Below are 288,358 nucleotides of genomic sequence, written 5' to 3'. Positions count from 1 at the left end.
GGACGAGTTTCAATACACGCTGGGATATCTTCTAGCGTGGAGGTTACTGCTCCGATTCTTCAAAAGCTCATCACCAGAGGTACACTCTACAATGATCCACTAAAGCAAAGTTTATTTTGATTTTTAGTCCCCTACCGGTCCAACCGGAAGGGACTATAGGTTTCATCTCTGTCCTTTCTGTCTGTCTGTCTGTTCATCCGTCTGACCCACATGTTTTCCAGATTTTTTTTCAGAAGGTCTTGAGATATTAACCTGAAATTTTGTATATAGCTTTATCTTTTTTTTTCTTTTTTATATGATCCATGATCACAATTTACAATGTCAAGGTTAAAGCAAAGTTAATTATAACTGTCTAACTATGATATGTCATTGAAAAATAGTAATATTATGCTTATACAAATAATGAGAGTAGATTTATGCTTAATGCCAAACAAACTGCATACCCTTATAGACCACAATTGACTTTATACAGTGAAACCTCTCAAAACCGGAATTCCCTCAAAACCAGACGTTTTTCATGGTCCTTTTTTAAATATATGTGCAGAAGAGAACCTCTGTAAACTGGTGTCCGGTTTAGAGGAGTTTCACTGTATCTTAAATTCATACTCTGCATGCATCAGCTCAAATTCTGTATTATTGATGTGTTAAATTATTATAATGCTAAATGTTCTGATAAAAATAATCCTTTTTTTTTCCATTTTATATTTTGATTATTATTATACGACTCGGATTGCTAAATGTAAATTGGTTATAGTTCATTTCATGTGTGTTTGTGCTTAATGGTGAGTCAACATATTAAGCTTTATGCTACAGTGACCTCTTTTCCTTATAATATATCCCTTTTTTTTCTTTCCTTTTTTTTTCTGTATCCAGCTAAGAGCACAGTATGCTGTATACTTCAAGAAAATACAATTAGTGCCTCGTCTGCTTGATCACCTGTTCAGGTTAATATCGGACAAGCCACAAAGTGTGTACTTTGAATCGACTGAAGACTTAGTGGCGTCAGGTGAGTAATGGAGTGACATTTCATCATATGTATTTTTATAATCCATTGAAGGCGAGATATCACTGGCACAATCATTTGCGATATCTCCTTCGATATTCTCCTAGGAGATATAGCTTCTTTTTGTTATGTCACTGTGTATGTTTCAGCGCTAAACCTATCATTAGTGATGTCATGCCACTGTTGTTCTGCTAGTTAACGAGTCTACCACTGCCAAATATAGTGACATTCAACCCACATTACTGATACTGTTTACAATTGTCGCAAATGAAAAGAAAAATAATGGATGATAAAAAGAATACCCCCCTCATGTCTTGTGATATCATAATTTATCAGCACTCATGCTGATAAATTATGATATCACAAGACACAAGAGGAGTATCCTCTATATATACCCTGTTATATACGGGTGGAAGTGTACCACATGACTGACTGCCTACCTGTCTGTGTACATGACGGCATTCTCTGGGTATCTTCATCATACCCAGCCCACAACAATAAACCCAGAAATAGGTTGCAAATATTCACTGAAGCATAATTATTATTATAGAATAATTTTTTGTTTCTTAATAATTATTTCTTCACTTCCAGAATATTACAATTATATATATATATATTAAGTTCATTCTGAAACCTGACAGAATTGATTTATTTGCAGCCTATTGTAAATTAGCGTAATAACTATTTCTGCTGTGTTATGTTGTAAATAAAACATTTACAATAATACTGCATTGTATTTGATAAAATTATGGACATAGGTCCGGTTCACTTCCCCCGCTCTTCTTGATGTATCATCCCAAGACGATAATTTTTGTTTGCCTAAAAACATTACTTATAAGTTAAACATTCTTAACCCATCTAAAAACAAATATATAAAATGTTTAATAAAAGTCAATAATAATAATAAAGACAAAGAGAACAAGGAATGGTTAACATTATTATTATTTAAAAAAAAAAAAAAAAATTAAATTTGGTTATTTATTGTTATTATTATTTTATTTTCAATGATAGTTCAATATTAATTAAAAACAGTTCACAGAGTTCAGTGGTAACCGGGTAGGTTACAGTCTTTCTCCACCCACATCTTTGTTACCGTGACCTTGACCTCCCTAGGCTCTCCACCCATCTGCGTTGCCTTTTCTCACATCAAGGGCCGGTCCACTTTGTAACATTTTCAGGTACTTCGAGCAGTATGAGCTTTTATGTGTTGCCCTGGTCGACAATGGTTGTGAAAGTAGCTTGTGTCTTTGTGTCTCCCAGTTGTATATAGGTGGGGGAGTAACCCCCTTCAATCAATTTCTGTTCTGTGGGAAACCGTTACAAGTCCACAGAGCACCTATCACTCTCTGACGTTCCTGTAGAGGTTTTAATTGGCAGGTCGAAAACTGGGGTGGGGCTGTCTGCAATGACTTGGATCCCGTTCCCTCTGCGACCTATACTGGCTTCTCAGTGATCTGATCCCTGCTCGTGGGGGAGTTCGTCTCTTGGGTGATCGGTTCCGGTCTCTAGGGGATCGGGTCTGACTTCTTGGTGATCGGTTCTGGACTCTAGGAGATCGGATCTCACTTCTTGGTGATCGATTCCAGACTCTCAGGATATTGGGTCTGACTTCCTGGTGATCGATTCCAGACTGTATGAGATCGGGTCTGACTTCTTGGTGATCGATTCCGGGCTCTAGGAGATTGGATCTGACTTCTTGGTGATCGATTCCGGACTCTAGGAGATCAGGCCTGACTTCTTGGTGATCAGTTCCCGGGATTGGCATTTGTTTGATGAATGGGTCCTCTGATATGGTGAACAGCTTCGTCCCCTGCGTGTCACTTCCCTTCTGATGTCGGGACTGCACCTCGATATGTGATCATCATGTGTATGCACAGTAGCGGCATGCCTCTGTTGTAAGTCTCATGCTCATTTGGTGATATAGTCACAATCCGGACAACGAAATTTAAGACCTAGGATGTTGCTCATGTTGTTTGTTTCTTTCGAGACGTTTCCAGCCAAATGAGGCTTAACACAAGGTGCTTCTTGTTTTATAGCTCCCAACATCACGTGATACAGCAGATTTAGGCTGACATTTTTAGCATGACGTCATTTGAAGATTTCCTACTGCATCATCTCGATTCCCCCCTAAATTCACAGAAGTTTAGATGTGTGTCGTATAGTCATTTTTGCCATTGTAAATTCTGTCTCAAATGTTTTATAGCTAATTTGTGTACAGTATGGGTGCTCGTATCTTCCTTCCACAGGTTTTCCTTTTTGCACACTGGTTTCAGGATGAACACCAGTCTCTTAGAAAAAACGTCTGACTTTAGCTGTGGTTTTGGTCCACCCTAGATGACCTCCAGTTGGTCCTTCATGGTACTGGGTCAAAATATTGTTTTCACTATTATAACATTGCGAATCATTTCTTGCCAAGAATTTTCACTCACGTTCTGTAAATATGCTATAATTAAAATGTGTTTATATTATTGAAAAACAAGAAACAGTTTGTCGAGTTGCTATCAAAACCACCATTCACTAGTGGAGAATTACAAATATCTCGTTTAGACTTTTATTTAAAATGTTGACCTGTAAGTCTTTCTTTTTTTTTTTAGACCAGCCTTCGAGCAATGATATTCAGCGCTTGGTGTGTATGGTTTACCGCCAGAGTCTGGAAACTTTACCAGCCCTTGTCCGACAGTGGTGGATCGACCAGGACAGAAAAACATCACTTTATATTGACAAGTAGGTACATTTATTCAGTTGTAATCTTGTATTAACAGAGGTAAATGTTCCTCAGTGGTAGACCTTTTGTATGAGATTCTGTGTACATTTATAAAATGGCAACTACAATCTGAATGTTTCAGTCGATTAACTAAGATTATTGAAGGAAGGAAGGAAGGAAATGTTTTATTTAATGACGCACTGGACACATTTTATTTACAGTTATATGGCGTCGGACATATGGTTAAGGACCACACAGATATTGAGAGAGGAAACCCACTGTAACCACATCATGGGCTACTCTTTTTGATTAACAGCAAGGGATCTTTTATATGCACCATCACACAGGCAGGATAGCACATACCACGGCCTTTGATATATTTGATATACCAGTAGTGGTGCACTGGCTGGAACAATAAATAGCCCAATGGGCCCACCGACAGGGATCGATCCCTTACCGACTGTGCATCAAGCGAGCACTTTACCACTGGGCTAGTCCCGCCCCTAAGATTATTGAATTAATCCTTGATATGTTACAATTGGTTTTTAAGGGGAGGCTTTCTAAATCCATAGAGCATAATATTGAAGAGATTTTTGTAACATTGCCTGAGTTTTATGAGTAACATTTGTTTGTGTTTGTAATTGCAGATTCACAAAGACCCATGTAAGTCCATTGCTGAGCTCTTCAGAAATTTCTTCTGTGCAAGTTACAGACAGCAACCTTGATGGAATCACAGTGAGTTTTGTCTCTTCATTATCTTATGTAGCATGTTGAAGTCTCTTCTGATGTGGTAAAACCTGGAATTGTAGATATAAAGAGCCACTTTAATAATTGTAAATAACTTTCAGAAAAGTTAAAATACTTAGCAGTGTTTATGTTGAATTATTTGTTCCACTAACTTGTTATGATTTTACTGATAATGATTTAAATTTGGGTTTATTGCCATAAATATACCATGCATGCCACATTTATAGATATATTTTGTACCATTTACATTTGCTTAGAAATAACCAGGACAATTGAGGGAATTTTTTATGACAAATAATAAAGTTTAAAAAGTTTGTTTTGTTTAATAACACCACTAGAGCACATGGTTTATTGGCATTTAATAATTCAAACATATTGTCTCAGAGAAAACCTGATATGTTTTCATTAGCAGCGCATGCACTTTCCGTCAGACAGGACAGCACATACCACAGCCTTTGATCAGTTGTGGAGCACTGGTTGGGATGGGAGAAATCCCAATCAAAGAATGGGCGCACTGTGAAGCAAATTTTGAAAAAGCTAGATGTTTTAGATTACTCAGAAGCAAGAGACGGGTTTTTTAATGCAAAAATTGTGAAATTGGCACATCTTGAATATATATAGTTTTTAAAAAGTGTCATATACTGTTTGTTTGCTTGCTGTTTAAAAATTGCACCTCTTAAAATCTTTATTCCAGATCAAAGGACGGCCATCGACAAGAGAAGTTGTTGCAAGATATGTAATGGCTGAGGTGACAATAGAAGTTGTGATCTCTCTGCCTGAAAACTACCCACTAGGCAACATATCTGTTATCAGTAACAAGAGAGTGGGCGTGTCACAGGCACAGTGGGACAAGTGGCTTCTACATCTCAACATATTTCTGCAGCATCAGGTTTGTACACGGGAATGATATGATGCAGACGGTATGACCATGGCCATACCACTTTTTAAAGAGGTATAGCATGGCCATTCCACTTTTTTTTATTTTGTGGGTTATATTTGTTGTAGCTCAAGTCACCTCTAGCCCTCCCCTACAACATATCAATAAGGGGTAGACTCGAGCCATATTTGTTGTATCTGTGAAAATTTCCGTCACAGGTTGATTTGAAAGGAGAGTGGCAACCTCAAACCATACCACAATTTTTTTACACTGTGCTGCTCCTGCTTTATATATTGAAATATATGTTGTTACATGTTTCTTGCCTGAAGGTTCAAAATAAGATCATAATCTGACAAGAAATTATAACTAAATTACTATAATATTAACTTACTGTAAATCATGAAATTAATGCGTCATGATATTATTGCGTCCGTACATGAGTGAACAAAAATGCGTATTTTTATTAATGCGTCGGGCAAAAGTCCACATCACATAAAAACCACAGTTGTGTTCTTATTATATTGTTTGGGCTTCATCGTTCATGTTAAAAGAAGTCAGTAGTTGTTTTGACAGCTACTACATAATCTGAAGCTAATCGCATGGTGGGTCGACCAGGAAGCCCTAATTACTTAAAGTAGTGTAATTAGTATAACTACACCTTATTGTTAAGGGTATGCCTCACACTTTTGTGTGGTGATTGCTTCTAATTAATCCACCAGTAGGAATAAAAGGTAAACGGGTCGCTTTTGCAGGGCACAATATTTCACGCGAACGCAGACGTATTATTCTAACAAAATGTTTTAGACTGATTTTATACACTTGATGCGCAGCACAGGAATAGACGTTAACAAATGCGATATATTGCAACAGTGACAACTTGCGACCAGTCTAACTTAAAATGCCATGTATAGAGTCGAGCCAAATGGTTTGAAGAAATATGCACGGATTGTTGGTTGCGGTTATATAATTTTCTACTGTTTCATTTTTAAAGGAATATATTTAGTAATAAAATTTGTTGATGATAATTTTACAAATGTTCAAAACAGTTTAAATGTATACAGTAATCCAGAAGTTTAAGAAAATTTGAAAAATACTCACATCGCAAAATGAACTTTTTTGTATTGGGAATGAGACTAAACAAAATGCGTCAAGTTATTATTGCGTCGATGTGTTCGCCGCATTTTTCGCATTAATTACTTGCTCGCATTAATTTCATGATTTACAGTATTCAAAAAGCTGTAAAAGTTAGTTTGGTGTAATAATTAGAATTATATGGGGGTGGGCAGGATCTGGGCCTGTGCTTATAAAACTTAAAATCTAGACTTTAATAAAGTCCAGACTTTAACGTAATGCTATTTGAATGGCATTGCTATGACGTTGAAGTCTGGACTTTATTAAAGTCTAGACTTTAAGGTTTATAAGCACGGGGCCTGGCTCAGTTTAATTAGAATAATATGTGGAGTGTTTGGGGGGTGTCCGATCTTAGTGGCAGTGTTGTGGGTTGATAGATCAGTTTCCTTTGAACTCATTGGATTATTTCACATTTCATCCAGTGCTCCATTACTGGTGTATTAAATGCAGCGATGTAGGGGTTTTTTTCCCCAGAAGGGCACATAATAGATACTTTGTTGCCTATAATTTATATCAAATAGCCTTTATGGTGGCCATGTATTTCTGTTGTTATATAATCTAGATCAAGGTTTGTTGGGGGTGTTTTTTAAATCAGAAGCTATGATAAACAGTTTCCAAAGATTAACTAACCCTAAGTCTGTCAGTTGGACTGGTTGTTGAATAAGTGACAAGTGACAAATGATTCCAAAATGCTAAGGATAACCAATTACTACCACACTGATGAGCTGTATAATATGTCTGTGTTTTGTTTCAGAATGGGACAATCCTGGAAGGTGTCAAGCTGTGGAAGAACAACATTGACAAGAGGTTTGAGGGAGTTGACGACTGTATGATCTGCTACTCCGTCCTCCACGGCACAAACTTCCAGCTTCCAAAACTCATGTGCAAAACATGCAAGAAGAAATTCCATTCCACGTGTTTGGTGAGTCAGTTCTGTAGACTAATACATGGTCTTTAATTGAATAACATTTTCAGTGCTTAAATAATAAAGGAAGTGGATACAGGTTTGCCATCTTACTAGGCTCTTGGGATGTAATATTAATGGTGACAATTACATAATTATAATAATATAGTAATGTGTACATATACGTAAAATAAACTTTGGTGTCATTATTTGTTTTGGTAATATTTTTAAACCTATTTTGTCAGAAATGATAAAAGATTTAACATATGAATATTCTGTAATGAAAAGAAACAAGTTTCATTTTGTCAAATACCTTTTTATTTACAACTATATTACTTCGTGATTAGCAGTTTACAATGAACTTATTATTACTTAAAATGCATATAAAGTGATGTATTTATTCCATGTTAATAAGTAAGAACACTTGAATTTAACTTCAGTAGTTAATTATATGTATTCATTTGATAAAAGAGTAAAGAAGTTCATGGGTACTGATGACAGTTTGATTTATAAAATTGTCCTTTTGACGTACATGCATTGTGTGTGATTAAACAAGTGGACACCAGCCCAAACTCAACCTGTGTTTTGTTTTAACAATCTCTTCCTAGCCTCGACTAATTTTTACTGTACAATCTCTTCTAGATCCTCGACTATGGTTCAGCACTGTTAACAATCGCTTCTAGATCCTTCGACTACTGTTAACAATCGTTTCTAGATTTCGACTACTGTTAACAATCGCTTCTAGATCCTCGACTACTGTTACATCAAACAATCGCTGTCCTAGATCCTGACTATACTGTTAACAATCGCTTCTATTCGACTAGTTAACAATCGCTTCGATCCTCGACTACTGTTAACAATCTCTTCTAGATTTCTCCTCGACTACTGTTAACAATCTCTTCTAGATCCTCGACCTCGACTACAATGTCCTAGATCCTCGACAAATACTGTTGAATCGCTTGCTAGATCCTCGACTAAATCTCTTCTAGATCCTCGACTCTGTTAACAATCGCTTCTAGATACTGTTAACAATCTCTTCTAGATCCGAGTACGAACTACCTGACTAACAATCTCTTCTAGATCCTCGACTACTGTTAACAATCTCTTCTAGATCCTCGAGTACTGTTAACAATCTCTTCTAGATCCTCGACTACTGTTAACAATCGCTTCTAGATCCTCGAGTACTGTTAACAATCTCTTCTAGATTCTTGACTACTGTTAACAATACATGGGTCCACACACATAAGACTTCATGATATGTTGCTAGTCTATAGGACAAATTTTATGGGTCTTTCACGTTAATTTAAAAAAGCATTTTAAAATTCATACGGGAAAAGCTGAATTGTGATAAACACTTGCTACATATATCAATGCTCTTGATTTCCACAGATAAAGGAAATACAATACAATTTAACTATCACATTGCACCATTGGCATATTTAGTCTATGTTTTGATGTAGGATATTTTTGCTATAAATATTTTTTGCTGCCATTCATTTAAGGATATTGTTTGTTGTTTCGTCCATTGTAGTATGAACAACAAACAAAAACTATGTGAATCAACGAAGCTGTTCACATAAATGTAAAAAAAAATCCATGTTTTTTGTTCATACCCCGATGATCTTAAAAGAAATAACTGACAATTCTTATCAACATACTTGTTAATAAAAGCAGAACAACATCATATTTTAATTTGAATTCTTTCTTCTTCTTTTTTTGATTTGTTAACAATAACAATAATACAAAGTACCAATATAAAAATGTATCATCAGCTGTGACATTCTTTGACATCATTTACTATAGCTGTACCAATGAGATGGTTTTCAATTGTATTTATTTATAAGAAATGAACGCACAATACTGAGTCAACAGGGTTATGTAAAATTGCCTGGGTAAAAACAGAAATGGTTAACTCAAAAGCTTGCAGTTATTAGTGGCCTGTTCCACCTAAGATGTCCGCCTTCCCACGTTGTTCAAAGTTATGATTTTGTTATATTTTATCACAGAAGTGTAGATTGTGATAAATCACAAACTTTTTGAAAAATCCAGTTTAAATTGATAAATGATTCTAAAAATTGTGAATAAATTAGAAAAAGACCCATCCGTAAATGATCATACAAATTATGTATCCCAAGTTTATTTTGGTTTCAGGGTTTTTATTTTTAGTTGATTAGTGGCAATTATCAATGGCTGTTCATTTTTTTTATTTTGTGGACCAACTGTTTATTTCCACATTTTAATGTCTGTTTGAGCTGTTCTTTATATACTTTTTTTTTTTTTGAGGAACTGAATTATTAATATTTTGCAATCTTCAGGAATGTCTTCTACTTCCTATTGGTGGACTGGTTATTATGTTTTTAAATTTATTTTAATTTTTACCAAATTTCAGTTATAGGTGGAGGAAAGCTGTTGTTAAAAGCAAAATATTTATTGATAGAAATATTGGGAGATAGTGTCTTGACAATGACATTGTATTGAAATGCTTATGTTACTGTATATTTATTGTCAAAGGTGGTGGTATTTCTCAGAATCAATATGAATACAAAGATATGGAGAATTTCTACGATTAGACACAATATAGAAGGGATTACTTATTCAAAGATGTCAAGTCTTTGCCAAAATAAAGTAATTAATTTGTTATTAAGTCAAAACATTTTCCTGTAACAAGTAGCTGATACAAATGTCACAAAAGTTGATGAAAGACACTAGTTGACAATGATTAATTTTTTAATTTTAAAATAATTTAGGCCCAAGTCTGCTTCCATTTGAAGACGTTTCCTACTAACAGAGCCATTTTGGTGACTAAAATTACATATAATATTAAATATATTTTCCTTTTTTTTAATATCAGTGTGTGTAGAAACAAGGTGTCTGCTGTTGTCATGTTTGTAGTCGCCCAAAATTAATTTTACCTCACAATAAACTCATACATATGAAAAACTATTTTGTATAAAGTGAAATGAAAAATAGCTTCTGCGAACATTAGCACATGACCACAAACACATTGGATATACAGACACTGGTATTTTAATCAAGATAATTTATTTAATATGTAATATTAGTCTTTAAAAAGAATCTATTATTTAAAAAAGTTTTATAATGGTTGCATACTCAGGGACAGTCCCTTTTAAAACAAAATTCTCGTCAGAATCGAAGAATATCCATTTCTACCAAGAAATACTTCACCAACTAAAAGATAACAATATTAAATGTTGCATTTGTTTGCAATAATTTTTTGTAGGTGGTTGATAAATGTATCATACATTTGTAAAGCGGTCACTTGATTTGCGGTCAGTCTAGGATTGATCTCCGTTGGTGGGCCCATTGGGCTATTTCTCATTCCAGCCAGTGCACCATGACTGGTATATCAAAGGCTGTAGTATGTGCTATCCTGTCTCTGGGGTGGTGCATATAAAAGATCCCTTGCTACTAATGGAAAAATGTAGTGGGTTTCCTCTCTAAGACTAAATAAATGTCAAAATAACCAAATTTGTAACATCCAATAGCTGATAATTAATCAATCAATGTGCTCTAGTGGTATTGTTAAACAAAACAAACTGGAAACAGTTGCACTCACCAAAAACCACCACTCTAAACAATCTGTTATTGTATCTATACTTTAGGTATTGATAATTTTCTATATTAATCTTCACAAACGGTAACTGCATGATTTATTACAATATGTGCATAATTTGTTATGTAAATTTATTACATATTATGCTGGTTTAGAACTTGTGATGTTATCATACAGACACTATTCATATGTGCAATCTATTAAATATAGAATGTTTGCCATTTTATTTATTATTCAAATTCAATATTGATTTCTACATGCTTGGAAATCAGAATGTTGGTGCATTTATATATTATTATTTCAATTTAGGATAACAATTACTGTCGATATTGTTGGTGTTTTTTGTGCACACCATGTAATACAATACATGTACATATGTGAAAATGTCTATAATTAAACATGGGGTGATAGTCAGATTCACAAGCTTTAATTGATTCTGTGTATTTGATATTCAGTGTTGGTGCATGAAAAGTATTTCTAAGGTTTGAAGAAGCAAGAATGTGTTCATGAACACATTCCCATTCTCAAATCCTACATTACATGGTGGTGTAATAAGAATAAATTTGCATTCTTGAATGCAGTTTTTCGAATACACATAGTATGTCAGAAATATCTGTAAAGCTTTCAGTTAAACACATCTGTTAAACATGGGTAACAGTTTTGTACCTACATGTATTAAAAAGAATTGACAATGTGAAATATTATTAAAAAAATTAAAAGATTTATAACATTAACTGCCATAGTTTATTTTTTGCGTGTGTATGATAAACCTACCCACTGCTAATCATAAGGGATGTAGAATACAGTCTCTTTGTTTTCTTTACATTCTGTTAATAAAATGTCTTGATGACCATTAAAATAGATAGTTTTAAAATGTCCCAAAATGCACATATGTAGGCCTACATTAGATTTTCTCTCCGACTGTAGACAAAAGTTTGAAAATAACCATGTTAGACACCAATATTTATAGTTTAGAAATGTGCTGGTGTCATTAAACAAATGGATCTGGCCTTTCAGGAGTATATCCACAATTCAATGGGTTTGATGTGGCTCCTATCTCATGGTCCATTCCTTGACGTGGTGAGGTAGCTCTCAATGACTTGGGAGAGCTATGCCAGCTGGAGCATCAGCTCCTGGTAGGGTGTCCCAAGCAGGACTGGTCAAAGGGTAGAGACTAGACTAATATTGACCGGACAGAGGCCATTTTCACCAGTATGGTGTGGACGTCTCAATGCTACTAGTATATTGATGTAGGCCATTTTCACCAGTGTTGTGTGCACGTCTCAATGCTACATTGATGTAGGCCATTTTCACCAGTGTTGTGGGCACGTCTCAATGCTACATTGAAGTAGGCCATTTTCACCAGTATGGTGTGGAAGTCTCAGTGCTACATTGATGTAGGCCATTTTCACCAGTGTTGTGTGCACATCTCAATGCTACATTGTTGTAGGCCATTTTCACCAGTATGGTGTGGACGTCTCAGTGCTACATTGATATAGGCCATTTTCACCAGTGTGGTTGCGTGTCTCAATGCTACATTGATGTAGGCCATTTCCACCAGTGTTGTGGGCACGTCTCAATGCTACATTGAAGTAGGCCATTTTCACCAGTATGGTGTGGACGTCTCAGTGCTACATTGATGTAGGCCATTTTCACCAGTGTGGTTGCGTGTCTCAATGCTACATTGATGTAGGCCATTTCCACCAGTGTGGTTGCACGTCTCAATGCTACATTGATGTAGGCCATTTCCACCAGTTTCGTGTGCACGTCTCAATACTACATTGATGTAGGCCATTTTCACCAGTGTTGTGTGCACGTCTCAGTGCTACATTGATATAGGCCATTTTCATCAGTGTTGTGTGCATGTCTCAGTGCTACATTGATGTAGGCCATTTTCACCAGTGTTGTGTGCACGTCTCAATGCTATATACCGTAAATACTGTATAGTGTGATCAGAAACTTGTTTATCAATAATACCACTTCATTTTTCGATCACAAAATATTTCACCAAATTATCTATTAAACTTCCAAATTTTATCGATACCGTTATTTTGTTACAAAATATCAATTAATACATCAAATTTGTTCAAATTAAAATGAAATTTGTTCTTAAAATTTGCAATTGGCGAATGCCACAGGTAGCCCCGATATGTTTTTAACATCAGTATGCATGAAAGATCTTTGTTGCATTTTGCTTATTGAATGAAATCATTGCCAACATTTACAATGTTATATCTACCAGTAACTTTCAAAAGAAAGGTGTTCCATGTGCATTGTTAAAATTCCTTCCTTCAAAAGAAAGGAACTGGTTACAATCCAGCAGTTTATGTTATTGTCATTATAACACCTTTGTAGCAATCATTTAATATTCACTACCCAACAGCCCACCAAACAAATAATTTAACAGCTTTAAACATTCAGAGGTACCCCTGATCAACTCTTAGACGTTGCAACTTCGAGGCTGTCTAGCATTAGAAGTTGTATGACTAGGACTTGACAACAAATTATACAGTTAGATACCAGTTTAGAAACAAACTAAGCTTAATTTTACTAAAAATTTTAGTATGGTGTATGAATCTGGGTAGTGTTAAAAAAAACTAAGAAAGAAAGAAAGAAATGTTTTATTTAATGACGCACTCAACGCATTTTATTTACGGTTATATGGCGTCAGACATATGGTTAAGGACCACACAGATTTTGAGAGGAAACCTGCTGTCGCCACTACATGGGCTACTCTTTCCGATTAGCAGCAAGGGATCTTTTATTTGCTCTTCCCACAGGCAGGATAGCACAAACCATGGTCTTTGTTGAACCAGTTATGGATCACTGGTCGGTGCAAGTGGTTTACACCTACCCATTGAGCCTTGCGGAGTACTCTCAGGGTTTGGAGTCGGTATCTGGATTAAAAATCCCATGCCTTGACTGGGATCCGAACCCATTACCTACCAGCCTGTAGACCGATGGCCTAACCACAACGCCACCGAGGTCGGTAAAAAACAAACAAAAAAACTAAGAATATAAAATAATTTATTATCATAGTTTATACTGTAATATTTATCTCTGCTCCGATAGATGGTCATAAATAATATGTACCGGTAGACTTGGTGCAATTTTTTTTGTATACCAGAACATTTTGCCTGCCCCGCATAATCCAGTTTAGAAAGTCCAATTTAAAAAAATAAAGTTAGTTGTTTTACATCGCTAGTGCACATTGATTTATTGATCATCGGACATACACTAAGTCTTTAATACACTTGCTGCATTTTTCCATTAGTAGTAAAGAGATATTTTACATGCATCATCCCAAAGACAGGACAGGACATACCACGCCCTTTGATATACCAGTTGAGGTTAACTGGATGGAGTGCCCTTTTTTTTTTATATATATAAAAAAGCAGTACGACTTAGGAACACAAGGCTATGAATAAATAGCATAATATAATTTGTTACCTGTACAAATGGAAGGAAGGAATGTATGTTTTATTTAAAGATACACTCGACATATTTTAATTACGGTTCTAGAGTGAATCATAAATTATACAAAATACCAAAGCCAGTTAATGGGTAAATTCTATAGACTGTTTTAAAACAATCTGAATACTGGTTTCCCTATGAATAACAAATCAGACACATGTATAACATCTTTATTGTAAAAGGTTAAGTTTCTAAATAATAAATGCTCAAAAACAGGAAATCACTTGGCAATACAGATTTTTGAAACAATGTCATACTGTCTTCATTAAACTGGTTTACCAGTTTTAAATTTTACAAAAGTAAATGTGTAACTATTCTACAGTAATGCAAACAAGTTCTGATTTACTGACTTTGTTCCAATATACAGTAAGGGTGTCGGTACAGGTAGACTTTGGTTCAGCTGTTAATAAAACTGTACATATAAGTGAGGGTATCAGTTAAGCTCATCCAGTTTATAATTACTGTAATAGTTGACCCCACACACACATAGAAAAATCCAGTAATACCACCAAATATTACTTAATTTTATGTAAATTTATTTTAGGAATCTTTAATTTATAGAGATTTTAAAAGATATTTGTGGGCTAAAATTTATAACGGACAAAAAATAAACTACCGGGACATAAAATTGAAATTTTTAGTGTCTCCAGGAATGAATAAATGTTAATAACACTACAAGACAAGTTATCCCCAATTTACACTAGAAACAACATTATATAAATCAGCACAAGTTTTAACTCCCCTGTGGATCTAGCGTAGGTTGTTGCAGGTTATAACAATCTATGGCATGTAGCAACTAAGTACATGTATATCAAACTGAAAAATGAATGAAGTGAGTTAAATACTGGTGAGTCTTGTGTGTATGACAATATACATTTTGTACATGTAACAACACTGCAAATTTGCTTTAATGCAAATTACATTATCATGCATTAAACCACTTTTAAAGTTTAACAGATTTAACACAGGGTTTCCATGGATGTACATGATTAGTAACAAATGAGGCAAAATCACTCGATTCATATATAAAACCTATACATGTAATCATATTTGTTCCAAGATACTGATATTAAAAACTAATTACGATTGTCTGTTATTTAATAATCACTGAAAATGTTTCCACATGATGCAGAAACAACCGATACATGAATATCATGATTTGCACATGAGGCATATTTAACTCAAAAAGCTCCCACAATCGGTGTAAATGTGCTACACAAACAATCCAGTCATCCTGCTTTCTGGGATGAAAACTCCTTGTGGTCTGAGCTCTCTATCACATGAAGTCGCCAAACACTTGCCAGTGCATTTGATTTCAATATCATTACCCACTACAAATGTACACAAAACCTTAACTGACACACTAGTCTTCGTGATAGTATATAATCAATGTGCACGGTTTCTTTCTTGCTGAAGTCTGCTACTATATGTCCGTGACACTAAATTCCATGAATCCATGTATCTATCCATGCACATGGCTATACATTTCTGAAAAAAGAAGAGATTTTTTTCAATGGTCAGGTTTGAAAAACAGGCTTTATTTTATTGTATTTCAAATTTTAATAATTTATGAAGTCAATAAAATACAATAGGAAAGTTAAAATTTGTTTTGTTTAATGAAACCACAGTCGGCACTAAAGCACATTGATTTATTCAGTTATTAGATGTCAAACATTTGGTAATTTTTGACTCATAGTCTCAGAGAAAACACTACATTTATAATTCAATTGGAAAAGCAATGTAACCCTACAACCACCTGCCCACTTTCCTATCAGACTAAAAATGCTTCCGAAGTATTTCTTCTACAAAGTGAAAAAGTAATACTCAGATAATAGAGCTATTAGTAATCATATGATTAGTAAAACCCAAATGTAATTATACATTGCTTACATGTGTGTTGGCTATATACCAAATATTTAAGTTCATCTAGATACCTGTTCAGAACTGTCCAAAGATGTTCCCGGTTTATGAATGCACTTCTTGAAACACTTTTCCGACATTTTCTGCAAAACGAGGACAAAATTAACTAACAATATATACACGTAATTAATAAGTTAAATGTGATACAGAATTAACAAGCATTCTGGGAGTAAAACTTTAATACAATGAAACCAGTCTAAACTGGATCATGCCAGGGATCCTAATATTTATCCGCTTTAGACAGGATCCAGTGTTATTAATTTAGAAAATTCGGGACCTTGAAACTTGGCTGGTTTTGACAGGATTCCGTTTTGTTACGGGGTAAAGTGAACAATACTATCATCAAAGGACTAAATACCACCTAAGTACTGAAATAAAATAAATGCATTTGGAGGTAAAATGTCCATTTCTTGGTTTCTCTGAAGAATAACAAATAGCACTCACTGGTTAGACTAAAAAATACATATATTTATATTAATAACAAAGACCACAATTTGAAACTGATATTGTGTCTTAACAAAAATAAATTCAGATACACATAACCCATTTTGCTTAAAATTGCATATCCTGTTTTGTTGATGTAAAAATTATAACGTAAATTTAATGTGCAAACTAAACAATCGTACTAGCATACATACACAAAGCGTGCACTTTACGGTTGCCAGAGGCATGTCAAAACAAAGTTGGGCAAGTCAAAACTGTATCTTGTGTTGCCTGCCTGGCGATCAACATTTCTTGCAAATGATACATCATAATATTTCTAGGGATGTTACCGAAAACCACAGTTTTAGGCCCACAGTTCAGTGCACCGTTTCCCAATTATCAATGTAATAATAAACATTATAGAAATATGTCTTGACATATATCTTTCTTTTAGACTTGTATAATGTGTACATGACACCCATATATTATGCATCTAAAGACAATTGAATTTAAAAAAAACAAATACTGGAGAGACTATCCCTAGCAATTTCTTGCCCCAAAATTATTTTGCCAACTTTCTGAACTCAAATCCCAGGGGGACACATTGCCCAAGTATCCCAGACCCAACATGCTAACATGGCATGGTAAAAATGCAATTTCTGTTTTCAAGTCAAGATATAATTTTATATTTAGAATTATTTTACAAATGACCCATTAAAAATAAAATGTCTTGATCGTAAAATAGTTGATAAAAATGTATGTATGATAATTGGCGTACTTGTACTACTTATAAAACATATTGTGAATAAATCAAACCATGAATAAATCAACACGGACCAAAAACTGAACCGGAAAAAAACTAAAACGAACCGTCCCATCCGTAATTATTTTGGAAGTTCCAAAATGAAATGTTTGTAAAACAACCAAAAAGTTAAGTATTGATAATTGAGCACAACTGAAACAAAAGCTCTTTGTGGTTGTTAAAAATAGCTGCACTGTTGTTTTTAGAGCACTGCATAAATTGCGTACAACAGTGCTGTATTTGCATGTGCATCACTGATATCTGGACCGGCCTCTGTGGCGTAGTGGTTAGGCCATCGGTCTACAGGCTGGTAGGTACTGGGTTCGGATCCCAGTCGAGGCATGGGATTTTTAATCCAGATACCGGCTCCAAACCCCGAGTGAGTGCTCCGCAAGGCTCAATGGGTAGGTGTAAACCACTTGCACCAACCAGTGATCCATAACTAGTTCAACAAAGGCCACGGTTTGTGCTATCCTGCCTATGGGAAGTGCAAATAAAAGATCCCTTGCTGCTAATCGGAAGACAAGACAAGATTTTTATCTTTTTTTATATGGAGTAGGACAAAAAAATGTGGGCCAATTTATTACTCATTTGCATGGTAGAAAATAGTGATAAAAAGCTAGGTATTTGCATAACAACTACCACTTTATAAACACTTTAAAACCGAATGTGTGTGTCCACTAAAACTGATATTGTATCCCAAGTACTACACAATGTATACTTTTCTATAAAATTTGGGCCAGTCAAAAATTTCACAGGCAAGTCAAAGTGTTGACATGACTAGCCCAAACGGCAAGTCAAACAAATTCCCAAGTGCACACCCTGTATCCATGTTTTCAAGATATTGTTTATAATAATATAAGAAATTTGTCATTATCAAGATTTTTTTATTTTTTTTTCAAAGATGCCACAAACATATAATAGTGTACAAAACTGCACAGTATTTATCTTTTGGTATGGGACTGCTTGACATGCTTGTTGTCAGTTGAGCTATATCACTCGAGCCAGGGGTAAATGGAACTTGTATAGTTCACCAATTAAGGTAAACACATACGGTCTGTTTTTTTAACATTTTGACATCTACTGGACCTCTGATAAACATCACAATAATAAATATCGTGCTGGAAATGTTTATCTTGATGCGATCATGCACTTGGGAGCCCCACTCTTAATTCAGGCCTTGACCGTAGGTTTTTTCAGTTGTAGTTAAAAAAAAAAAAAAAAAATAAGAGAGAGAAAAAAGCAAAATCATTTATTTTTATTTAAACGTCGTTTTCGGGTGGGTTTTTGTAAATCATGAGCATTTAGGCCTACTGTGAAATATATATGTACACTTATTAAAACTATGGCATTTACAGTTTATTGTCCTTAATGAACAATGAAGTTTTTAGTTTAAATCTAGTGTTTTCCCTAGCTTGTTTTAGCATGGTGCAGCACCATGCCTCCATGCTGCCCTGAGATTAAACAAGCCTTTTTCAGTAATTAATTCAAAAATCGCCCCTATAAAACACCCAAAAAGGTATTATTAATTAATAAAATATATGCCTTTTATATCTTTTGCCATTCATTTATTAAGGCAAGCACATAAAAACAAGTGCCCCAAAAATATTTTTAAGAGTTCGACCCGTACCCTCCTTTCAATGGTTAGGGTTAGTCTTTAGAGCCTTTGATAGTCTCGGAACCGGCGTGACGTCACACGGCCTAGTTACCGATCATCCGGGTCTTTGGGGGTGAAGCAAAGCCTTAGTGATTACTGGTTTACATAAAATAAAGTTATCATATTAACTTTTTACATGCCTTACATATTGTCATTTATTTTCTGTAGCTAACACATAGTTGCAATACGTCTTATGTGTATTATAACAGCTTGGGTTGCCATATAAGAGAAACGAACAACAGGAATCTGAATTAGTATAATCTATATTTAGTATTGATGTGTTTCCGTGTACTTTGAATGTCGAGGGGACAGGGCAGGTTGGGCAGAATATAATTTTTGTTGATGCAATTTTCAGGTAATGTTAATTATAAATTTTTACAATTTTGAAATGATAAGATAATTATTAATATAATAATTATGATGCGGGCTACAAAATATATAATTTGTATTTATAATAAAATTTGTATGCATGATTAAGTTAATTATTTTTATGATTTAATAATTATTTTATTTCCAAATAATATGTAATAATTAAACAATGGCAAAGTTGTTACTTTACAACTTCAAAATTGCAACAGTATTATTGTCATATCTTATTATATAGATGTAATGGCAACAGTTATAATGTTCAACTGAATACATTCTTTTATTCTTAAAACAAAATACAGTTTTTTGAAATAATGAAATTCTTTTTGTTTTTACAGACTGCAAAATTACCACATGATGTTGCCCTTCCTTACCAGTTGAATGCAGGCAAAAAAACAAAAACAATAATAAAACTATAGCTATCCTCAGACCTTGACATCTAGGGGGAGCAATATCTCTCTCTACTTACCCATCACACCTGAGATTAGTTCAAGGAGAATAATATATAGTTCCCTTTGGCATGTGAATTTATATACATGTAGTATCAATATGGTAATATTTTAAATTGCCCCCCCCCCCCCCCAATAAACTACATTAGGGAGCAAATAATCAGTTCCCTCAGTTATTTTTATGTCGAGGTCTACAACCTAATAAAACTTAAGTGTTACCTCGTCGAACAAACATGCAGATGTTTTAATAATAGGGTTTAACCTGGTATATTTAGTAATAAAACACAAAAACTTACCTGAGTAAATAATGGTTAATATATATATATGTATAATATTGGTGTTGTTTTATATCTAGTCACAATGGATATTGAAGATATTTTCTTGTTCAGTCTTGTGCTGTATTGGAATTGTTATTGCAGTTCAATTTAAGTAATATCTACAAAACTAATTTTTAATAGTATACAGCTGGAGAAAGGAGGCAAATATGGTTGTTAATAAACTGATCTATATTGGTATGCCTTCTACTAGACTACACATATTTAACCTAAGTTGCTTTTAACCCGGGTTAAATTACCTCATGTAGATGCACTTATGTAGCATATTCAAGGAAAATATATGAAAGAGATGGTTAAATGCTATATTCTCCATGTCAAACAGTGTTTTCAAAATGGAAAACAAATATCAGCTATGGCAGTTGACCATTCATTTTATTGCAGGTAATTGCTAAAGCAGATCACACACACACACACACACTGAACTGTAGAATACCATGAAACGACATATATATGTAAAAAGGTAAGTCCTCTAACTTGAACAAGCAAAATTTACAAATGTACCACAACCACCAAATTATATTGATCACAATAGAGTAGATTTTTATGTATTTTTAGATTTATGTATATGTGTGTGTGTGTATGTATATGTATACATATATATATAGATAGATATATACACAGATATATACACACATATTATATATATATATATACTGAAACAAAGGCACACGCACATTATTTACCCTCTGCACCAAAGTAAATACTAAACACGGAGGGGGGGGGGGGGGGGGGAAACAACCTATATTTTCTTACTGCAGGCCTGTTACAGACACATTTGCAATTTTTTTATAATAATAATAAAGTTTAAACAAGAATTTAGGCCTATATTATAATTATTATATGTGTGTAATTTAGCAGTATAAACTTTATTTTAAAATTAAAAAATAAAATAATAAGATGTAGTATGGCAAAATAAATACAAGTATAGATAATATCCAAGCAACTAAGATTAAATGAAAAATAAAGACCACACAAAAAAGAAGTTTGTTTCAGGTAACATGGCCAAACAAAGTAGGGTAGGTAGCAGGGGTGGGGAAAAGCCCTTTTTTCCCGGTCTGGGACCGATTCTCGATCTCAGAGACCGAAATTATTTTTTAAAAACATGCGTTTGCCAGTCCTACTTTTGTCATTCTTGTCAGTCCGAAACACCTGTCCGTTTCTATTACAGGAACAAATTCCTATCCGCCAATTGGATCGGCCTGCCCAGACATTGGCATCTTGTGCATGATTTAAAATGATAATAAATAAATAAATAGTGGTCAAACTGACTGGTCTTTCAGACGTCTGTGATTTTAAAGTCTGCCGTCAGTCGGACCTACAATCAATCTACTGCCACTAGGCTAGACATTTGTCAAAGCCGCTGTGCTGGTCACGAGATAAAACAAACGTTAACAATAACATCATTCTTGGTGAGAAAGCTACCAAGGTATTACACTCCAATTAAAACAAAGGACCCGGAGTTTGCAACTGGTCACAATCAACACATGTCAACGCCTGTGTACAGAGCTCTGTCGGGTCGAGTGTCAGAGTCCGAGGCAAGAGGCTTTTGTGAAATACAAACTGCTTGAAATAGCATAAAATATACTGAAATAATCTATAAATGTGTTTCTTGTTGACTGTTCAATGTAGTGTATCAAATAATTATAAAGGACTTTAAAATTTAAAAAAAGTTTACACCTCTTTTTTTTTTTCAAAGTGGGAGTGAACTAGAATAGCTAAACCAGCTATCTTTAGAGCCTGGAGAGGTCAAATGTCATCAAATCGGCGACAATGTTATTAATTGCTTTGTCTAAATGTGTGCCAGCTCAAGTTGTCAAACGCTCCAACGGTGTTATTGTTTATTAATTTTCAGGACAGTACTGAATACTGGTACTTTTTATACATATATGGGAGTTAAAATGCCTAACTTTTATTCCTTTTTTATATTATTTATTCCATTATGTAAAATATATATAATTAGTGTTTTTTTCGCTGTGATCAAACATTTTGTTTTTCTTTCACGTTTTGATGTTTATCGTTTCGCGTTTATGATTCAAGATAAAATATAAAAATGCCACTAATGATTTTGTTTTAAAACACAATTTTTATTTGTATTCCTTTCTTCTTCACCCCCCCCCCCCCCCCCCCAGTGATAGTGATGACATCACGTACGTGGGACCGATTGACAATTTTATTTTCCCCCAGGTAGGATTTTTTGTTTTTTTTAGTTCAAAGGTTACCCTACCTTAAATGTGTTTGCCAGAGAAAAACTCAGTCTCAAGACGAAAGACATGAAGGCAAGCTGTCTGAAAAATCTTAGTTTACTCTTTGCAGCCAGAGAGAAATAAAAACAATTTCACTGTCAATGTCAGTTTTAAGTTTCACATGCCATTTTCAAGACAGGAAAACAAAAAAAGTTCAAACTATTCCTTTCACCAATAAAAGTCAGTAGATGACTGCACAGAAACTTCACAGCTTTGTCCAGTTTTGTCAGAGGATGACTGCACAAATTTGTCCAAGTTGGTCAATAGATGTTTGCACAAAAAGTTCACAGATTTATCCAGTCAGTAGATGACTGCACAAAAACTTCACAGATTTGTCCAACTTGTATTGGAAATAACAAAACAATACTAATTTTGTGTGCAATTTACAAATCAATCGACTTAGAAATGAATAATTTGTAGTAAATTTCATAGTAATAAAAAAGACGTTCCTAGCTCAAGTACTCTGACTGTAAGAGAGCTAGATGGACATTTGGACATAAATAATGAGAGCGTGTTTATGTTCAAATGTCCGTCTAGCTCTCTTACAGTCAGAGTACTCGGGCTAAGGCGTTCCCTGTGGGACGGACTTGTAGTTTTAATGTTTATTAGCCTATTGAACGGACCCATGTTAAAATCACCCAAATTAATTTATTCCCAATTAACTGAAACACTGAAATAAATGTGAACAGTTTAATGTTTGTGGTTATTCTTGAATATTCCGTTTATTTAATTATTACCCATGCCCAGCAGTTGATAGGCCTATCTACATCACTGGCGTAGGAAGCGGAGAAGGGGATACTTAGTAGCAGCATCGATGGTTTATATATTAATTTTATGTGTCTTCCTACAGGCTACACCCGTGTATATTAACAAATTCTGGGTACTAGGCCTAAGCAGTAGCCAACAACGAAAATTGTACCACGTCTTCTTCAAATGACCTTCACCTTTGCATGTGAAAAAACCGCGATGACTTGTAGTTTGTGCATGTGGTATTGAGAAATCCTTGATTGTTTTGAGATCGCACGTTTTTTTTTTTAGAAAATAAACCTACAATGTATGAGATGACTGGAGTTACGATAATACGATATATTTTCCTCTATAGGCCTACAGTATTTAGCAGTTTGTAATAAAAGCCGTTTAATCGCCACACACGTTACCGTACTGTCATGCGATCTCGTGTGTCACCAATTACCGTGGTACCTAATAAGAGCACGTGCTATTAACAGTGTTCTACACTCGGTTTTATAACTTACTCTTCTTTGGCTAGTGGACAAACAAAATTTACTAGCCAAGCTTAAAATGTTACTCGCCACAGTGCGACACTACTCATTTTGTATCATTTATGAATGTGTTGTAAGTATCTGGATTGTTTTCGCCAAATTACTAAAATCAATGATGAGTTCTGAATTGTACCGACAATTAATACGGAATTCACAGTGATCAATCAGACAACTTCGTAAATAGTGAAATGTTCCGACTGCACAATAATATCAACAAATTTCATTTGTTTTCGCTGCTAGGACTCTGAATGCACATGGCAAATAATTTAATATGTTTTTGGAGTCGGTCGCCAGATGGCGACGATAATAAATTCAGTCAGTCGCCACGCGAACATTTTAGTCGCAACGTAGAACACTGGTTAATGATTCCAATTTCAAACAAATTAGTTATGCTCATATCCATTCAACGTCCAGGCATGTCTAGTCTGGGTCCAGTTTCTAACAACACCAGTGATTGGGTCCAGGGCACGGCGTAAGAAGGTGCCAAAAAGTGGGGTGGGGGTGTATAAAAACCATCGCTGCTGCCCCCCCCCCACACCCCTCAACCTCCATTTAACACACACACTGACGTGTAAGAGTTATCCAACTTGAGTACTTCTGTCGTCTGCTTTGTCGATCCACGACCACAACTTCTCTGTGCGCTTCCCCCCACCCCACCCCACCCCAGCAGAAAAAAAAAAAGTTCAGGGCCGGTCGGGTGACCGGAAACAAACAATTTTTTTTTTGGCCTAAAGGAATATACTCTTTATTAAAGAACTGGATGCATCGTTTTGTGTGTGTGGGGGGGGGGGGGGGGTCATGGAAGACTATGGAATTGTGTATTTTATTGACAGTATAATGTGGGATTGTTATCACTGCACATGCTTTAACCATTTTGTTTGCTAAATTAATCTCTGTTGGTGTCAACAAGCAACAACATTAAAGTCAACGTAGTCACATTCTGTGAGGGAAGCCATGGAATTCCATCAGGTTTGTTGTTTTAATGACCCTACCCACAAGCGGCGCCTAGTCTCTTCTTTTGGAAATTTGTAAAACGATATTTTTTTTAACATCATGTTATGGTTTATGCAGCCAACTGCACAACATGTTTTAGGTATCGTGACCGTTAACTGTTGTAAATGATCGACCAAAGTTGCCTCATTTCACTATCAAACCATACGTAACTAAGGAGAAGCTTCACCGTGTCACATGATAAACAATGGTGGCCAGGGGTCAAAGTACCCGTATGTTCGGTTGCGAGAATAGAAGGGTACAGGTCAAACTCTTTCAAACAGCCAAGCCTGTGGAGACTGAAGTCCACAGTATCTGCGACTATACATTATCGCTTATGTCAGTTTTATTTTATTTAAAAAAAAGTGTCTGTGCTTATAGACTGGGGCAAAAAGTTGCCCCACCTCTACTTTAAAGAAACCATTGGAATTAGTTTAAGGTTAGGGTTAGGGTTAGCGATAGTTATATACAATATATTTTAAAACAATTTGTTCTGTAAAACAACATGAAGTTTATATTTCGTAATGGTGTATCGCTATGTTTTGGAAAAAAGTAGACATTTTGACTATTCTATATAAAATTTCTTCCACACGGGTGCTAAGAAAATATAGAACAGAAGACAGAATGAGGCATCATGGGACTAAATCTTCGTTTTATTCCGTACACGTTCGGTTCATTCCGTCAAAATACACCCTATGAGATTTATAAGTATTAAAATGCAGTTTCACTTGTTGATCCACTGCATGGTCGAGTGGATACAGTGGTCGGCTACAGTCCCGATGGTCTGGAGTTCGAATCCAGGCCTAGCACTACATCGTTTGTAATGTTTAATGCAATACTCAGTTCATATGGTTAATTCAATACCCCAATAGTGGGGAAAATACGGTACTCTTTCCTAGACTGGCACCAGTTAACTTCCTATTAATTTTGAGGAAAGTATTTTGGTTTTTACCATAATAGTCCAAACTCACCTATTTAATTATTAACCGAAATGTGATGCAATACATATTCATGACATTGTATAACGTAATAGTTATAACTAAGCTACCTAACATATTTAAAACACTCGCATGTGTTGGGGGAGGGGTATGCACGTCATGCCATCCCCCTCCACCCTCACCCCCAACACGAATCGCCCATCAAGATCAAGAAGCAAACGCCGTAACGCAATCGACGGAAACGTGATCGATGCTGCAGTCTACCTGTAACAATTCTTGCGCATTGGCAAGCGCAATTTGTTGTTTAACTTGTTCCATCAGCTGTTCTCTATTAGCGGCGTCTAATTTGGCACCTGGTGGTGGTGAAAAATCCATTTTGACAGTTGTTAGTTAGTTTACCGTAACCTTCAGATGAGCTTCCGCACAATGACAATTCCACGTGCGAAGGGGCGCTAATAAACTGACTTCCGGTTTTACCAACTATAAAAATACACCTAACAAATAAAATGAAATAGGCGTTAATTTATAAATGTATATATAGACGACCACAATACAATGGGTAACTTTATGTCAATCCAATAAACTGGGTGGATGCTTTCAAGCTTTTACTATCTAACCAAGCAACCAAAATTTTACATAATATGCAGCTGTTTAATAATAAATTAATTCTGACACAAAAACATGTTTGTCCAGGACATTACATACCCGAGTCTTTGATATGTCAAAATGGATATGTCCAGGGGTGTGCATCCCTACATTTCACCCCACCACATGTGTGGGCAGAAATTTTTGCATGGGGTTTAGACTGATAACAGAATTGTATTTAATTCATGCTTGCCCACAAAATATATTGGGGGGGATCTGCTTGAGCGGGGGTGGGGGGATGGTGATGGGTATAGACGCCAACCCACCCCTGCCATCAAATCCAGTAATTAGTAGACGAATAGCCAAACATCTATTTGTGTTTAGTGGGGGACAAATGAAATGTAGTTCATCAAGATAAACCTTCAGAGCAAACAAGCACAAATGATAGCTTGATCTTTCTGGGCAAAATTGTTGATAAATAATGCATATTAATGTACTTTTGAATACTGGAAGTGCTCTTTTTAAATGTTGGCATACCCTTCATGAATACTGTAAAAGGACTTCTTTAAAATGTTGCACCCCTCCATGAATAACGTAGATGTCTTTTTTAAATGTTACACCCTCTCCATAATTTCTATATGTGACCTTTTTAAATGTTGCACCTCCTCCACGAATACTAGGACTATACATGAACTTTTAAATGTTGCATTCCCTCCCCCGAAAAGTCCTGTATCTGCACCCAAAGTCTTACATGACCCACCACATCTGGGGCAGGCATTCTGCCAGTGAATGACTAAGACAGGTGCATTAAGAACAAAACACACCAATATCAACACATTTGTTTATTGAAACTCGTGTTGCAGTTATTTTTCAACAAACACTCAACTGTGTTGCATCTTGTTACTATACAAAACTGGAGTGTCAAAACTGGTACTTTACTGTACTCACATCACAATTATTTAACAATATCACAATCACTGAACACATTAATGTAATAAAGTGTGTTGCTTTTTATTAGTTCTACCTCATTACACTGCGCTAAATGTTTCTAAATTTAACAAAAAATAAATAGCATAAGTGAAAGTAAAATGAAAATATAAATATTTGTGTTGTTGTTGTTGATATTTGTGTTGTTGTTGTTGTTGTGTGTGTGTGTGTGTGTGTGTGTGTGTGTGTGTGTGTGTGTGTGTGCATGTACGCACACATATTAGGCAAGTCTAAGTTATATCTTTTAATTATTGGTGTATCTGCAGAATATTTCTGTTTATGCAATAATCTGAAATGGTTAAGACTTTGAAATATAACATGATCACACTGTGTTATGTCTCAAATGTATATGTCAGAATAATGGCTTTCCGAGTTAAATATTTGTTGATGAAACAAATGATTTATAAAAGCTCCATATAGTGTGTAAACTTTACATGGTCAAATTCTAGGAAAATGCAAAAGATGCCGATTGATTTTAAATTATGTTTACACTGTATATTTCATATTTCATATTAAGTTGTATCACACATGCTCACCCGAACATCTCTACTGATAGACACATAATATAATAATCTAATACCATGGATTTTCCCCCCCGTGGTAAAATGGGTAAAAACCTGTACCCTCAATTTGTTTAAAGGTACCCTCAAAATTGCAAAGTGGTACTGTTTTCAAAACGAACTCTGCACCTGCAAATTATACAGAAGAAAATTAACTGTACCACATGGCACTACTTAACACAGGTATGGCTAATGCATTTGGCTCCTCAATTAAAGCGTTTGGAATATTGAAATTCAAGTCTTTACCTATTGAATTTCTTTACCTATTTATTTATTTCATTTAATATTGTAACTAAACGTTTTATATAATATTATATAAACATACATGTCAAATGATGGAAATGTTATGAATTATGGACCTATCAACATTTTGCTTTGCCATTTCTTTGTACATATTAGTATACAATTCCATTATTACTACATAATACAATTATTACATAATAAAACAAATGTTTGCATTTACTTATCCTTGATACAGATACATAGATACCATTTCAATGACCATTAATTCCACCTTTAGGCATCATTCCAATTATAAACATTTTCACAAACTGTACGCTGCTGTGTGTATATGTATGCATGCCTGTTAAAGGGACATTCCTGAGTTTGCTGCAGTATTTAAGATGTTATCGACTAACAGAGACTTTTTAACGATTGTAATTACATATCAAATATATTTTTGTGCATAATATATTAGTGGCTGTATATTAAACATGTTTCTGATTGTTCTAATATTTGTACTAGGTTGAATTGCATTATATTTCCTAAAATATTTTTTTTTGTACGTACGAAATTATTTGAAGACAAAATCCAGTTTGGGCTTCTTACAAATATTAAGACGATTCGAAACACATTGAATATACAGACACTGATATTCTAAACAAGAAAATATATTTAATATGTATGTTTAATCGTAGAAATATTTTATTAGTCGGAAACAGCTTACAATGGTGCAAACTCGGGAATGTCCCTTTAATGTCAGTGTACGCTTTTAAAACAAAACCAACAAATGTAGCTCTAGGCTTGCAAAAGCAACATGGGTGTGGAGGGCTGAGGTAGCAAAATAGAGTGCATTTTGTATGCTTGTGAAAAAGTTATGTGTAAACAGACCTTTAGATACTAACAAAAGTCTTATGGAACTGTTTTAAAGTTTGTCAGGTTTCAAAAACCCATCTACAAGATAACATTGTGACCCTTTAAAGAATACTTTCTACTTTGTTTTGCTAATCTGTTCAACAAATTCAAATTAAGAAAGCATTATGTTAAAATAACAAATCATTTGCAAATCTGAGATAATAAATATTTAAACATCAGACTGAATACATATGGTCACATATTTGTAAAAAGCTACCATCATATAAAAGCTACATATCTGTAATAAATCAAGCCTGCTAATATTTTAACAGTTCTCTATGTTTTATTAAAATATATCTTGCTTTATCATCACAATTTACACATTGAATTTGTAACATACATGCTACAAATGAGTTCATTTTCTGTAACCTGAAAATATTTAACTTTTCAGTCATAATATTTTTATTTTTACCAATACAAGATTTGAATGAAAAATTCCCCCAATTCATGGGTGCTCTCAGTTGATTCAGTATAATATACATATTGAATAAATTATGAGTGACCACCCTTCTGAAAATCAAAATGTTTTTATCAAGGATAGCCTCAAGAAGGAAATGATTTTAATTTTACCGAGTAATCAATAATGTATTAAAATAATGAAGCAAGCATAACACATACCATTAGGTAACGTTTGTAGACACAACCTTACTTAGATTAAAGCTATGCACAAAAAAGGTGACTAGTATAAAATTAATGTACATCACTTCACAGATAAAAGGAATCTATTTTAGCTACATTAACTCTCAGCATTTAAGTTGTCTGTGGTGTAGATGTCATTTTTAATCCAAATAAAAGCAGAGATGCGAAACCCATTTAAAAATAACAGCTGAAATGATCTTTAAAATGCTGAAATCTCTACACAACACCTAAATATAGGTCATTTTTTTCAGCATTTCAAAATCCAACCCAATCTCCTGTATATTTTCATCTGCAAGATTCTAAATGAAAGTATGAAAAACATCTAATTCTCCAGGGCTCATATTTTCAAAGCCATCTTAGTGCTATGATATTGTAAAACCATTGTAGGCTATGGTATGTGTCATAGTGACATCATAGTCTATGACAGTTTTACGATATCTTTGGGTTAAGATAGCTTTTGAAATCTGTAGCCAGGTCTTTTACTGATGGTTGATTGCTTGTAAACTGGGGAACTCTCTAAAGATTTACAAACACAGTCGAAACTTTGTTGAGCAGTTATTGCCTAAAAGACCACCGTAATCTTTTCAAATCGTTTAATAGTACAAATTGAACTATATTAAGCAGTCATCTACCTTCAGAGGCCACTTTCTAATACTTAAAGAGGACAGTTAGTTAAAAACAAAGTTCAACTGTGATGTATTTTGAGGGTGTTTTATCTATTAGGAAATGAAAAACAAACAGTCAACATGGGTTCAGTCACAACACTGGTTAAAACATCCACTGTAAATGTGCCGTTATCTGTACATCATCACATTTACAGTTGTTTTAACACAACAATAGGAAAACAACAGTCTTTTTTTAAAGACTTGATATTACTGGAACACAGCTACACATTATGTCTGTCGACAGTTCACTGGGTTATCAGATCTCTCCCCTTCATCCTCGTCCACATCGAGAAAGCCCGTAATTCGATAGCCCATGTTCATCAACATGACCTCCAAGGGGTCGGCATTCATCCTCTTCTGATTGGCTGATGCAGCATCATCAGAGTTGTCAATCTCACGCTCATTTTTACTGCCATCCTGCAATATGACATAGGTGTAATATACTTTTATTTTTCTGCCGTACACATGTTGTTTTTTGTTTACAAAATAATCTCACAGATGCACTACTATTATAATTCTTTCTCATGTTTTAATCATTATAAATACACACAGCATATTTTTTTCAGACTTGGAGTGATTTATAAAATCTTTATATTGAATATGAAATTTTTTAACAGGGCTGTGGAATTCAAATTATGTGGAAAACACATCAAAAACTGTTTTAGTAATCATAGTAATGATGGATAATGTTACGTGATAATGGTCAGTGTATTTTCAGTGCCATGATTTTGTAGAAATAACTTTTTCCATGAAATCCAGAGGACTGGTCAATGCACATGGATTAAAGTCACTGACCCTGGGAAGAAATGAGATGGAATTCAAAGGAGAGAAAGGAAAGAGGGCAGTGAGATAAAAAAACCCCACAAAAACACAAAAAAACCCACACAAAAACCCCAACAAGTCACTGACCCTAAATTCCAAGGTACTTTCTCTATTCTGTTTTGCATACTAGTAAATTGCATTCAGAAATACTACAAACAGCAGGAATGAATGAACAAATATTTAATCAGCACAAAAAAGAGACATCAGCTATTGGGTGACAAGAAACATATTAAAATTAGACAAGTAATGTCTAATTTAATGGTAAACAAACTTTAATAGCCAAAACATATTTTACCCTGCCTAACAATCATGGTCTCACGTTACAGATTAGTGTTACAATATCATAAAACCATCATAGGCTATAACGTCTCTACAACACATGCCATAGTGACATCATAGCGTACAATGGTTTTTACGATATCTTAATGCTAAGATAGCTTAAAAATATTGGCCCAGATCTGCAATTGTAAAACTAGATTTTTCTTTTATTTATACAAACCTCTGCTTTCGGACTCCATAATCGAACCACTGGATCAATGCCACTCGTTGCTAGAAGGCAGTAGCTAGGGTGTGGCTGCAGACAGTTGACAATGGAGTCATCTCCCCTGAGAACACGGACTATGTTGGTGGTTTCCTTCTCCCAGATGAAGAAAGACCCATCATCAGATCCAGCAACAATGTACTGACCATTGCTGAAATGATAAAATAAATTATCAGTAACAAGGTGTTTAATAGTCATAGGAATAAACATTAAATGGTGATCTTTGCAGTCAAGAATTTTTCATGGTGGATTCTAACTCTTTAACTGAACCATTCTGTATTTAAAAATGATTTCCACAAAAGCTCATCATCTCAAGATTTTACTTGTCACTCAAGTAGTTTACTGGGTCAAAAATACTAACTAGTAATTTATTTACTAATAATTACATTTAGTAAAATATTCAAATCCTTTATTGTCAATCTCAACTTCCCTTACAAAAATAAACTATCTTTAATAGACATGATGTTGATTCAAAGCTCTGAATGATGGTTAAAAAAGAAAAAAAAAGAAAGACATATTGTTGATATGATATTCATAAAATCATAACAACGCATGAGTAAGATATTGAATACAGTATGAGTATATTAACCATCTTTATTCTTTGAAATGTCTAGCTGTGAAACCATTACGGTTACCTTCCAAAAAAGTTAGCTTCTTTGATATCGGTGGTTGTGTTACAATGACCGCAGAATCGGAATTCATAATCGTATGCCTTATTTCGCCAAACTTTCTCCTGTTCAGACAGAGTTGGGGCTCGTCTTTTGTTTGACGTTTCATCACTTTTGGAAGCTCCCACTTCTGCAATAACAATATTAAAATGATTTAAACAATATTTATTATGGTTTAAAAAACGGTAGAGGTTTGCAGATTGGCCAACAGGCATCAGCCTATATTTAAGGCCCCTCCCAACATTTTACAATATCAATATTTTACATGCAATAAAATAAAATATTAAATATTAAAATTACCAAAGAATGACCAGAAACTTGTCATAGTGGATCAATCCTAGAAGCCATCAAAACAAATAACAGTTACACATCACAATCATTATAAATCCACATTACAGGTCTGAACTAAAATAATAGGACACCTATTATTCAATTAAAATGTACTATGTTGGCCTTTTGTTTCTGCTGTAATCTATAATACAATATAATACAATACAATATAACAATTTTAACACGTTTCTTATTCTAATCGCTTCTACTTACCTGATGCTGCACTCTGCAAGGATCTTTTTGCATTCAGATCCAATCGACTACCATACACATATCATGCTAAATATTGTGTGCAAAGATGAATTCCATAAGGTAATGGACACTGCCATCTATGCCATTTAACATAGCAGTGGCTATATACAAAGTGCCCATGCATGTAGCCTCGCCTAATGAAGGCTGGATGGCTTTCTACATGTAGGTTGTATTTTCTTTGGGGGGAAAGCTCAGGGTACGGCCACCACACTCCATCTAAACTTTCACGCATTAAGCATGGGTTACATCTAGTGTACAATAATTCTCAAAGGTGTTCTTCATCTGTAATAATACATACCCACATCTGTACAAGAAAATATAGCGGCTTTAATATCTCGGTCTAGTGCCTCGCAAGCGTGGCTCTTGGCATAATCAGGAAACTTTGTCTTGAAGTGCTGCAAACAGTTGAGAGCCTCCTGTGGCCAGGCTAGCTCGTACAGACACCTGGCTAAGCGAAAGTGAGCTTTCAGGTGATTACCATCAAGTCGCAAGGCACAGTGGCAGTCTCGTAATGCTGCATACAAGTCTCCATCCCTGAAGTAAAATGGAAAAATGAGTACAGGTGGATTTTTCAAAATGAAATGTTAATATACTTCATCATTTTCATCAAAATTTGGACACTATGTTTAAGCAACATCCCATAGCCTTCATCAGGGAATTGCAATTCTCTCAGTTGTCTCAGAAATAGTTGTTTAATACAATATATATATATATAACTTTTTCCATTTGAGGATTTTCAAATAGTGTGTGAAATTGTGAGATAATTTTAACAAGTCCATAAATAATTTAATATAAATCTTTAAAAGCACATGTTTGATACATAAAATTATTTACAAATATCACAAACCAACTTTTTCATCCCAAGATATAAATGTGGTTCCAACATCGTGTTATTGAACTTTTCAAATTTATAATAAAGTTTAAATACAAACCTGAAGTTTGAGTACAATAATAATGCATTTCACCATAATAATACACATATTATCATTAATCAAATGCCCATTCAGTTTTTATTGTGTGAGTCCAAATTCTAAAATCCTCAAAAACATATGGCCAATATGAATTTCCTTTTAGCTCTGTTGAAGTGCAAGGAGAAACAAAAGCATCTTTCAATATTTTACCACTTTCTCTTCATGTATGCTGCTGCCCTATTGCCATACAGTACAGCTGCATGTGTTGCCATTGCCAAAGCTTTATTGTACAACATTATAGCTTTGGTGTATTGCTCCTTCTCAAAACAACTGTTGGCTCTCTTCTTCAATGATTCCACAAAATAACCAAGATTTCTGGAATCTGGTTTGTGTCTGAAATGAAAGCAAGGATATAAAACTTTAAAAGTTCTACAATAATGATTTTAATACATAACATACTGAAAAAAGTAAATTAATTCATCATCACATATACAAACCTTATTAAATACATGTATATAGACATTTATAAAATATTATTTATAATATTCAAACAAGTTATCTAAACATGCCAACTGTATACACTCAGTGGATGGGCTTTATTCCTTGAATCCAACATGTTTAGTTTTATTATTTAAAACTTTTTCTTTTTTAATTTAAATGTCACAAATATGTAATACAGAGACAAAGACATTTTTTTCAGGACATCATAAACATGTAATTATTATACACTTATACGATAATGAGGATGAATGGTGAGGCTACAGTATTTCCCTTTCAGTTTGGAACACAGCCATGCAGTCGAGCCGTCTTGGCATCACCCAAGCCTGGGGTATATGGAATCTATTGTGCTTGCTGGATAATAATCTTCTATTTGGGGGTCTTACACTCAGGAGATTCACACATAATCACACCAGTCAAGTGGTTAACACTCAGGCCCTCTGAGAATTGAAAATCTGTGTGACCCATTTATAGCTTACACAGAAATAAATCCAAGTAACCCATTTCCGTTTTGAGTAACCCGTTATATACAAGTAAACAAAAAATAGGTTATGCAAAATTAGATTCGTGTGAGCATCACATGAACGGAACGATCGTTCTTGAATTTTCAGAGGCCTGAAACTTGGTGTATGTGGTCTTACACCTCCGCATTTTGCCTTGTGGTGCACTCAGTCTGGGCTGGATCTAGTACTGGAACAAAATATTCCCTATTGCCTCACATGGGACATGAACCCAGTAACTTTAAGCTATATGTCACAGGGCTTTACTATACCTTTTTTCATATTTAAAACAATAATAACATTAAGAGTATATTTATTTGTTTATTTATGATTGTAAATACATAACTGACAATTTGCCCCTCACCCATCCTAAAACCCCCATCCCAAACCCCATTCAGATTACAAAATAATTATTAAGATCTTTAATAATAATGAACATAATTTTAAACTTTCTGTTTTCATACAACTAAAAGCTTGTAACAATAGAAACCTTTTTCCTGGTCTCTGTTTCTCGTCCTCCACATCTCGAACCAGCACCGATGGTGTACTAGTCGATGTACTTGGAAGAACAGAGTGTTTGCTGACACCATTTGTCGTGCCATTTCGATGAATATTAAAACCATTTGTAGGAGGGCAGGCTGTTTCTGAAACACCAAGCATATAGATGTTGTACATAACAAGTCAAGTAAATGCTGGATAATTAATTCAGGCACGACAACTTTTATCTCACTACAAAAACACACCATCTAATAAACATGTTTGATGATGGCAGCAGTGAATAAACTTTATCATCAAACTACCCTTATGGGTTGCAAATGTAAGTTCACCTACAAATAAGTTAAGTATAACTTGCAATTTAGTCTAAAAGTGCATTTAGCAGTAATGTAAATACATATGTGAGGAATGTATACAGGGGTGGGTTTCAGGGTCGAAATCACCCCACCCCACCCTTTTTTTCTTCTTTTTTTCCAAGACATTTTTCCGGGAGATCATGTCTTGACCACCCCTATAAACTTCGCTCTTCACAGTCTAGACACTTCCCTGCTAAAATTTATTAGTATATATATACATGCATAGGTACATGAAAAATGCAGTCACAAACAAATGATTGCCTGTAGCATGGGAAGGAAGGGAGGAAGGAAGGAAATATTTTATTTAATGACGCACTCAACACATTTTATTTACGGCTATATTGCATCAGACATATGGTTAAGAACCACACAGATATAGCATGGGAGTATAATAGTGGTTACAATGCCAGAAGTGATCATTGAACACTCTCTAAAGTGGTCATACTAAGCTTATTGAAACAGATGATGGGAAATGGTAGAGGTGTGGTTAGTATCAACTATAAAACAAAGGCAGTGTCACAAGGATTAGATCTGGAGGTGGACAATGAAAGACAGAAGTTGCCAAGTTTAAAAAAAAAGAAGAAGAAGAAAAAAAAAAGAGAATTAAAAAGGAAAAAAAGGAAAGGGACAAGAAGGATAAATGTCATGAAGCATTCAAACTCACTTAATAACTCCTATATGTAATGACAACTATTATCATGAGAGACCTCTACCTCACCTTTAACTGGAACACTTGACTTGGCAAACTGACTTGTGTCAAACTTGAGGGCGTTTCTCTTCCTGTTTATGTCGAACAGATAGATCTGTTCACCACCGAGATTAACCAGCAACTCATTGCCGTCTGGACTGAACGTCAGATAGGTCGCAGCAAGGGTCCGATATTTCTTCTTGTAGTCCGACTGCTTCTGAGGCAAGTGCCCTAAAACACACAAAAAGGACATCTGTAGTACAAATGTATGTACTAACCTTAATATACTGATGGAAAGAAATAAGGTAGCACATCAACACTAACAAATACAGTGTCAGGAAGTTAACCATGTTACTCAAGCTCAATCTCAACACCGACATTCAATCCCATCTTTGTACAGACATTACAATTATAGTAATATTGATTGAAATTTGGACTACTATACCAAGTGTTCCCTTATTTCTTTCTCTCAGTATATTTCAGAACCATCCAGGAATGTCATTAATAAGTAATATGTGGCAGTTTTTCAATGTCTGTTTAATAAATGTTTTCAAAGAATAAATGCTTCCTAACCAGATTCTGATCTTATTTGTGCCTGTTGATGATCTTATTATATGCATTTTAACTAATAATCTTATTGCATGTATTTCAAAATATGTTCCTGGTTGATTAGTATAAGCTGCTTGTACAGGGCACAATATTTCACACGAACCGCCATTCTGTTCACGTGTCGGTTACGCAAAATTAAATTTACGCGAACCGCAAATCGGTTACGTCGTGACCTGTAGACGTTCAGAAATTAAAACTTGCAGACTTCACTATTACAGTAGGTTTATTCATGCAGACATACTACTAGTATTCCGACAAATGTTTGTGCAGCAAACCAGTAGCCAACGGTATATTGCAACGGTTGTAACTTGTGACTGAAGACTCAGTATAGAGTCGAGCCAAAAGTTTTAAAGAAATGTGCACGGATCGCTAAGGTGCCTAAATTGTCTGCTGCTATTCTATCTCTAAAGGAATATATGTAGACATAATATTGGATTGCCTATAATTTTACAAAGGTTGAAAACGGTTTTAACATAAACAAAAATGCAAAAAATGTCACAAAAGCTGAAAAATACTAACATCGCATAATGAGCTTTAAATAACAAAACTTTGGAACGTTATTGTAGTATAAAAGTACCAGCGATAAAGTGAAAGTAGCATTGCCACCGCAAAATATTGAGTGTCAAATTGTGGTCTTTCTTTTTATGTTATTATAAGATTTATTTTTATTAATCTAATCATGCACCAATGAGTAGCCTATTTTATAGTTCAGAGGAACTGGACATTTGTTGCTTGGGTTTTTGGTGGGGTTTTTTTTTACTGTATACTAAATTTTACATATCAGTGACAAATGGTAGCCTTTATTTGTTATTTATAAAAGAAAATTATTAGTCTAATCATACACCAGGGAATGGGCATTTTTCTTTCAAATGTATCTATTTTGTTTCAGTACTGGGCTGATATTTAGTCCTTTTACAATAGTGTTAATTCCGCAAGCTGCACAGAGGTTCTAGAATACGGTGGCCCGATGTCCGAGGACAGTGGTTTTTAGATTCGGGCACTAAAAATTACTTTCTGCGATCCCGATGGCAAGTGGTGAATAATAATAATAATAATAATAATAATAATAAAACTACAACGCTAGGATCGTACGAAAACAAAAGAAACATCTACAAGTCACTTCTTTCGATTTGCAAGCATTAAAGAAACTGTTTTATAAAACGTTTTCTTTTGTATTTTGTTTTAACTTTATGTTTGAGCTAAAAATTATGTATTTAAAATATAATTTCAACGTAACTTTGAGGTAACCGATCAGGTAATCCACAGGTTACGCAAATATAATTCACGTAACCGGTTACCTCAGATTTCAAAATATTGTCCCCTGTTGTATAATGTCAATATTTAAGATAAACCAAAGAAATTGTGTCCTTCATAGGATTCAGTATAATAATATTCTGTCACTGTGAGTCCACCATGATAATAGCCCCTAATAATTTTAATTTCACCTAACATTTCTATTTTTAATCAAAAGCAGCTAGTGAAAAGTAATTTTGTTATTGATATCCTAATAAGTAGTAAAATAAAAACAAACTTGATCATAAATCACTGACTGCCAAATATCTTGGAAAAACTTAAATCGTTCTTGCTATTATGGGCAGATAATTAGTAATACAGTCTGTTTGCATCAAAAGGGAACTGATGAATTGGCACATAACTCCATAATGAATAAAGTTAAAATTAATACAAAAATATATTATTAAGTTTTAAACTCATAGTAACTCAAATAAAATTTGTTGCAGTAAACAAAATCAATCAGAGTAAATAAAAAAGATTCGTAACAAATTTAATGACCATCAAATTATATAGATTCAATTTTTATTTTTAATACAGGAATGAAAGAAAGAAAGAAGTGTTATATTTAAGGATGCACTCAACATATTTTATTTATGGTTATATGGCGTCAGACATATGGTTAAGGACCACACAGATTTTGAGAGGAAACCCGCTGTCGCCACTACATGGGCTACTCTTCCGATTGGCAGCAAGGGATCTTTTATTTGTGCTTCCCACAGGCAGGATAGCACAAACCATGGCCTTTGTTGAACCAGTTATGGATCACTGGTCGGTGCAAGTGGTTTACACCTACCCATTGAGCCTTGCGGAGCACTCACTCAGGGTTAAAAATCCCATGCCTCGACTGGGATCCGAACCCAGTACCTACCAGCCTGTAGACCGATGGCCTGCCACGACGCCCTGTTAATACAGGGATGAAGCCAAAATGCTAGATCAGCCAAGGTATGCAGCTTCCATTGCAAAGTTACTAAAATAGTCAACAGTGACTAAAGGTAGGGCTGTGCTTGCTTTACAATGGCTGTTCCATCAGTTGCCTTCATACCTGTACCAAACAGAAAATTTAACCCATGCAATTTGATGGTAATTTGTAAAGAAATATTTTCACTTTATTTTTTTTCATTTGAGGTGGTATGGGTTTAAAACCTAAAAATATATTTTTATATGAATTTTCACTTTATTCATTCTAGTGTTACATGTCCTTACACTTGAAAAAACATAAAATTCAAGGATATTTCCAGGACATGTTTTAATTTTTCGAATGAAATGTTCAATCAATGAATGTTTTTATCACAAATTGTTGTCTGAATTTAGACAGGTTATGAGGACAACAAAAGTAAAGATGTGAAAAAAATAAACCACCAAAATTGTGGCCATATTTCCAGGACACAATAAAATTTAATGCTTTTTCCAGGACATTCTAGGCCTGTATTTTAAAGTTTTTATTGAAATCTTTTATGACCTTCAAATTACCACTGCTGTAAAAGACAGAATTCAAGAGACAAAGCTATGACATGATAACAAAATAATGTCAGCATGTACATACCTTCATTCCACCAGACAATAAAACACATCTAGAATCTATTTAGTATCAGTTATCATAACCTGAGTACTAAACTCATACAACACAGAAATTAACTAAACGCAGTTTATTAAAAGGCCAACAGATGATATTAAACAAAGGTTAACTATCATACCTGCTACATAAAAGTCTGCACAGTCAGATGGTAAACCAAACTCATCGGGTGAGAATAATGTATTCATCAAATTGAGGTTTTCCCATGCAGTCCTGGCAAAGCAAAGTGGAGAACAAAGCAGGTGATACATTAAGTTACAAAATAGCAAAATGTCTGCTGATTTGCCGATACTAGTTTGCTGCTGAAATAACTCATGTCTTTAATGAAAAAAAAAGAAGTTTTAATGAATCATATTCTAAATTGATTGGGCCTGGGTTAAGTGTTGAAATGTAATCTACACCAAAATATTTGTACTGCTTAATTTGTATATGGCAGCTAAATTATTAAACGAAAAAATACTAAAGTTGCTAAATGATGTTTGGATATAAGCACTGTAATAGATGTCTAAATTAGTTAGCTACTTTAGATTGCAAAGCAAAAGCTAAATGAGCTAGAAAATGTTAAAATAATTATTTCTGCAAATTAAAAATGTAACGTCGAAACAAAAACAAAAACCTAAATTAATAAAGCAAACAAAACTAAATTCTCAGTAAATAACTCACTTTATTACCCATATTGTTAAAAATATCTTGGTACATATCAAAGTTATACGTGCCACTAGAATGCCCAGTGGGACGTAACACTTTTGACGTCACACAATGACATCATCAACTGGCGCACAACCTTACAGGAACATCAACGAAACTAGATGAGTGATATAAATTAAGATCGATTATGGGTAACAAATAGGATATTAAACTCGCTACCATTTCGTATCATGTTTATGTCCCTTGTGAAATAATTTTCATTGTCACTTGCTAAAGCTCGTGACAACTGAAAATTATTTCACTTGGGACATAAACATGATACTAAATGGAAGCTCATTTAATATCCTATCAATATGATGAAGCAGAATAAGTGTTATTTGTCTGTTTGTTAACACTTAATGTGTTTTATCTCAAGTTAGTTTGAACATCTCGGTCCAAGGCACAACAATGCCAAAAAGCTCCATTTATGACACAATAAAAATAAGATTGAAATAAAATGCTTGTACTGTTACTCCGTTTTTGAGCGTAATTTTTATACCTCTGACTTCTTTTTTAGCTGTGTTTTTTTTTGTAAATCAAAATGAGATGAAAATGACATGCCACTGCTACTACTCAGTAGTCATTGTAGAAATTTGTATACTTTACACATTTAATAATATAATATATGTTCAGTTTACAAGTTTAAAAAAAAAGAAATATGTTCAATATTCAGTTATGGCATGAGTTGCGGGTTGGGTTTTTTGGTAGGACAATGGTTTTATTTTTAAATTATTATTTTTTTTTTATTTTTTTATTTTTTTTTAGGGGGGGGGGGGGAGGTTGATGGGTGGAAAGAAGTGGCAAGGATTAAAATTAATTATTTAAAGTAAAGGCACGCGTTAATCTATTCAGCAGCAAATGGGGATGAGCACACCAGCAGACAGACAGCAAACTGGTGGACTAGTACCTGCCACAAAATAGCTAAGACATCCCTGCGGCAGACTGTAATCCTCCCCTTCCATGGTCTCAAGGTGTGGATGTTCCCATGGAAACCTGAATCAGCAAAAAGTCTCTCTCACAATGGCCAGTTACAGAACACACCAAGAGAACACAAAATTAAACATCACAATTTTCCCAAATGTTTTATAAATTATGAAAATAAGTAATGATTCTTTTCCAAAAAATTAGTTATGTTTTGAAATTTATTTTAGTGTGTTAGATTTACTTACAGTTTAGTTGAGTTTATACTGGCTTGTGTATTTTAAGCTACATAGTCTCTTGAAATTATTTAATCGACAACCCATTTTCCAAACACTGATACTTTCTTAGAATATGCTAAATGCTATTAAAATTAAATTCAAACATGAATGCAGAAAGTTAACATCATAATTTTCATAACATTTTGCTGGTGTAAATTATTACACTGGTGCCATCATTTGAAACAGCTGATGTACAGTTATTTGCAGGTCCTCAGATTTCACGTAAACAATTATTTCCAGTACCATGCTGCTAAAATCACAGAACCGAAATTTCTTTTCCCATGATTATCATATTGAGTATGACTACAGTTTCCAATGTGTTCCCATGATCACAAAGCACGGAACCGAAAAAGTGTTTCCCCAAGAAATTTTAAATCTTATGGCCTGTATTTGCATCAGATTCCATGTCTCAGTCTCTTACTGAGACATTTTCTGTGATCGGATTGGATTACAGCTCACCAGCAGGTTGTAGGGAACAGGGTTTTATATGGCAGGATGCTAACTAGGTAATAACTTTGAATCACATAATGGAACAATTTTAATGAATGTTTAATATGATAAAACTCTTTTTCACAATGATCACATAAGTTAACATTGATGCTGCCAACCTAAAATAATATAGCAGCAACAAGTCTTGGCTAGATCTTTCCACCAAATTTGGAAATCTTCAAATCTTTGCTAGATGTATGCATACATGTGTCAGATACATAGTATTCAAATTACATGGATGCTCCAAATATTATATTTTTAATGTAGTCAAACATACCCATGGGAGTATAAAAAAGGTAACAAATAAGAAAGATGTCTGCTTATTTAAGAAAATGTCACTGAGTTATATATTAAAGTGGCATCTTAAAACAAATGGCTGTTTAAATGTTGTTCTTTTTTTCCTCTTTTTTTAATGTTTCAATGAAAAAAGTGGAATTAATCAGAGAAGAAACAAAATATTCTTCAACATCCCACTCCCAACAAAACTAATAAACATTTAAGGCACAAAGTAAACATTATGCAACTGAAGTGAAAATTACTTTTTCCTATATGTAACTTGTTTACAGTTTTTAGTATTGTAAGTAAATAACTTTTAGAATTTTTTTGAAGAATTACCAGTGTTAAAATTCAAAACATTTAATATATAAATCAAATATTAAGAAATGTGCACCTGCTGCTGGCATCTCCAGGAAACTTCATGCTTCTGGGTGTTAACATTCTGCGATCATACATTCTCACGTACGGATCATTAGCACCAACAGCAAAGAGTTCAGGTCTCAACTGGTTGATGGCAAGACATTTAGCTTCAGCATACTCTCCCATGTGTGCGTTCAGATTAACTAGAACATTCCGTGGATTGCTCTGACTGCTTTCTGGACTTCTCAGGTCGTACTGCCTGTAACAAGGAAAATATTCTTATAGGGGCATTCGAATTGTACTGTGGAGAACATCTAAAGTGGGTGGACAAGTCGGTGTGAGAATGCTGTTTTAGACAACACACATTAGGTTACCATGAACAAAACTAGAAATTGCAATATGCCACTCAATATTTTAAAACATGTCAGTCAACAGGTTTATGAATTTGTTGTAATTATTGCTTTGTAAATAAAGAGGAAAAAAGCATGGCTTGAAAAAAACCCACCCATACACTGATTGTCAAGTGTCGGTCATCAAATAATATATTGTTTAAAGTTGGCTTTAGATATAATTAATTTTAATTGCACATTACTGAATTTCTTCATGTTAAATTATATGATTCAACCCAACTCCAGGGATGTGAGAGGGGCTGGAACAAAAAAGTTTACTCCGGCCGGGGTCCAGGGGCCGCTCAAGTGTCCCTGAAGGAAAATTGTTGTTTGCAACCCCTGGAACTGCCAAAATTTTTATTCAATGCTAACAAATCTAAACTGGTTTTAACTTATAATATAAGGCATACATCATAAACTTGAAACATGCAAATGAACCTTGTGTGGTCAACAGTATTGAACATCATGTTTTTGTTTCATCATGCATTTCCATGTTTCTGCGTAGCTCTTACATCCCTACAACTCTTACCATAACTATTAAAACTTGGTAATTGAATAGAATACTACACATTTGTTTAATCACAGATGACCGATTCAACTAAGAATTACGTTGAATTAATGTATTTTGGGTACCAGAGTTCAGGTACATCTACCCGTATCTATGTTCTGGGTAATAAAAGAATTAATTTTTTTTTTAAAAACACTTCTCGCTGCTCCATTTAAGCAGGGCGGCCCGCACCGTTATTCCATTTTGCCACCCTCCTTTCACGTTCTCCGCCCTCCTTTATTTTTGTGCGCCCCCTTTATTTTCCAGCACCTATCTCCGCTATTTCCAAATGCACACTTTTTTCCACACAAAAAAACAACGATCAGTCTGCACACTGGACATCAAAGGAAACGAGCCGCGTTGTGTACGAAAATGCAATTGACGAAACATTTACGACAGTTACCGTACCGTAATTTAACAGTATTTTTAACAGCCTCTATTTTGTCCTATATCTGTATCCATTTATATGTTTAATAGACACAATAAAAGTTATATTTTATTTGAGCAATGAAAATATTTTTATTTTTTATGGATTCGGCAATCTCTGATTGAAAAAACCCTCACTTATTTGGCACCAAATTTGAAACGTGATCAGAACGGTCATTCTGTCTTTTGTTTCCACTAACTATCGTCTGATATTTTGTCCTCCATTGCAGATATAATTGGTTATAACGGATGATTTTTACTTTCTGTCATTTCTGTCATTCTGTTTATTCATCAGTTCTTTATAAAATATTGTAAACTTTTCATTTTGGGGGGATATGAACGCTTATAAAAACAACGGAAGTGGAAGTGTTTATCATTAAAATCATTTATCTTGAGTGCCAAATAATATCTACACTGCCTTTACAAAAACGAAACTACTATTTTATCACAGCGATCGAATCATTCGATGATGAAGGAAATAACAAAAAATGTATCCGACATTAGGGGATCACTTTACAAACATCTTTATTGTTTTTCGTATATCTTGAAATCTTTATTAAGAAATAATAATAATAAAACTTTGATCGGTTCAGCAGAACCGGAACTGTCCGTGAATGTCAGACCGATATCATCTTTGGTTCAATTAAAAGACGAGTCTGCATGTATTTCGTATTTATAAACCTTTTTGCACTTTTTTGTAGCCAAAATAAGGAGTATGTCTTTTCACAAGTCTACCAACACACAACAATATGGTAACCAAACTCCACCCCCCCTTTTTTTTTTGGCTTTTTGTTTATTGGGTTGTTTTGGGGGGGGGGGGGGGGGTTAAGGGTTGGGTGCCGAGCGGCCGCCCTCCTTTAATTTTCACCCAGCGAGAACACTGAGCATATATGGTTATATTGACACTGGCTGAGGAGTAAGAGAGGAAACCTGCTACCGCCACAAAGACTATTCCTCCCAAAATGCAGTACTTTTCCATAGACAAGATAGTGAATGCCACAGCCTTTGATATACCAGTCATGGGGCATTGGCTGGGACAGAGGAAAACCTTAAGTCCATAAAGGATGATTGCTTCCATGACACATTATATGTCAGGTGATCGCTCTAAATTCCATCTGTGGGCATAATATAACAAAAGAAACAAAACGTCTGTTCCAAGCAATACCCCATGACTGGTATAACGAAGGAAAAGTTTATAATTCCGACTAACATAATAGTTCCGTCTTCTGCAGCACTCCAAAACATGAATGGGATGTTAGGTGCAGTGGCCACCCTCTTGACTCGCCCTGCGTGACAGCTGAACACGTGTGTCGTCTCCTGCATCGCGATGTCGTGGACACGAATCTTACAGTCTGCCGCACCGGTAACGAGAACTCCATCGTTGGAGCTTGGTAAGAACTGAAAAAAAGAAGAAAAAAAGAATGTCCATGTGTTACACTATTCAAGATGGAAATTAAGCAGTGTTTAAAAGTTATTATATTAAACACAGCACAATGGCAGCTTCCAACAAAATTATGATTAATTATTGTTTGGAAATGAAAAAGCTGCATGCCAATAAACAAATTACAACCAAATAATTTTCTGCTGAGTTATGAAGAACCTAATACAAAATAAATTTCTCAGCTGTGTGAAAAATAATGAAACCTTATGAATGAATGAATGAATGAATGAATGAATGAATGAATGAATGTTTAACAACACCTCATCACAAACATATACATCAGCTACTGGGTGTCAAACAAAGGTAAGTACATGTATGTAAATAGGATGAAATTAAAAATAAACCTAAAATAAAAAGTGTAAAGAGCTGTGGGTAAAAGCACAATACAATATATTTTTAAAACTTTGTATAAAAATTTAAATGTTTTAAAAACTTCAAAATTAATTCAGGATGGAATTTAAAATATTCTAATCAGGTAATAGTCTGGGGCAGATCCAGAGAATATACTGTGAGGGGACCAAGAGAAAAAGAGCAAGTGGACTAAATCGTCAAAAGGGCATACCAATGGGAAAAAAAAATAAACAAGGAAAATAGAGGCAGTTATTTTCACCTTAACCGTGAAAATGTTTCCTTGGTGACCAGTCCGCACTATGGCACGTGTTTTGTATAGAAATGGATCCCATATGTAAACTTGAACATCGTCTGATCCACTTGCAAGAAGCCTAAAATACATAAATTATAACAAACTAATTTACAGAAAGAAAATTTAATCAAAAATAAATTTTATTTAATATCATCCTAACACACTGTTTTAAATCCGCACACCCTAGTTTCATCCAGCGAAAATAAATTATAATTTGGTTAATCTACAAACCTGTAACACACTTAGATCACGTTTTTATCAAATGGAGTGAAAAAGCAGGTTTTATATCGATAAATACCATGGGAATCCCCATGTCCCAATTGCTTGAAATAATTTTGAAAGTTTGTATTCTGATGTCCCCGGTAGATGTCGCTTGAAGCACAACAATGCCTACGTCACGACAAATTTCACAGACTTGGGGTGCGTTCGTTTCACCTCTCCTGGACATGTTCCAACTGTTCTGTCCTGGTTGTATCCCCTCGCCAGATATCGTAGGACTTAGCAAAATTATTGGTTTTAAGGGTTTGTAATGTTTTGTATTGAGATACTTACTTGTCTGAACTTTATTGTTACTGAAAATGTTCACGAACTGTGAAGAAAAATCTCACAAATGAACAACAACAAATCGGATGTCGATTGCGCGAACCGTGCACGAGAAAACAAACCGAACCAAAATGATAACGGTCACGTGGTATACCAACATCTGTGACATTGAAATGGAAATATCCCGTCTAAAAATAGATTAGACCTTGTCTGCTCAACGTTTTTTTCTCAAACGTGCGTCCGTTTTTCAGAAATACGAAAAATGCATTTTGTGGTATTACAAACACCAGGATTACCAAAAAAAAACACTTCAGGTGAATGGAAATGTATATTCTAAATAATAAATGGTAAGTAAAGTGCAATTTTATTTGTGAAAAAATGGGTTTAATAGCGAAAAACAACGCCGTAATGGTTAACAACTAGCCGTAACTAGGGTGTGTCCCTTTAATCAGCAGCAATTAGTTTTGTGCAAAAAAACAACAACAACATAACATACACTGTAAATGTAGTAACACTAGTCGACTAACCATGTATTTGAGAATAGAACTAGGCTGCTATTTAGTGTTATGAACTGTCAATTTGGAGAAAACATGAGGCGTTTTCTCTTTTTTAGATACATTATCTGTCAAAGTGCACTCTACCACTACAGCTAATAGCCCAAAAGTCAATGTGATGGCCTAAAATCTTCCACTGTATGCTCCCTCTAGTTCCGGTCATGTGACTATAACTTCCTTCTTTTTTTCCTTCACTGTATAGTCCGGACGCATTTTTCTTTTGCTCTGTCTTAATCTGAGCACAGGCTTGAGGACAGGTAATGTTGAAAAGAAATTGAAATTTCTGATGACTAAAGGGGTTGTTACATCCTGGGTCTAAAATACATATAGTTTCTTAGATGATGTCACAGACTTTTATGATTTTGAAGATCACTCATAGCATTAATAAACCTACAATAAATGTACAAACTCGAAAAGGATCATACATGTATTAAAGGTTTGTGACATCAGATTTAGGAAACTCTGTGCATTTAAGTCAAAAATTGACAATAGAAAGTGTTACATAGAGTACTCTCTAGCCCTGATTCAACATGTAACAGGATAGGGTTAGAGGTAGGGACGTAGCCCAGTGGTAAAGAGCTCACTTGATGTGTGGTTGGTCTGGGATAGATCCTCGTCAGTGGGCCCATTGGGTTATATCTCGTTCTTCTTCTTCTTCGTTCAAATTTGTAAAAATTGTCTCATACAGATATTCCGATCTGAGTGATGAATTGGGCAGTTGTTTGCAGGTCCTCCCTGGATCCCCAGAGCTTTTGATGTAGGTCTGTTCCATGCGGCCAGAAGTGGCTTTTCTCCGAGTTGTGTAGTGGACATCGTTGTAGGATATTTTTCTCGTTCCAGCCAGTGCACCATGACTGGTATATCAAAGGCTGTAGTATGTGCTATCATGTCTGCGGGAGGGTGCATATAAAAGTTCCCTTGCTACTAATGGAAAAATGTAGTGGGTTTTTTCTCTAAGACTATGTCAAAATTATCAAATGTTTGACATCCAATAGCCGATGATTAACAAATCAATGTGCTCTAGTGGTGTCATTAAACAAAACAAACAAAAAAACTTTCAGTACCATTTGGTCTATAGCAGGTGCATGTGAAGGAAATTGTTTAGGGGGATCTAGACTGTGGCAAGCCTAATCCTATGACATATCACAATATACCACTAAGCTAAAAACTATTTTAAAGAGTCCTTGATTTTGGTGAAATCAATACAGCCATTTCCATTATTTATTGGAAAAATTCTTGCATCCTAAGCTAAATCATGCTTCTACAAGAAAAAGGCATTCTGTAATTAATCTGCAATGAAATGTATAGGCCCCAGTTTACTAGTTTACTTACGTGCCAGTTGAATTCCATTCTAGACAATTTACACATCCTTGGTGACCCTAAGAAGAAACAATAAAATGTCACATGCAGATATTATTTCAAAATGTCACAAAGCTTTGTATTGTGCATATTTAAAAAGTAAAACTGTAATAATGTTTTGTCTAAATAACTCATCAGATGACAGATGGAGTATATACATATATGATCATGTATAATCATTGTTTACATTACAAGCAGTGTACATTTATTGAATGGTATTAAAAAATGAAAACCTGTTGCAAATAAAAAAACATACTGGGGAAAAAATGACATACTTCCTCAATACTAATAGCTTAGTTGAAAGTAATCAATCTTATTTATTTAGTCAACTCTCTTTATATTGGCCATGATCGAGCTATACAGGTATTGCCGTATCTTGAAGAGTTAGCTCCCTTAATTTGGCAAGTAATTGTTAATTTTGTTGAATATGCACTTACTGTATTAATTTATGATATTACTATGTATGTTTAGGGTAATTTTCGTTGAAATTGGTTACTTCTCATATTTTACTTATTGAAATTTGCATGGTTATGCTGCAGCCTGGGACATTTTCCACCTAATAAATCATAAATTAATGAATACTTAGTAATGTGAGATGTTTTATTAAAGAACTTGTAAACAATGCATTAGAAATAAATGTTTGTCATCAAAAATTACTGCCGATACCTAAAGTTCAATATTCCATTGTACATAACGATAAAAAGAAAATTCCATTTTATTTCACAAAAACACTATACACAAATTTAACTTTTTTGTTTTGTCTGTTAAATCCATCCCAGTTGATATATAAATCTTAAATCTTATAACTATGTGATGATTAATTATGGAACAACATCCTACTGAAGTCGGAAAAAACACACAATTTGGGGGCTATTTCAATGAAACAATGTGGGTAGATTGTTAAAAACCGAAACCTGTATCATTTTATACTAGCTAATGGTATGCAGTTTATGTGTATCAAAGTTCATTATCTTTCTTAGGAAATTTATTTTTCAATTATGCATGATTTTAGCACTCACGAAGCATTGGGGTGGACTTGACAGAGAAACAATTAAAAAAAGATTAATATTGAATGGCTGCTCGTAAGATCAAATGGCATTTTAAAAATTGTTCAGTGTGTTGTCTACTACTGAAAACTACCAGTCTGCTTAATCTTTTCAGTACTCATACAAACTTTCATGTTTCTATGTACATTATATCCTGAAATAATGGGACTTCAAATTTAACACCTACCAGGGTTAGCAAAATTACATTTCTCAAAAAGTACTAGGAATACAGAGCCCAAATTTCGGATTTATTCATTTAGATAACAGGAATATTTGGGAGACCAAAGTACATGGGCGATCTTAAATATTTGCTGATTTGTGATGGATTTACCTAATAAATGTTATTTCAACATGTACTAGATGTCATAACAGAACATTGTTAGTCTTAACAGGGCACAATATTTCACGCAAACCGCCATTCTGTTCGCGTGACGGTTACGCAAAATTAAATTTACGTGAACTGCAAATCGGTTACGTCGTGACCTGTAGACGTTCAGAAATTAAAACCTGCAGACTTCACGATTACCTGAAGTTTATTCATGCAGACATACTACTAGTATTCCGACCACTGTTTTAGACTAATTTTAGGAACTTGATGCGTGGCAAACCAGTAGACAACGGTATATTGCAACGGTTGTAACTTGCGACCGAAGGCTCAGAATAGAGACAAACCAACAGTTTTAAAGAAATGTGCACGGACCGCTAAGGTGCCTAAATTATCTGCTGCTATTTTATCTCTACAGGAATATATGTAGACATAATATTGGATTACCTATAATTTTACAAAGGATGAAAACGGTTTTAACGTTAACAAAAATCCAAAAATGTTGCAAAAGCTGAAAAATACTAACATTGCATAATGAGCTTTAAATAACAAACATTTGGAACGTCACTGTAGTATAGAAGTACCAGCGATAAAGTGAAAGTAGCACCGCCACCGCAAAATATCAGTGTCAAATTGTGGTCTTTCTTTTTATAAGATTTATTTTTATTAATCTAATCATGCACCAGTGACTCTGTGAGTATCCTGTTTTATAGTTCAGAGGAACTGGACATTTGTTGTTTGGGTTTTTGGTGTTTGTTTTTTTAATCTGCTATATACTAAATTTTACATATCAGTGACAAATGGTAGCCTTTATTTGTTATTTATAAAAGAAAATTATTAGTCTAATCATGCACCAGGGAATGGGCATTTTTCCTCCAAATGTATCTATTTTGTTTCAGTACTGGGCTGATATTTAATCATTTTACAAAAGTGTTAACTTCCACAAGCTGCTAGGTTCTAGAATACGGTGGCCCGATGCCCGAGGACAGTGGGTTTTAGATTCGGGCAACTAAAAATTACTTTTTGCGATTCCGATGGCAAGTGGTGAATAATAATAACTTTGAGGTAACTGATCAGGTAATATACAGGTTATGCAAATATAATTCATGTAACCGAACAATTGGTTACCTAGGTAAAAACCATGTGAACCGACTTCCGGTTACCTCAGATTTCGAAATATTGTCCCCTGTCTTAATAGGTCTTCATCTTTACAAGAGACCTGTCCTTTTATATGGATATTACGCATTATTTTTCCCTTTGGAGTGGAACTCTCTTTTCTGCGGGGAGGGGGAGAGGGGATCGTCCAACCCCCCTATCCTCCCCTGGTTATTGGCCAGACTGTTTACATGTATCATATTTACCTCTAGTTCTTTTTCCAAACCAAGGCGATTGATTAAATCTGGTGTCACATGCAAAACTCTCTGGAAACTGGTGTGCACCCTTTCCTGAAAAACAAAAAAGATATATAGTCTTTGTTTATGATAAAAACTGTGATCAAACTTTCAAAGGCTGTTATTTTGTAACCACCATAAAAAATTATCCAAGATGGCATGCAAAGGCACAAAACCCTAAAAGATATGCCATTTAGAAAACAATTTCTTGTTTTCTTGCACAAACTAATTAAAAACAAGTATATGCCATACAGATGTCCTTAACATTGAGTGATGGTAATTAGTTACTTATTTTAGGTGTCTATTTTCAATATAGTGATCACTTAACATGACAAAGTGCATAAGTCTCAAATAAACTAAATAATTTCTTAATTTTTCCCACATGCTTTTCTCGTAATTGGTTAATTGAGACTTATTTAGTGAATAAAATATGATATTATGATATAATCAAACATTATGCTTATGCAGGTTTTGTTCCATGATTAACTAATGGAACATAGTGCTAGTGAAATGACAGTTTTTGATGGGGGATATGGTTATTGCAGTTTTTAGATGTCTTACAACTTACATCCAATTCTCTCTGCAGTTTTCGCTTCAGTGTCCAAGATGTATTCATGATCTGTCAGTTTTGTATAAACAAAACTAAAACAAAAGTTGATGTATAATTTACAGTGGCAACAATCTGATCAGACAGGCTTTAACCATCTGAATCTGTCATCATCTTTCATCTTTTTCCTGTTGGTTCTCCTGTCACATCAGCTTTTGCTAATTAGTCCTGGTTTAGTTCCGATGCGCAGTATCAATATAACCGACACTCAGCTGTTGCTGTAGCACAAACTGACTTTGACAGTTCATCAGATGACCGACCCACTATCCAAAATGATTTTATATAACTGTATAATCTACTATAAACTAATTATCTCGTGTCTTATTTTATATTTCGACATATAATCAACAACAATATGATACCAGCTAGTGTTTTAACACGGGTTTAAGCAGCTAAAAAGCAAAATAAGTTCCTGTGTTTAGCGTCGAAACAGGAAGCACAGATGAAGTCACTTGCCGAAATACATATGTCGTAAAACACAGTAAAGAAGTGAAAGCCTAATATTTAGTGATACAGATTAATATAGTATTAAAATAATTTCTAAGTACTTAATGTTAAGAAAATAACTCATGTTTAAAAACACTTTATAATTAAAAATTACTGTTAATTTTTGTTAGTGTATGCTCACTTCTGGCAAGATGGAAGCCACCATGGACAGAATTATTTTACAAAGTGATTGGGACCATGTATTATGGTTCGTTGTACTACATTTAACTAAATATGAATTTAAGGTGCTATCTAGAGTCGAGCTCATTAATTATTTAATGTTCATTTCCTACTTAGTATCCACTGGCATGGTCAGGATTGGGTGGAGTGGGGTGGGGGGCAGGCTTGGGATGCTCCTAATCAGCAGCTAATGTCGACGAAAGTCACTTTTCGGACCCTTGTTTGGCTTCGTACACAATAAATAAAACATATTCAACAGTAATTGTTTGATATGTTATATTTGACAAAAGGTACTTTTTATTTCTTTCATGTTTTAAAACTTAAAATTAATATTTTTTCAGAATTAATCTAGGATTCCATTAAAGGAAGGGACAATTAAGGCATTTGGCCTGGTATGCATATTCAATGATGTATAATGCACATTATTGCTTAATATTAACAAGTATAATCGTATAATTAATTAATAAAACGGTTAAACGTGATGGCTATTATATATAACAGGTGCAGCCATTTTGTACAATCTCATTGAGTACGCCCCCTCTGGCGAGCTGGTGGTTACGTAATACTTAACGCGTAACGTCAGGAATGAGCCTTAGAACTAGAGAAACACAATCTACCTGGTTTTTGCGGGATGATAAATTGTCATACATTGCAATGTTCTATATTAATACACATCCCAGTAAGCCAGCAATAAGTATATCCAGCACTATATATATATATTATTTTTCAATACAAAATAAAATACCAGTGTCAAAGTGGCTACACAACAAGTCAAAATAATTAACAATGTTTTGTTCATGTATGAACCTATGTACTGAAATGATACACGGAGTGTTTTCTTAGTTAATTGGACTATGCTGTTAGTTGCTTCTACCTGTGATTCCTGATTGGCAGGTGTGTATTTGATTGGTAACCAGACGAGCCAATTAATTGATGCTGTCCAGACACAAAAATACATACTGGTATTGTGGAATATTACCTGTCACCCCTAAAATGGTAATGGACATGGTTTATTACTGTAAATAGTTCTGTAAAACTAAGTAGACTTTTCCATCTAAAACCACAGAACTGACCAATTACGTAGTCCCAAAGAAAAGAAAATTATCACCTGGGTATCATGGGTTGTCATTTTTGCTCCAACGCAGCATATCAATAGGCCTAATAGAGTACATTTTTCTCCCACCAGACAAAATGGCTGACACCAGTTAGCAGGAATAATCATGTTTTTTATTAACTCTAAAATTACGCGTTTTTCATTTGTTAAAGTGTCTATGTGTTCGTAGTCCGGGTATGCATCTTTCCAACACATACAGCTTTTGTTTGAGTTGACCCTACCTTTAAGGCCGAAAAAAAAAACATATTCTTGTTTCCTATTACATGCTGGAAAAATATAGGGTAGGTAGGTAGGATAAACATTTTATTTTGGAAAATAATTTTATTTATGGATATTAAATAAAGATGTTGACTACCGGAATCCAAAATAACGTCTGCATGTATAGAAATGCATTATGCAAACCATCACAGTGTTTTCCCTAGAAATGAAGTAAAGTGATGTTTTGGGGGCATATTTTATGTGCAGTTTTAAATATAAGATTTTTTTTTTCCATTGTACAATTTTCAAAAGGACAAAAACCTTATGGCCATTTTATTTTCTATATCTATTTCATAACTTAATTAAAAAAAGAAAATCTGTAGTACTATCCACATAGGTGTGTTTAAAGGCTTCTTTTTACATGGGCAACTTATAAATTTATAACAGGCAAGGCATTTTGATTTTGAGGGCAACATAGTGTTAACCTATCTGTGGGAGAGTACATACAAAAGATCCCTTGCTGTTTAATAATAGGCAGAATGTTTACTCTCATACTAACACTTAACTTGGTTGAACCTTAATTGGATAGAAACCAGTAAATAAGTTATAACAATTTCTTTTAATGAAAACTGAAAAGCAGGGTTCTGTATTTATCTGTCCAACAATAACATTTTTAATTTTTTTTATGAATATTATCTTTCCTAGTGTATCTAAGAAGTTCCCAGTGACCACTTACAAAAAATAACGAAACGCATCGAGATCTTACTGACATATTTAATCATTTGATTTGGCAGTAAACTCCATCAGTATCGGTAAACATTCCCTCCCCTAGTTTATCAGAAGGTCACTAAATTTCTAGAAGGCCAGTTTGTCGCTGGAGTAAATAATTAAATATAGTTATTATTATTATTATTATTATTATTAATCGGAACACCTCGCTACGCTAGATATAGAGTAAATCGGAAAAGATCGCATATATTCGTGAAAACTATTTTCCGACTCTTCGCCCGATATCTCACGAAAGTTACCGAACTTCAATTTGAAGTGAAGTAACTCCATCAATCAACTGTTAGAAGAAAACATTTCGTGGCTAACAGGTCACCAATAAAACTAAATTTGCGACAGTAAAACCACCGATATACGTATGCAAATCGGAAAACACAGTAGGGTTATCCACTAATTGACACCAAATTAGTGCTTGTGATAGTTTTGGATTGTTTTCGTGGAAATCGTTGTTATATTTAAAAAAAAAAAATTGGATATACAAAAAACGTTTTAGGGTCGGCAGTTTCAAATTAGGGTCGGTCGGGTAACCGGAAACAAACAATATTTTATGATATGCCTAAAGCGTTTGCAGTATCATGGACTCTCAATATTTTGGGATTAGAAAATTGTACCTTTTTCGAAATATGGATTTCAAGTGAAATTACGGTAAGATATGTTATATTTATTGTGTACGAAGCCAAAACAAGGGTGCGAAAAGTGACTGTCGTCGACCTTAGTTCATCAAGATTAACCTCGAATGCATGTGCAAGCATTCACGGTTAATCTTGATGAATTAGGGATGCTCCCATGCCATCCCGATATATGATTCCCTCCAAATAAATCAAATCCTGGTAAACTGTGTGCAGACGCATACCCGATATGTGTGTGATGGATTAGTCCACCCATATAGAGATTAGAAGCATAGGTTGACTACAATCAGCATTTATTTTGATGAATTATGTCTTGCCTGATGAGTAACAATCCCGAGTTGGGTTTTTTTTGTGTTTTTTTCATTTACTAGCCAGTTAGCAAGTATTAATATAAGGTGATTCTTTGTGCCCTTATTAACCAAAATGACAATCAAAACCAAACAAAAAACACGAAAAAAGATAAAATTGTGAATGTGACATGAATATTCAGAACTATCACTCGGAAAATAAACGGATAAATGTTTCTAACAGTATAAACAATTAGAATAATAGAAAGCATGTACATGTACTAAGGCATGTTCAGGTCTTATGTTTTTTTAGGCATTTACATTACATGTAATGTTGGATGAAAGTGATATTATTTAAAAAAAAAAATACAGATGTACATGTAGTGACGTTGACGAAAGATAAAAGTGTACTAGGTATGATGTCAAACCATTTTGGACTTTTGACAGATCACACTGGGGTTTTTTGTTCAAACTAAAGCACAACCAATTGCAGACCCCATTACTTAGGCAAACTTTAACTTAGCCAAAGCTTTCATCAAAAATGTTTACCCAGACTTCCGGTTACCACGGAAATCAAGTTTCATAGTATGTAGAGAATTTGAACTACTGACATATCAATATGATTATACTCATTATTAGGATGCATGTTGAGTTTGTTGTTAATAACATGACCCCCCTCCAAAAAAAGAAGAAAAAAGATAGAAAGAAATATTTTTTGTTTATTCATATTATTACATTTTATTTTTAGGGAAAACAGAGGTGAAGCATGGGTGACTTACAAAGGTTCAAGTAAGAATACAGTGTTTTTTAATTTTTAATTTGAATTAAAGCTGCATCCTTGATTTTGCTTTTTAATATTGATTAACCCATTTAAAATTGATCATTCAGTTTACATCTAGGTTTTTGGTGTGCCATTTTGTTTCAACTAGGTCCATAGAAATACATGTACATTGCCTAGCCATCATCAATTATGAGAACATTCTGAGCTTAAAGTGTTTTACTTACATCTTCATACATGTACAGTGTAGCTGATGGTTCAACATCGTACAACAGTGTGATTAAACAAACAACAACAACAGAATTTATCCCTGCATAAACATTTAGGCCTATGATAGTCAACTGTCCTTTCTTTTCTTTTTTTTCATTATTGTAGTCAAATACCATTACATGTAATAATTTTGTGTGCTATTTACATGTTTTAACATTACTTAATCAAACCATGTAATAGTTTAGTTTATTGGTTTTTCATTCAGATTCTCCTGGTGTCCATGGGCATATAAATACTGAGGGAATATCGAGAGAAGGACTTCCGTACATGCTTGGTTCTAACGGGTTTTCTATCGCAAGTGTTACTAAGGTACATGTATACATATGTACTTATTGATTATAAAGACAAATAAAAAATGAACCTCTGTAATAGAGCTATAGCTTTGAATGTTAATTAATAATCCATGAAATAACAAAATATTTTGCTGGATTAGGCAGGAATAGAAAATTAAAATGTAACAATATAGGATTACCATGACAGCATCTTCTCTCAAAAATATAACCAAGGCTCAGACTTGACATGGGGCAAACAGCACCTACTATTTAAAATGCTCAATGTGTTTTTTGGTATTCAATTTCACAGCCAGATTCTGCACTTCATATTATTTTTTATACAAAGATTTCAGATTCAATGTCATATGTATCCAAAATGCTTAATTTTCAGGAATAATAATATTAATTAGAAGTTTTTATCAGTTTTGCTGCATTTTTGTTGAAAAACATATTATAATAAGGTTAATAAGGAATCTAATTTGACATCTAATTTTTAAAACTGATTCTCAATATGAGAAGCCAAAATTGCTTTTCACTCCACAAAGTGAATGAAGAGCATTGATATTGGGATGGAACAAACTGATTTAAATAATTGAGGCAGTATAACACGGTTCACACAGATTTGTAAAGTCCTTGAATTTGTCAAAACCCTTAACAGTGCTTGAATTAAAAAATATTATCTTGAAAAGTACACAAATTGCTTATTTCCACTGATAAATATTCAAATTTACGTTCTTCAAGTTTATTTTCTTGTAATTCCAAAATTTATACGCTGGTATTATTAACAGTTTTTACTAAGCTTAGTCAGCGTGATTCAGGGCTAGCTCTGGTACTAAAATAACTGGGTTTTGCAAGTTTTTAAGTTTAACAGATAATTTGGCAAAATAATTTTATGCAATAATTGATATTTTGACACAAAATAACTGGGTTTTGCAAGTTTTTAAGTTTAACAGATAATTTGGCAAAATAATTTTATGCAATAATTGATATTTTGACACAAAATAACTGGGTTTTGCAAGTTTTTAAGTTTAACAGATAATTTGGCGAAATTTTCTGCTGACCCAGAGCTAGCCCTGTCATTTTATATTGAAAATTGTTGGATACACTATTACAGATACTAATGAAAATGTATGAGACCCAAGTTTTACAAACTGACTGTAATGCATGCAAAAGCCACTGAAAACTGTAATTTTATAATGAAAAGTGTTTAAGTTCTAAGGGTTTTAACTTGTTTAATATATTTAATTATCCCAGGAATTTTTTTTGTTTTATTGTGGTGGAAGCACAACCTGCCTTGAGCACAAAAATACTACTGAAGCTCGTAGTCGTAGTAATATTAACTGGAATACAATATGATATTTTATGGCAGCTTTGTATAGTAAGTATTTGTTGATTGATATTTGTTACCAAACATTGTCACTAAAGTTTAAATGCTCTTTATAATTATATTTTTTGCAGAAGTCTATCACAGTTGGATATAATGGAGCACAGGGGACATTATCAAGAAAATTTGTCGCACCACAGAAAAGGTTTTTGAAAATACACCAGAAGGCAGTAAGAAGAAATTAACTTATTGAGCAGATTCATTTCGTTTTGGAAATGAAACCAAAAATGTCTAAAAACTGGAGAGTTTTCACAGTCTTTTTTTTAAATATCAGTATAGAACATAACCTTCTCCAAACCAGATACCACTTAAACAGTCCTCACCCTTTAAATATCAGTATAGAACATAACCTTCTCCAAACCAGATACCACTTAAACAGTCCTCACCCTTTAAAGGGAGCTATCACTCCCGTGAGACAGTTTGAGGAGAGTGATTTTTAATTCCCCTTAGTAAGTGAATTTATATGGCATCAATATGGTAACAAATCATGATGTAAGTTAGGCAATCGACCGGCCTTGGTGGTGTCGTGGTTAAGCCATCAGACATAAGGCTGGTAGGTACAGGGTTCGCAGCCCGCTACCAGCTCTCACCCAGAGTGAGTTTTAATGACTCGATGGGTAGGTGTAAGACCACTACACCCTCTTCTCTCTCACTAACCATTAACAACTAACCTACTGTCCTGGACAGACAGCCCAGATAACTGAGGTGTGTTTCCAGGTCAGTGTGCTTGAATCTTAATTGGATATAAGTACGGAAATGAAGTTAAAATGAAATTAATAAAATAGGCATTCGAGTTAGTTGGGTCATGGAAAATTTATTTTTTCCAAATTAAAATTACCTCAAAACAAATCAACAAATCAGTTAAATACATTGTAATATTGTTCGATTATGTTGTTGATCACAGAAAAATTCTCCAGAAAGTAATGGAAAATGCCTGGAAAAGGTCATGGAATTTGTGTGATAAATACAGAATTTATCAGATTGGTATATTTTATTTTATTTTATTTTTTTGTAATTTTAGATACAGGTAATTGTGTTGTGTTATAATATGTTTGCATTTCACAGAATAAAAATCATTCATCTAGCTTCATCCTAATAGTTTGATAGTAGCCATCATAAAAGTATAAAATTAATATGGACACGCTTTAGGCAATTCTAGGTTTATTGTTTTGCAAAATTAATATAATAACTTTTTTTTTCTTTCAAAAGGTAGCTTGCCTGGATGTGACGTCAGGTGGTTTGGGTGTATCTTGTGATACCGACCACAAACTACGGATATGGCAGACAAGTGATGGTGAAGTCAGAGTAAGTACCGGTAGATATACCAGCAATGTTTAAGCTTGGCAGAGCTCAGTTGTAGTGAATTGTTTCTCATTCCAACCAGTGCCCCATGACTGGTACATCAAAAGTTTTGGTCTCTTCTGTCTATAGGAAAGTGCATATAAATGATCCCCTGCTGCTTTATTGGTAAGAATATATATATATATATATATATATATATATATATATATATATATATATATATATATATATATATATATATATATATATGGCGGCACCAGGTTTTCTCTTCTATTTTTGTGTCCAGATATATTGTTATTTACTAAGGGCAGGACGTAGCCCAGTGAGAAAAGGCTCGCTTGATGCACGGTCGGTTTAGGGTCGATCCCGATCTGTGGGCCTATTGGGCTATTTCCCACTCTAGCCAGTGCACCACAACTGGTATATCAAAGGCCGTGGTATGTGCTATCCTGTCTATGGGATGGTGCATATAAAAGATCTCTTGCTACAAATGAAAACAACTGTAGTGGGTTTCATATCTGACTGTCAAAATGACCATATGTGTGACATCCAATAGCCGATGATTAATAAATCAATGTGCTCTAGTGGTGTCGTTAAACAAAACAAACGTTATTATTTACTAACTTTATTGCTACACTAAAATTTGTCACAAATATGCAAAGACATTACTATTGTATTAATTTTATAAACAGTTTACTTTTATTTTGTTAACAGCGGGAACTGGCAGGGCATGTTGCTGATGTGTACACATGTCGATTTTTTCCATCGGGCATCGTGGTTCTTAGTGGTGGTGCCGACATGCTGCTGAAAATCTGGTCAGCAGAGACCGGCAAATGTGCAGTAACGTTAACCGGTCATACATCAGGTAGAGAAACACTCAAAATATCATGACATTGTTCTCTATAGTGTAACCAGCATGTAATGATATAGCTGATCAGCAGAGAATGGAAAATGTGTAGTAATGCTAACCAGTCATTCTTAAGGCTCTAGAATAACCACAAATATCAGTGTTCTCTACAGGATAGGCAACATGTAGTTGGTTGAACAAAGGGGTGGGACGTAGCCTAGTGGTACAGCGCTCACTTGATGCACAGTCGGTGTGGGATCGATCCCAGTCGGTGGGACCATTAAGCTATTTCTCATTCCATCCAGTGCACCACGACTGGCATATCAAAGGCTGTTTGTGGGATGGTGCATATAAAAGATCTCTTGCTGCTAATCGAAAAACAGTAGCCCATGAAGTGGCAACAGCGGATTTCCTCTCTCAATATCTGTATGGTCCTTAACTATATGTCTGACACCATATAACCATAAATAAAATGTGTTGAGTGCGTCATTAAACAAAACATTTCTTTCTTGATTGAACAAATGGCCCCAGATCTAAGGCTCTAGAATAATCAAAATATCAGTGTTCTCTGTAGGATAGGCAACATGTAGTTGGTTGAACAAATGGCCCCAGATCTAAGGCTCTAGAATAATCAATATATCAGTATTCTCTGTAGAATAGGCAATATGTAGTTGGTTGAACAAATGGCCCCAGATCTAAGGCTCTAGAATAATCAATATATCAGTGTTCTCTGTAGGATAGGCAATATGTAGTTGGTTGAACAAATGGCCCCAGATCTAAGGCTCTAGAATAATCAATATATCAATGTTCTCTGTAGGATAGGCAATATGTAGTTGGTTGAACAAATGGCCCCAGATCTAAGGCTCTAGAATAATCAATATATCAATGTTCTCTGTAGGATAGGCAATATGTAGTTGGTTGAACAAATGGCCCAGATCTAAGGCTCTAGAATAATCAAACTATCAGTGTTCTCTGTAGGATAGGCAACATGTATTTGGTTGAACAAATGGCCCCAGATCTAAGGCTCTAGAATAATCAGTATATCAGTGTTCTCTGTAGGATAGGCAACATGTAGTTGGTTGAACAAATGGCCCCAGATCTAAGGCTCTAGAATAATCAATATATCAATGTTCTCTGTAGGATAGGCAATATGTAGTTGGTTGAACAAATGGCCCAGATCTAAGGCTCTAGAATAATCAATATATCAGTGTTCTCTGTAGGATAGGCAACATGTAGTTGGTTGAACAAATGGCCCCAGATCTTTGAATGTCAATAATGTTTTCTGATGTAGTTTTTTCCTTTTTAGTCTAAAATTTCCACCTTGTTGAAATAACTGTGCACCATTCAGTTCAATGTTTAACAGAAATATGTTCAATTTTTATTTATAACTTCTTGAGTCCGATGCATACTTTATTTATACAAAAAGATTTTAAAGAAACTATACATGTATTAGACTAAACCATGGTTAGCTTAATCATGTTTTAAAAAGCTACTGGGTCCTCGTCAATAGAGTGACTTCTAATTAAACACAGGCCCATAATGCACTTAAGTTTGACATCTGTCGGACATGCCCATCTGGTTGCAGATATAGATTGACGTTTAACTTTACATTACCATTAACTTACCATTATAGTTATTTTTAACTGCAGTCATTGATTTAAATTCACATGTACAGTTCACACATCTCCAAGTGTTCAGTGTTTCAGTGTCCATCTAGGCATTAAGGGTGGCTTCCATATGATTGATGTTCTTATTGTATCTCGGAAATCTATGATAACTTTTTACAAATTTATTTTATGTTTGTTTTTAGGAATTTTAGACACTGCTATTGTTGATAAAGGTCGTAATGTTGTGTCATGTGGCAAAGATGGGACAGCTAAACTTTGGGATGTTGGAAACCAGTCATGTTTAACAACTTTTAATGAGTGTAATGGCATTGTCAATGCATGTTCCTTGCACATCACAGACAACTCTATAGATCTCGGTACACCAAATAGTCCTTCTAGTAAGTCTTATATGTTGTGTTTATCTCCTTTAGTTCTTGAAGCCATGATACAGTTTTTCTATAAATATTTGTCAACAGCAACCAGAATGAAAAGTAATATTTCTTTCTTAATACTTTATTGCTTAATCATTGGATGTTATGTGTCTTAGATATAAAATTTACTGCATCTCTTGGTCTAGTAAATGACTTTAAAAAACCTACATATATTAACACAGATGGGAAAAAAACAAAAACAGTCTATGCTTTGTTTTTTAATTTAATGGTAAATGTTTGACATAGCATGTAAAACTGGTGTGAAAAACTCACAGCTATTTCTCTTTAACTGTCTTAAGTTTCGGAGTTTAAATATCATGGGTTTTATGCTTTTTGAGCAAGAGCCCTTATTTGTAGGTGAAAGGGAAGTGTCAACAGAAGGAACAATGTTGCTGTTAGCTTGTGAAAATTCAACTCTTCAAGGATATGGTCTTCGCTCTCGAACGAAGGTGTGTGGCTTCTCACTAAAAATAACCTCAGACATTTCGCTGAGTAATATCTTCTCATACCTCAGAGGTGGATCTAGGCGGGGGCCCCAGGGGCCCGGGCTCCCCCTAAATTTTGTGACAGTTATAATTTTATTATATATTAATTTAAAATTTTTTATGATCCCCTCCAAACCTCGCCCAAAGTTCCATTGGCATTCCGCCTCATGTCATTGGGGCCCCCCTAAATGGATTTTCTGGATCTGCCACTGTACCTGTATGACCATAAAACATGAATGCATTATAAACATCTCAGCTACTATTTTATTTTCTGTTCCGATTTTTTTAGTAGCATAAAAACGTATTGATTTAAAACAGAACACTAAGTTTTTCAAATATAATACTGAGTTAAACATATTTTTCTAAAATTAGCAAAGGATCATTCACTTATCTGAGAAATATTTGTATCTTTATGAGGTTAATTTAATTTGCCATATTAAAATAAAATTTGCTAATTGTCTTTAAAATTCACAGTTCATAAATTTGACGAGTGCCAAAGCTAGCTCTGCTTTAAATGTAGGACACTAATTATCTGTCTTTTTTATAATAGATCTTTGAACTAGACTGTCATGGCCCTGTAAACACATGTGCTTTCTTGACGGATGTCTCAGCAGTGTGCGGCACGCAAGATGGGCACATAACAATTGTAGATTTGAGAAATGTTAGGTAAGTGAGATGTTGTGTCAAATTTACTGAAGTCATTTGAAGTTTTATTGCCTACAACCACAGCCCCACGACTGGTATATCAAAGGCTGTGGTATGTGCTATTTATGAAAAATATGAAATTTATGAAAAAATAGCCGATGCCGTGCTGTAATGATGTTGTTAAAGAAAACAAAGTTTTTTCTTCAAACAGTGTCAGTTTATGCAAGTTTAAAAATGTATATTTTCATTGCAGAGTTCCAGTCAAAGAATGGAAGGAATCAAGATCAGCAGTTTTATCTCTCTTGCCATACAAACAGGGTTTCTTTGTCTCTACTGGTAAGATGTCAATGACTTTTCTGTTACAATCTCTTTTACATGTATTATGTTTCAATGTATTATTTATATGCTTAAAAAAGTGACCATTATAGACAGGTGGCTGTTATATACAGGTAAAGGAAAACACATGTAAAATAATTTACTATAAAACCCCCACATTTAAACTGGAATGCATAAAGTATCAACAGTCGTCGAAAAAAATAATAATAAGAGAGAGAGAGAGAGAGCGAAACTTAATTTTTACTACATAAAAATTTTACTTAAAGTTTTGTTGAAACTCATTCTATTACACACTTTTTGAAAAAATCATTTATCTTTAATTGCTTTCAACTACATTTTGTTACGTATTAAATTAATGTACGACACGCAAAAGGTTGCATATAAGAAATCATTATACTTTAACAAAAGTGTCAGTTTGTCGATATATAATGGCGGAACAACCATGGCGGTAGATTGTCTGAACTGCTTGTCTAACTAGCGGCAATCACACACCTTGGAATACACTACCTGTCAGTGTTCAAAGTTGAATATATACATAAGTTCAGTACACGCCTTGCTTCAACCAATAACAAGTTGCCTTGTAAATTAAATGACCAAACATATCACTGAAGCATGCATCTCTTTTATTTCATCTTGAGTAAAACAATAACTTTATATTGTGACGGCGCAGGTATATGTATGCACATGTATATATCTTGTGACCGTTATGGTAAGTTAACTGTTAATTGTGGACAAAAAATAGTGGTCATTGTAATTTTGTGGCCTGTATAGCAGGTTCAACCATTCATTTTTGTCCAAAAATAGTGGTCGTTGGCCGCATTGAACAGGTGGCCGTTATATACAGGTTAAGAAAAGATGTAAATGCATTGGGTGGGAATTATGGTGGCCATTATGGACAGGTAGCCATTATATACAGGTGACCATTAGACCAGTCTCGACTGTACTTACTAAAGATCTCACTTTGAAAATAAAATAGCACTTAAGCTCAGATCATTATGTTTACTAGCTGCTTATGAAGACAATGTGTATAATAGTTTCAGTTTGTTGACTTCTGTCTTTGATCACAGGTGTTCATTATTTATTGATTTAGATTAAGATCTTTATATTGTCTTGCAGTCAATCTTATAATTTAAAAATATAATGTCTTTAAATTATATTTATAATTCCTTCTTGGCTTGTGAAGCACTTGTATTTGTAAAATGTAAGACTAAGAAGAGGCCATAATATAAACTTTTGCCATTTGGCCAGTTCCAGTACTGCATATTGTGTCTTTAACAGTAATTAACATTTATTATGATTATGTAAACTGTCAAACAATTTATACTAATATTGTATTTAAAATTCAGTTGTCCTGAAAATGTTGATCAAAAGTTTTAAAAGTTGATTAAATTTTTTTTAAATTCAAACGATACCTGAAGCTTAAATTAATACATTTTTCACATACATAATGCTTTATTGTTTTGTGTTTTTAAGGTGATGGTTCGTGTTTCTATGTGGATGAAAGACTCGAATGTCTAGCCGAGCTGACCGGATCAGACTGTGACCCAGTGTATCGGACAGTTTGTGATGGAACGCATGTATACACAGCATGTAGAGATGGTGCGATCAGAAAATACAATTTGACCAACATGTGACAGTGTGACTGGTGTCCTGAAATAAGTCAATACTTGGTTTTAATCAGTGAAATCTTCTTTCAAGTCTGTTAATAACTTTATGGTTTATACTTTTTTATACTTTTCAAAAGTGAAAGAGTATGATGGAGTACCTTGGTTGTTGTTTCATGGATGTTTTACCTACCAGTGACTGTTACAACCTGCTGTTAAAAATCATTTACTGTTAACACAGATTTGAAACCAGTTTTCAACCAGTAATGACTACTACAGTAACGACTACTACAGTAAGTTAAAATCTGCTTTCTGCTAAGTGGCTGCTACAACATATTTGGATGTTTTGAACTGGCATCATGGGATTCCTGCAGGGAACATATTTTTCATTATTATCCATTTGGTTCAACATAACCGAGTTAATAATGATCATACGAAGCACACGTGTAATAACAAGTGTAATGACATAATTTTGGGAAGCGACGTCATAACATGACATTGCTTCTCCAGTCCTAGCTCAGACTGTGCATTTGAAATATGACGTCACTTCGACATCTCCTTCTAGTTGTGGCTGAAACATTTTGAGTTGGGTCTTGTTATTCATAAAGAAAACAACAATAATAATATGGATAATAAAGAAATTATTACACTCGCGTGTGAGTCGTACTGATTTTACAAAACTTGTTTCAGGATTCATGAATTACCCTCACTCTCACTCAGGCAATACAAAAATCGTGATACTCGTTTCGTAAAATCAGTATGACACACAAGCTCATATAATAATCTCTCTTTATTGCATTACGATTCGCTACACAAGTTTCAGATATCGCTACGCAATTGTAAAATATTAAACTGATGTTGCTCATCAATTTTCATTAAACTGCAAATGTTGCTAATCAAAATGTTCCCTAGCTGGTTGCAGTATTGAATGCTGCAAGATAGTGTATACATAGGATATCATTAAGAGATGTTGGAATGATAGAATCTATACCTCACATCGGTGATTGATTCTTTTTCTTGCCCATTTAATTTCAGTAGCAAATCATTAATTTTGTAAGTGACGGTTTATTTATTATAGGACGATTCGTAAACGTTTTACCTACAAACTCATTTAATCATATGCGGGAAAAATATAGTCCACCTCATGCAATGATGTAAAAATGTAACAACTTACCAATAAAGTTGAAAATATTAATTTGTTTTACCATGTGAAATGACAAACAGAATTCTGAAAACCATGAGTTATGACGTCAGTAGTTGTAAAGCATGAATTATGATGTCACGCGTATGTAGAAATCATCTAGCCCTCGGGTCGGACAGATTTATCTAGCCCTAGGGTCAGACAGATTTTTCATGCAAAAGCTGGATTCCAGTGGGCTAGAATGAATGGTCATCAGGAACTGTTGCTTTCATATTGTCATCTATTTTGGCTGTTACAGAGATTTGCTGGGTTTTTTTTTCATGAAATGAGCAATAATAAAAATGTATGTGTGTACTTTCTATATTTGAAAAAAGGAAAGCAAAGCAACATTTGTTTAATAAAACAATAGCACATTTTAAGGTTTGGCTATTTGGTGCCTTTTTCAGTGACTAAAATTACATATTAAATTCATTTTCAATGTCTGTATACATATCCAGTGTGTTTGTGGTTGTGTGCTATGTTTGTAGCAGTAGTTTTTCATTTTACTTCGTAATATATATGTTTTGGTACATACTTAATTATTGGGCTAACACAAACAGGGTGACAAACACCTTAACTAATATTCTAAGCCAAAAAATATCTTCAGTAATTCTAAAACAGAAAATATCTTCAATATTTAATTTTAGTCGTCAAAAAGGCTCAATGTTGAAATAACCATATTATGTTGGACAACAAAATAGCTGTAGTTTCAAATGGTGTTGAAACATTTCTTTCCTTTGTACTACCTTTTTTTTTCGTTCTTTTAAATTATTTTTGTGCTTATATCCAATTTAGGTTCTAACATGCTGTCCTGAGCACACACCTCAGCTATTTGGGTGTCTGTCTTAGACAGTGATTTAGTTGTTAGTGGTTAGCGAGAGAGAAGAGGGTGTAGTGATCTTACACCTACCCATTGAGTCGTTAAAACTTGCTTTGGGTGGGAGCCGATACCGGGCTGCGAAGTCTGTACCTACCAGCCTTATGTCCAACGGCCTAACCACGACACGACCGTGGCCGATTTTGTGCTACCAGCAGAAACCTATCTGTTCAGGGGGGATCACTCTTGGTGTTTTAATGTATTGGAGGTTTTGACCTTGTTTTATAATAAAAGACGAACTTAGTAGGCTGACGAGAAGTTGATGCGAAATAAATAAATACTGTTATTCAAGATACATTTTCTTAAATCTTTTCTAATAAAGTCTGGCACTATTGCTTACAAGTGCATTTATCATAGATCTACTCAGTAACTGAAGTATTAGGATATGAGCTTTACCTTGTCAGAAACTAGTTTGTGATCAAAAGGGTAATGGAGAAGGGTCAAATAGAAATGAAATATGAATTGCAAAAAATTAAATCAATATATATGTCTGAACTTGTATAAATAAACCTACTGTAGCATTATTTCAATTAAAAGACAATATACATTTTAATGGAATAGCTCCAGGAAAACTGGGATCATTTTAGAATTTTAAAAACAGAATAAAATATAATGCTAACTGAAATAACCAAAATTTACCATTTTAAGAACATTATTTGTAGATAGAAAAATAACATACAATACCATTGTGAAACATTTGAATTTAGGTGGTTTTGAGGGGTGTTTCTTTGGATTTTTTAATAGTAATGCTATAATAATAATAATAATAATCATCATCATCGTCATTCCTTGTTTGAAATGGGTGTGATATATATATATATATATATATATAGAGAGAGAGAGAGAGAGAGAGAGAGAGAGAGAGAGAGAGAGAGAGAGAGAGAGAGACACACACACACACACACACACACACAAAGAGGGGAGAGAGAGAGACAGACACACACACACACACAAAGAGGGGGAGAGAGAGAGAGAGATATCAGTGATATCGTATCTGTAATTAACAAATGATAAAAGATATATACATATGTGTTTAAAGTGCAAAATGATCAAGAAAGAATGCATATAAATGTTAGGATCATCAATAATCACATCAGGATCTGAGGCTGTGCATACATTGGAAAACAATAGCAGTGTTTCTACAATTCGTATAAAAATCTACTAGCCGTGGGATTAGTGATTTTAAAAATTTACAAGCCACGATTAAACATTCACTAGCAATACTTTACTTTAAATAAATACAATTTTACTAACAGTAATAATCTGGTACTAGTGTGTCATCTAAACAGAGAGTACAAGTACGATACATGTATACATATTTACAAATTAGTCTTAAATGCAGCATTTGACAGTTTTCACTAACCATCGAGCATTGCGATAATAGATATTTACTAGTCCAACAATGAATATCAGTAGCCATGGGAGTGGGGCTATCATAATAAGTCCTGCAATAGGTAATTGAGGAGGATAACATTAAGTTGTTGGATTTACAGTTCTTTTAAACAAATACCTGAAGTTTATAATGTGATACGGTGTCATAATTAAAGAAATAATAATCTTTAAAAAAAAAATTTACAGCTCCTTTCGTTAGGATGACACTGTAAAAAAACACAGGACACTGTGGCTTTGTGGATGACGCCATATTACAATGACTCACATTGTGCATTACATGCAACATAAAATACACTAGCCTATTTTAATATAGTGAAAACGTTTTTGTCAAAATCACCCATGCATTGAGAAACTAGTAAGTGGGTAATCCCAAACATAAAAACAAGGACAGATCCTAGGGAGGGGACCAAAAGAATCTGTCCTCCTAAAGATAATAAATGGCCTCCTTTTTATTAACAGTTTGTTTACAAAATACAATTTTCATTTAATTTAAGTGCCCTAATCAGGGAGTTGGTCCATGTGCCCTTTTGGTCCCTTCCCTAAAATATTTCCTGGGTCTGCCCTGGTAAAACGAAGTGAGTTTTTACAGTTTAACATTTAAAAGTCAGCTCAGACATTTTAAAGTGAAAAAAAAAAGTTTAAAAAATATGTATGTTTTATTATTTTTCCCATTATGTTACAAGAAATATATTTTTAAATTCGGTATTTGTCAGATACTTGTAAGTTGGTTATTTGGAATATGATTCATTATACCTTTTATCACACCTGAATCACTCGTACTGTGTGATGAACTGATACGAAAAGACACTGTTGCCGACAAACAAATTGTACTTGCTGTACCTAGGCCATGTTTATACGAGTGGGTTGCGCAGTGTTTGTAAAACGTGACTAAAATATTTTGGCCAGTAAGGCTAGATATGTGTGAAATGTTTCATAAACGTACACCCAATCTAGCAAACTGGTTTATATCAGGTTGATATCATGCAAAAGACTGTATTGTGGGGGTAGCTCGTGTGTTCTGTTCCGGACGATGAGCGCTCGCGGTCGCTCGCTAGTATCGCTTTTGCGCCTAACGTCAAACAAATGTGATGTGATAGAAGACGAGAGTACCAGTCAAATTGTTGTTGAGCGCTCGCTGTCCTGAACACGCCACAGGACAAGCCTTTTAAGACCGTTACATGTACGGATGTTGATGGTCTGAACCGACCCCAGTGATGTGGTTAACGATCGACCCTAATGCTGATAGATATGGCCTGCTGGGTTTGCATTCCAGTACCCGTTTCCAGGGCCCGCGGAGTGTACGCCTATTTGAAAGTGAAGGCGGCCACTGTCAGTTAGATGGTCTAGGGGATGAAATGCATGTATTCATAAGCGTATGAGACACACATATTTATTTGATGACATCACAGAATGGTGTTTAATCAACGGCTGTTTGGAATCAAACGTGGTATTTCTGACACTTCAGACTGTTAAAGAAGAAACCATGTTGCCACTATAATAGATTACTTTTTTGGATTAGCAGCAAAATGTTTTCACATAAACAGTGGCCGAGTGGTAAAGCGCCCGCCAGATGCGCGGTCGGTCTAGGATCGATCCCCGTCGGTGAACCCATTGGGCTATTTCTCGTTCCAGCCAGTGCTACACAACTGATGTAACAAAGGCCGTGGGATGATGCATATAAAAGATCCCTTGCTGCTAATCGAAAAGAATAGCCCATGAAGTGGCGACAGCGGGTTTCCATTCTGAATATGTGTGTGGTCCTTAACCATATGTTCCGAGCCATATAACCGTAAATAAAATGTGTTGAGTGCGTCGTTAAGTAAAACATTTCTTCCTTTCTTCTTCCCATGAACAGGAAAGCACACCGTAGCACAGTCTTTCATACACATGTATTCAGTACGCCTATACCAGTTGGGTACAACTGGCTGGAACACTAAATATATTAATGAGCCCACCGAACTACTATTGAACTGTAGTCTAGTATGGAGTACAAGCACGCCTATTATTAGCACATTCCGAGTCAATACTGGATTTGAAAATCGACGTATCATTAAATAGCATAGTGGTTAAACCATTGACATTAAAAAGACAGTTTCTAAGTGGCATAATAACAGAAATAGTTATTCTTATGAAATGTAAAGATTACACCAGTATTGCAAAATCCAATGAGAGTGACCTATAGGTTAGTGCTTAACACGGTTTTAATCTGAATAGCGTCTCTACATTGACATAAAACTGGCTGCTATTATTATGATTCATACGCGATGAACATTATATAGGATTCTTGAGGAAACCACTGTTTACACGAATGACAACACATTACAATTTTAATATTCGGGGGGGGGGGGGGGGGGGGGGGGGGGGGGGGGGACGCGGTAAAGCGCTCGTTTAATGCGCGGTCGGTTTGGGATCGATCCCCGTCGGTGGGCCCATTGGGCTGTTTCTCGTTCCAGCCAGTGCACCACAACTGGTATATCAAGAGCCGTGGTATGTGCTATCCTGTCTGTGGGATGGTGCATATAAAAGATCCCTTGCTGTATTAGGAAAAATGTAGCGGGTTTCCTCTGATGACTACGAGTCAGAATTATCAAATGTATGATATCCAATAGCCGGTATTGGCTAATCAATGTATTCCTGGGTTAATTATGCCAAGATTATATCGGTGGAATTGATTAGTTTGTCATTATTTGTGACTAATACATGTAAAAATAGCGAAATATGGCACTTGTAACGTTTAACGACGCCCCAGAACGAAAAATACATCTGTAAATACATGAATGTGCAACGTTGAGAATGAATGAATGAATGAATGAATGAATGAATGTGCAACGACACCCCAGCACGAAAAATACATCTGTAAATACATGAATGTGCAACGTTGAGAATGAATAAATGAATGAATGAATGTGCAACGACACCCCTGTACGAAAAATACATCTGTAAATACATGAATGTTCAACGTTGAGAATGAATGAATGAATGAATGTTTAACGACACCCCAGCACATCGGCTATTGCGTGCCAAACAAAGGTAAGTACATGGATGTGCAACGTTTAGGATGCACCTTTAAAAGCCACGTTCAGGACAACCCAGATAAGAGAGGTGAGCGCCCAGGACACTAGGTAAAATACCATTGAATATAAACACGTAAATTCATTAAAAATTAAATTATACAGGCTATTGATCTGCGATTAGACTCGCGTGCACGGTTAATGAGCCGTCCTATCTTTAAACCGGGTACAAAAACCTCCCAAACTTGTCGAGGTGATTTAAGGTCACGGTGATCTGAACTATGGTGCTCTATCTACCCGGTTCTGGTATACCCACAAAGCGCGCCAACGAGTGAGCGGTCTAGGGTTTCAAAACTCCGTGTTCAGTCACATCTGTAAACACGAGCACGCATTGAATGGATTCGACCTACCAAAGCATCATTCAAAAGCGGCCTTGATCCCTGTCATAGTGTTCACCCAATCGACTGGGTATTCTACCTTTCTACCTAAAAAAACAAACAAACTCCTAGGATCTGTGTTGGATATATGTGCTGACTAGCACGTTAAATCTTTGCCTTACCCCCTTTTCATTTCAAAATATGCCAAAGTACCAGCCCTTCTCTTGAAAGTGATTTAAAAAACCCAGACAAAAATGACATTTAATCCTCAAGGAATCGGTTATGTTTCATTTGTATTTGAACAAACCAGAACACGTTAAAGGTAGGTAGGTAACTAGTTTAACGTGCTCGTATACCACTAGGGTTTCGAACACGCCCATCCCGAGTCCGACCTCCGATATCACGTGTAGGTAGGTAGGTAGGTAACTAGTTTAACGTGCTCGTATACCACTAGGGTTTCGAACACGCCCATCCCGAGTCCGACCTCCGATATCACGTGTAGGTAGGTAGGTAGGTAACTAGTTTAACGTGCTCGTATACCACTAGGGTTTCGAACACGCCCATCCCGAGTCCGACCTCCGATATCACGTGTAGGTAGGTAGGTAGGTAACTAGTTTAACGTGTTCATATACCACTAGGGTTTCGAACACGCCCATCCCGAGTCCGACCTCCGATATCACGTGTAGGTAGGTAGGTAACTAGTTTAACGTGTTCATATACCACTAGGGTTTCGAACACGCCCATCCCGAGTCCGACCTCCGATAAGATCGGGGGCCCGACTCGGGATAGGGATACGCGTTAAAGGAACTGTCCTGAGTTTCCTGTCATTGTAACGTGTTTACCACTAACAGATCCTTTTTGATCATTAAAATTACATATTAAAGATTATTTTTTTCCTGTTTAGAATATCAATATCTGTAGAATCAAAGTGTTTGCGTTCGTCCTAACGTTTGTTAGTAGCCAAAACCAGATGTTACATTCCAATAACTTTGTATGTACAATTTTTTTTTTATATATACTGATGGAAAGAAATATGGGAACACGTCAAATTGTAGACCAAAATTAATTCACAACTAGCGTAGTAATGTCTGTATTTCATAGCAAGTTGTAATGTGGGATTGAATGTTTGTAGTGTTTAATGTGCTGCCTATATGTTCCCAGTCAACTTCTGACAATATCAGTTGATTTTTTATGCAGTCATTATTTCTTGTTGCTATCTGTGTGATCCTTTATTTCTTTCCATCAGTATATATATATATATATATATATATATATATATATATATATATATATATATATATATATATATATTACAAAGAAAATAAACAGAACAATGGATGTTACAAATTTTAGTACACGATCGCAAATAATTAGATGTGTAGACACTGGTATTGTCAACAAGAAAATGTACTTAATACTAGTCTTTAATTTCAATTGTCAAAAAGGCAATGTTAGTGAAAAACATCTTACAATGGCCACAAATGCAGGATAGTCTCTTTAAAAACAACACTGTTTTGTATGTCAGTATGGTTAGTCTAGTAAATCTTAAATTTGAACTTTACCCCAGACGTTAAATAGTTTTTTAACATGAGCCCATTAGTGTAGTCAAGATTTTATATTTGGGGTGTGGGGACAACCATATTGGGGTAGCATACACACTGTTCTATACACGGGGCGACAGGCACATATAAAAGGTGTAGGCGGGGAAAAAAGAGGTGTGATGAGGGCAGGATGACCCCTATTGCCCCGATCCTATTTTCTCTTCTGTACCAATTATGGCCGATAGATATGAATATGTCAGTATTTTTTGTTTCAGTAATGTAAGGTCTTAAATCGTTATTCAACACCGTACGAAATGTTTTTCGTGACAGTAACCAGATGATAATTATAGAACGTTAGCCTTTGTTTTGTTTTGTTTTGTTTTTTGCATTTAATATTAAATGAATGTCATAGGATAAGATGGGATGGACATCCTGAAGTAAAATTATAGGCGATCGCTCGTTTTACTGAATACATCTTTTTTTCTTTCTTTTTCTTTATCCTTTAAACTTTTCTCCTTTTTTTTTTTGCATTCTAGACTATGTGAATGTCAATAAGATATTGATCCGCCCACGACAAATACCTTGTTCAAAATGTCTGCAGTGTCGTAATAGCCTGCGGCAATAACGTCTGCATTTGTATGGAGAATGTTGCTCGGTGATAGTGCGCTCGCCTGAGATGTGAAATAGTCACAGAATCGATCGCCGTCCCATGGCTTTTTCTCCATCTCAACCAGTGGTACATCAAAGGCCGTGGTATGCACTGCCCTATGGGGGAAAGGGGCATATAAAAGACCCCTTGCTGTTTTATCGATATGAGTAACATGTGGCGGAAGCTGGTTTCTTCTCTTTCTTTCTCGACCAAATTTCAAAGTTATCATGTTAAAACACCATATAGCCATAGTTAAAAATGTGCTGAAATGTCATTAAATAAATATTTCTTTTTTTTTGCTTGTATTGTGCATGTGTCAACTCATGATAATGTTAGGCAGAATATTGGATGTGGTAATTCAGTAGCTGCAGGGGCGGATGAGGAGAATTTTTAGGCGGTTGCAATATTTAACAAAATAACGGTACTTACAATAATTATTCAGTACACTATAAATCATATACATGTATATGGCAAACTTACTTCTAACAACTACTTAGCCGACAGTGACCGTAGTGGGGAGGGTGGACTGGGGGCGTCACCCCCACCCCTGAAGTACGATAGACCCTCTTTAGAATCTGCTGGACTTTATGTGTTGCGTGTGTGCCTTAATTAAGTAAACCCCAAGTGAAACAGGCTGGCTACAGCCCAATCTAATTAAAATTAGCTCCACTGGTTAATTACTAGACCAGTAGAACTAATTTTAATCAGACTGGCTACAGCTGACCAAGATAATTACATGTATATATATCCACATTGAATAAGATCATTATATTCATCCGTTAAACACCTGGGTTGACGGGGCCCTAAAATTCGAAATTCGAGGACGGAATGCTTTGAGGTTTTGTTCACATTTAACACTAGCGTAGGAAATGGGGCGGGGTGGGGGGTGGGGGGGGGGGGTGTAGCAGCAGCGATGTTTTTAAAAATATATTTATACATGTATTTATATGTGTGTGTGTGCCCCCCCCCCCCCCAGGACAGTGTCACGTATGTATGTGTGTGTGTATGTATGTATGTATGTATGTATGTATGTAGGGGCTTATGTATGTATGTATGTATATGTATATTAAAGGTAAATGAACCTTCAGTGGTACTTTATTCAAATCTATTTAATAAAAATCATATTTAAAAAAATAAAGAAACAGAAATCTACTCTGATCACTTAGATAATTGATTAATTTTGTGTCTACAAAAGTAGATTTTTACTTTGAGGAAATAGACATTAGCCAAGAAGTGTGTAATTTGTTAACACATCAGTGGATGACTTCATGTGTACTTGGTAGTGAGATAATGTATTTATAATCCAACCTACTGAAATCTTAAATTTAGAATTTTCCAAAAACGTACCGTAACTACTGTTGTGTTGTTATTATTTTTATTTAGGACAATTGTTATTACAAATAATTAAATAATTATAATTAAAAGTAGTGGACAACATTTTTCTATCGGTTTGACCTGTACTCATTTATACAGTAATTATTTTAAATTATATATTCTGTAGTTGTTGAATGATTTTTGTTGTTGTTGTTTGTTTATTTGTTTATGAAATTAAGTTGGACAGACGTGCATTACAATTTTGACGTTTAGATAACCGTACCCACTGGTGTAAAATTCATCAAAATATCGGCGGGATTATCCCACAGAAGAAGAGTAGGAAAACAACAAACAACGACATTGATATACGCTACGTAACATTCAATTACACACTTTATTAACCACACTGTATATTATTAAATACTTGTTACATTAATATCTACAGTTGTAATAATTTATATATATACACCAGAACATTACTCGATGTCGTAAAATCTCGATGTCGATCAACCGTTTGATCATGAATATTCAGTAGACTCTCACTGGCTGACGACTCTCAGTGTCTACGATTTAGTCTCTCCCGTATCTAACGGTCACCCAAGTATTATTCTCTATATGCTGCGCCGCCTCAATTAAAAATATTGTGACGCACCATGACATTGGTCTGACCACAGACTTACAATATTTTTTTTATTTTTTTAAACTTTTGGAGGAGGGGCTAAAGTGTTGGGGGGTGGGGGGTGGGAAGGGTAATTATTATTATTAATAATGACAATGCCACATTGTGAACATCTTACAACGGAGGAAACGTTGTTGCTTTTTGTTTTGTTTTTGTTTCTTTTCTGTTTGTTCTTTGTTGTTGTTGCTTTTTTTTTTTTACACCTTACCATAATTAAAGAAACCGGGTGGGGGTGGGTGCAGGGGATGCAGCTCATTGCTTGTCTTCGTTTGTAACAATGTCCCACGACTGATAATTCAAAGGCCATGGCATGTACTGACCTGTTTGGATTGGACATAAAGTAAAAAAGTGTATACAGAAACACCCTTTGTTGTAGTTCAGTAAAAGTCACCTTTAATAAGAGGATTTGTCCGAACAAGAATTCCAAGAAGTTCTACATCTAATATAAATAAATATGGCGAAAGGAGGTCTCCTTGCCGACAGCCTCTTTCGATGTTGAAAGGTTCCGAGAGATGTCCGTTTTGTAAAATGTGTGCCGTTGCATTATTGTAAAAAGTAAATATTTTAAAGTTTGTGTATGTATTGCATTGATATAGAATCGAACGCTTTTTCCTGGTATGTTATTAGACTTACTTTCGAATAAAATATACAATGTCCTTATATTTTCACCAATAAAGCGTCCTTCTACAAAGCCTTTTTGGTCTTCATTTATAATACTATTTAAAATTGGTTTTATTCGAGCTGCTATGCAGGCGGATGCTAGTTTATAAATGACATTCAACAGAGATATAGGTCTCCAGTTTTTTTAAAGAGATATCTGTTCTTATTTGCTTTTGGTATACAAGTAATTACCCCTCTTCTAAGTGATACAGACAATTGCTCCTTATCATAACCTTCATTTATAGTTCTTAAAACAAAATCACCTAAGTCTATCCAGAAAAACCTTAAAAACTCAATCGTGAACCCATCTAGTCCATTGTTCTTCATTTTTTTAAAGGTCGATACTAATTCCTGCATACATAGTTTACCTTCTAATTTATTTGAAGTTTCTTTGTTAAGTTTTGGAATATTCGTGTTAATTAAGTCGTTAATCTTTTCAGTCTATATAATGATTGGTAAAAACGCCTCTGCTCGTTTAATATTTCGGCTGTTGAAGTAATAGTTCTATTAAATAGAATAGCAACTCCCCTCTGTCTTGTATTATAAGGTGCCATTAGTGTGTGCATATTCCATAAATGTTTCATCCGCCGTGCACCATTTTCATCTTTATGGATGTCCTGCAAACATATTATTGAATATTTTTTAATTTATAGTAATTTAACACATCTCTCAAAACCTTTTCATCTGCAAGGCCTTGACAATTTGCAGACACAAACTTAATACCATTAGCCATTTGGAATTTTGACAAAGAACATTTTATAACTTTAATAATAATAATAATAATAATAATAATAATAATAATGTAAAGTGATATACATGAGTCTTGAGATATACTTCTAGTAAATCCTGATAACCTTCCTCCACTAACCAAATACTCATAAATGTATATGTACACATGATATGCTGTACCAAAACCTTTTTAACATAAAAAGTAAACAATGGGTCGTTGGCAACCGTGTTGCACAACGACCCTACAATAACAATCAAAACCCAAAATAGTGGGAAATGAAAAGAGAACACAAATAACCTAAAAACACCCACCCAACAATAAATGATGTTTGAATTAATGAATGAATGAATGTTTAACGACACCCCAGCACGAAAAAATACATCGGCCACTGGGTGTCAAACTATGGTAATGCAAATAAATAAAGTGATGATCAACATCAATATAAAAATTAAAGATTTAAACAAAAACAGTGTAAAGAACTGTGCAAAAACACAAATATCACAGATAGATACTGAATTTTACTCAAAACTTCAATTTTGTGCTGTATTTGCCATTCTTAAAGAAAATGTTACACCCCTGCACCACGGTGAGGTTACAGCACGCGCAGGGGAAATGATGTATACATGTGTAACAGTATTGCGCTTTTGGGGAGCAGTATTTGCTTAATAACAAACCAAAACAGGTGGTATTTCTAACTGTTTTGATACTCAGTCACTGCACGTGCGACATCGAGTGCACGCCTGTCGCCAGTTTGGTTACCCAGAAAAAGTTGGATAACCATACCTTGGCATTTAGTATCTCCCTATCAAAACAACAGTGGAGTGGGTAAGTATATACAATTATTATGTTACACTGGAAGTACACCTTGACAGGTTGCACATTTACTGTATATAGTTCAGCTATGTATCCGCGGTAAGATTCTCATCGTTTCAACAAAAAGCAGGTCGCGTAACATAATTATATTTAGTAGTATAGTGTATATACTTATTATAGGCCTGTTCATCATCTTACACGCATGCAACTACCGATATTCAGAAGAAGAGAACAATTTTTTAATGTATGTTTGATGGACCAAAATATGATTACCCAATAGTTTCCTTTCATGGATTTGCATTACGGCTTATATATGCCAGTGCATTCACAACTTTGATATGCAATAGTAATACAATATACCTATTGGTCACTTATGTTCCAGTGTCTTTATACTTTATACAATTTATGTGATATTGAAAGTTGGCATATTTGATTATTAATGTATGTTATCTCATAATCTGTACACAATGATCATATAATATACATACATGCACATAAGTATTTGTTGGAACAACAAACTACAATACAAGAGCAAAGAAATGGTTTGAGTGTGTGTGTGTGTGTGTGTGTGTGTGTCTGTATGTCTGTCTGTGTGTGTGTGTGTGTGTGTGTGTGTCTGTGTCTGTCTGACTGTGTGTGTGTGTGTGTGTGTGTGTGTGTGTGTGAATGAATGAATGAATGAATGAGCAGTTTGTGTGGATGTGTGTTGGTTACTACTTTACTAAAAAGAAACACATATGAGAGTAGTGTATAAGACGGAACTGTTTGTGTGTTTATATACAGGGGACCAGCATATCTTATTATTATCCAACAAGAAAACAAATAAATCACCAGGATACAAGCATGATACCAATCTAATAGCATCTTTGTTGGATCAGACTAAGAAAAGACTACATACCGTCACATAAGTTGTGGGGTGGGGATCATGAATAGGTTGTAAGCTAGCCAAGGAATGCTATATACATATGAACATATATACAAATATCATTTATTTATTTGAAAACATTATGAGCATCATGCATTGAATTTAATGGCCTTCCACACACACCCACACACTCTAGCTTCGAGAATAACATCAGCGTCCACAACTCTTATTCTGGTTTTCATGTGTTTTTCTTTCCTAAGTTTATATGCGTGACTGGCAAGCAAGCCCCTCTTTTTTTTTCAGCTTAACTGGCATATCCGTCCTGATTGTTACTCGTGTCCCCTTCTCGTGTAACATTCTGAAAGAAACTGCTGCTTAAGTGGACATTTGTACTTGTATGTGTACTTGAAACAATGAATATTTTAAAATGTTGAAAAATAAACATTTTTAGATGGAGACCTTTTTAAATTATTTTCAGACATTCACTACATTCAATACATGGATTATTTCGATATTGGTCATATTTGCATACTTTATGCGTTAAGCGATATCTATACTATCTATACACTAATAATCGGTTTCCAAATAATCTGGAACAATTCATTATAATGACTGAGGTAACAACATGCATGTCAATAAAATCACTGAACCATATCTATTATTGTTTTAGCAGTTCGACCAATTGGGAATTCGACCAAATGGGAGTAAGCCATCTAGTGCTGAACTCGGCAAAGAATCTACAGATTCTTTGCCGAGTTCAGCACTAGATCCCTGTCACGCTGGTGCACAAAAACAACAATAATGGCCGGTGGAGGAGATTGGGACGGAGGTCCGGCTGTCACTGGAAGGCTACTCTTTGGTTGACTAAGTCGGTGAACGTTTATGAAACTCATAGCTTCCACAATCGTCTGGTCGAGCTTCACGGACTTGTGTAGGAGGGTTCTAACAACTGCCTCTGTATCTTCTTTTTCTAGTGACTGGTCCACTTGTACACCGTAAATCAATAGATTTCGCTTTCTTTCGTGGATTTCTAATTTAATCATTTGATTTTCTAACTCTGTAATTTTATCGTCAGTTTGGCTTTTAATTGCGGTTTGGCACTAGCGGACATTTTCTAATCCAGTTTTGTTTGTCTCTGTATCAAAAGATAAACTTTTAACTGTCTCGTTCAGTTCGAACTTAATTTCAGTTTTCGTGGAGTCTATTTGCAGCTTCATGCTTCATGCTTAACTCTAAACTCGACAACTTTTCATCTACCTTTTGGAGTAACGACTTTTCCAGCTGCACCATTTTGTTTTCTACCCTCTCTATTTTAGTTTCCATACCTCTAATCGCCTCAAGGACCTGCGCCAACTCAGTTTTATCTGTCATTTTATTGTTTTAGAACTGCTGGATTATCCGGGGGGGGGGGGGGGGGGGGGGGGACTTACTTGTGCTTTTTGTACTACGTCTTCCTGCATTAGAATACTGGGCCATTCACTTTGTCAACACAGAACGTACATGTCATTAAACTTCCAAGATGGCGGTCGCGTGCAAAGCATGCACGTTCAAAAAAAATTCGTCTACAGATGGCAGCATGCACCTCACTCACCAGAAACCAGAAACATTGAATGAAGACCATGAACAAACTCACCATTCCACAAACATTTCAAGACCACCTTGCTTGGCATAAACTTAACTTTGAATCATTTTCCCCGAGCGAGCACTATTACACGACCATCTTAGTTAATGGCAGGTAATGTTAGGTTCTAACATGTTTTGCCAATTACGAAATGACAATAATTATTATTGTAAAAAAAACGTTACGCAGGCGTAGTTAGATTACGATATTCTGCGGTTTGTTAGCCTACTATTTGGCACGTCGATAAGATTATCTAACAATCTTCTTGAAAGAACAGTAATACGTGTTATGATGATGAGTAGTTTGTAACGCCTGAATGCTTTGACATTACTCAGAATATTCAGCATTCTTCTGTTCATGTACCAATGTAGATAACTGTCGAAATTACCTAGATATGTTATGTCATCTATTCCCACCAGGGGCGGGATCTAGCGTAATCAATAGAGTTCTGGCTAGAGGTGCTTTAAGTTGGTCATAAGATCGAATCTCATCATTGGAACCAGATTGTTTTTCTCCCGTCCCAACCAGTGCCCCATTACTGGTATATCAAATGCCTGTCTGTGGAAAAGTGTATATATAAAGGTCCCTTGCTACCAATGGAAAAACGTAGCGGGTTTCCTCTGAAACTATATCAGAATTATCAAATGTTTGACACCCAATAGCAGATTGTGAATAACTCAATGTTCTAACTGTATCAGTTTGTTGTTGTTGTTGTTGTTATTTTTGTAGGTTTTTTGTGATTTTTGTTTGGTTTAGGTTTTTTGTTTTGTCTTTTATTTTGTTTGTTTTTGTTGGGGTTTTTGGTAGTTTGCTTCTTCTTCTTTTTTCTTGAGTGCTTTCTTTAGACCATTTACCTCAATTACCATAATCGCTTCTGAGTAAACAATGTACCTGGATGTCATTAAACAAACATTAAATAATATTCAGGATCGTACCCTGATCAAAATCCTGGGGGGCACTACTTTTTTTATAAACAAATGAAACATTATACAAATTAAACCCTGAGATGTGTATGCTATTTTCTGGAGTAAAAAAAAAAAGGAAAAAAAGTGAGATTCTCAACTGTCCCCCCCCTACCCCCCCCCCCCCCCCCCCCCCCGGAGGGTACGGCCCTGAAATTGTTGTTCAACATTCTCAGCATTCGTAATAAAGTATTAAACATACTAATGAATAAAGTATATTCTTTTTGTGTGTTGTCTGAAAATGACAGTTTAAATTTACGTCGCGACGGAAGTAGTTTTGCTCGTTATTTAGTTTCCTATTCTCTACAGCGGTTATTTCATAACAGTAATTAAATTTTGAAAGTCATATTTTTAAAATCAAAATTGAAAAAAACCCTATATTTACAATTTTCACTAACTGTATATGCTCGTATTCATACTTGTAACATGTACTGGGGCGTAGCCAGAGAGGAAAACACGCCTCGTGCTGGCTACGCCATTGATGTATGTACAAATATAATTGGGTTAAATTTTGTATAATATGGAGGGATAATTTAAAAGTTTGATATTTAACAATTTTATTCCTAGTCTGGGCGCATAGTGCTTTATTGTCTGAACAGCGATCAAGAGGGAGGCGTGGCGACAATGTTTCTAACACCTACTACTCATAAACTAGAATTAAATCATTTGCCATTTCTTACATTAAGCAAATCTCCCGCAGAGACCCAGAACTCATAAAATTATAATTCGGGTGCTCCCCACCACCTTCACCCCATGTGATCGTTTCTGGAATGGCCCTAGTTGGATTTCTGCACAGCGTGGATATGGTATATTTCTGTAAACCTTGCAGAAAGTACAGTAATGAGATCTAATGAATATCTCGCAATAACTGCATGGGTTCCCCTGGACCTGACAGTAAAGACCATTCTGTCGAGGTGACCTCTGTTGACGAACGTCATTCATTGCATATCATGTTAATGAACGGTGAAATATTCCTGACTCAGGGGTATTCGGGTCATTAAATCAAATATACGTAATAGAAACCATGCACTTAGTTCTCCGTGCTGGAAAGGATCACTAACAACTTTAACCATTAACCCCAGTATTAGATGGACAACCAATATAGATGAAGTGTGTGCCCAGGAAAGCGTGTTTGAGTCGTAATGGAATATCACAAAAATAAACAAAACTGAAATGAAAATTAATTAAAGTAAGGAATATTTATTTAACAAAATCTCAGCACATTTTAAACTGCGGCTACAGCTATTTGGTGTCTAGGTAATCTTGTGACACATGACTTAGTCAAAAGAGAGGAAACCAATATAATTAAGATTAGCTCCACTGGTTAATTATTATTATCTGTGGATCTAACAGCACCCCATTGGAGCTCATGTCCAGTTGACCTTTCATTCGACCAATCAAAACCTTACTTGCAAAATCATGCCAGTGATTTGAAAAGAATTTGAAAACATTCAGGATTATGCCGAGGGTATACGAAATTATTCGGGTGAATTACGAAGTATGCCGGAAACTAATTTCAATATAAAATTTTATATAAAATTCGTTTCAAGACGGAAAAAAACCCGCGATGGTATAGCCATAAAATTTGTTATACTAGTATACAATCCAGAGTTTATTACAGCACTTTTCCCCGTTTTTTAATGTTGAAATAGACCAACAAGTTCGCCTATTCCATAAGTAGTCTCGCCCGATATTTTTAGAATTTGTATGCTCCCGAATAACGCTATAAAAGGCGAAGTGTAATTGGTCAATATTTAAATTTTTATTTATAGATGAAATGTCACCTGGACATGGGAGTCCACGCAATGCTGTTAGATCTACTGGTAGACCAGTAGAGATAATTTTAATCAGATTGAGAGGAAACCCACTGTCTGTACTAAAAGGGAATTCCAAAGACAGGACAGTACATACCACGGCTTTTGATGTATTAGTCGTAGGACATTGGTTTAGAAAAGCAAAACCCGAGTCCACTGGTGGCTAGCTGCCGCCGCCGCCACCATGACATTTGGTAGAAGGTTGAAATATTTTATTTAATGAAGCACTCAGAACATTTTTTACAGTTATATGGTTAAGGACCACACAGATAATGAGAGAGGAAACCCACTGTCGCCTCTCCGTAATCTTTTGGATTAGCGACATGGAAACTTTTAAATACACAATCCTACAGACAGATTAGTACATACCAGGGGACGAGAAACAGCCCAATAGGTCCACCGACGAGGATCGATCCTAAATCGATCGTGCATCAGGCGATCACTTTACCACTGGGCCATGTCCCGTCCCTACAAGGCAGTTGCCTGTTTAACACTAATTTGTACTAGTGTGATGATATCTAAATGATTTCTGAGAAAAAAAAACCTATATGTGGTTGCTAATTAGAGGTGGTCGCTAAAACGAGTTTAATTGCATTAACAACCCCAAAGTCTGCTAATCTACTCAGAACTTTCTAGCAAGTAACCGTTTTGACTTTTGGACCTGTTTCAAACGTGCACCTGTAACTCTACTAACCGATCCAACTAAATTTACATATTTAAATTTACAGCACTATAAGTACATTTGTCCTTCGTGTTCCCAGTCGCCCCGGCAGAACTGGTTTCACACAACCCAGTCCATTGTTGACACGGCTGTTGGACTTGCCTTCCAATATAGACTTCTTATCGTCTTGTCCATCAAGAGTATAATCGTACCGTCATATATATTGGATCACGTGGGATCATACGTTCTATACCAGCGAAGCGGATCGCGGAAAACCGGCAACGCTCAATGTGGTTAGCTGTTTAGTCGAAATCTAGATTGATTTCAAAGTGACAATCGCCAAGAGTTGGGTTTATAAAGGTAAGGAGATTCACCTTTCACTTAGTGTCACGTTCCTGTTCTTTATTGTAGATCATGCGCGGTAATACGTCAAGTGACTGCTGCAACATGTGTTGCGAGTCCCAATGTCGGCAGACGATACATACAGTGATCCATTTAATTACGTACCGAAATGTCTGTGGTTCTGCGTATACGTCCGAGTTCGCAAGGGAATGCGTATAACGTTAAATGGGTAAATTACTGGGATGAATTTTATTTGTATTTTATTCAGAATTATAATGAAGCTGTTGGGATTAACAGTATCAATTTGGCTGACAGTTGCTGTGTATACATTTTAATGATTTGGCCAGTCATGTTTGTATTGATCGTATTAGTCACAAAGCGTACAAATTGTGTTTTACGACAATGGACTACAAATAGTTCACGAGATTATCTGGATATAAAAATAAAATTTGTATTTTGGAAAATATTTTAATTCCCAGTATCCTGTATACGCAATAACCATCACGAACACCATGACCTTAAACCTTTAAGGCAAGTTCACGTGTGTTTACTTTCTGCGACACACCAGACCGGATTATGGTATATGCTTTAATGACGTTAAAGGTCTATCAAGGTACAATGTAGTTGATCCCGCTTACCGGTTAAATTCTAAGCCAATTTAGCAATGAATTGCCCTTCTGTGTGGTGTTATGGTATTATATACACGTATGGAAACACCACGACCCTCAGGCTTGGTGGCCTATTTCGTTCTAGCTGTTCGTGAACTATTATTCTCGCTTATCCAGACCATTGATTTTCCTCGTTAACCGAACGTGATTAATCGAGAATGTGAGAAGTGAAGCGAGTGTTTAATTTGTAATCAGGTGGATGGGTGTGTACATATACAAATGGAACAGTATAAAGAAAAGTAAAAAGTTTTTAGATACTTATTGACTTATATTACTGCATTTAAGAAAACGTTGTTGAAAGACATAACCATTTGCTTTGATGTCCAGCGACTGTCAATGTTTGTGTTACAGGGTCTTTATGAACATTTGGCTTTAATCTCTCTCTCTCTCTCTCTCTCTCTCTCTCTCTCTCTCTCTCTCTCTCTCTCTCTCTCTCTCTCTCGCCCGCGCGCACGCTCTCTCGGTTTCTCCCTGTTTCTCTGTATCTCGCTCGCTCTCTCTTTCTCTGTCTCTCTGTATCTGTCTCTCTCTCTGTCTCTCTCTCTCTCTCTCTCTCTCTCTCTCTCTCTCTCTCTCTCTCTCTCTCTCTCTCTCTCTCTCTCTCTCTCACACACACACACACACACACACACTCACAGGTCATAAGAATATATTTCTCTCTGTATCTGTCAGTCAGCAGTACCTTAGTTTGAGACACCGTAGCCGATGTATTTGTCGTGCTGGTGTGTCGTGAAACATTCATTCATTTATCAATTAATTGCCAGTCTGGTATCAGAATATATTCCAAGCCATACTAAGATTGTCGATACGAATATCTATTTTATATCCTTTAAGATCACCCATTTCGACCAATCACTGGCATGACGTCAGTCGATATTCAGCGTCCACTACAAATCAATAGTCGGTTTCTGGCCACATACCACACTTACTATTTACGCTATGTGTTTCTATATAGCCTTAGTGCCTATAGCACTTTTATCAGTAGCCCCGTGGATTTGTTTATGCACCTTTGCCTGCCTGAGGCAATATACCCTGAAAAGGACAACCCCAGTTGTCCAGCTCTTTCTCCTAGGATATTGGTTTAAACAAACACACCCACTAAACCTTGGCGGAGTACACCCATTTTACACAAAAAGGACTACCCGTACATATGCATGGGCTAGAATTACCACAAAAAAGTATTCAATGTTAACACGTGTACACGTGTGCAAACTACGTGCTCTTCCCTGTCAAATTCAGTCTAATAGTTGCCACTTCAAAGCTGTCTGCCATGAAATAATTACAAACAACAGACTACTTGCTTGGATATATTTCCGGATTTTGGTATAAATTGTGTTCTATGTCCTGAAGAAATGATTATTTGCCACTAAAACCCCAACATTTTTGAAACAACAAGTACATTGGAAACGATTAGCTTATGTCAAATATTGATGTCCATTCCGTTATTACAATACACGTAAATAAAATAGTTTGAAGCTCTCTGCGTAACAATCTGTATAATAAATAATCAATGACAATCTCGACCAGGCGGTCTCAGCTGTTGTGATTTCGCCTCCGGCCAATGAACCGTCTGACCGTGCCCTTTGACACGGCCTGGACATGATAACTGGGATACACGCAAACATGCTAGATCATATTAAAATGTGAACACGAAAAAGGTTTGACAAATACAAACCATCGTGTATGGAACTGTCATGTATTAACAATATGCTGCGTAGTTGGACATGATTGAATACTATAATCCTGAACTATCAGGAGATCGCGGTATGTAGATTAGTGGTCAATAGTAGAGCCGCAATCACTAGTATCAGAGGTGTATGGGCCGAAGGATCGATTCCCTTTGATGGACCCATTATTTTTTTTCTTCAAATTAATGGCTTCACATTTAGTATTTTATATATATATATATATATATATATATATATATATATATATATATATATATATATATATATATCAAAAGTCGTAGTATGTGGGAAAGTGCATTTAAAAACACCTTACCGCAAAGCAGTCAATGTGGCGGCAGCGGGGTTATTATCTTTTTCTTTCGAAACTCCACACCAAGAGTGATAATTTGACACCTGATGTTTCTACGTACATACTGTATTGAAGGGTCATTAGAAACATATTTCTGTTACGGCATGAAAAACAAAACAACACTCAAATCAGTACGTATGTGTTTCTTTTTAAAGTCTATACATTAAAAAAGGGGAACTGTACTAGTATACTACTACGAAGTTCTGTTTTAGTTCAGGGAAGTACAAATATTGCATGCCATATGTTGTTCCTATTGATTATTGTCGCACTATATATGTATGTTTGTCACGTTATTTAACAGTAAAGTATACATTGACAGCAATACCACGTGTTGTTATTTGCTCGTTTTGTCTACCACATTGCCGAGTTGCCAATTATTATAGTCATTATCGAACAAAAGATAAAGTGATTAGAATTGGAGAACTTTCCAAAACCTTCACTGAATTCCAACGTGCATTCATAATGAAATTGGGGCGGGACGTAGCCCAGTGGTAAAGCACTCGCTCGATGCACGGTCGATATGGGTTCAATCCCCGTCAGTGGGCCCATTGGGCTATTTCTCTCTCCAGCCAGTACACCACGACTGGCACATCAAAGGCCGTGGTATGTGCTATCCTGTCTATGGGATGGTGCATATAAAAGATCCTCTGCTGCTAATCGAAAAGAGTAGCCCACAAAGTGGCGACAGCGGGTTTCCTCTCTCAATATCTCTGTGGTCCTTAACCATATGTCCGACGCCATATAACCGTAAATACAATTTGTTGAAGTGCGTCGTTAAATAAAACATTTCCTTCCTTCCTTCTTAACGAAACTGTTTTCCCGTTCCAGCATGTTGCCCAATGACTTGTAGGTATATCAATGGAATTGATATACAGTTGCTACTGATGGACAAATGTAGAAGGTTTTTTTTGGGTTTTTTAAACTATACATGTATGTCAGAACAATTACCAAATGCTTGACATCTAATAGATGATGATTAATAAAGAAATATGCTTAAACCTTGAGTGCATAAAAGCACGAACATAATAATCATAAACAAGCAACAACAAACAATAATATTAATAAACTTTGTTATCCAGATTCGGGCATTTTCGTTTAATTCTGAAAAAACAGCCTCTCTCCCCCTCCCCTCTCCCTAAAACAGCCTCTCTCCCCCCCCCCCCCCCCCTTCAAAAATGGATGCCTGTATGCCTATGAATTAATAATACAGAGCTTTTGGCTATAATCGGATGGTGGTGGTGGTGGTGGTGACGGTGGTATATGCATGTTTTTGTTCAGTTCAGGGACATCGTTGAACATACGGGGCGAGACGTAGCCCAGTGGTAAGGCGCTCGCTTGATACGCGGTCGGTCTAGGATCCATCCCCGCCGGTGAACCCATTGAGCTGTTTCTCGTCCCAGCCAGTGCACAACGACTGGTATATCAAAGGCCGTGGTATGTGCTATCCTGTCTGGGATGGTGCATATAAAAGATCCCTTTCTACTAATAGAAAAATGTAGCGGGTTTCCTCTCTAAGACTATGTCGAAATTACCATATGTTTGACATCCAGTAGCCGATGATTAATTAATCAATGTGTTCTAGTGGTGTCGTTAAACAACACAAACTTTTTTCATTTCTTTTTTTTCATTCTTGTACTTCGTGAGGAGTCTCATACGGAATTTGATTGACAAAAGTTGTTTACTCGTCCCTTCCAGGTCAGAAAATAACCCACCATTGCATACTTTAGATGTGATGTAAATTTTTGTGTGATCTTAAGGATAAAGCAAACGTTTATTGCGCCCCGAGGATAAATAGCTTGATAGCTAAATATAGACAGCCTAACCTTTAGTGCATAATATATTATGCCTGAATGAATTTATAAGTTTGAAATACTTTGATACACGAATCATATATAGATCGAAGTTTAGATATGATGCTGATTCGGTCAAGGCTGTTTGATAAAAAAAAAAGTTCCACAAATAAATATTTTCATCATAGCGACATCGTGGCACATCACGTGCACATGGATATGATCAGCGACTATTAGGAGTCTAATATATAGGTAATTTCCACACCTCGGTCTAAATATTGAAAGAAGAAATACGTTGTCGCCATTTGGCTACATATATACGTTGTATTATCAGTTAGCTTCATGGGGAGTGGGAGGGGGAGTGGAACAAGGCGCGTAGCCCAGTGGTAAAGCGCTCATCTGATACGCAGTCGGTCTAGGATCTATCTCTGTCGGTGGACATATTGAACTATTTCTCGTTCCGGCCAGTACATCACGACTGGTATATCAAAAGCTGTGGGATGATGCATATAAAAGATCCCTTGCTACTAATGGAAAATATCTAGCGGGTATCGTCTCAGACTATATGCAAAAATTACTAAATGTTCGCCATCCAATAGCTGACGATTAATAAATCAATGTGCTCTAGTTGTGACGTTAAACAAAACTTTCTATACATGTGTGTTTATTCTATCAAACGAAACAAAATAGCACAGGTCCTATATGAAATTATTGGGGGAGGGGTAAAATCCTATTTGGATTAGTACGGGATATAATTATTAAGACGACTAAAAACACAAATTAAGATTTTATATATAGACGTTGATATTCTAAACAGCCCGTAGCGTCAGTGAACATTTAACGTTCGCACCTGCCGCATTCTAATAATAGTTATATAGCTTCAGTTCAACTTCTGTAATTAAAACTAACCCGTGAGACTTTTCCCCGGAAACAAACTCGGCCCACACAAATGCAAATATTTGACAATGTTGAAGAATGTGTTTGCGTATATTTGTTCATTAATCTTATTAGGGAATCAGGCGCGGTTCCAGGTATTGTTGCAAAGGGGGGTGGGGGTGGGGGTGGGGGGGGGGGGGGCGTGTCTACATCCAACTACTTATATAAATGGCAGTTGTATATTTAGCGGTGAATGCACTTTAAAATAAGTGTAAAATGTTTGTTTTTCGTCATGAGAAGAGCTGGAGAGACTGTAAAATTAACAAACTCAGTACACGTAAACCATTAAAGTTTGTTTTGTTTAACGACACCACTGGAGCACATTCATTAATTAATCATCGGCTATTGGATGTCAAACATTTGGTAATTCAGAGAAAATCCGCTACATTTTTCTTAATACAGCAAGGGATCTTTTATATGCACTTTCCGACAGACAGGAACGTAAACCATTAATGAAGACATTTCGTGATTCGACAAATACGTATAAGATTATTAATTTTATTTGTAAATCGTAAGTTTGTGTTTTAGAATCAACTCGTTAACCGTGCTCATAATTATATTGAAGTGTTGATTACTATTATCTGTGATAACTGTAATTAAAATGTACAACTATTGTAACGGTGTTACTAATAATTTCTTCTGTTATATGCAAACCGTCACATAGGCCCTACTAGTTGCACTGTTGGATAAGATTTTGCATGGTTCAATCCTACTTGTTTCGTACTGTTTACACCGTTTCGAAGGAGTTGAATTGGTTAATTATGTGATTGGTCATAACTATGAATCCTCTTGCATATTCATTTCAACTTATTTTCGTGCTTATATCCAATTAAGGTTCAAGCACGCTGTTAGTTGATTAGTGGTTAGTGAGAGAGAAAAGGGTGTAGTGGCCTTACACCTACCCATTGAGCCTGGGTTGGAGCCGGTGCCGGGCTGCGAACCCTGTATCTACCAGCCTGTAGTCCGATGGCTTAACCACTGCGCCACCGAGGCCGGTCCTCCTGCATATACATACTGAGAAAATACAGTGGCTTAAAGGTAAACGAACGGTAATCATTGTATTACTTAAAGTGAAATTGCTGGTTTCTAGCAAATCAGACACATGTTCTTGTGGGTACCCCCCCCCCCCCCCCCCCATTGTGCATAGAATAAAGGTCTATAAAACACAATGGACCGAATTTACAGGGTTTTTTCTGAAACGCAGATATGTAAGTGTATGCAATTATATTGTAAGACAAAAACCCAGCCTTATACATTAAACCACCCACGTATAGTACATTCTTACATATTCTTCGGTATACGTGCACGAATTTGGTATCATTCTCTGTTCGATCGATTTAAATTAATAAATAGAAACGTTTTAAATTAATAAATGGATTCCCACAGCTCTTCCAGTCAGTCGTTTCTATTGTTTGTAATCGAGACTGATCAGTCACGGCTCATTGATTATTCCTCGCATGGATGCCACTCCTTCAATGGCCGAGCATAATCCTTACAAGTTCACGCAACAGTCACTCCAGTTTCAAGTGCCATACGAAGGTATCAATAAATCATTAAATCAATACAAATGCATGCATCGGCATAAAACAGACGTCTGGGCAGATATTGTTTGCTCCGCCCTGTCTAATGCTAGTATCATACTATCGACGGTCACGACGGAGTTGGCCAACTCGACGGATGCCTTGTAATTTCCACCACTTCCAACTTACGAAGAGTGCGCTCAATTTAACAATTAACCGGTCTTAGTAGTTGTACACGACGAAAATTGAATTGTAATAGCGCTCAGACTAGCAACTGGACAATCGTTGAAGTCGGGATATCGGTGAGTTGACCAACGTCGTCGTGGCAGTTGGTAGTCTGAGTCGAGCATTATATACAATGTATTTCATTTTAATTGAGTACTCATTTAGAGTAATAACTTGTTTAATCTAATGCTGTCGTGTATATTGAATTGCTAATCAAAGTTCTAATATTTGACCAGGTGGCCTAATCGGAGCTTTGAATTTATGGTGACGTGGAAAGTGCTATTTCTGTCAATAAACCCATGACATTTAAATCAACATTATCTCACATAGTTTGCAATATCACCACAAATTCCACCCCTACTCCGTCCAAAATGGTAACTGGTTTGGTTAAAGACGTCTACATGACATCAGCATAAATAAATAAATAAATAAATTAATAATTAATTAATTAATTAATTAATTAATTAATTAATTAATTAAATAAATAAATAAATAAATAAAATACCCCCTTTTTCACAACCCTGGAGCCGCTACTGGACAGACGGATCAAATATAATATGGAGTGGAAATACATGTATAAATCTAGTTTCGTGCTGAGTTGCCGTGTAACAGGTGAACGTAGCGATATGGCGTATTTGTTTTTACACGTAGATAGTAATGAATTACCTGAAGGCCGACAGCGCCACCTGGCTGTCACCAACGACATGGTTAGTCCATGTATGCGGTGTATCAGAATGCTTCGGGAGATATTTTTTTTTTTTTTTTTTTTTTTTCATTTTATTTCATTAGTATTTACTTCATATCTTCATTTATTTTGATTTTGATTTTGATTTGCATTTGCATTTGCATTGTTTTTGGCGTCCCAACCTGTGTCCCACGACTGGTATATCAAAGGCCTTGATATGTGCTGTCCTGTCTGTGGGGAAACTGCATAAAAAGACCTCTTGCTAATGAACAAATGAAGCGGGTTTTTCTCTAAAACTATGTCAGAAATATCAAATGTTTGACATTCAATAGCCAATGGTTTATTAAATCAATGTGCTGTAGTGGTGTCAACAAAACAAATTTTAGCTTTTGCTGGTTGAGGTGGGTGGTGGACCCAAGATCCGCCAACGGCGATCAGTTCCTGGGACCTATCACACCTCAGTTCTTCCACTGAGCTATATCACACCGTGAATGCATGAGAGGCGCCTGAGCTATTTCTTTGGGTCTGATGGATTTAATTTGTTCGATGTATGGAATATTTTATATTAATTTATTTGCATTACGGGTGTTATATGGTGTACTGTAATTTGCACTCATTGTTTTCCGTATGAATTAATTCTATCCTGTAGGTATTAAAGCAGTTACTTTCCATGCACCCATATTGTATATTTATTAGTAATGTGTAAACAGTTTTTATTTGAAGTATAAATAAATTATTGTTACGACATTCTAAGCTGCAAGCCGTTGTTGATTTATCCATGAAAGATTAGCTAGATAAACTTTGATTGGTCAGATTTGCCTGTCGTGGTTATCGAGACAGACGTACTTCAGTGAACAGTTTGAGTTTACAAAGATAACGGAAGTTTGTTTACTCAGTGCTCGCATAGGTCACAGTTCTACAGCTGTTCCTTTCAGTGTAATTTGATTTTTGTGCTTATATCCAATTAAGGTTGTAGCACACTGTCCTGGGCACACTCCTTAGCTATTTATAGGTCCAAAAGGTTGTTTTTAAAGTTTGTTTTGTTTAAAAAACCACTAGAGCACATTGATTTGTTTAAATCATCGGCTTTTGGGTGTCAGACATTTCATAATTATGACATAGTCTTAGATGAAACCCGCTTTTCTTATAGCAGAAAGGGCCGTTTTATATGCACTTCCCCACAGACAGGACAGCACATACCACAGCTTACGATTCAGCAGTTGTTAGCATTGCTCGGGACGGAGAAAAAACAAATTTAATCAGAAAATGGGTCCACCGAGGTGATTCGATCCTATGACCAAAACACTTAAAGCTCTACCGACTAAGTTAGTAGAGGGGCGGGATCCTTTCAAACTTGGCCCCATTTCGCACGGATAGCCAACAAAAAGCCGACTTGTAATCTTTTATATACAGTAGCATAGGCACAGTGTCTTGTCACACGTTTTGGTGTACCTTGTATCCAACTGCAGAAACTCCGTACTGTTTGCGGTCCGAATACCCTTTTTACAGGCACGCCTAAACAATTCGAAGACGTGTCATGATTGCCAGAGTTGATTAGGCTTAAACGTGGTGGTCAATATTTGCCCACCACCTCGAATAAACACACTCCAGCTACCGGCACTTACCGGAAAAGTCTGGTCTTTCACTTCAAGGTTTGATGTCCACGTTTTGTAGTCACACAAGGGAGGCGATTGTCATTTTGATCAGACTTTTATGACGGAGACATGATTCAGAAGGCAGCTCGTTGCTAAGTGATATGCAGTTTCACGTGAGATTTGTAATTTTATATATACTAGTATATATATATATATATATATATATATATATATATATATATATATATATATATATATATATATTATATTGTGAATCCTTTGAACCTATAATATACACAGTGGGTCCCTTTCGTGTCTGTTTAAGTTGGGGTTCCCCCTTGTCTCCCCCCACAATAACTGGAGAAGACCGTATATTATTACTACCATGGTTCTTTCTAGTACTGCCACTGCACTTATTTTACACTAGGAACGACATTGGTAGACTGTAGGTAACTGATTTGAACCACTTCAGCATGCTCATTGGAACTATTGTAAACCGGATTGGGATGGGATGGGGAGGGGAGGGGAGGGGAGGGGAGGGGTGTATGCGTGCGTATGTCTTTTGTGTAGCTTGCGTCTAGTCTCAAGTCGCGAAATTTATACGCACGTATTATTTTTCAGGTTAGAGTGTGCTCGAGTTTCTAAAACGTAGTAAACTATGAAGTAAAACAAACAAAATACATAATAATTATTATTCAATTTATCAGAGCATCGGTTTCATAATTTCGTGGTTGGCTGATACCATTGCCAGTACATCGTCTGTTTTTTTTCCTGCATTGTTTTGATCCGGTAGCATATGCTTAATATATAGTATTAATACCATGTAACCATCATTTCTAGGATTAAGGTTCGTTTTCTGTAAATGGAGGAAAATGGTGGGATTTGTGTGTGTGTGTGTGTGTGTGTGGTTGGTGTTTTTATTGTTGGTGGGGTTTTTTTGTGGGGGGGGGGTTTGGGGGGGGGGGGGGGGGGGGGTAAATGTTTTCAGTCTGTATGTCATATATACCAATACTCTAGTTTCAGAAATAAAACTCAGAATAATAAAGTTGTTATAGTCCGTTCTGGTTAAACTATAGTGTTTCATGACTGGTGTAAAATAACATCGTGACCACACACGACCCATGTTCTGTCCTGTAAAAATGCATATAAAAGATCCCATTACTTTTAATGTTTCCTATCTAGATACAATTAAATAACATACGAAGATGTTGTTAAAAGTTTGATCAAACATTAGTATTCAACTTGCCTTTCGCTTCCTAATAAGCAAATTTAAACACCATTGAACATGCATACATATTTTATGAATAGTTAGGGTACATATGTTAAGTATTTTATGCATTATTACTACTCACGCTAACATTATGGGTATAATCTATCATTTAATGCTACTTGGTGGACAATTTGGGAAAAACGATAGCTGGTAATTAATATAAAATATTTCCGATGATTGATTGGCTTGTGTTATTCGCAGTTATAAATGTGTGTATTTTTCACTCAGAAATATTAAAATCATAATGTACTGGCACTAGACGCAAACAGTGCTATCCTGTAACAATACTTGGTATTTACAGAAAGTAAACCCACATTATTTTACATGTACACGTGTTATAAAGTTTGTTTTGTTTAACGACACCACTAGAGCACATTGATTAATTAATTATCAACTGTTGGATGTCAAACATTTAGTAATTTTGACTCGTAGACTTCTGAGGAAAAGTTAAAGTTTGTTTTGTTTAACGACATTATTAGAACACTTTGATTTATTAATCATCGGCTATTGGATGTGACACATTTTGTAATTTTGACATAATCCTAGAGAGGAAACCCACTACATTTTTCCATTAGCAGCTAGGTATCTTTTATATGTACTTTCCCACATACAGGATAGCATATACCACGGGTCTTTGACCAGTTGTGGATACTCGTGTTATAGAGCGACAGGTAAATATAAAAGGTGGCGGAGAAAGAAAAAAAGAGGTGTGATTGGGAGGCTTCCCCTCCCCCCCCCCCCCCCCATGCCCCCACCCCTGGCTACACCATTGACCTGTTCCAAATACTAAGCAGAGTATATCCACGATTAATATCTGCATTTTCTTAAGAAAGAAAAAACAGCCATAACCTTTAACACCAATCGCGAGGATTATGAGGATAATGTCAAACGACCATAAAGTTGATCTCTACCTGACGCAGGTAACGGTATAAGTAAGCTGGGTGGGACAGTTCGTTATGCACTGAACCACGTAGCCCCGGGCAAAATCCACACAGTGCACAATTTAGTACCGTACGTGGACAGACACCAAGTGGCTATGTTTTGGAACGATATCTGACAGGGTGATATATTGATTTGGACACGCTCATAAATAAACGTCAAACATTTAATTGTTTTAGTAAATAAAGATTCGCCCATAATGGCATTTGCTAATAAGCAAATCGCAATATGATGCAGTGGAATGACAGTATTATTAATTTAGGCCACACATCCAGTTATTTTTGTTTGTCTGTTAATTTGTTTTTGTTTAACGACACCTCTAAAGCGCATTGATTTATTAATCATCGGCTATTGGATGTCAAACAGTTGGTAATTCTGATACGTTGTCATCAGAGGAAACCCGCTTCATTTTCCTAATGCAGCAAGAGATCTTTCTCACAGACAGGAAAGCACATAGCCTTTGGCCAGTTGTGGTGCACTGGTTGGAATGAGAAAAAACAGTCAGTTGATTGGATCCATGGACATGATTCGATCCTGCGACGCAAGCACCTCAAGCGAGCACTCAACCGATTGAGCTAACTCACGCCCTCACATCCAGTTATGAGCATGGCCACACCCAGCCACAAATAGCGGGGACAGGGGCAGCAAAAAAATTTACTACATGTATATGGTCTTCTTTGGTTGCACTACCCATTCTCCCTGCTAGATATGACCCTGATGTGGAGCTGAGTGATAGGAACCAGACATGGGTGGGGTGTTTTTTTCCGATTATGTACTCTTTCCCTTTGGGATGCGAACCCAGAACTTACCACCCCGATGACATAAACTACTAGTAGTAACAATGCCCCTTGTTACTAATACAACTATTTTGCTCAGTCAGTTGAGCGCTCGCCTGAGGTGCTGACGTCGCAGGATCAACCACCTCAGTGGATCCGTTCAACTAATTGTTTTTTTGTTCTCGTTCCAACTAGTGCACCACAACTGTTAAAAGGCCGTGGTATGTACTTTCCTGTCTGTGTGAAAGTGCATATAAAAGATCCCTTGTGCATTAGGGAAAATGTAGCGGGTTTCCTCTGATGACTACGAGTCCTAATTACCAAATGTTTGACATCCAATAGCCAATAATTAATTAATCATTGTGCTTTAGTAGTGTCGTTAAACAAAACAAACAAACAACTACATTACAAAGATTGGTAGAACCCTGTTCCGCGAGACCTCACCCCCTCCCCTCCCCCGAAATGAACGGACAAACTTTCCTGGACTTTCGTTTGCTACCTGGCGTCAGTGTTGCGAGATGTAAGCGGTTGTTAGACCGCGAGGTACGTGACGGGGCATCCGATGAGCTCGTACCTGTAAAAGGATTCAGTGTCGTTAACAACACCTGTCTGTTACGCTAATTTGTTTGGTCGTGACAAACTCGGATGGTTGACGGGTCAGAGCACGAGAAGAAGTTCTCAATGAAAACTCGACCATATCCACGTGTATTCGGACTCGGGGAAAGATCATAATTTGTTTACTTGCCACTTGTAATACGATACTGTGAACAAATATAAAAAAGAAAAGAGGAAAAGGAGGAATTAAACCAAAAAACAAATAGATGCTGCCACACCGGTGCACGTCCTTTGCTACGCTGTTTTCGCAATACCTTGTGCCAGAGGGTAAGATTACGTATGTCATATTATCTAATACTTATAGGTGACATAAATATAAATATAGCTTTATAAATATTTTAACATAACATTTTGGGATATAAATGAAAAACCATGAGGACTAGTTTTATATCTGATCAAGATACTATTTGTTATAAATAATGAGGCGCATTTTGATAGGAACTAGAGTATAATTTCAATACTGTGATGTAAATATACTGACACGTAAAAGAAATGTAGTTTTATAACATTTTTAAAATAAAATTTTGGGATATACTGTAAAACCATGAGGACAGTTTTATATCGGGTCAACATACTATTTAATGTAAATACTGAGGTGCATTTTGATAGGAACTAGTGTATAATTTTAATACTGAAGTCATATTATATACTGTATATGTGCTGAAAATTATGTTACATATAATTCTACTCTAGCAACACAACTTGCGTCTTACTCACTTTGTTTTTCCGTTCCGAACCATGACTAACATGTCAACTGCCGTTGTAAATGCTATCCTGTCAAAATGCATGTAAAAATACCTTGTTGCTTTTAGGTAAAAAAGAAAGAAAGAAAAGAAGCCTATGTGTCACTTTCTGATGACTGTTATAGTCCATGGACTTTTATAACAAAGATAATACATGTACGAAGGTTTGAATGCCCTCTTGGTTTCATCGCGTTATACCACCATGACATACCCATAATGGTAATACGGAAACCTGAACTTATTGACTGTTTTGCGAAATGCCGTAATTTCCATATATGATAAACGCCAAACAGTTGTGGATTTAAAATGTAGTGTTGTGTTGTTAAGCAAACATTCCTTTCCTATTCACACAGGACAGTCGAAACTAATAAAAACGGAGTAGGTCAAAACTGTCGTAAAAATATAAATGATATATAACTTATTTCACTCAACCGTTCGTCTGTTTCTTTCTTTTTTAATTTCTGTCACTTTAGGTGCATTTGTACTAACTGAGAATGTGGTGGCTTAAACAACATTGTGTGCACAAACTGAATTCGCTCAAAAACAAATACTTGAATTCTTGGGCATCATAAATTACATATGCATTCAATAGCTTCCTTGTAAAGATTATATTAGTTTATGTTGTAAAGGATGTCATTATTAATATATGTCATTTTGTATTCTAAATGTATAGTCGAACTGCTAAACTAACTAGTATTTCGCATGTATTTAAGCACTCTTAACTTGCTGGTTGAATTCAAAACACAAAACAACCTTAGTATAATTATTTAGTGATCTCAAACTGTTCTAAGAATGTAAAACTGAAACTGTAACACAAACACATTTACATTCTATATGTTCGTCAAATAAAAATACGATTGCAATTTCAGTTCGAATTTATGGTGTCTGTAAATGTAACTAAAATGGATAGTGTATGTTTAGGTTTCATGGGTAGCTTCTGAATCCATTACAGGCTTTCACGTGCGTGGCCATTGTGCATATGCTCTTACGTTTGTTTGCTTTGGCGGTTTTTCTATCCTTTCTGGAACATGCTGCTTATGTGTACGTCTCTCTGTGGGGGGTTAGTAGTGCAGCAAAAGCACCGATCTATTATTTGATCAATTATTGTTCTCGGACGTGCGTTTAATCGCAACTGGGAGATCAGGCCGTTACCCGCCCAGGTGGTCCAGGAAGCAAAATCAGGTTTATTTTCCATTGTCGCCATCGTTGACAAGTGGAACGCACGCCATGTTGTGTATACATCAAACAGACGTACTGTCGCTATTTACGTGTGAAAATAAACCTAGATATCAAGATCCCTATCAAAGTCATTTTTAGCAAACCGGTTTTGCTTCAAATCAGTCAACAGGTGCCTGCAAGTTTGTTGACGACGTAATAACGTGTGCACCTTGGCGCAGTCAGCTATAGTGTAGTTGTAGTATTATGAAGCGGCGTCGATACCTAAATAATTTGTATGTATAACTCCATAGATTTGTTTTCGTTATTCAGTCTATGTTTAGGATTTATGGATTGATATGTTTATTTTGAATTATTTTAAACATATATTTTTATTTGCGACATCATCGGCACGTCAGTATTTTGTAAAAATTTGATTCTTTATTATTATGTTTTAAATTTTTATTTTTAAAAATTATCTGTACCCAGACTGGCTCATAAAAAGCACTCTTTCGAAATTGTCCAACCTTTTTTTTTTTCTTGTTCGCCTTCGATAAAATGGAATGTGTTTTAGCAAATAATTATTTTGTTCTTGTATTCTTTTGTTTTGTTTCTCTTTCGATTTTAAGTTGAAGATCATAAACGTATTATTTTACACTTGCTGATACATATATTTTATATTCTTTTTTTCTTGCTTAGAAATAGAATAGAACATTTCATTCTCAAATATATATCTTTATGCGCATGTTAGGAGCAAATGCCAATGTATATCACAAAAACCGGTTGCCATGGTTGCATGAAAAGCGCGGCAGCCATGTAATATTAATGAAGTTAGAATGTGAATTTTAAAGTATGATCCCATGGTGTCGCTGAAGTACGCATGTCAAGGCGGGAAATGAAAGCCATAAATACGTATTTTATTGTCATCTGTATTTGTAAAGTTTAGTCTTAACTTTTTTTTAAAATCTATAATAATTTTACCTGTAAGTGGAAATATTTAACCTATTTTAATATACGTTAGACACTAACTAGCCGTAGTTGAACATTATTGTGCGGAGGTGTCGGTAAACAAAATATTTATTTCCTTTTGAAAAGACACATCGCATCACCGCCTTTGACATATCAGTCACAGAGCTCTGATTCAAAAGGGGAGAGTGACCTCTAGACTTCTACAGCACCTCTAGCACTATTAAGCTGTCCCACTCTTACTCGTCAGGGCACTGGCGTAGCCAGGATTTTAAATTGGAGTTGGGCAACCCACTATTGGGGGCGGGGGGGGGGGGGGGAACTCATACTATGTATGTATGTATGTATGATTTTATCAAATTTAATACAGTAAAAAGAAAAGAAAAAAAGAAGTTTGATTGCGGGAAGGGGCGCATGGCCCCCGTGGTCCCCTTTCGCTACGCCACTGCTTCAGGGGAGGATCCAGGATTTTGTTTGTTTATTTGTTTGTTTTTGTTTTGTTTTTTGTTTTTTTGGAGGGGGGAGGCTGGCTAAGGGGTAGAAGGGCACGTGGACCAACTCGTAACAAGGACAACCCAATAATCCCCCTTTGATCTTGTTGCACTGCCTGAAAGTTGGAAATTTTAATGCATAAAATATTTGTGACTTGAAGTAACTAATATACAGTAATTACAACACACACACACACACACACACACACACACACACACACACACGATGTAACATTACTCAATGTGTTTCGTATTTTGTATTGAATTAAAGAAATATAAAATAAGGTGAGAAATGTTGCTGCTAATGTGTTGGCGTACCTCATGCGGCGTACATACCCATTACCCTTTGTTCTGTACATATAGCTCATGTAGGCCTGGCTAAGTTGCTTCCCATGACAGCGGGCTTGAACATTAATAACCAGAAATATAAATTGTATTATCAAATTACAAACAACATGATATATTATTGTCTTGCATTTGAAAACGATCGGAGCACGACTGCCTTAAGTCAGGTTTCCATAAAACTCTGTATCACGTCACCAACCGACGCAGATTGGCACAGATGGACGAAAAAAAGAAGTAAAGTTTGTTTTATTTAACGACGCCACTAGAACACATTGATTTTTTTATCTTATCATCGGCTATTGGACGTCAAACATATGGTCATTCTGACACTGTTTTTTTAGAGGAAATCCGCTGTCGCCACATACGCTACTCGTTTACGACAGGCAGCAAGGGATCTTTTATTTGCGCTTCTCACAGGCAGGATAGCACAAACCATGGCCTTTGTTGAACCAGTTATGGATCACTGATCAGTGCAAGTGGTTTACACCTACCCACTGAGCCTTGCGGAGCACTCACTCCGAGTTTGGAGTCGGTATCTGGATTAAAAATCCCATGCCTCGATCCGAACCAGCCTGTAGACCGATGGTCTAACCACGAAGCCACCGATGCCGGTCAGATGGACGAAGACCAAAGACAATTGTTATGGGAACAACACTTCGCAGATGGTCTGCGTCGGTTCGGGTATGTTTCGGTCTGCGTTGATCTTCGTCCGTGACAGATTTTATGGAAGCCAGGCTGTGATCAAACACTCAGACGTCAGTTCAGTTTAGGGTGCTTAGCTCGCAGAGGGCCTCGTAAGTTGGATATCTTGTGCCTAATCCATTTGTACCTTATATGCAATAAAATATGTTTCAATCAAACGTGCACGTTTGGAGCAATATGTCACAGCGCACGCCCGTCATGGGCGCAAGTTCTGACTACTGCCAGCTCTTTTGTCTGAGACAGGATCAGACGTCACCTTGAGATTGATTTTTTTATATATAGTACTTGACAAACATGTGTCCTTTACTGCGGTGTTGGCGGGCTTAATTTGGCAGAAGACAATTTGTGAACGTTCCACGCGTGATACTGACACTTTAATTAAAACCGAATCCGTATGTTATCGTCTGTCTTTGCTTCTTTATTAATTCCGCCAACATGACACCAAACAGACCGACGTAGTGGTGTTAAATGCGTGCTGCAATTATTCTACTTGGCAGAGCCAGAAAACCCCCACTTAATTACTAGTATCTTTCAATCAGGTCGTTCTACAGTATATCTCTCATTGCACTTCTACCTGCCTTCATATCATCCTACTGAATCATTTTGGGATTAGCCAGTTCTTCACAACTGGTGTAACAGTGCTCCACAACTGGTGTAACAAAGGCCGTGGTATGTACTATCCTTGCTGCTTATCGAAAAAGAGTAGCCCATGAAGTGGCGACAGCAGATTTCCTCTCTCAAGATATGTGTGGTCCGTAACCATATGTCTGACGCCATATAACCGTAAATAAAATGTGTTGAGTGCATCGTTAAATAAAACATTCCTTAATTTTGGGATTGATCAGTAGGTAAGACATATTAAAAAAGGTATAATTTAATTTCCTAAATTTCTAAATTAATTTCACTTGCTCATCCTGCCTGTGGCTGCATTAATGTACACGTACACACTTGTAATTTTCTCTGTATTTTATTTCGTTTTATTTGATTTAATTTCAATTTTAATTTAATTTATATTTTGTATGATGTTGTTGTTTGTCTGTGTTTGTTTGGGGTTTGTTTGTTTGTTTGTTGTTGGTTTATTTGGGGTGGGGTGAGGGGTTGTGGTGGGTTTGTTTATTTATCGCCCATCTGGATGACGTTTAACATGGTGTTATGTCAGTCTTAGCTCTGATTGATTTGGTGTTATGTTTGTCACTTTTCTTTGTTTCTAGTAATGTTATTATGTTGGAGTAGACTGAATCTAGGTTAGTAACAATGCAGCATATAATACAGGTTTCGAACCGTGTGTTTGACAGTACGGTTGACAGAGTGTTGTAATAAATGTTGTTTATTAGGGTATGTAATGTTAAAGTGTCCCCCCCCCCCCCTCCTCCCACAATTTTGTTTTGTTATATAAACAGGTTATTCATGTAATAGGTTACAAACCGATTACATGAATAATCTGTTAAAGTTTTATAGCTGTCGTGTCCTTAAACATAAATTCATCAGTAGGTGTTCTTTAAGATAAGATGAGATTTAAAAAAATGTTTTGTGTCATATCATTTTAATAAACAAAACAATTACCATAAAAATGCCTACTATTATTCCGGTGGACTATTACAGTTACAGCAGTATCGATTTAGGTTAATAAAGATTTTGTTATTTTATTACATGAATTTTAGTAAAGCTAGGGGCGCGACGTAGCCCTGTGGTAAAACGCTATTTCTCGTTCCAGCCAGTGCACCACGACAAGTATATCAAAGGTCGTCGTATGTGCTATACTGTCTGTGGGGTGGTGCATTTGCTACTAATGGAAAAATGTAGCGGGTTTCCTCTCTAAGACTATATGTCAAAATTACCAAATGTTTGGCATCCAATAGCCGATGATTAATAAATCAATGTGCTCCAGTGGTGTTTGTTTTATTAAAGCTAGCATCTATTTTCCTGTATAATTATATTCACACACTGCATGTTGTATTGTACGTTGCAGATATCATATTTTAATGCATTGTTGCACAATTCGATTCAGCGTGTTGTATTTCACATGTTGCATAAAATTAATATATACACACCTGAACATGTGTGATGCATGGTATTATCAGATCTAACAATGGCGTTTAGTTAGCTGTTATTCGATATTCATATACAGATGTATACCCACCTGATGTATGGTATATATAGGATCTAACAGTGGTTTGGTTAGCCGTTATTCGATATTCGTATACAGAAGTATACCCACCTGATGTATGGTATATATAGGATCTAACAGTGGTTTGGTTAGCCGTTATTCGATATTCGTATACAGATGTATACCCACCTGATGTATGGTATATATAGGATCTAACAGTGGTTTGGTTAGCCGTTATTCGATATTCATATACAGAAGTATACCCACCTGATGTATGGTATATATAGGAGCTAACAGTGGTTTGGTTAGCCGTTATTTGATATTCATTGTATAGGTGTGTACATGGTCTACGTCTCGTCAAATTGATTTACGTGCACGTCTATGTCGTTTCAATTATAATATATGGGTTTTTCCCCTATTGTTTTGTATGGTGTTTATTTGTATGCCGGGGTGGAGGTGGTGGTGGAGGGGTGTGTGTGTGTGTGTGTGTGTGTGTGTGTGTGTGTGTGCGTGTGTGTATGTGTGTGTGTGAGTGTGTGTGCGTTTTTAAAATTCTAGAATATTTTATTAGCACGCTTTTGTACATCTTTTACTAATGGTTTTGTTTTATTTCACTAATTGTTTAAAACAACAACATGATTGTAATGAAAACTTTTAACCATTGTCGGGTAGGTCTTCTTTATTCTATAGACAGTGACACCAAAATTGGCCTACATATATGCTTTTAATACTTTAGGCCATCGTCAACATAATTATTATTGTCTAAACTGATTTTAAAAAATTAGAATGACGACTATAAACCTATTGTTAAATATTAGTATACTCATTAAGGTAACTGTTACTCGTGGCACAAATGTGCACCTCCCTTGTTCTGTCCTGGAAACGCAGCCTGGGCTTCTGGGAAGCGATCTTAGGATAGAGTGTCTGACCCTTCAGTGGATATATTCACTTAACTATTATAGTGTTGTTATCATTATAAAAACCATCACTATTATGTTATGGTAACATTTTTAAAGTGTCTATATGTACATGCGTATGTGTGTATGTATTGGCTTGTGCCTTTCTGTTTCAACCTTTGTGTCTATGTATTTTAGCGTCTATGATTGGCTATATAAGTTTGTTTACGTGCATGCGAGTGTTTGTGTGTATGCTTGTGTACATGCTTGCGAAATAATAGCTTTGTGTGACAGAGCTTGCGTGCATTCATACCGATACAGTCATAAACTTTAAATCACACGAGCATAAATCCAATCAAGGGTCGCTGTAATGATGACCTCATGATCTGTCGCGTCATCTTCTAGTATTCTATTTATCATTCAGGCCGTCTCAAGTGGAACGTGTCGCTTAAATCCCTCTATTGATTGACATGACGATAACTAAAGACACTGACATGACGATAACCAAAGACATTGACATGACGATAACCAAAGACATTGACATGACGATAGCCAAAGACGTTGACATGACGATGCTATGTCAGCTAAAAGTACGTCTAAGCAACTTCACAAATATTTTATTTGGCTTAAAATCACTTTAAAAATTAGTATCTACATTTTGAACGTAAAGAGATTGGTGCAGAAGATAACCTTGTCTGACTACAACGCCGAGGTGTTCCACTTAGTAACTCTGGAACAATCGCCCTCTGTTCTCCAGATTCTGGGCGCTTTTACGAAGCCGCGGGGTTCTGTCGTGCAAAACAACACTTTAAAGGGACCATGGCCACGCTTTAACATTGATTCTATCAGTGACATACTTATTTACTCTTTATGTATTCATAATGATAGTGGGAGAAATGGATGCTCATATTTAATTAATTCCAACTAGTTCTGCTTCTGCTCTGATTAACACCATGAAAGATGTTGTTCACTTATTCGAGCCTATGTGAACTTCCTTTAATAATGTCTTGAATAGCAAGACTTGTGGACGTATTATAACTAGATTTCACAAAAACATTTCAGTATGAGCAGGTGTAGCAGATGATTCAAAATTACACATTAATTTTCTTTCTTCTGTAACAGATAACTAATAAAGCAACATCTGCTAAGAGTATTCGAACCAGGCACTGGCGTAGCCAGGATTTTATGTCGGGGGTTGGGGGCGCAATCGACTATTGGGAACCAACTCACACCATGTATGTATGATTTCATAAAATTTAATACAGTAAAAGAAAAAAGGTTTGATTGGGGAGGGGGCATGGTCCCCGTGGCACACACAACCCTCGCTACACCACTGAAATATGGCACCATATTATTTTTTAATCGAATTCAATGTTCTAAAAGTCTAAAAGAAAATGTTAATACTTTAAATATATTTGTTGTCGAATGTGTGAAAAAGACACAATTGTAAAATTATTTATTCTTCAAGAGGCCTTAATTTACTGTTTACATTTGATAGAAAATTTGTTAGAGGTTTGGATAGCACTGAATGACATGTTGTGCCTGCCACATATTAAATTACAAAAATTAAGATTTAAAAAAATAATAAAACACTTGTCTACATATACCCAAGGTTAAAATATGTCTGTCTTGGACCCCAAACCCCCACCCTTAGTTACCTAAACTATATTTTATTTTATTTTATATTCTTTCAAGATGGTGTCAGTCTGTATTGAACGATCACGTACCTAATTTGGGTTTGAGGATTATACCTACTTATTGGGAACGTAAAGTAAATCCCCCTTTTCATGAGGTTTTTTAATTTCCGACACAATACGAAACGGAATGCGAGCACGGTTTTGGACATATTTATCAACTGATTTATTTTTGACTGGAGTTTTTCAAGATCTTTGACGTAGAAAATATATCTTGGTGTAAATGATTACTCGTTATTTTCTGTAATTAAAACAAGTTTCTCTTTCATTGTGTTCCTCTGACATCCGCCTGCCTTTTGAGAGCAAGCCGGAGGTTACCATAGTCTCAGATATCAGAACGAGTAGAAATATTGTGGAGGAGGCGGCGGTCGCGTATAAAATTCCATAGTAAGGAGGCACGGCAGGAGCAAGTAGACATTGATGGGGCTGACTAAGATCGAGGACACAAAGCAAAGTTTCTAGGGGTTTAGGTATGTTCCCCGTAAAATGTTGAAAACTAGATGTTCAGAAATGCAATTTCTTGCATTCTACAAGTAAAATTAATTTCTGCCTTAACATTTACCACCAATTATATTTTTGATTAAGAATTATTTTGAATCATCCGTTACCATTATGATGAAATGGTGTTTTTTTATGAAATCTAGTTATAATACGTCCACAAGTCTTGCTATTCAAGACATTATTAAAGAAAGATTAAAGAAAGTTCATAGAGGCTCGAATAAGTGAACAGCATATTGCATGGTGCATCCAATTCTCCCACTATCATTATGAATACATAAATAGTAAATACGTATCTCATTGATAGAATCAATGTTAAAGTATGGTCATGGTCCTAAAAGCGCCAGAGTACCCCCCCCCCCCCCCACACACACACACACACACGCACGCACACTGATCCGCTGTGCCTGGTAAAGTCATTTCTCGAGCTCGGATGTCGGACACAAATTTTGAATTGCCTGGGCGTGTAAATATAACCTTTGTAAATGAGGGACTGCAATAATTATATATTAGGATAACGTTAGTGTGTTTACAAATGTGGATTGTGTATGTGGAGGGTTTTTTGTTTTGTTTTTTAAAAGTAATTTATTGAGAAAAAGCTATTATTTGTACTCTAATTATAATTGTGGCCTGTTGAACTCTAAAAGGCAAGAGAAGTATCAGGACACGCTGTAGCAGCCGAAAATGTCCGAACTGTCCAAGATGTCTCAAATGGGACATTTTGGGCTGCTATACACGCAAAGGTTTAACAATCTGTCTGATATTTATGCATTGTTAATTTTATATTCTCTGTAGCCATGATTGGCATGTCCAAGGCCGTTATATGTGCTGCCTTGTCTGCGAGAAATTAAGCATAGAAGGTTACTCCCGATGTGTGGTTTTTTTTTTTGGGAGGGGGGGGATTTGTTTTTGGTTGTCTTTTTTTTTGGGGGGGAGGGGCAGGGGGTGTTTGTTGTAGTTCTTTGGAGATTTTTTTTTTTTTAGGGGAGAATATTATTATTAATATTATTATTATTATTTTAATACTACTAGTCTAGTATACACTTTCCCACAGACAGGATAGTATTACAGAATGTGAATGGCCAGCAGATAGACGTACGTCATGCACTGTTTGAAAGCCATGGCTTGGGGCTGCCGCTGTTTACGTTGACACAGTTTTGGGGTGATGCTGTAAGGCGTTGTGGTCTATCACACGCCGTGGCCGCTGGGTTATGTGGAATTGTACGGTGTAGTTCCAGGTTAATGGCGTTTTTAACTGCCCTTCGTTGTAAATAATTCATACACTGCTATAAATATAGACAAATCTTGGGACGAATATTGATCGATTCATAACTTATGCATCTGTTGTTGACGGCTGTGTCAGAAAAATATGACACGAGTAGGGGGTTGGGAAGTATTTTTTAATGCACACTATCTAGAAAAATATAATAAAATTAGCAACCACCCACACACGTGAGACTAGGGAGAAAATTGGCATTTTCAAGGCAAAATTGTGCATTTTTAGAGCAATGACTGCATTTTCTTGGGGGAAAACGGCATTTTTAACGGTAAAGACGGAGTTTTAACAAAATATCAGAAGAAATTAATTCCGACATCACTCAATCAAATGCCACCGCATACGCCCAATGTCTACATACTATATTTTAATTTTAAAGCCACTATTTATGGGGAGGGGGGAATTTTGTTACGTTATTTTCAGACAACATTTCGAGTGAACTTTTCAAGCGTTTTCCCGCGTTCGTAATGAAAATTGTAGCGCTTATGACTAAAATGTGTTTTTAAAATGTTACCCGCCTTTTTGACGTTTTGCAATATTTCTGTCTTGTATAAATAATTAATGTGGATGGATTCATGTTATTTAGTTATAAACCCATATAGGCATAGTGTCTGTTGTTAATTTGAGGCATAAAACATAAATGTACGCTACTACGGGAGATTTAAGGTAATGCGTCACCAACATTACGATTTAAGAACGAGCACTGCGTATCGTCATATGGTACTGTTCCTCTTGCAAAAAGGATCCGACATACAAATCTGTAGGCACACCCCTTACTATGAACAATTTATATATTTTTAAATGACAAAATCAGTATTGCCAGTTGTTTTCTATGTCCTTGTATGGCCATTTCTGATACCGGTACAACATAAGTTATTATATTTCTAACAAACGTTTTGTGTTCAGTCAATGCTATATGTGTATATCAAATGCCTGCCCTACTTGGTGCATATCTTATCTATCGTCTTAACAATACAGATATCTTGATTGTATGCCTTGGGTCGTAAATTATAATATCGATTTTGACCGTACCATCCTGTGTTCAACGACTGATATATTAAATACCATGGAATTAAAATATGAATGTAAACGTGAAATTTACTCGGAGTGCCTCGGCAGATTACGGACTTATCATTCATAGGGAAATGTTCCAAATTATTCAAGATAATATTTAACGAACACACCCGAAGTTTTCCGAAAAACAACGACTTCTGTGAGAAAAGTAGATTTCTCATAGAACATAAATCGTTTGTTCTATGATGTCGCGCTTAATGCCTTTTGGTGACTGCACTATATTATAACTAATTTCGTTTTTTCTTACGCTAGACTTCATAATCGTACAGCATTCAGCCATTATTAACTTGGCGTCAAGCTTTGTTGGTCTTAACAAAAAGTATACGGTAATGTTCAGAACTAATAGTTTTCGAGACCGTGGGATGCGGAGCAATTACTCTTGACTTAGTTGTCGGTGTGATCCCTTCACGTAGAGTTTTGTGTCCTCGTGTTGTTGACCTCTTACGTTCTCAAAATGTCAGTCGAATAATACAGCCTTTATGTTTGTGACATACTTAATGCTAAATCGTAAACACAATTTCATCACTGGGAAGTAAATACCATAACCTGTTCAGTGACTACTGGAAATATGCAAACGTACACCAGCTAAATAAACGTGATTTTATGGCAACGCTGGTTTGGGGTTTAACCGTTAAACCATCGACCTTTGGCGTGGTAGGTACTGGGTTCGGATTCCAGTACCGGCTGTAACTCTGATTAAAGGGACATTCCCGAGTTTGCTGCATTGTAAGATGTTTCCGACTAATAAAATATCTCTACGATTAAACTTACATATTAAATCTATTTTCTTGTTTAGAATATCAGTGTCTGTAGATTTAATGTGTTTATCGTCGTTTTAATATTTGTAAGAAGCCCAAACCGGATTTTGTCTTCAAATAATTTCGTACGTACGAAAAAAAGATACATTTTAGGAAATGAAAATGAAATTTAACTTAGTACAAATATTAGAACGGTCAGAAAAACGTTTAATATACAGCCAGGTTATGCAGAAAAATATATTTGATACGTACTTACAATCGCTAATGTCTCTGTTAGTCGATAATATCTTAAAAATTGTAGCAAACTCAGGAATGTCCCTTTAAGTTTTAACAGCCCTGTTGGGAGGTGTAACAGGCGCGTTTGAAGCCCAAAATGGTTGGTACGGCCCATTTTGACTTCACAATGCACGGAGGATGTAAAATAATGCCCCTAACCCATATTTGTTTTTAAACAGATGCTTTTTGCAGCATTCTGGAGGAAATTTGAAGTAGACGTTAATAAGTTTTGATGGAAGTATTCGGCAATATTTCAAGCAGGATTAACGACATCACGCAGTATGTTTTGTTTTTCTTTAAATTAAAAGTCAGGCCAAATATTTGCAAGTTCGGCCTTACCGCTTCCTACGGGCCCTGTCTAAGGTCACTGTACTGACGTCTCTCGAACTAAAAATAAGCCATAAGCTTCTGTGTTGAACAGTGAACCCATATAGCTGATGTGTGTCCTTTGGACAGCGTGCTTGAACCTTAAGTGGATATTAGCACGAAAATAAATATAAATGAATGAGAGGACACCGAAATAATATTTTTATAATTATGTATTTTGTAAATAATGAATGTCCATATGTCCATCAATGTCATAGTCTTTACATCATTCATGGAAAAGGTACAGATTTGATTGCTGGAAACCAATAATATTCATACAAATCTAGCACATGATCTCTGTGTAAATGTCAGCAGAATCTGCTCATATCCGCTGTAGGTTTGCGTGAGTGGATCTACGTCCATATCGATAGGTTTTATTTCACGTAATAACAACATAGGAAACGCTAATAACAAACCGGAAATTCGGCAGTGTAACATAGCTGTATATATCAGTACAACAAAACAATGTTTACTGGAAGCGACGGAGAGATGTTAAGAAAAATCATTACTTGTTTATCGATATACAGTGCACAGTATTTACCGGCATATGTACAAATATTCGTATCAGAGGAATACCTTACGACATCGTGTATAATTGTTGATTAAAGGGTTCTGGATACTTATTTTTTTAAATAACACAGATGTGTGTTTTGCATTACACGAAATTATGCCGTTAAATTATTCAGTCCATAAAACTATACATTTAATCTATATTTTGAAATAACTGGTATTACATAATTATATTGGTTAGTTGTTTGACTGACTGATTGGTTGGTTGGTTTTGTTTTTTCACATGTCATTATGGTCGTACATTATTTTAAGAATAGGGGTCTCTCTTCATTCAGTGCACCCCGTAGGTGCGTATTCTCGTTCAAGCCAGTACACCACGACTGGAATATCCATTACCGTGGTATGTGCTGTCCTGTTTGTGGGATGGTGCATATAAAGATCCCTTGCTGCATTAGGAAAAATGTAGCCGGTTTCTTCTGATGACTACGTGTCAGAATTACCAAATGTTTGACATCCAATAGCCGATGATTAATTATCATATGTGCTCCAGTGGTGTCGTTAAACAAAACAAACTTTAAACTTTTATTTGAATAATAGGGGACTCTTCATTCAGTGCATAGACCACTACACGGAACTGTCTTTTAAACTAAACTTTCTGGTGATCGTCCACGTAATAAAACTTCAACTGAATTACGTTGTACTTCATTTACTGATATTTGCATACATCGAGTTAACAGTATCATGGGCGCCCACTTAAATATTTTTGGGGCGTGGTGGCAAACTATTTATGCATGAATAAGCTTTTAAAGTATAAGAAAACAGTTTAAAATGTAATGGTTGGGGTGGAGGTAGATGAGCAGATGAAATAGTCTCGTCACGCTCATAATCATCGTCATTACGTACCGAATGCTATAGCTGGGACATAAAATAACATACTGAGATAAAACAAATAAGGGAAAACTTAGTACAGTAGACTAAGTTCCAGTCTCTATCAGCGTCGTAATGTTTATATTAAGTACTCGCATGTAATGTGGGTCTGGATGTCAGTAATGTGAGATTGGACGTCAGTAACACGGTTAACTTCCTGACGCACTGGACGATAAAGGTCCAAGTTGTAGTCACTCGTTTCCTGATAGTGTTGGTGTGTTCCCTTGTTTCTTTTTATCAGTGTGTTATTTATATCTACTCATATTTCACCAACACACAGACTGTGTTTACATCAAACGAAAAGGTGTTTACCTTTCATTTCTGTGCGTGTACCTAAGACGTGTGTATTTTCTGTTTTTCTACGTTACCAGTGCGCTGCGTATGTCCCGCGGGGACGATCAAAGTGAAGGCACTACTTGATCAGTGTCTTTATTGCGTATAATGGGCGGAGCTTCACACGTACTGGCAGTTGACATTTTGTGTGATGATTGGACAATTAACTTTACGTAAGCTCTTCCCGTTCATTAGTGGGTCAGGTTGGAATTAAACAGACTGTCCTAAAATTAGAAGGAAAAAAAAACTATCATCGTGTATGTGTAAAGCTGTAGACATAAATTGGCGCCATAAATGAATATGCCCAAAGGTCGTCGAAATAATTTACGACGTGTTTATTTGCTATCTGGCATCAATGGTTTATTATCATTTGATTTAAAACAATATGTGGGTTTACCAAATCGACTTAAGATCTGCAGGTGAGTAGCGTTTTAACATAGATAGAACTGTTTTGTGGTTGTCCCTTCAGATGTGTCACGCTTTATGGTATCTTTTCTTCAAGAGTGTAGCGATTATTACGTCACACACGTAATATGTTAGGACCTTCTTGCACAACTTGGTTAAACTGACAGTGATATATACCACGTCTCTCGCTCGGGGATTATTAATAGTTTTTGTACATGTGTTATAAACTGAATACCTTTGTATACATGTTGTATGAGTCATCTTTAAAATGTACAATGCTCTTGTACGTGTAGGTAAAACCCTTGCTGTTATATTCGGTGGTGGTTGACGGCAGTGGGTATGTTCGCCTATTAGACCAAGTGTCGAAATAACAGTATCATAGACACCAAACAGTCGTAGACAGGGCCGCTGTTTTGGGGGACAGCTGAGTAGTTAATAGTCTAAAACTCCTTAAACGGTTAAGAAGAGAATTTTTTTAAAGTTTCTATAATTTTCCCCGGATTTTTTCGTGTGTGTGGGGGGGACTGCCGTTTGCCCCCCCCCCCCCCCGCTAGCTACGGCTCTGGTAGTTTACAGAGTACAGAGATGTCGTTAAACAGACATTCCTTACCTTTTCTGTCAGGTTTTTACATCATTCATGCATTTACCTTAGTTTGATACCCAATAGCCAATGTATTTTTCGTGCTGAGGTGTCGTTAAACATTCATTCATTCATTCCTGTCTGGAAAACTGTACTGAAAGGGACACGGTACCCCGACGCCATGACTTTAAATCTGGATGAAGGATTAACATTTGGTTCGGCAACAGTACGTCATAGAATAAAGGAGAATGAAACCCGTATCATTTTCTTTAATATTAATCAGCCATTGAAATTGCACGCGTTTCTTTCATTTAGGATCTGTTGACACTCGTGAGGAAGCATACTAAATTAACAGTTTTATGAAGTAATATATTGTGTATAGATGTTATGTAACCCGTGTGTAAAACTGAAAAAAGTTCTACTATCTTAGCCTATATTACTGACAGCGTGTACGTAAAAGGTATTGCTGCTGATGGTTTAGGATATACGTTTACATTGTAATTCAGAATCCTCGAGGAATGACGGTAGAAAATGTAAATATTCGCGGCTTTGTACCCGTTATTGTTTGCTAACTTACGCCCAGGGCAAATAATTTAACGACTTCTACAAGTTCACTTTGCCATTGTACTGTGAAATTGTATTAACAGTTTACATGCAATTTTTATTTATTTATTTATTAGTAGTAGTATTATAGTGTTTTATATATGAATATCTTTTCCTCTTCTTTTTTTTTTTGCATTATCCCGTCGTTATTAACTTTGTCGTTACCGTGTTGAGAATCGGTCTGTTACAACTTGCAAGTACTACATCAATTATTAAGGGGTTTTTTTCAATTGATTATTCACCCACGCAATCTGCCACTGTTAGCAACCATTGATATGACAGACGTCATGAATGACAGACGAAGCCTTCACAATAAAATATGACGACGTGTTAGTGTGAACACTTTTGAAATGACAAACTCAAGTGGTAGTTAAAGTCTCTTTCGAATTCGTTAATGGCATGTATTTGAATGCAGTTTTTATTCTTTCAGTAATGCGTTTGCTTTTCATTCACTTTATTTAACTTTATTTTCGTGCTTACATCCAATTAAGATTCAAGCATGCTGTACTGCATGTGTTGTCCTTACCCCATCCTCTTTGTGTAGATATGGAGTTGGGAAGGGGGGGTCAAAGCCACCCTTTCTAAAGCGATTTAAAAAAAAAAAGTTTTCCAGGAACTTCGCATGCCACAGTCTACAAACATTTCTGCGTAATTTCCTGCACACATTCCTGGAAAGAAACATTGATATAGCTGATTCCACATAAATTACAACACAGTTATGTTTCCCCGAGTCATTTAGCTTTGGTTGACTAACAACCCAGAACTCAGCTATCTTGGCTGTCTGTCTAGGGCAGGGTGTTGATGGTTGTCATTGGTGAGAGAGAAATCGGTATACAGTGGACTTAAACCTCCTCGGTGAGCAGTTAATATTTCATTTTGGGTGGAAGGGAGGCGGTACTAAAATGCAAATCCGCGTTTGCAGGATTTTACGTTCAATACTGGTGATTTTCTGTTATTGTTGGAGAATCAATCACTTGCAAAGGCACGGCAAAACATACTGGCATTGAAGTTACTGTGCGTGATTGCGTAATACTCAGTGCGTTTTTAATACTCCGGTTCCCAAGTGCTCGGAAGATCAATATGTTATTGATACCGCTGGTTGTGAAATGTTAATAAATATGCCAGTTCTAATCTTTGAAAAGAGAATAACTCTTTTTGTATTACTGCATGCTGATTTTACAATGCTTCTTGACATTCATTTCTCTATTATTCTATGTTGATGAGTTTGACGGTTTTCACCTATTGTACAAACGCCATAGACCCAAAAGGTCATAATTTTATACGCGTTTCACAGTTTATTGTGCTTTCTAATTTATTAAGATGTCACCATAACCGGTGGAAGATCATGTATTGTTAATAGGGCACATAACTAAGTGCTGAGTCATATATATATAATGAAATTTTCTTTGCGTCTGTGCGGCAATCTAATTGATCCAGAGGTGCTTACTTTTTTTCGTTCATATCTCGATGAACCGAAAATTTTTAAGCCATGCCTACTACCCCCCCCCCCCCGCCCCCCCCCCCCCCCGACTTTTGTGCAACAAGCCGTTGGCGAAAATTAAACGGTTCCACCAACAGCATAAATGTTAGACACGTTCTCTTCGTTCATTATCATAAAATATAAACTAAACACGAATAGGACAATTCCTTCCAATATAACTAAACGATCCGTAAAAATGCACAGCAGCTAGAGGAAATGACGTCATTTACAAAAACATCACCTGATTCAAATGATAGTGAATGAACGTTCGCATTCTTAAGCGACATAAGTATCAATGAAGTTTACACAAACAATACTACAGGCGTATTTAAAGCTAAACAAAATAAATTCAGTTATGTATTGTTAAAGTATGCATATAAATTTAATTATAATATTTGACCGCAATTATTGTTTGGTTCATGCAAGTATGTGCACATCGTTTTTTCGGTTCATACTTGCATGAACCAAAAAATAATTGTGGTCAATTCTTAAATATATATATATATATATATATATATATATATATATATATATATATATATATACATATATACATATACATATATACATACACACATACACACACACATATAAAAAAGCATTGGTGTCAATACCTGTACAAACTACTGATAAGAAGACGTCAATTTTGGATTATTTCAGTCCGTCGCTAGCCAAGGCGAGCTCCAGGCTGAAACCTGTCACTTAGTGATGTGAATATGTTTACAAATATTGTTTTGTAAAGTTTATTCTTTCAAGGCCCTCCGGATATTTCTGAAAGGTAAACAAAAGCAAACAATAGCTTTAGTAATAATAAAAAAATGCACATAATATAAACATTACTCTCAAAATACGCCAACAGATAATTGCATATTTATAAAGTGTTGTTTTGTAAAGTCTGTTATTTCAATGCCTTCTGGATATTTTTGCATGGTGAAGGATACATAATCATAGTTTTAGTATTTAAAATAAATGTATATAATATAAAAAAATGCTCTCAATCTGATCTTGACGACAAAACCGTAATACGTGATCACGGCCGTATCTCGGCACAATGCAGAGTCGAATGGGCATTTAGCAAAATAGTGGTTGATTCCACAAATCTCTATCTACAGGAGGATAGTCACTCCCAAGGAGATACTTTACTGGATATGTCATCCCTCTTGCACTACCACAAAGCTAAATGTTACTCCCAGACTAGTTTCCTAAATGAAAACAAGCGCCGGACAGAGCTCATTGGAATAACTACAAATGTGGTGACATGTATTCATGAATCACTGTCATAATTGTAATGATATGAGGTGTTCCCAAAAGATGAGAATATCTTGCCCGAATAGCATTGATCAGCCATCATTGTGGTGAGTGATGCATCGTAGTTAGTAGATATAGCCTAAAAATGTCTACCATAAAACCTTTTTAATACCCCCATGAGTTCCTGGACATCATAACCCTGATGGAACAACTTCTGTGCCAGTTTGATATGGCGTTGTTTGAAAAATAAAAAGTAACTGTATATTTATAAAGTAATGTTTTGTAAAGTTTATTATTTCCTGGTCTACTGATGTTTTTGAACATTGAATGACACCACTATTCACAGTTTAGCAATAACAATGGATGCAATATATACTTGCTATCAAAGTACCCAAACTACTATTTTTTCAGATAAAATTTTTCTCGTGTATTTGAATTTAAACGCCCATCTTTCCAAGCTCTGATGATCCTGTATCAAATTTGTTGTTTAATAATTATTATAATTAACTCAATGGTAATATTTGTATCCTCTTTTTGTATATATATGAAAGTTTAGATTGTGTCATCATAGTTAGAAATAGGCCTACATTTTACATAAAATATATACATGTATATTTAAAATTTATAAGCATACTATTATGTTAACAGTTAAAACTCTACTTTCGTATTGAATAACGTTATAGATTAAGCTTCCACTGTGTAAATGATATGAAAAATTAGTTTTATTTTATATTATAAAATGTTCATTTATATTTATATTACAGAAAAGATATATTGATCCTTTTGTTGCTACTGTATAAACTAGAAAATGTTAAAACAACTATAATTTTGGAAACATATTTTTAAGTAACAAATCAATAAAAAAAAATTTAAGGGCTTTTCGTTTGTATAATATTATATTGTTATCTCTTTATGTTAATTTTATTGTGCTTTTATTTGTTTATCTCGTTTTTCCTGTACGTATACTTGTATTTTACATATATAGACGTGCAGTCCAGGTCAGTTTCAATAAATAACTAGATTTGGCCATAGGTTAATCCTATTTTCCGTTTTATTACTAATTTTATTGGGATTAGCTTCGTCTGTACACTCCTCATCCCTTCCTTGTTGTCCACATACAGCCCCGGCAGGTGTTTAACGCACCAAATAAGACCGTTCAGCTTCGTTAGTCACCGGCTCGGATACACGCGACGCTACCAATACATCTGTATTGTGTTTTTCATACAGTTTTTGTCAATATGATGACAAACGTATGTTGGTCCTGTCAACCAATCAGGTCTCGTATTTCGCAATGAATTTTTTCTGTGAATTTGAACAAAGAAAAGCGCCAGTGTACGTGAGTGTGATACAGCGCTCAGTCGTATACCCACCTTGACATTTTTGTGGCACTGTAAGTAACAAGTCTATCATGCATGTGTAGTTTGTATATGCAGTTTTAAATTATTGGTTGATTTGGTTCTGAAAAACAGTGTGCGTATGCACAGGTTTTCATGTGTTTACCTGTGTGTATTTTATGTTTGTGTTTATCAAAGTAATGATCTTTTAATGAATTTATAAATATCTATTTGGAGTGGTTTGTAAGCTTCATATTACATTGTATTGGATTGCATTTTCCACACAGCTTTTTACGCTATGTTTTACACAATTACATAATTTTTATTTTTAATGGGAATAATCATATTAATAAATTTTCCTTTGTTTCACACCCAGTAGCCGATTTGTTTTGTTTGTGTTGTGGTGTAGTTAAATATTCATCCATCCACTCATTCTTTCATTCATTCATTCATTCATTTGTTCGTTCATACATTCATGACATATCTAAGTGTATTTTTCTACATGCTCTTAATCATAAACTGTATGAAGAAACTGATTCTCGTCGGGTCTTAGTTATTATCATTATTATGCTTTTTCCATCCGCTTTAATTCAATCACAATACTAGTACTTTCATTCGATATTTAGATAATGACATTCCCCCAACTAAAATAAGTCTGCCGTGGATATTATAAGTCGCTTGTGGAATGTAGGTAACAGGTGTAGAGAGCATGTTCGTGGTGGACAAATATAGATATATTAGTTCGGTGACGCACGGTGAGTTCATGGAGTGGTGTCAATTTATATTAGCACAATTCATTATTGTTCTCTCAAAATGTGCAAATCTGGAGCATGTTTCCTCCAAGAGTTGTAAACCATTACAGCGTTTCCACTATGTCTTATAAGCTACCCCACCCCACCCCACCCCAAAAAACAAACAAAAGAGAGAAAAAAGAGAAGAGAAGCTATAAACTTTTCGCCGAAGAATTGTAAACCTTGGTAACGTTTCCCATATGACTTGTAAACTACCCCCTCCACCCAAAGCTGTAACATTTTCGCTGAAGAGTTCTAAGCCTTCAACCTTCACCCAAGGTTTGTAAACCTTGACATGTTTTCCGTCGGGCTGAAAACGTCATAATTGTTTTTACCTTAAGTGTTGTATACCTTGCCAATGTTTTTGTCAGTGGTAATACTTAACATCTTTTTCAGTTAGTAGAACTTTGTAAACTAGAAGTAAACCTTAACAGTTTTTTAAGAAGTGTTTTGAGCCTTGAAACCATTTCTCTGAAAAGACTCGACAATGTTTTCCCAAAAATGATTCAAGTCATGGCAAACTTGTCCCTAAGGGATGTACCAAAAGAATCAATATGTTTTTACCTTTGTTTCCTCGAGAGTTGTAAGCCTTGAGTGCTTCTGTCTATAAAGCGGTGAACCATGACATTTGATACGTGTTTTTTTTACTAAACAAGAGTTTTAAGAATTTATACCTTTTTTTTTAAATGAAAAGTTAAATGTTTTGGTAGCTTTTTCTGAAGAGTTAGAAATATGGGAATATCATTAGTCCCCTAGCGGTCTAACCGGATGGGACTATAGGTTTCGTCTCCGTCATTCTGTCAGTCTGCCTGTCTGTCTGTCTATCCCGTATATAGTTTTCCAGACTTTGTTTTTGCAATGCCTCGAGATATTGAACTGACACTTTTCATGTGTAGCATTACCATGTACAGGTACAGATCAAGCTTATCTTTCATGTGGATTTACCCAATTTTGACAGATGAGTGGCCCCTTGAACTATAAGAAAATCTATTGGGACATGTATTGCGTTGGCAGTACTCTCAGAATGCTGCTTTTTTATTATTAGCAAATGAAATTAAAACCTCACGTATTCTGGGTGAACTCTGGGCTCTTGCATTAAACGTGTTCATACATTTGGTGTAATGTTGGATTCAATAAACAAAGATGAAAAAAGACCTGCAATACTAGAAGTACTCTTCAAGACATATATGATAAGCTCTTTCGATTGACTAAACCTTTTGGTGTTTATTTTGACGTGTTCTTCTCTGGCGACCGAACTCCACAGCAACAGCTCAAACCGGTTCTAATTTGTACTAAATATTAATAGATCTCTGCAACCAGCAGAATGCACAGAAGAAGGTCGTCATAAACACTCAATACATTAAACTATAACTATATTTTTAGTTTACTTTGTTCAGTCACATATATATTGCTTCTGTATTATATTCTAGAAGGGTTGTAAAATAATTCAGTTTGTGTGTCGGTCCTTTCAGCTTTTTCATACATTTAGAAGCAAAACGGTACTATTTCAGAAATGATTAATCGCCGCATTTGTCACCACTTTGAAAGAACTTGCACGTCTAGGTAAACAAGTAAGCTTTTTATTGCATTACAATATTCTGTCTGAAAAAGGGGTTACGTAAACACCTAGTGTATGTCTAATGCAGGTGGATGTTTACAAAGTATACCTGTAAACAACACCCACAGTCTTCAGATGTGATACTTATGGAAAGGTCATTCAAAATATATGAAGGCTTGGGTAATTGGATAACGCAAGTTAAATAATATGTATGTTTAGTATATAACAGAAGACAGTACAGTATGTTATGATATGTGGTGAAAAGAGGACTGTGTTACTTTGCCTGGAACAGGCTGTCGGCTTCTTTATACAGGTAGTCTAGGAGCTCAAAGAGTAGGTAGGTCTATAAATAGATCGTTGTACCCGTACGCACCGCTAAGACGTCCGGCCCACATGGCCTTTTATATTAAAATCAGCGAAGCCGGTAAGCTACATGTGTATATTCTTATTTTTACAGGTCTCGTGAATAACAAGTTGTGGTGTGAATAGCGAGGGTACTGAGACCTTCGAGGGAAAACCCGCTTTCTTGGAAACCAACCAAAACTGCCAGCAGCAGACCGTCAACGTTTTCCCGCCTAGAATGTTTCAAAGAGGTTTCGTCTGCTGGAGAGAAAGTTCCTCGCAGATAAAATGACATGGATATACGTTCACGCGTCCTGAAAAGGTTTGGTGTTGCTCATCAGACAACCTGTTACTGTGCAGCATAGATATTCCTGTGTGTTATTGATTGAACGTTTCTGTATGTACATACGTGACGGAGAGTGTGTGGGCCATAGTGAAAATGTTGGTCATGCCTTTGAATGTGTGATTCAATTTACTTCTGTCAGTAAGGTACATGATTAACCTAGTGTGTTTTGTTTTTCGTCCGAACGTCTGAACGTCCATGTCCAACATGTCAGGAAGACCAGTCCGTCTGTTTGATGCATCTGATACATGCGATGAACGATTCCGCCCCGGATTCATGTACGAACCAGATAATCCTACAATTCTGTGCAACACGGCAGGCAAAAATAATGTCGTTAAAACATACGAGAACAACAATGACAATGAAACTGTGGATACGGAATACATCCGCACTCTAGAAGTTAGCCAGGCGCCCGATACGTTCCCTTGTGGGCACGTCTTGTGTCACCACTGCCTGAGGCGCCACATGCACAGAAACTACTCGAGAACTTTGCGATGTCCAGTGTGTTACCAGATAGTTACTTTGAACATGTCCAGCATGGAACCGCCCCTGTCTCCGCTTTCGCCGACGTCCCCTAAGTCGCCGGGAATGATCGACGACGACGCCGGCCCGAACGTGTCTCTTCTGTCCAACTTCGACGAGATCGTCAAGAAGTTCAACGGCGTCAACCACAACCTGCGGCGACTGAAGAACGAGAGCGTGTCTGCGCGGAGTCTGGGCATGACGTACACCAACACCCACTGCGACCTCTGCAACCAGAACCACGGCACGCTGAGGGTGGTTCAGGAGATGAACCAGCTGCAGCTGTCCCACGAGCGACCGTCGCGCTGCCTCGCCTACTACTACAGGCTCGCCCAGGGTCGCATCGTCACGACGTTCCACAGCAAAGTAAATTCAGCCTGCATTTGCGTCCCTTGCTCCTACAAAGAGCTGAGAGACACGAAGAAGGTTCCGGAGCTGGAGTATATCACGGACAACGAGGCTGACCACGAGCCGCAGACGTGTCTGGCAGCAGTGGGCAAGCTGATCGCCAAGAACACGGCTCCCATCATGGCTCTCAAAGGGAAGAACGTCATAGAGATCGAGCACACCATCAGGGTGAGGGAGAGGGCGGACAACTTCGACTTCTTCGACACGACCGACAGGATAGAGAGCATGGTGAAACAGCACGAGAGGAGTCTGCTCAAAATGGCCACCAAACAGATCAAGGACACTGGGAAGTTGTACCACGTGCAGGAGACCAACGAGGTCGAACTTAACTTGGACGAAACTGATGTGTGAAGTATTTATCAAATATTAATGCTTTCGTGGAGTGGGTGGGTGAACGCTTTTCCTGTTGTGATTTGTACATACAGTATAACCATGGCTGGCATCAAACACAACCAAAAGCCTATACTAAAATAATGCTTTCATGGAGTGGATCAACGCTCGTCAATGTAGTGATTTTGTGCATACAGTGTAACCCTGTCTGACATTAAACACAACTAAAAGCCTATAATATAGGCTTTTTATATTCAGGTTGTAATAACAAACATATGTTGTTTCCGTTGTAGACAGGTGGTTATTTAAGCAGATTCAATTGTCCTCTGTCTAACAGGCTATGGATTATAAAACCAGGATTAGATTCTTCAAATGGATTGGATTAGAAGAATGCATTAGTACTATAATCTGTTTTCTTCTTTGCTTTTTTAATTCATCGATGACCAATATTTTGTGAAATGATTTCATAACCAGCAAAATTCGAAACAGCTACTTTACATGAGAGCAAACCATTATTACTAGCTTCGTGAACACCACAATTACATGTATACGAGGAATATTAATTCTGAATTGGATACCACAGTACGTACTGTAGCGTGGTTATGTTTTATTTCTTTATATGAAGTTGCATCATATATTTATCACTTGGAAAGTATAGCTAAGATGTAAAGGATAAGAAACATTCAATAAATAGAAGTCAAGTCCATTTGAACTGAAACATTAACAGCGAGTGTTTCAGTGCTTATAACGATCGAATTATGTTAATTTCAGAAATATTTGGCAATAATCAAATGCCATTACATGTATTTACACTGAGTGTCCGAATCCAATGCCTAAATCGAATTGTGCTATTATACCCTATGAACTTGAAAGACACGATAACGAGTATGGCCTGAACAATACAGTGGATAGAAAAAAGGAACTATCGACTTTCAATATGAAACATAAAGTTCTGAGAAAGCTTTTCCAACTATAATGCATCTCCAAATGGGACCAATTTCCTGTGTTTTAAGTATGTGCACTCGTTCAATATGACAGATACGAATCAATACAGGAAACAGATCTGTTTTAGTTCGCCTTAAATTGGATGAATCTCGCTTTGGAATTAGTCCCTTGTCACCAGTTGTTCGCAGTTATTCGTGTCTGGATTAATGGGATGTGTTTTCTTGTGGAACTGTACACTTTATGTACGTTCGAAGCAAAAATGTGAGATGCTGTGGATACACAATTCATAAAGAACAAAACGGAGGGGTGCGGGAGAGAATATGAGCCGAGTTTATGAAGCCTGTTTTTTTTTTAAGCACAGGTGTTTAAGAATTGTAAATACATATGAGGCCGAATTTACGAAGCTCGTTAGACTACACACATGTAGCTATATATATACATTTACTATGCTTAAACACCTGCGTTTAAGAAAAAACAGGCTTCATAAATTTGGCCCATAGTTACACGTGTCTAAAACAGGCTTTGTAAATTCGAATCTATATTTTTACGGCAACAATAGTTTTAGAATATTAGTGCATAATGTTTGATCGTCATGTCTTACTTTTTTTTGAGAACACTAATCATTTTAGATATGGGTTGTTTTTGTTTTTCTTTAAATAAATAAAATTGGGGTTGTGGAATCATTAGGTTTTTATCTAGCAACACCAGCATTTAATTAATATCACAAAGTTGATTTTTGTTTTATATAATAAAATTGGGATTGTGGAGTTTCTGTCTTAAGTCTTTAATCTAGCAACACGAACCTTTAATAAATACTAGAAAAGTCCCACTTGTTTATGAGTGAGGGTTTCCATGGAGACGCCCAGCAACAGTGAGAAATTGCTATTTGTTAATGCATTTGTGATCATAAAGAACGCACTCGTAATGTCCTGTTTATGTTTCTCTCTATGTGGTTGTGACATCCAGCACGGTCTGGTTACGCTCTGAGGAACCAAAACCTGGGTTATTGTGTTAGACTTTTCGAATAGAAGGGCAATACTATTTGTCAGCGCTTGTACTAGAATAGTAAGGATCACCATACAAATGCAAATTCGGAACGAACTTTTAAAGGCAAACTGCTGTGTAAAGGAATAAAGAGTTTAACTATTTTGTATAAATTTAGATGTTCATGTATGTTATTAGAAAGTTAATGTTTTAGTAACAAAATGTGAATATAAAATATCTTAGGATGATGTTAATAGATAAATAACATATTTGAGTCATGTGGCTTTCATAGAAAATTTTAAATATCTTGAAAATCTACACCATCTCAAATTTGCGCTTTCTGTACTCTGTACTGAAGGATATATTTGGATACGAATACCAATGGGTTTGTCTTCATTTGAAAGTCAGCTTTAGAAAACAATACACTGTACATTATCATATTTTAAGATTATATATATATATATATATATATATATATATATATATATATATATATATATATATATATATATATATATATATATATATATATATATATTGTATGCTTACATCAAATGTAAAATCATGTAATGAGAAAACTGTTTTTGTTGATACAGATTCAACCAAATATGGTACAATTACAGACCACATAAATATCTGCGAAATGTTAGCTTATATATTATGTATGCAAACATGTCATTTGAAAAAGAAAGGAATGGATTTTTTTCTTTTTTAACGACACCTCAGAAACATTTTTAAACTACGGCTATTTTGAAGTCCATGGCATTGATAGTGAGAAAAGAAACCTGCTGCCACCATATACTCTACTCTTACGGTTATCAGCAAGAGATATTTTAGATACACTTTATCACAGAGAAGACAGCACATCGGTCCTTTAAGGACACTGGATAAGTGACATTTTAAAAACAACTCCAGCTCAAAGGAAGCTGCAAAATTACACAAATATAATATTCTGATCTATCTTAACTGAAAATATTTAAATTACAAATGTACACAAATATAATATTCTGACCTATCTTAACTGAGAATATGTAAATTACACAAACATAATATTCTGACATATATTAACTAAAAAAAATAATAATATTTCCTTTCACAAAAAAATTAACAAAATTATCGTCCTATATTGTTTTCAAATGTCAGATTTTTAATATTGTTAAATCAGTAACTTCAAAAAGCTGGTAGTGGTTCTGGCCTGCTTAACCGCCGAGGGGTTGTTACGTATAATGTATGTCGTGTTTGATAGTATGTGATAGTAAAGGGCAGGAAGACTGGCTTTACATCCGCTGACATTTGAATTCTTTGAAAATGATAAAAGCTTATTATCTGGGTCAGTGCCCTAACGACAGTGATATTTTGTGTAGGCGTCGTTCGTTGATTATCTTCGTTGTATCATACCTTATCTTAATTTCCGGCAGTATTTTATCAAAACACGTTTTTAATGCCATAGGCTTACTATACATAAAAATATCAATATTGCTAATGCAACTGCATTAAAACTACATTAAACATGTTGAGATGGCGGCTCGTAGCCCATTGGTAAAGCTTTTGACAAATGCGCGGTCGGGCTAGGTTTGAACCCGATATGTGGGCCCATTTGGGCTATTTCTCATTCCAGCCAGTGCACCACAACTGTCTGTGGGATAGTGCATTCAAAAGATATCTTGCTTCTAATGGAAAAATGTAGCGAGTTTCCTGTCTAAGACTATGTCAGAATTACCAGATGTTTGACATCCAATAACCGATGAAAATCAATGTGCTCTAGCGGCGTCGTTAAATAAAAAACAAACTTTAACTTCCAATAACCGATGATGAATACATCAATGTGCTCTAATGGTGTCGTTAAACAAAACAAACTTTAATGTTGCTACTTCAACATAAGTTATACATATGATAATGAAACTAATCAAAACGAAAATAATAACAAAAAAAAGGTCTAGAATATTTCGGCAAAAATGTAATAGCATGTACTTTTGGAACACTGATTGGTGAATAACTTGTGAGGAAAAACAACCACAAGTTGATTTTATAAAAAATAAAAAAATAAAGTCATCTGTAGCCTAATGGCTGTTTTTCGTCTACTTTTGCTACACTACTGAAATATGAAAGCTATTTTTAGAAGTGAAGTATAATCACACGAACAAACTCGTAAACGCTAAACCAGCCTCGGTGGCGTCGTGGTTAGCCATCGGTCTACAGACTGGTAGGTACTGGGTTCGGATCCCAGTCGAGGCATGGGGTTTTTAATCCAGATACCGACTCCAAACCCTGAGTGAGTGCTCCGCAAGGCTCAATGGGTAGGTGTAAACCACTTGCACCGACCAGTGATCCATAACTGGTTCAACAAAGGCCATGGTTTGTGCTATCCTGCCTGTGGGAAGCGCAAATAAAAGATCCCTTGCTGCCTGTCGTAAAAGAGTAGCCTATGTGGCGACAGCGGGTTTCCTCTCCAAATCTGTGTGGTCCTTAGCCATATGTCTGACGCCATATAACCGTAAATAAAATGTGTTGAGTGCGTCGTTAAATAAAACATTTCTTTCTTTCGTAAACGCTAAATGCTAAGCAATGGTTTCGACTTTAGCTAGCTTGCAAAATACAATGCCAATATGACAAAAGATTACAATGTCTTTTGTATAATACGCACACTTTCAAAGCAACTCGTGTTAATGCATCTTCTACGTCCTTGGTTCTCACGGTCACCGCACAGCCGTAATTTTGTCATTCCATGGATGCACAAACTCAAAAGGTTTTATGTACACTTAACATTAAGCCAACTATCCATACCTTCCTAATACCAAAATCAAACGTGCTTTTATTATTTTCCTTTGTAAATACATTAGTTGTATATCAAAGGATTTGCAAGAAGTAGCCACATACGTGACAAACTTTGCTTGAACTTTTAAGTAAGTCTATAATAAGTCTCCGTGTTTCTTTTGTTTAAAAAATAAGTTGCTATAACCCGTTGAATGGTGTGTAGTGTTTTATTTTTATTTATTTTTAGTTTCCCCTTTTCTTTCTTTCCTGTGACATCTAATATGTCTTTCCCGCTGTTGTCGTTTCCTTTCTGGAGTTTCTCAAAAAGATTCAAACCGTAGCAACTCGTAAAAACACTAAAATGAGAACATACTATAACATAAAATCAACTTTTAATGTCGAAATGTCCAACAAATTGCCGTGAATGTAAGCAATAATGGGTAACAGTATTGTACGAAATGTGATACATTTAATACTGGAGTATAATGCATTTACTGCAGTTAGGAGATAAACGTACTCCGATTTCATTTTCAAGGCAGGTTATTGTGGTTTTAACACCACTAAGGAAATGACATTTAAAATCCCCCGTTACGGTTTTAAATATCATTTAATGGTATTAAAACCACAATAACCTGCCTCAAAAAATAAATCGGGGTATGCTTATGTTCATTCAACTATGACTGAAATGTGATCAAATTTGGAACTAGTTTTCATACGTGGAGCGAATAAGAGTGAACAGGTGGGACACTGTCAATCTTTCATTTTGTGGGACAAAATTTCGATCGTCTGCTACTAATTATTAAGCTAATGTGCTCTAAACGTACTGTAAATGTACTGTGACATTTATAGTGATCCTGTTAATAACTTGTATACTAGCTTTCATTCTTTTCTTCTCTTGTCAATGTTATCTCTAATGCGAACTATCTGGGATTAGTGTCACATATGTCGTCTATTGTACAGTGATGTTAAACGTGGTGTTTTCTTCGGCAGTCATGTTTGTAAACACAGATTTATATTCCTAAGCATGTAAAGCGGTCTAATTAAATTAGGGGTGATTATCGTAAATTTAACTCCTCTAATTTAAGGTAGGTGGCCAGTCAGAATCGAGTATTTTCCAAAGTCATCATGGTAGAATATTTAACTCATTGTTGGTGGTGGGGTTTTTTTTTTGGGGGGGGGGGGGGGGGGGTATGTTTAAACACACACGTTTAAAACAATCTTCGCAAATTCGGCCCATAGTATTTTAAATGCAACTTGAGTTTTTAATTCTCTATGATATTTATATTGAACAGCCACTTGTCTTGAGGCCACGTCTTCCGAATTATCTGAAGAAAATACAAACTGAAGTGTAGTAAGCAACCGGTAGAACATTCACCTGGAGTACTTAGGTCGAATGATCAAATCCCCACGGAAGACCCATTCTCAGATTCATTGTAGTTCCCCCGTCCTACCCAGTGCCCTCGACTGGTATATACAATATACTAGCATGTGTTGTCCTGTCTGTTGGAAAGTAGATATAAAGGATCCCTTGATGCTTATGGGAAAATGTTCATTTGGACTACCGGTACGTGTCACAATTTCCAAATTCTTGACTTTCAATACATCAATGTGCTCTAATGTTTAAACAAAAATCTTATATTAGTATTCTTATGGATGGTTGCATTGCGAATGCTTGACCGTATCCAAATGGTATTTCTCCATATACAACAATGACTACAATCTCATAAAGTTAACTTGGGGGTTGTGACATTTACACCTTTAAAAGTCATGATATACACTGCATAAAATTAATGACCTGATAATACACCACTTCATAAATATTGTGTACCAAATGTCGCAGTTAATGACTAATTGATACCGATCATGCGTGGCGTGGTTTGGACCTGGGGTATGGTCCAATATGAACCTAGCGAACCCGTTTGCCAATATTTTCCCTGGACACCTATACGAATAGCCTAATATTGCACTGTGAAAAGAAAAAAAAATCGTTTAGTCTCAGTAGAGGTGGTTGTCGGACGAACCCACACACCTCCAATCCTCCTAAATCCCCAGGCTTACGCCCTTGCCGAGTAATCGTTGATAGGACCAATGTTCTGAGGTGGCGTTAAGAACTCATTTCGTTTACCTGTCATATATTACCTCTTTTGCTATTCATAGCTACGTTTTCTTTATAATATAAAGTGTACGCATTGTGTATTCACTCTGTGTCCATCAGTAAGTTTCATTTGACATGTGTACATGTGTATCAACAACATTTCAGATAAAAGTTGTAAACACGCCGTATGTCTCCTACCTGTAATGTACGTGTAATTAGTTTACAATTGGTGCATTTTTATGATACTATAAAAAGTAATGGAAGTACGGGGCAGTAGATTTACAATAAGCATTGTACAGGTACATACATGTATATAACCAAATTTACATATGTATCCACACATAATGGCACGTGTATATTATATGTATGCAATGTAAACACGTTTGGTTTTTCACGTATATAATCCGGTCCAATTTAATAAACTATGGTGGTTTGTTTTGATTATTTATAAACGTGTTTAAACAAACACTTTTATAATAATGATTTGAGTATACTTAGCTAGTAAATTAAATTATTAGGAAATCCAACAAGTGAAACAATATAGACCTGGGCTCCGTAATACGAAGCGATCTTAGCGCTAAGATCACCTTACGTGTACAACACATTAAGGTGATCTTAGCGCTAAGATCGCTTTGTAAAACGGGTCGCAGTATGGCACACAGACTCCACACACATACACACATATGTATAAATTAATACTAGTATACCAAAATGGGTTAGCCTCTGTCCTTTTGGTTTCTAGCATTTCCACTGGAGTTCATCACATCATAAGATCATATCAAAGAAGCTTTACGTTGCGCCATTATTACACTTTGATGCAACGCCTTTCGATTCTGTTTTGTTGTCGTAGATGACTACTTTAATTTCCCCATTTGAGCTTTAGATCTTAAATTGTGTTATTGAATTGGCATGGGGTGTAATCATGACTTTTGTATTGCTCGCATCCATTAAGTTATACTGGTACTACTACTAATTATACCATATACAGTATACATATTTATTATAATACTAACCGTAGCACGCGCAGTGTATTGATTGTAATAAGCATAACACGTACAATGTTATATATATAAGCATATATCTAGAAACGGGGTCCAGACTAACAGCCAAGTTGCTGTACTTCTTTAAAATATATCTTGAACCCGATTGTCTTTCAAAATCATTTGGTGACGGTCTCCACGCTTGGTGCTTTGACTTTTTGTTTTGAAATAGTGCATGTCTAGTGTCATGTAATATAAGCTTTGATGGAATTTGTATATAGTTTAACACTGTACTATATCTGCAATGTACATAAGGCCATACATACTATACGACACTGAAAGATAGACCTATTGTGAATGCCTTGGTTTGAGCCCATATAGATTCGTACATATCTTTGTCTGTTGAAATGAGTTTTTGTTAATATAATTGTGGATACCTGTGTATATATACATGTATATAACATACATTATGTGTATTTGACGTGTAAGACTGATGTAAATTACATTTATGTTAATAATATACATGATGATAATTTATGTTATATATTTACACCATGTAACATAAAAAGAAACTCAACATATTTTTTCATGCTTTTTATTTTGGCAGACAAGAACACAGTTATTTTAGGTTTCCTTTTTCAGTCTCGCTTTGTTTATAGAATTTAAATAAATCAACATTGCCGCAGTGATACAAACGCATCTTATGAGCTATTTACAAACTTTTTTTCAAAAATATATATGTGTCTTTAGCAGTAAGTGGTAAAAGCAATATATTTTCAGTTGATAGTTCAGAATTTTTTTTAACAAATACGTGTTTTTTTTAACTCCGTCTCTAAAGAAATCTAGTCTGATGTCATAAAGCTGATTCATGGTCTTAGCATTGTTGATAATACTAGGTTTACTGTTACAGCAAAAAAAACAGGGTTACTTTTAATAGTTTCTATTGTGTGCTTATTTATAAACTGTGCACTGCGAAGAATGGATTGATGGATGTTCTTTGAAATACCTAAACCCAATTAAGGTTCAGGCATGTTCGCCCTGAGCACAATGTCTGACTTAGCTAGACATCCAGTCCATGACAGGTTACCGGGAACAGAATGTCTCTTTTTCTAGTTGGAGGTAATTAGTGGATACGTAAATAGCAAGCGATACATTTCTTTTCAACATATAATTTAGCAGAATGTTTTTATAATAGACATTAGTTTGACAGAATGTTTTCATAATATACATTACTTTGATTGTATTAAAAAAAATTCATAATATACATTGCTTTAACAAAATGTTTTCATAACAGACATTGCTTTGACAAAATCATTTTTAAAGACTTCAGTTTGACTCCGTTTTTTCTTCGTTGTGATCATATGGTTATTATAAACTAATTTATTACAATAGGTCCATAATAATTTAACCACCTAGGTCCATATATATATATATAACCACCTATATATATATATATATATATATATATATATATATATATATATATATATATATATATATATATATATATATATATATAGTAGTCGTTTTCGAGTTGAAAGACGCTATTTTATAAAGTGCTCAACCGTGTGGGAGCCAGATATATCGTTAAAAAGTGTATGTTTTTCTCTACATGATAGGCTTGTTTCGTGAGAGAGTTGAATACGTAAATATTACGTCATCAGCTTTCCGTTGACGGTGTAATTAAATCTACATCTGATGAGTGAGAGCAATTCAACTCTCTCACGAAACAAGCCTGTCATGTAGAGAAAAACATACACTTTTTAACGATATATATATATATATATATATATATATATATATATATATATATATATATATATATATATATACTTGTAAATAGCAAATGGGGTGTGTAAATGTCACACAATTTTAGAGCGTTATCAAAATGAGCAGAAGGAAATATTCTCCACAAGCATAAAACTTCTTTTATAGTAAGTCTAAATGTACAGTGGAAATAACAGTATGAGGAAATTTCTAAACAGATATTTTGTAAACTGATGATGATGTTCTTTTGCCATTTATACAGAAATGTGTGTACATACAGATTATTTTCCATACCTCCTGGACATCTACACAGACTAAATAATTGTATATACAAATGTAATTTACTTTTGTGTTTTCCACAGTTTAAGTTGTTTCTCCAGCAGCCGAATCCACAAAACATCCACATATTTATGTTGACGGTTAGCAGCCGTACGTTTACAAGTATTTGGAATCTATTTAACGCACAATAGTCTTATTCAACTTACTGTACTAGCACAACAACTATGCTATACAACATGAGTCATCTCCTCCACTGCAGAATTGTTTTCCCTTGCCGAATGTATATCCATATCCGCGCATGGGCAGTCGTCCATTGCGGACGTACTTTTAACAACAACGTGGAATACTGGTCGTGATAATGACAAAAGAAAACAGAATTATGTATATTTCAAACTGTAATGTTTTTACTATTTGTAGTTATAGCAATAGTTTTCAGCCGTAAATGTGCGTTTATATGCAACACTAGGCTATTAAATCCACGATTAAAAACAGTCCTTATAATTACAGTTCGAAGTATACATCAATAACTTTCTTTCGATTTTACCGTTATGCATATCCCATAATAATTATTACGCAATTTTCTACGTGAAATAGAATGCATAAATGAACGTCTAACGACATCTGAGCATGAAAAAACCCAAACATCGGCTATTGGGTGTCAGACTAATATGGTAAATATGTAAACGAAGTGATAAGAAACAGCAAAATAATGCGTGGAATAGATACCAAACACACGCGGCTGCTAACCGCAAACGTAAAGTTATGATGGTTTGTGAATTTAGCCCCAGAAGATTAAAGAGAATTGGTCACCGGCATTGCGGGCATAGTGGATAAGCCATTTGGGTTTGAAGCTTGTAAGTCCTGAGTTCGTATCCCAGTACTGGCTTCTACCACGTGCGAATGCACAGTTCATATGGGAAGAATAAAATCACAATATCGACAACTCTCCTCATAAATATTCCTTTTTAATTTCATCCTCGTATCTAATTAAGGTTAAAGCATTTGGGCTGCCTGTCAATACTTGCGACTGATTCTCTTTGTTATTACGTGTAGATCTCATGATTAGTGCTGTGTACATACGGTAAAACAAAAAGATGTTTATCTTTCTTGTGTACTCGTCCAGTTAAATTTTGTTTTGTTTGTTTTGTTTTGTTTTGTTTTGTTGTTTTTTTGTTTGTTTTTATTTACACACGTGCTTTTGTTAGTCTTTGTGCCATTTGTAGGAAGGCCGAAGATCTGTATAGGTATAGGAAATAAATCAGGGTTTTCAGACGAATTGATGTGTGAAAAATATTAAATTTGAAATATCAAATTAAATTGCGTTTGTTGTGTTTCACGGTGTTGTATATTTCCTACATATGCTCAATATATGCTTTCACAATGTAGCTATTAAAATGTTTAAGTTCTTGTGCCATGACACATATACTTGATGACAGGGTAAGAAGTACCCCATCCCCTCCCATATGGATACTGTATATGTAGCCACTATTGATGTTGTAGACCAGTGTCTGGTTGTACCGCTAAATCCAAATTAAAATTTGCATTGTTATGATGAGAAAAACAACTAAGCTAGATGTAAACTATGATGATTTTTGTTTGTCATAAGTAATCGAAAGAATGTGGTATGCACACAAAAATATCCACAGGTATTTTTGTAGTCAGCCTTTTGTAAAAAGAAAAAAAAAGGACAGAAAATTGTTAACAACAATAACCTCCATAGAAGTGTGTCAAATCCCTCCCCACCCCCACACATACATACACACACACACACACACACACACACACACACACACACACACACACACAAATACACTTACAGTAGCCTAGGGTGTGCGTTTTATTCCCTGTTGGGCCGCTGTGTCCCTTGTTGCAATATGTTTAAAACACGAAATTACATCAGAAACTCGTCAAATCAGTATAAAAGTTATTTTACCATGTAAGTTGTGTCAAATGTGTCTTAAAAAATAAGAAATGAGAATCAGTCCGCCGTATCGATAATATATATATTATTAGGAGTCCGAGTCAGGATAAGTACGTATTTTTATTACTAGGAATAATAAATATATTTTATATTTTATTGGAACTTTACCAAGAAACTAATTTTTTGTTTTGTGTTACATATTCGGAGCGTTGTTTCACGTTTATAAAATTGTACTGAAGGTGGGGGCAAATGTAATCATCAGCAAAACTCTTTATCATATACAGGCTAAGGGCGACGTCACACTATACGAGTGTCTCGTACGAGAATAGCCACGAGAATAACCGACTGCATACATCGTAATGTTTGTCTTGTCAATCGGCTATTCTCGTACGAGGCACTCGTATCGTGTGGCGTCGCCTTTAGTCTCGGTCGTTGATGTGCTGATCTCCCGGTCTTGTATGGAAGGATGGGGCGAGACGTAGCCCAGTGGTACAGCGCGCGGTCGGTGTGGGATCGATCTCCGTCGGTGGGCCCTTTGGGCTATTTCTCGTTCCAGCCAGTGCACCACGACTGGTATATGAAAGGCCGTGGTATGTACTACCCTGTCTGTGCATATAAAAGATCCCTTGCTGCTAATCGAAAAGAGTAGCCCATGAAGTGGCGACAGCGGGTTTCCTCTCTCTATCTGTGTGGTCCTTAACCATATGTCTGACGCCATATAACCGTAAATACAATGTGTTGAGTGCGTCGTTAAATAAAACATTTCTTTCTTCTTTTTTTGTACGGAAGAACTGGCTCACGTCACAACCTGTGCCCAAGACAGGCGTGCGTTACAACAACTTGACTTATTTCTTTGCTCCTGTCCTTGCTGTGGTGTGTTTTTGTTTTGTAATAAAACATGCTTTCAATTAAATATCATCATAACTTAAATTTACCTTCATTGGTGATATTACTTTTTTTCCCCTCTGACCATAACAATGTGGTTTTGAACTTGAAGGCGCACGATTTAGAGTAAATGTAGGGGAAAATTGAATTACCCTGTCATCAAGCGTCTATGTATCATTATTTTATTATGTATAGATATTTTTAATCTAAATAACAATGCATTTGTTTACATAATACATGCTTATCAGTATTACAAGTATATATTACAGTGATCCTTTTCAAATGACACATGTTCAAACCTAGTGCGGGATATAATTAGATATAAGCACGGAAATAAATATAAATGAAATGAAGTATTAAGCAGTTGAATGATTTTTATATCTGTTAGTATTCAAGGAAGATATGTCTGGTTACTAGCTGTATTTTATTATTTTGATGCTTAATTATAAATACCACAATTCATACACTGACCCATTTTGTACCAGCTTTTCACTCACTGCCTGGTGCTTTAGCAGGGCCAGGGCAGTATGCACTACCTTGTACAATTTGTTTATTTGTTAAAACTATACATTAAAAATGTCAACAGATTCAATGGGAACGCCACCTAGGTTCTGTCCAGTTCTAACCAGTGTTTCGTGATTAATGGGGCGGGACGTAGCCCAGTGATAATGCACTCGCTTGATGCGCTGTCGGTTTGGGATCGTTCCCCGTCGGTTGTCCATTGGGCTATTTCTCATTCCAGCCAGTTCACCACGATTGATATATCAAAGGAAGTGCTATCCTGTCTGTAAGATATGAACGATCCCCTGCTACTAATGGAAAAATGTAACGGATTTCTTCTCAAAGACTATATTTCAAAATTTCAAAATGTTTGACGATGATTAATAAACCAGTGTGCTCTAGTGGTGTCGTTAAACAAAACAAACTTTAACAAACTTTTTTTTTGTTTCATGATTAATACTGTTAAACCTGCTCTAGCAGCCACATTGGCATAGCGAGGATTTCGTATTGAGGGCCCACCCATACTGAGTCGTATTATGGGGCGACAGAAATTTGTTTTAAAAGGTGGTGGGTAAAAAAAATTTTTCTCCCAAATCATCTAATATAGTACAAACTGGCCTGTATTAAGCGACCACCTGTCCACTTTTTATACTCCCTTTGTTGGCTGTTTTACACAGGTTTAACTGTGTATAATATTTTTATTTACAAGTATACTCACGTGTTCTTAAAACAGTCTCAGACCAATCACGTGCATTGTTTAAAGTCTGGTTTCCATAAAATCTATGACTCGTCGTCGACGGATGCAGATTGACGCAGACTAAACGATGAGCAATGTGTATGACAACCCAGTCGCAGACGGTCTGTATGGGACAGATCCGACATAGACGTTCGCGACCGTGTTCTCTTAAAGGCACAGACCGTAGGCCAGCCTGTGAAAATGGACACAAAGTTTAGTAAATCTACAAACCTGGAACACATCTGGATAAGGTTATAACAGAGAGAAACTAAAATATGTGATGTTTAAACAGGGAAATACCGTTAAAAATAACTAGAGCTTTTCTCTATAACCATTACATGTCAGAGGAACGTGCGTTTTTAGAATTTTGAAAAATGGATTGCGGGATATTACAAAACCTGGATGACCAAACTACTTCAGGAGTAAGAAAATGATTATTATAAATAATAAAATGTAAGTATTCCTAATTTAAATTATCAAAAACGACTTTAATAGTGAATAATACGCCGTAGTGTTTAAAAACTAGGGTCTCTCACTTTAAACTCTTTCGTTGGTCTGCGTCAATCTACATCAGTTTGTGTCGATCGCCGACCGGCTACAGATTTTTGTGGAAACCAGGCTTAAGGTACGTTCTCACGGTGTGACATGTAATATTTCAAATGATATGTAATAATATGAGAAAAGGTCTTTCATGTTCAGTCACGAATATTCTCACAGTGAAATAAACAGGTTTTTGATATACATGTCACCAGGTTTCTTTTTATTCCAGCCAATGCTCCACAACCAGTGTAACAAAGGCGGTGGTATCTATTTTATGGGATGGTGCATATAAAATACGTGGGATGGTGCATATAAAATACGTGGGATGGTGCATATAAAATACTAGTATCCCTTGCGGTTATAATTGAAAAGAGTAGCCTATGGCGTGGCAGCAGCGGGTTTCCTCTCTAATTATCTGAGTGGTCTTTAATATATGTCCGACGCCATATAACCGTAATTAAAATATGATGAGTGCGTCGTAAAACTAAATATTTCTTTATTCCTTCTGTGTAGTTGTGAATCCATTGGTTTTAAGTCTGACGAGTACCGGGTTCGCATTCCAGTACCGGCTCCTAGCCAGGGCTAGTTTTAACGGTTTAGTGGGAACGAGTAAAGCCACTATTCCACCTTTCTCTCACTAACCACTAACAACTGACCCATGTCCTGGGTATACAGCGCAGACAGCTGAGGTGTGCGCCAAGGACAGCGTGCTTGAACCGTAATTGGATATGAACACTGGAATTAATTAAAATGCTATAAACAGGAGCGGATCCAGGATTTTGTAGAGATGTGGTCACAAAACTCTTAAAAAGGGCAAATGTGAAATTGCTCAAGGAAAATAAGCTGATTTTTCCAAGTAGGAGTAAGATATGTAGGGAGTTTGGGGACATGCTCCCCGGAACATTTTGAGAGAGAAAAAAAGATGCTCAGAGACGCGTTTTCAGGGATATTTATTGTTGTATATTGTCTATGATGAATTTACAAGCGACCAAAAATCATTAAAAAGAGCACTTCAAATGGGTGGGTTGAGGTGTTACGCGACCCCACGTGACTCCCCTCTGGAACCTCCAATGAGAAATGATTCACTACACTGGGAGGGTTGAATCTACCACTTACAGCACCAAAGGGCGGTGAAATATATGTACATACATCATATACAGCTGTGACATTACCAGTCTAAATAGCTTCATGACAGTTGTAAATGACAACACTATATCATAATCGCGGAAAGTGATACCCCCAGTCATGTGTAGGCGGAAACGTCACCACGACGGGATTATTGTCACATATCTTCGTAGTATTGGCTTCAAAGCGCTGTATAGATCAATAAAGAGTTGTTTTTCACATGCATTAATGTCTTTATGATTAAGTTCATAGCAAATTCGATATATACTGCCATGTTTTTTCAATTTTCAGTTGTTACATAAAATAAACCCCAGACGTTTAGAATTAACAGAAATTTGTCCTAGAAGTGCTGGTTGTTAAAAATTACTTGCTAATTATGTATCACCTTAAATAAAGCAGTGGTATAGTCAGTAACAATATATGACAAAACAGCAACTTCTGTACAGGAAAGAAACCAAGCGAAGGTTCAAGAAATTTATCAATTAAAAATAGCATCAAAGCAGTATGAAAGCAGATGTCCTGAAAACGTGAGCCTACCGTCTACATAATTATATATAGAATAATAATACTAATAAAATACACAATCAAAACTACACACACACACACACACACACACACACACACGAATACACAGATACACACACATACATACACACACACACACACACACGGATACACAGATACACACACATACATACACACACACACGGATACACACATACATACACACATACATACACATATACATACATATATTCCTTACACATACACACACAGACGCACACACAGACACACACACACACAGACACACACACACAGACATACATACATACATACATACATACACACATACATATACACACACATACACACACATATATACGCACGCACACACATAGATACACACACAAACACACATATACACACATATACACACACATACACACACACACACACACACATATACACACATATACACACAATACACACATATACACACACATACACACATATACACACACATACACACATATACACACATATACACACACATACACACACATATACACACACATACACACGCAATAAAAATAAAAATAACAACAAGTCCTGGAAGTGTCATTAGCTCATGATCTTAACCGTTCTGTGGTTTGTCTGTCTCAAAAAGCTGAAAGTGTTACTGGCGCAAGATGCTTAACGTTTTGTGGCGTGTCAGTAAAAAGATGACTAAATCGATAATGCCGAACAGATAATCAAGATAATGCCAAAGGTGTGTGATGAAAAATAGGCATGCTATTAGAAACAACAACGACCAACAAAAGAAGAAGAAAAGGCCAGCTGATTGCTTTATTACTGTGGTCTGCGTTATGGTCTCATTAGGGAATAATAATGCGGCTTGAGTGTCTTCATTACACGATCACTGTCAGTAATTATTTAATAGTTAGTAATTCTTTTATACTGTTGGTAATTATTTTATACTGTTAGATACTGTCATCGTGCATGTTTATTAATCCATCAACCAACCATTCCACACGTACTTAAGACCTGAAAAAAAAGTGTTTCCGGGAAAGTGTCGAAAAGATTTGTTAAGGTAGGTATTTTGTATTGTTATTTTTATTATTATTTACTACATTTACCCCCACGGTTCCAGATAAAATGTTATATATGTACCCTTTACACCTACGGATTAATTATTTTTAATAATAATAATAATACATACACACACATTTATATATTTATAAATTAAGTTCGGCCCTTTTTTCTTTGTAGTGTTGGGTTCTTGGAAACATGCTTTTTTTTCTTGCTTTTTTTTCTTCTTTTTTTTTTGGGGGGGGGGGGGTGGCTTACATTCACTGAATGTTCAAACCCGTGTAGAGACCTGTGTCCAGAATAAGGGTGGTGGTGGAGATAGAAATACCAGGTGTGTGTCCCCCGGTCAAAGCGATTTTTAAAAATGCATGTATAAGGTACCTGCATTTGTTATGAAGAATTTTACTTGTAGAATGCAGTAAATTGTATTTAAGGATATCTAGTTTACAGAAACATTCCGCGGAAGTATACACCCAAAAAGTTGCATTTCACAGGATAGTTTTCAAAATAATCCGGGTGAGCATGCCCCGAACCTCCTAAAATCTTGGGCAGTTCGCGTCTTCGATCTTAGGTCAGCCATCTCCCATTGTTCACTTGCATCCGCCCATAAGCGTACGACACGGGGTGGGTGGTAGGGTGCTAGAGGGGTAGCTGCCACGTAGTGCTGGAGCAAATTCTCAAATTCGGGCAAAAACGATAGAGATATTCGGGCAGTGTACTGAACCTGAAACGTTTTTTACCATGTATTTCCATGATTCTACCCACATAATTAGTTGAAATTCGTTTGCAACCCTATATAGCTGTTTGGCAGTAATGTTAATATGAATGAATGTTGTTATCCAGATTTGGGCATTTACGTTTAATTTGGGAAAACACCCTGCAGTCTGCGCCAAAAGAAGTTAAATATTTGGAAATACTTCCCTTGTGTGGTACACGTGCATGATCTGAGTATCTTTAGTTGTACTGTTTTACAATTCTATGAATCTATTCATTGAGCAAAATTAACAATTATGTTTGTTGGTTCTTCTCTTCGACGTGGTCTATATTGTAATATCGCAATTTCGTTATTACGTAGATTTTTAAAATATGAATATCTCAGACATTTAACGTGTTTTTTACGAATCTGAGCTGATTAGGGCCTCCACGAGTCCAAAATATTGGACTCGAGTACTTGAGGGTCAAACTCGACCCGGACTCGAGTCTTACACTAAATGATAATGAGACTAAGGAATAAAGTAAACTAGTATTATGCATCGTAATTGCAGCGCTGAACATGGATGCCAAATCATGCCATTGTATTGCATTCCACACATTCGACTTTTGCATTCTCTCAGCTAGCATTATACATCTTAGTTCAGGCGCTAAACATGAATGCCAAATCATGCCATTGTATTGCATTCCACACATTCGACTTTTGAATTATCTCAACTAGCATTATTCATATTAGTCCAGGCGCTGAACATGAATGCCAAATCATGCCATTCTATTGCACACATTCGACTTTTTGTATTCCCTCAGTGTCTCATAGCCCTATAATGTAAACGATGGCAAGCATATAGCAAAATGACGCCAACAAAAATATAATTAAATGAAAGTGTTCTCCCTTGCACGGGTACTCCAGTCCTCGTGGAGACCCTGAATTCATCAAACAAAAATAAATGGAACAAGATATCCAGACTTTCGAGACTTCGATTAAAAATCTTCACCAAAAAAAGTCCATCGCTCTGTTATAAGAAAGGGTCGTAGCTATGGTTACTGGGTTAAAATACACCTGTGACGTCACCGTATTGTCTCAACGCTCCATTATTTTTCAGTAATGGTGCGATGATTCCATAATTCTCCATTACTAAGAGTAATATAAATAAAATATATAGATATATAGATATAGATAGATAGACATAAAGTCATTATCTATTGGTGTATTTTAAGTAGGGGAATATCCTCGTAAAAATAATGGGACTCGGCCTTAGTGGGCCCAGTCTCCATTATTCCTCAGGACTCGGACTCCCCTATACGCAAGTTACGACTGAACCACAAAACACCCATTAGGTACATGTAGTTGTGAAACCGGATGAAAGACTACAATAGGCTAAATATTCAGAACAAATATGCAGGTGTTAAGTGGCCACAGACCACAGTTATTTACGCTATTATATGTTATGTTTTTATATAGCATTAAGGGTTAATAGCAATAGGCCCGTTGATTTGTATGCGCTTTTGCCTGCCTGGGTATGCCTACGGCTGAAGCAAGTAGATATGGGGGCGGGGCTGACTGAAATGGAAGGCGCAAAGAAAGGTTTCTAGGGAGTTCGGGCGTATGCTCTTCCGTAAAGTATTGAAAACTATAATATTCTGAAATGCAATTTCCTGCATTCTACAAGAAAAATACATCTCTGCCTTAAGATTCACTACCAATAATATTTTTACTCATAATTATTGGGCGGGGCTGGGTGGGTGCGTAGAGTCCCCCATTTGAACGGACTGGAATTACAACAAACAAGTTTACCATAAAATAATCACAGCTAAACTGCGGATATATTTTCGGATTTTGGTCAACTAACTGGGAAGATAACTGTTATATGTGGGCAAATAACCTACATACGAATGACGAGTTCAATTAAAGGTATTAGTCATGCTCTAGATCCGTTTTGACACAAAATGACTGTGTGCCCTTTTTACAAAATCATCATCTACATTACATTTAATATATACGTTAGTTGCTTATAACTCCATTGGTCTACAGGCTGGAAAGTACTGGGTTCGGATCCCAGTCGAGGCATGGGATTTTTAATTCAGATATCGACTCCAAACCCTGAGTGAGTGCTCCGGCTAGAACCAGAAATAGCCTAATGGGGATCGATCCCAAACAGACCGCGCATCAAGCGAGCGCTTTACCACTGGGCTACCTCCCGCCCTCCGATCGCAGGTTCAGATGCTGTTTGTCAAATTAAATTTCGCAGGGACTGTACATTGGTGGAGTTGACAAGAAGGGTTCAGTTATGGTTAAGAGAATTCCATGAGGTTTTATGACATGTGCTGCCCTGTCTATCGGAAAGAGCATATAAAAGATCCCCTGTTGTTAATTATGGAAAAATGTAGCGGGTTACCTCTGAAGTCTTACAAATCGGAATCAATTTCCAAATAGTTGGCACCCAATAGCCGATGATTAAGTAATCAGTGTGCTCCAGTGGTGTCGTTAAACAAAATACACTTTAAATAAAAAGGGCTGTATTGGCTGAACACACGGCACAATGGTTACACAATCAGAAAAGTCTAGCTAAAGCTTATATTAGGTATATTTATTTTAAATGTTTGTCATATAAGTGTATAGTACGATAAGAAACTCGACATGTTATCAGACCTAGGCTTATTTACAAAGTTTCAAGCAGTACGTCGGATTTATGCTGTCAGACCTGGGGGATATATATCACGTCTGGGTAGTACTATTAGATAAACACGTGCATGACACTGTTCCTGCATATATTTATCATTAGTAAATGAACACGGATAACTTACCAGGGCCCCGTTCCACAAAGTGATCTTAGCCCTAAGATCACCTTAAGTGCATAGCTATCTTATGCACTAAGGTGATCTTAGTGCTAAGATCGCTTCGTGGAACGGGGTCCAGGACCGTAGCTAAAGAATGCATAGGGGTTCATTTGCACATCCCTTGGTGAAAAGCATCTAAACAAAACTAAAAAAAACTAAAAAAAAGAGAGAGCTAAAATCAGCATCCTCTCAAATATTTTTTAATAATAATAAACAAAAAATTAAATAAATAAATATATATTAGATACTAATTTATAAGTGACAAAGCATTCATTGATTTGCTTAATTTTGGTAATTGCTGTACACGTACTTGTACATTGTTGTTATTTAAGCTAATAAGTATTGTTTTACATGTTTTGATTTCACTGGTGTAGCCAGTATTTTATATTGGGGGAAAACCACACTAATTATGTATGTATGTATGTATGTATGTATGTATGTATGTATTGATGTATGAATATCTATATATTGTATGTATGTCGAGGTTGACTGTTACATACATAGATATTAACGCACTGGCGCAGGGGATAATTAAATCCTTTGTGGCCTAACAAATTGTCCCATGCCGTTGCTGGGATTCGTTGTTTAACTCAACCACATGCATGGGGCCTACAATCTACACGGTCGATCCCGCTTACGTGCATGACATAGTGGGCAGACCTGGCACTGGCTAGTATGTATTGTACATGTATGTTAGTATGTATCTATGTATGTATGTATGTATGTATGTATGTATGTATGTATGTATGTATGTATGTATGTATGTATGTATGCATGTATGCATGCATGTATGTATGTAACAACAACAACAAAAACATTCCATATTAAATATAACACAAATCAAAATGTTATATGTAATTGTTATGTTCGCACAAGTTAAATATTTTTCGACCAAACTAAATACTAGTATATCAGATCTTAGAATGGGTCCACTGACGGGGTTCGATCCTAATATCAAATTATAAAACAAAACCCACAACAACAACAACAAACAAACAAACAACAGAATGTGATATATTCTGTATATCGACGAGTACAGCAAATGTTCTTAAAGGTGCAGACACTAGTTTCAGCCCGTGAATTTGGACACGAAGTTTAATTAATCTACAAACCTGTAACACATTTGGATATGATTACAACAGAGAGAAGTTAAAGTCTGTGATGTTTTAACGGTGAAATGCCGTCCAAAAATAGACTAGAGCTTCTCTGGATAACCTTTACTTCTCAGAGGAACGTGCGTATTTAGAATTATGAAAAATGTATTTTGGAGTATTACTAAAACCTGCATGACTAGAACCACTTCAGGTGTACGAAAATGAGTATTCTAAATAATAAAATGTAAGTACTTCTAATTTAAATGATTAAAAACGGCTTTAACAAAGGAAAATGCGTCGTAGTGTTTAAAGTATGTCACTTTAAAAACAGTTCAGTTCAGTTTAGTTAGGACTACATGACACGGTACAGCTGTTGTTTCAGACTATTTAATTTAGATCGGGATATGAATGAGTCATGCCATTTTATTCAGAATAAATAGCTGTCAGCATGTATTCAGAATAAATACCTGTCGGCATGTGTCGCATTTCACTATTTCGTGCCATTGTGAGTGCATGTATATAATGTGAGGAATACACCAGAATGTGAAGGGATGTAATGTCAAACGGGGGCACCTACAGAAATCCCACGCACACCAGCATGTATTATATACATGTATAAGGAAGAAAGAAAATGGTTTATTTAACGACGCACTTAACACATTATTTACGGTTATATGGCGTCGGACATATTTTTATGGACTACACAGATATTGAGAGAGGAAACCCGCTGTCGCCAATTCATGGGCTACTCTTTTCGATTAGCAGCAAGGGTTCTTTTATATGCACCATCTCACAGACAGGATAGTACATACTACGGCAGTGTTACACCAGTTGTGAAGAACTGGTTGTAACAAGAAATAGCCCGATGGGCTCAACGACGGGAATAGATCCTAGATCGACCGCGCATCAGGCGATCGCTGTACCACTGAGCTACGTCTCGCCCTCTGTATTATATATACAGACAGTCTTCCCCTAGAAAGCAACAATGATGTTAGGCTTACATCTGAATTCCTGAATCCCCACCTAAAGAAAGAGTGGCGAATACAGCACACAATCACCAGTATCTCTTACAACACTCAAAACTAAATTATTTTGTTTAACGACACCACTAGAGAACATAAATTTATTAATCAGTTGATAGTTTTAACATATAGTCTTAAAGAGGAAACTCGCCACATTTTCCCATTAGTAGCAAGGGATCTTTTATATGCACTTTGTCTGATACCCAACAGCCAATTTTGCTTTGTGTTTGGGTGTCCTTACAACAACGATTCGATTATAAATTCGGGTACCGTTCTCACTTAGTTTTTGCGCCACTTGTCTAGGATCGATCCCCGTCGGTGGGCTATTTCTCGTTCCAGATATACCACGACGACTGGTATATCAAAGGCCGTGGTATGTGCCTGTTTGTGAGATGGTGCATATTAAAGATCACTTGCTACTAATGGAAAAATTTAGCGGGTTTTCTTTCTAAGACTAGGCCTATATGTCAAAATTACCAAATGTTTGACATCCAATAGCTGATTATAAATAAATTAATGTGCTCTAGTGGAGTCGTTAGTCCAGTTTTAACTTTGCTCACCTTAGTTTGACACCCAGTAGCTGATATATTTTTTTTAAACGTTAAACGTTCATTTATTCATACATTAGTGTTCGGTTTTTGAAGGCTCAGTCTTTTCGGTCTTTTTGTTCGCTATCTTATAGACTCAGTCTTTTTGGTATATTCCTATGTGTCTCTCTGTCTCCCCCCACCCCCACCCCCCCACCCCCACCTTGTTTTGCTAGATGACAGGAATAATAAAAGAAACAATAACTTTGTTTAACGACACTTCAGAAAATTTTAAGCATCATGTATTTGGTGTTCTAGTACATGGTTATGTCCACACTTAGGAGAGAAAAAGACAGAGAGAGCAACAGACACGCAGACGGAGATCGACAGATGGGGATCTGCTGCTTCCTCACGTTACGTCTATAAAATATCAGCAAGGGATATTTTATGTACACTTTCTCACAGACGAACAAGCACATACAATATGGATCATGCATATTATTTAATTGTGTTAACCATTTACTTTAAGGAAAAATACACACAGGAAATGTTCCCACCTGGGTTTGGGGTGGGGGTTTTTAATACCCGTTCAGCCAGTATAAACACGTGGACATTGAACACAACTGGACCACACCACAACCTGGCATACACTCTAGGGTATATACCACCAAATGAAATCGCACAGACAATAATATAGTAACCTATGTGTCTAAAGGTGCTACATGCAGGGTTTATATGTGTGTGTATATATATATATATATATATATATATATATATATATATATATATATATATATATATATATATATATATATATATATACTACTCAAAAGAATTTAAGGGTGAAAAATTTATAACCAAATAAGTTTCAGAGTGTATTAGATTGATGATGTAAACTACACCAAAAATTTAATTTATTGTTCCATATTTACAAAAAACCCACAAATAAACGTCACTGTATACAAGAAAGTCACATGACATGCTGTCAAAGTTGAAGGTTCTCAAACATGGATTTTACACATTAGAACATTCGTTTAATAGTGTGTCAATCCACCCCTGGCGCGAATACACTCGACACATCGTTGCCTCATGCTGTTGATCAGACGTCTGAAGAACTCTTGGGGACTGGCCTGCCACTCTGCCATAAGAAGTTGACCCAGATCATGAAGGTTGGCCGGAGGGCATGGTTATCCCGAACTCTCCTGCCTAATTCGTCCCAGGCGTGCTCTATTGGGGCCAAGTCAGGCGAATATGCTGGCCAATCCATCCTGGCGATACCTTGTTGTCTGAGAAAGTCCGTTACCACCCTGGCGCGGTGGGGTCTGGCATTGTCATCCTGCAAAACTGCCCCGCCGCCAATCTGCTGAAGGCCTGGGAGAACCAACGGCCGGATAATCTCATTCAGATAGCGGATTCCATTCAGATTGCCATCCACCACATAGAGGGGGGTCCTGTGGTGGATAGAGATGCCGCCCCACACCATGACGCTGCCACCACCGAACCGGTGACGTTGTCTAACGTTAACGTCAGCGAAGCGCTTCCCAGGACGTCTGTAGACACGAACCCGACCGTCGTTGAACTGGAGACTAAACCTGGACTCATCAGTGAACATCACTCGACCCCACTGAACACGTTGCCACCGCAGATGAAGTGTGCACCAGTGACGTCTGGCCGTTCTGTGACGTGGTAGGAGTGGTGGTCGAACAGCCTGGCGACGGCAGCGTAGATTATTGGCTCTCAGATGATTGCGTATGGTTTGATCAGACACCCGAGTTCCAGTCGCAGTCCGCAGATTGTCACGTAATCGGCGTGCAGTGGTTGTGCGTTGACGTAGAGCCATATTGGTGATGTAGCTGTCCTCTCTATTTGTAGTGCTTCGGGGTCTTCCCGAACGTGGACGATTTCGAACAGAATTCGTTGCTTGGTACCGTTGCCACAGTCGGCCAACGACACTCTCACTGACACCAAGTCTCAGAGCAACATTTCTTTGCGTATTGCCATCCTGAAGCCAAGCAATAGCCCTTCCTCGATCTTCGATAGTCAGTTGACGTCGTACCATTGTCGAATTTGGAGTGTGCACCGTACACGAACGCAAGCTCCAATTATACGGAAATTCAGCATTGGGAACATGGAATACACATGCAAAGCGTGCAAATGAAGCGCTTTGTGAAAAAGCAAGTTATGGGCACTTAGCAGACCTTTCGCTTTCGCCCTAATTTACGTGCAAATGTAAGCATGTTTTCGCTATTAGAACTAGTCGACAGTGTCAGTGACAGTGGATTTTAATTCATTTATGGGTTGCTTAGACCAACTTTCGTCAAAATGGAACAATACCATGCGTGACATTATGGTCTAGCTAATATAATTGACATTCAGAAAATAATGTCGAAAATATCGTCTGACCCTTAAATTCTTTTGAGTAGTATATATATATACACACACACACACACACACACACGCCATAGATGTAAGTACTACCACTCTTCGCCTTTAAAGTCAATTAGAAAAAAGAATTAGCGTCTTTGACCACCCTAGTTCCGTACAAACATGGTCATTCTAACCTCAACAGGTTTCAAGCACAATAGTAACAACAGTAGCTGGTATATTGACACTATAGTTCCAAATAAATTATAGAAATTTACTAACGAGATAAAACACTGTCACATTTATCGCCAATCACAGGACTAGTAGTATTAACTGCAGAATGAAAAGTTGGATGCACGTTAAACTTTGAACCGCTGAGATATCGTTTGGTGTATTTGGTGAAACCAGAATAGGGTGCCCCCAAATTTTTTTTTTTTTAAAATGGAACTGCGATTTTCAGCAAAAATGAGAGTTGCTAATTAAAACATCCAATCTTAACCGGTACGTGACCCGTCTATTGTCTTGCAGGTAGATAAACTGTGAGGTGTCACACCTTTTAGTGGTGTACGTTGCTTATATCACATTCTGATTGAAATAAGCTCCACTGAACTGTAACTAGACAAATAGAACTGCTTTGAATAATATCGATTAGATTGCTTTTATATTTTATTTTCTTCTTTTTTTGGGGGGGGGGTGGGTGGGGGGTCGATCCCAGTCGGTGGGCTCATTGGGCTATTTCTCGTACCAACCAATGCACCACGACTGGTATATCAAAGGCCGTGGTATGTGGGATGGTACATATAAGAGATCCTTTGCTGCTAATGGAAAAATAAATGTAACGGGTTTCCTCTCTAAGACTATATGTCAAAATTACCAAATGTTTGACATCCAATAGCCAAATCAATGTGATCTAGTGGTGTTGTTAAACCAGACAAACGTTTATATATCAGTTTCATTACAGTAAACGTTAACATTGTCGGCAATAAGAATTGCATTAGTACATTGGAACCATCAAACACGAACTATGTATTCGAAACTGTGTTCACAAACGCAACGGGCACGTATTAATGAACACGTTTTCGCCTCTTCGAAACGTTTAAGAATGCGTTCCCTTCACCAGAACAGAGTTTCGAATACACGCCTGGCCTATATTTGAAACACGTGCTTGTGTTTGGGAACTCTCTAATAAAAGAGAGACGTTGTTCATATCTAAGCGCGGCAAGCCGAAAGGGTTGTATCAACAAATGTCAAATGGTTTCGTAAGTGATGTGTTTAAAAGATGGACTTGGGAAGGACTACCTTGAGGGGGAGTGGCACCAACTTGCTGCAGAATGGTAAGTTGGGTCTTTTCATCAAGTATATTTGGCTAGCTAGGTTGTTAGTTTGTTGATTCGAGTCGTCACTGACGTGGAACGAAAGTAGATTATACACAACACTGCGTAGCTGCCTAACCTAGTTGGAGTAGTCCGATATCATATATCATTACCTCCCCCCCCCCCCCCCCCCGTCCAACCAAGGTTATCAAGTTGTCCCGATGGTTGGTCAACTAGCCCCAGTAGTTGGTCAGCTTTACTGTCCATAATTGTGACTATAATTATCACTACATCATAATAATCATTAACAATGGAACCGGCCTGGGTGATGATGTGGTTAAGCCATTGGACATAACTAAACTATCATAATCATAAGCCGTGATAAGGTTGGTAGTTACAGGCTTCGCAGCCTGGTACTGTCTCCCACCCAGAGCAAGTTTTAATGATTCAATGGCCGATGAATGGGTAGATGTAAGACACTACATGAAAGTTCCTCATCTCTCTCATTAACCACTAACAGTAACAGCTAACCCTCTGTCCTGGACAGACAGCTCAAATAGCTGAGGTGTGTGCCCAAGACAGAGTGCTTGAACCTTAATTGGATATAAACACAAAAATGGGTAGAAATGAATGCAAAAAATGGAAATCTACTTTGGTGTGACAGAATTGCAATACATGCAATATATTATTTTGTTTGTAGTAAATCAAACCTGACATACACACACTATATAGGCCTATAATATAGCAGGGTTTCTATAATATTTATAAAATTGATCAGTGATTTAAAAAATGTACTAGCCACGATTAAAAATTCATTAGCCCTACTTTACTTTACTTTACTTTACTTTAAGTTTTACTAAATAATATTAGTAATAATCAAATATGTCCCCTAAGAGGGAGATAGAGCTTAAAAACACTAACATTGGGAGGTTAGGGTGGGGGCAGGATATTCATATTTACAAACTAGACTTAACTCCAACATTTAACCAAAAATATTCACTAGCCATCGGGCATGGCAATAGTTGTTATTTACTAGCCCAACATTGAATATCACTGGCCATGGGAGTGAGGCTACCATAATCTAGAAGCCCTGTATAGATATTCATACATGCATGTATCAGGGCATGAACTTAACGGTGGCACTGACGGCAATTGCCATCATTGAGATATAAATTGCCGTAGGTAGAGAGCATTACTGATGGCACTTTTGTGCCGTCGGTAAAGCTTCTCAACAATGGCGAAATGTATACACCTGGTGTACATTATCATGGCTTCTAGATTATGGTAGCCCCACTGCCATGGCTAGTGATATTTAGTGTTGGGCTAGTAAATATCTACTACAACTAGCCCGACGGCTAGTGGAAAAAAAACCTTGTCAAATGCTGCAGTTACATATTTTGTATTTTTACAATATAAATATCGTGCCCCTCTTTCCACCCCCAATCTAAAGATTTTTAAGCTCTATATACCTTTTTAGGTGACATCAGATTATTACTATTAGTAAAATTGTATTTATTTAAAGTAGGGCTAGTGAATTTTTAATCATGGCTAGTACATTTTTAAAATCACTGATCCTATGGCTAGTGGATTTGTATAAAATTCTACAAGCCCTGACTGGGGCGGATCCAGCTTTTCTGATGGGGGAGGGGGGGGGGGGGGGGTCCAAGACAAAAAGGGCACCATAACATTATGAAAAGGCACTATTGAAAAATTACACACAGTTCACATGGACCATAATATAATAGTGCTACAACAGGGACACTGACAGATGTATTCTACAGTATTCTATACATTGACAGAATAAATAAATTTGTAAAAATCCTAAATAAAAGCGGCACTTCTCAAATTTGAGGGGGGGGTCCGGACACCTTGGACCCCAGCTCTAGATCCGCCCCAGCCTGATTATTTGCTAATATTTAACATTTGTACATTTAAAAGATGTCTACATATAACAAGATAGCCTGTCAGTCAGGTTTATTTGCTGCAAATGTCACTTTTAAAACATTTGCCATAGGCAGGCTCAAAACTGCCGTCGGTGGACTGTTTCACCCATTGCAATTCTTTTAAAAAATGCTGTGGGAGACAAATTCTTAAGTTCGAGCCCTGCAATGTATGCCAGGGCTTACGTGAGTGGAGAAATGAGCTCAAACTTCACTTTGACCAGCTTGACTTCACTGTGTCAGTCACTACAAGGCGAAATCTGTGTCGCCTGTTAAAAATAGTGGCCACTTGCATTGTACACAGTCACACTCACAGATGAATGGTGAAGAACAAAATCATGCGACGGGCTCACAGACAACACCAGTGTCTGGCATTAAAAGTAGGCTTACATGTGCTACTGACTGTTGAAGTTGAAGTGTATAACTTTAATTCTATTGTCAGGCATGTGTGCTGGATATTGTACAAGGATGGGGATCTGAACTATGTCGTGCAAATGTTTTAGGGAGGTTGGGTCATGCTCCACCAAAAAATACACTGAAAAATAATATTCATTTGGAGCAGCTGACTTTGATGTGAAAAAAAAAAAATGTGGATAGTGATTAACTAGTTTCATGCAGACTTCCTTATAACAAATAAATTCAAACAAAGATGTCGAAATTATAAAATAATACAGGAAACCTGTCCTAGCAGCCTCCTGTAATCAGTGGTCTCTCTGCTGTTAGCGGCCATTTTTACTCTGCTAAAATATTGTTATTGTAAATGTACTCCCCTGTCACTAAAATGCTGGCGTTTATTTTTAATTTATAAACAAAATGTGACAAGGTGCAGCAAATTTATAAGCAATCTTCACACCTTCACGGTTGCTAGTTCCTATTCTGTCTGACATCTGTATCAATTAAGAAATTGAGACTGGGATGCATTTAATTGCCTCTGGTTAATCTAAGCTTGACATTGGTAGGTTAATCTACTAGAACAATAATAATAATAATCTTTATTTAAAGAAGGTTACATAAATAGTAGTGCACTAATCTCCCTTGTGGCCTTCTGTCTGTTAAGTATTAAAAATTATTACTCAACATATCATGAAATAAACAATGTAATAACAAAACACAACATAATTAATTCTTCATTATTGCATCGAAACTATAAGGTAAAATGTCCATGATGCATACATAATTAATACAATTTTAATTTTTTTTGTTACATATACAAATAAATGTTATCATAACTTGATATAATCATAAACAAATATAAACGTACAGACTCCTGCATAAAGATTTTACTAAAAATTATGAAGAGTCAGTGTTGTTATGAATTTTTGTTATATTGTCTTTTAAATGAAGGTAAGGATACACTTTTTTTAATAGAATCTGGGATTGTATTCCATGTTTCAACCGTGGAATATCTGAAGGAGTGTTTATACAATTCAGTGTTGGGTCTTGGCAATACAAGATTATTACATGTGTTGCTGATCTCAGGTTATATTTATTTGAGCCTGATGATGGTATGGAATAATCACTTATATATGCAGGTGTCAGATTGTTCAACGCATTATATACTAATGTACCCGTATGGTATGTGCACCTATAATCAAAAGGCAACCATTGTAATTCCTTAAAGAGATCTGCTGAAGGAGTTAGCAGTGGTTTATCAAGGATTAGCCTAGCCGCTCTTTTTTGTAGCTTTATTAATCTGTCAACGTATGTTTTATTGCAGTGTCCCCATGTTACTGTCCCATAATAATATATAGGAAGAATACATACATGTATATGCATTATAGAATAGAGATTTTGATTCTGGGGTGAGAAATTTGCTAATTCGTCTCAAAAGAGCCCGTTTAGATGAAACTTGTGAACAAATGTAATCAACTTGTGTGTTCCAGCTAAGATTTTTATCAACACAGAGTCCTAAATGTTTTTGACAATGAGCAGGTGATATAGGGTTATTATTGATATTTAGTTTGGCCCAATTTTTGCCGTGTACCAATTAACATACATGTGATTTTAGATGGGTTTATAGACATATTATTATTAGGGGTGCAACGATACAGTAAAAACCGTATTGCGATATAAGAAACCGTATTGCAGTATGTATTGCAATATAGTTGATATTATTTAAATTTAATATTTATGTGGGTTTTTTAATGAAAGCAGAAGATTGATTCCATCATAGACCTAAATGATTATATAAACCACAACATTTATTAGTAGCATAATGTTCTTCTTTGTCATATTTATTTTTTGACACAATACTAGTCTACTAGAACACCGGTGTGACAGTTTCAAACTATTTATAAATAGTCACATTCGGAAATCCTTACTATCAGGCTTTTTTCCATTGCTGCTCGCTTGACACGGAAGTACGTCACAATGTTTCGGCAGATCGACCGAACCAGAGGTTATTGCCCGAGGTGTTTTGAACGATCGGCCGAAGTATTCCGAGTTCAGGGAAAAACAGCGAAGTGCGATTCTCACTTGTTGATTTATTTCTTTGAAGATGATAGCCGTAGTCGTATTCCAACAGAAATGAACAATGCATAATAATGTACAAGTAACAAAACATTTGTAATTATCGTCAACTGGTTATTTTTATCAGACTTTTAACATGTTTTGTTTAGAAGTTAGAACCAAGTATAACTGATCTATCACTTTGTATACCAACAAGTAAGCCGACTACACTTGACTGATTGTTACATTTCCTGTCATCACCAATTAATAAAATGATGGGGTTTTTGTTTGGTTGTTTGTTTGCCTATTTCAAGTCAAATATGATACAAGGAAAAAATAGCGTGTAAAAACCGCGATACGCAAAAGTATACCACGGTCCGTATCGAGCTGATCAATTATCCCGGTATACCGGTTTATCGTTGCAGCACTAATTATTATTGATGCACCAAGAGTTTACAGCATCTAAGTTTGTTTGTAACTTAGTCTCTATTGAAGACAAATGTCTGCCAGATGTGTGTAATGTCGTGTCATCTGCATACATAACTACACTAACAATATGCTGCATGATATAGTAATTAATTGAAAAGAGAAGACAAACTTGTGAGAGAATGAATTCCAAACAGTTAAATTAGTATTTTTCAGTTGCATTTCATTATGTGACCAGTGCATTAATATCTATGTATGTAACAGTCAACCTCGACATACATACAATATATAGATATTCATACATCAATACATACTAGCCAGTGCCAGGTCTGCCCACTGTTTCGTGCACGTAAGCGGGATCGACCGTGTAGATTGTAGGCCCCATGCATGTGGTTGAGTTGAAGAGCATCCCTTTATGGATGCCTCGATAGCTCAGAGCTCATCGTGGTTAGTCTTGCAATTTGCGGGCGATTCGGTGCCACAGGTTCGAGTCCCAGCAACGGCATGGGACAATTTGTGAGGCCAGAAAGGATTTAATTATCCCTTGTGCCAGTGCATTAATATCTATGTATGTAACAGTCAGCCTCAATATAAATACAATATATATATATATATTCATACATCAATACACACAGGCACACACACACACACATACTATATATAAATATTCATACATATACATACAATATATTGATATTCATGCATCTATACATACATCCATATATACATACACATGTAAATGCATTTCAGAATTATGAGCTACATTCTTGTAAACTGTTGAAATAAAAAAAGAAATTATTCATTCAAATCCATTACTGGGGGCATCAAAGCATATTCTGATCCCTAGATGCAATTCTATCATCTTCAGGGGTATGCTTGGATGACTAACAACTGCACAGTGCGAAATCACATGAGTACATTGTATACAGAGCACTTTTAACAGCATGTTCGTAGAGTAAACATACAACATGTGAATTTGTCAAAATACTCTGATGCGACACCTTATAAACTTGTCTCTGTGAAAACATCGTGAATACACAAAGGCGTAAATTCAAGTATATCCATACTCTCTAAAATATGCAGGCAACCAGAACAAACACTCGGGGTTGAAAGGTGTGAATTGTCAAACAAGCAATGAACATTATTAAATTTCTTTCATCTGCTGTAACTACTGACAAAAATAAATTGGCACTATACTAATTACTACTCCACCAATTCAAGGGGTTTTAAGCATGTCTGCATGAATGAGATCTACAATACATACATGTATGTTCACTTGGTGCTTTGCCATGACAAAATGTTGATCGCCATATCAATGCCATCTGTCTGTACTGTCTTCAATTTCAGTTGGAACACTAAGGAAATAATTAAAGGTCCAGACTCAAAATTGTGCATGGGGGTCTAGAATGTGCTCCCCTTGAAAAAAAAGGTTTTTAAAAGAAACCCTCCATGCACATGCGCCTGCTATATAAAACCTGTTTTAATAAGACCCACAAGTGATCACTAGCAGAGTTTCACAGTAATATATTAGTCAATAAAATGACACACCAAAGTAGCAGACATCCATTTTTAATGAATTGTCACAATTATGGAAAATAAATTGGGGCAAACTGACCAGCGATGGGGGCAAGTTGACCAACCACTAGGGTGAGCTGACCATCCGCTGCGCTGATTTGGTAACTTGTTGGGGGATAGTTGACAAACCACTAGGGTGAGCTGACCACCTGCTGCGCTGATTTGGTAACTTGTTGTGGGCGAGTTGACTAAACAGTTTGGGTTGAGCAAGGAATATTTTGTTATGTATCAAGTCATGATTTGCTAATATCTCAAGTTTCAGAGATTTTAAAATATTAAACGGTAGTTGCTATGTGACTAATGTTACATTTTCAGGCAAATTGGAATTTAAATACATGCTGTTAGGTTTATATTTGAAGACCATATATATACTCTTCAAAAAAAGAAACGCAAAAGGGTACAAATGGGTTATAACTCCGATTTTATGTTTCCTACCGGTTCATGCTTTGTGAATATAAGGTCATTGCATGTCCCAAACACATTCCCACGGTTACATTCGATAAAACGCAGCTACTGTACAATAAAGTTCCAAAATGTGAATATTTGCAAAAACGCAGCCACGTGCAAACCATGTCACCACTGCACGTGCGTTGTCTGCACGTGCAACATGAACACCGACAGTATAAAAGTGCAGGGTGTTCGCTTGCCTGGCCTCTGTATCTGGCCGACAGTTGACAATCCAGGACATGCCACGTCTCAGTGAACCGCAGAGAAACAATGCCATCGGCCGACTAGACGCAGGCGAATCCAGAACGGCCGTTGCCAGGGCATTCCATGTGTCCCCAAGCACCATCTCCAGACTGTGGGACCGTTACCAGCAACATGGATCAACACGTGACCTCCCTAGATCCGGTCGACCACGGGTCACTACCCCCGGGCAGGACCGCTACATCCGGGTACGCCACCTTCGGGAACGATTGACTACTGCCACCTCCACAGCCGCAGCAATACCAGGTTTGCGCAGGATATCCGACCAGACCGTACGGAACCGCCTACGTGAGGTAGGAATTCGTGCCAGACGTCCAGTTCGAGGTGTCATCTTAACACCACAACACCGTCGACTCCGACTGCAGTGGTGTCAGATTCATCGACAATGGCCTCAACTGCGATGGAGGTGTGGTTCAGTGACGAGTCCAGATTTCTGCTCCGACGTCATGATGGAAGATGTCGCATGTATAGGCGTCGTGGTGAACGTTATGCGGCAAACTGCGTGCAGGAAGTGGACAGATTCGGCGGGGGTAGTGTCATGGTGTGGGCAGCCATCTCACACACTGGCAGAACTGACCTGGTCCACGTGCAGGGCAACCTGAATGCACAGGGCTACATTGACCAGATCCTCCGGCCACACATCGTTCCAGTTATGGCCAACGCCAACGCAGTGTTCCAACATGACAACGCCAGGCCTCACACAGCACGTCTCACAACGGCTTTCCTACAGAACAACAACATTAATGTCCTTCCTTGGCCATCGATATCACCGGATTTGAACCCAATTGAGCATCTATGGGACGAGTTGGACCGACGCCTCCAACAGCGACAACCACAGCCCCAGACCCTGCCCGAGCTGGCAGCAGCCTTGCAGGCCGAGTGGGCCACCATCCCCCGGGACGTCATCCGTACTCTGGTTGCTTCAATGGGCAGGCGGTGCCAGGCAGTTGTCAACACACGCGGAGGTCACACCCGGTATTGACTCCAGATGACCTTGACCTTGGTGGTGTGTCCTATCACTTACAATGGACTAGAGTGAATTGTGAACAATCCTGCAACATTTGGTAATTATTGGACTCATCATTCAATAATTAAATCAATTCTCCAAATGTTACGACAATGTGGTTTTGCGTTTCTTCTTTTGAAGAGTATATGTCCTTGCACATACAGTGAAACCTCTCAAAACCGGACCCTCTGTAAACCGGAATTCCCTCAAAACCGGACATTTTTCGCACCCTTTTTTAAATATCTGTACAGAAGAGAACCTCTAAACCGGATACCTCATAAAATTGGACTTTTTACTTGGTCCCGAGAGTGTCCAGTTTAGCGGAGTTTTACTTACGTATAAATATAGTGTATAGACTTGTGCAATAATTTGAACAATACTTGCAATTGCTATGGAGATTTCTAATTTTCCACTGCATTGTTTTGCTGTTGACTATATTTGTGGGGGGTTTTCTTCAATAAAATGTTTTTATTTAAAGTCAAAAGATATGACATATATAACTACACATTCTTAAATTTATGAACAACATACCTTTTATTGATTTACTTAATTACTGTTAATTTTAAGAATCATCGTCTCAGTTTGAAGTGCTGCTTAACTCGGGGCTCGAAAGAGTGACCTGCTAAAAGCAGTCCATTGTTTACACCTAGCAGGTAAAATAAAAATTCACATACTAAAATTACCTCCAAAAATCACAGGTAATTTTTCAAGAGACAGATATATGTACAATCATCTCATCTGCTGCTTAACTAAGGCTGAGCTCGTGATTCTGTTATAGTTTAATTTTGTAATGCTCTAAAAAAACATCTCAGAGGTCCTAATTTCCCAAACATTATCCCAAACCCTCCACTGCCGTCTTAATTATTTCCAGCAGGCCATATTTTTTCTTAGCAGGCTATATTTCTTTTGACCTACTACAAATGTTTAAAAAAATAACACCAGGCCATATTTTACTTCCTGTTTCAAGCCCTACTGACTGCTATAATTTAAGGGATATGCATGATGAATCTTTTCTATGTACTTTATATTTATCAACATGGATTCATAAGGAAACCGCTGTTTGTCAAGTTTTAACACACTATACAGTAAAACCCCTGTAAACTGGACCCTCTGGAAACTGGTGGTCCCTTAAAGGGACAGACCCTAGTTTTTAAACACTACTACATATTTTTGACTATTAAAGCTGTTTGAATAATTTAAAATAGGAGTACTTTCATTTTATTATTTAGAATATTAATTTTCGTATACCTGAAGTCGTTCTGGTCATCCAGGTTTTTGTAATGACCCAAAATGCTTTTTTTAATCATTCTAAAAATGCATATTCGTCTGAGAAGTAATGGTTATCGAGACATGCTCTAGTCTATTTTTAGACAATATTTCCAGGTCTAAACATCACAAACTTCAGCTTTTCTCTGTTATAACTTTATCCAAATGTTTTGCAGGTTTGTAGGTTAACTAAACTTAGTGTCCATTTTCACAGGCTGAAACTAGGGTCTGCACCTTTAAAACCACACGTTTTTTAAATATAGTACAGAACAATTCTCTCTAAACTAAATACCCCTTAAAACCAGACTTTTTACTTGATCTTGTGGGTGTTGATCTGGTTTCACTGCAACTTTAATTTTCCAGAGTGAATTATGCAAAGATATATATGTGGAATCAATTAGTTTGTAGTTATTGATTACAAAGATACACAGAATATGACACTTGCAACTTTGCAAATGCACTTCAAAACTATTATATAGCTCATTTGATGCACGGTCGGTCTAGGATCGAGCCCCGTCGGTGGGCTCAATGGGCTATTTCTCGTAACGTTCCAGCCAGTGCACCACAACTGGTATATCAAAGGCTGTGGTATGTGCTATCCTGGAATTGCATATAAAAGATCTAAGGGGAAAATCCTGTCCTGGATGGACGAGCCAGCCGAGGCCGACACCTGTGCAGGCATGCACTACAACAGCTTGCTCTGAATGTGCACATTAATTCTCTTGAATAGAAAGGGCGAACATGTAGCATGTTTCCTCTCTAAGACTCAAAATTATCAAATGTTTAACATTCAGTAAGCGATGATTAATAAAACAAACTTTAACTTTTTAAAACTATTAAATAATATAAAGATATAGATCTGAGCACCTCAGGGAAGATTAGGTTTTTGCTAAATCAGTTACTTTAACTAAATAAAGAATTTATTAAATTATTATGATAAAAATGAAATTAACTTTTTTTTTTTTTTCTTCAAATTTTGTTGAAAATATAATGAAAGTGTTTAACTATATTTCTAAGTGTTTCACTTCCTTTTTAGCCTACATGTATTTTGTAAGTCCCAGTGAATGCTTTTATGATAAGTAGAAAAACGTCCCATTTACAAATTACAGGTACATCTATAATGCCCCATAGTTGTTATTGTAAACGAAAGTTGCCCTCAATAATGTGTTGATGACAAAGTGGGTGACAGATACTACTGGTATGTCAGTGTTACTGGCTGTACATGGTTCACTTGAACAAGAATGTACCTAGGTGTGTTTCAAGTGGCATCTTGGGTCAATAGTTGTGTATATAATATACAGTAACAGGCAGTTTACTATTCAGCGTGGACGTGTTTGATGGTTTCTTTTCTGCATGATGTAACACGGCTTCCTTTTGATATACACACACACAATATATATATATATATATATATATATATATATATATATGTGTGTGTGTGTGTGTATATATATATACTTGTAAAAGGTTTAACAGCTAGACATATTAATGAATGATTGCATGGAGGAGGGTATATCACTACCTTCATAACTTTACCAGTATTTCCCCTTGTTAATAGCAGGAGACTGTTGTATAAATACAGAAATACATTTGCAGTCCATCTACATGTATATTTATTTTAACATATACACCCAAACAGTATACAGTTTAAAGGAGTTTGGTTGCCATGGTCACTGTGGTGATTGACAGCACTTAAGTGACTTTGTTCTTTTTTAACCTCTCTTGGTGGCCAAGCCTAACAAGAAACATTTGGGTTGCTTTCAGCTTTTTTTTTTGTCATGTGTCATTTTGTCCAGGATTTTCTATTGTGACCATATGTTAACATTGGCCACTGTTCTCATTTGTCTTGTTTTTTTAAGTATGGTTGATTTCATGCAGTTAGAAATGGTTGGGGGAAGTAGTTTGTTTGTTTAGAGTTTTTTGGTATACCCATGCCTCACAAAATAAAACTGTATTTAAACCAGGTGTGCATAGAGAGAGAAAAATTCCACAGACTCATAAGGTATAAAATAATAATTACGGTACCTCATACTCTCCCGCGGATCCAGGATTATTTTGCAGGGTGGTGGTGGTGGGGGTGTCTACATGCAACTACATAAATAGAAGTTGTATATTAGCGGTGAATGCATTATAAAATAAGTGGAAACATTTTGGTGTGGGTTTTTTTTTTCATCCTGAGTACATGTATGGGGATCCAGATCATGCATAATTTATATATTTAAAATGTTTTACTTCTCCCCGTTGAGCCTAGTGACACTGAGTTGCAGGGATTGAAATAAGCCTAGTGCCTGGTAACCCATATACAAGTTACCATAAAATACAGGCCTGGTTCCGTATTGATAAATGTACTGAAGTCAATGTATGATATTTATCGACATACTTAAAGTATGTATGTAAGTATCATACTTTGACTTAAGTACGTTCATGAATACGGAGCCTGGGCCGCATTCCACAAAGCGATCTTAGCCCTAAGATCACCTTAAGTGCATAGCTACCTTATGCACTAAGGTGATCTTAGTGCTAAGATCACTTCGTGGAACGGGGCCCTGGTAACCTTTGGCTTACAACACATTTATGGAGTCTACAGTTCACAGTACAGGGCTCGACCTTAGCAGTAGGCCAGGGTGTTTCGGCTACCAGTTTCTCACTTGGGCTACCAGATGTCTAACCTGGTAGTCCGCTGGGCTACTTGATTTTTTTATTTTTTTTGCACTTCCAGTTACTCTGCCATCAAAAAGATGCTTAAACACCTAAGAAAACATCCTAAAACAATGTTTAAATAAAAATAAATTATTTAGCTTTTTTCTCTCCTTTTTTAAAAAGTTTATTAAAATTATGGGCTACCAGTTTTACTGAGGGCTACCAGATTTCATAACCTGGGAACCCGGTGGGAAAGAAAGAATGAATGAATGTTTAACGACACCCTAGCAGGAAAAATACATCGACTATTGGGTGTCAAACTATGGTAATGCAAACAAATAAAGTGATGATCAACATCAATATAAAAATTCAATAGTTAAATAAAAACACAGTGTAAAGAACTGTGCAAAAATACAAATATCACAGATAGATACTGACTTTTATTCAAAATTTTAATTGTATCTCAAAGAAAACAAGGGGATTTGTGCTGTATTGGCCATTCTCAAAGAGAATGTTATACTCCTGCACCACGGTGAGGTTACAGCACACGCAGGGGGAAGCCCAGTGGGCTACCACTGAAAACAAATTAAGGTCACAGCCTGCAGTATAATCCCTTCATAAACATGCTGATACAAACAAATTAAGGTCACAGCCTGCAGTATAATCCCTTCATAAACATGCTGATACTTTGTTATTTTCGTTGTACTATACAAATGTACATAGAATGTATCATTCATAATTAAACAGCATGCAGTTGGTAAAAATATAGATTGTGGTGCTTTTGTTTAAATTAAAAATTTGTGGAGAATGAAATACCATTCTTGACTTTCTTGACATGGTATATACCTCCTGGTATAATCTGAACAACCATTCTGGACTTACTTTAATGCCTGTGTTGGAACCAGTACCTTGTAAGGTGTGTCAACATTTTGGAAATGTTTCTTATTTTCATTGACATGGTGTACACGTAATATAACTGTATGCTTTCTGGGAGTTAAAAAACCCCAAGAAATATAAAAATTACATGTATGTTGTACAGAGAGCAATACCGAAATGGCGAATATCTCATTCTGTCACCGATTGTGATGTGATCTTTATAAGCAGATTACTTTTTGTTGTGGTCATTACTGGCTTTCAACTGATTGCCGACTTACTGTTTTCAAGAGTGTTATTTCATTGATTATTGCTTTATCCAAGAACAGTCAGACTTTCGATAAATAGAGAGCTCCGCTAAGCACCAACAGATTTGCAGCTTAGAGTTAGAATGATTTTTCTTTCTTTTATTGTCATGTTGGTATACACATGGTACTCTGTGGCAGTACAATGATTAATAAATCAATGTGCTCTAGTTATGTCATTAAACAAAACAAACTTTTAACTATGGCAGTACCTGTATGCTTGATAAGATATCACCATGCAAACACTAATTATAATTATTGACATAATTTGATGTATTATAAAGGTTAAGTGCATATGAAGAGTTCATGCGCAAAAACCGATAAAGGTTATTTTATTCAAAAACCGACTTCTTCTATCATTACTCAGTTCAAGGCCTTATGTTCTGATTTTCATACTCGTTCTTTGAAATTCTATCCTTTGTTTACTTTACTTATTTCAGCTTAAGATTGCCCATTGTGAACTTGATATGTTTTACATAGAAAGCATAACAAAACAACCTCTTTTGCCGAAAATTACTAAAATGGATTTATCGGTTTTTGCATCTGAACTCTTCATATATTCCTTATGAAACTGATAAAACTATTACACAAACTGGAATCAAATTTTGCAAAATACATTCATGATATCATTAAAGTTAAAGTTTGTTTTGTTTAACAACACCACTAGAGCAAATTGATTTTTTTTTTCATCAATAGCTATTGGATATCAAACCTTTGGTAATTATGACTCATAGTCCTTCGAGGAAACTAGCTATATTTTTCCATCAGCAGCACGGGATCTTTTTTATGATTTTTCCGACAGACAGGCCAGCCCATACATGTATGTATCACAGTCTTTGATATATATATACAAATTGTGGGGCACTGATTGGGATGGAGAAATACCCAATCACAGAATGGGTCCACAGAGGTGATTTGATCCTACGATGCAAGCACCTCAGGTGAGCACTCTACTTACTGAGCTACACTTACCTGTAGATCCTGCCCTACACAACATTGTTTACATATTTGCATGTGTACACATACATGTATGTATGCCAAACCAAACACTAATGTGATGACTGGCTTATTGTGACAGGAGGAAAACATCCAGGTTAATGCCGATATTTTAACACAAAATAGTGTGATTCAGTTGCAGAAAGGTATACTCATCAACAATAATTAAGTATGATAATTTAGTGTAATGTTCGTGTACAGGTATATACTATCTAGATTAAACTTCTCAAATGGCAGAAACCATGTAGTAAAGCACTTGCCTGATGCACGGATGGTCTAGGATCAATCCCCGTTAGTGGTCCCATTAGGCTGTTTCTCATTTCAGCCAGTGCACCAAGGCTGGTATATCAAAGGTACATGTATGTGCTATCCTGTCTGTGGGATGGTGCATACAAATGAAAAAATGTACAGGGTTTCCTCTCTAATATAAGACTGTCAAAATTACCAGATGTTTGAAATCCAATAGCCAATGATTAATAAATCAATGTCCTCTAGTGATGTTGTTAAACAAAAGAAACTTTAACTTTATATGCCGTACACAATGCCTTGCCCTATAATAAAAGCCTGCATGTCCTAGTTAGAACACTGCACACAATGTGTGTGCATCTTACTCTGGCTCTCACCAAATTCACCAATTTTGAATTGTTTAAAAACAGTTGACAAATTTTACTTTAATTTGGTGAATATGATTTCACATAATACTTGATATTTTGTTAAAAAATGTGTGAAATTTCTGCAAGTTTTGAAGTTTGATAGTTAATTTGGTGAAATGTTTTGCTCAACCACAGCTGCATTGTAGCTCTGTTTCATGGGTATTATTATTGAAGGGATTATTCTAAGTTTATAGCTCTGTCAAAACGTTTTCGGTAAATAAATATATTTACTTTATTAAAATTACAATTTACATACATTTTCTTGCTTAGAGTATGAATATTTCTATAGCTAATGTATTTGTGGACATTGTAATGTTTTATAATATAATATTTCAATATCGATTTTTGTCTAAAATTATTTTGTACGTGTACATAGTATTTCTTTCAACAGCTAAATCAAATTTGAAATAATACGACTAAAGGTCATTCCAAATGTATTTGTATCTGTATAAATTATGCGTTATATCTAAAACATGTTATGGTAAGATAGTGTTTTTAAAAAACCCAGGAGAAAGCAGGGTTATGTTTTGTTGGTGAGAAGAAAACTAATGTCTTGATAGGACTGAAAACTCAGGATAGTTCCTTTAAAGTAAACTACATGGATGTATTTAATAGCATAATTACAAATAGTAAGACAGGTACAGTACATGTATGTAACAATGTTTTCCCTAGAAATTTGGCAAGGCATGGTAGACAAAACACTTTGAGGGCAATTTTTGACCATTTTCAGGGCACTTTTTTTGCATTAAAGACAAAAACAATAATTGAAATAAACATAAATGTAATTAATGTTCTTGCTTTAAAGGTAGGGTCAACTCCAACAAGAGCCTTATGTGTTGGAAAGATGCATACCCAGACCACCAACACATACTGACACTTTAGCAAATGAAAAACGCGTAATTTTAGAGTTAATAAAAATCAATGATTATTCCTGCTAACTGGGGGCAGCCATTTTGTTTCGTTTTTGTGACGTCTGGTGGGATAGCTTGGGGTGAAGTGACGTCAACTCCTGACCATCTCCTGTATGTACAGTGTAAACAAAAGCAGTAATTTTTGACAAGGCACTTCTCTTTGATCAACCTGACTTGTAAAACAGCATAAATGACGTAATAATATAATAAACTATTTAACTAAATATATTTCAAGTTGCATTAACGGAACAAAATGGGGTTATAGTGTTTTTCTCCATTTAATAATCCAAAGGAAAAATGTACACTATTATGCCTATTGATATGCTACGTTGGAGCAAAAACGACAACCCACGATACCCAAGTGATAATTTTCTTTTCTTTGGGACTACGTAATTGGTCAGTTCTGTGGTTTTAGATGGAAAAGTCTACTTAATCAATAGTTTTACAGAACTATTTACAGTAATAAACCATGTCCATTACAATTTTAGGGGTGACAGGTAATATTCCACAATACCAGTATGTATTTTTGTGTCTAGACAGCGTCAATTAATTGGCTCGTCTGGTTACCAATCAAATACACACCTGCCAATCAGGAATCAAAGGTAGAAGCAACTAACAGCATAGACCAATTAACTAAGAAAACACTCCGTGTATCATTTCAGTACGTAGGTTAATGCATGGGGAAAACATTGTTAATTGTTTCGACTTGTGGTGTAGCCACTTTGACAATGGTATTTTATTTTGTATTGAAAATTAATATATATAGTGCTGGATATACTTACTGTTGGCTTACTGGGATGTGTATTATTACAGAACATTGCAATGTATGACTATTTATCATCCCGCAAAAACCAGGTAGATTGTGTTTCTCTAGTTCTAAGGCTCATTCCTGACATGACACGTTAAGTATTACGTAACCACCAGCTCGCCAGAGGGCGTACTCACTGAGATGGTACAAAATGGCTGCGCCCGTTATATATAATAGTCGTCACATTTAACCGTTTTATTAATTAACTATATGATTATACGTGTTGATATTAAGCAATAATGTGCATTATATATCGTTGAATATGCATACCAGGCCAAATGCCTTAATTGTCCTCTCCTTTAATAAATGAATGGCAAAATATTTAACAGATATTTTTATTAATTAATAATATTTTTTTTTAGTGTTTTATCAAGGCAATTTTAGAATTAATTATTGAAAAAGGCTTTTTTAATCTCAGTGCAGCATGGCACTGATTAAAGCAAGATGGTGCTAGACTAGTGAGGCATGGTGCTGCACCATGCGAAAACAAGCTAGGGAAAACACTATGTGATGTATGTATTAATATCTGTTTCTGTATGCTTGCAGCTATTCATTTTCGTCATGGGTTGGTCTGGACGGATGGAAAGGCAATCTACCTGGCACCAGTTAGGTTATTTGGAGACAAAATTGAAAGTGCGAAATCAAGCAAACTAGGAGAGTTTGAGTAAGTACATTCATGAGTATTATAGTGCAGTGAGTGCGGAACGTAGCCCAGTGCTTGATGCGCGGTTGGTCTAGGATTGATCTCTGTTGGTGGGCCTATTGGGCTATTTTTCGATCCAGCCAGTGCACAACGACTGGTACATCAAAGGCCATGGTATGTGCTATCCTGTCTATGGGGTAGTGCATATTAAAGATACCTTGCTACTAATCAAAAAGAGTAGTCCATGAAGTGGCGACAGCGGATTTTCTCCCTCAATATCTATGTGGTCCGTAACCATATTTCCGACGCCATACAACCATAAATAAAATGTGTTGAGTGCGTCGTTAAATAAACCATTTCCTTCCTTCCATCATAGAGGATTTATTATGAGTGTTTTTTAATAGGGAAAATATCAACTGAGTCTATGTTAATCAGTATTTGTCAGTGCACTGTCAAGACAAATACCAATTAACTAAAGGAGGTTGATATTTTCTATTTTACATATTAAAAAACATGAGTTGAGAATTCTATTTATCCTAAAACACTTTTAAAATAGCATTTTAATTTGATTAATTTTGTAAATCACAGTACTAAAGTCACCTTCAAGGGTAATATGCTAGGAGGTCATTAACCATTCATTCATTCATTCATTCATTCATATTTTCATATACATGTACTTACCTTTTATGACACCCAATAGCTTATGTGTATTTTTGTGCTGGGGTATCTTTAAACATTCATTCATTCATTCATTCATTCATTCAACAGTAATATGACATCATCAGTAATTCAGTATTGGCACACAATTTAATTTAGTTTCGCAACATACAATTTAACCAAATCTTATCTAAAGGTCTTGTTGACTTGTAAACAAATGACCCATTCACAGCATTTATTTTTTTAATCAACCAGGTTAATACAGTAAAATATCAAATGGGTTTATGATATAGATATTATGTAAGTTATCTACAGGATAAAGTGGTTTATCACTATTTTTATAAGACCTTTTCATTTTTATATTATAGTTCTAACTAAAATGTGTGCTGCATTAAACAATAAAAACAACAACATAGTAGTGTAATGTACATACATGTATTAAATTACATTTTTGTCATAATTAATATTCTGTGGGATATTCCATTCTGCTCTCATTTAAGATAATACCTACATGTATATTGTATGTATTGTGGAGAGGGTCCTCGATAACATTTCCAAATCTTATTTCCTGAGCTAAAGCGAGAGGTATAACACAAGTCTTAGACAAGTTTCATTATTTTTATATCATCGTCGCACAGGTGCGATAATTTCTTTACTATGTAACTATCCACTCGTTACAAACAACCTGTTTTAAAACAAACACATCATTAAACTTACAAAACTGACTGTCTTGTCTGTGATCTACACAATATGAGGTTAGGATTGCCTTTGTAACATTGCACCCTTAGGAAAGACTTCCTATATATTATCAGTCCTTCACGTTTGAAATCATGAGACAAGTAATAAATCACTCACCTCAAGCTCCAGGTGAGTGATTAGCATTCTACAGGTAAAAAGTTGAGTATAGGATGTACACTGACAAAAAAACAAACATTCTGAATAGCATAAACATAAATATAAATGATCCCAACTAACAGTAATAATAATAACTCACGGATGTACATGTATGGTTCCTGCTCGGTGGTGTCATGGTAAAGCCATCAGAATTAAGGCTGGTAGGTACAGGGTTCGCAGTCCGGTACCGGTTCCCACCTAGAGTGAGTTTTAACAACTCAATGGTACGGCCACTACACACTCTTCTCTCTCACTAACCACTAACAACTGGACAGACAGCCTAGATAGCCAAGGTATGTGTCCAGGACAGCGTGCTTGAACCTTAATTGGATATAAGCATGAAAATAAGTTGAAATGAAAATGTATCAAGATACTGGGGCCGGCTGGGGTTAAACCAGCTGCTATTCAAATAACCAATGGAAGGCATGTTCTCGCTATATTTGAGATGGACAATTAAAAAAACCTTCCTGAATTAAAATTAAGGTGTGGAAGCAAAGTCGCACACCTCTAATGAATTATGCCAGTCAAAATACACAAAAATGTATTAAACAATAAAATTTAAAAGCTAAATAGAAAATAAGATGCATTTAATATTACTTTCTGTCTTATTTAGTCTACTTACCAACAAGGGCGGTGCGGTACGGTCCAGAGGTAATACCGTAAAGCACTCACCTGATGTGCAGTCAGTCTAGGATTGATCCCCATTGGTGAGCTCATTGGGCTATTTCTTGTTCAAAGGCCATAGTATGTGCTATCAAGTCTATAAAAGATCCCTTGGCTTGCTACTAATGGAAAAATGTAGCAGGTTTCCTGTCTAAGACTGTGTCAGAACTACCATACCCAGTAATTTTGACATCCAGTAGCCGATGATTAATAAATCAGTGTGCTCTAGTAGTATCGTTTAACAAAACAAAGTCCCACTCTAGAAATAGGTCCCATCAAATGCAGTTCATTTATTATTCACAAACCATCAAAATGCATGTGGAATCGTTATAACACACATGTGTCATACTGATTATATTTCTCTGTATATCTTAAAATAAGTGTATCTGATTATTATAAATACATCTATGTCAGTTTATAGCATATTGGATAACTTGGGAATGTTACGATGGTCTCTTAACACAGGTGGCCACATAATAGAAATGACTGTATGAGCAGGTTCCATTCTGCATGAATATATGTATTCGTAAATTAATATCAATCTGTTACCAGTAAATATTCTCTAGTTATTAGAGGTGTGCATTATAAAGTATTCCACAACCTGTCGAGGGTCACCTGTAATTGTGTGTGTGTTGTGACAGGCAGTGGTTAAATATTTGTCTGTCACACACACAACATCCAACTAATTACACTGTCAAGTCTTGGAAGATGAACCTGCGATGGGATGCAACATTTACATGTACCCTAAAAAAAAAAAAAATTCCAACACATTTTTCCAAGCTGTCCTTTGTTTACCCTGCTTAGCTGGCTATTTCATTTTGCATTGGTGTCTTCAGTTTGTCTGCAACAAATTCAAGTACATTAGAAAACATTTATTAGGCCTACATGTGTTATTATCTTTATTGCTACATTAAAATGTTAAAATGATGTTTAACAGACAGACAGACTGACTGACTGACTGACTGATAGCTAGGTTGGTATATCAAAGGCCATGGTATGTGCTATCCTATCTGTGAGATGGTGCATATAAAGATCCCTTGCTTCTAATGAAAAAATGTAGCAGTTTCTTCTCTATGACTATGTCAAAATTACCATATGTTTGATATCCAATAGCCGATGATTAATAAATCAATGTACTCTAGTTATGTCGTTAAACAAAACAAGCTTTTTTAAAGAAATGTTAAAGTTCGGGCCCTGACGTACAGGTACCTGTAATCTGGTCGGGCAGTGGTGTATATGCTACGTTTGAAACCCTATTCATTGACTGATTTTGTGGAGATGTAGGCAGACACTTCATCTACATATTTGATGAGTATCTTGGTTGATTACATATCGGATGTTGAGCCATTCATTATACAGTAGGTGTGTACACAGTGTGGAGTGAGATACTCGATTCTCATGCACACAAAGAATGCTTGAACATTGCTAGTTCTGAAGTAGTGGTGTACAACAAATACCAGATAACACAGTAAAACATGTCGCTATACAATACACATTGAATTGTCAAAAGTGCAGTAAATTTCCTTTTAAATTTTATACATATGAAAAACTTTGTTTTGTTTAACGACACCACTAGATCACATTGATTAATTCATCAACGGCTATTGGATGTCAAACATATAGTAGTTCTGACTCGTAGTCATCAGAGGAAACCCACTAAATGTTTCCATTGGTAGACAGGAAAGCACATGCCATGGCCTTTGAACAGTTGTGGTGCATTGGTTAGAACGAGAAAACCCCAGTCAATTGAATGGATCCACAGAGGTGGTTCAAAGCTGTGATGCAAGCTACTCCAAGCGAGCACTCAACCGACTGAGCCATATATACCAACCCTTGTGTAGAACAAATTCCAGATAACTCAGCAAAACATATTGCCATATAATATACATGTATATTGAATTATCAATGTGCAATAAATTGCCTTTTCAATTTAATTTATACATAAGGAATTACATTAAATGTTACTTCACATGTAAGGCCACCCTCGAAAGATTTTTTAATGTTAATTTACGTTTTTATTTTATTTTTTAAGTTTGCAGTGCCATTTGTTTACTGTTTTGTTCTGTTCGTGTTACAGTACATTTTTTCTGAATTAACCCTGCAGCCTGCATAATTTTCTGAAGTGATGACAGCTTTCTGTCTGCATTCGTGTACATTTCATGTAAATAAGGTTGATGACAGTCACTCATTGAACCCTTGTTTTAGCTTCGTATACAATATATATATAGCATATCTTACCGTAATTTCACTTGAAATCAATTTTTTCGTAAATACATGTGGTACAATTTTTTAATCAACATATTTTTCTTCAAAGCATACATGTAATATGAAATCATGATCTAAAATACCTGAATACCTGTAATAAAATAGTGATTTAAAAAATAAAAAATTAATATATATTACAGGGCTCGAACTTAAGAATTTGTCACCCATGGCAAATTGTTAAAAAGTGACATTTGCAACAAATAAACAGGACTGAAAGGTTATTTTGCTGTATTTAGACATATTTCAAATGTGCAAATGTTAAATACTGACAGATAATGTACACCAGGTGTATACATTTACCATCGTTGAGGAGCTTTACCAACGGCACAAAAAAGTGCTGTCAGTGATGCTCTCTACCTACAAGCCCTGTTTTATAATCTAATTGGTTTTATATTCCTAGACCAGCCTCGGTGGCATCGTGATTAGGCCATCGGTCTACAGGCTGGTAGGTACTGGGTTCGGATCCCAGTCGAGGCATGGGATTTTTAATCCAGATACCGACTCCAAACCCTGAGTGAGTGCTCCGCAATGCTCACTTGCACCGACCAGTGATCCATAACTGGTTCAACAAAGGCCATGGTTTGTGCTATCCTGCCTGTGGGAAGTGCAAATAAAAGATCCCGTGCTGCTAATTGGAAAGAGTAGCCCATGTAGTGGCTACAGCGGGTTTCCTCTCAAAATCTGTGTGGTCCGTAACCATATGTCTGATGCCATATAACCGTAAATAAAATGTGTTGAGTGCGTCGTTAAATAAAACATTTCTTTCTTTATATTCCTAGACTTGTAATCATTATTTTAGGACCTGGTATTAGTACATGGATCTGATGTTCTCTTTATATGGTCAAATTTTGGACAGTACAGTTTCTATACCTGCACATATATAACTTATACATAAACCTTATACATGTATCCTTGAATTTTTTTTTCCTGTAACCAGACTAACACCACAACACTGAGACAAGTGCATTAAGACATTTCTTCACCAGTGATAACAAAAAAGTGTCCCAAGATTCTTTTTAACAGTTGCTTGGGTCATGCATACCAGTACTCAAACATTTAATGTTATGGCAATATATTCTACCCTCTGCTGATAACATTATCGTTTATAATACTGGTGGCTTTCATAAAAACTGGATTTTTAAGTTAGACATTGTTATTGTGTTGAAATAGGTTTATCGCTTTTGTAAATGGACCCCTTTTAAATAGATAACAGTTTTATACAGTGTCGTTATGTTGGGTGCAAATAAATATGCATCCAACCATTTAACATTCCATCAACATGAATATTTGTGATAGCTTTGCCAATTTATGTGTTTGTCTCAGCTGCTGTTCGTGTTGCTATTGACAACTGAATTGATACTGAAATGTCAGTTTGATTGTAGATGAGTGTAACTAATTTTTTTTTTAATACATATGTTGTAGTTGTTTGTGAATTTTAAATTTTCTGTTTGGTGAAAAATCTTTGATAACGTATCATGAACATGTATATAAATCTAAATGGGGATGGACAGAAATGTTTAACTGGGTTTTATTTAACTGTAGGTTCAGTCAGTAGAGTGCTCGCCTAAGTGGACCTATTCCCTAATTGGTTGCCCATCTCAACTAGTGTTCTATGACTGGTATATCAATGGCCATGGTATGTGCTGTCCTGTCTAGCTGGGGTTTTATTTAATTTTACACTCAGTAGAGTGCTCACCTACATTATGTACATGTAATTGGTTCCCTGTCTCAACCATTGTTCTAAGACTGGTATATCCAAGGCCATGGTATGTGTTGTCCTGTCATGTTTATGTTGCATGATTGTTCATTGTTTAAATACTTTTTACTGCAGCTATGTTCACACCGTTCACTGGAGTGCTGATATTGAACGAGATACCTGCTACCTGTGTGTGGTTCACCAGAGAAATGTGTCGGTGTGGCGAGTTAGTGGAAATGGTCCGAAGCTTGGATTCAAACAAGTTCGCAAGATCAATGTTCAGCCCATTCCTCAAGGTTGTAATTAAAGTAGATAAGAAACCTACTAAATATAAATGACAATTAATTTTTTTAATAATGTTTTTGATTCGTTAAACAATTATAATACAGTGAAACCTGTCTAAACCAGATTACTCCGGGGACCTAATATTTAAACAATTATAATACAGTGAAACCTGTCTAAACCGGATTACTCCGGGGACCTAATATTTAAACAATTTAGAGAAAATCCAGTGTTTAGAGGGTCGCATTTTAGAATTTTGTAAAATCGGGACACCATCAAACTTTTCATAGCATTCCGGATGGTTCAGGGTCTGGTTTAGACAGGATTCACTGTAATTTCAAATAACTGAAGATTTTTAATAATAAATAATACAAGTATTTTTGTGTTCCTACTACAGGTAAATGTAATGTAGTGTTTATCAGTACATACATGTTGATATAAAAATACATGTGTGGGTTTTGTTGACGTTGGGCTTTTTTCTTTTTCTTTTTTCCCTTTTATTTTTTTAAAGAGTGTATTCCATGAACTGTCACATATATTTGTTAGGCACTGGAGAGACATAATGAATGCCCTAGCTATTTAGAAAGATGGTTGTATATACAAAGTGTTGATCTGTAACAAGGTTGAATATACATGTATAAACTTTATGTTTTAAGGCATATTATGGAACCCTGGGAGAGAGATCCTGTGTTTGTTGAGCCGGCAGCAGTGTAGTTTTTATTTCAATCACACTCAGAACAAGAGTAGTTATGCATTTCCACAACTTGAGAGGTGAGTTCCGCAGCTACCATGTGTTAAGTTAATGGCACTTTTTATAAAATGTTATTTCTTTGGGAATAAATTAATAATTCAGTGGATTCCAATTTACAATGCATTTCAGTTGTCACGGTAATGAAAGATACATGTAATTCTTAAAGTTTGTTGATGAGGAATATATCTATTATATAAATGATAATATTGAAACCAGAAAAGGGAACATTTTGTCAGTATCGCGTCGCAGTTCACAATGCAAGTTTAAGGGAGTGTTACACAATTTTAAAATATTAAACAGTAGTTGCTAATCAATTTTCAATTGACCAGAAATGTCAATTGTCACTTTAGAATTAAAATTTCGAAAACGAAATGTTCCCAGCTGAAGATATATCAGAATCTTAAAACTGATGCATTATGTTTGAGCACTCGTCTTTACTGTTTTGAGCACTCATCTTTACTGTTTTGAGCACTATTCTGTATTGTTTTGAGCACTCAACGTTACTGTTTTGAGCACTATTCTGGATTGTTTTGGGCACTCAACTTTACTGTTTTGAGCATTCAACTTTACTATTTTGAGAACTCATCTTTATTGTTTTGAGCACTTGTCTGCATTGTTTTGAGCACTTGTTTTTACTGTTTTGAGCACTAGGCTGTATTGTTTTGAGCACTTAACTTTACTGTTTTAAGAACTAAACTTTACTGTTTTGAGCACTCATCTTTATTGTTTTGAACACTTGTCTGTACTGTTTTGAGCACTAGTCTGTACTGATTTGCACATGTGTCTGTACTTTTTTGAACACTGGTCTGTACTGTTTTGAACACTTGTCTGTACTGTTTTGAACACTTGTCTGTACTGTTTTGAACACTTGTCTGTACTGTTTTGAACACTTGTCTGTACTGTTTTGCACATGTGTCTGTACTGTTTTGAACACTTGTCTGTACTGTTTTGAGTACTAGTCTGTACTGTTTTGCACATGTGTCTACTGCTTTGCAAATTGTGCTAATGTTTTGTGCTTTTGGTACACTGGTGCATTAATTATGATCTCAGAACTGTTATCATCACTGGTCTGTACTGTTTTGCAAATTGTTTCAGTGGCAAGTTTTCATGTGGCTCGTGGTCTGAAGATGGATCAAGGCTGGTGGTCTGTACAGGAACCATTCTGTTGGTGAGTTGGACGAGATCTTCTACATCCCATTCATTCCTGTTTGTCGCATTCATCTTTTTCTTTCTTTCTTTCTTCCATTTATACTTTCTTGTGACACGTAGAGGAGGTACTTGAACAGAAAAAAAAACTAAACTATAAGGCTAAACACTGTAGGACATTTTTTTTTCTTCACAATAGTATATTGATCATAATGTTTGATCATTACACAGTTTTTTTTTATAATTACTGTGAAACCTGTCTAAACCAGATTACACCTGGTACCTCAAGTGACCATCTCCCCTCCCCCTGAGCATGGTCCCCATAATCTTCTACATGTGGAATACGATGTACTTATAAATGTATGCATCTATGTAGTGGAGTGCTCATCTGAAGTATAATGGGTTATTGGACCTGGTTTTTTCCCATTCCCCATGGGTTATTGGATCTCCACTTATATTTTTGGTCAAGTGATCTACATTTTGTTTGTGGAGGGTTTTGGATGAGAACTGTTGATCAGTGCCCCCAAACTATATTATTTTATTATTACTGACCCTCCCCCCCCCCATCCAGCAACTACTCTGTAAAAGAATTCACGGCTTTACCATTGTAAATGAGTATGGGAACTCTTTTAACATGCCCATATCCGAAAGTAGGTTCAGGCACGCCTATCCAAGAGTTGACCTCTGACGTCGCCAGTGGGCAACTCCGGGATGGGGGTACCATTGTAAATAATATTCTACAGGTACCTGCACCTTTCAGTGAATGACTGCAGTATACACAATACTACCCGGTAGTACCTCTCAGTGTATTAGCTGTGAGTTATTTAAGAGTTTGTTTATTTTCAGTAATGTGTAACAGGATTATGATTATCAGATTATTAGGCATGAATGATTGAAGAAAAATGCCAGTGGTATTAAGCTTATATCCCTGTATCTAACCATGTTTGACATGAAGCTAGACTAGCGTGACATCCAGTATGAAAATACATTCGACAGCTGTGGTTATGGACATACATACATAGGTGCATAATGAATTAGTTGAGTCACTGTTAATAATGAATAATTTATCAAAAAGTCATAGAAAACATTGTTTGTTTGTTAAATATTCTTAAAATGGATACAATTACAGAAGAAAATAATAAAATCTCAAAAGTTAAGATTATGTACCTTTTTGTTCTTGAATGCATAGGTTTGATGAAAAATACATTTTTAAAACTTGTTTTATTATCATTTCAATGGTGAAAACTTGTTCTTTCCAACCATCTGCCACCTTTGACAGAACCAGTCTTCCATATTATAGCAAATTAAATATACAAAACAGTGTTTTTCTCTTTAAAAAATTATTATATTTACATCAAATTGTAAAATAATGACCGACAAAAATTATGCTTATTATTTAGATTACTGACTAAACAACATAACATGAATTTCATGACAATAATTAATCCCACAATTGTCCACTTGACGATACGATTTGACAGTGAACAACAGTCACCGGGACCACATAATCTTTCATTTTGTGTGTGTGTGTGTGTGCATGTGTGTGTGTGTGCATGTGTGTGTGTGTGTATGTGTGTGTGTGTGTGCATGTGTGTGTGCATGTGTGTGTGTGTGTGGAGAACAGTGATTAAACATGCCTTAATGAGTTTATTTTCTGCTGTCCAGTGAATAATTTAATTACTTGTGTGCAGTGATGTATTGTTACATCTTGAATTGTTTATTTTCCTCTTATGATTTACAGGTGCTAAATTATTTTTGTAAGATGTTAACATTGCGATTACGATTACTGATTAACATGTCTGTAATACTTAATGAAAATAATAAATAATGAAAAAGAAAAGCAGAAATCAATACAACATAGAAATGGACAAAAGATGATTTTGTACTGGATCTTTAGGGTCAAACTAAGAGGATCAGCTTATACAAGGAGTCGGCTAATACACAGCTATATAGAATATTGTTCAGTTTGGATTTGTAATTAATCAGGGCCATCAGAGATGTGGGTATGTGAAGTGGGTGGCGGTGGCTATGGTGGTAGAGAGATGACCTCAGACTTACTTTATTCTTGTTTTAAAATTATACAAATGTATATAAAAAATAAAATGTTCCCAACAGTACAACATAAAGCCTAAAAACACAACAACATCCTAGCTAGCAATGGAGCAAGTCCTACACCGTGACCATACAGTAACTTCCATTATTTGCAATAATTTATTAATACTTATATTCTACCCAATTTCAAGTCTCTTCACTGGGCTACTTAATGGAAGTCACAGTTGGGAGTGTTTTTTATCAGGATTTTATGCACTTATCTGTTGCCTCGGTGTATAAGCTGACTCTTTTCTTCAGGACAGTATTTCTAGACTTCAAAATGTGGTTAATGCATATCAATATATGGTAGATTAATCTCCGCTACTGTCAGTAGTATGCCCATGAGTAGGCCTGTTATTTGTTACACATTTATATGTGGGATACCAACTCATTGTTTAGGTTAATGCAAAACTATCAAAAATGAAATCATATCAAGGGATATTTTTAATTACTGTAATTTACATAAGTATGACTTAAATGTTTTAAATAGGGAATACTACATTCATGTCCATCAGATAACATTTATCTTAAGTTGTTTTAAAAATGTATCTTCACAAGATAAAGCATGGATACATTTTTAAATGAGTTGTAAGATAAAATGGTATCTAATGGACACGAATGTAGTATTTTATTTTTTACACATCTTCAAAAATAAATTTAAACGTCTTTTCCAACTAAAACATATTTACGGCCCTACTGCTTGTATAATTAACTTATATGTCATAGTGTAATCAGTCTCATGTTATCTTATACATCACAGAGTAATCAATTTTCACTGTGCTTTTTTTCATTGGGTGATATGGCAATAATGACGTAGTCATCACCTAGGAGCAGCCAGTCATATGTCTTTAAATTGTTATCACACACATATATATATGTATTTGTTATGAGTGTATGTTACCAGAAATAACAAACGATGTTCTCACCAACTGGTGAGTAAGAAATGTTTGTAAATGTTGTACTTATTTCAGTTTTTTCCAATTCATTGCAGATATATACCTGGTCTAACATTGACACTTCAATCAATGAATTCACACCAGCCGTGTGGAAAATCCCACAGTAAGTTGTAATAATAGTAATATCAACAATATTTATTTATGAAACATATGTTTGTATCTGACTTCTCCCCCCCCCCCCCCCCCCCCCAGTGGGTATTCTTAAAAGTGTTCGAAAAGAAAAAAGTTAAATACAAAACATATCTTGGGGTATGTGGGTGGGTTTGGTTTTATTTTTTTGATGGGGAGGAGGGGGAGAGTAGGTGGTGGTTTAATAAAAATAAGTAGGGATTTCTTTGTTTTATTAGGATACTGATTTCAAAATATTAATTATTTTTCTTTCTTTCTTTTGCAGAGTTGATGGCAGTGTGATATCCCTGTGCCCTGTTTCAAGCGATGTAATGGTGTGTGCTACTGAGCTGCCCCTTGAGGCACTCTGTAAAGACCCAGATACATTTCTTGTGCCAGGTATGCTATTATTAGTCCCATACTGGTTAACTCTTTGAGGCCTGGCGGCCATTTTTAATTCCAGCTCTAGGCAGTGTTTACCTGCTGGTGCCCTAAAGCATAAACACAGATTTCATGCACTGCAGCAAAAATAGCTCTTAACTTAATCAATAAACAAATCTGCATCAAATTTTGTGAACTATTTAATTATGTGCAATTAATGAAGAACATATATTATTTTATATGATGTAATTGTAAAAAAGTAGTTTAATTGTCTATAAATAACAGAAATAAACAAAAGTTTTAATAAACGTTACTGGTAATTGTCAGGAAGTTCTGATTGATTTTGGGGTTTTTCACTGAAACAATGCTGGAAATCTGGCTTTGTGGTATTGCTTGAAACATCCAACACACAGGTTCACATTGCACTGTTCACAGCCTGTGGCTGGCTCACGTCGAATGCCTTGTGTACTGCATTGTTTACATGTCCGTTTTTTACCCAGCACAACAGGCCAGTATAAGAGTCCTACCGATATTCCGTCTATTTCGAAAATGTGACAATGGTATGTCATCACTATCGCTACTTAAGTCTACATCCGAATTACTGTTATTTAAATCGAGTACGTCATCGTTCGTGAAACCGTCAAATTCCGAAATACTATCATCATCAGAATTGAGAAATACGTCGTCGTCCATTTTGTTAAAAAAAATTTCAAAGCCGAACAAAGCCAAGCAAAGCCACGAGGTGCATGAACAAACCCAGCTGTAAGACTACTTTTTATTGGTCACTGGATTAATCTTCTACAAGCTGATAATGAAAACTTCTAATTATATTAGCCAATGACGTCTCGTTTTACATGTATAGTCGGTCACGCCTCCAGTCGGCATTCGATAATAGCTACTGCTTGTAAACCACGCATACAGGCGGGACTCGACATTTCGCGCAAATTAACATCACGACGTGAGTCGGGATTCGGCCCCAAAGAGTTAAACCGGAGGGGACTATAGGTTTTGTTTCCTTCCTTCTGTACACGCAATAGCTGATATATGTTTGTGTTGGGGTGTCGTTAGACCATTCATTCACTCACTCACTCACTCACTCACTCATTCATTCTTTCAACCTGTACGTCTGTTTTACATATGGTTTTCTGGACTTTGTTTCGCAATGCCTCAAGATATTGAGGTAAATTTTGTAGATAGAGATTATTAAATGAGCTTGTGTGCTGTACTGATTTTACGAAATGAGTGTCAAGATGTTTATATTGCCCGAGCGAGAGTGAGTGTAATACATGAATCCTGACACGAGTTTCGTAAAATCAGTACGACTCACACGCAAGTGTAATAATTTCTTTATTATCCATATTATCATTGTTATTTTTTATGAATAACAAAGACACTCAAAATGTTTCAACCACAGCTAGAAGGAGGCAACGAAATTATGTCATTACACTTGTTGCTACACGTGTGCTACGTATGATTTTTATTAACTCGGTTATGTTGAACCATGTGGACAATAAATAGCTTTATCAGTTACTGTAACAGATCAAGTTTGACTTGCAAAGCAATTTATCCATTTTTGATAAGAGTTAAGGCCTATGAACGTAGAAGATATAAAAATGTGTTTTCCGGACTGTTTTTTTTCTTGAGATATTCAGCTGAAATTTTGTATTTAGCTGTTACAGATCAGGTTTTACTTTCATGGAGATTTACTTATTTTTAACAGAGTTATAGCCCTTGAACTTGAGAGATACAAAAATTTATTGGGCTCGGTAGGGGACATGTATTGCTTTTAGAAGTACTTTCAAAATGCATGTTGTTAATGACACTTTAAAATAAATTATGTTTCTTGAATGTATTTATTATTCATGGTTTAATAAGGGTACAGGATCCAGCTCATTTATTAAGAGTGCTTGCCTAAGTGCTATGGTCATATGATCGAACCCCTTAAGTGAACCCATGACTGGTATGTGCTGTCTTGTCTGTGAGAAAGTGCATATAAAAGATGCTTGCTGCTAATGGAAAAATGTAGCGGGTTTCCTCTAAAAACTGAGTGTTAGAATTACCAAATGTGTGATGTCCAGTAGATGTTTAAAAAAAATATATATATGTTTTGGGTATTTAACAAAACATATTTCACCACAGTGACAAGATTTTTGGACCTATTTACATTTTATTTGTTGTCAAACAATAATTGTTAAATAAAAATGAAGACATGATTTAAACAGTGTTGTAGTCTCTGTATAATGAAATGAAATAATAGGTATGTTTTTAATTCAGATGTTGTGAGTTCAAGTAAGAACAAAACCTTGTTGAGAAGTGAAAGTGATGTTATTCAGCCGGTGTCCAAGAAGAGCTCATCGGTCAAAGACAGTTTACTCAACTTGCCAACAAACCCTAAGGTACCATTATAGGATTTACTCTATTCCGATTGGATGAAGTTGCTTAAAAAACTAATGTTAACCTTCGATAAACCTTCGAAGATGACGTCATTACATCAAATGGGACGTCATTACGTAAAACAGGTCATGGAAAGTACTTCAGAAACTTTTTTGTTGTACTTTTACTTAAATAAGCTGTGTTGTTTCTAATTATAAGCAGACCTGCCAACCTTTAGTCAAGAGAAAGCAGGAGGTGTGTGTTGAAAAAGCAGGAGATTTTGTCAAAAAACAGGAGATTTTTTAACTGCACACGATTTAACACAACTTTTTAAAAAGTACTACAATAAGTTATATGAACACTACATAATGTCATGTATACTTGTCAACCTTAGTTATTGCCATTAAAAATTTTTTTTTTAATTATATATATATTAAATTTTGTTTTAATTATTTAAAAATATTATTATAATTTAATACATATTTTTAAAAATAACTCTTTTATCCAAAAATCTTAACACTAACAAATTTAAACATTAATTAGTACATTTACGGTATTACACTTACAGGTTGCATCATCGTTATTTGTGTTTCGTGAAAAGTAGACCCAAGACAAATTTATATAGGCCTAAATCTTATAAATTAATATTCGGTTTTTACTACAATAAGGTACAGTGGTGTGGTACTTATTTAAAGTCACCATAACCATGCAATAAAAATTGTATTTCCACTAATCATTTCTACTAATCATACGTCAAAGCTCATTACTGACATCGTGTGAAATATACCGGAATTTTACCTATTTCCGTGAGTAACATTATGTCAAACACAAGATTTATTAATCGTAGGAAAATAATCCCTTGAAGTGTACTCTTGTTACTAACATTTTACTGCACAAACCTACAAATCTAATTGATACAAGTATTGTTTATACAGCTAATTGGTCTTTCTGCCGTCTTCCTTTGACATGTGATTTTGACATCGTGTGTATTGATGCATGCGTTTGCTGTCTACTCTAGTACTTCCAGCCATAGAACTTTGCATTATGTAATCCAGTGGGAAGACATTTTACGAGTCAGAGGTGTTATTAGGACTAAATTGGATAGTTTTATATATGGCAACACTGAATGTCAATACACAGCCACGGTAGCTTGAATTTTTTTATGCTTAGAAAATAACGATTTCCCGGGAGAAACGTTTTTCCTGCGGGAGACTTGATCAAATACCGGGAGTCTTCCGCGGAATCCGGGAGGGTTGACAGGTCTGATTATAAGAATCACTCGCTTTGTTTTTTTAATTTATTGATGTATAACAGTGACAAATTTATAAAATCGATTCACTAAGTGATTTTATACAAATTGTGACTGTTATACATCAATAAATTCACAAAAAATAACCTACAATTCTATATAAATTTTTCTTATACTTTCCCTTACATCATGCATTAGTGCAATCACACACACACATTCACCACCTTCCATTGTAAATCCCAGCTTTTAACTTTTATAATCAATTAATATCTGTAGAAGTTCTACTTAATCTGAAGGGTTTAATGATATCTGAAAGTGACAGTATTAATTACATAAGAATTTTTAATTATAACATTTAACTTTTAATACAGGCAAACTTTAAAAAAAAAACATTTTGCAAAGTTCAGTTTTTTCATCATTTGTACAGCAATTGAAAAAACCCACTATTTCACAAAACATTTTTTGCATTAATAGCATTAATAGACTAAAGATAAATTTATAGCACTTTTAACAATAGATATAAATACATGTATATGACATCTTTGATAATAAATCTAAATTTCCTGAACTTTTAACAATTATGTTTGAATTGACCAGACTTTTGTGACTAGACTTTTTTGTAGCTTTTGCTAACTGTGTTACCCTTACTAAATAAAGAATTTATTATTATTATTATTATTATTATACTGTTATCATTGATATGATTTGTAATTCAAGGCTATTTTATCATGTCTTTCAGGCCATATTGCATGATACATCTCAGCTGATAGCCATGAAGTTTCGGGGAAATCTTCAAGATCCAGAGAAAATTTCCTCTACCTCTATCAGTGGGCTTCTCGCACCTGACATACTGTCACATGAGGTAACCAATGTGATCAGAAATAATACACAATATTATCCACATCTGTCAGTAGTTCGAGAAACATCACACACCATCCCACAGACCTGATAGCAAATACTTATAGCCTTTGATATATCAGTCATGGTGCTGTGGCTGGATCGAGAAATAGCCCAATAGGTCAACCAATGGGGATAGATCCCAGACCAACCGCCACTACAAAAATAAACATTTGTAAACATGAAGTAGCTGATACAGTAGTTTCTTACAAACCTATTATCTTTATCCTTGTAGTAGTTGAGTGCGTTGTCAAATAAAATATTGCTTCCTTCCTTCCTTTTCCTTCTAGTAATAGCATCATTTTGAATTGAATTGTAAAGTTGTCCACTAACTGTATATACTTCTGCCATTTTCAGAACATTTTGAAAAAAGGTCACAAAAACATTTTTACATACTGTTTACGGTTTTAATTAATTATAGAGATTCATTTATACTTGAAGGTAGATAATGCTGCTGAGGTGTGACATAGCCTAGTGGTATAGCACTCGCATGATGCATGGTCAGTTTGGGATCAATCCCCGTTGGTGGGCCTATTGGACTCTTTTCTCATTCTAGTCAGTACGCCACGGCTGGTATATCAAATGCAGTGGTATATACTATTCTGTCTGTGGGATGGTGCATATAAAATATCTTGCAACTAATGGGGAAAACTAGCAGGTTTCCTCTCTAAGATTATCTAATTATCAAATGTTTGACATCCAATTTCTAATCATTTGCATATATTGTAACATCTCTTGCAATTTTTCGGGATATTTTGTCAAATAAATGACATATAAACAAGAAATGCATCAGTCCAATTTTCAATTGTCATAATTTTATCTTTACAAGACTGCGGTGTTTTTCAATTCTCCTTGTTTATTTATTATAATTTTTGATGTCACAAATTGATTTAACTCAACATTACCTTTTAGAAGTAATGCTAAATTAATATATTCATAACCCCAAATTTTTTGCTTCAAATTATTTGGGACCTGTAATCATATTGCATCACCGTCTAATGGAATTATCTCAAATGGTTTTTTTTGGCCTAAAAATGTTATCTTCCTGTACCATGATACTTGGACCTGCAGCATTGCCCACATCAACAGAAGACTCATTTAAATTCAGTATCGATTCGGACACCCTTTTTGCCTGCTTGCCTGCTTGCCCGCCTCCTTTTGTCTCATGGACACTGGTCCTCCAGCCTTCCGTTTTATCACTTTCCCTCTACCTGACATTTTAAGCTGCTTAAGTTATTTATTTACATGTAATTGTTTTGTTTGAAAACATTCAAACAAGTATGATGTCATAAACAGAAAGTATTAGGTCATAGCCCAGCGTAAACTGTGATGTCATAACCAAATAGCAAGTGCTACATAAGCTCTCACAACCCATTATGAGAAATTATTCAAAGTAGGTAAATTCATTATACCACTTTTATCTGCGACCAACCTTGTCATCACTGTAGCAAAAATAAATTGTTTTAAATTTTAGCTTTAAACTTTATTATCAAAAGTTTGACATCCAATAGCCAATGATTAATAAATCAGTGTACTCTGGTGGTTAAACAAACCAAACTTTAACTTTGTGTAGATAATGCTAATAGTATGTTTTCTACTTCCAGAAGAACAGTGACCTGATAGTGTTGGGCAGCAATACACAGTCTGTTTTACAACTCTTTGCCTTCACTGAGAACAAAGTAGTGAAGGTCTCCGAAATTGTAAGTTCATATTTCTGTTTGTTTTATATACTTATCTCAAGTTACTTTTAAAGCAGTTTTTTTTATGACAAATCTTAAAATACTCAAATTTGAAACAAAATTATTTAACTTTCATTTTAAACATTTGTTCCAGTATGTAAATGAATTCAGGGATGTGAATTTTTTAGCTTTTTATCTGATTTCCGATTTTTTAATTTTTATATTGCATAAAATAATTTTTACAAAATACACTGGATTTGATCGGAAATGCTCAAAAATTACCTTTATTTATATATTGTAGAGATATTTCAGATTTTATTTTAAAATGGGTATCACATTACTGTGAATGAACTAGATTACAATATACAAGTTTTCTTAAAGTTTACCTCTTGTCTCCTGAAGTGACTTTTGAATAATAGTCATTTTAGTATGGATACACCACTTAAAATTCAAATGTTTTTTTTTTTTTTTTTAAATAAGTTTTGTCTAAAGTATGACCTGATGAAGTATTGGTTATTAAACTAAAACAAATATTTTGAATTATTCTTGAACTTTTTTTTTTTTTACAGCAACTCGACAAAAACCAGAGGCCCAAAGGAATGAGTCGTGTTCCAACCGTGTTTGCGAGGACCAACACTGGGGTACTCATCATGGTTGGAGAGAAAGATGTCAAAGATGCTGCTTTCCTGTCAGCTACCAACGAATCTCAGTATAACCTTTCACTGATGTATTTCCCTCTCAAAATAGGTACGCCAATTGTTTTTTTAATCTTTTAAGGTAGAGTAAACTCAAATAAGAGATTTATGTGTTGGAAAGATGCATACCCGGACCACCATCACATACTGACACTTTAACAAATGAAAAACACGTAATTTTAGAGTTAATAAAAAACCATGATTATTCATGCTAACTGGGGGCAGCCATTTTGTTTCGTTTTTGTGACATCCGGTGGTATAGCTTGGGGCGAAGTGATGTCAGCTCCATCCATCTGCTCTATGCACAGTGTAAACGCTCTAATTTACGACAAGGCGCTTCGCTTTCATCAACATGATTTGTAAAACAACATAAATGACTTGATAGTATAATAAACTATTTAACTAAATATATTTCAATTTGCATCAATAGAACGAAATGGAGTTATAGTATTTTTTATTTTTTTTTAAAATCCAAAGAAAAAAAAAGCATATTATTAAGCCTATTGGTATGCTACGTTCGAGCAAAAACGACCACTCACAATACCCAAGTGATAATTTTCTTTTCTTTGGGACTATATAATTGGTCAGTTTTGTGATTTTAGATGGGAAAGTCTACTTAATCAAGGGTTTTATAGAATTACTTACAGTAATAAAGCAAGACGGCTGGTCGATTACGATTAGAGGGATGTCCTTGCGGTTAACACAATACCCTGTGATCTTAATAAAAGAGGCACGTCTTTTTAGTGTGTCTAGACACAGTGTCTGGGGACCGTCTAAATATACACCTGCCAATCAGGAACTATAGGTACAGGCCACGGAAAGAAAAGACTAATTAACCAAGTTAATTTATGTACAAACCATAATAGTTATTTCAACACTTTGACAATGGTGGTTTATTTTGTATTAAAAGTAGTATATAATTGTTGCTGGCTTACTGGGATGACTATTATTACAGAATATTGCGATGCATCCACAAAAATCAGGTATGTTTTGTTTCTTCAGTTCGAAGACTAATTCCTGATGTGACATGTTAGGTATTACGTAACCACCAGCTCGCCAGAGGGCATATTCACTGGGATGGTACAAAATGGCTACGCCCGTTATATATAATAGCCATCACATTTAACCATTTTATTAATTAACTATACGATTATACTTATTAAGCAATAATGTGCGTTATATATCGTTGAATATGCATACCAGGTCAAATGCCTTGATTGTCCCTTCCTTTAACTGTTTACCAGTGTGTAAGTAGTAAAGATGTATTTCCCTCTCAAAATAGGTACGCCAATTGTTTTTTAATTTATTGGTTTACCAATTACCATGTAAGTAGTAAAAGGTTGCATATTATACATATTCTGTTAAAGAAGACATAACACAAACACGACTATCTCCTAAAACCTCTTGGTGTGTGTTTAAATCTAAATAATGGAAAACATATAATAAAAAATAAGGAAATGTTTTATTTAACGATGCACTCAACACATTTTATTTACGGTTATATGGCGTCAGATATTGAGAGAGGAAACCTGCTGTCGCCACTTCACAGGCTACTCTTTTCGATTAGCAGCAAGGGATCTTTTATATGCACCATCCCACAGACAGGGTAGTACATACCACGGCCTTTGATATGCCAGTCGTGGTGCACTGGCTGGAACGAGAAATAGCCCAATGGGCCCACCATCAAGGATTGATCCCAGACCGGCCACGCATCGACCGAGCACTTTACCACTGGGCTGCGTCCCGCCCCCTAATAAAAAATAAATTTAATATTATAATAACATGCATAAAACCACTGAGAAACTGTGACACTAGAATAACCAGATGATTTAATGTACCGCTCATCATGTCCCACTGCATGGCTTTGTAGTCAAGAGGATGAAGGGAAATACGTTTGTATAAGTGTACTAGTTGTTAACTAAGATGCTCTAAATTAATTTTTCTTGGTCAGGGCTTCTAAAATTTTTATAAAATACACTAGCCATGGGATCAGTGATTTAAAAAATGTACTAGACATGATTAAAAATTCACTAGCCCTACTTTACTTTTAAGTTAATATAATTTTACTAAATAATAGTAATAATAAGATGTGTCACCTAAAGAGGGAGATAGAGCTTAAAAACACTAACACTAGGGGTGGGGACAGGATATTCATATTTACAAAATAGACTTAACTGCAACATTTGACCAAAAACAATCACTAGCCGTAGGGCATGGCAATAGTAGTTATTTACTAGCCCAACATTGAATATCACTAGCCATGGAAATGGGGCTACCATAATCTAGAAGCTGCTTGGTCTTTAGTTGTTTTTTTTGTGATCCTGGTGTCTTACTTTGCAGATAAATCTTTTCTAAGAAACAGTTATTCAGGAATACCTAGTGCTCAAATTAAAGACTCGATGCCCGTGAAAAGTTTAAGTGGATCTCTCTTATCCAAAAATAATAATCAGCCTGCAGAGATTAAAATAACTGCCTCCCGTTCACTGACCAGAGACGATGCACCAGGAACAAGAATGGTGGTTGATATGAATCCCACATCTGAAAAAAATGGACATCTTGAGACAGAGACAACTCCGTTCACTAGTCAGCCTCCAAATTTCAAGAACCCACACTTGGATAAGTATTCAGAAAAGACGGACAGGCAGTTTGATGTTTCTGCTGGTGTGAAGAAATCAGCCAAACCAACGGAGAAGGTGGAGCAGTTCGCCTCAAAGAGTGATTCTATGGAAGATTCGCTGTCTGACCTGGGGGCAACTGTAGCAGTATACTGAGTTCGGATAGTAGTTGTGAAAACCTGGAGCATCAGATCAAATCGCAGGTACATATTTTAAAAAACATCAGTGAGGTTCAGAGTACTGATTGCTTGATGCATTACTCGGTTACACATTTCTGTGGGTATAGTTGAGTTATTTCCCTTTCATACTCCTTAAAATAGTGAAGAAGAAGACATTTGTTTTGTTCTACGACACCACTAGAGCACATTTATTAATTAATCATCGGTTATTGGATGTTAGACATTTGGTAACTCTGACAGTCTTAGAGAGGAAACCTGATACATTTTTCCATTGGTAGCATGGGATCTTTTATATACACCATCCCACAGACAGGAAAGCACATACCATGTACTTCGACCAGTTGTGGTGCACTGGTTGGAATGAGATAAAAAAACAATCTGTTGAATCATTCATGGATCCACAGAGGTGGGTCGATTCTGCGACACAAGCACCTCAGGTGAGCATAAAATAGTGAAGAATCTTTAAAATTGGATTACATATAATAAATGTTTCTAGTTAATGAAGTCCATCAGGTGTTGGCCTATCGATGTCATTACACTTTCCTTTTAGTAGAACCAAGCTAGATATTTCATAAAGGTTCCCCACCACAACCCCCAATCATGATAATGTAAAGTTTGCAAAAATAATCAATCTGTAAACAGGGGTTGGAATTCTTCTCAGACAGCTGTTTTCCTCTCATGGAACATTGCGTTTCCTCGCATTTTAATCGTCCTTTCCTCCAAAATGTGTCAGATGGCACAAATTTTAACCTAAGATTTCAAGAATCTCCGGGACCCCTCTAGATGTCCTCTTTTCTACAGTGCACCAATTCCCACCCCTGGTAAAAACAAATATGGTAAAATTGAATTCCTGTTTGTATCAAAATAATATATTATTTTTGTTTTTCATCTTTATAGAAGCAGCAAATAGAAGAGTTGCAGAAAAAGATATCTGAGCTTGCACAGTATGTTTTTTTTAAATTAATATTTATTATAAAGTTAAATTGAATATATGTATTGCTAACAGACTGTTTTATTAACCACATCTACATGTATAATGAAAACTCCTCAGGTATGTTTATTCTCTACTTGAAGAAACATTTTATCTCTAAATGTGAGCTATCTGCTTATAAACGCCACATTCAATCAATCTTGACAGTTTTTGTAAACAGTTTTAACTGTCCAAACTATTTGGAACAGGGGTGCAGAAATGGAAAATATTTAACTAGCCCACCAGATCAGAACCAACTAAATTTTACTAGCCCTTAGAATTTCTATTAGTCTGCCAGTCTATAGAACAATATATTATGAACAATATTATAATATACAGGGTCTTCCCTTCAAATGAAATATATAGATATATTGACAAAACATTATTAATAGCACTTGGTAAGTAATCAACATTAGGTGTCAAACAAAATCAAAAAGACAGATAGACTGTCAGGCTGGTAGTTCCATTTTTTAAATCGTCCGTACAAATTTTTACTCTCATTTAGCGAGTGGGCAGCTCTATAGAATGATTAATTAATAGTTTATTCTGGAGAGAAATGATTTCGCATACCATTGTAGTTATTCATCTTCCACCATAGATTAAGTGGTGTAAACATTAGTAGAAAGTAAAATGTTATGAATACTCAAGTCTTTTTATGGCATAAATAAAAGTCCATATTGACCTTGGTCTATATTGTTTTCAGAGTTGTTGAAGATACGTCTTGTGTTTTTCCAACAAAATACCAAAGCCCAGAGAATCCAGGTAAAAACAATTAATAACAGGAAAATATTTTAAAAGACGTTCTGGTTACATTTCTTATTTAGTGTCTTTTAGGCGACCGATGTGCTGTAATGGTGACAGTTTCTTTAGAAAACAACCTTTAGGCTTCTGTCTTTACCACCATCATGGGCCAGGACGTAGCCCAGTGGTAAAGCGTTCACTTGATGTGCGGTCGGTCTGGGATCGATCCCGGTCGGTGGACCCATTGGGCTATTTATCTTTCCATTCAGTGCTCCACAACTGGTGTAACAAAGGCCGTGGTATGTACTATCCTGTCTGTGGGATGGTGCATATAAAACATCCCTTGCTGCTAATCGAAAAGAGTAGCCCATGAAGTGGCGACAGCGGGTTTCCTGTCTCAATACCTGTGTGGTCCTTAACCATATGTCCGACGTCATATAACCGTAAATAAAATGTGTTGAGTGCGTCGTTAACTAAAACATTTCCTTCCTTACCACCATCACTCAGTTTATTCATCTCAAACGGGTGTATACTACCAAATCAAATCCCATAGACAACAGTACTAACGTATGTGGTTAAAACTCCTACCCGCAACGTATCAATCGACATAAACACGGCGGATATAAGTACTACCACCCCTCACCCTTAAAGTGAATCAGAAAAAATTGGGGGTGAAGCTGCTTATTTCAGAGATAATGGGTAGCGTCTATAACTACCTTTGTTCCGAACACAATATGAGTACTTTTTTCACATATATGTTTCAAGCACAAGGCTACTTGACACAGTGGTACTAGATGAAATAAAATTGCATACATTTTTTGCCCAGATGAAACTACATGTAACTTTATTTACAATCAACAAACTCACATTTATCACCAATCACAGGACTTGTGGTGTTAACGTCTCTATCAAAAGTTTGGTGCACCTCAGACTTTGACCCAGCCGGAAGTTATTTGGTTTATTACTGCCTATAGGGCTCTATAATTATAAATTAATTATCAAATGGGGAAGAATGCCTTTAACATCTTTCATGGGTTGGTAACATTTATCCAATTACTTAAAACAGTATGTTTTGCTAGTAGATTTTGCTTTCATAATTTGTACCCATTTACATGATATGTTCCAACAAAAAATAAATTTTTGTGTTTAAAAGTAAATCTTATGTCAATGTGTTTTCAGAAAAAGTGAAGATTTGTTGCCAATATGTGAATGGGAGCCAAATGTCACGATCATTCTTATTGGACAGTGGACGCCTTCAGCTGGAGCCAATCAAACAGGCCTTTGGTCTGTCTACTGTAGAACTCATTATAGGTATGACATATTTTGAGGTCTGTACCACTATACCAACCATGATGACTCAACTACAATCTAGTCTAAAGTCTCTCTATATTTCTGCTCAGAACTATACCTTCCACATTTACTGACTTAGGGTTTTTTCAATTGACAGAATGCTAGCTGGGCACCTTAATGGCTTTAATGAGGATACACATGTCACACTTTAAACTTTTAAGGCCTTTGTTAAAAATTTAATGTAAAAAAAAACAAAATAAAAAATTCTTTCCACATTGTTAAATAGTGATCCTCTCTTATTTATTTTTGGATTATTTTTTCAAAATTATTCAAATTATATAAAATTTCGTCCGAGCAGTCTTTTTTTTGTGTCTTTTTTTTTGGGGGGGGGGGGGGGAGGGGGGGTCAGTTACATTTTATTTTAGGCTTTCTTTTCATTATATTAAGTGTTATTCCAAATTGTCTATAAAAGCCCAGATAGCTGCGGTGTGTGCCCAGGACAGTTTCTAACCATCTAATTCCAAAATCTCAGTCCTTGTTTCTTTAACCATTGCAAAAGCCAAAAATAATATCTTCTCATCTTAGTGTCCCTATTAGTTGTACAATACAATTCTACATCCCAGTCCTTGTCTTCACTTATTTGTCATGGTGAAGCTAACCAATAACAGTCGAGGAGAAAATCCAGAAATCTTGTAATCTTTGCATGGTTTTGGTGAGATTTTCATCAAACAATTTCAAGGATAAGTTCAGTTTTTGGGTAGTACTTAAATCTGGAAATTCTGGTAAGATTCAAATTTTTTGAAAAAGAAGTCTTATTCAGCTTACTGTGCTAGCACCACCAATATGCTATACAACCTGAGTCATCTTCTCCACTTTGAATCAAGGACGAGGGTGATCGTCTGCCCATGCATAGATATGCATATACATCCGACAAGGGAAGACAATTCTGCAGAGGAAGACATGACTCGGGTTATATAGCAGTGGTTGTGCTAGCACTAGGTAAGTATGAATAATAATGAATGGATTTTTTTTTTAATTCTAAATAAATTCAAATTAAAGTGACAGACCCTAGTTTTTAAGCATTATGGCATATTTCTCACTATTAAGTCCATTTTTGATGATTAAAATTAGAAGTATTTACATTTCGTTATTTAGAATATTCATTTTATTACACCTGAAGTGGTTCTGGTCATCCAGGTTTTTGCAATATCCCAAAATGCATTTTTTATCATTCTAAAAGTGCACATTCGTCTGAGAAGTAATGTGGTTATTGGTGCAAACCCTAGATATTTTAGACGGTATTTCTACATTTAAGCTTCAAATATTTTAGCTTCTCTCTGCTGTAACCGTACCCAAATGTGTTGCAGGTTGGTAGATTAACTAATGTTAGTGTACATTTTCACGGGCTGAAACTAGGGTCTGCGCCTTTAATATTTGGTCCACATTGTTGTTATTCTTCAGACGGAGAGCCGTGCGTGCTGGGCATGAACATTGATGGTTACATCCCAATGAAGTTCAGCCCTTCGACCACCCTCAACATCACCGGTTTGTCCACCGACAGTTACGGAACCTTGTTCATCAAAGAAGAAGATGTGTGATCACCTTTACTGTGTTATTTTGGGCAATCAAAAATGTTACTTTTATCTAAAACAAAAATGAACAAAAAAATTATGCAAGATTATTAAGTTTGACAGATTTAATCATCCCATTTGCATTTTTAAATAACACTAATCAGCTTTAGAGCATGTCAGGTCAGGTCATAGGTTTTAATGTGCACATCTAGAACAAGCTGTTGTAGCCACACACCTGTCATAGGCACAGGTGTCAACTTTCTCCGGCTCCTCCATCCAGGACGAAGCATGTCAGTAGATATCCACCTTTTGTATAAAATATTTATTTTAAGCATAGCAAGGATAACAAGTATCTAAAATGCAGATACATTTATTTTTTTAACAAGTCAGATCTACTGTAGATGAATTTTTGGTAGGATGTAAATCTTTAAATAGCAGTCGCAATGCTAATCATAAAGTCACCATGTTTTAAAATTGACGTACATGTAGAATAACTAAGCTCACAGTGTTAGATTTTAACTTGCTAATAGATCAGTATGGCTAACATTTAATGGTTTATAGTAATTGCCAGGAAAAGAGTATTTTATGACTTGGATGGGCTTTCATAATATATATACACCTCTTGTAAAGTTGATGCCAGTATTACAAATATTACATAGTAACTGACCAGAACATATCTTCTTATTACATAATACATGTATATGAATCGGATAAAATATCTGGTTCGGGCAAAGTCAAATAATTTTTTTATCAGATTAATACTCATTATTTAATCTACAAATGAAAAAACATGACTTGCTGTATTTAACGAAAAATGTCTATGCATTTACCAAAATATTTATAAAATATATTTGTAATATGTGGAATAAACATATTTGTTGAATTATTTTGGGTAACCATGTAATATTTTGACTGCTGAATAATAACATGAATTACAGTATTTTGTTTATGCATAACATATAATACCATTACAGAATGTTTTTTCTTGGTTGTGTTCAAATCTTAATTCACCTTCACATACCACTGAGTGTTCATTTAGTATATAGAACTTGTGAATATAATTATGTTGTACATACTGGTACATTTCTACTATTTTCTTTGTTACTTGATACTTTAATTTTTGGATTTGTTACAAGAGATTCAAAGATGTGTGCAAGAACATCTGATGTGTGTGGCAACAACCTACCTTTCTTAACACAATACTAATTATTTGGACCATTTTGAAAAAATATATATACAAATGTATATTGTAAAGCATGAAATTAAGACAAGTATAAAATGTGAGAGTAAAACCCACCCAGAAATGTGTTTATTAATTAATGCGAGTACTGTTAACCAACACATGATATGATAATATTGTGTGATCATAACAGCTAAAAACCATACATTTTATCATATCATTAAGAACGAATGAAACGAGTAGAGTACAATATTTAACATGTACATATCTTTTGTTTGTTTGTTACATGTAGGTATTAACGTGCATATATCCTGAGGGTTCAAACACACCTACTGTGGGCACAGCCTTTGATGATTAAAATCAGCGATTGTTCCCATCGTAAGAGGGGGAGAGGAAGGGGAAATGACGTATCTTTTAGATGTGAGATTTACAGAAACTAAGCATGGTTAGGGTGCATGCTCTTCGTTCCAGTTGGATGCATAGGAGAGCTTCAAAACATGGATTAGTTTGGGATGGTGATTATAAAATCATGATAAAACAACTGGTGTGGGATGTACATGTAAGAAACGAACCTTCCTTGGTGGTGCAGTCTTTACGCCATTTGACTACAGGCTGGTAGGTACAGGTTTCGCAGCCTGGTACCGGCTTCAACCCAGAGCGAGTTCTTAAGGGCTCATTGGGTAGGTGTAAAGCCACTACACCCTCTTTTCTTTCACTAACCACTAACCAACTAACAGCTAACCCACTGTCCTGGACAGACAGCCCAGATAGTTGAGGTGTGTGCCCAGGGCTTGAACCTTAATTGGATATAAGTACGAAAATAAGTTGAAATGAAATGTAAGAGACAAAACATTTGCAGGTCAAATTTTTTTTTATAAAGTAATAAAGATGTTACTGTTGACAGGAAATATAGTTTCCTAAAATCCATTCATGCATAGTGGATTATTTGTAAACAGTCTTTATCTTTAAAGACTATGAAACAAGTTTGGTAGAAAGCCAGTCTTTTTTAAGAAACAAAAGAACATGTTCTTTGCAAAGCTAACAGTACCGGTGTGATTGTTCACTAATTAGCTGTTTAATGATACTAAGTGAATAAAACTACCTGTTCACCGAGTTGTCTTTTTATTTTTACAAACATAAATGCATTGTGAATTAATGCGTTTGTTACCATCTCGCATTTTTCACATTAATTTCTCTCAAACATTAATTTCATCTTTTACAGTATGCAGGTAATATACCTTATATAAAGTACAAAACTGATTGTACATGCATGTGGATTTGTTATTTGTTAATACATGGATGTGTACTGTACATGAACAAAGTTTCCTATATTCATGTATATATTAAAGTTTTGTAGCAAACTGTACATCAAAATGTTTTTATTTTCTTTGTTGTTTTTTTAAATTTCATTTGTTAGGCCTACACCTTTTTAAGTGATCCTGTATTTGAGGTAATGCTTTTTTCTGTTTAAATGTGCAGAATTCCTTTTGGAAGAAACTTGCTAAATTAAGTCCGTTTTATACATCAAGTGTACAGTTGAATTTTAGATATATTCCATAACCATTCCATTTAATCTATAGTTATTGTTATAATTATATGTCTCCATTGTGCAATTTTATATTTTGCATGTGCTTTTAAGAATAAATAAGCATTTAAGTCATTGTGTCCTCTCTTTTTTTTGTGTTTTCTTTTTTCTACATTGCAACCAGATCAGTGATAAGCAGGCAGACATTCTTACTGGCAATAATTTGTGGCTCAATACCACAAGATATAAGCACCTGCTAAGGTTGATGAGCCAGGTTCTATTAACCAAGATATAGATTCTAGGCCTACATGTGTACATGTACAATGTATCTCAATGGCAAATATTTTGAATTTCGTGCCTGGTTGTCTTATTTAAGGGCTGAGTAAAGTAAAAGTGTGTTTTGTTTAATGACACCACTAGAGCACATGAATTAATTGTAGGCTATTGGATGTCAAACATTTGATATTTCTGGCACGTAGTCGGAGAAAACCCGCTACATTTTTTTCCTAATGCAGCATGGATCTTTTATATGCACTTTCCCACAGACAGGAAAGCACATACTTTGGCCTTTGACCAGTTGAGGTGCACTGGTCGGAATGAGAAAATAACTTTAGTAAATTCCATAGTATGAAAAAGGGTGTTCCCTGGAGGAAGGACTATAGATTATCAACTGTGTTTAAACAACATTGATACCAAGTCCGTGCACCACGACTGATATATCAAAGGCCATTGTATGTGTTACCCTGTTGGTGGGATTGAAGAATGACATTGAAGAATAAAAGCAATGTAATAAATAACTAAAAATAAATACTCAAGATAGTAGCTTCACAGGATGTGGGATGGGATCTAGCTCCGTTTGTAAAACACTTTAATTATGAATTTCCCCCATCCCAACCAGTGCCCCATGACTGGTATATTAAAGGCTGTGGTAGGTTCTGTCCTGTCTTGGGGAAGATTCCTTGCTACTAATGGAAAATTTTTACAGATTTCCTCTGAAGGCATATCAGAACTGCCCAATGTTCGATATCCAAAAGCAATGATTAATTAATGTGCTTTGGTGGTGGTTTTAAACAAAACAAACTATTGTTGGCAGACACCAGGATTGGACACTGTTGGCATTCTCTGCTTTGAATGAAAAAAAAGAAAAAGTTTTATTGAACAACTCACGTAACACATTTATATTTATGGACATATGGTTAAGAACCATGCAGATAAAGCGAGGTAACCTGCTGCTACCACTTTGTGGGCAGCTCTTTTCAATTAGTAGCAAAAAATATTTTTATACGTAGCATCCCATAGACAAGATAGTACATACCACAGCCTTTGTTACACCAATTAGGGAGTACTGGCTGGAACAAGAAATAACCCAGTGGACCGGGATCGATTCTAGATCAAGTGAGCACTCTACCACTGGGTGACATCCAACAATGCTGATGCCACTGACCGTGTAATTAGTACATAATATTTCACAACTGGTACATCAAAGGCCATGGTATGTACTACCCTGTCTGTGGGATGGTGCATATAAAAGATCCCTTGCTGCTAATCGAAAAGAGTAGTCCATGAAGTGGCGATAGTGGGTTTCCTCTCTCAATAACTATGTGGTCCTTAACCATATGCCCGACACCATATGACTGTTGACACCATATGACTGTTGAGTGCGTCGTTAAATAAAACATTTCCTTCCTTTACATAATATTTAACCAGTGCCTTGCTTTATTTTTTTGATACTCTATGGTAAAGCTTCTACCTGAGAATGTCCACAGAATTTGTAAAACGTCACTGGAAGATGGACTAGATCAGCAATATTATGTTTCTCAAGATTTTAAAATGTTATGCTTTAAAATCTTTATTTGACTTCAATAGAACTATTATTATACAATTTTATAATTGTTTTATTTTATGATTTCAGTACTGCCATATTTTTATATTTCATAAATGTCATTAAAAAGCATGATATACAGAATTATGTGCATGCATTACCAGACATTGATGCAAAATGATAACAGATCTATTTGTAGTGATTATTACATTCACACCAGCACCAAATAAGTTATAACACGCAGGCTGTCTAAGATGCATCAGTAAATACTGACTTATCAAGTTTTATTTAATTTCTTCTTCACAATTCCTAAGGCCATGAAATGCGCTTGATTTTTATTTTCTTCTTTGGTGAATCATCAGAAAACTGAAAGAAAACATGAAACAGTTTGCTTTTATAAATTGGATTTACAAAACAATATACAAGATAACAGCATATACTGAAACTCAAAAATAAGAGAGCTTTTACCATGTAATTTGTTTTGATCTCTGTACAGCATGTTAAACCATCACAAGGTTTGAGTTAATTTGAATTTTGTTTTTAATTGACATCTTTGTTTGACCTTCCACTATCACTAAAGAAAACTTAACAGGCACCAACACTTTAACAGTACATTTATATTTTAAATAGTCAAGGAGAGCTCGGTTAAGCTGTAAATAAGTAGGGTAAATAATGGTTGATAAATGGGCCGCCTGTCCTGTATGGTAGTGTCCAAAAAAAAAAAAAATTTAAAAAACAAAAAAAAAAAAATAATATTTTCAGTTGAAAAGCATTTTTACCTGTGTTTCTTCTTTTTCTACCATGGACGAAACATTTTTCATCTCTACATCATCACCACCATTCTCTGCAGCACTAGGTTTCTCTTCTTTACAGGCTGGACTTATGTCTTTTGTGTTTATATGAGAATTAATCGCTTTAATCGTTTTTTTCAAAGATACAGTCTTTTTACATTTGTCATCCTGAGGTTTTGTTTCTGACGAGGGGGAAGAATCCATTGTTATTTTCACTATTTTCTTTGTGAGTCCTGTCACTGACGAACCACTTGAAGAGTTGTTAGTAGGAGAAGATAACTTTGTCCCTGAGCCGAGCTTGACGACCTTCTTATCAAAGTTGACACACGAAGGCGGAGGCTTCAGCCGACTTTGTGAGGAGCTCGGATCAAAAGATGACATAAACCGACTGGACGCGATGTCACTCTTCTTCCTGTTAAAAGTGAAATGTTGGGTATTTTGATTTTTTAAAAACCAAATAGGTTTCAACAATATGTTATTATTTAACTTTACTCAGATCATTCAGTTTAAATGTGTACACAACTTCATGAATAGATGCTTTGCTATTAAGTATTCTAAATGCACATTTTGTTAAAAGTCTGCTGTAAACATTTAAGTTTTTATGTGCACAATAAATTTTAATTTGTTTTGTTTAACGACACTACTAAAGCACATTGATTTATTAATCATCAGCTACTGGATGTCAAACATTTGGTAAATTTGACATATAGTCTTAGAAAGGAAACCTGCTACATTTTTCCATTAGTAGCAAGAGATCTTTTATATGCACCATCTCACAGACAGGATAGCACATACCACAGCCTTTAATATACCAGTCATGGAGACTAGAAAAATAGCTTAATGGGCCCACCAATGGGGTCAATTCCAGACTGACTGCGCATCAAGCGAGCGCTTTACCACTGAACTAAACCCAACCCCCATGTGTACAATAAGACATCATTAATACACATGTATACATTTTTAACAGGTCTGAAAAGTGTCATTTTGCTGGATAAATTAGGGACTGATATTATCAGGTCTGAGAAATATATTTCATTTTTCATCTGTGTGTTTCAGTGAATATATAATGTAAGACATACAAGTATTTAAATTATATATCTAAAACACTATATGCATGGTCGACACTAAATCATTATTTTTATATCCCTCCACGCTGCTCAGTAGTTAATCTCAAACCAAGCCCTGTATCTGAATTCCAACTTACTGTCCTTAATGTCTTGACAAAAGACATGTTAATTTTTTATATAAAAAAATATATCATATGTACATGTATTAAATATTTAGATGATAAACCAACTCGGATTTAAAATATAATGAATTAAAGAAAATATATCACATGTACATGTATTAAATATTTAGATGACAAACCAACTCGGATTTAAAATATAATTAATTAAAGAAATATATCATATTTATTACCCATATGGGCTCAAATATACGGGGTAATATTTGTTCGATCTCTGCACAGTGTGCAGATTGCTTCTACAGTCACTGATTGGCTGGCTTTAAAAAGACAAGATTTGATTGGCAATTACATACTGCCGGGACTACTGTTTGTTCATTCATGATTCCATTCATCGGTCAAACTATTACTACGAACTTCAAATATTTTTTTACGATACGAACATTTACGGAATTAAAAATCAAAATATATGTACAAATGTTTAAAAATGTTTTTATTTTATTATTTTGACCGGGTTTTTTTGGAACTATTCTCTGGTGGATACTGTTGGGTGTGCACCGGTAACGGCGCATATGAATATATTGTTATGGCTGGTAGAGCTTGTTAGTTGTTACAGCAGCGAGAACGTAAATATACTTTTAAAATCGTTAAAGATTGACAATGGGTAATAAAGAGAATAACCAACTCACTACGAGGAATTACGGATTATCTGTCCCTCGTGAATTAATGCTGTAAAACCCTCGCCAGAGGCTCGGGTTTACAACATTAATTAACTCGGGACAGATAATCCGTAATTCCTCGTAGCTCGTTAGTTATTCTCTAAGTACATGTATTAAATATTTAGATGATAAACCAACTCGGATTTAAAATATAATGAATTAAAGAAAATATATCACATGTACATGTATTAAATATTTAGATGATAAACCAACTCGGATTTAAAATATAATTAATTAAAGAAAATATATCACATGTACATGTATTAAATATTTAGATGACAAACCAACTCGGATTTAAAATATAATTAATTAAAGAAATATATCATATTTATTACCCATATGGGCTCAAATATACGGGGTAATATTTGTTCGATCTCTGCACAGTGTGCAGATTGCTTCTACAGTCACTGATTGGCTGGCTTTAAAAAGACGAGATTTGATTGGCAATTACATACTGCCGGGACTACTTTTTGTTCATTCATGATTCCATTCATCGGTCAAACTATTACTACGAACTTCAAATATTTTTTTACGATACGAACATTTACGGAATTAAAAATCAAAATATATGTACAAATGTTTAAAAATGTTTTTATTTTATTATTTTGACCGGGTTTTTTTGGAACTATTCTCTGGTGGATACTGTTGGGTGTGCACCGGTAACGGCGCATATGAATATATTGTTATGGCTGGTAGAGCTTGTTAGTTGTTACAGCAGCGAGAACGTAAATATACTTTTAAAATCGTTAAAGATTGACAATGGGTAATAAAGAGAATAACCAACTCACTACGAGGAATTACGGATTATCTGTCCCTCGTGAATTAATGCTGTAAAACCCTCGCCAGAGGCTCGGGTTTACAACATTAATTAACTCGGGACAGATAATCCGTAATTCCTCGTAGCTCGTTAGTTATTCTCTAAGTACATGTATTAAATATTTAGATGATAAACCAACTCGGATTTAAAATATAATTAATTAAAGAAAATACTTTGCAGGAGGCTCTTCACTATCTTTCCATTCCAGTCGTCTCTTTTTGGCCAAAATTATTTGTTTCTTTGTCATCTCGCGCCCTCTCCTGTTTGGCCGATATTTGCGCTGGGGTAGAGGAATGATGTATTTGTAGTACAGATCAAGTAGGTCTTGTTTATCCAGCTCACCAAGATTGGCATCTTGAATGTACCTCTGTAAAAAATAAACACACACATTTTCATGTTAATACACATCATTCATGTATTGTGACCTATGACTTTTTCTATGTACAGGTAAGTCAGGTTACAGGTTATTCAGAAAAGAGAACGCACAATGTATGTATTCTAGTTATATACTGCAGCTGCCTGCAGGGCTTCTAGATTATGGTAGCCCCACTCCCATGACTAGTGATATTCAATGTTGGGCTAGTAAATAACAACTACTGCCATGCCCGAATGCCAGTGAAAATTTTTGGTCAAATGTTGCAGTTGAGTCTATTTTGTAAATATGAATATCCTGCCCACACACAATAATGAAAGTGTTTTTAAGCTCTACCTCCCTCTTTAGGTGACATATCTGATTATTACTATTATTTGGTATAATTGTATTAACTTATAGTAAAGTAGGGCTAGTGAATTTTTTATTGTGGCTAATAAATTTTTAAAATTACTGATCAAATGGCTAGTGGATTTTACAAAAATTCTAGAATCTCTATGCCCTCAACATTTGTGATGACCATCATGCACTTTTCAACCAATATCTGTTTTAAACAATTACATGCTACTAAATGTAACAGCACAGAAAATACATCATCAGTTACTGTGGGGCTGACAGAGGTTTATTGTTTGTTGATTGCCATCTGCCATCTACTTACTTGGGAATAAACAATGCACTATCGAAACACAAATGAAGTGTGGAGGAAAATCCCAATTAAGTCATATGAGCAGAAATGAAAACATTGTCACATGACCAATTGGTCGATTTTCAGAATAGGATAGGATATACCATGTCAATGTGCCTATATCCAGTTAAGGTTCAGGCACTTTGCCAGTGACTGGATCCGGAAGAGAAGTGGAGTGAGTTGGAAATGGGCACAATTTGGAATAGCACTTAGTGAAAAAGTTAATAGAATTTCAAAAATAAAAATGTTAACAAGCAAAAAATAAAGAATTGACTGCTCGGCTGAATATTTTGTTAAAATTTGAAAACATTTTGTTCAGTATCGCTACACAATTAACAAAAATTAAACAGTAGTTGCTAATCAATTTCCAGTTGACTAGAAATATCACTAATCAAAATTTTAAAAACAAAATGTTCCGTGAATTTGGAACATTTTAGAAGGACAGTCCAAAAATAAATGAGAGAAAGGAGAGGATCGAACAATTTAATAATATTGAAAAAAAAAAAGAGTAACTTTGACATATTTTGAATGCAGGTCTAAAACTAGTTTAAAGTCTGATTTAGATACATGTCCAAGTCTGTGGCTTCGTTATGGTGCACTGCTTGTAGATGAGATGGGTTGCATCCCGTCAAGAAAACCCTGTCATTAGATATATATGGAATGTATAGTGCTGTACGGAAATACAGATCTATCTTGAGAAGCCAGATCCATCTGAACAAGAAAATATCAGACTAGGGTATAGTTCAGTCATCAGGGTTAGTATAGTGGAGCGGAAGGAATTGTCTATGGAGGATATGAGATAATACCAATAATAAGCAAAGTAAAGTCTGAAAAAATATAGTATAGTATGGGTCGACCCCTGCTTCCTATTTCTTATGAGAGTGGGTGGTCAAATTTCAGTGCTGTTAGGACAGGTTGGGACAGGTAACAGACCAAACGCAAACTGGATTGGCCTTCTGCAGAATGGCTGGCATACGAGTCACAGAAAAACCTGTCGACTAAAATCAGCCAGATAAATTATGTGGAGGCAAGGAATCTTGCTGGAAAAAAAAATCCACCCTGGTGGTGCAGGCTGTTGAAATGAAAAGCACTGATTTGTTGATTAAAATAATATAAATGGAAGATTCCCCAGTCAAGCAAGTGAAAGCATGTGCAGCATGCACAGGTATATGTGTATAATACAGGGAGCTCCAGCCAGAATGGATTTTCACAAATGAAATGTTTTAAGTAAATGTTATGGCATTTATTGAGGATTTAAAACAATAAAAAATATGGTATTAAAGTGACAGAACCTAGTTTTTAAAGACTAAGGTGTATTTGTCACTAATAGAGGCATTTATGATCAATGAAATCAAACATTACTTAGATTTTATTGTTTAGATTATCCATTTTCACACATTCATGACCAAAAAAATGCACATGCATCTGAGATGAAACGGTTATGGAGATGTGTTCTAATCTATTTTTAAGGGTATTTCAGTGTCAATGCCGCACTCTGTTGTAACTTTATCCAGATCATCGGCAGATGTGTTAAACTTAAGGTTTGTAGATTTATTTTTTATTTATTATGATTTAATTAAACTCCGTGTCCATTTTTACCGGTTAAAACTTGGGTCTGTCACTTTAAGAAAAAAACAATATGAAAATTATACATGGTAACATGGGAGTTTAAGACTCGTGCATTTGTACGGATAGCCACGGTAATTGATGACCCACGAGATCACATGGCTGTGCGATATATGTCTAGAGGTTATATAAATACATAAATAATAATAATAATACAAATCACATTACAAGACAGATTCGTCGTTCACCATAATCGATTAACTTGTACCTGACTTAATATTAAAATAAGTCCGTCTTTTGTCAATAATTCAGGATAAAGCCAATCAATTTCTGACGGTATGGAGGCTGACATTTTTAATCTCCGCAGCAAATGATACTAAACTTCACAATAAATGATATGTCACAAGTAACTTTAAATAGGGAGAATATTACAGAAAGAAAGAAAAAAATGTTTTATTTAACGACGCACTCAACACATTTTATTTACGGTTATATGGCGTCAAACATATGGTTAAGGACCACACAGATAATGAGAGAGGAAACCCGCTGCCGCCACTTCATGATCTACTCTTTTCGATTAGCAGCAAGGGATCTTTTATATGCACCATCCCACAGACAGGGTAGTACTTACTACGGCCTTTGATATACCAGTCGTGGTGCACTGAGTTAAATTGGAGAAGGGCAGATGCTATTTTTGTTTACCAATAACCTTTAACAATTGTGACAGGCTATTTTTCTGGTCATTGTTATTGGTTAGTCAAGGGCGTATATAGGCTGTGGTGGTGGTCGGCTATTCTGACGAACCCTAGCTCTTGCTGAGGATAATGATTTGTTTACAGTAGCCCGAGTACTCTGACGGTAAAGGGCGGGACGTAGCCCAGTGGTCAGGCGCTCACTCTATGCGCGGTCAGTGTGGGATCGATCCCCGTCGGGGGCCCATTGGGCTATTTTTCGTTCCAGCCAGTGCACCACGACTGGTATATCAAAGGCTGTGGCATGTACTGCCCTGTTTGTAGGATGGTGCATATAAAAGATCCCTTGCTGCTAATCGAAAATAGTATCCCATGAAGTGGCAACAGCGGGTTTCCTCTCTAAATATCTATGTGGTCATCAACCATATGTCTGACGCCATATAACCGTAAATAAAATGTGTTGAGTGCGTCGTTAAATAAAGCCTTTCCTTCTTCCGACGGTAAGAGAGCTAGGCGGACATATGAATTGTTATCACGCTCTCTAACCGTCAGAGACCAATCTGTATCAATATTGCGCAATATCTGCCTACCAAACGGTAGTTAAAGATTTTCGCTCTAAATAATACAACAATAATTCTATGTTTGACGTTAAATAATTTTCGAGTTCTGTAATTTAAAAAATCACATATTAATCACTAATACACGCACTACATGGAGAAACCCGACAGCACCCACTTTTAGTAATGTTCCGGTTAAATATGTAGTTGCTGACGGGTTTCTTCCTGTCATAGTACTCTGGCTAAGTGCAATATCTAGTGTATCTGAACATAGTTCATATAAATATAAAATAGACAAATAATTAAATAATAAATGTAAAATATGAAATGTTGCTTGACAGAAGATTTTTTTTTTAACTTGAGCACACTGATTAATTAATCATCGGCTATCGGATGTCAAACATTTGTTAATTCTGACACGTAGTCATCATAGGAAACCCGTTACATTTTTCCTAAAGCAACAAGGCATCTTTTATACGCAATTTCTCACAGATAGGAAAGCACATACAACCGACTGAGCTAAATCCCGCTCCTAGCTTTATAGAGACAGAAGCGGCCTCGGTGGCGCAGTGCCATCGGACTACAGGTTAGTAGGTACAGGGTTCGCAGCCTAGTACCGATTCCAATCCATAGCAAGCTCTTAAAGGTTCATTGGGTAAGTGTAAGGCCACTACATCCACTTTTTTCTCACTAATCACTAACCAATTAACAACTAACCCACTGTCCTGGACAGACAACACAGATAGCTGAGATGTGTGCTCAGGACAGCGTGCTTGAACCTTAATTGGATATAAGCACGAAAATAAATTGAAATGAAATGAAAATGAAATACAGAGACAGAAATATTCGATTAATTCATACAGGTGTCCAGGGAAAATGAAGACAAACGGGTCTTGTTGGGTAATATTCGACCCACCTCACAGGTCCATTTATAAGGGCAGACCCTGGAAATATCTAGGAAGAGAACCAGGAGCAAAAGGGCACATGGACCGACTCCCTGAAAAGGGCACTGCAATGAAAGTTGTAAACAAATTGTTTAAAAAAAGGGCGCTTTTGTTTTTAGGGGCAGAGCGAAGGGCAGGTCTAGATGTATGACGTCTCAAATACACACACACACACACACACACACACACACACACACACACACACACACACACACACACACACACACACATGTCGCGCAGGGATTGCTGCTGCTGGTAGCCACATAAGGTCCTGATTTCAGCGCGACATCTCCTTAGTATAGACTGAATAGGTCTCTGAATCCGGGCACGTGGAATCCTAGCCCATTCTTCCTGCAGTGCATGTGACAGTTGCGGAAGCGTCTGAGGCTCCGGGTCACGCTGGCGTACATGTCTGTCCAGTTCGTCCCATAGATGATCAATGGGGTTGAGATCTGGTGATCTTGATGGCCATGGCAGCACATTAATGTTCTCATTCTGTAGGAAATCCGTATGCGGCCTGGCATTGTCCTGCTAAAAGAGTTCTCTCTGTCGATCCAAAATGGGAAGCATGTGACTTCGAAGAATTTCATCCCTGTAGAGTACAGCTGTCAGGTTGCCTTATATGAATACTTGCATTTGGGCAGGCTGTCCCATTCCAGGAACATTAACAAACATGGCTATTCAGCAACATTGTAAAAAAAATCCCGATATTTTGTAAAATCAAAGACTTTTCTTCTTTCCCTAGCACCCATACGTTTCTTTTTTGACAGAGTATATATCTATCTATCTATATATATATATATATATATATATATATATTTATTTCTATCTATCTATCTATCTATCTATCTATCTATCTATCTATCTATCTATCTATCTATATATATATATATATATATATATATATATATATATATATATATTTATATTTATATATATATATATATAAACAAATGGCCCATTATAAAATGTATTTCCATATAATCATCCGTCCAATAGGCATCCTGAGAAGGAACATACCCATAAGCGTATGAGACGGGAGCAGTTCTGGAGCAAAATGCCCTATATTCGGGCAAAATGTGCTAACCTGAGACCATTTGACCATGTATTTCTATCATTCTGTCCTCAAAATTAGTTGTAATCCATGTACAAATGCGTAGTCAGTCGTTTGCAACCCTACATAGCTGTTTGGTAGTAATGCTAATAGGAATAAATATTAAATGTTACTTATCCAAATTCGGGCATTTTCGTTTAATTCGGGCAACAACCAGCCGGCCCCCTACCAAAATGGGAGCCCGTACACCTATGCACATAACAAGCTATATATTGTCAGAATTATATTATATTTAATTTGATTAGTTGAACATACTTCTGACAAAGTTGACTGAACAGTTAATAAACAATGATTTTGCTGAGGACAATTAATATAAATCCTGCTGCAGACCGTTGCAAGCAAAAGTGTGCAATTTCAGTTATATGCGACAAAAATCGTAGGTAATTGCATCATGTGTGCTGTACCACTAGCATGCGATGAGATTTTTGCTGCATGTGACTAAAATTGCACATTGATGCAAAGATCTGCTGTTGACTCTTGGCATCTGGAGTGGCCTGTAAGATTTGATTTCATTTAGACTAAGGAAAATTAATTGTGTTCCCATGACACTAAGTTATATGTTACTATTTAATTATCATCATCATCATCGTCGTCGTTTGTCGTCGTCGTCGACGTCATCATAATCATCATGACTAGCTGCATGACACTCCCAAGACTTGATAGACATCTCACTGGAAATAAATTATTTATGCAAACGAAGGAATGTTTTATTTAATGACACTCAACACATTTATATATTTACAGACATATGGTCAATAACAGATAACGCAACACAATGGGCTACTCTTTCCAGTTAGCAGTAAGGGTTCTTTTACAAAATGCAGCATCCCATAGACGGGATAGTACATACCACGGAATTTGTTACACCAGTTGTGGAGCACTTGCTGGAACGACAAAAGCCCCTCCCCTTTTTTTTTACTTTTTGGATTGTTGAGTTTTGGGGTTGGGTTTTTTTTTGGGGGGGGGGTTTGGGTTTTTTGGGGGGGGATTTGCGAAAGGGGGCCCCACAGGTAACACGCGCCATTAGTACATCATTGGATTAATATTTGTAGTTTAGTACTCTAATTGCATTAAAATTAATTATAAATAAAAATCTGATTTTAGTGGTACTTTATTGCAAAAATAATAAATAAATAAACTACTAATTTCAAACTATTTTAAAATTATGTTTTAAATTTATTTTAATTCCTTACTAACCTAGACTTTATGGCGTAACATTCGAACGGAAATGGGATAGTTCTAAATTTAGATATGCATAACACGGAAGACCTTGAGTCTTGACGTCTGTCTTGAGAAAACAAGCGGGTATTTATTTGGAAAGAGTACCGTATTTTCCCCACTATTGGGGTATTGAATTAACCATATGAACTGGGTATTGCATTAAACACTACAAACGATGTAGTGCTAGGCCTGGATTCGAACTCCAGACCATCGGGACTGTAGCCGACCACTGTATCCACTCGACCATGCAGTGGATCAACAAGTGAAACTGCATTTTAATACTTATAAATCTCATAGGGTGTATTTTGACGGAATGAACCGAACGTGTACGGAATAAAACGAAGATTTAGTCCCATGATGCCTCATTCTGTCTTCTGTGCTATATTTCTTCCAAAAGCACCATCAAAAGCACCCGTGTGGAAGAAATTTTATACAGAATAGTCAAAATGTCTAATTTTTCAAAGGTAAAACATAGCGATACTGGATTACGAAATATAAACTTCATGTTGGTTTTACAGAACAAATTGTTCTAAAATATATTGTATATAACTATCGCTAACCCTAACCCTAACCTTAAACTAATTCCAAGAAATATTTCTTTAAAATAGAGGTGGGGAAAATACGGTACTTTTGCCCGATTATGTTTCATGACATGTTTCTATTAAAATATTTTAGTAAAATATACGAGTTACGTATCGCCAATTGTCGAAAACCGTACGAAATCGAAAACCGTATTATTTTACTTCCGGGTATTTTGTAATGTTTGTGCATGTTCGATCGTTGATACGACAAGAACTTCTTGTTAAGGAAGTACACTTAAAACAAATTTCCTCAAAAATGCGGGGGGAAAAAGTAAGAATACGTTTTATGCACAGTGAAATGTATTATTACAGTTAATTTGCACTCTGGAATCTTAATGAATGCAATGCAAATGCATCCCTAAACAGCAACAGGTGCACGACGGAATCCACACAACCAAACACGTCTGCTAGCACTGCCAAATGAGTAATGACGGATCATTTCCGGATAGCCGCTTTTAGGTCATGTGACTGTCATGTTACTGTTTTCACGGGAAAAGCCGATTTTATGTTGTTGCCATTATGTTGATACGGTCATAGTACGGTTTTCGATAATGCTTTTAAAATGACATTTTCTTACCACCTGGTGTAATTTTTTATGGAAATGGGATTACATGCGAGTATGTACTTACCTTTTTATACATTTTATTTCTAAATTAAACAAGGTAAACATTAATGTCATTAAATTGATAGCCTGACATGACTGAGCATGCGCACCAGCCATTTCCTCTTAGTCGTACGGTTTTCGATTAAACGAGGATACGTAGGCCGACTACGTTGTCACTGGTAGTGGTGGGTGTAGCCTGAGTACTCTGACTGTAAGAGAGCTAGACGGACATTTGGACAGTTATACGCTCTCATTACAGTCAGAGACCAACCTATGTATTGTTTTGGCAATTCCTGACAACCAAAAAGTTGGCAAAGATTCCCATTCTAATACCACACCAATCCTTTGTTTGATGTCAAATATCTTTACATCGATCATTTTCGAGATAACTGATAAAAAAAATCCACATATTAATCACTAATACACATACTACAGAAAGAAATCCGACAGCACCCACATTCAGCTACGCTTCATGACATTCCATCGCCATAATTACAAAGCTCGGCGATCTATTTCGAGACGTAGATCACGTGATCGCCCACTGGGCGATTCCTCCTTGTGCAGCAGTTACAGGGGCCGTCTCATACCAAGCGACGTTACAATGAAGTTACACTAATCTAAAACTCGTAAAAGTAACACACACACACAGAAACAATATTATATTCACCTTTTCTCCAGGTGAAAAAGTCTTTGATCTACGACTGGTATGCCTGCTTGGCGTGTGTACCACTCTGTCGCTTTGGTGTTTGTCTGGCACTCGGGGTGGCTGGCAGTTTTGTGGCTATGTATGAGCCTGGGTTTTTTTAACTTTTCTAAATTTTATCTCCACAGTTGACAATTGTTTTGTTTTTTGTGTCCAAGGGACGACTCGTCAAACTACATTGGAGACAGACGAATAATTCTTTTTCGGGAGTGACAGTTACATAAAAAACATCACTTAATGTCTGTGCAGCACTGGGCCCATCTTTGAATTGTGTACAAATTCCTGTTCTATGCAACCGTCCACTTTTATCCTCAAAACGTTCTTTACAGCATACACATTCCATCGCAGAAACACAAAACGAAACTAATCAATGTTGTAACGTCGCTTGGTATGAGACGGCCCCTGTAACTGCTGCACAAGGCGGAATCGCCCAGTGGGCGATCACGTGATCTACATCTTGAAATAGATCGCCGAGCTTTGTAATTATGGCGACGGAGTGTCACGAAGCGTAGCTGAATGTGGGTGCTGTCGGATTTCTTTCTGTAGTATGTGTATTAGTGATTAATATGTGGATTTTTTTTTATCAGTTAACTTAAAAATGATCGATGTAAAGGTATTTGACGTCAAACATAGGATTGGTGTGGTATTAGAGCGGGAATCTTTGTCAACTTTTTGGTTGTCAGGAATTGCCAAAAAAATACATAGGTTGGTCTCTGACTGTAATGAGAGTGTATAACTGTCCAAATGTCCGTCTAGCTCTCTTACAGTCAGAGTACTCGGGCTATGGTGGGTGTTGCTGTTGACTTGGAAGTTGAATACTGATGTCTTCAGAAATTTACACATTGCCCTCTGCAGCCTGATAGCAAAATAAATTCCCGGCATCGACATATATACATGTAAGTGTGGTGATTTAATATTTTTCCATTAAACAATTTACCATTAAATGAATGCCCAAAATCATTAGATAGCCTAGGTATCTCAATGTTTGCAGTAGCATGGGGTCCCTGATGATTCATGGTACTTAATAATTATATTAGTATATTTTAAAACTGCTTTGTAAGTTTATTATAATTATTAGTTGAAGAAACTTTTTAACTCGTTACTTGAACTGTGTTGAACCAACAATGCAGAAAAATCTACATACTGTAAATCAGAAAATGTTGGCAAGTATAAAATATTTGTGAATTTAGCGAAGCCATACAAAACGCTAACATTTCATGACGCTAAATATAAACTAAAGTCAGATTAAAACAAAAATCAAACAAGTCTTAAAATGTATACATATTTAATAACGATTTGAATTAATCAACTGTGAACAATTCAGTTGGATTTCAGAACAAGGCAAATAAAAAGTCGTCACATATCCTATGTACATTACCGTTTGTGGCACAATAATTAAAACTATTGTCACATCCGGTGTAGTGTCACAGCAAAGCAAAACGAAATGTTAGTATTATGAATACAGACTTATCTAAGTTTCAATGTTTGTAACTTTTAGCAGTAAAGACACATGATTGTGGTTAAAAATAAATTAGTTCTGTCAAAGTGAGAACAGTACCAAAGCATTGATTACTAGTACGTCTGAGTGGGAAAAATAGCTTACAACCCCTGTACGCACAACAGACTACTTCGAAAACACGTTTTCATTGGACTGATTATGTGTGGTTGTTTCATCGGTGATTAACTGGACAAACAACAGGCTATAGATAAATACAGCAAACAATACTAATTAGTTTAGATGTATGACACTGTAATGTTTTTATTAAAATTAAGTTGGAGACAAGCAGCATCACTTGGATGTTTGAGGCTATATTTCAAACCGGAAATAGTGTGCATTGCATAGCATCAAAAAGTATTAAGTGTTCTTGTGACCAGTCAGTCGTAAAAAAAACGGCTTACGCTTTTTTTTAATGTTTGATATGCCGACCTCGCTAAAGTTTTATGTCACTAATATGTCACTGATGTGGATTTTGCAAAATTTTAAGGTCGCTAATATTTTCAAATTTACAGTAACTGATGCAGTTAAAAGTGCACACATGCTTACAATCAGCCTACCCCCGCTCATTGTGCAGAAAAACCAAACTCTTTTGAGTCATATTATTTACTATTTCAAGTATAGAAGCACAAAATGTCATAAGAACAAACTATATAGCTGAAATTTGCATGGTTGAATTTATGTCTTGAAGCAATCAATAAAAAAGGAACTGTTTTTACCATTATTTTTTATTTATCAGTCAGCAGATTGCTGGATGGTGTTTAAAATACTGCTTGAAAGATAAGGTGGGACCATCTTATTTTGTGGTTTTTTCAATAGCTTCTATATCTATTTTTAATCTAAATATTATTTTTAATATTTATTCAAATATAATACTGTAGTAATAGCCATATTTTAATGTAAAACTCAATACTGATCTACATGTACATCCTATTTTACGTTTTAAATTTTTAGCACCCTTATTTGCTTCCACAGAAAAACAATTGACACGTGACCTCACATTTTCACTGACCTGACTCATCAGTATGTAAAAATAAACATGCACATTCAGAGGACACTTCGATATATATTTTGGGCATGATCGCCATAAATTAAGAAAACTGCAAATGTAATTTTAGACGGAATCTTGTCTTCTTCAAAAAGAACTCTTAAGTAAGTTATTTTGCAGCAGATTGAAAATCACAGAAGTGTGACAGCATGACCAAGTGACTGGGTTATTTATGAATTAGTTTTGATTGTCTTATTTTATTGTATATTATATGCTTTGTGGCAGCAGTCTTGCAGTGGATAAAACTTGTTCAACAGGATCACTTCTGTCGATAGTTGTCAGAATATCTGCCACTAGGTGTGAACTTGTGAATTACAACACAGCAATGTTTAATGAAACATGTTAAACTTTGTATGCTCATAGTTCAATATTTTATTAACAAACCTTCATGATATTATTTATGAATTACTTAGCTTTACAAGTGTTCTGAACACTTCCAACATAACAATACAATCATCGACAACAGTACCAGTTTATTAAATGAACATATCTTTAATAAAACCTTCTTTTTTTTCAATTAATCAGTCACTGGTATGATAAAACAAAAGTAATTACTGTTTTCTGGCATTACTGAAATGAGTAGCTCAGTGGTAAAGCACTCGCCTGGTGCGTAGTCGGTGTGGGATCGATCCCCATCAGTGGGTCCATTGGGCTATTTCTGGTTCCAGCCAGTGCACCACGACTGGTATAACAAAGGCCATGGTATGTGGTATCCTGACTGTAGGATGGTGCATGTAAAAATGTAAAAGATCCCTTGCTACTAAAACAAAAATGTAGCAGGTTTCCTTTCTAAGACTATATGTTAAAATTACCAAATGGTTGACATCCAATAGCCGATGATTAATAAATCAATGTGCTTTAGTGGTGTCGTTAAACAAAACAAACTTTTTACTGGAATGAATATGGCTTACAACCAAATAATATTTGACTGGTCAATTTAAACTGCGACATGCCTTGATGTGCAGTCTCGTGCAAAACTAAAACAAATCATACACAAATATATTTATAATATTGTTGTGAATGGATGATGTCTACTCTTCACTACAATGCCAATGGGGGGGAGGGGATAAAAAAAAAGATCATACCTTCTACAAATTGAATATAAGAATAGAAACAATTCTAACAACAGCTGTATGAAAAGCTTAAAAATTAAATGATTTGGCCATGTCACTTGTGCATGGGTGGGGTGAGTTCACATGACATACATCAGATGTTAATTCATTATTCTACTCGGTTATTATATAAAACACATTATGGGAAGGACTAGCTCACGTGTTCTCTAGCCCTATCATGTTTACAGCATTCGAAATAAGCACATAATAATAATTGTCCGTTTGTCCTAGCTCACAAGTAAAAATCTGCTTGGACAAGCAAAATGTACCAAAATGGTTGTCCAATGGACAAGTAAAAATGTTAAATGCAGTTTCATTTCGAGTTATAAAAGTTATCCTCGTTCTTGAATAGATAACAAAGTATTTATTAAGACAAGTTAAAATATTTTGCAGACAAATAGATTTGTTGATGTCCAGTGGACCAGATGTAAAATTCTGCTGATTTCTATCACTGTTTTGGATCTTTGGATATCAGGATTTGGCTAGAAGGCACGTGAACTAAGAAAGGAAAAAATAAACTGATTTATGTGTTGCTTTGAATTCAGTGTGTTTATTGGTTTAAGTTTAGAATTGTTTGTCTTTTTGGTGTGAATGTTTGGATGTATAATAGTCACAAATTTAATATAATATTTTTTCATTATACTACATTACATTACATTACATTACATTATACTCAGTACTGTACACTACAATCAATGCACTCACTATACTATACTACACTCGGTACACTCACTACACAGTCACTGCACTACACTACACTATACTTAATACATTCACTATATTCACTACACTACATGTATATAGTGTAGTATAGTGTACAGAGTGTATTGACACTACACTATACTACACAGTTTTATCCATTTTGTGACTCCTATACATTGATAAACTCACCAAACAAATGATAAATAATTCTTATACATATAACTTTACTTAAATCAATGTACATCATACTTGTAACTCTGTATTTGTATTTTTGTCATTCATAGTTAAACATGGCTGGAGTTTTCAGTGGATGTCAGATTGTGCTGGATCTTACAACAAGTGTTGCCTTCAAGAAGAAGGTGGAAATAAAGAAGAAAATTATAGAAAATGGAGGAATTGTGTCATTTATTGTTACCAAAAAGGTATTTAATATGTATTTGGTAATATCCATAGTAAATATTTGTTATATATACTACTCAAAAGAATTTAAGGGTCAGACGATATTTTCTGAATGTCAATTATATTAGCTAGACCATAATGTCACGCATGGTATTGTTCCATTTTGACGAAAGTGGGTCTAAGCAACCCATAAATGAATTAAAATCCACTGTCATTGACACTGTCGACTAGTTCTAATGGCGAAAACATGCTTACATTTGCACGTAAATTAGGGCGAAAGCGAAAGGTCTGCTAAGTGCCCATAACTTGCTTTTTCACAAAGCGCTTCATTTGCACGCTTTGCACGTGTATTCCATGGTCCCAATGCTGAATTTCCGTATAATTGGAGCTTGCGTTCGTGTACGGTGCACACTCCAAATTCGACAATGGTACGACTTCAACTGACTATCGAAGATCGAGGAAGGGCTATTGCTTGGCTTCAGGATGGCAATACGCAAAGAAATGTTGCTCTGAGACTTGGTGTCAGTCAGAGTGTCATTGGCCGACTGTGGCAACGGTACCAAGCAACGAATTCTGTTCGAAATCGTCCACGTTCGGGAAGACCCCGAAGCGCTACAAATAGAGAGGACCGCTACATCACCAATATGGCTCTACGTCAACGCACAACCACTGCACGCCGATTACGTGATAATCTGCGGACTGCGACTGGAACTTGAGTGTCTGATCAAACCATACGCAATCGTCTGAGAGCCAATAATCTACGCTGCCGTCGCCAGGCTGTTCGACCACCACTCCTACCGCGTCACAGAACGGCCAGACGTCACTGGTGTACGCTTCATCTGCGGTGGCAACGTGTTCAATGGGGTCAAGTGATGTTCACTGATGAGTCCAGGTTTAGTCTCCAGTTCAACGACGGTCGGGTTCGTGTCTACAGACGTCCTGGGGAGCGCTTCGCTGACGTTAACATTAGACACCGGTTCGGTGGTGGCAGCGTCATGGTGTGGGGCGGCATCTCTATCCACCACAGGACCCCCCTCTATGTGGTGGATTGCAATCTGAATGAAATCCGCTATCTGAATGAGATTATCCGGCCGTTGGTTCTCCCAGGCCTTCAGCAAATTGGCGGCGGGGCAGTTCTGCAGGATGACAGTGCCAGACCCCACCGCGCCAGGGTGGTAACAGACTTTCTCAGACAACAAGGTATCGCCAGGATGGATTGGCCAGCATATTCGCCTGACTTGGCCCCAATAGAGAACGCCTGGGACGAATTAGGCAGGAGAGTTCGGGATAACCATGCCCCTCCGGCCAACCTTCATGATCTGGGTCAACTTCTTATGGCAGAGTGGCAGGCCATTCCGCAAGAGTTCTTCAGACATCTGATCAACAGCATGAAGCAACGATGTGTCGAGTGTATTCGTGCCAGGGGTGGATTCACACACTATTAAATGAATGTTCTAATGTGTAAAATCCATGTTTGACAACCTTCAACTTTGACAGCATGTCATGTGACTTTCTTGTATACAGTGACGTTTATTTGTGGTTTTTTGTAAATATGGAACAATAAATTAAATTTTTGGTGTAGTTTACATCATCAATCTAATACACTCTGAAACTTATTTGGTTATAAATTTTTGACCCTTAAATTCTTTTGAGTAGTATATATAATGTAAGTGACTGAGAAAATTTCTTGATTTGACAAAGCACTGTTGCTGGTGAATATTGCCATACTTTTTTCTTTTCTTTTTTAACAATATTTATTATTGTTTGTATTAACATTGGTGATTGACAAACATGCAGTGCCATTAATAATTAAGGTCTCTCCCTACATTTTATACGATTACAAATTTTACATGGCAGACAAAATAATAAAATTGGTTAAGAACAACAAAGAGACAGATAGACAAGAAATGAAGATTGAAGATTGTGGGTAGGATATGAGAGAGAGAGAGAGAGAGAGAGAGAGAGAGAGAGAGAGAGAGAGAGAAAAGAAATGAAGATTGTAGATGGAATATGTGAGAGTGAATGAGAGATAGATAATGAATGAATGAATGAATGTTTTGTCGGAAATTGTCAAAGCATTTGCTTGCAACTATAAACTGTTCAATCATTTTGAACATCTCAACATTTTCTTAATTGTTGAATTTGAGTTCCCAGTAAAACCATTTTGTAGTTTAAATTGGAATAGACACTGACACATCTTGTAGTTCTAAGTATAGCATATATATTTACAGTACGCGAACCAACCAAAGTGGCAATATCGGCAATCGGCTCGGCGGTCTTGGGTTAAAAAAATATGTTTCCAAAAATTCGCCGATCGTTACAATTTTGTAAAAGTTTTATTTCAACAAGAATTACGTTTGCACTTCATCCAATGCGTAGAAATGTTCATTATTATTATATTGACCATGTTTACATGTACATTGGTATTAACAGCTTCAAGTCATAAAAGTGAAACACCAATTTTTACAAATAAGTAAATTGTGAAACTGACTCACTTGCAACTTGCGTCAGCTATGGAAGAATTCATTATATATGATTGGGATCAGTTTGACTTTTCGATGTGCCGCCGATTTAAAAAAAAAAATGGAGAGGGGATGGGGTGGTTTGAGGGATGGATGTTTAAAACCAAATTGGCTATCAGACTATTTTGTTCCACACCAGTAACAACTTGCTGCGATTCTGCAAATTCGCGCCGGTCACTTTGCTGCAAATCTGTGACCTCTTTATCTGTCGGTTGTTGTCAACTGCCGATATGTTATAAATTTAATTTAAAAAAAACAAAAAACAAAAAAACAAAAACAAAACCCCAACCAACCTTTTATGCTGCAGCGTTGACATATTTTTTAAAAGCAAATTTATTAAATTATTATCCTAAAACTGATATATTCCGATTGGCATCTTAAATTATTCACTCTATACTGACTATAATACATTTTAAAACCAAACACATGATGTAATTTAACTGACCGACAACCCTTGTAGATAGCTGAAAAAGGAAAACTATTAGTAGTAATAATGGAAAAGGAGCATCACTGCATGTGTCTGGAGAGGGTGGGAGTGGGGGGGGAGACGGTATTGCGGTTTCGAGAGAAAAGAAGATCATGTGGCCTGCCTACGTGACGTCTGACAGTCACAAGCGGCTAACAAAAACTTCATTTTATTTGTATTATTACATGTATTATCATTTAGGGTGTTTTTTAAAATTCGTTTCTGTTTTTTCTTTTTCTGTTTTTGCCAATGCCTATGCGTATGAAATAGTGTTAGCGGGGGGGGGGGGGGGGGTTAAAACAATGTACACAGGCGCATATGCAGAAAATTTAGTACGGGTGTCTAGACTGTCGGGTCATGCTTCGCAATTTTTTTTTTTAAAGAAAATTCGGGAAGAGGGAGGGGGTAGACACTGAAACAACAAAAAAACAAACCCCCAAAAAACCCTGTATATATTCATCGACAAGTGGGAGGGGTGTGTGCTACACGTGCCTGGAAGAGGTTTTATATGAGGATGTTGTTGCTGCAAATATGTTTTACCTTTTCATTAGCTGTACCAATATCATTCTGTTTACCGTCGATTTGACCAACGATCGCCGGTTGTTTATGTGCTGATTTGTCAATATGAGAGTTGGCATGATTTCCAAAAGGAACTTCGGTAGAGGTTGTATTTGGGGCTGTTGTTGTTGTTGTTGTTATTGCAAGAATATTCTCTCTAGCCACCATTTACCCTTTCTGCTCTAGCTGTACCAATATCATGTATACCACTGATTTGTCCAACGATCTGAACCATCATTTCGTCTGCGAGCTGTTTTGTTTAATTAATGTGAGTTAGCGTCATTTCCTAAAGGATCTTGGATACAGGTTTTATCTGGTGCTGTTGTTATGGGCCCGGTATATTATCTCTAGCCCCCAATTACATTTTCTCAACTACCTGTATCAATAACATTGTATACTTGTTTACCGCCGATTTGACCAACGATTGCCGATCGTTTGTGTGCTGCTTTGTTAATATGTGAGCTTATATAATTTCAAAAAGGAATGTTGGTACAGGTTTTGTTGTTGTTACTGGTGTATTCTCTCTAGCCACCATTTACCCTTTCTCCACTTGCTGTACAAATATTATGTTTAACACCGATTTGACCAACGATCACCTGTTGTTTCGTGAGTTATTGTGAGCTGGCGTGATTTCCAAAAGAAACTTGGGTACATGATTTATCTGGGACTGTTGTTGTTGCGGGTATATTATATATATCCCTCATTTACCTGTGTTCCAATAGCTGTACCAGTATGCTTACTAGTAGGCCTATATCTTTTTTACAAACGGTCCTATGTTATTTTGTCTAGGAGCTTTTTTTAGTAACTCAAAACGTGTCAGCAATTAGAAAAGGATCGAGTGCAGTTTTTATATAGGGTTGTCATTTACATTTTCATTTGATTTGGAAAAACATATAATCATAAAATATGCCATTTATCTCCAATAACTGTACATGCACAAATGTGCATTTACCAACCTGATTTACGAAAGGAATTTGGGTGCAGGTTTGTCTGGTGTGTGCCCCCCCCCACCCTCTCTCTCTCTCTCTCTCTCTCTCTCTCTCTCTCTCTCTCTCTCTCTCTCTCTCTCTCTCTCTCTCTCTCTCTCTCTCTCTCTCTGTGTGTGTGTGTCTCTCTCTCTCTCTCTCTGTCTGTGTGTGTGTCTCTCTCCCTGTGTGTGTGGGGGGGGGGGGGGAGGTTCTGGGGTTATTTCAGGTGTTATTTACTTTTATTTTATTTCTATTAGGGTCTTTTTCTTCAAATATATCAGTTTTGACTTTGATTAGTATTTACAATATTGTGACGATTTAAAAAAAACCCAACCCCCCCCCCCCCAAAAAAAAAAACCACACAAAAAACCCACAAACTAAAACCATTTTATTCAAACTTTTGTCTCGCAGCTATTCATTTTTAAGCACATAAAATTCACAATGCAGCTGGAGTGGAGAAACAACAGCAGTCTGAAGATTGGATTCATCCACGCTATATTTATTGTTTTATATTTTCACGTTCTGGACACACACACACACACCCCAGGTATTTAATACAGTAAGTTCAAAAATAAAATAATAAGGCAGATGAAATAAGATCTTTATAACTTAGTATCTAGTATATTATGTGTATTTCAATTTGTAAAATAAAATATGATTATCAAAAGATATATTAGGTAACATGTAATTTAACCCTCAACCCAGCCTAAAACGACACATTGTAAGGCCATTTTATCCGACTGTATTTATGAATAATGAAATCAAATATCCTAGAATTCATCTACCTAACCACAATCAGAAGTATGCAAAACATTTCTCTTTTAGGGTCTTGTTTTGCCTGCCTTACAGCATACCACCAGACGTCTCGAATACACACTCTCAAAGGAAGCAAATCACCACACCGTGCATGAGTGTTAATTCCCTCTTTTACACGTGTTATATGGGATGGCCGGTAATTGTAATATATATAAAATTGACGGGCTCGTAGTCCCTGTGGGGCCCCTAGGCTTCAGCGTAGTCCGCCTTGTGGATAATACGGCCCTGCACGAACCTTGGAACAGAATCCCCACACTGACCATCAGTGTGATGACTGTTTCTCTACTTTGATGATCCATGCATATACATGTATGTGTGTGTGTGTGTACCCCCTTCCCCCCCCCCCTCGCCCCCCACCCTTTTGGCAGCTTCCAATGCCACTGCTGGGTTAGCCTAATATATTTTTAATTATGCTGTTCTGAGTCAAATTTTAATATATTTTTCAATTGTTCTTTAAGTCATTTAATATTTGGTTTTAATAATTTTTAATAATGGTTATACAGTGATTAATTTTTGAAAAACTGGCCCAATTTGCATGCTTGGCATCAGTCGATTCAACCGATTGTCACATACAATGAAGGTGGCATGCTGCAACAGTGTGACGTCATCTGATTTCACACACTCACACATACACACACTATTAGACCATACTGCATGGGGAGATCAAACATCGAAACAAACGGAGCCCATGATTTTGTTTATTCAAATTATTGCATTGACTTTTTAAAATCACCCCTAAAAATGTAGTTAGTATTATTTAGCACAATTAATTTATTAATTCATATACAAAAGATAATAATTATTGCGAAGACTTAATCGTGGAACAGTGCACTGGCTAGTACTTAATCCACTATGTTGACCCAGACAATGATACAAGACGCACGAGCTGTTTGAGAAATAGACATTGTTTTTGTTTTGACTTGGGCTTGTAGGTCAAAGGAAAATCCGACATGAAATTGAGAACGTTTTATCATCTAAGCTAAATCGCAGTTATTTTCGTGTTACTACATAATATTTGTAAAGTTTGTTTGTTTGTTTGTTTTATTTAACGACGCCACCAGAGCACATTGATCTTTTATCTTATCATCGGCTATTGGTCGTCAAACATATGGTCATTCTGACTGGGTTTTTTAGAGGAAACCCGCTGGCGCCACATAGGCTACTCTTTTTTTACGATAAGCAGCAAGGGATCTTTTATTTTCGCTTTCCACGGACAGAATAGCACAAACCATGGCCTTTGTTGAACCATTGAGCCTTGCGGAGCACTCACTTAGGGTTTGGATTCGGTATTTGGATTAAAAATCCCATGCCTCGACTGGGATCCGAACCCAGTACCTACCAGCCTGTAGACCGATGGCCTAACCACGATGCCACCGAAGCCGGTATGTAATATTTGTTTATATTACTCGTTTTTACTGTGGTGTTCTTTAAAAATTTACCTTTTATGAACATTTATCTGTACTTTAATATTGCTAGAAGTTAAAGTGTATTGTTTAACAACACCACTAGAATACATTGATCATAGGCTATTGGATGTCAAACACCACGTTGTCATCAGAGGAAACCCCACTACATTGTTTTCTAATGCAGCAAGGGATCTTTTTTATGCTCCTTCCCACAGACAGTAACACACATATGACAACCTTTGACCAGATGTGGTGCACTAGTTGGAACGAGAAAAAACAAAACAATCAGGTGAACCGATGCCTCAAGATATTGAGTTGAAATATTGTGTATACTTTTATTGTTAAATTTATTTAGCTTTTTTTTTTTACTTACAGTTTTGGATCAGTTGCTATTTTGACAATAGTTGTCCTAATGCCTACAATTTTTACTGAATGTGGCAATCGGTGTGTGTGTGTGTGTGTGTGTGTGTGTGTGTGTGTGTGAAACCAAGTGAATATTTCCTTTTAAGGGCCACTATGGGCAACCTAGGGAGACATCTCAACACCAACTAGGTCTCAGTAACGAGCTACTCTCGGCATACTAAGTTCAAAAATATGTATAGCTCCCCATTTCCATTTAGGCGGACTGTTCAAAAATGTGTCAGATTTCCTACATTCAATTTGGCTTAATCCTACGGGATATTCCAAATACCATAGCACCAAAACCACCTCCACCTGCTACTGATTGGACGTGCTGCTCTCTTAAACCTGTCACTGCAGACAGTCCCCTCTCCCACCCACCCCAACCCTTTCCTGTCCTGGATGGAGGAGCCAGCTGAGTCCGGCACCTGTGCCCATGACAGGCGTGCGCTAAAACAGCTTGCTCAGAATGTGCCCGTGAAACCCTATGACCTGACCTAACCTGATTATGAAAGCATTCAGTTTAAAATTTAAATTGCACATTCAGAACAATTTTGGTTCTTATTGACGAACAAAATTTGAGACCACTGTTCTTTACGGTGGCTGGGAAAGGACATCACATCAAATTATTTTTCTCAATCGATCGATTTACTATCTCGATCGATCAACTTAATATCTCGATCGATCAACTTTCGAAATCGAGGCTTTCCGTCAAGATAGGCGACTGGGATAACGTTATAGGTTATACTATACAAAATAAAATCCCATAGGCAACAACATTAGCGTTTGTGGTTAAAAACACTATATGCAATATTTCAAACAAACTATGACATTCATCTAGTTAATCATCCAACACATAAATACAGACCACCACATGTACAAGTTATTTTTCTTTTCTCAAATTGGAGAAGAACTAGCCCCCATTCCCTTTGCCCAACCAATTTGGTAGGGATGATGTGAGCAGGTATGTATACACTGTACTAAGAGCCACCCACATATCACATATCTCAAGTATACTCACTGTTGCAATAGCTAAGGCAACTACGTCTGTGTCTGTAGCAGACAGTATGATCCATCTGCAACTTTGCTGATATGCATCGAATATTGAGGGGAATGTTGAAGCTCAAAATATCCCAATTACCCAAAATCTTAGGCCTAGATATGTCATATACCTTGTTACATTTGGTTAAATTATTCAAATTGTTTTTTGTTTAACTACACCGCTAGAGCACGTTAATGAATTAATGATTTGCTATTAGAGGTCAAACAACGGGTATTTATCACACGTAGTTTTGAGAGAAAACCTGTGACATTTTTCCATTAGCAGTAAAGGGTCTTCTATATGCTTTTTTCACAGAAAGAACGGCACATTCGAAATATTTTGATATACCAGTCGTGGGGCTCTGGTTACACAAATTAAAGGCACATGGACATTTTGTAACTGCCTGCCCAAACGAGTGGGATTTTCGCTCGGTTGTAATCCGTTCGTTTGAAATGGACTACAATGAACGGGCGATCATCTGGGTGAAGCTATTGAGTTTTCCCATTCCAACCAGTGATTCATGAATGGCATATCATAGGAAATAGTATGAAATATGCTGTGTAAATATGATTATTCTTTGTATGTACATGTATGTGTGCATGTATCTACTATCTATGTATATATGTTTGCATGTATGGATGAATGGATGTAGGCAGGTAGGTGGGTGGTTTGGTACATAGGTACGTACCACTATGATGAGTGGATTGATTGATGGTTTAAAGTTTGTTTTGTTTAACGACACTACTTGAACATGATTGATTTATTAATTACCGGTTAGAGTTTTAGAGAGGAAACCCCCTACAAGTTTTCCCCATTAGTAGCAAGGGATCTTTTGTATGTACCATCCCATAGACTGAATATCGCATACCACAGCCTTTGATATACCACTTGTGGTGTAGTGGCTGGAACGATAAATAGTCCACCGACGGGGATCAATCCTAGACAGACCGCCTATCAGGCGAACTATTTTACCACTGGGCTACATCCTTCCTCGGATGGATGCATGCATTCATGTATGTTTTGTGTCCACGCCTGCATGTGTATCTGGTTATGTAAATGTGTTTACATGTGCATATTTGATTTAAATTAATGTTGACTTTCTCTTATTTATGTCATACTTATCTAACAACCAACATGAAGATATTCCACTTCTTCTTTCGCAAAAATATATTTTGACCACTGGTTTATTTGTGTGATATCGCCTTTCTTCATCTCCCCCCTCTCCCCCCCCCTCTCTCTCATTCCAGCCAGTGTTCCACAACTGGTGTAACATAGGCCGTGGTATGTACTATCCTGTCTGTGGGATGATGCATATAAAAGATTCCTTGCTGTTAATCGAAAAGAGTAGCCCATGAAGTGGCGACAGCGGGTGTCCTCTCTCAATATCTGTGTGGTCCTTAACCATATGTCCGACGCCATATAACCGTCAATAAAATGTGTTGAGTACGTTGTTAAATAAACCATTGCCTTCCGTTTCAAACGAAAGGCGAAAATCCCACTCGTTTCGGCAGGCATAGTTTCAAAATGTTCACGTGCCTTTAAATAGTGTAACCAGAGCCCCACGATTGGTATATCAAAATATTTTGTATGTGCCGTCCTTTCTGTGAAAAAGCATATAAAAGACCCTTTGCTGCTAATAGAAAAATGTGACAGGTTTCCTCTCAAGACGTGTGATAATTACCCGTTGTTTGAAACCTAATAGGAGAATATTAATTCATTAACATGCTCTAGAGGTGTCGTTAAACAAAAAACAATTTGAATTATTTAAGCAAATGTAACAAAGTATATGGCATATCTAGTTGGGCAAAGGGAATGGGGATTAGTTCTTCTCCAATATCGAGTAATGGCTGACTGGAATTAAAGTTGTGTATGCAGTTTACAAGGTCACGTTGTATTAACTTTGAGATTATATAATAAAGAGATTATTACCCTTCTGTGTTTCGGTATCGTCAATATCACATATTGGGAGTAAAAATAATGTAACTTTAAACGTCATTTCCAACTAAAACGTATTTACGGCCCTAGTACTTCTAGTTAACGTATGTGTCATAAAGAAATCAATTTCAGATTAACCTAAATACATCACAGTGTAATCGATTTCCATTGCGCCTTTTTCACTGGGTGGTACGGTAGTGGTGACCTTCCTCAAGTTCAGCCAGCAAATGTTTCGCTAACATTCACAAACTATTTGACTGGTTTTCGACATGACCATTTTAATTAGTTTAACATAAACTAGTCTAGCCGACGTTGTTTTTGTTGGGGGTTTTCTCGGGCAGACTAAACTGAGCCCTGGTCATCACCTAGGAGCAGGAAGTCATTCATTCATTTGTTAACTTGCTATCACACGTATATGTATTGACATTATGTGTTATCGAAAAATAACGAATGGTGTTATCAACGACGGGTGTGTAAGAAAAATATTTATTACATACCTATTCAATCTTACTATAGCGATAAAGGCATTTTGAAACCGTGTGGTAAATTTATTTTATATCGTACATATATGCGATCTGGACCGGAACTTTTAAATGGGGAATTCACTTTTCTTTTTACTGCAGTTAGCGCCTTTTATTTACTGACATCATATATGATTTACAAATGACATCATATTGTATTTGAAATATCACACAAGGCTGCCGCAGAGTATGATTTTTAACCTGAAATGAAGCCATGAAAGGTGTTTTGATCATAGATATAACAAAGTGTTGTTATGACGTTAAATAAAAAATGTTTTTATAAAACACAAAAGAAGGTATGTAATACATACAAAAATTCACATACATTGTTTTCGCTTCCTATTTATTGCATTTTTGTTTATTTTGCGAAAGAACATACCATGAGACCGCTAAGCAAAATAAATCCGTGCAATAACTAGGAAGCGAAACAATGTATGTGAAGTTCTGTCTATTTATTACCCCAGCAGGCACTCATAACTTGGAAAGTAACTATGATAATTTCTCACTCAGAAATTATCATGCATTGGTCTAACGAACAATACTATTGGATGACCTTGTCGGTACTAAATATGACGTCATCACAATTTGGCAAAAACACAATGACATCATGTAGGTTAAAGATTTTGTGTTTACGGCTGTCTGTTTTTGGTGTTAAATGTATAACAAAATGTCATTTTAATGCAATTTATTATAGATTTTGTACCAGAAAAAAGAACACTTTTGTTTTGAAAGTTATTTATGTACGTGATTAAATTACAAAGTTATAACAATACTCAAAACAGTGCGTAAAGTGGTTTATATGATTTATATAGGGAATAACTGGTTACTGTCTTAAGATATTGGCTTTATCCTGCGAAGGTTAGAATGGCGAATGCAGCGAGGCTCGCCCGAGCTGCATTTGCCATTCGACCTGAGCAGGATAAAGCCAATATCTTAAGACAGTAACCAGTTATTTCTTTTATCCTGCAATGCTACAGGAATACTCGGAAAATCATTATTTATTCCATATTTGTGTATGCAAATCGAGTATTGTCAATCAAGCAAGTCTTTTGTCGTATGACATCATGCAAGATACATGACGTCATTATTTGTAAGATGCTAGCTACATTCTGTCACATTAGAAAAGCGTTTCTAAACTTTATATTGTAATCGTAAAACTAAAAGTTATTTGTATTTACTGTACTTCAACAAATGATTTAAAGAGTATGTTTACTGAAAACTACTCTGAAATACTCGAGTCGAGTCGGGTTTATGACACGTGACCTATATTTTTGGTCACTGACCAAAAATAATTAAGATTTATCTAGTCATATCTTGACAATGAATACAGTGATTGCAGGATAAATACTTAGTATGTATTCCTCCTGTTCCAGATGGTTCGGTAATATGGATCAATCAAATACTTATTTACCGCCTATATACATTTTTGCTGTGAATATAGCCAGCCCTCGTTAGCGGAGGCTATATACACAGCCTTCGTATATATAATCACATCATATATAAATATCGTCTAGTTCAGTGTATTCTTTAAAAATGTAACAGTTCCTATCCCAAGTCAGCTCTTATAGCATATTTTGTATAATAATGAATTTGACATGGTGGAAAATTAAGGTGTTCGTGATCCAGATGTTTAGATTTTTTCGCGTACGACTAACGATAAATTTATCTATAGATACAAAGGCCTAACTAGTCGGGATTGTCGACGTTTAACATGCTTCTGTTACTAAAATAAATTAATGTATAAGCTTATTATCATTCAGTACATGTTTTTATTATTTTTTAATAACTAATTTTCATGGTTGTTTTTCTATTTACCCTACATCGCATATGACGGCCAAGCGTTCACATTATACGAGCTTGGTGAATCATTTTGACACTGCGGTTATTTGGGGAATGCCCATCGCGTGACTCAAAATAATACGTCACACCTCTGCTCTCCAAACAGCCGTTATTTTTCTCAGAATTATGGACCATACCCATAATTCAATTATTTTTATAAAATATCAATAATAAGTGTGATATGGTGGTTATGTAGATGGTTCAATAGAGTACTTTTAGGTACAAATCAAATGTATATATTGTCAAATAATACCTTGTTGGGTCAATAATTAGGTCAACCATCTGTGGGAGAGTGCGTTTAAGATATCGGCTTTATCCTGCTCAGGTTGAATGGCGAATGCAGCTCGGCAGAGCCTTGCTGCATTTGCCATTCTAACCTTCGCAGGATAAAGCCTGCTCTTAAGACAGTAACCAGTTATTCCCTATATACGTGTTGAAACTAAAGGCTTATAGAGAACAATTGGTAATAAATACAACAACAAACTCGCTACCATTTATTATCAAATTTATGTCCCTCGTGAAATAATTTTCATTTGTCACTCGCTAAAGTTCACTAAAGCTCGTGAAAACTGAAAATTATTTCCCTCGGGACATAAATTTGATAATAACTGGTAACTCGTTTATTATCCTCTATATTATCATTGAACAGAGTGGAGACATGATCAGGGTTCTCAAGAATTAAATATTTCTTTTTAGATATAATCAAAATCGTTGTAGCGAAAACGTGTTTAGCGTCGTTTTTATAGCCTAGTACAGGACGCTAATAGAATCTCCATCTATTTTATTATCTTAATTTAAATAAAATAAATGATATTTTATAACAAACGAGGAATGTATTACTGAAATCACTGTTTACTCATAGGAAAGGCATCCAGGGGCGGACTCGGTGATAGTGATATAATGGGGTGTTCACCCTTTGTGGATTTGTTTTGACAGATATATTTCACCAAAATATTGAGTCCTCGCCCTGGAGGTAGTACTAAACCAGTTAATTTCCGGCTGGGTCAAATTTCGAGGTGCACTCAACTTTTGATAGAGAAGTTAACACCACAAGTATATAAAAAAAAAAGTTTCGTCTCGGCAAAAAATGTATGCAATTTTATTTCATCTAATACCACTGTGCCAAGTAGCCTTGTGCTTGTATGGACCACCAGCATTCCGACCCAGTCGGTAACAGGTGAGGATTGATAGTATTTATATCCGTGGTATTTATTTTGCTTGATATGCTGCAGGTAGGAGGTTTAGCCATATATGTTACTATTGCTGTCTATGGGATTTGATTTGGTAGTATACACCCCGGAGTACTCGTCATGTACTTTGACATTTAAAGCTTAGCCCAATAACCATTCACACACCCTTTTTCAAGTATCTGTCTCTGTAACAGGTGTGCTGGTAACCTAATATAACTCCTTTGTGTAAACCAGGATGTTGTTCGACAGGCTATGTATCTGTTACAGGCGATATAGCCGATGGAAAATTACTGAGATTACAATGATCTACAGTTTCTATCTAAATTTACGCGTATTCATATCCTGTTCGTCCAATTTTGGTGACTCCACTGTTCAAAGGAAACCAAGCGAGACCTAACTGAAGGAAAGAAGATCTGTTTTATTTAATGACACACGCAACACATTCTAATGGGGGTTATATATGGTTGCAAATGATGAAAGAAAACTCGCCGCCATCATGCAATGAGCTATTCTTTTTGATTAGCAGCAAGGGATCGTTCATACAGACATCCTACAGATAGGACAGTACATACCACAGACTTTGTCACACCACTTTTGGAGCATTGGCTGGAAAAAATAGCCGAATGGGCATAAAACATTATGTCACCTCATAATAATTTACCTGTAAGAAAATAAGGTGTCACATTTATGATTTAAAGAGTATTTATGAATTGAAGAGTATTTTGTTAAGTAACCTTCATTTTAGCTGAAAATCACAGTCCATTTAAGAAACAAATATTTTACCCTGTGCTTGTTTCAACCTCAAGTGTACACCACATATCAAATGTAGACATTGGGGGGATTGATCGAGTAAACCCCCTCCCTCCTGCTCTGCTGTGCCTGATACTACATAAAAGTATATTAACTTAATGGGAATAGATAATAGTACAAATAATCAATGTCGCATATTACTACCAATTGGACCTCCTTTTTTATAACAACACAATATGTTTGTCCCTGTGTTAACTGTTTGTGGCGTTTTATTTTTGTTTTGTTTTTTTGTTACAAATATAGGAATTTACACAATAGAAACAAACAAACAAACGAACAAACACAAAACAGAAAACAATACAACTGCAATTTAGTGTAAAAAATTTGATTCAATGAAACAGTAAATATTTATTTTATTTTTACTCCAAAGATGTATACTAAATATATTTAGTTGGATAAAATAAACTACATTTAATGTGTGTGTGTGTGTGTGTGTGTGTGTGTGTGTGTGTGTGTGTGTGTGCTCGTGCATTTGTGTATAATAGGTATACACCAATGAAGCGTGAATAATATGTAATTTATAACTTCACTTAAAGATATTATGTCAGTTATAATAAACATAATATTTGGCTTGATTGATTTGTTTTTGAAGTGATATTGGCCAATTCGTTTACACCTTTGGAATATTATAACATTACACAATTACATACAATATTTTTAAAGTGCTAAACGAAGGAACTAATTGGTTATTCGTTATTTAAAATGTGCAAACCAATATAACTATCAACAATAAAGTTTAATATTGCGAGTCTTATTATTACTCAAAATTACAGATAGCAACAAAATATACAGTTCTTGTCATCCACGTGAAATAGGGAGGCGTTCAGCGACGACGAACAGCACCAACATTCAAGAACTATTTGACTGGTTCTTGATTCTGTTTAAATTCAAACTCAATACCAAGTCTGTGATCATTGCAATTAATTAAGAGGCCATGTAGGTTGAATAAACTGATTGTTGTTAGCAACTGGGCGCAGTGGTTAAGCCATCGGACTACAGACTGGTAGGTACAGGGTTCACAGCCCGGTATCGGCTCCAACCCAGAGCGAGTTCTTACGGTCTCAATGGGTAGGTGTAAGGCCACTACATCATCTTCTCAATCACTAACCTCTAACTAACCAACTAACAACTAACCCACTGTCCTGATGTGTGTATCCAGGACAGCGTGCTTGAGTTGTAATTATTTCTCGCTCCAGCCAGTGCACTACGACTGGTACATCAAAGGCCGTGGTATGTGCTATCCTGTCTATGGAATGTTGCCAATAAAAGATCCCTTGCTACTAATCAAAAAAGAGTAGCCCTTTGAAATTGCGACAGCGGGTTTCTTAGATATCAATATCTGTGTGGTCCTTAACCTTAACCGCGTCAAACAATTAGTGGTTTATCGTGTACTGCTGGAGTTTTATATAGCAATGACCTTAAGTGGTCATCCGTATAAGTGGCCCATCCAAAGATGGTAAGCTCACGAATGCTCTTGGAACTTTATGGGTCACCTCGGAAGTTCATCAACATCTTCAATATAACAAAATGACATGTTTTATTTAACGACGCACTCAACACATTTTATTTACGGTTATATGGCATCAGACATATGGTTAAGGACCACACAGATATTGAGAGAGGAAACCCGCTGTCGCCACTTTATGGGCTACTCTTTCCCATTAGAAGCAAGGGATCTTTTATATGCACCATCCCACAGAACAATACTGTCGAATTACGTACTTTACATGAACATGCACGCTCTTTGAACTGGATACACATTACGCAATAGGGTTTTATGGCTCTTTGCCATATAGCTTTGTACTTGCTTTGGTGGTTGCGATGCAATACACATGAACACCTGCATACATGCGCATGTGCAGACTATGAGTCGTATGACATAAAGACAAGTTTGTCAACTGGATTTCGAATACAGGGTTGTTGGGGTATTTTTTCGTTTGTTGTTTTTTTCGTGGGTTTTTTTTATTATTATTTTTTTTTATCTGTTGCTTTGATATTGCAAGGACTGTGCGGTCATGAACAAGCTTCATTTTGTCAATCTAATCTTGGAATAGTGGCAGTCCTCTTACTGCCGGTACAGGAAGGATGAAGTTGTCTTGTGCCTTGCTCGAACGCATTCATTTAAGTCTAGAATCGTGGTCGATCCCCGCCAGTGGGATTATGCCTCATTCCAGCTACTAAGGCATGGGGGGGGGGGGGGGGGGTTATTTATAATAATATAAATAATAAAATTGAAGTGGAGATATTTTATTTTGATTTTTGGGGGTGAGGTGGGGGATGGGATATAGCCTATAACAATGACCGTGGAGTGTATTTGAAAGGGGTGGAGAGGGTGGGGGCATGGTGTCGGTTCAATGGCCTGGGAGATGAAAATAAATGTATTTTACGGTCTGAACTTGCTTCCCTGAGAAAAGTTTTAATTTCAGGTGTTAAAATGTCACATTTCCGGCCTTCTGAACAGAGTAACTGGAAAAGTGGGAGAATGAGGACTTTTAGGATATTAACATTTATTCCATTGATAGTAATATAACGTTGGATAAAAATGGGAATGACATGGAATTTTTGCCCAAAATATACCAGATTCTTCTTCGTAGTCTTTTATTATTTAGTTTTTGTACTTATTGTAACGCCTGAAAAAAAGAAGAAAATAAATCAAAATATAAACCAGTAAAAGATTTAGCGTGGATGAAATAAATCTTAAAAAGTTTCCCCAAATAAAATTGTATGGATCAAATTAACAGGGGGACTATACTAGGCCTGCAACAAGAACAGCACTAGCACTAGATACAACCTATGTCCAAGTTCCTTTTGGAAATCACGCCAACATACATTTACATATTAACAAAGCAGCTCGTAGACAAAACGACTCGTGATCATTGGTCAAATCAGCGGTAAACATACATGTATAATGATATTGGTACAATTAGTGGAGAATACACATGCAAAATAAACAGCTCCAGATAAAACCTGTAACCTACATGTGTAAGTTCCTTTTGCAAATCACATAAACACATTTATGTAATTAAGCATATCGCAGACCAGCGATCGTTTGTAAAGTTGCCGGTATAAACACACTAGTGTGCATGTATGGCTACTGGCTCCAGCACACATTTATTTAACAAAGCTCGTAAACGACATGTAACCCGCGATCGTTGGTCAAATCGGTGGTAAATGTATACAGGTAATATTGGTACAATTAGTGGAGGAAAAGGTAAATGGGTGATAGAGAGAATACATCTGCAACACCAACAGCTCCAAATAAAACCTGTATACATATTCCTTTTGGAAATCAGGCCAACACACATTTATTTAACAAAGTTCGTAAACGACATGTAACCCGCGATCGTTGTGATCGTTGGTCAAATCGGCGGTAAACATATACAGGTAATATTGGTACAATTAGTGGAGGAAAAGGTAAATGGGTGATAGAGAGAAAACATCTGCAACAACAACAGCTCCAGATAAAACCTGTACCCATGTTCCTTTTGGAAATCACGGCAACAAACATTTATTTAACAAAGAATGTCGCAGACGAAAGGACCAACAATTAGCGATAGTTGGGATCGTTGGTAGATTCAGCGATGAACATACAATAGGCACATTTTATTTTTATTATTATTATTATTATTGACAAATTTAAGCAAATTAATGAATGAATGAATGTTTAACGACGCCCCAGCACACAAATACACATCGGCTATTGGGTGTCACAAACAGTATATGAAAACATTATTTATATATTTACGTAAAACCACTGTGTAAGGAGCTGTGGGGGAAAAGTACAATATAATACATAAATCAAGGTAAGTATATTTTAAACTTTGTACAGAAGTGTTTTAAAAACTTTACAATTAATTCTGGATGGAGTTTAAACGATTCTAAAACATTTCTGTTGCCAAATATATCATTTCTTGTCGGCTTGAGATGATCACACTCCACCAAAATGTGGAGCACAGTCAGCGTACACTGACAGTGTTCACACTGAGGAGGAGTGTCCTTATTTAAAATACATGAATGCATCAAATATGTATCACGGATGTGGGCACGGCACAAGACTACTTCATCCTTCCTGCACCGCCTGTAGGATGACTGCCACTCTCCCAGGACTAGTGTGACAGAATGAAGCTTGTTTGCAACCGCACCGTCCGAATCATCTTGCCAAGTCGGAAAAAATATATTGATTAATATGAAATTTAAAAATCACTGATGGGGACACTAACATGGACACGGGGAAAATTCAAAGCAGACTTGACAAATTTAACGAAGACACAAAAAATAAAGTAAATACTACAATATGCTACTTGCCCCAAAACTTGTGGCAGCACATGAAAAGGTATCATAAAACATACTAATAGACTTAGCGTGGATCAAATAGCATATATGTAATGTCGTATTTTATTGGCCAAACATAAAAATTAATAAAACTATAAAAAATTTTATAACCCACTAATAGACTTAGCGTGGATCAAGTAGCATATATGTAATGTCATATTTCATTGGCCAAACATAAAAATTAATAAAATTTAAAAACAAATGAGGTGGAGGTGGAAGCGGGTGTGGGGGGGGATACAGCCAGCCCTGCTTGTACTTAGGACGAAAATGAATAAAGGTAAAAATATGACTTGTGTCCCGTCTCCACACTATGGACGCTGAAATCCCCCGCTAGAAGTCGTGCACCCTCCCCCAGATATTGTTTGTACGGACCTGGAACCTGCTCCCCTCCGACAAATTAGACAACATCCATAGCTGTCTGTGACAATCGTCACATAGGCAAAAGCAAACATTATTATTTTTAAATATTTATATATTTTTTAATTTCCCGTCTAACTCGCAGTATCCCCCCCCATCCTTTTAAAAACATTTTTATTTTGTTTTCACTTTCTTTTTTCATTATTATTTATTTTACTTTTTTAAATACAGTAAACATAAAAACAGATTTGACCTCCTCTCACAAATGAAATGAACTTTCTGCTGAGGTGCCAAATATCACATACGCAAAACCAAGCTTATTCTTTCTTTTCCCCTTCTTCTGTCGATTTCACTTATTTTGTTAGTAAACCGAAGAACGCTCCCTTCTCCATACAGTCCTTTTTATTGTTCGCTTATTGTAATCGTTTCTCTTTGAACGATTTACAAGGGTTAATGGTCAATAAAAATGTATTATTTACTTATTATTTTTCTTGTAGTGCAAATGCCTTGTAAACACGTATATCGCGATTTTGAAAAAAAACCCACTTGAAATAAATAAATATATTAAAAAAAATTCTTAATTCATAACGTAGTGTACGTAGCCTAACTGACAACAACCGTAGCGGCATATCAAGTAGCTCGTGCACGTTTGCAGTGACCGCCGATCAACCGTCTAACAGGAATTAAAAAAAAAAAATCCCGACTAGTCTAGACGCAATTATGGTTTGTTCACGTACTGTAAAGATATTTTATCTGTACTGTTATTTTACTTATTTATTTAAACATTTTGAAATGCACATTCTTGTGACACATTAGTATCACAGAGAACCAGTCATCAAACATGACCCTAAGCTTTACATTAAAAGTATAATAACGATTTAGATAGTAGCATGAAAATAATGAAAATAGAGTCAGGTACATCTGTACTATGTGATTAATGTTAATGTGATATAATTCCTTCAATGAATAAATTAATTAATGTGAGTTGTCTTTTTTTTGTATGTTTAGAGTACACATGTTGTTGGCAATGATCCTGAAAAGTATGACATTTCTTACAAATGTCAAATGGCTGCCAAGTATCGGATTCCAGTTGTCTCCCCTGAATTTATATGGAGTGCCATAAAAATGGGAAAACTGCCAAATTCTGATGACTACATAATTGGGGGAAGAAGCAAAAAATCTGATTTTAAATCTGGGAAAATTACAGGTAATATTTAAATATAATTTGTATTAACGTATTGCTTTATCTTACTATTTTCCTTTTGGATATATTTAAGTGGATATATTTGTAAGTATAATGCACAGATGTTGTTCTAAAGCCTTTTAAACATAGTTATTTCTGTGATTGCAATCAATTAGTTTGATATATAATGGATAAAGTAATCTATTTTTAGCAATGGTTTTCAAAGTATAATATAATTACTGTTTGGTTGTAATATAATATAAGAAATTGTTTGTTTATCTGTATTCAAAGTTATAAAATATTTCTATTTATTTCTCAGCAAATCTCTCAAACACAGCTGAGAAGAAGAAGGCAAAGTCTTTGTTTTCTATCAAAGGCACCAAAGTTTGGAAATTTGGTGACAAGGATGCACCATTTTTTGATGAGACAACTTTTGAGATTGCTAAATATGCAGCATTTCAGGTGAAGTTTATATTGCATAAAAAGGTGTCTGAATTTCATTGTCAGTTAGCAGGGAATTTCTTTTTATGCTTGTATGATGTATCCCACTACAGTTCAAGGACAAGGTTTTGGCTTGGGCACACAAGTCTTGTGGTTGGTGATAGTGGGATTTTGCTCAGTCGGTAGAGCGCTCACCTGGTGTTCTTGGGTTCGAGGATCAAACCTCCATGATGGACTCATCTGATTGGGTCCCCCCCCCCCCAACATCCCAACCAGTGCCCCATGACTGATATACTCCTATCAAAGGCCATGGTATATGTTGTCCTGTTTGGGAAAGTGCATACAAAAGACTCCTTACTACTGCTTGGTAGTGGGTTTCCTCTGAATACTACGCGTCAGAATTACCAAAAGTTAGACATCCAGTCGCTGATGATTAATTAATATTCTCTAGTGGTAAACAAAACAAAAAGTAAATTTAATTTGTGGCTGGGATGTTTTCAAAGGACAGAGGTCAGTGTGAAATATAGGAAACTGCTTTTCGCCATAGAGGCTGCTACTACCATCTAATATTCATTCATTCATTCATTTGTAGTTATTTTTGTGCTTACATCCCATTATGGTTCTAGCACACTGTCCTGGGAACACACACCTCAGTTATCTGGACTGTCTGTCCAGTACAGTGGGTTAGTTGTTAGTGAGAGAGAAGTCAGTGTAGTGACCTTCCATCTACTCATAAAGTTGTTAAACTCGCTACGGGTGAGAGCCGGTACTGGGAGCCGAACTCAGTACATACCAGCCTTATATCTGATAGGTTAACCACTAAACCACTGAAGCTGGTTCCATATATATAATAGCAAGGTATCTCTAAATATGCACTATTCCACATACATGATATTATTATAGATTTAAATTACCGGTTATAGAGTACTAGTATTATTTACGAGCAGTCACTATTACACACGTTTGCATGACTATCTCAACATTGCATTATACTTGTTTATTTTAGTATATTGTAATTTTACACAGTTTGGTACATTTAAACAGTCGGTGTAAAGGTTATTTTGTCCCTTGCAGGGTTATGACAAGAAATCGGAAAGCCATGTGTTTCATGTGCTAGAGCTCCAGGCTGCCGACGTGACATCAAAGAATGCTGAGAACAGGGAATTCAAGTTCCGGGTTTTCACACACTACGGCTCCATCCAGAAGATTCAGGTAGCTATTATCTGTACTAGTTACACACCATTACTGTCATTGTTTTACAACCAGGCAAACCTCCATTTACATGCTTATATTCACTGAAGGTTCAAGAATGTCCATCCCAATTTGCTACCTCCAGGATACATTAGTTGTATCGATTTGGACAGGGTTTTTTTTACTCCTCATTGTTACCCTTTTTTATTAGTCTATTAGTCCCCTACAGGTCCAACCAGAGGGGACTATAGGTTTCATCTCCATCCTTCTTTCTATATGTCTGTCTGTCTGTCCATCCGTCTGTCCATGCGTCTGTCTGGGTTTTTTCACAATGCCTTGAGATACTGAGTTAAAATCTTGTGTATAGCTTTATCATGTACTGTTCAGATTAAGTTTGACTTTCATGGCAATTTATTAATTTGTGACAGAGTTATGGCCCTTGATCTTGAGATATGAAAATTTGTTAGGACCTGCAGCACACTCAGAATGCTTGTTTCTTTGAAGTCGATATATTTTCTTCCTTTCTGTGTGTACCTGCTATTTTCCAACCTATTCTGTTTTCCATCTCCACATCACAGTTCCTGTCTCTCTAACTGCAAGCTATGATGGGTTTTTTTAATGATATCTATGCAACTTGCCTGCTATTCCCCATGAATCTTTGTTTATTGCTTAGTCTGCCATTTCTGAGAGTGTTTGGTAGTCACTCTGTTTAAGAGTCATTGCAAACTTCTACTATACTCCTCATCTACTGACCATCATTAGTTGGTGCAATGAGGCATGTGGTAGAGAGCAAGGAAGTAATTGAATGCACAAAGAATGAATGAGTGAATTAATGGATGAATGAATGAATGAATGAATTTTTAATGACACCCCAGCACTTAAAAATACATCAGCTATTAGGTTTAATGTAAAGGTAAGTAAGATGTATGGAAGTACACAAAGACAACATCTGCAAAATAAGTTGTAATAATGGTCCATGTTATAATAGTAATCAAAATGCTTAAACATATAATATATTGTCATTTTATACATGAAAAAATAGATTAAGATTTACAATATATTGCAGGTATTCTCTAATAAATAAATTCATTAAATAGATAAATCAATATGCAAATTAGCAAAAATGATCTAAAATGGAAAACATGTTTGTGTTAATTTTCAGGAAGGTAACCCAGGAAACCAGGAGTGTCGGTACGCTCAAAACGCTGATGTGGCACTTGCTATATATGGTCAGCTTCACAAGGACCTCAGTAATCCTACAAGAAAGATGGAACTTGTTCAAGGAAGTTTACCAAGAGGCATTGGTTCTGCTAAACTCCAAAAGGTATTGCTTGTTACAGCACTAAATGCATTTTTTGGTTTACAAAATAACTATCTCAAAAGTTAAGATCAAAATGTTGATTATTTGATAACTGAAAAATAATTAATTGCAAGAATAATGTATTTGACAAAATATTTGTCTCACCTTTACAAAGTAAAAAGCTAGCTAAGATATAGGTACTACCTTTCTAACAGTGGCAGTGAAATGGTTAACTTTTGTATTAAAATTTTGCATTTAGATCAGTTTCTCACAAGGGGGCGAGACGTAGCCCAGTGGTAAAGCGCTCGCTTGATGCGCGGTCAGTTTGGGATCAAACCCCGTCATTGGGCCCATTGGACCATTTATTGCTCCAGTCAGTGCACCCCGATTGGTACAGCAAAGGCTGTGGTATGTGCTATCCTGTATGGGATGGTGCATATAAAAGATCCCTTGCTGCTGATCGAAAAGAATAGCCCATTAAGTGGAGACAGCAGGTTTCCTCCCTCAATATCTTTGTGGTCCTTAACTATATGTCCTACGCCATATAACCGTAAATAAAATGTGTTGAGTGCATCGTTAAATAAACCATTTACTTCCTTCAGTTTCTCACAAACTATACGTCTTAGCTTAAAACATATTTCTCCTTCAAAAATCCATATAGACGGTTGAAAAATGTTCCTCCGAAGTAAAAAGCTAGCAGTAGACAAGTAACCAATATTGGGATGTTGTGAGAGTACATCGAGTGAAGGGAGTGTTAGTTAGGTTTATATAAGTAAAATAAATCAAAATTTAAAGCTACTGCAACATAAGTCCAACCAGTATTAATGATCTGAACTTAAATATGAAAACGGTACATAACACTGCAGAGTTCGATACTGTTAAAATTACAGTATGTCACATTAATACAAAATAAAGGAGTTTGGTATCTAAACCCAAAGTATCTTTCGTGACTTATCAGTAATACCGTAGCCTATTAGACACCATGTTTAAAGATGTTTCATAGTTAGCTTGATAAAAAGTCAAAAGATATAATTTTGATGTTTTCAGAGCACTGGTATAATAACACATTCTAATTAACCATTTGTTCACTTATCACTGACAACAGATGGTTTCCGAGATGATGGTTGATGATGAATCACTAGCGCCCCCTGTTGTTGACCTAATTGAACACATTTGGCGAGAGGCTGCGGGTGAGGTTGAAGAGATTATTGCAACTCCAGTGAGCAACATCAAGGTGGAACAGGTTCGTACTGTGTGAATGTTGTAAATCATGGAGTTATTATATATTGGTAGATAAACACTAAAATGTGTATGTTTATTAAATTAAATGTATCTAGTTATATAACATTTTTGAAAGTTCACCCATCATACACAAAATGTGAATTATTTTCATCAGCAATACTTCAGTTTCATCTCTTATGAATAAAACAAAAGAAGTCAGGTGTTTTAGTTAGTTTTTTGGGTTTTTTAGTTTTGTAGTCTTGCTAGTAGAAGCTAGCCATTTTTGGTTGATAATTAGTTCTTTAACTGCAGTACCATAAAAACAACACTAAAAATATCCATCACAGTGTAGATCTTAGGAAGTTAGGAGTTTAATAGTGTGAACAACAACTTTGATTGTTTTATGGACATAACATGACGGTTCAGTGTAATAATTGAATTTTCCACCATTTTTTTTAGCTGAAATTAATTTCAAGATTTATAGTAGATAAAAAAATAAATCTGATCTATCATGAGGTTCTCCTGGAGATGGGGAAATCCTAAGAAGAATAACAAAATCTGTTTTCTTTAATGACACCACTAAAGCACATTGATTTATTAATCATTGGCTGTTGGAAAGAAAGAAGTGTTTTTATTTAACGACGCACTCAACACATTTTATTTACGGTTATATGGCGTCAGACATATGGTTCAGGACCACACATATTTTGAGAGGGAAACCCGCTGTCGCCACTACATGGGCTACTGTTCCGATTGGCAGCAAGGGATCTTTTATTTGCGCTTCCCACAGGCAGGATAGCACAAACCATGGCCTTTGTTGAACCAGTTATGGATCACTGGTCGGTGCAAGTGGTTTACACCTACCCATTGAGCCTTGCGGAGCACTCACTCAGGTTTTGGAGTCGGTATCTGGATTAAAAATCCCATGCCTCGACTGGGATCCAAACCCAGTACCTACCAGCCTGTAGACCGATGGCCTGCCTCGACTGGCTGTTGGATGTCAAACATTGGTAATTTTGACATAGTCTTATAAAGATGAAACCTGCTACATTTTTCCACTAGTAGCAAGGGATCTTTTATATGCACCATCCCACAGACAGGATAGCACATACCACAACCTGTGATATACTGGAACGAGAAATAGCCCAATGGGCCCTAGACCGACTGCACATCAGATGAGTGCTTTACCACTGGGCTATATTTCCCGCCCCATCCTAAGAAGAAAGATTACTGTATGTTTGAAATACGCCTTGGTGCATTTCAATCAGAACAATTCTTTGTTTGGCATTGGAATCATATCTTTACTGATGGGGGTCAGTTCTTCAACCCATTGTTCTTCCAATATAATCTCAGCTATTCAAACTACAACTCACTTCAATTACTTGTGAAACATTATTGTTATATTATATTCTCAATAAAGGCTTAATAAAGTTTGCTTTATTCTACCAGGTTGAAAAGGCTGAAGCCATCTTGCTTCAAATCAGAGAAGCATTTGACAAATCGTCTGAGGTTCAGAAATTGCTTGTTGATTTCTATGACACTCTAAAACATACCAGCGAACAGCCACAAAACACAACAGTCACAAAGGCCTGGCTAGCAAAGAAGCAAGATCTTTGTCAGGTATGTAGCAATGTTTTTTTGTATTTTTTGGGGGTGGGGGGGTTTCGTTTTGTTTTTTTGTTTTTTTTGTCAGATGATTTTAACCCTTCTACAATTAAACCTGTGTTAAGCAACTATGAAATAATTTATAAAGGACGTTTATGGTGAAACACGTGACTGCTTAATACAAGATAATTTGTATTATGGTAGCAGGGGCATTGTGGGGTCGGAATCAACATGTGTGGAGAATTTGAATAGCATAATATTGCACTGTAAAAAAAAGAAGTTTTATCCTATTCATCTGGGTAGGTGATTTGTAAGAACATCAAGGTAGTCTCTTAATGTGAGTGGCCACTTGAACTGGTTTAACTTACTGACAAATGCTAGGTTTGCCTGTCAGCAGACTATTCTAACTCATAACAGATGTTTGATCCAACCTCATTGTACAGTATCTAAACATAGTTATTATAATTGTTTAAAAGAACATTAGTACAGTGTAGTTCATGTTATTATGTAGGATTGTAATTGAGCGTTCAGCTGGAATGACAAATGATTTACTTTGCATATTGATGATTTAGCAAGCAGACCTTTGTTTCATGCACTAGACTGTGTCATATTTTATATCTGTTTGCTACTTTTTTCCTTTTCATTTTAATCCAGAAATGCTAAATGTTTCATACCTAGAATGTTTTTGGATCTCTTTATAAAGAAAGCCTTGTTTCCTTTATTTTAGCTTATTAAGGATATGGTCTCTGTAAACGAGGCTACGAACTGGTCAACCCGGAGCAGCGTGGAGGCAAAGTATCGAGCACTGAGGTGCAGGATTGGTCATCTGGAAACCCATGACAGCCGGTATAAAACGGTCAAACATCTTGTCATGTCATCAATCATTGGGTGAGTATAATGAGAAAAGATGCAATGCAATACAGTATAAAACTTTTTTTATGGCAACCGTTGTATTTGTATGTTCAGACTGGTTAAAGGGAAAATATTCTCATTAAAAACATATATGAGAACAAGTTATAATAACAGTCAAGAAAAGCTGGCTAAGAGGTTTATATAATTACGTGGAAAATTTACTTGTTCTGATGTGTTCTTAGAAATAAAAGCAGGATTTGATAATGATATATTTTTTGTATTTCTGAGTGCACACAGGTGTCTATCCAAGACAGCATAATGTATTCTTCATATTACAAACCATAGTACAGTTCTGTCATCTAGTTTAATGGATTCACATGACATTTTTTAAAATTCAACTTACTGTATTTCTCTTAGTGAATCTTATACCAGTTAAAATAACATCTAATTAATGTTGGAAAATCAATTCAAACAATGTTAAGTGTGTGTTTGTTTAATGTTTTTAGTGATCTCACAGTTGAAATTAAATCCATCTATGAAGTTCAGAGGCCGATTGAAGATAACAGTTTCCTCCAAGAAATGTCCAACAAAAGGCTGCTTTTTCACTCATCCAAGACTGAAAACTTTGTTGGAATATTTTCAAGGTAAAATATTTATTCTTTTGCCAGTAAATAATTATGTATTGATATATATATATATAGGACTAGAACTTACAAATTAAGAATATTTTGCCTCCAATAATTTTTAAATTTTAAACCAGTAGCTTTTGTAAAAAAAATTTAAAAAACTAAAATTATTTATTAAACCAAAGACAATAATTTGTATCCAGCAGTCAATAATTACCATTAGTAAAGACTCTGATCTAATGCAATTTATATTACAACTATGACAATTTCCATTGGTGCTGTCATTAAATTAGACTTGGGCTTAGGAAACTTTTAAATCCGAACTCAAGACTTTAGCAAAGTCTTCAGATTATAACTATGAGTACCTGTTATTTGAATGGGTGAAAATCTAATATTTAAATGGTGTTCAAATTATTTGTTACTAAAAACTGAAACACTATTTTAGCATTCCCAATTCTTTCTGTATATCAGTTTGAGGCAGGCAGCAAAAGAGATATTGAAAACTGTCTTCAATAATAATCCATAGTTCCATTTTAACCTTCAGAATATGGCTTTTTGTTGTTGTTGATGGAGCAGGAAGGAAGGAAATGTTTTATTTAACGATGCACTCAACACATTTTATTTACGGTTATATGGTGTCAGACATATGGTTAAGGACCACACAGATATTGAGAGAGGAAACCCGCTGTCGTCACTTCATGGGCTACTCTTTTCGATTAGCAGTAAGGGATCTTTTATATGCACCATCCCACAGACAGTGTAGTACATTTGATATGGCCTTTGATATACCAGTCATGGTGCACTGGCTGGAACCAGAAATAGCCCAATGGGCCCACCGACGGGGATCGATCCCAGACCTACCGTGCATCGAGTGAGCGCTGTACCACTGGACTACATCCCGCCCCCGTATTTTAGAAACTTAATACTCATGAGTCTTGTTTTTACAGAGGACTGTTGCTACCGAAGATAGTTGTTGATGATTTTGGTGGAACAAGAACGGATGCCGGCACGTTGGGCAGTGGGGTATACTTTGCCAGTGCTGCCAGGTGTGTACCATTCTTTGTTTTTATAGTATAATAAAATATTATGATTAATTAATATTTTATAATATTGATGCATATGGATACAAGCAATAGCTAAAGTGAATGAAAAGACAAGGGAAGGAATATCTTGTTTAGTGATACCCCAGCATACTTTAATCACCAGCCACTGGAACTGCCACATAGGCTATTTTTAGCAATTTGAAGCAATGTTTTTGTATGCACATCACCACATACAGGACAGAACATACCATCTTTGATATACTAGTTGGGGAGTCCATGGAGTCCAAAAAAGGGTTTATATTTTATGGTACAAATGCTGTCACTCGGCTAGATCCATAACTGATGAAATATATATATTTTTAAATAATGGTGAAAAGATGATCTGATAAACCTACAATCAGACTGTCATTAAAATCATAAATATTTCACAGACAAAATTGATGTGTTTCAAAAACTTTATTCCCAGTACAAGTGCAAAGTACTCTCATCCCAGCAAGACCAAAGGGACACGACTCATGCTTGTGAACGAAGTTGCTTTGGGTGGCTGTCTGGATGTGTTTGAATACAACACAGAGCTGAAGGAACCACCAGAAGGCTATAACAGTGTTCATGGAGTCAGGAAGAAGCACAGCATTGATTCACAGTTTAAGGTAAATTATTCTATCATTCACTGTGCGTAAACACAAAGTATTGAATCTTAGTTTATACTAAATGTCTTCAGGAGTCACTCCATCACTCAATGCATTTAAGCACTTCCATTTTAAAATAATATCATTTATACATATGTTTGATACCATATGTGTATTTTCTATTTGTTCATAAACGTATGTATTGTAATTCTGTATTGTTTGTACCTGAGGGCCTCAGGGAAGATTACCTTTTGCTAACTGTTACCCTCACTAAATAAAGAATTTAGTAGTAGTAGTAGTAGTAATACTAGTAATAGTATTGTTGCATTTAATTTTTGTCTCACCTTTAAGAAAGTTAAAAGGCTAGATGTAAGTATTATTTTTCTGACGGTGGTGGTGACAGTGACAGTATCAACTTTTGAGATAAAAGTTTAATGTTAAATCTTCGTGTTTAGATCAGTTTCCCACAAACTGTAAGTCGTAGGTCAATGAAGCTTGTACCGAAATTTTTTATTGTAGGAGAGACATTTAATTCCACAGAATTTTAGTCATTTCATAGAATTAAGTATATTATTTTGGACAAACACAGAGTTGTAGGTTAATGGTTAGTTGTTAATGAGAGAGAAGCTGGGGTAATTGTTTTATGCACTTCTCCATTGAACAGTTAAAAATCTTTTTGAGTCTGAGCAGGTACTGATAATCCAAGCCATTGAATAACCTATCAGCTTTTTAAAGCCAGTGGCTTGCCTCTTTAAGACAGAACGCTCTGGAGAAGTCAGAGGTAGCATCCACAACAGGCATGCTTGAACAGTTCTTTAATAAAAGCAGTCGCTTGATGCATGGTCCATTGGGATCGATCCCTGTCGGTGGGCCCATTGGGCTATTTCTCATTCCAGCCAGTGCACCACAACTGGTACATCAAAGGCAGTTGTGTGTGCTTTCCTGTCTGTGGGATGGTACATATAAAGGATCCCTTGCTACTAATGGAAAAATGTAGCAGGTTTCCTCTCTAAGACTACCATTAGTGGCTTAATGACTATGCCATTAAGTGTGGCACACAATTTAGCCTTGGCAGAGGTGGGGGTGGTGAAGGAGGAAATTAGGGAGGTATCGTTTGAAGTTATTTCTTAATGTGTGAAATACAGGAATTGCTGTGATTCCTTGCTGATTGGATGTTATATTTGAATATTTTGTTCTAGGATGATGAGTACGTGGTGTACTCTCTCAATCAACAACGGATCAAATATTTGGTTGAATTTGCTTTGGCTGGAGACACATTCACCAGCATCAATGTGTCTGAGACAGAGACAGATATGGAAGACGTTTCATCGGGAATCACTGATATAGGTCAGGCTTTTCAAATAATATATTTATAGTAGTATTAACAATTGATACCTTGTGCATTTTAGGGATTTTATTAGTGCTTTATCTCATTTCAGTTATCATTACAAGAATGTTATTTATAATTCTCAACCATTTTTTCGGCTTTAAATAATTGCATCTCAAAATCGTTTTTCAATTTAAAAAACAATGGTCAGTCATTAAAGTTTAAGCCTAAATTAATTAGGTGTTTTTTTCACACTTGTAGAGACAAATATTTTTAACAATTTTTGAAAATAATACTTTGTTTGTAAGAATATAAAAGAAATTACCTAGTTTTACTATAGGTAGATTACATTTTTGTTGGGAATTTAGTTTCTGAAAACAAAATGTTTATTATTTCTAATAAATCTGTTTTTTATAATGGCTTTCAAAATTTTCTTTTGTTACTATATTAAACAAAATCAGGGCCCATGCTTATAAAACTTATGAGTTCAGACTGAATCTCAAATAACATCACACACATGCAATTTGTATGGTGTTGTCATGACATTAGTGTCTCAGACTCGATTAAGAGTCTCGAGTCTAGACTCTGAAAGTTTTACAAGCACCAGGCCTGGTAACACTGTTTATCTACTGAACACGGATTGGGGTTTAGCTCAGTTGGTAGAGAGCTCGGCTGAGGTGTTTGCATTGTTTGAATGAACCACCACAGTGGACCCATTCTCAGATTGGGTTTGTTTCCCCCATCCCAACCAGTGCACCATGACCGGTATATCAAAGGCTGTGGTGTGTGCTGTCCTGTCTGTAGGAAAGTGCATATAGAAGATACCTTGTTGCTGATGGGGAAATGTAGCAGGTTTCCTCTGAAGGTGATGCCACACGATACGAGAATATACATACGAGAATTGCCATGAAAATAACTGATTGACAAAGCAAACATTATGATTTTGTTGGTTGCTAAGCAGTTGGTTATTTGTGACTATTCTTGAATGAGGCAATCATATTATGTGGTATTGCCGTAAGACTACAAGTAAAAAAAATCACCTAATGTTTGACATCCAATAGTCAATGATTAATAAATCAATGTGCTCTGGTGGTGTCGTTAAACAAAACAGACTTTATATACTGAGCATTACATTTCCTATCAGATTTACGAGATGTGCAAGGCGTTGAGGATCCGCTGTCTAAAGTGAAGGCTGGTTTGATATGCGACAAACACGAGAATGCAGTTGACCTTAGAGGTGTTCATATTCGGGCCAGGCTTGTCGATCTGGCTGCGGAGGTATAACTTTGGTTTAGTAGTCACATAATTAATCTTGTTTATGTGCATTGTGTCAGCTGTACTGTTATTCTTTGTAGAAATTAATTATCAAATCAAGATACTTAGTTTTTGTTTAAACTTATGAATCGTGACAAATTTGTTTTTAGATTTTAGTGTAAAAACTGTTTATTTTTATGTTTTTGTTTAAACTTACGAATCGTGACAAATTTGTTTTTAGATTTTAGTGTAAAAACTGTTTATTTTTATTAAGTGTAATTGTTTTAATGTTATAAAAATTTACTAGTTCCCCAACTTTACAGATGTAGATGAATTTTTGATTGATTGATGAATTTAAGGATTTTTGTCTCTCCATTATGAAGTAAAAAGGCAGGATATAGGTAATACTTTCTGAAACTGGCGATAGTGGTAATGATGTCAACTTTTGCATTAAAATTTGACATTAAAGTTTCACATTAAAATTTCACAATAAAGTTTCACATTAAAGTTTCACATTAAAATTTTACATTAAAGTTTCACATTTAGATCAGTTTCTCACAAACTCTTAAGTCCTAGGTCAGTGAAACTTGGTTTATAGTTTCACCTATGGATGTTCATCACAGTGAGCTGAAACTTGGTTTATACTTGCACCTATGGATGTTCATCACAGTGAGCTGAAACTTGGTTTATAGTTTCACCTATGGATGTTCATCACAGTGAGCTGAAACTTGGTTTATAGTTTCACCTATGGATGTTCATCACAGTGAGCTGAAACTTGGTTTATAGTTTCACCTATGGATGTTCATCACAGTGAGCTGAAACTTGGTTTATACTTGCACCTATGGGTGTTCATGAGCTGAAACTTGGTTTATACACAGTGAGCTGAAACTTGGTTTATACTTGCACCTATGGATGTTCATCACAGTGAGCTGAAACTTGGTTTATAGTTTCACCTATGGATGTTCATCACAGTGAGCTGAAACTTGGTTTATACTTGCACCTATGGATGTTCATCACAGTGAGCTGAAACTTGGTTTATAGTTTCACCTATGGATGTTCATCACAGTGAGCTGAAACTTGGTTTATAGTTTCACCTATAGATGTTCCTTACAGTGAGCTGAAACTTGGTTTATAGTTTAACCTATGGATGTTCCTCATAGTGCACCAGAAACCTTTGTGACAAGCGAGTCCTTTAATTCCACAAAATTCTTGTTTATTGTAGGTGATAGTGATGCAGGAGTACTACAACAACCTCGATGATGCTGTTGAAGCCAAATTTATTTTCCCGCTCGACGACATGGCCGCGGTGTGTGGGTTTGAAGCATTCATCAACGGCAAACACATCATTGGAGAAGTGAAGGAGAAGGAGATGGCTCACAGGGAATACAAGAAAGCCATCAGTGAGGGACATGGAGCCTACCTCATGGACCGCGACGAAGAGACACCCGTAAGAATCTTGATCATTGCATATGGTTATGAGTATTTAATTTTAAATGTATTTAATAGTAATAATATTTTAAATAATAATAATAATAGGTTAAAAGGCCTTGAATTTGAGGTGCAGTCTTGAAAAGGTCTTGAAACTGAAAATTGCCTTGAAAAGGCCTTGAATATTGTAGTTTGGCCTTGAAAAGTCCTTGAATTTAGTAGATAATCATATGTAGTGAATTATATATTTTAATAAACTTATTAATATTATTTGATATATTAAAAAATAATAATCCACAAATAAACAGTTGTTAGCTATGAAAAATTACTTTAAAATCGATGACGAAATTGTTTTACACAGTATGAAATAAAGAGTTATTTCCCTTTGACAGTTGGTAATTTCCATGCCGTAACATGCCGAAAGCATGTATGCAAATGGCGGCAACAGAAGCCAGTTTTCCTGTTTCAAAAATAGGTACTACTTGTAAAAATGGGAAAAACTGTTTTTAACCGCTAGTGGTTATCCGAATATGACTGGGTTAGAGAATGCAAAGTGGACAATAGAAAGGCGGTGTGTTCATCTTGCAAGAAAACGTTGGATTTATCTAAAATGGGCAAAAGTGCACTTAAGTCACATATGTTAGGAGCCTTGAAAAAGGTTTTTGCTGACTTGAAAAAGCCTTGAAAAGGCCTTGAATTTTAGTGCTGAGTGGCTGTATGAACCATGTTAAAAGGCTTCATCACAGAAAACCCTGGCAATTAACCACAGTAATCAACAATGCTGTGGAGATTGCAGGCAGTGTTTTCAATTTTCTGTGGCATTTAATTAGTTTGCCATGGAACTTAAACTTGTCTCTTACACGTTAACTTCAAAATGCCACAATGGAGATTATTTTTCCATGGCATATTGTTTGCTGTGGCCATTGTGGATGTGCAGATAAAATGCCACGGTTGACAGAGCACAATGAAGATTTGTGTGTAGAAGATTGATAATTATAATAGATTAGCATAGTCACTGTAATTTTATCACTTTGACAAAGTCAAAACGACAGATACAGGTATTACTTTAATTTGCAGTTTGGCTCCAATGATAAGCTTTTGTACTCACTCCATTTCTCACAAGCTATAAGGTCAAGATGATAGTTGCACTTTTGAATGTTCATTTAAATGCTGCTTTTTTTAATGTTTTTTCAAATGAATTTGCTTTTTTAATTTTTTTACTTAATCTGAAAAAAAAGGAAAAAAGAACTAGATTAATCATGAATGTTACATCACAAATTATTTCTTTCTTTATCAAATTAGCTTGTGGTCTTGTTGTGATAGTAGTACTGTAAGTTGTAGTAATAAAAATAATTATATCACAGAATATTTTTAAGAATCTTAATGGGTCATAGGACCTGTGTTGTGAAAATAATGAAAGAAACTAACAATGCTGAATATAAGAATGGTAACTCATGGGATCAGAGCATTGGATTTCATCATAAGATCCCAGGTTCAAATCCTTTCAGTGGAGTTCAGTAGTCTGTTACGTGTAGCTAATGAATGTTATACTCCGCTAATGAACGTTTCTCTGTTTCAGGATATTTTCACAGTAAGTGTGGGAAACCTGCCACCGGGAGCCTGCGTTCTCATCAAAATCATCTACGTTGCCGAACTACAGGTGGAAGGGGAGGTAATCAACTTCCGGCTGCCTGGAAGTGTGGCACCGTGGAAGGAAGATTCAGCAACAAAAGAAACAACACAGGTGAATTTTTGAATCGGGTACAAGTTTGTTATTTATGAGTCAGACGTCATTATGGAATATAGTCTCCTGTCAGGTGAATTGCCGAATTGAGTACTAGTTTGTTATTTATGAGTCGGACGTCATTATGGAATATAGTCTCCTGTCAGATGAATTGCCGAATTGGGTACAAGTTGCGTATTTATGGGTAGGGCTTCAATATGGAATATAGTCTCCTGTCTGAGGGATGTGCAGATAATAGGTGCTTAGCTGCTAAGTGATAAGGGTAGTCTATGTGGCAGTAATAGTTTTTTTTCCTCTTACCTTATAAAATTTGTCATGGGCCAGAATTTATTAATTATAGATTAATCTAAGTCTTAAATGCCTAACGACCGCCGGTAGTAGGGGTGCATAGTAGGTGGTTACAAATGCATCTTAACAATGCCAGAAGTAACTACTGAACACTCCCCGAAATGGTCAGACTAAGTCCACAGCTAAAAGCTGATGGGGAATGGCAGGTGTATGGCACCGATAGCCACAAGAGACAAGCACATGGCGCAGTTGGAGAGACAAGGACTGGGATGTGGAGATGGACAGCGAAAGAAGTTGAAAGATAGGAGGAGTTGCCAGATCGGAAAGAAATGAGATGGAATTCAAAGGAGAGAAAGTATAGCAGTGGGATTAAAAGAAAAGAAAAAAGAAGTCTTAAATGCCTACAAAATATGAAGTGTGCACGTAGCTAAACACCTATATTTATCATAAATTATTAAATAGACACAGCTGTTTAGGAAAGTTACACATAAGTACCTTTTTGGAATTCCTGTCATTTATGTTCGTCACTAAAATAGCTGTAGTTTACAGTGTACTTGGGTATCATTTAACAAACATTCCTTTCTTTTCCGTAGACCGAGTTGGACACACACAAGGTTGAGACAGGGAAAACGACAGTCCAGGTTTCCATTGACATGCCATTTGACATACACAGTCTGGAGTGCCCTACACACAAGCTCAGGATTAAGGTGAAATAGCATATATATATATTATGTAGCTTATTACTATACCTCTATTTTGAAAGTTTGGTGAATAAGCAATTTATTTTTTTCTGTGATCTTCAACGACTATTATTGTATTATAAAATAATTGTATACATATAAATTGCTGTGGTTAAATATACTTATCACTTATTAAAATCAATCTGATTGCTGAAAGATTAAGACTGCTTTCTGTTTTGTGCCATTCACATTGTTAAGCAGTCAAATGTATACTTAACTACTTTATAAATAAATATTTATTATATTGGGCATGTAATACACTATCTTACAGAGTTGATTCAACATAATTGTGTATCAAGTGATAAACATGTTCAGTATATGTGATAAATATGATAAAAACATCCATGCTAGACACAAATTTAATATATATATTTTTTATGTATGACAGTGTAATTCTTTTTTTCTTTCTGTCAGAAAACTGCCACAAAAGCTGTAGTTAAAATGAAAGAAGGCCAGTCTTTTAAAGATGGCTTCCAGCTGCTGATTGGTCTAGCAGAAATACACGTGCCCAGGATGTGGGTTGAGAATCATCCCACGAAATCAGATCACCAGGTATGTTTCATTCCTTTATCTTGTTAAATGTCCTCTCATTGGTCTTGGACAGATTACCATTCTCAATGGCCTAGTGGTTATGTTATCAGCTTTATAAATGTCTCAGTGGGATGATTTAAGGCCATCACGCTGATATCTTTTCCTCTAACCATTATTGACCTCTTTCCTAAACAGTTGGCCTAAGCATTCTTAAACCTTTGGATATAAATGGATATAAGCACAAAAATAATTATGACCTTTTTAAAATATTTTTTTATAACTGGGTAAGTTAGTGGATGTGCTCAAAATTGGCATACTTCAACTTTTGTAGGATGTAATTCTGTGTCAAATGGTTGATTGATATGTCTGAATAAGATTACTATCGTATAATCGTATAGAACAGTCGGTTCATACACGTGCTGATAAAGATATCCTGAAGTCAAGTTTCCTTCATAATGGCTTGTACCGGTTAGCACATTAATAATGCTTCATGTCATTTTTAAAATAAAAGATTGGAGGGAGCGTACTGGTAGGTTATATATATATATGAGTTTTATATTTCTCCTTCACCCCCCTCCGTACATAGAACAAAATGACAAGTAAGTGGCATACTGTGTGGTGCACATACTGAAATACCAGTTTATTCCATAATAAAAATTACATACTTCAAAAGTCTAAAAATACACACTCTTACAACGTAAACCGTCTAAACAAATTATAATGGGCTGTTACCCCTCCAGTGGCTGTTCACCATCAGCGTATTCTCATGGTCCACCAACCTATAAAAAGACAACACAAATTTAATGTGAGATATACTTTCAAAACAGTGTAAATTGCGTGCACCACAACCAAGATGATAAAAAACAGATTATGTTTTTTTTATGTTTTTGTGTCTTTGTTGTAGGCCTGCATGTTGACATATTACCCTAAGTTTGAGGCAGGAGCACACATTGTGTTTTTGGGGTTTTTTAAAATGTTTTTGTGTCTTTGTTGTAGGCCTGCATGTTGACATTTTACCCCGAGTTTGAAGCAGGAGAGCAGGAAGAAGTAGAAATTGTTTTTCTGTTGGATCTGTCTAACTCAATGAAGGGCCAGGCACTTGAAGATGCCAAGAAGATTCTGCTTCTCACACTAAAAAACCTGCCATCTCACGCCTTGTTCAACATCGTAGTGTTCGGAACAGGTTTCTTAACCATTACATTTCTTTGCTTGTTTGTTCATTCGAAGTTCATTTCATTTCAACTTATTTTCGTGCTTATATCCAATTAAGGTTCAAGCATGCTGTCCTGGGCACACAAGTCAGCTATGTCGGGTTAGTTGGTTAGTGGTTAGTGAGAGAGAAGAGGGTGTAGTGACCTTACACCTACCCACTGAGCCCTTAAGAACTCACTCTGGGTTGGAGCCAGTACCGGGCTATAGTCCGATAGCTTAACCACTGCACCACCAAGGCCGGTTCATAAGGAAGTTCATAAGGATTTTTAAAAGTGTTTAATATTAAAATCTAATTACAATACGTGATTGACTTTCAGTAACTGCATAGATTGTTAGCAGATTCTCATGGTTGTCTGTAAAAATATTATCAAAAATGTGATTTACAACTGGGGTTTGTTTTTGCATGAAATATTATTAGTTAAAAGTATACTGAATTTGATCTAAAATGCTCAAAAATTAATTTTTTAACTCTGATACAGGTTTTTAAAAGGTCATTTCAAATTTTATTTTTACATGGTATCACATTCCTGGATTATCTTTGACTCACTGTTGGCATATCAATAGATGGTCATATTTGTTGTCACCAATGGGATACATTAAAAAATATCTTGATTGTATAATAAAGCTTATTTAGTCTGTCATGGTATACTGGTAGCATTTTTTTAACAGTAAAGTTGTAATTACCCTGCACCCTCTCACACTTACACTGTTAATGATGGTTCTGTTTGACCAAGTGGTAGACATTTCATGGCCAAATATGTTGTTTTTAATTCAGAGATCAAATAGTATCTGTCACAATGTTCATAAATAATGTTTAAAATTCATTGTAGTCTATTTTTATAAGTTACATATTATGTTATAATAGTTTTAGAAGTGCCTTTGGTCTTTTTTAAAAATGTAATATATTCTTGGTACTTGTTTCAGCCTACAGGGAGCTGTTTCCTGTGAGTGAAACCAACACACCAGCCAATGCTTCTCGGGCTCACCAGTTTGTTATGGTAATGTCATTTTTCTCTATATCATTTTCATTAATTGACTGAATTCACCGAGACATGTCTTGAAGTGGAAGGTAGATTTCGGTTGATCAAGACTGAATTATTACATTGATAATAATGAGCATAAAGTCAGTGATTTTATTATTTGTCATTCTCATCCTTGAAAGTAAATATGATCAATAACGGGAACTGATTAAGTTGAAGAACTCAAAATGTTATAGATTACTCCAGATTAATAATACGAAATCAAAACAACAGTTTACAGAAAAAGATCAAGCATAACAGAATTAGCATTGTAACATGACTAGTTTTATACATTGCCTTAACTTGCTTCTTTTTTTTTTACAGCCATGATATGATTTTACTTTCTCTTTTTTTTTCCACGGCCTTCTTATTTAAAATCATGTTTTCCCAAAATTATGATAAATAGTATAATGTTGAACATTTGTTGATTCACTGCAGTACTCGACAGCTGTTATTTTCACTGTAATGACATTAATTTTCAATAATGATTTTGCCCTGTATATTTAATTTAAAAAATTTGACTTTGAAATTCATTTGCTACATTAATAATACATTATCTCTTTACTTTCGGTTTGATTTATACAGAACTGTTCAGCTAACTTGGGGAACACTGAGGTTTTCAGGCCACTGCATTCGAACTACCTCCTTTCCTCGGAGAGTTCCATCAAAAACATCTTTCTCATTAGTGATGGCCATATCAACAATGAGGACATTGTCCTGAATGCAGCTCTCAGCCATTCCACACACACCAGGATTTTCACTTTTGGAGTCAGGTAATTATATTCAGTTTTTTCTTTTCCTTGCTGCTAATCGAAAAGAGTAGCCCATGAAGTGGTGACAGCAGTTTTCCTCCCTCAATATCTGTGTGGTCCTTAACCGTATGTCCGACGCCATATAACCGTAACTAAAATGTGTTGAGTGCGTCGTTAAATAAAACATTTTGAAATAATATTTTGACTTATTTCAGCTCAACATCCAATGTGCACTTACTGAGATCTTTAGCAAGAGTTGGAGGAGGAGCATTTGAATTCTTTGACAGAAAAGCCAAGTCTAAGTGGGAGAACAAGGTAACATTCTCAGCCCTTAACGCAATCACACTTTTGACAATTTTGACAACTTTGTAGGTTTGACTATTTGGAGATGTAGCTCAGTGGCATAATTCTCACCTTAGATGTAATGGGTCATAGTATTAATCCAGTTTGGTTGACACGTTGGGTTCTCTCTCATTCTGACCAGGACCAGATCTAGCTCAGTCTGTAAAACGGTCGCAAGAGGTGCTTGGTTCATAGGATCGATCCATGTTAGTGGACTCATTGGGCTTTTTCTCATAGCAAACCAGTACTCCATTACTGGTATATCAAAGGCCATGGTATGTGCTGTCTTGTCGATGGAAAAATGCATATAAAAGATCCTTTACTGCTAATGGAAACCTGTAGCTGGTTTTCTGTAAGACTGTGTTCAAAATTACCTAATGTTTGATATCTAATAACCAATGACCAATGATTAATAAATGAATGTGCTCTAACAAAACGTTTTAGGGTTTTTTTTGTGGGTTTTTTCATTTTCAGGTAAAAAATCAGTTATCAAAGGCAGCTCAGCCAGGTCTGACATCTGTGAGTGTTGAGTGGCGACAGTTTGATGAAGACCCTGCCAGCCTACCCCAGGCCCCTCGACAAATTACTGCGCTCTTTAGTGGGTCACGACAAGTCGTCTACGGATATGTTCCAAACTGTACCATGGTTCGTATTTACACGCTACTGTAAATATTGACGTCATGTGGCTGTACTTGCACATACAAAGTATACTGGTTTTGATTGGGTTTTGACTCACCTTTACGAAGTAAAAAGGCAAGATATATAGGTATTACTTTTCCAGTGGGCGCAGTGACGGCGTAAACTTTTGCATTAAAGAATAAATGTTACAGTTTCACGATTAGATTAGTTTCTCACAGACTATCGGTCCTAGGTAAGTGAAACTTGGTTTATAGTTTCTTCCATGGACGAAAAACATTTATGGTATGCGGTAAATTTAATTTCAACAAATTCTTGTTATATATACTGGTTAGTAAAGCTATTCATTGGCAAATATGAATATTTCTTTCAAGAGAAATTTGTATACAATGATTAGTACTTATAGGCAATGGTTAGTACTTGTGTACAGATACAAATTAAGCCTAGTTTATATGCATCATATTTTCCAATGGGGGTTATCTGCCCACTCGGGTAAATTTGTCCCTAGAGGCAAAGGGCAAAATTATGTCGCATTTATATGATTCATAAAGCAAATTTGTGGATTATTCCATGACAGAATAAAATTAATACACAAATTCATAATTAATTTGTGTATGACATCATCATTAGAGTAGTCTATGGCAAATGGAAAGAAGCAGCATCAAGTTGAATTTAATCATATCTCAAACATTTGATGATGGTTAGTGGAGAGACCCCTGGTATCGCTAAACCAGTGTTTGACCCTCTTTGTGAAGTTTATAACTATTAAAATGCTGTGTTGTTTGTGTCCACTGCGTGGTCCTGTTTTGGGAATGCTCAATCCCAACGGCTTGGAGTTCGAATCCAGGCCTTAGCACTACGTCATTTGTAGTGCTTGTGCAGCCTTGAGTTGATAATGCATGTATATTAACATAGTAACTGACACTTGCAACACTTGCAACATTCTGAAATGTACAACTGTCAATGTGTGTATTGTTAAATTGCAATGGAATATTTGACAGTGTGCATTATCCTAGATAATACATAGTTAGCTGTGTGTTCATGAAAAATAATCTACATCTAGCACAATAGTGTGACGTCAGAAGTGTGGTTTAAACTTTTTAAATTGATTGTTGCTCAGTAGATTACATTAATTTTGTGAAATTAATAGCTTAGATGTTGTAACTATAGCTTTCAGGTTATATGTTTGGTGTTATAGTATATATGTGATGAAATATTCACTCACTAATAAGTCACATAACTGCAAATTAATTTTAACACATTTCATTGATTTGATTGATTTTATTAGAATTATACAAAATACATTTAATTAAAGCATCAACAGATACTACCGTTATTTATTCAAACAGCATAAAAATAGTGGGGGGGAAATTCCTTTTTTCCCCATATATTCTAAATGCATGTTTAATGATAGGTTAGAAAACCTCCAGCAGGAAATAGTATGAGTACAACCAGTCTTTGATGTATTCTGTTTATTTGCAGGCCACATTGAAAGCTGTAGTTGGTGGACAAGAAGTGTGTACAGTTGTATCAACCTCAGATCTTGGCATTACAAGGGGACTGGTAAAAGCACATATCATATATATAGGGTGTATACTACCAAATCAGATCCCATAGACGACAATAGTACCATATGTGGCAAAAACTCCTACCTACAGTGTATCAATCAACATAAACGCCCCGGATATAAATACTACCACTCCTCACCCTTAAAGTGAATCAGAAAAATTGGGGGTCAAGCTGCTAATTTCTGAGATGATGGGTAGCATCTATGACTACCCTAGTTCCGCATAAAATTTGAGTACTTTTTTTTTTTTACAAGTACCCCATTAATGTTTCAAGCACAAGGCTTACAGCGTTTCAATACATAAGGCAGTAACTCATATACTAGGTATTTTTTATTTAGTGCATATCATAGGTCATGGAACGTACTGTCCTGCCTTTGAGAAAGTGCATATAAAAGATCTCTTAAATTGCTGCTAATGGAAAAAAAATTCAGATTTTTTTTAAGACTGTTTGTCAGAATTACCAAATGTTTGACATCCAGTAGCCAATGTTTAATAAATCAATGTAGTCTAGTGGTGTGTTTAAACAAAACAATCTTTATCTTTTAGATATAGTGAGAGAAGAAACTTGATTCGGTCACATACACTTACCTAATGCCATCAAGAGATCCTTCAATTTGAATGCACTTTCCTAAAGACAACAAAACATATTACAGTTTTTAATATGGTAGCTCAGGGGGGTAATTGTTGAGAAGGTTATCAAAATATTTTAAAAAGTGGTCCACCAATTATCAGGTTTTGAAGAGCTAGCACTTCTTCTCCTTTCTGTTTCAGACTGTTCACAGGCTGACTGCCAGGGCCATAATCCGAGACTGGGAAGATGGCATGCTTTCTTCAGACCGCACCAGACATGAGGTATTTGGCTATTTTTGCTGTATCGTAACAAACAATCAAGGTTTTTTAATAATGCCTTGATATATTGAGCTGAAATTTTGTATATAGCTTTAGCATGTACTGTTACAGATCAAGTTTGACTGTTGTGGTGATTTACTCATTTTTTACAGAGTTGTGGCCCTTGAATTTAGGAGATATGAAAATTTGTTTTCTAGACTTTTTTTTTTTTTTAACAATACCTTGATATATTGAGCTGAACATTATCATGTACTGTTACAGATCAAGTTTAACTTACATGGTAATTTACCCATATTTTACAGAGTTATGGCCCTTGAATTTATAAGATACCAAAACATTTGGGCCCAGTAGGGGACATGTATTGCTTTAGCAGTACTCTAAGAATGCTTGTTATTTTAGAAGTTTTTAAATTTAAAATGTCTCTATTTTCAGTAGGTGATTTTTGTTTCATAATAAAATAATTATATTCTGTTTTGCTTTTCAGATTCTAAAAATGAACTTGAAACCATACATTATTGACTTGAGCACTGAATATTCCATTGTGACACAATTCACAAGCTTTGTGGCAGTAGAAAAAAGAGATGAGGTCAGTTGTCTTTAATTTAATTGCACTGAACATGCTATTTTGGTGGGACGCTCGCCCATTAGTAAAGCCTGATGTGCGGTCGATTTAGGATCAATCCCCATCAGGGAGCCCATTTGGCTATTTCTTATTCTAGCCAGTGCACTATTATTGGTATATTAAAGGCCATGGTATATGCTATCATATCCAGGCCTTGACCTTAACGTTTTTCAGTGGTAGCACCCTGGGATACCAGGTTATAATTAAATTTCTGTTACATTCATTACAACGTAACATCATCCCATTGGTCCAGACGTAGCAATGGGAGTTTGTTAATTTTTCAATGATCGTAAAACTTATATCATGAGGGAACGCCATATCTGATGATGTCATTTTATATGGGCAAGTTGTCTTATTGAGCGTTATTGTTTATGGATAAAAAATAATTCAAAATAAAGTTAGACGTTTTAGTGTTATTATTAGCCTGTATGATTCTAATTTAAATATAAGTATTGTCTGTTATTTGTTTTCTGTTCATCTGGTTATGAACAAAAGAACCCCAAAAAAATCATACGCAAACTTATTTGAGAACGCCTTCGCCGATTCACACAGTTTGCGGATGATTGTTTTTTGTTCATACCCCAATGAACGTAAAAGAAATAACAGACAATCCTTAAATGAAATCTGGTAGCCTTCAGTAAAAATTGGAACAGTTAATACTTACAGAGACTCGTGGTATGAGAGCATGCACATGAATGGTTGAATTTCAGACACTGATGAATGAAGCATCCTGTTGATTGTGGAGTAAATGGATGTGCCCCCAAAAAAATCTGGTAGCCCAGAGGACTACCGGGTTTAGGTATCTGGTAGCCCGAGTGAGAAATCAGAAGTCAAAACACCCCCAGGCTACCACTAAGGTCGAGCCCTGATGTCTGTATGATGGTGCATATAAAAGATCCCTTGCTATCAATGGAAATTTTTTAGCAGGTTTCCTCTCTAAGACTATGTCAAAATTGTCAAATGTTTGACATCCAATAGTCGATGATTAATAGTGGTGTCGTTAAACAAAACAAACTTTAACTTTAATGTGCTATTTGGATTACTATGCCTTCAAGATTCATTCACCATTGGCATAGATGTTTATGTTCAGGTCTACTTGATGTTTTTCCATATTTAACTGCTTTTAAGAAATTATATTATATCACCATGAATATAGGAATGTCAATTTTACATTGGTTTAGTGGTGACAAATATGTGTCTACATTGTGTTTTTACCGTAGCATTTTATCTCTGTTTCTGACTGCTAGATCAGTCAGACTTAATTTTGCACACACACACACACACACACACACACACAGACACATGCACGCACACATGCATCACAAACACACACACACACACACACACACAGACATATGCACGCACACATGCACACACACATGCACGCACACATGCATCACAAACACACAAACACACACACATGCAATTTTATTCAATTATGTATTCATATATTCATTGGCATGATCTTGCATTTCGATCTATGTTAAGTGTTCAGGGTTACCAGGGTTTTCTTTATATCTGTTAATTGGACCAAACTTTATTCATAATAAACACACATGTTAAAATTAAATTGTCACGTTCAAGGTCATGTGATAGCCTTGTGAGACGTTTTACGTAATTTGTTTTACGACCATCACAGGATGAAAAAGCAGGCAAGTGGACAGTAACTGGACCAACCATCTCAGAGCTGGTATCCCAGGAAGTGGTTGATATGTTGCCGTACATGTCGTGGGAACTGGATGCGAAAGCAACCAAAGAGGACCATTATGAGGTCAGTGCATCCCATGTCATCTTCAGGTTCACTTACCAGTACTTGATTGGGACAGGTCTATCAACAGCTGATGGCTTGTGTGTGTGTGTGTGTGTGCACTCTGAGATGTTGTTCGTTCATTCATTCTTATATATAGTAATTGGTAGAATGCTAACCCAAAATGTAATGGTTTCAGTGTTGGTGTGTCTGTTTATGTGTATATGTCTGTATGCATGTGTGTGTGAGAGAGAGAGAGACAGAGAAACAGAGAGAGAGAGAGATGCACAAAAACATGTAATGGACACACAAAATGATACATGGTGAATCAGACATATTGTCAGATATACAGAGACTAATTTGCGACACCAATTAAACTTTGCCAGTATAATAGTCCTGCACATTTTCCATGTTTTTCTGTATCATTCTTTTTCACAAATATGAATTTAGTTGGTTCAAAATATTTGTGAGCTATGAAATATTTGTAGGAGATGATTTCCAAATTAGAATTGTCTGTGAAAAACTGTACTGATGAAAAGACTGCAACAGAAATTTGGAATGAAGTCCAGAAAAAACTTGAGCCAAGTGATCCCAAAATTATTGAGGTACTGCATTATAGTTTTGATAAATGTAATCGACATCATGTATCTGAATCTGAAAAAGTAGTCTTTAAAAATCTTAATAAATCAATGTGCTCTAGTTGTGTCATTAAACAAAATAAGCTCTTCTCAGTTTTTTTCATTTGCATCACACTGATGCCATTTTATTACTGTTACAAATCTGTTTTCAAAACCAATCTGCAATTGGCTAGTTATTTGTTTTGGGTTTTTTTCCCATCAAAACCAGTGTCCTCGACTGGTATATCAAAAGCATTGGTATATGCTGTCCTGTTCATGGGAAAGTACACATAAAAGGTCCCTTGCTGTTAATGAAAATATGAAGTTTCCTGTGAAGACTGAATCAGAATGTCAAAAAGTTTGACATCGAATAGCCGATGATTAATAAATCAATATGTTCTAGTGGTGTCATGTTATACTGATGCCATTTTAAAACTTACAACATCTGTTTTTTAATAGGGGCGAGGCGTAGCCTAGTGGTACAGCGCTCGCTTGATGCGAGGTCGGTTTGGTGTCAATCCCCGTTAGTGGGTCCATTGCGCTATTTCTCGCTCCAGCCAGTGCACCACAACTTGTACATCAAAGGCTGTGGTATGTGCTATCCTGTCTATGGGATGGTGCATATAAAAGATCCCTTGCTGTTAATCGAAAAGAGTAGCCCATGAAGTGGTGACAGCAGGTTTCCTCTCTCAATATCTGTGTGGTCCTTAACCATATGTCAGACGCCATATAACCGTAAATAAAATGTGTTGAGTGCGTCATTAAATAAAACTTTTCCTTCCTTCCTGTTTTTGAAACCAATCTGCAATAACTGGCTAATAGCTGGTCATTATCATTACAATAAATGTGTATATACCCTTGTCTTCATTGTTAGGGCTTGTAACAAATATGTAGATTTTTCATAAAAGAAAGGCATAATTATTAATAGCTCATTTTAAAATAATGATCTAAAAACATATGCTTTTAAAACGGGTGTTGATGAAAACAGAATCTTAAATGGAAAAGTTTTTAAACTTCAGGGCTAGCTCTGGCACTTGTCAATTTCACCATTTGCGAATTTTAAAAACAATTGGCGAATTTTATTTTAATTTGGAAAAATAATTTCATGTAATAATTCACTATATTTCTGCAATTTTTTAAGTTTAATGGATAATGTGGCATCATTTTCTGCACACCCAGAGCTAACCCAGAAATTTAATGGTTTTGTTTTTTGCATTAGCTGGCAGAATCTATTGGCTGTACCTTTTACAGACTTGGATCTTAAATGAAAATGTTTTAAAAATTTAATGCCTATAGTGTCACTAATGTTTTTTGGTGTTTCTATTAGCTGGCAGAATCCATTGGCCATTCATTACACAACCTTGGACATGAGGACAAAGCGATATCTGTGTGCCAAGCCGCATTTGATGGTAAGTACTACAGTCAAATCCACTTAATTGGATGTCGGATTATTGTATATTTCGGATATTTGAATATGTTTGTCCTGCACGGAACCATTTGCCATTATGACAATACAAAATCCAACGGTTAATTGGATGTGTTTTTTAACGTGTTTTCGGATATTTGAATATAAAATTATCCTTGCCGAATGGCAATTGCATGTAAAACATAGGAAAGTTTGTGTTACTTGATGTGTTTTTGTAAAATTTATAATCGTACGTAATACCATACTATCGTACATGCAGAAATGAATACTTTTAATTTTATTTAATTTCATTGTTAAAAAAAAAGAAAAAGACTTACAACAAACTTGTTTTCTTGTTTCTTAAATTATTTCGGATGACTCGTTATTAATCAATACATTTCCTAATTACATCGTAATTAATCCATGAACTCTGAGATTCATCTCAAATGTGACCCAATGGCCGAGACAATGCAGGACAATCAAGGATCAAAGTCGGTCATTCCCACCTTGTTGGCGGCCACGTGCGTTTCGTAAGCAGGCATCCCTTAATCTCATGTCGGCCACTTTTGAAGCAGTGTATGTTTAATCCATAAATAAACACTTGTCAGATATTTTTCTCTATGAATTGTCGGTGACAGTAACAAACAAAAGCCGTTTGCTACTAGTGTTATTTTTAGCGGGATCTTTTGATCACATGATTTTTCCTCTGCAGCTCACAATGTGAGGCCCCATTTGGGGTGACCGATTATGGTGATTACTGTTTAAATTGTTAAATGCCGACAAAAGGTAAGTTGTAGGAGATTTTCTTAGCAAGTTGGATTAATCATCTTTTGGCTATAAATATTGACAAGAACTTTTTTTTTTCACAATGTCAACATGGCAAATAAACGGAAACGAAACGATTTATCTTTGGCTCAGAAATACGACGAGATATGTGCCCAGTATCTCGCCAATGCTAACCCAGAACGAAAAAGACAGAGAACGGGAAAAGCAGCCAATGTGGAGAAGGCCTTATCAGAATGGTTTTCCGTCGCCAGACAAAAAGACATTCCAATATCGGGCCCAATATTAGCGTTTGTGTTTGTGTTTTTCCTTCTGTTACATTGAATAACGGCCTTTCACTTATTTGACTTTGGCCAGTCTAGTTTACCTGTCAAATCAGTTACAAATGCACACAGATAATAGTCAGATAGACGTCCTGGTAAAATACAGAACATGGAAATGACTACTTATTCAAGATTATATTGGGTGGTGGGGGTGGGGTCTTGTTGCACTTGATTTACAAATGTACAAAGAATTTAATAACGGCCGTTTAATTATCAAGAAGTTAATAACGGCCTTTTAATTATTTGACTGTGGCCAGTCTAATTGAGCTTCCGGTGGTTTTATCTAGGTCATTAGATGTTTAGTCACTTCTACTTCTAGGCGTACAAACGGCATTAACTGTTGCCTCTTGTATTTATCAAGTTTATAGACAAACTTGATAATGATAACAGAGTCACAATATGGAACTTGGAATTGGTATTTTATTAACACAAAATACTTACCGGTTTTTGACGAAAATTCCACATGTCATGAGGCCCAAATTGGGAGAATCGTAATTAGGGTTTGCATAAATCAACAAGAGATCTTAATTGGGTATATCGTATGTCGAAACTGTACCTTCGGTTTATTGAATATGCCGCTTATTTGAATATATTTTTGTTGCACGAGGCACATCCAAATAAGCGGATTTGACTGTATTAATGAAATTGTAAACTGTAAGTTTTTGTGATTATAAAAATACTGACTCAAAACAGTTTTAAAAATTGTGCAATGCAGTCATAAAATTATTTACATATTATATAATGTTAATACAATGAAACCCTCAAAACTGGACTGTCAGTAAACCAGAATTCCATTAAAACCAGATGTTTTTAATCTATTGGTACAAAACAGAACCTCTCTAACCAGGTACACCTTATAAACCAGACTTTTTAGAGGAGTTTCTGTCTGTGTATGTAAGGTGTATAGTTTTTATATCAACTGAATTGTGCTCACTGTTAATAGATGCTCTGTGTATGTCACATTTCTACCCTTTATATGATCACTATACAAACTGAAGACAGTAATGTGTGTGTTGTTTAGCACTAAACTTTTACAAGTGATCAATTTTCACCATCTTTTTTTCTTTTCTAGATGCAGAAACGTAATGTTTTAATGCTCCTGTATGAATAAATGTTTATGCTCCCTGTAACCATTTTATTAAATAAACGCAGAAATGTTCAATGTATACTTGGGGCAGGAGTTAGATCAGGCGATAGGGCGCTCATCTGAGGTGAATGGTTCTTAGGATCGAAGCCCCTAGGCAGACTCATTAGGTTTCTTCACATCCCAGCCAGGGCCCCATGATTGGTAAATCAAAAGCCATGGTATGTGCTGCCCTGTCTTTGGGAAAGTACACATAAAAGATTCTTAACTATTAATGGAAAATGGTTACTGGGTTTGTCTAAAGACTAAATGTACATCAGAATTATCATATGTTTGACATCCTGTAGCTCATGTTTAATTAATCAATGTGCTTACATTGTAATTAAGTGCTGTTGTTAAACAAATCAAACTTTCATTGGATACTGTTTTGAGAAATAACCAACCTGAGCTGCCTGGCAATTATTTTACGAGGGATATAAATTTGATAATAACTGGTGCCGAGTTTGTTATTCTATTTATTACCTGAGCTATTGTTTCTCTAAAACCTTTATTTTCAACACGCATGCACATACATGTATAGGAACGATATAAACCACTTTACGCAGTGTTCTGAGTATTACTATAACTTTGTAATTTAATAACATTCATAGATAATTTTCAAAAACAAAAGTTCTCTTTATTCTGGTACAAAATCTATAATGAATTGCATTAAAATGACATTCTGTTATAAAGTTATACACCAAAAACAGACAGCCGTAAACGCAAACTCGTTAAAACTACATGACGTCATTGTGTGTGTTTGCCAAATCGTGATAACATCATATTTAGTACCGACACGGTTTGTAAGCGTCAAATCGTCCAATAGTATTGTTCGTTAGACCAATGCATGATAATTTTTCAGTGAGAAATTATGATTTTTATTTCCCCCGTTATGAGTGCCTGCTGGGGTAATAAAAAGTGTTTAATCATTGGCTAATGGATGTCAAACATTTGATAATTTTGACATATAATTTTAGAAAGGAAACCAGCTACATTTTTTCCATTTTCCATTCTACTTATTTTCATGCTTATATCCAATTAAGGTTCAAGTACACTGTTCTGGGCACTCACCTCAGCTATTTGGTCTGTCTATCCAGGACAGTGGGTTAGTTTTTAGTGAATAGAGATCTTTTATAAGCTTCATCCCACAGACAGGATAGCACATACCACAGCCTTTGATATACCAGTCGTGTGGTGCTCTGGCTGGAATGAGAAGTAGCCCAAGGGGCCTACCGGTGGGGATCGATCCTAGAGCGACCATGCATAAGATGTGCTCCTTACCGCTGGGCTACATCGCGCCACCTCCGTGAAGAAGTGAGATGACAAGCATATAACAGTGTACCCTTTATTATCATTTTGATTTTTCAGCAGCTGTTGCTGAGCTAGATACTCTAAGTGAGGAAAGCTACATGGTGAAAACGAAGAGCTTGAACAATTTGGCTAAATTTCTTTCTGAATTAAAGGAGATGGTAATGAGTGTATTCAAGTTCTTTACATAAAACAAGAAAGAAATGTGTCTATAAAAACTTATATTAAACGGCTATTAATGCCAAGTAAAGATAATCTACCTGTTACATAAGACAGTTGAGGCAATTGCAATTGCCTGATGAAGGCAGCGTGATGTTGTCGAAATGTTGGGTACACACGTTTACAAAATGTGTCTATAAAAAATTATATTAAACAGCTATTAATCCCAAGTAAAGATAATCTACCTGTTACATAAGACAGTTAAGGGAATTGCAATTGCCTGATGAAGGCAGCGTGATGATGTCGAAATGTTGGGTATATTGGTATATTGATGAAATCTTGAAATGTTTTTATTGTAAGTGACTCTACAAGTGTTAAGCTTAGCCTACCCAGAGGCAATTAAATGCATTCCAGAGTCTTACATTTTTAATTGATACCCCATAGACATGTTTGGAATGAATGGGTATTAGTAGTCCTGAAGGTGTGAAGATCAGTTATTTGCTGCACCTTGTCGCTATTGGTAAAAATATCCCTTTGATATAATATGGCAGGTGACTGCTGGTTACAGGTAGCTGCTAGCACAGAAGAAGTTTGTTTTGTTTAATGATACCACTAGAGCACATTGATTATTAATCATCAGCTATTGGATGTCAAACAGTTGGTAATTCAGACATATAGTCTTAGAAAGGACACCCACTACATTTTTCCATTAGTAGTAAGGGATCTTTTATATGCACCATTCTACAGACAGGATAGCACATACCACAGCGTTTGATATACCAGTCGTAGTGCAGTGGCTGGATCGAGAAATAGCCCAATGGGCCAACCGATGGGGATCGATCCCAAACCGATCGTGCATCATGCAGGCACTTTACCACTGGACTATGTCCTGTCCCCCCGCTAGGATAGATTTGAATGTATACTGATGGAAATAAATAAAATACAAATACAATCTTTATTGCAACCATTGTATGAGTACACTGGTTAAGGGGACAGGTTCCCATTTAACAAAAGAAAGAGAAAGCAAACATATGAACCAGTTATAACAACAGTAAACAACAGAGATTTAATACACATATCTGCAGCAATATGCCACACAGACATAAATTTACATACACGTGTACGCACGCACAAGCACACACACATTTACATTCATATACATGTTCACATGCGCACGCACACACACACACACACATACGCACACAGACGGATGCACACAGGCTCACAAGACACACATGATAAGATAACAATATAGTTACTGTATAGATCTGCCAAACAGCTATATACAAAATACTGAACCAACTCCTTTGACTCTAGTAAGAGGCATGCAGAGGGTTTTTAAAAAATCTTTTTGCTATTAATTCATATATGAATTTTGATACTCATCGTGTGGTGAAATAAGGGAACATAAATAATCAAACAAAACATTGACTGTATTACTGACATTCAATCTCACATTGATTAATATATCCGTGTGTGTTCAGGTGTAACTACTCTTAGTAATGGATTTAATGTCATCTCAAATATCACGTGTTCCCTCCTTTCTTTCCATCATTGTAGATATTTATTTAATAACTTGATTTTGAAAAAAAGAAAGAAATGTTTTATTTAACGATGTACTCAACACATTGTATTTACGGTTATATGGCGTCAGATATATGGTTAAGGACCACACAGATATTGAGAGAGGAAACCAGCTGTTGCCACTTCATGGGCTACTCTTTTTCGATTAGCAGCAAGGGATCTTTTATATGCACTATCCCACAGACAGGGTAGTACATACCACAACCTTTGATATACCAGTCGTCGGGCACTGGCTGAAACGAGAAATGGCCCAATGGGCCCACCGACAGAGATCAATCTAACACACCGACCGCGCATCGAACGAGCGCTGTACCAGTGGGCTACATCTCGCCCCAACTTGATTTGGAGCTTAAAATGTGTGTATATGCATGACTGTACAGATTATATTGTACCTTACTCTTCTTCTTTTTTTCCCATCATATTTAATTGTTTTATGTTTAAACATAATGTAATATAATTTTCCTTTTTTTATATCAACAGCAGAGTACAGAAGAAAGTGAAGATGAGAGTGAAGAAGACAGTTCTTCAATGTTGGGTAAGTGTTTGACTACTGTATATTTATTAAGTTATCTTAAAATTCAGCTCAATCCAAATAAGTGACATATTACTGACATAAAACTTTAACAAGGTTATTAAATCAAAAACTTAACAAAAAACCCAACAACATTAGCTTAAATTGTAGGATCAAATGAAATAATAATTTTGATAACTTTTGATGTTCATTGTTATGCAGCATACAAACAACTTAAATTTAGGAGAAAATTGCAGTAATGAGCCTGCTAACCAACAATTGTTATTTGCTATCCTTTTGGCTTAATCCATAGCATGTAACCATTGTTGTTAATTTGTACGGTTAATCACCATAAAAACAGTCGCAATTGTTTTCTTCGGAACAGTCTGTTGTACGTCTCTTTAAATTAATTAGCATCGTGAAATATTAGCGTCTTGTATGGCCCCACTAAATTCACTGACATTTTATACTGACCAGGGCTTCTAGATTATGGTAGCCCCACTCCCGTGGCTAGTGATACTCAATGTTGGGCTAGTAAATAACTACTATTGCCATGCCAGACAGGGCTTCTAGATTATGGTAGCCCCACTCCCGTGGCTAGTGATACTCAATGTTGGGCTAGTAAATAACTACTATTGCCATGCCAGACAGGGCTTCTAGATTATGGTAGCCCCACTCCCTTGGCTAGTGATACTCAATCGCTATGCCAGACAGGGCTTCTAGATTATGGTAGCCCCACTTCCGTGGCTAGTGATACTCAATGTTGGGCTAGTAAATAACTACTATTGCCATGCCAGACAGGGCTTCTAGATTATGGTAGCCCCACTCCCGTGGCTAGTGATACTCAATGTTGGGCTAGTAAATAACTACTATTGCCATGCCAGACAGGGCTTCTAGATTATGGTAGCCCCACTCCCGTGGCTAGTGATACTCAATGTTGGGCTAGTAAATAACTACTATTGCCATGCCAGACAGGGCTTCTAGATTATGGTAGCCCCACTCCCGTGGCTAGTGATACTCAATGTTGGGCTAGTAAATAACTACTATTGCCATGCCAGACAGGGCTTCTAGATTATGGTAGCCCCACTCCCGTGGCTAGTGATACTCAATGTTGGGCTAGTAAATAACTACTATTGCCATGCCAGACAGGGCTTCTAGATTATGGTAGCCCCACTCCCGTGGCTAGTGATACTCAATGTTGGGCTAGTAAATAACTACTATTGCCATGCCAGACAGGGCTTCTAGATTATGGTAGCCCCACTCCCATGGCTAGTGATACTCAATGTTGGGCTAGTAAATAACTACTATTGCTATGCCCGACAGCTATAGTGATTTTTTTTGGGGGGGGGGGGGGGTCAAATGTTGCATTTAAGTCTATTTTGTAAATATAAATATCCTGCCCCCACCCGAACCCCCCATTGTTAGTGTTTTAAAGCTCTTTAGGTAACATATCTGATTATTACTATTATTTAGTAAAATTGTATCAACTTAAAGTAAAGTAGGGCTGGTGAATTTTTAATTGTGGCTAGTAAATTTTTAAAAATCACTGAACCCATGGCTAGTGGATTTTATACAAATTCTAGAAACCCTGTACTAGATAAAAGTTTATGCTCGCTAACATTTGCTGATTTACAGTATTTAATGTTTTAGGAACCCAATTGTAATTGTTACATTTATTATTCTTACTGTTCGATTTGATTATACATCTCAGTAATTGCTGGATCAAAACACCCTTCACCTATTTATGGTTGGTGGGGGTCTACAGTATCTACAAGGTACCAAAAGGTAGGTCTCATGCAAACTTCTTTTTTCAGGAAACAAATTTAATGCTTTAAATAATTAAAACCCCTTCACCAAGATGCATGAAATGTGGATGGAATATAGTGTCTTATGTTGTCTAAATGATGTAAAAAAAATGAGAGGGGGTTGTACATGTTTGCATATAGCAACTACCTTGAATTACACCAGCCATATGTATATAATACATTAATTTTTGCAGTTTCTTCTTTATTTGAAAACTTGGGTCAATCTACATCGGTGAGTCCATTGGCCTATTTTTCGTTCCAGCCAGTGCACCTTGACCGTTATATCAAAAACCGTGGTATGTGTTATCCTGTCTGTGGGATGGTGCATATATAAGATCCTTTGCTACTAATGAAAAAATATAGCGGCTTTCCTCTCTAAGACATCGTGTCAAAATTACCAAATGTTCAACATCCAATAACCGATGATTAATAAATCAATCTGCTCTAGTGGAATGAATGAATGAATGAATGTTTAACGACACCCCAGCACGCAAAATACATCGGCTATTGGATGTCATACTATGGTAAAAAGTGCTCTAGTGGTGTCATTATTAAACAAAACAAACAAATAAACTTTTTATTTTAAAATTTCTCTTCAGACTCATTAGTGCTATGATTAAAAATGTGTTGGCTCATAAAGAAAATACTACAACTTAGACTCTTTTGCTGCTAATAAAAAGGAGTAGCCTATATGGTATGTCAACAGCAGATTCCTCTTTCATTATTTGTGGTCCGTAACCATATCTCTAATGCCATTTAACTGTAAATAAAAAGGTGTTGTGTGTGTCCTTAAAGGGACAGACCCTAGTTTCAGCCCATGAAAATGCACACTAACTACACTTTTTTTTCCAAAAAAAATACAGTTTAAAAATGAGGGTGCACATTATACATAACAATAAAAATTTCTTTTAAAAATGTCCAGCCATCACCCATAAAAAAATTGTCCATCAGTAGTTTACAGGTTATTGATGGTGTTCATTACAACGAAATGCTAAAACACCTTTAAAAATCGCTTTTCACTTGTGATGGTTGTAATAAATGTAAAATAAATATACAAAAGCATCCATTCCTTGCCAAAAAGTGCACAAAAATAGACCGTAAATATTTTTAATTTCCATGAGATTTAATTTGGCCATTTCCGTCAAACCAGAGATATACGACACTGTAAAATTAGAAATCTTGCGCATTCACGTTAGACATGAGAACCAAATGTAATATGCTATATTTTTGTTTTCATTTATTTATTAGTCATTTACAGTGTATGGGTATATACTTTTGTCTTGATTTATGCATGTGTGATATGTAAGTACGCAAGTACTAGCCCATGTTTTGTGTGATATGTAGGTGTATGTACGCAAGTACCTAACTTAAGTTTTGTTTCTTGAATATACCGCTGCTTTTGCTTTCAGTTAATTTTGATGACAGGTGGAAAACGGTACATCTTGTATTCACCATTGATTGTGTGGTTTAAAAAAACCGGTGCACATTATATTGTGGTGCATGTTTTTATTTCTTGTGGGGGGTGCGCATTATACATTGGTGCGCATAATACATGGGAAAATATGGTAGTTAATCTACAAACCTGTAACACATTTGGTTAAAGTTACAATTGGGTGAAACCTGAGTCTGTGACTTTGACATGGTGAAATACCCTCTAAAAATAGACTAAAACTTGACTGCATAACTGTTACTTCTCAGACACGCGTGCGTTTTTAAAAATACAAGAAATGTATTTTGTGATATTAAAAACACCGGGATGACCAAAAACACTTCGAATGTATGGAAATGGATAATCTAAACAAAAAACTCAAAGTAAAGTATGATTTCAGTTATCAAAAAGGGCTCTAATAGTCAAAACTATGCATTAGTGTTTAAAAACTAGAGTATGTCCCTTTTAATAAAACATTTTTTGCTTCCTTTCACAATTCTCCAAAAGATTTGATTCGTTAAAGCTCATTGTAGTCATTTTGGATTTAATTTTTTACCCATTTACATGTAAGCAGGCTTTTCTCAAAGTCTAATCTGTAAAGTTATGTAATTTTTGATCAGATATGAAAACAGACCTCACTCATTAAGAGAAGATAGTTTACGGATGTTGCTGTCTGGTTAGAAACTACAAGGTTGCCATGCATCAGCAATGGCATAAAACAAAATCACAATTATTCAATTTTACCCTTCTTTTTTTTTTTCTCTCTTCTTACCACTAGTCATCCATGAGTAGTATATCAAATATGATGTGTTTTCCTCTATCTGGGAAAGTGGCATTTTTCTTTTTAAACTCTGCCAACAGGACAATAGTCTTGAGCAGCAGCAGTAGTAGCACAGATTTTGGCTGAGGAGTAATTGCCATACTAGCACTAGCTTAAGCCACAAGTCACAGTTACCATCAAATGTCTGACAACAGTGTTCCTTTCCTGCAGTCGAAGATGATGCGAGACATGTGATTCTTACAACACTAACAGGAAAATCTATCGGCTTTGATTTGACTCCTTTCAACACCATCGCTGATTTCAAAGCAAAGATCCAAGATGCTGAAGGAATTCCACCCGACCAGCAGCGACTGGTGTTTGGGGGCAAACTGCTCGACAATGATGACGGAACTCTGGCTGACTATAGCATTACTGATTATTCCACAGTGTTCCTAGTTTTAAGGTTGAGAGGAGGACCAGCAGAGCAAGGACCAGGATATCAAGGAGCAGACAACAAGTCTAAAGAACATGAAGAAGGTACATCAAGTTGTGTAATCATAAATGTTTGGTAACATAATCAGATAACTTCTACCACAGTTCACTTCAAGGTGTTTAACGTGCACATTCAGAGCAAGCTGTTATAGCATACGACTGTCATGGGGACTGGTTCTGACTACCGCCATGCAACTCTTCCATCTAGGACAGGATCTTCTGCCACCACTAATATGATGCCAGTTTAAGTTATGGAATGTCATCACAATCGACCTGACATATTTTATTCCTTCAGAAAATGGACGGGATATATCGCTCAAAGTTACCTAAGGTGCAATAGGACACTGGATCTATCACCCTTTGCTTTCTTTTATTTTGCTGTGACATATAGTTCGTCCAATAGGGAACACTTTTTTCATACTATGAAATTTACTGCAAATTATTTATTTCTGAGCTGATGGATTTGTAAATTGCACACAAAAATAGTAGTTTTGTGTTATTTCCAAAACATGTTTACTTTTCTACTTACGTCAAACCAAACTGAAGTTATTTACAAATTTTTTTTTTTTAAATTCTAGAATTATGTGACGGACTATAGATTGTCTTATAGCTATTCCAGAAAATTATTTTCCTGTAATATTATGGCATGCTGCATGTTATGAAAATGTATGTTATTGTTGAATGTATGTTATTATTGAATACTTTGCGAAACACAAAATTGAATGCTAAATGCATGTACATCTATTACATACAGCTTGTAATTCAAGGGAGACAACTATTCAGATACAGATATGCTAGGCCTATATTTTAAAAGCTGTCTTAGCGCTATGAAATCATAAAACCGTCTTTAGCTATGACATCACTATGGCATGTACTGTAGTGACATCATAGCCTACGATGGTTTTATGATTTTATAGCACTAAGATAGTTTTGAAAATCCCTAACCTTATAGCCATGCAGTATTGTAGAAATGTAATAATTTGGATACTTCATAGAAAAAACATATCATCTAGGTTAATGAAGTTTCACCATATCTGCAGGATAATTAACCACAGTAATCAGCAATGTCGTGGATATTACCGCAGTGTTTTCTCCTTTTTTTTCAACATTTATTTTGCCATAGAAATTTAAATTTATTTTGCCAAAAATGGCATGTTCACAGCACATAGTACCAATACAGCTTTAATAAAATTGATTCACACGCAGATTTATTACAATCACTATATTTCTTTATAAGAAAGAGCAGGCCATAGGATTTCAAATTTCATGGGAAATACTTTTTCGTTTCTGTGCCTTGTGATCATGGGAACCTATCAGAAACTGTTTTTAAAAAATAATTATATATTATTTTTGTTGAATAGTCGTACTCGATATAATAATCATGGGGGGGGGGGGGGGGGGGGGAATTTGATTCTGTGATTTTACACACTACCTATATGGTACCAATAATGATAGATTTCGTGAAATCCGAAAGCCTGAAAGAGATGAGCATACATGTACCAAACACAGAGTGTTTTGGATATAATCTACAATCCAACAGTTTATTTTTTGACAACTTACAAATATTCATAAAGATGCTGTTTGTTACGTTATGCACATTACATTGTCATCTTGATATATTCATAGTATGTATTGGTAATTATTTTAGACATTTGCAGGAAGAAAAATCATCATGTACAAGATAATATGCATATGGATAAAGGAAAGAATGTTGTATATGGTGTAACCTTTTTAAGGATGTTTATTATGTTGTCCAGTTTTCACAGACACAGCCATTCTTTCAGTATATTGAGCCCTATAATCACCTTGTTGCCATACATAACCTTACCACGAAAGTAAGGAAAATACATCAAAAGCAGACTCATTTGCTAAAACAAAGGAAATGAAATGTAAAAACATTTATTACATTCCCACAGACAGGAAAGTACATAGTCTAGTTAGACCACGGTTTTTGACCAGTTATGGTGCACTAGTTGGAACAAGAAAAACCAGCAATCAGTTAAATGGATACACTTAGGTGGTTCGATCCTGCGACGCAAGTACCTCAAGCGAGTATTCGACTGACTGAGATAAATCCCACCCCAAATATTATGATGAAATTGTTATTAGAATAAAATTTTACTGAACTTTCAAAAAATGTTTACTCAGAAAACGAAAACTGCTATACATTGTTGTTGTTTTGTTGTTGTTGTGTTGTACAAAACCGACGTTGAGTGGGTACAAGTTTATAATTTTTACTCACATATATTCACTTATATTTATTATAAATACACAAAATAAAGTTCATATTTGAATTGGTAAGTATTATTTTCATGGGTTTTTCAGATTTTTTTGACATTTTAAATCAGTTAATGTTGATTAAAATTAGGCAAAAAAAAAAAGTTGTGTTTACTTAAGGGCACTTGTGGCCAGCTGTCCAGTATTTATTTTCATTATTCCCAATAAAAGTGGTTTTCTGACCAGAATTAAAAAAAGAAAAAGAACTATGACTCATATCCCAATATTTGGTGATTTTTGTTGTTGGTAAAACTATCAAATTTATTATCAAATTATCAGTCACAATCAGTTGTTGATTCCTTAAAATGACGTGACTTGCCACCATTGTTGTCAAGCTAAAAAACTTAATGAAAACCACTTTTTTAACTCAAAATTGTAAGGTATTTTTCATTGAAAAACGAAATACAAAAGCAGTCATACTGTCAGTCAAACTATTTCCTGTCTGATAAAAATAATTTCTGGTGAGTGCCTTATGCTAAACGGTGGGAAATATGAATTGGGGAATGCACTGTATAGAGTATGCAGTATTTCGGGCAAGATATCTCGCCTGCAGTAGCCAGAAGGTTTTTTTTTAAAAGAATAATAAAAAATATTATTTTCCTTTTTAAATTTGTTTAATGTTTACTAATTACTCTTAGAATAAAGTAACTAGCAGAGTTAAGAACTAAGGTAACCGTTATATTATTCTGTCTCAGTGTTATGTTAAATGCATCTGTCAGTTGTAGTATGTTATTATATTTCATTTTCTCATTCCAGATGACGGCAACATGGAATTGGAATCAGAAGATGAGTCGGAAGAGGAATCAGACGAGAGAGAGGAATCTGCTGAATGGCTGGCCAGGATTTCATTGTTTGGTAGTAATGTCATAATTGGACATTTTCTCTCTTACATTTAGCTTAACACATGGCTTTGCATCTCTTTTTCTATAGCAAATTGCTAGTATATCTTCGCAGGCTTTTTGCCAGAAAATAATTTGAGGGTACATGCTAAAAACAAAACAGACCACAAGTGCCCTACTAGGTAGTTATGGACTTAAAATCATTCGGAATTGGACACTATTGTATTATGTTTTTATCCACAGCTTTTTAAAAAAAGTTTGTTTGTTTTTTTGACATAATATATAAGTTGGATTTTTAATTTAATCATATTCATATTCAGTGTACTTACCTTTGTTTGACACCAAATAGCCATTGTGTATTTTTATGACCTAATTCATAATTTGATTGGTTTAAAGATTATGGTAATCATACAGGATAGAACAGTCTTGTGCTTAGAGCATGCAGCTAAAATTATGATGAGTTATTCAACTCATTTCTGTGGAAAATTCTTAAAATTAATTAAAAAATTAATAATAATTAAAAAAATATATATATATATATACAGTAGAATCTTGTTTGATCGATCTCAGAAGGGTCGAACACACCACAACGCTCGAACCAAAAACAAAGTCCTGAATTTTTTGTTTGATAAACCCTTATATTAACTGCTGATGGGTCAGACACGTCCAGTGTCGACTATAAGCTTTTGCTCAAACTAAATTATCGATCCCATCTGTGTTAACAGCTATATTTCCCTCGAACTGTTAATCCATCAAATATCAGATGGTAAACCACCAACAGGACCAGCAATTGCTGCACTTGCGCAGTTGGTTATTACAACCTTCGGGTTAATTATTTAGGCATAACAAACTATAGATGAATTGGGGAATTGCAACAACAGCCATGCAATCCTTTTGTTACCACACTTGTCATGTTGTTTGTTAAGCAGCTATCGGTAATGATCTTTCATGTACAGATCGTGGTGTGGTAACTGTGAGATGAACCATGATATCAATCAAACAATTAGTGCACAAACAGACCTCAGCATAAAGTGTTACTTTGAACACAACTACATTGCTGGAAAGTGGACAGTGCTATTTTGGCATTTTTTTTGTTAAAATATTCAAAAAATTTAGTAATAAATTCATGTAAATACAGATTACGAATTTGCCATTTATTTATATTATTTCAGTGCATTTACATGTATTACATAATTTGTATCTAATTCCAACTTTCTAACTGATGTTACGGAAATGTCCGATGTTGACCGAATGGTTTGGTCAAACTACCCAATGGGTCGAACACTTTCTTGAGCACCGACGAGGTTCGAGCCAACAGGATTCAACTGTGTGTATATATACATATACATTATTATTATTAATTTTGTCTGTAAAGTTTAAATATTATGATTTAATACATATTTAAAAAAATAACTCTTTTATCCAAAAATGTTAGAACACAAACAAAAAATGTAAACATTACAGTATTACACTTACAGGTTACGTTATCATCATTTGTGGTTTGTGTACCTAAGACAAATTTATATAAATCTTATAAATTAATATTCAGTTTTTACTATAATGAAGAACAGTAGTGTGGTACTTATTTAAAATCATCATAACAATGCTATAAACATGGTATTTCCACTAATCATAAGTAAAACCTCATTACTGTCATCGTGTGAAATATACCAGAATTATACCCCTTTCTGTGAGTAACTTTATGTCAAACACAACATTTATTAATTGTACAAAAATAATCCCTTGAAGTGTACTCTTGTTCCCAACAAACATAACTATATAATAACACACCATTTTATAAACTCCATGTACTTTTTAAACTATATCCATAATTCTCACTTCGGCAGTTTTAAACAGTCGGGACAATTCGGTCTGTCACATTGTCGGAAACCGAAATTAGCCGAAGTTTTCCGAATGAAAAAAAAAAAGGCGGAGTAACTTCCCTTATGTTATTTTAGTGAAAGTAGATAACAAAATGTTTATGATTACAAAAATGTTATCTACCGGGAGGATTTTTCTACTGTGCAGGTAGTAAAGAATCACAGTAGATACTTGTAGATATATAGACATTATTATCCGAGCTTGTGTGTCATACTGATTTTACAAAACTCTTGTCAGGATTCATGTATTACCCTTGCTCTCACTCGGGGCAATACAAAAATCCTGACACTCGTTTTGTAAAATCAGTACAACACACAAGCTAGGATAATAATCTCTATATATCTACAAGTATCTACTGTGATTCTGCATTTTAGGTTTACCTTTTCCATCACAATATTAGGTATTATTTTTGCTGATTTATATATTTCAATATTATATTTATAGATTCAGATAAAAAATCCAAGAGATTGAGATCAAGGTCAAGGTCAAGATCAAGATCAAGAGAGTTAATTAAAACAGGTAAAAAGCAATTTATGCTTTTATATTTTTTAAAGATTATAATTCAAGTTGTTGACCAAGATGATTGCCAAAAGAAATGAAACTATTTCAGTTTCTATTGATGTTTCCTATGTCCATTGTATAATAAGAACCTATTAAAGTACATTAACTGTACTCAACACAATTTAACACAGCCCTTGATGTCTGAATAATACACTTTAGGTGCCCTTATCTAGTTACATATTAATGGTTTCTTTTCATGAGTGAAGATGGTAAAACAAGATGGCCACCAAATGATCATTATTTTCATTGTCAAGATGTATTATAATAATGATGTAATACTTTTAGTAATTCTATAATATTAAGGCATGAAAATATGTGTTGGGAATATAAAAAATCGCATTTCATTGTTAAAGAAATGAGGGACGACTAACTTAAAGTCATTTGTTCAGTGTGACAACCTACCACTACTGAATACTTCATGAAACACTACTGCTAAATACTGTAAATGGTGAAATTAATGCGAGCAGGATATTAATGTGAAAAATGTAACCAATGTAGAGGTGAAATAATTACTTGGTGCATTTTATTTTTAACATATATACTGCCAGCTAATAAACCAATGTTAGCATCAACTGGTTTAACTGTCAAAACAAATGTGCACTTCTTTTGTTTAATTAGTGTGACAACTTATATTTTCTGATGATAAATACATCAATGTGTCATTAAACACTTAGTTTTTTCTAATGTTACTGTGTGAAATGGGCCATAGCATCAATACCTCTCAGTGAAAAAAAATGATCTTGTAATAAAAGGTTATTTTGTATTTAGGAAAGGACATCTAACATGCCCAATGCATCTGTCCGCTGTTGCTATTTCTCGCTCCAGCCATTGCACCACAACTGGTACATCAAAGGCTGTGGTATGTGTTATCCTATCTGTGGGATGGGGCATATAAAAGATCCCTTGCTGCTAATCGAAAAGAGTAGCCCATGAAGTGGTGGCAACTGTTTTCCTCTCAATATCTGTGTTGTCCTTAACCATATGTCCGACGCCATATATCCATAAATAAAATGTGTTGAGTGTGTCATCAAATAAAACATTTCCTTCCTGTCTGCTGTTGAAGTATGTTATTAGTCCCCAACTGGTCCAACTGAAGGGGCTATAGGTTTCCATCCGTCTGTCCAACCGTCCATCTGTATTTCTGTCTGTCTGTCTGTCCGTCAGTCATTCTGTCCCATATGTAATTTTTCAGATGGTTTTTTTTAGAATGCCTTAGAATGCCTTGAAATATTAGCTGAAACTTTGTGTATAGCTTTATTATGTATTGTTACAGCTCAAGTTTGACTTTCATAGCGATTTACCCATTCTTGACGGAGTTATGGCTCTTGAACTTAGGCGACGTGAAAATTTGTTTTCCAGACTTTTTTTTCGGAAGACCATGAGATGTTGAGGTGAAATTTTGTATATAGCTTTATCATTTGCTGTTACTGATCAGATTTAACTTTCATGGTGATTTTAACCACTTCACAGATTGTATGGCCTATGAATTCAGGAGATACAAAAAGTTTTGTTGGGTCAGGTATGGGACATGTATTGCTTCAGCAGTACTCTCAGAATGCTTGTTATTTTTCATTTTCTCATTCCATATGAAGACGGAAGGGAAGAGGAATCAGAAGAGGTATCTGAAGAGGAGATGGGGTTTTCATTCTTTGGAGGTAAAGTCATAAAGTACATTCTTGACAGTTTCCCCTTTCTTAAACTTAAAATTTCCCGTTACTTAAGTTTAGAAATTTCCATTTCTTAAATTTATCTTAACACATGGAATTGTATAATGTCTACATTATAAAATAACGATGATTTCAATAATGGACAACGACTTGTGGGGTTGAGAATTTGTTTATTCTTGTCGACATCAAGTCTCATAGCAGAATCACTTTGAATAGAAAGGATTAAATACAACCATGTCAATACCATCTCTTAACATACATAAATATTAATATGCATTATTCTAATTTACTTTCCATTATGCAGCTATTATGCAATACAATATTACATTTAATTTAATACACCTGGTGTCCAATACAATTTATAATTTCCATTTACACCTTTGTCAGACAACTGCATCAATTAATCAAACCTCTACACTTCATCTAACAAATCTCTAACGAGCTACTCTCGGCCTACTAAAATCCAGACCTACACGTAGCTCCCTACCTTTTATTTTAGAATGACCATCAAAATTGCGCCGAAATTCCTTCATCAAAATGTGCACTATTTCCCTTTTGGCTTAATCCTACGGGACATTCCAAATTCCATAGCACCACACCACCCTCCACCTGTTACTGACTACGGTCGGACTGCTGGTGCTCCCTTGCACCTGCCAGTGAATATAAAAGGCCATGGTATGTACTGTCCTGATTACTATGGTAAATGTGCTCAGGAATCCTTAAACAAAGATTCCTTTTTGTGTCTTTCATTAAACAAATATTTGTTACTTTTCATGATTTTATAAATCTTATGTTTGGCTTCAACAGGGGAGGAAGAACCAATGTCGACAGAACAAATGAAGATGCCATTTGATATATCTGAGATAGGTAAGAAATCATTTGTGATAATAAAAAATAGTTTTATAAAGTTTATAGTTGTATTTACCAGAAGCATTTAATAAAAATATTTATTACATACCCATTTAATCTTACTATAGTAATAAAGAAATAATATAGAAAGGCAGTATGTAATAAATATAGAACCACACACCAGTTGTTTTGCCATGTTATTTATTACACTCGTTTATAGTGCACAAGATTTATACCATTCGACTGCTGTGCGGTCTTGTGGTATAATATTCTTGCGAACTAAAAACTTTTGTAATAAATAACATGACAAAACAACTGGTACCAGTATGTGGTTTTGTCTATGTATTTTTAGTGTGTATAATTAGAAGATACACATATTCTCATTTCATTTTTGAGGTAGGTTATCGTTGATTTGTCATTTAAAACCGAACAATAGAGGATATTTCTTGATTAAAACAAGCTTTCGATGTGAAAATCACCATCATTTACATCAAACTTCATTTTCATATTTTACATCCAAATATTTTTATTTCTTTTTTGATAGTTCAAATCAAACTTCTCTTTCTTTGATTTTGATAGTTACGTCAAACTTCTTTTTTTTCTTCTTCTTTTTTTTTTTTTTTTTTTTCTTTTTTCTTTCTTTCTAGGTTATTTTTTTCCCAGTCATTTGGTATTTGGTGACAAAGTAGCTTCCACATACTCGTCTACAACATCAATTAGTGGCTAAATATACCGCAGCCGAATCACAGTGGTTTACTATGCAGTAACCGAATCATGTACTAGTGTCATTGGGAAATGGTTTATTATCTTGTCTTTAAGTACCTATGCTCAAAATCACAACCTCATATCCTCATCATGAAATGTTCTGAACATACTCACTCCCAAGAACAGAATTTTTTAAAAGACGTTTTGTATATGAAGGAGCTTAATTACACGTAGAGTCAGTTCAATAAGAATGTTATAAATGCACCTTCTGTAGACTTTAAAACAAAAATACCTACATGTACATCCAGTCATGTGTCAAAGGAAAGGAAGGAAAGAAATGTGTTATTTAATGACGCACTCAACACATTTTATTTACGGTTATATGACGTCAAACATACAGTTAAGGACCACACATATTGAGATAGAAAACCTGTTGTCGCCACTTCATGATCTACTCTTTTCGATTAGCAGCAAGGGATCTTTTATATACACCATCCTACAGCCAGGATAGTACATACCACAGCCTTTGTTACACCAGTTGTGGAGCACTGGCTGGAATGAGAAATAGCCCAGTGGGTCCACCGACGGGGATCGATCCTAAAGCGAATGCTTTACCACTTGGCTACATCCCGCCCCTCATGTGTCAAAGAGTCGCAAGGTTAGTTTATAACCTAAATTTAACATTGTGGTATACAAATATAGATTAACTTAGAAAATGCTATATGAGAGACCACCCGAGTTTGTAAAATATATTACATGAAGAATGTTAGATGCCTTTGAGGGAATCTTGTTTATGAATGTATATTAAATGTTGATATAGCTTAAAGAAGGCCTTATGCGAGACCAGTCTCTAAATGTACTAAATGTGTACCATCTTTTTATTAGATGAATCACAACTGAGATTGAAGTCATCCTTAGCAGACTTTCAATGGGATGGTAAGAAACAATTTATGCTGTTAAAATTATAAATAATTATAATTCAAGATATTGAACAAAATGGTTGCCGAAAGAGCAGCTTCACCCCCAATTTTTTCTGATTCACTTTAAAGGAATGCTTGCACAAGGCTTTTGGACTGGTATGCATATTCAACGATATATAATGCACATTATTGCTTAATATCAACAAATATATTGTTATATTTAATTAATAAAATGGTTAAATACGCCCTCTGGCGAGCTGGTGGTTACGTAATACTTAATTAGTCACGTCAGGAATTAGTCTTTGAACTGATGAAACAAACGTACCTGATTTTTGAGTGATGATGAAACAGACATGCATTGCATTTTCTGTAATAATATCCATCCCAGTAAGCCAGCAATAAGTATATATTATTTTTCAATACACAATAAACCACCATTGTCAAAGTGGTAGAAATAACAAATCATGTTTTGTCCAGTAACCTACGTCCTGAAATGATAATCGGGAGTGTTTTCTTAGTTAATTGGTCTATTGTGTAGTTGCCTCCACCTGTGATTCCTGATTGACAGGTATATATTTGGTTGGTAACCAGACAAGACAATTAATTATCGCCGTATAGACACAAAAATATGTATCGAGGTTATTAACATCACAGGGTGTGGTGAAATTACCTGACACCCCTAAAATGATAATGGACATTATCAGCCATCATGCTTTATTACGGTAAATAATTCTGTAAAACTCTTGATTTTTAAGTAGACTTTCCCATCTAAAATCACAGAACTGACCAATTGGATAGTCCTAAAGAAAAGTAAATTATTACATGGGTATCGTGAGCGGTCATGTTTGCTCCAACATAGCCTACTATAGTATGCTTTTTTTTCCTTTGGAATTTTAAGAGAGAAAAATACTATAACCCCATTTTGTTCTGTTAATGCAAATTGAAATACATTTAGTTGAATAGTTATCAAGTCGTTTATGTTGTTTTACAAGTCCGGTTGATCAAAGGGAAGCACCTTGTCATAAATTACTGTATTTGTTTATACTGTGCATACAGGAGATGGTAGAAGCTGACGTCACTTCATCCCATAATCGACCACCAGACAACTGAGCACATTGTGTATTGTCATCAGATTCTGACGAGTTCAGTTTATCTGTATTCCTTCTCGTCCACTTTCACGATAAAACAAAAGAGTCACCAATTGGGCTTGATGAACTGTTGAATCGCTCTACTCACAGTCCTATATTGGTGACAAGACGTTTTGTCACGAATCTTTTTTTCTCCCATCCCTAGCCATGCAAGACAGGCATATTCCATGACGTCAGCCCATGCGGAATAAATCAGTCTTGCATGACCACGTGACTTCTACTGTTTGAGCTGATATTAACATTGGGTGTCGTCATGTAGACGGCGAAATAACGCAAGAAATGCTTTTTATATTTCATAAAAACAAGGAAACTTGCTGTCATAATGAAATTATACTATCATTTTCGGTTTATACTTCTACATGTAGTATAAACCATTTTTGGGTACAATCTTTTCAATGGTTATGATTATTTTATTGTAAGATAAAAAATAAAAAATGTAGGTTTTCCATGTTTTCCCAAAATGCTTGTTTTTCATCTACTGGATGGGAGAAAAATAATCCTCCATTATATATTCATGTGGGACAGGGCTATTCCACCCTCGGGTACATAATATGAAGTCAGGGACTCGGCAAGCCTCGTCCCTGACAACAAATTATGTACCCTTGGGTGGAATAGCCCTCTCCCACATGGACACATATGAAGGATTCTTTTAGTCCCTGCATGGACATTCAGTACCTATACTCTCTAATGCAGGGTTGAAAAAAATCATGATTTTGTTTTTTTTAAATAAAAAAAATCTGATTTTTGTTTTTTTTAAATCGGATTTTAAAAATTTAAATCAGATTTATTTGATTTTGTTTTTTTTACTTTAATTTGGAGCTTCTGAATTGAATACTCGCTCCCTATTAAATACACGATTTGGAAGCTTCACTGCATTCTGAAAGGAAATACCTTGAACATCTAGAAATGAGGCAACGAAATAGTATTTTAATACTTTTATTGAACAAAAACAATGTGTTCTCAGTGTCGCAAACGGTATGTCCTTATGTGTTTACTTGCCAATGTCCAAAACAGTGTACCAAGTACTTAAACAGTAACTCAATAATCCCCTGAATGCAAGATGTGACTTCACGTGTCAGATTATCCGACACGTGAAGCCACATCTTTTCTATGCATTTTGGGGATTATTGAGTTAATGTTTAAGTACTTGGTGTTTAGCCAGGATGGCTATATAAGGTGATTTGACACGTGAAGTCAGTGACTTCAAGTCACATCTGTTAGATCTGACTGAGCATTCCCAAATTCGTCCAATTTACCACATTGAAGCAGAGTGGCTTCACTTGACACCTTCTGTTGTGTTGATCTCCCAGGGTCATCCCAATCATAGATTTGGGGGAATTGTTACTGATCAGTATAACTTGTTAGACTACATGGTGTTGAAATCTAATTGCAATTCAATTATAAATACATGTGTATGTAAAAATAATTATCTAGTGTAAGTAACAATTGATTTTAAATAACACTTCATTTTTTATACTGCAAGTTAATTGATAAATCACATGTTTACAAAATAATCAATAAAAATAAATGCATTAATCATAAAAATCAAATGAAACATAATAAAAATCAAAAAAATCAAAATGTATGATTTTTTGAATTTTTTTGCAGTGATTTAAATCATGATTTAATCAATGATTTAAATCAAACAACTCTGCTCTAATGTGTTATACCCTATCAACATGCCCTGGTTATCTAGTACATGCTTTATGTTGACTTTCTTTTGTTTGGTCTGTCTTATATACAGTGAAATCTCTCAAGACCGGACCCTCTATAAACTGGAATTCCCTCAAAACCGGACATTTTAAAAACCAGGACATAACTTAACCTCTCTAAATCGGATCCCTCTTAAAACCGGACATTTGGCTTGGTCCCAATGTTGTCCGGTTTGGAAGGGTTTCACTGTAGTTAATGTTGTATGAGAGATTTTAACTGCTTTGTTTTCCCTGAGGGTTCAAACATACTGTGAGGTCGGTAAGACTAGATTTTGTAAAAATAATCTTTTACTATATGTATAAGCTACAAGATTTTCTTTATTTCAATTATATTTTTACTTTTTAGGTTAAAATTATATTTGATGCTTCCATATGCAGTGACTGATTGAATATTTACGGTAAACCTTGAATATTCCACATTGTTCTTGCTGGGTGAAAGTTAAAGGAGGGCAGCTGCTCGGCACCGCACCCTTTAAAAGAAACAACCAAAAATCACCCAATAAACGAAAAGCCAAAAAAAAGGGGGGGGGGGGAGGAGGGGAAGAGTTTGGTTACCATATTGTTGTGTGTTGGTACACTTTGTGAAAAGACATACTCCTTATTTTGCCAACAAAAAAGTGCAAACAGGTTTATAAATACGAAATACAAGCAGACTCGTCTTTTAATTGAACCGAAGATGTTATCGGTTTTGCTGAACTGATCAAAGTTTTAATATTATTATTTTTAATAAAGATTTCAAGATATACGAAAAACAATAAAGATATTTATAAAGTGACCCCCTAATGTCGGATACATTTTTTGTTATTTCCATCATCATCGAATGAATCGATCGCTGTGATAAAATATTATCGCCAGCTGATAAAAAGTTTTGTTTTTGTAAAGGCAGTGTATTTGGCACCCAAGATAAATTATTTTAATGATAAACACTACCACTTCCGTTGTTTTTATAAGTGTTCATATCCCCCCAAAATGAAAAGTTTACAATATTTTATAAAGAACTGCTGCATAAACAGAATGACAGAAAGTAAAAATCATCAGTTACAACCAATTATATCTGCAACTGAGAACAAAATATCAGACGATAGTTAGTGGAAACAAAAGACAGAACGACCATTCTGATCACGAGATAAATTTGGCGCCAAATAAGTGAGGTTTTCTTTCAATCGGAGATTGCCGAATCCGTAAAAAAATAAAAATATTTTCATTACTCAAATAAAATATAACTTTTATTGTGTCTATTAAACATACAAATGGATACAGATATGGGACAAAATAGAGGCTGTTAAAAATACTATTAAATTACGTTACGGTAACTGTCGTACATGTTTCGTCAATTGCTTATTTCGTACACAACACAGGTTGTTTCCTTTGATGTCAAGTGTGCAGACTGATCGTTGTTTTTTTGTGTGGAAAAACGTGTGCATTTGGAAATAGCGGAGATAGAAAGAAAGAAATATTTAATTTAACGACACACTCAACTAGCGGAGATAGGTGCTGGAAAATAAAGAGGGGCGCACAAAAATAAAGGAGGGCGGAGAACGTGAAAGGAGGGCGGCGAAATGGAGCAGCGAGAACACTCCAGTAATAATATATGTATATATTGCTGTTTTTCCCAAAAGATTCATCAGATTCGGATTCTGAAGAAGATGAAGAACAGTCTTCTAGTGATGAAGTTGAGTGTCATTATGGTAACTTTTCTTTTGACTGTGGTAAGTTTCTTACTTCCATTCAGCTTTTTCTGTTGTTATGGACATTTCTGTGATAACATAGTTACATCTATCCACAAGTTAAACCACTTGAGTGTTACTAAAACTGATCTAGAAATTTAGGTTGTTGACCATTATAGGTATGCCCACTTATTAGCTAGTAAAGATAACAGCTGCTGCTTTTAATACTTTGTTTTGCTCAGTTTGTATTCTGTGAATAGGTATTTAATATATGCCTGTAGCTTGTTTGACAGTTCACTTTATTTATTAATGAGGGGCAGGACATAGACCAGTGGAAAAGTCTTCATCTGATGCTCGTCAGTGGGCCCATGCATTGAGACATTTCTTCAGGCCTTGACCTTAACATTTTTCAGTGGTAACCTGCTGGGCTACCAGGTTATGAAATCTGGTAGCTCTAAGTAAAAATTGATATCCCTATAATTTTAATTTTAAAAAATTTAAAAGAGAAAAAAAGAGAAATCATTTATTTATATTAAAGTATGGTGTTTAAGCATCTTGTTGATTGTGTAGTAACTGGATGTGCAAATTGTTTGTTTTTTAAAGCTAGTAGCCTGGCAGACTTGTGTTTAGACATTTGATAGCCAAAGTGAGAAATTGGTAGCCAAAACATCTCGGGCTACCACTAAGGTCGAGCCTTGTTTCTCATTCCAGCCAGGGCACCATGACTGATATATCAACGGTCATGGTATATGCTATCCTGTCTGTGGAATGGTGCACATAAAAGATCCCTTGCTACTAATAATATAGTGGGTACCCTCTAAGAAGATACGTCACAATTACCAAATGTTTGACATCCAGTAGCTGATGATTAATAAATCAATGTGCTCTAGTGGTGTCATTAAACAAAACAAACTTTAACTATA

At 35.8% G+C, this 288,358-nt stretch overlaps 8 protein-coding genes across 16 annotated transcripts in view; 5 read left to right on the top strand and 3 right to left on the bottom strand.

Moving 5' to 3' along the window:
• The window catches only part of LOC121369950 (E3 ubiquitin-protein ligase listerin-like), a 46,257-nt gene extending 37,902 nt beyond the window's left edge, over positions 1–8,355 (top strand). Inside the window, exons 24-30 of the mRNA XM_041495033.1 lie at positions 1–79; positions 874–1,006; positions 3,598–3,727; positions 4,355–4,442; positions 5,149–5,343; positions 7,217–7,384; positions 8,272–8,355. The exon at positions 1–79 is cut by the window's left edge and continues 108 nt beyond it. Of these exons, the coding sequence (XP_041350967.1) occupies positions 1–79; positions 874–1,006; positions 3,598–3,727; positions 4,355–4,442; positions 5,149–5,343; positions 7,217–7,384; positions 8,272–8,355 (877 nt within the window). The remainder of the gene's footprint in view (positions 80–873; positions 1,007–3,597; positions 3,728–4,354; positions 4,443–5,148; positions 5,344–7,216; positions 7,385–8,271) is intronic.
• A 6,215-nt stretch (positions 8,356–14,570) lies between these two features.
• On the bottom strand, positions 14,571–26,270 carry LOC121370974 (mitochondrial import inner membrane translocase subunit Tim13-like). Its single transcript, XM_041496545.1, has 3 exons — positions 26,082–26,270; positions 16,349–16,417; positions 14,571–15,902 (listed from the first exon to the last, which is right to left on the bottom strand). The coding sequence occupies exons 1-3, from the start codon at positions 26,190–26,192 to the stop codon at positions 15,801–15,803; spliced, it is 282 nt and encodes a 93-aa protein (XP_041352479.1). The 5' UTR covers positions 26,193–26,270; the 3' UTR covers positions 14,571–15,800.
• A 2,566-nt stretch (positions 26,271–28,836) lies between these two features.
• Positions 28,837–52,635, bottom strand: LOC121370973 (WD and tetratricopeptide repeats protein 1-like). 2 transcript variants are annotated; one of them, XM_041496543.1, is made up of 14 exons: positions 52,167–52,635; positions 51,569–51,652; positions 48,810–48,856; positions 46,348–46,459; positions 45,507–45,694; positions 42,969–43,193; positions 41,518–41,603; positions 36,479–36,679; positions 35,400–35,553; positions 34,122–34,304; positions 33,299–33,534; positions 32,386–32,548; positions 31,709–31,901; positions 28,837–30,804 (listed from the first exon to the last, which is right to left on the bottom strand). In XM_041496543.1, the coding sequence occupies exons 1-14, from the start codon at positions 52,212–52,214 to the stop codon at positions 30,616–30,618; spliced, it is 2,109 nt and encodes a 702-aa protein (XP_041352477.1). In that variant the 5' UTR covers positions 52,215–52,635; the 3' UTR covers positions 28,837–30,615. The 2 variants fall into 2 exon arrangements, with proteins under 2 accessions (XP_041352477.1, XP_041352476.1); XM_041496542.1 differs by lacking the exon at positions 41,518–41,603 and adding an exon at positions 40,045–40,136.
• A 198-nt stretch (positions 52,636–52,833) lies between these two features.
• LOC121372196 (proteasomal ATPase-associated factor 1-like) lies at positions 52,834–66,350 on the top strand. 2 transcript variants are annotated; one of them, XM_041498481.1, is made up of 11 exons: positions 52,834–52,899; positions 56,634–56,674; positions 57,139–57,242; positions 58,664–58,759; positions 59,799–59,894; positions 60,606–60,756; positions 62,549–62,743; positions 63,134–63,225; positions 63,812–63,927; positions 64,160–64,242; positions 65,716–66,350. In XM_041498481.1, exons 1-11 carry the CDS (start codon positions 52,844–52,846, stop codon positions 65,874–65,876), a joined length of 1,191 nt encoding a protein of 396 aa, XP_041354415.1. In that variant the 5' UTR covers positions 52,834–52,843; the 3' UTR covers positions 65,877–66,350. The 2 variants fall into 2 exon arrangements, with proteins under 2 accessions (XP_041354415.1, XP_041354414.1); XM_041498480.1 differs by having other exon boundaries at positions 63,119–63,225.
• An 18,898-nt stretch (positions 66,351–85,248) lies between these two features.
• On the top strand, positions 85,249–125,163 carry LOC121370971. 3 transcript variants are annotated; one of them, XM_041496540.1, is made up of 2 exons: positions 85,249–85,352; positions 121,964–125,163. In XM_041496540.1, exon 2 carries the CDS (start codon positions 122,390–122,392, stop codon positions 123,470–123,472), a length of 1,083 nt encoding a protein of 360 aa, XP_041352474.1. In that variant the 5' UTR covers positions 85,249–85,352; positions 121,964–122,389; the 3' UTR covers positions 123,473–125,163. The 3 variants fall into 3 exon arrangements, with proteins under 3 accessions (XP_041352474.1, XP_041352473.1, XP_041352475.1); XM_041496539.1 differs by lacking the exon at positions 85,249–85,352 and adding an exon at positions 98,301–98,657; XM_041496541.1 differs by lacking the exon at positions 85,249–85,352 and adding an exon at positions 118,831–119,213.
• A 24,982-nt stretch (positions 125,164–150,145) lies between these two features.
• On the top strand, positions 150,146–195,679 carry LOC121370970 (WD repeat and coiled-coil-containing protein-like). The gene is given in 17 exon segments (XM_041496538.1): positions 150,146–150,443; positions 167,524–167,641; positions 173,931–174,091; positions 174,734–174,848; positions 175,924–175,996; positions 179,057–179,124; positions 179,416–179,528; positions 181,785–181,906; positions 183,872–183,994; positions 185,634–185,729; positions 186,278–186,455; positions 188,744–189,178; positions 189,181–189,221; positions 190,095–190,141; positions 190,871–190,929; positions 192,088–192,219; positions 193,660–195,679. Coding segments are annotated over 17 exon segments (2,073 nt in total). The 5' UTR covers positions 150,146–150,388; the 3' UTR covers positions 193,797–195,679.
• Positions 195,680–195,852: 173 nt separating this feature from the next.
• On the bottom strand, positions 195,853–204,793 carry LOC121370969 (ashwin-like). The gene is made up of 4 exons (XM_041496537.1): positions 204,696–204,793; positions 201,980–202,173; positions 199,076–199,499; positions 195,853–198,662 (listed from the first exon to the last, which is right to left on the bottom strand). Exons 1-4 carry the CDS (start codon positions 204,777–204,779, stop codon positions 198,606–198,608), a joined length of 759 nt encoding a protein of 252 aa, XP_041352471.1. The 5' UTR covers positions 204,780–204,793; the 3' UTR covers positions 195,853–198,605.
• A 4,203-nt stretch (positions 204,794–208,996) lies between these two features.
• On the top strand, positions 208,997–287,904 carry LOC121370968 (protein mono-ADP-ribosyltransferase PARP4-like). Of its 5 annotated transcripts, none has more exons than XR_005957761.1 (38): positions 208,997–209,039; positions 215,485–215,622; positions 235,769–235,967; positions 236,263–236,405; positions 237,459–237,596; positions 238,738–238,899; positions 239,981–240,118; positions 241,546–241,716; positions 242,429–242,589; positions 243,060–243,197; positions 244,127–244,225; positions 244,689–244,872; positions 246,051–246,198; positions 247,323–247,456; positions 248,655–248,879; positions 250,440–250,604; positions 251,486–251,599; positions 252,047–252,184; positions 253,160–253,346; positions 254,300–254,373; positions 254,980–255,167; positions 255,362–255,461; positions 255,963–256,133; positions 257,607–257,687; positions 258,464–258,544; positions 259,026–259,127; positions 260,803–260,934; positions 261,399–261,515; positions 262,855–262,936; positions 266,530–266,630; positions 268,693–268,747; positions 272,949–273,254; positions 276,243–276,341; positions 278,651–278,725; positions 279,536–279,626; positions 280,360–280,422; positions 281,242–281,301; positions 282,874–282,889. XR_005957761.1 is itself a non-coding variant. In XM_041496535.1 (38 exons), exons 2-38 carry the CDS (start codon positions 215,491–215,493, stop codon positions 287,528–287,530), a joined length of 4,854 nt encoding a protein of 1,617 aa, XP_041352469.1. In that variant the 5' UTR covers positions 208,997–209,039; positions 215,485–215,490; the 3' UTR covers positions 287,531–287,904. The 5 variants fall into 5 exon arrangements, 4 of the variants coding, with proteins under 4 accessions (XP_041352469.1, XP_041352467.1, XP_041352470.1 ...); XM_041496535.1 differs by lacking the exon at positions 279,536–279,626 and adding an exon at positions 287,388–287,904 and having other exon boundaries at positions 266,533–266,630; positions 282,874–282,924; XM_041496533.1 differs by lacking the exon at positions 279,536–279,626 and adding an exon at positions 287,388–287,904 and having other exon boundaries at positions 282,874–282,924.
• The last annotated feature ends 454 nt before the right edge of the window (positions 287,905–288,358 follow it).

The sequence above is a fragment of the Gigantopelta aegis genome, chromosome 4 (genome assembly GCF_016097555.1).
Source record: "Gigantopelta aegis isolate Gae_Host chromosome 4, Gae_host_genome, whole genome shotgun sequence".
Lineage (NCBI taxonomy): Eukaryota > Metazoa > Mollusca > Gastropoda > Neomphalida > Peltospiridae > Gigantopelta > Gigantopelta aegis.
The sequence above is the reverse complement of the archived record's forward strand: the minus strand, read 5'-3'. Positions and strand labels throughout refer to the sequence as shown.

Coding starts and splice junctions, on each gene's coding strand:
- LOC121370974 (XM_041496545.1), bottom strand. CDS start 26,192: ATGGATTTTTCACCACCACCAGGTGCCAAATTAGACGCCGCTAATAGA. Junction 16,418..26,081: donor ATGCGCAAGAATTGTTACAG/GTAGACTGCAGC, acceptor CTCGTTTTGCAG/AAAATGTCGGAAAAGTGTTT. Junction 15,903..16,348: donor CTTTGGACAGTTCTGAACAG/GTATCTAGATGA, acceptor TTCTTTTTTCAG/AAATGTATAGCCATGTGCAT.
- LOC121370973 (XM_041496542.1), bottom strand. CDS start 52,214: ATGAATACATCTTGGACACTGAAGCGAAAACTGCAGAGAGAATTGGAT. Junction 51,653..52,166: donor AACTGCAGAGAGAATTGGAT/GTAAGTTGTAAG, acceptor TTTGTTTTTCAG/GAAAGGGTGCACACCAGTTT. Junction 45,695..46,347: donor GAAACATTTTCACGGTTAAG/GTGAAAATAACT, acceptor TCTTTTTTTCAG/TTCTTACCAAGCTCCAACGA.
- LOC121372196 (XM_041498480.1), top strand. CDS start 52,844: ATGGAAGCCACCATGGACAGAATTATTTTACAAAGTGATTGGGACCAT. Junction 52,900..56,633: donor GATTGGGACCATGTATTATG/GTTCGTTGTACT, acceptor TTTTATTTTTAG/GGAAAACAGAGGTGAAGCAT. Junction 57,243..58,663: donor CTATCGCAAGTGTTACTAAG/GTACATGTATAC, acceptor TATTTTTTGCAG/AAGTCTATCACAGTTGGATA.
- LOC121370971 (XM_041496540.1), top strand. CDS start 122,390: ATGTCCAACATGTCAGGAAGACCAGTCCGTCTGTTTGATGCATCTGAT.
- LOC121370969 (XM_041496537.1), bottom strand. CDS start 204,779: ATGTCAGCCTCCATACCGTCAGAAATTGATTGGCTTTATCCTGAATTA. Junction 199,500..201,979: donor AGTGAAGAGCCTCCTGCAAA/GTATTTTCTTTA, acceptor CACTTTTAACAG/GAAGAAGAGTGACATCGCGT. Junction 198,663..199,075: donor TAGAAAAAGAAGAAACACAG/GTAAAAATGCTT, acceptor GTTTTCTTTCAG/TTTTCTGATGATTCACCAAA.
- LOC121370968 (XM_041496533.1), top strand. CDS start 215,491: ATGGCTGGAGTTTTCAGTGGATGTCAGATTGTGCTGGATCTTACAACA. Junction 215,623..235,768: donor CATTTATTGTTACCAAAAAG/GTATTTAATATG, acceptor TTGTATGTTTAG/AGTACACATGTTGTTGGCAA. Junction 258,545..259,025: donor CAGACCGCACCAGACATGAG/GTATTTGGCTAT, acceptor TTTGCTTTTCAG/ATTCTAAAAATGAACTTGAA.